Source organism: Scardinius erythrophthalmus (assembly GCF_964197995.2).
Source record: "Scardinius erythrophthalmus genome assembly, chromosome: 4".
Taxonomy (NCBI): domain Eukaryota; kingdom Metazoa; phylum Chordata; class Actinopteri; order Cypriniformes; family Leuciscidae; genus Scardinius; species Scardinius erythrophthalmus.
In genome coordinates, this window is record NC_138224.1 from 9,850,489 (window position 1) to 10,138,846 (window position 288,358).

The following is a 288,358-nucleotide window of genomic DNA, read 5'->3' on the forward strand; positions in this document are numbered from 1 at the left end:
AGTCCCAATGCTGTTGGACTGAATATCAACTTCTGAACTAACTGATGTATTACTATATCTTATCTGCTGTGTGTAAATGTATATGTCTGTGGATTTCTACCCTTAAGAGGGCAATTTAGGTACAATCCCAATGAAATGAATTCTCTACAAGACGTGAAAGCGACATAGAGCTTTTACCATGTGCAGGTGTTTAAAACCCATGTCCTCCTCCATCTGCTGTTTTCATATATTATTGCAGACACACTTATTGTCCACAAGGGGAGCAGCGGACACACACTATTCTGGTCTGATCTCAGCCTGTGTGTTTAATCAGTAGATAGCCACTATTAGACACAACATTTTAGTCGTAATATCAGCCATTGCACTGGTTTATAGATTTAGACAGTCATTTTGATAAGTAATGGTTTGTCTTGATCTGTCCTATGTTTCAAATACCCAATCATGCTTTATTTTAAAAACTGCTTAAACCTACTTGAACTGACACAACAACACGAGGGCATTGATTGTACTTTAACTGTGAACAAACATGACGCATATCATTATAAATAACTATAGACAGACAAACAGCTACTTTAAACATATAAATAAAACTTACAAAAAGAAGAAAATCGAACCGTATTTTTATGTGTTTACACTTTGAGCATAGTGCCTTTGAGTTCAACACATTTCATCTGTTTTACACCATCAGTTGAGAGCTGATCTGGTTCATTTTCTAAAACTGGTAGATCTATGTTGCTCTGCTGGTCGAGACCGTGACAAAATCATAGATATTTCGGAATATATATGAAATAGATATTTCAGCCTCACCTACAACTGGCCGCCGCCTCCATCATGTCGTTTCAAACTGAAGTGCAGTTTTCCATCCGCTCCTCTAGGCGGCGTCAGCGAGTTTCAGGTTCAGTCTGACAGCTTCTGATGCTTGACAACATGACGCTTGTTACAGTGGCCACAACACGTGCACACCGTTTAAACTATATAAACTGCAGATTACAGTGTTTTAATGTCACTCAACGACACATATTTCAGCCCATAAACAAACAAATCCGACACACGCTGCGATAAAGTTCAGGAAGCAAAGATGTCACGCGAGCGACTCAACTGTCATGTAAGTAAACTAACGTTACAGATAAAGTGCTTTTCTCTTGCTTTATCTGCTTATTAAGACTTTAAGTCATTATTCTGTGCTCTTAAGTCATTATTTACGTTTTTAAGTAGTTATGTGTTGTTGCTTTCTTCTGATATTTCATAGCAGGGCTCATGTCAGTTTATTTAGATTCATATTGTGATGATTGAATGTTGCATTTATTGTGACTATAAAATGAACGAACATGAACTAAAACGCACTAAACGTTCATTTTGTTGTGGTCTTTAACGTTAAGTCTTGTTATTTGACAGTTATGAAGGCTATAATGAAGGTCATCCTCTATGAAGGTTTATCACAGACTTTGTTTACATTCTGCTCTCTTGTTGAACTCACTGTCAGACTTTTAGAAGAACGAATGAATCAGTTGTTTTGCAATGGCTTTATAATCTTTGAATGAATCGCCCTCTGATATTCATATTATAAAGTAAGAATCTTGTTTTCTTCTGTTGTTGCAGTCTTACCTTATATAATAATCTATAATTTAGCTGTTAAATAACTAAATATGACCCGTTAACACTTAGATTTGTGATCCTATTTTTCTTTATTAATTGTTTATGGTGAATTAAACCTAATCGTGACCTTAAAAGTTAACATAACTTTAGTTCTGATCTTTCACTTAAAGTGTTGTTGTTGTTGTTTGACAATTAAGTATGTATGAAACTAGCATGTTTGTCACATCTTCTACTGTTTATCACAGACTTTCTTTACAACCTGCTCTCTTGCTGAACTCACTATCAGACCTTTAGATAAACAAATGTATCTTTAGTTCTTGTGTTACATGTATAAGCTTTAAATGAATCGTCCTCTGATGTATGTGTAATGAAGTAGAATAATGGGGAATCGTGGGTTCTCTTACGAGAGGTTCTCTCGTATTGCGTAGTTAGCTTACGCTACGGGAAAGCCTTTCTTTCTCGAGATACTGAAGCCAAAAATTATCCTTAATTTTTATAATCTTGTCAACGCAGTGCGGCAGCCTGCAGACCTAGGGCAAGCTAACTAGCGTGCCCATTGGCTGCCCTGCGGCAACTGCAGCAGCCTACCGCTGAGCCCTTGGCGTGACGTCACGACCAATGAGCGCGCTTGGCGCGCTTAATGCGTCACAGCCCGCGAAAAGGGGTGTGGCTTAGCGTATATAAACAGGGCTCGGAGGCTGCTTCTCTGATTTCTGTCTTTTCAGCGAAGCTCTTCGCATCGCTGCTCTCTGAGGAAGCCGCCGTCGAAACAAGCGACCAGCACGCCGAGGATCTCAGCCTGAGGACGCCGGCCGCCTTCGCCGCCTTCAGCTTTCCCTGCCTGCTTCGCTATCCGGCGATCATATCCTTTACTGCTCTGTTTTGTATGTGTTTGTGTGTTCGCCCCGCGACACACTTTTGCATCTAAAAGAGCGCGAGGCGTTGTTGCAAATGCCTCGCTCATCCTGTGGCTCGTGCAGAGCCCCGCTCAGCGATGGAGACCGCCACGTGGTTTGCGCTCTCTGCCTGGGCTTCGACCACGCAGCCCGCGCCCTCTCCTCGGGCGGCTGCGAACAGTGTGAGGACTTGCCGATGTCGACCCTGCGGGCTCGACTCGCCATGTTTGACGATCCTCCACCTTCCCCGGCTGCCTCTTCAGGGCCGCGTAAGAAGAAACGCCGCTCTCAAAGGCCTCCAGAGCCGGTGGTTATAGCTGAGCGCTCGCCGGAGCCCCTCCCGCGAGCCTCGCTTTCTCCTTCTCCCCCGCCCTTCACCGACGCGCAGCGGCCGGCTACTGCCCGCACTGCCGTCGCCTCAGGGGATGAAGCAGATGACGCCGCTGACAGCTGCTCTCTGCTTGCTTCGGACAGCGAGGAGTGGTCGGGCTCTCACCGCTCCGCCTCCTCGACTCCTGAGTCTGGCAGGTCCCGCTCCAGTGTCGACGCGGAGCTTATCCGCCTCCTCACCAAAGCGGTCGACCGACTGGGGTTGGACTGGTCCCCACCCAAGGAGCCCGCGCCTAACCGACTCGACGGGTGTTTTCTGCCTAGCCGCCGCCAAGCGCCAGCCTCTAGGTCAGCACCCTTCCTGCCTGAGCTCCACCAGGAGCTGTCGAAGTCGTGGAACGCGCCCTTCTCCGCTAGACTCCGCTCGTCTGTCTCCTCGGCTCTCTCCCAGGTGGACGGGGCCGCCGAGAAAGGCTATACCGGCATCCCTTCCGTTGAGGAAGCGGTGGCAACGCACCTTTGCCCGCCGTCTGCTAGATGGCGCTCAAAGTCTGCCCTGCCGTCTAAAGCCTGCAGGACCACATCAGCTCTCGCCGGCCGCGCATTCGCCGCCTCCGGCCAAGCTGCTTCTGCCCTGCACTCGATGGCTGTTCTTCAGATCCTGCAAGCCGACCTCCTCCGCGAATTGGACGAGAAGGGCTCGGATCATACAGCCTTAACAGATCTGCGCAGCGCGACGGACCTTTCGCTCCGTGCTACTAAGACCGCTGCACAAGCCATCGGCAGATCTATGGCCGCGCTCACCGTCATCGACAGACACTTATGGTTGACGCTGGCGGATATGAGTGAGTCAGAACGCGCTGTCTTCCTCAACGCCCCGCTCTCGCCCACCGGCCTCTTCGGCCCTGCGGTCAGCGGGATTGTGGACCGCTTCTCTGAAGTGCAGAAGGCGTCGCAGGCTATGAATCTCTTCCTGCCTCGCCGCTCGAGCCCAGCCGCAGGCCGCTCTCAAGCTCAGCCTCCTGCGCGCAGCTCCACACAGCGCTCGTCTCGGCCACCAACCACTTCGCAGCGACGCCAGGGCGGCCGCCCTAGGTCGCGCTCGACCAGCCGTCACAGACCGCCGCCCCCCCGGGGTCCGCGTCCCAAGATAACGCTGAAGTCTGAGCCCGCGAAGTCCTCCTAGCACCCGCAGGGAGGAAGAGATGGCTGAGTCCCGCTGCGGCCGGACCGCCATCAAAACGCCCAGCTCTGTCAGTCCCCTCAGTGCAGGCTACTGCAGCAGCTTACACCGCAGCCAACGAGCCAGTAATACCACTCGCTCGCCTGCACACAAACGCCGTTTTTACGGCGGCCCAAATAAATCTCAGAAAGAGTGTAAATTCGGGCTTTCCGGCTCCGGCCGAAGGTGTTGTAAGTGTAGAAAATGTGCCCACTCCCACGTGCTCACTGCTTCACACAAACACGATCCCCATGGTAACGCGTTCAGAGCGCTCTCTCATAAAGCGGTCACACGCCGCTCGAGTAATAAGTGTAGTAAATGTGCCCACAACTCTGTGCTCACATCTACCTGTAACTCGCTCTGCCACTTGGTTACCCCGGGCAACAGCGGCTCAAGCCGAGGGTGTTATAAGTGTAGAAAATGTGCCCACTCCCATGTGCTCACTGCTTCACACAAACAGGGTCCCCATGGTAACGCGTACAGAGCGCTCTCTCATAAAGCGGTCGCAAGCCGCTCGAGTATTAAATGTAGGAAATGTGCCCACAACCTTGTGCTCACACCTACCCGCTGCTCGCTCTGCCAGCCAGTTACCTTGGGTCACGGATCCTCTAAAGCTCCCAAACACTGGCCGTGTCATAAGTGTAAACCCTGCGCCCGCTCACGAGCACGCGCACTCACTTGTAGACATGATAATCCCCACGCCTCTCTCGCGCCTGGGTTGTTTGACAGCAAATCACGCTCCATCCGATGGGACCGAGCTACTGAACGCTGTACAGTCGGCCAATACTGTTTACCAGCCCCCGTGTTCGAGCACCAGCGGCGCGCGCGCCGCGCCTTTCTCTCTGATACAGGCTCCCCATCCCGCGCAGCGCGGCGATCTGAGCCCAGAGACCATTCGACCCCTAGCTATGCATGCGGAAGCATGGGAAGCGATTCAGGGCGCGTCAGAATGGGTGCTGAAAACTATAAAACACGGCTATTCGCTTCAATTCGCTCGTCGCCCTCCGCGCTATACAGCACAGACGGAGACGAGAGTGAGTTCAGAAGCGGCGCACTTGCTTCAAGCAGAAATAGCGAAGCTGCTGCGCAAAGGGGCTATAGAACAGGTTCATCCTTCTTTGAGCGAGTCGGGCTTTTACAGCCGCTACTTCCTCGTGCCCAAGAAGGACGGAGCGTTCAGACCTATTTTAGATCTGAGACATCTGAACAAAGCCCTCATGAGACGGCCGTTCAAGATGATCACAACCAGAAAAATCCTCGCGCAGATTCGCCCAGGAGACTGGTTTATCTCTCTCGATCTAAAAGACGCATACTTTCAGATCCAGATAGCTCCCCGTCACAGGCCATTCTTGAGATTCGCCTTCGAGGGTCGAGTATATCAGTACACAGTCCTGCCGTTCGGCCTGTCTTTGGCACCCCGTACATTTACGAAATGCATGGACACGGCCCTCGCTCCCCTGAGGAAACAGGGAATGCGAATACTGAATTATCTGGACGATTGGCTTATTCTAGCGCAGTCAGAGACGGAACTTGTATCTCACAGAACAGCGCTTCTCAGCCATCTGGAGGAGCTGGGTCTCTCGGTCAACTGGACCAAGAGCTCGCTATCACCCCGTCAGTCAATTTCCTTTCTTGGAATAGAACTGGACTCGGTGGCTATGACGGCCAGACTGTCGGAGCAGCGCGCGCGCCGCATCCGCCTTCTCGCCGCATCCCTCCAAATAGGCAGCCGGGTTCCGCTGAGGACATTCCAGCGTATCCTGGGGCATATGGCCTCAGCTGCAGCAGTGCTCCAGCTGGGTTTACTGCGCATGCGCCCGCTCCAACGCTGGCTGAAAATGCGCGTGCCCCACCGAGCCTGGGCGGCCGGCGGCTTGCGAGTCAGAGTGAATCAGGGATGCATTTCAGCCCTGCAGCCCTGGCTGGCAGCCGAATGGTATCACACAGGAGTGACTATGGGAGTGATTTCACACCGGAAAGTTGTCTCGACAGACGCTTCCAACCTAGGTTGGGGAGCGCTCTTCGAAGGCAGACCGGTCTATGGCCGCTGGTCAGACCAGGAGAATCTCCTACACATAAACTGTCTAGAGATGCTCGCGGTCGAGAAAGCGCTCAAACACTTCCTCCCATTCCTCCACGGTCACCATGTTCTAGTCCGTACGGACAATACATCGGTAGTGGCCTACGTGAATCACCAGGGCGGTGTCAGATCAAAGATGCTCTGCACCCTGGCGGAACGCCTCCTCGTGTGGGCTCAGCACTCTCTGCGCTCGCTGAGAGCCGCGCATGTGCCTGGCCACCTGAACGAGGGCCCCGACAGACTGTCCAGGGACAACGTTCCCCCTGGGGAGTGGTCTCTACACCCCCAAACAGTCCAGTCACTGTGGCGACGGTTCGGCAGAGCGAAAGTCGACCTTTTTGCGTCAAAAGACAACGCTCACTGCCCAGAGTTCTTCTCGAAGAACGAGGACGCGCTGGCCCAGATCTGGCCCAGCGGCCCGTTGTACGCTTTTCCCCCGGTCTCTCTGCTGCCTCAGGTCATCGAGAGAATCAGGGAAGCGCGCCACTCAGTGCTCCTCATAGCCCCATGCTGGGAGAACCAAGCTTGGTTCCCGGATCTAATACAGCTGGCAGACTCAGCCCCCTGGCCGATACCGGTGAGGAGAGACCTCCTCTCTCAAGCACGCGGATCGATATGGCATCCCCATCCAGAGCGCTGGTCTCTGCATGCGTGGAGCCTCAACGATTACACGCTAATCTGCCAGACGGGGTCATGAACACGATCATACAATCTAGAGCCCCCTCTACGAGGCGGCTCTACATGTCGAAATGGTCAGTGTTTAACACATGGTGCACTGCTAAGGGGCTCGATCCACAGACATGTGGGGTATCGCGAGTACTGTGTTTCCTTCAAGAGCTACTGGACGCGGGCAGGTCCCCCTCCACGCTCAAAGTCTATGTTGCGGCCATTTCAGCGCTCTCGGTTTCTGAGCAGGGCCGCGCATTAGGAAGGAACGAGCTCGTCATCCGCTTCCTTAGGGGAGCCAGGAGGATGAACCCCCCGCGACCCCCCTCGGTTCCTATGTGGGATCTCTCTCTGGTCTTGGAGGCCCTGAGAGCGCATCCCTTCGAACCCTTGGAAACTGTGGATATGAAATACCTCACGCTCAAAACCGTTTTTCTGATAGCACTGTCGTCAGTCAAACGAGTGGGAGACCTTCACGCGTTATCTGTTAACGCCGCGTGCCTCGAGTTCGGACCTAATGACTCCAAAGTCATTCTCAGACCGAGGCATGGGTACGTTCCAAAAATTTTGGGCACTCCCTTCAGAGCACAGGTCATTTCCCTCTCAGCCCTGCCGACGCACGGCAGCGAGGCCGATAGTAATCTCCTCTGCCCGGTCAGGGCGTTGAGAAACTACATTTCACGGTCCGCCGCTTTCAGGCGCTCGGATCAGCTCTTTGTTTCGTTTGGTGGGCGCACCAAGGGTCTCGCCGCCTCGAAACACAGCCTGTCCAGATGGATAGTGGACGCTATTGCTGCTGCTTATGCGTCTAAAGACCTGCAGTGCCCATTGGGCGTTCGAGCTCATTCCACTAGAGGCATGGCCTCGTCGTGGGCATGGTCCAGCGGGATTCCCATTCATGACATTTGTGCAGCGGCAGGCTGGGCCTCCCCCTCCACGTTTGTTAGGTTTTACAACCTGGATGTTCCCGCCTTGCAGGCGAAAGTCTTATCAGTCTAAGTCTTGCGTATGCCAGCCCACTATCTGTGCGCGGGCTACGTTGTGTGATTTAGCTCTACTGGTTGAGCTGCACTATACAGGGAATTGGCAGTTAGGACCGGCCGTGCCGCTCCTAACCCCCTAGTGTGTGCTTATGTACGGCGCTAGCCCTCTTCGGGCTGCCCGGCTCTCCGCTATCACGTTCCCCGGGCTCTCCCTGGGACTCATTCAGTGGATGCTGGGCGCGCACGGCGTTGACAAGGGCGTTCCCGTAGCGTAAGCTAACTACGCAATACGAGAGAACCTCTCGTAAGAGAACGTTTCGGTTACTCACGTAACCTCTGTTCTCTCTAGAAGAGGGAACGAGTATTGCGTAGCCCGCCGTGCTCGCGCCACGAGCTCATTTCGCTTCATGCGACAGAAACCAGAGAAGCAGCCTCCGAGCCCTGTTTATATACGCTAAGCCACACCCCTTTTCGCGGGCTGTGACGCATTAAGCGCGCCAAGCGCGCTCATTGGTCGTGACGTCACGCCAAGGGCTCAGCGGTAGGCTGCTGCAGTTGCCGCAGGGCAGCCAATGGGCACGCTAGTTAGCTTGCCCTAGGTCTGCAGGCTGCCGCACTGCGTTGACAAGATTATAAAAATTAAGGATAATTTTTGGCTTCAGTATCTCGAGAAAGAAAGGCTTTCCCGTAGCGTAAGCTAACTACGCAATACTCGTTCCCTCTTCTAGAGAGAACAGAGGTTACGTGAGTAACCGAAACGTTTTGTCTCTGTTGTTGGTAGTTGTCGTACTATATTTAATAATCCAGTTTGTTAATAGAAATAGTTGATGTGTGTAGTGTATGTCTGCTGCTTCATGGTTTTGTAGAGCTGCAGTGAAACGAAAATGAAAACTGTCATATATACAGTCCAGAACCAGGCTAAAACCATTAAACCCGTCTTTTAGCATTACTCGTGTTTAAAGTCTTCTCTTAATTTTAATTGTATTAAAAGATTATTGTTGATACAGTATTACTGAGGAGATATAATATAATCAGTAATATATATATATATATATATATATATATATATATATATTTACATTGTACTGCTTTAGGCTTTCAATTTATTGCATTTCCATCTATTAACTAGTCTTTAGACAAAAGCCCTAATCAGACGGTAATTGTTTCTCATGGGGTCATAAGGTATTTGCAACATTTATAGGGGTTAGTCTGTGATTTTTTTGCCGTTTAACTATATAGTTAGTTATATTTGAGCTTTCACATTCTCATTTGAGATGTAGAATATGGAGTAATGTCTTTTTTTATTTATGTCTTTCCTCACAGAAGGAATGTGTTTGGTGCATTACATGCAGTCATCAGAAGCAGAGCTCTCGGACGTGTGGACACATTCACTGTAATGATGGACTTCTGCTGATGGACAGGTAATGTATATGTGTGTGTTACTGTGCTAAACATGTAGGTTCCCATCATTTTCTTTTCGAAGGGTCTCCCCCTTTGAAAAGCAAATGATGAAAACCTAAACAGGTGGGGAAGGGACGAGGGTGCGGAATTTTTTATAAATAATTTTTTTTTTTTTTTTCGTTCTGTCCAAAAGTATAACCCCTGCTGGTGACTGTGCTGGAAGCTCCGGGGGGAGACCGCTCTGGTATCCCCCTCCTTTGGGCGCGCCACTCATACACACACCACATTCACTCATATCGCAGAGATCTGGCTGGGATCAAACCAGCAACCTCTGAAACCGTGAGGCAGCGCTCTTACCTGTGAGCCACAGATCTCTTGCTGAGACATGTGCTGGAACTTATATTTCACTTTTCACCTGGATGAGGCCTGAGAGTTTCCAATAAAGCAGTTAAAGTGAGATTTGAATCTGTGTCTTCATCACAGCCTTATCCTCAGAGAGTGTGTGTTTATCCACTCACCCATCATGGATTTTGTGACAATGACTGCTTTTCAGGACAATTTGTCTAATGAGAACTATTGAAAGTCAGGGATTTGAACTCAGGACGCTGTGATTGAAACACAACTCTTTATCTCCTGAGCCACTGAGACGGCTGATGTGGTGAGTGATTTGAACAGGTTTGATCCACAGCTTTGTGTTAAATGATGAATAACTTTAACAAACGTAGGGATTGAACAAGGACTTTCTGGTTGGTAAGAGAGACAACTATCCGCTGAGCCACAGAGATTGTGATGTAAAGATGTTGTTTTAGATTTAAAGTTTATCTTAGCGTGTTTAAGCTGGGTAAAAGATGATCATCATTGAGTGATAATTCATTGACTACTCAGTCCAGAAAGTATCACTTTAGATTTATTATTCAGTTATGAGAAAACCAGATCTATTCTTGTAGAAATGTTTTTTATTTCTATAGGAGTCATGTGTGAATTACTATTTGACATTTGACATTGAAATATGCAAACTGATATATGCGCTAAATATACGCTGTAATAAATGTATTATCATTTAAGTTATTCATTGTATCAACTGTATGAGTATCTGTGTGTGAATTTTGTTGTGTCCTATTGTATTTCTAAATCAATAAATATGCAAAAAAGTCAATCTAAAATGATTTTCGCCCTCCTGTGGTGATTTGTGTAAACTACACTGCAGCAAATCGAGTCTCGTAAAAAATTTAATTGTTTCGCCCTCCTGTGGCGATTTGTGTGAATAACACCGCCGCAAATCGAGTCTAATGAACTTAAATGGGATTTTTCTTCTGTCGTCTATATTCTTCTATTAAAATATATATATATATATACATATATATATATATATATATATATATACATATATATACATATATATATATATATATATATATATATACATATATATACATATATATATATATATATATATATATATATATATATATATATACACATAGATATAGATATATATATATATATATATATATATATATATATATATATATATATATATATATATATATATACACACAAAAGACCAGGCTTTCTCATTCAAAGGCAAAGCATTATTTTCTGCGCCACAGAGCTTGTCTAATGCATCTGTGGGATTTAAACATGTTTCTGTTGCTGCTTCATGACTCTTTGTCTCAGATGTGATCTCGCCACTATAGTCCGACAGTAAAGTGCAGTTCTTCATCCGCTCCACTAGCGGCAGAAGCGGGTTTCTCCTTCAGTCTGACGCTTCGGCTGCTTGACAACATGACGCTTGATGACAATCACAACAACACGTGCAGATCCTGCAGATGAGATGACAGCTCTTAATGTTACTTTAACAGCACATACTCCAGCTCAACTGCAAATAAAGTCGACACACAGACGGATAAAATGAGGGAACCGAGTATGACACAAGACTCACCTGTAAGTAACTTTTAGCATGAAGTCAGTTTCTCTTGTCATTTGACTTTCACGCACTATATTGCAAGTCAGTCTCTAGTTGTAGCGTTACCTTTTTAATCTTTGAATGAATCGCCCTCTGATATTCACACTATAAAGTGGAATAAGAAGGACTCAGTAATATCGCATGTGAGAGTCAGCAGGAGTTGTGTCTTGTGTGAAGCTCTGATGTTCTCCTGCTGCCTCATGCTCTTCTTCTACTACTTCCTGTTATGACTGGTTTAAGAGAGTAAAACACTGCCTTTAAAATGGTATTTTAATTAAAATGTCATAATATTACTACAAGCACGAAACAATAAAATAAAGAGCAGTGACTAGAAACTTTGCAATTGGTTTTCTTTGCATAGCATTTCTAACATTAGAGTTAGTTTTTCGTTCTGTGTGTTCAGTGTTTTCATCATTGTGTGGCCTGTAAGACAGTAATTGAATTAATAGCATCATGAGATGACTTTCTTTACAACCTGCACTCTTGCTGAACTCATTGTCAGAACTTTAGATAAACAAATGAATCGGTAGATCTTGTTACATGTATGAAGGAGAATAATAAGGAATCGTGGTTTTAGTCTCTGTTGTTGTTAGTTGTCTTACTGTATGTAATAATCTAGTGGATTGATGCTTGTTAATAGCTTAAGTGTGTGTGTGTGTAGTGTCTGTCAGGGATCAGTCTATGTGCGGGGAACATGTCTTTTAGGATTACTGTGGTTTGAAGGAAGGTTTCTTCATCTCAAAGTTATAACTCCACTTGGGCAGTTCTTTACAATTGAAATGTTTAAGCATCAAGCGTCAGCTCTCACACTGAAGGGTGGAAAGTAGGCTTTTTTTCCTGTTATATTCAGTTTTCTTATCCTTTTGTAGCCTGTAAAACTGTCATTCAAATAATAGCATCATTTAAACTGAGAACAAATCATTTTCATATATTTTCACACAGGTTTACTAAAACGCACTAAACGTTCATTTTGTTGTGGTCTTTAACGTTAAGTCTTGTTATTTGACAGTTATGAAGGCTATAATGAAGGTCATCCTCTATGAAGGTTTATCACAGACTTTGTTTACATTCTGCTCTCTTGTTGAACTCACTGTCAGACTTTTAGAAGAACGAATGAATCAGTTGTTTTGCATTGCCTTTATAATCTTTGAATGAATCGCCCTCTGATATTCATATTATGAAGTATGAATCGTGTTTTTTCTGTCGTTGCAGTCTAACCTTAGGTAAAAATCTATTGCCGTAGATTTGTGATCTTATTTTTCTTTATTAATTGTTTATGGTGAATTAAACCTCATCTTGACCTTAAAAGTTCCAAATAATGTTTGCTCTTTTTTGGTCAGCACTCAGGACTGAATGAGGGTGTTTGTTTCTATTTCTAATGTTCCTGTAGTTCTGGGGCCTGTAAGACAGTAACTTAATTAAAAGAACAGTAGATTAAACCAAAATATTATTATTGATTCAGCATTCATACTATGTATTATATATTTTACACTGTACAGCTTTAGGACTTCAATTTATGTAGTCAATTACATTTAGCCTAACTATTATATAGACTAACTTTTAGATTGTGATGTTTTAGTTATTCAGTATGTAGTAATGTTTGTGTTTGTGTTTCCTCTACAGAATACAGGATGTGTTTGGAGCGTCCAGTCATCAGAAGCAGAGCTCTGGGACGTGTGGACAGACATTCACTGTAATGATGGACTTCTGCTGATGGACAGGTAAGACTTCTAACGTGTGAATGTTGTTGTTTGGCGCTAAACATGTAGGTTACCATCATTTTCTTTTTGGAGGGTCACCCCTTTACAAAGCAAATGATGGGAACCTAAATAGGTGGGGAAGGTACGGCGGGCCAAAATTTTTAGACAGCTAATTTTTTTTTTCATTGTATAAAGAAGCATAACCGCTGCTGGACATCGTAACGGGGTTCGGGGGGGGACCCGAAACATCCCCGCCCCTTCACACATACACCATTCACTCATATCGCGGAGATCTGGCTGGGATCAAACCAGCAACCTCTGAAACCGTGAGGCAGCGCTCTTACCTGTGAGCCACAGATCTCTTGCTGAGACATGTGCTGGAACTTATATTTCACTTTTCGCCTGTGACGATTACAATAAATCAGGCTGAGGTGGGGATTGAACCCACGCTCCCATCTACCGTGTGTTTAGCCACTTGCGCCACTGTGGCTTTCACGTTGAGAGTTGGTGTTTTTGGCCATTTTGTTCGATATAATCAGAACAATTTAACACAAGCAAGAATGGGATTTGAACTCAGAGCTCCTCGATTAAAGCCCAACGCTCTATTAACTGAGCCACTAAGTCTGTTTAGTTAGAGGATGCTCTGGATGAATTTTTATTGCGAGTTTTGCTTTATTTAATGGAAAAGGCAGCAGTTCAGTGATTGGCTGGGATCGAACCAGCAACCTCTGAAACCGTGAGGCAACGCTCTTACCTGTGAGCCACAGATCTCTCCAGTGCAACCTATCAGCCGAGAAGTCTTTCAGACTTATTATTGGTGTCTAGGGCCTTTTCTTTGATATAACTATCGATAACAATTTAATTTAAATTGCTGGGAGCGCAGACTGAGGAGGGATTTGAACCTTAACTTCAGCGCTCTCTTAGCATCACAGAACGTGTGTTTTGCCACTTGCGCCACTGTGGCTTTCACACTGAGAGTTGGTGTTTTGGCCACTTTGTTTGATATAATCACAATGATTTAACACAAACAGAGAGAGTTTTGAACTCTGATCTCCTTGATTAAAGCCCAACACTTTATCAACTGAACCAATGATTCTGTTGAGCTGAAAGGTGTTATGGACGGGTTTTTGTATTTGATGGAAAAGTCAGCAGTTTGGGATTTGAACTCAGACTCTCATGTTTGAAGGCAATTGATTGTCCTCTGCACCACAGAAGATCTGATGAGGTGTGGCTTGTTTTTGGGTCATGTGTGAATTTGAATTATTAAGAAAGGTAAACAATTTTTGTCTAGACATTTCTTAAACGTTTTAATTTTTTTGCATCTTTGTTTTCCAAGCTGTCAATTTTTGCAGGTTTATAAATATGATTCACCTAATCATTTCTAGCATTATTTTGTGTTTATTTGTATGAAATAATTTCAATGTTTCGACTGTATTTGAGCAACTTTTTAATGTTTTTTGTTTTTTTTATTCTTAGGACAGCAGAGCAGAGATGGGAAAGTAAGGGAGTGTGATCAAGACATGTCAGGACTCTAACACCGGTGAGTCTACAGCTCTTATATGTAACACTGCTTCATGCAGCTTTGAAACTTTTACCAATCGTTTGTTTGAATCAGTGGTTCAGAGCACATGTCAAACTGGCATTTGATTGCTGCAAAACAATGCTTCGCCACTTCATACTGTTTAGAACAAAGATCTTCAATCCTGCTCCTGGAGGGCCACTGTCCTGCAGAGTTTAGTTCCAGCCTGCTTCAGCACACCTGCCTTAGAATATTCAAGCGATTCTGAAGAGCTTGATGAGCTGATTCAGGTGTGTTTGATTAGGGTTGGAACTAAACTTTGCAGGACAGTGAGCTCCAGGAGCAGGATTGAAAACCTCTGGTTTAGAAACATGTTTCACCACTAGGTGGCGTTAACCTGGTAAACTCATGAATTAGCAGCTAATATAGAGTTTTAACTGATCTCAGGTCACTTTTATAGTTTAGGTTCAGTTTTAGTGACAAACGTGTGTAGAAAAATGTAGAGTGAAAGTTAATTGTACTTTACTGGCCTGATTAGCCAAGCCCTCCTAAAAACACACAAAACAAGCAAGCCTTACGAATTAATAAAACACTTCATACTTCATATTTAATGGGATTTAATGATTTGTACATTTATTTAATAACAATGGAAACATCTGCAATCGGTTTGTAAAAGGTGTCAATTCATGTTTGCACTGCATTCTTATTACATTTACCTGACCAGCAGGTGTCGTCAACTTAATTATTTAAAACCAAGAATTATACCCACTTTCCCACTCACTACCTCTTGTGTGTTCTCGAACAGACAGAAAAAGACATTCTCCTACGCTCCGGGTTTGAAGAGGTCATGGACAATCACCCGACACAGTCTAAACTGAGAGCGGTAAGAACGTCTTGTTTTCCCACATGCTGTTTAGGCAAATAAACCTCAGTTTAGGACTTAAGTTCAAACAGACATCATCAGAAGGTGACATGCTAAATATAGGGCCTGTCCCAATACCAACACTTGAGTCTGATGTATTTCCTGTATTTGGCCCAAGTGTTTGTGAAGATCGTGTGTGTGTGTGGAATTTTTCTTATTCAAAGTTCTCACTTACATCATAGTGGTGTGAAATTAAGTAAAGTTTTAAATGCCTGTTCAGTCGTCCCTATGTAACAGACAACACATTTAGTAATTGTGATGCTTCTAGTATTAAAAAGCAGTTGCACTTTACCAAAGCAAATTTTATGTAACATCTAATTAAAGTTTTTCTCAACATCTTGAGATTTTGTGCTATTGAGTTCCATGATGAATGATGGGATACGCTTTAAATATCGCTCTGATGTGGTGTTAGAGATAATGTGGATTTAGTGTCCATTAAGAGCAATGAGCTTTGGCATTTATTAGACCCAGGACAGTCTTGTACATTTAACTTCCTGTCAAGTGCCCAGGACTGCAAATGTGTGTATTGGGACAGGCCAGTAATCAACGTCATGAGGTAGGTTGTGAGTACAAGCAAGGCTTCATCAGTGAGGATATGGTGAAGAACCACCTTCCTCCACCCAGAGATGACACACTCATCCTCCTCCCATGATTCAGTTCTCATGCAAACCTGTATTTCTCGATCCTGCTCCAGCACTGCACATTTTTGTCTCCCTTATTTAATACATCTGATCTGATGCAAATCATCAACTCGTTTTCAGAGCTGCATGAACTAAAACTGCTATTAAATAAGAGAGACAAACAGAATGTGCAGCGCTGTGGTTCCCAGGACTGGAGTTGAGCTCTACAAACAGTCATCACTGTAGATCCACTCCAACAGAAGTCGTCTAATAAGAAAAAAAATCAAGAGGTTATTTACCAGATGTTGCATTGATTTGAAAGTGCATGATCCCATAAATGCTGTATTTAGTCAGTAAAAACAAATTGTAGGACAAATAATGTATCATCCATGACCTGTTTGCAGATTACTTGTCTCCATGGCCAAACATTTCCGCAATAATTTGCATTGACCGATATTATACTTCATAGAAATTCAGATTTCAGCTTGTTTAACTGTGTTTAAATGCAGTCTAAAATCATCTCTAGCTCATAGAGACACATTCTCTGCCTTCAATGGCTAAATGAATCATGTTTTGAACAAATCAGTTAAATGAATGATTCTTGAGTCACTCACTTGTTTCGTTACTGAATGAATGTCACTTTATCGCCAACTACTGGCGTCTCGATGTAACCTGCAGAAAGAGTCGATGTAAAATCTCCAGCAATAATCTGACAGTCTGTCTGGAACTCAGACACAAAAGTCCCAATGCTGTTGGACTGAATATCAACTTCTGAACTAACTGATGTATTACTATATCTTATCTGCTGTGTGTAAATGTATATGTCTGTGGATTTCTACCCTTAGGACGGCAATTTAGGTACAATCCCAATGAAATGAATTCTCTACAAGACGTGAAAGCGACATAGAGCTTTTACCATGTGCAGGTGTTTAAAACCCATGTCCTCCTCCATCTGCTGTTTTCATATATTATTGCAGACACACTTATTGTCCACAAGAGGAGCAGCGGACACACACTATTCTGGTCTGATCTCAGCCTGTGTGTTTAATCAGTAGATAGCCACTATTAGACACAACATTTTTTTTTTAGTCATAATATCAGCCATTTCACTGGTTTATAGATTTAGACAGTCATTTTGATAAATATTAATAATAATAGTAATGATTTGTCTTGATCTGTCCTATGTTTCAAATACCCAATCATGCTTTATTATAAAAACTGCTTAAACCTACTTGAACTGACACAACAATACGAGGGCATTGATTGTACTTTTAACTGTGAACAAACATGATGCATATCATTATAAATAACTATAGACAGACAAACAGCTACTTTAAACATATACATAAAACTTACAAAAAGGAGAAAATCGAACCGTATTTTATGTTTACACTTTCAACACATGTTTGAGTTCGACACATTTCATCTGTTTTACCCCATCAGTTGAGAGCTGATCTGGTTCATTTTCTAAAACTGGTAGATTCATGTTGCTCTGCTGGTCGAGACCGTGACAAAATCATAGATTTTTCAGAAAATATATGAAATAGATATTTCAGCCTCACCTACAACTGGCCGCCGCCTCGATCATGTCGTTTCAAACTGAAGTGCAGTTTTCCATCCGCTCCTCTAGGCGGCGTCAGCGAGTTTCAGGTTCAGTCTGACAGCTTCTGATGCTTGACAACATGACGCTTGTTACAGTGGCCACAACACGTGCACACCGTTTAAACTATATAAACTGCAGATAACAGTGTTTTAATGTCACTCAACGACACATATTTCAGCCCATAAACAAACAAATCCGACACACGCTGCGATAAAGTTCAGGAAGCAAAGATGTCACGCGAGCGACTCAACTGTCATGTAAGTAAACTCTACAGATAAAGTGCTTTTCTCTCGCATTATCTTCTTATTAAGACTTTAAGTTATTATTCTGTGCTCTTAAGTCATTATTTACGTTTTTAAGTAGTTATGTGTTGTTGCTTTCTTCTGATATTTCATAGCAGGGCTCATGGCAGTTTATTTAGATTCATATTGTGATGATTGAACGTTGCATTTATTGTGACTATAAAATGAACGAACATGAACTAAAACGCACTAAACGTTCATTTTGTTGTGGTCTTTAACGTTAAGTCTTGTTATTTGACAGTTATGAAGGCTATAATGAAGGTCATCCTCTATGAAGGTTTATCACAGACTTTGTTTACATTCTGCTCTCTTGTTGAACTCACTGTCAGACTTTTAGAAGAACGAATGAATCAGTTGTTTTGCAATGGCTTTATAATCTTTGAATGAATCGCTCTCTGATATTCATATTATGAAGTATGAATCGTGTTTTTTCTGTCGTTGCAGTCTAACCTTAGGTAAAAATCTTTTACCTATAATCTATTAAATAACTATGACCCGTTAACACTTAGATTTGTGATCTTATTTTTCTTTATTAACTGTTTATAGTGAATTAAACCTAATCATGACCTTAAAAGTTCCAAATAATGTAGAAATTACATTAAACAAAAAAAAACATGTTTTTTTTTTTTTGTTTTTTTTTTTGTCAGCACTCAGGACTGAATGAGGGTGTTTGTTTCTATTTCTTATGTTCCTGTAGTTCTGGGGCCTGTAAGACAATAACTTAATTATAAGAACAGTAGATTAAACCAAAATATTATTATTGATTCAGCATTCCTACTATGTATTATATTTTTCTCTCTGTACAGCTTTAGGACTTTAATTTATGTAACCGATGACATTTAACTATTGTTTAGACATTAAATTGTGATGTTTTAGTTATTCAGTATGTAGTAATGTTTGTGTTTATGTTTCCTCTACAGAATACAGGATGTGTTTGGAGCGTCCAGTCATCAGAAGCAGAGCTCTGGGACGTGTGGACAGACATTCACTGTAATGATGGACTTCTGCTGATGGACGGGTAAGACTTCTAACGTGTGAATGTTGTTGTTTGGCGCTAAACATGTAGGTTCCCATCATTTTCTTTTTGGAGGGTCATCCCTTTACAAAGCAAATGATGGGAACCTAAATAGGTGGGGAAGGTACGGCGGGCCAAAATTTTTAGACAGCTAATTTTTTTTTTCATTATATCAAGAAGCATAACCGCTGCTGGACATCGTGACGGGGTTCGGGGGGGGACCCGAAACATCCCCGCCCCTTCACACATACACCATTCACTCATATCGCAGAGATCTGGCTGGGATTGAACCAGCAACCTCTGAAACCGTGAGGCAGCGCTCTTACCTGTGAGCCACAGATCTCTTGCTGAGACATGTACTGGAACATATATTTCACTTTTCACCTGTGACGACTACAATAAATCAGGCTGAGGTGGGGATTGAACCCATGTTTCCAGCACAACCTTGTCCCCAACTAACGTGTGTTTAGCCACTTGCGCCACTGTGGCTTTCACGTTGAGAGTTGGTGTTTTTGGCCATTTTGTTCGATATAATCAGAACAATTTAACACAAGCAAGAATGGGATTTGAACTCAGAGCTCCTCGATTAAAGCCCAACGCTCTATTAACTGAGCCACTAAGTCTGTTTAGTTAGATGATGCTCTGGATGAATTTTTATTGCGAGTTTTGCTTTATTTTATGGAAAAGGCAGCAGTGGTGAGTTTGGCTGGGATTGAACCAGCAACCTCTGAAACCGTGAGGCAGCGCTCTTACCTGTGAGCCACAGATCTCTTGCTGAGACATGTGCTGGAACTTATATTTCACTTTTCACCTGGATGAGGCCTGAGATTTTACAATAAATCAGGCTGAGGTGGGGGATTGAACTCACGCCTCCAGTGCAACCTATCAGCCGAGAACGTGTGTTTAGCCACTTGCACCACTGTGGCTTTTACGTTGAGAGTTGGTGTTTTGGCCACTTTGTTTGATATAATCACAACAATTTAACCAGCAAGAATGGGATTCGAACTCTGATTTCCTTGATTAAAGCCCAACACTTTATCAACTGAACCACTGAGTCTGTTGGGTTCAAGGGCTTTATGGATGGGTTTTTATTGAGAGTTTTGTTTTATTTGATGGAAAAAAGCAGCAGGTCTGGGGTTTGAACCCATGCCTCCAGCACAACCTTGTCTATAACTAATGTGTGTTTAACCACTTGCACCACTGTGGCTTTCACAATTATAGGTGCCTGGGTCCTTTTCTATGATATAACAACTATCAATAAAATTTTTATTTAAATTGCTGGGAGCGCAGACTGAGGAAGGATTTGAACCGTAACTTCAGCGCTCTCTTACCATCACAGAACGTGTGTTTAGCCACTTGCACCACTCTATAATCAGAATAATTTCACACAAACAAGAGAGGGTTTTGAACTCTGGTCTCCTTGATTAAAGCCCAACACTTATCAACTGAACCACTGAGTCTGTTGAGCTGGAAGGTGTTATGGATGGGTTTTTATTGAGAGTTTTGTTGTATTTGATGGAAAAGTCAGCAGTTTGGGATTTGAACTCAGACTCTCATGTTTGAAGGCAAATGATTATCCTCTGCACCACAGAAGATCTGATGAGATGTGGCTTGTTTTTGGGTCATGTGTGATTTTTTTTTGTCAAGAAAGGTAAATAATTAGGCTACTGCATCTGCGGGATTTGAAGAGGTCTCTGTTGTAGTTTTGTTCTTCAAAGACTCATGTTTAAACAACACATCATCAAGGCTAGCATGTAAAACTACAAGGGTTTGTCTCACTCCACTGTGCTTGAAGGGGTTATTTTTTGTTACATGGAAACATTAGAAAATGTGGCATTTGAATTCAGACTTTAATGTTGGGAAAACCAAAAGTTAGCCTCTGAACCACAAAGCTGTTTTTTGTTTTTTTTTTTGTTTTGTGGTAATGTAATACTAGTTTTCAAGCTTGGTCAGTTTTAATAACTTAAATTAATTAATAATTCCTAGCACAATAACTGTGTGTATATATGGTGCCTTTTTGTATTTATTGACTGAATTGAAGATGGACTCAAACCTGTCTCCATGAGCTCTTATGTGTGTTAGTGATGGTCACAGCTACCCATTAAAACATCCACTAATCCATGTGCTTATGATTAAATCGGCATCCTTTTAACTAAAACAATTCATTATCCTCTGCTGGGAGTCCTACCGACTTCATCAATGCTCATCTCAACTTGAGCCTCATATCAGGCAGGACGAGAGAGACGCCCAGTGCTCTGTATTTGTCATGACAAGTGGAACATTGTTCCAAAATTATGTTATCGCACAAAGTGAAAAGTATTATTCTAATCAATGAAAAAAATCATAGTCATTCCATAGTCAACTAAAATAAGTATCTAATTAATTAAAATGAATGACCATTAACACAACTTTGAGATGTATGATTTTTTATTTTGTTTTTTATAGTATGACAAAGAAAAGGTCATGAAAATCATTACTAATCATTACAAAAAAACTTGTAACTATTAAACTGACAATAGAAAAAATTGTGATTTATGTAACAATATCACAATGAAACTCTTATAAAAATGACACATTTTAAAATAAAATAAAAACTTTATTTTCTTATGAACATTTTGTGAAATATTTTGTGTGACATGAAAAAACTTTGCTAAATGTGTATTTCACAGGCTCTACAGGCAGGTGGCAGGTCAAACTCATGCAAGTGGGCAGAGCCACTGAATCTTAAACTGTGACAGGTCAGTAAATTTCACAGGATTCTATAACATGAAACTCTTTTAGTATAATAATTGCTTCAAACCATATAACTAGTATCAAACCTTCCGATTCCATTGAGTACTAATAAAAATGGGCCACAGATTTATTTAAAATTTTCAGTAAAAATGTGCTCCTGTGTTATAAAATACAGTTTGTTGTTCAGTAAATGTCCAGATTAATGCAGCTTGAGCACACAATGTGGTTTGGGCAGCAGGACTGCAAGGCAAGTTTATTTATATAGCACATTTCATACACAATGGCAATTCAAAGTGCTTTACATAGAAGAAATTAAAATAATAAAAAGAAATAAGAATAATTATTCTTTATTCTTTTTATTATTTTAATTATTCAAGGGTGCCCGCTTGGGTTGGTTTGAGGAGGAAGGGGAGGTTGAAGGCAGGGCCAAAGGTCTGTTGACAGCACTTCGGCTGCCGAGGTGGTCCAGGGAGCTTCTCAACACTTGCTGTGCACCCTGTACCCCGGCCAACTCCCGCTGATACTGTGTGTCCAGTGCATGCAGGGTCCGCTCTAGCTGCATTCTCTGACGCCGCCGTGCATTAGCCAGGGAGTGCTCTGAGGATTACATGGAAAAAAGACATGCATTATGTTTATAACTAACTCTTATTTGTAATACTTCAGGCTTTTAACATACAACACAAATCACTTTTCAGAAATCTAAAACTGTATACTTATGGATTAATGAATGCATTAACATTTTATTTATACTGATACCTTGTATACTTTTTGACTTTTTTTTTTATTCCTGACAGAGATGAAACTGGACATCCCACGTTCGTCTGAAAGAGATGGCGATATGCAGGATCCAGTCACAAATCCTGAAAAGTTGAGAACTCATCATGTTTTACTTATAAATAGAGCAGTGTTGCACTATATTCAGGATTTGAGAAAAAAAATATCCAGATACAACATTTATATATGAAATATAGTAATTTGTTTCATCATACATGCACCATGAATATATCAGACACTAAATAATACATAAAATCTGGAAAATGAACAAGAAAATTATAAATATATTCAAATTGAATTTAGACTTGTATTTACTTACCCATGGATGTTGCAGCAATGATTTAATTTTCAGTAGCTTCCAAAATACAAAAAAAAGAGCCTTTTTTCATCTTTAGATAAAAAAAGACAAAGTTTGTGTGTTACTTAAGCGATGAGATCATCTGTTTGGTAACCTAACCTACATAAAAGTGACAAAGTATCTCTTCTTAAGGACTGAAACAAAGCATCTGGAGGGGCCAAGTAAGAAAAGAGTGGGCAGAACTAGTGAGAGAAAGGCAACTCCTCAAACTTTCCAAAATAACTTTACAGAAAATATTTCTTAAAAGTCAGAAAACACTTTGTAAGCCAAAAAAAGCTGAAAACAAGTGTCAAGATCGGTGTTAGATGTGACAGCTTGTAAAAGCAAGCAGTGCTTCACATTGAATTTCAAATTAAATGAAAATAAACGCACAAAAGCATTACAGTTTTCATGCACTTCTTTAATATATCAGTTTTCATATTCACAACAAATACATTAAGCTCTTTTTCCTTTTATATAATACAGTCTTAAATATTTTTACACAGAAATATTTTCTCAGAATTTCATCTATCAAAATGTCTTTTCTTAACCGTTGTCATTTCTTAAGTTGAAACATTTGAAGTCATTTCATTGTTTTGTTTTTTATCTCCATGCCTCCTAGCAAACGGACAGTACTTCCTTTGTACAGCTATTTACAGATGAAAAGAGTCTCCCAAACATTTGTATGATAGATTTCACTTGAATGAACTTGCACTGGGGTGGGGGTTTAAAGTGCAGGCAAGGCAACAGAAAGGAATGTGATATGGACGTTTTTGGTGAAGGCTTTAAAACGCAAATAAAATGGGTTTTTGGGTATAGTGAAAGACTAATGGTTTTAGAGGATACCTCACCGAATTGTAATCAAGTACGTCCCCAAGTATTCCAGAATAAAGAAGGCTCAGTCCTTCGCAAGTCAAGACTTCTTCAGTAACATTCCCATAGAAAATAAATACAGCACTCTTAAAATACACCTCTACTATCTCCATACGCAACCCATGATAAGTTTGCCAGCTTAATCTGAGAACAAGTCCATTCAAACGTCTTGTCAGAAACTATACATGTGAAAACAGTGACCACTGTCACAACCAACAGGATTCATGGAGCTCCTCTCTCCTTAATGGCAAGTTTAAGTGGCAGAACCAATTCACAGAGCATCATCCTTATAAAAATAAAAAGAGACTCAAAATAAATAAATCAATCCATCTCAACAGAAGCAAGAAGATGGAGCGCGTGTCCTTGCTTTTGTAACAGAGCACGAGTGGTGAACCAAGCGCAGAGCCTCAGTTATATGTGCAACATCAAGCATTTTGTGGAGCCGAAAGCAAAAATGCGTCATTTCGTACAAGAAAAAAAAAAGGAGGTGGAGCCACTTTTTTTTCAATACGAAGAGGCCGAAATAATGAAAAGCATTCCTACGAGGGCACTTCCACCGTCCACAGTGTCTAGGCGAACTTCAGGGCTACACAGTGCTAGTGTCACTACAGCCCAAAGCTATGCTAGAGGGTTGACGCAGAAGTCTTTGGACCAACGTGAAACGAAGAGCCGCCGCTTTGTCGCACTTTGCGTGCAGGAACAGAGGAAGCCAGTTTGAATCATAGGGTGAATCGATTTGGTCGAAGATCCAGATAACCGTTCTCTGTCAATGGCAAAGGTGGACACAGATGATGATAGAAGGTTGGTTTAAGCTTTGGTTTTTAGTGTCCTATGGCCCTGCCTGCTTTTGAAATCAATTTTCATTCATTTTGCAATCCGGTAACCATGCTTTAACCTCTTCATATGACAAAATATAATAAGTCTTTAAAAAGGCAAAATTGCTTATCTGCATCAGTCATTTATACAAAGTGCACAGACACACTGCTTAATGTTCATTTCAGCAAATCACAGAATGGGTGAGAGAAAATAAGTGTATATATATATATATATATATATATATATATATATATATATATATATATATATATATATATATATATATATATATATATATATATACATACACACACCTCTCCCAGAGTTTGAAACAACACCGAACAAAAAGTAATAAAATAAAGCAATATAAATTAATGTAACTTTGCAGGCCTGCCTGTCTATAACACAAGAAAAACTATATGAAAACAACTTTAAAAATAACCCTATGACCCGTGAACAAACATTTTGGAATGAATCCAGCGGTGCAAGGTCCAAAGAGTCACATGACTTGTAGATGAATGAAATCTCAAAAAAAAAAAAAAAAAATCAATTAACCATTATGGCCTCAAAGGAATGGCTTCTAATAACAACAGTTAAGCATAAATTTGTAGTGAAAAGTACAGAAATACATCTGAAATACACCCACATCTGAAACAAGGCTTCGTGTTTGCTTTATACAGTGGGTTTTTTTCTAGAAGAAACTTCAAATATGACCTTTGACTTATTCAGAAACATGACGTCAGCAACTATAATGTGGCAAAACAAAACTAAATCACATTCTCTAGAAGCACAGAAACAGCTTTGATTTTGCCCACCTCGGAAATGTCTGATGGAATTTGTGCCGAACCAAAAGAGTCTAAAAACATTTACCCAGGCTTCTTTGCGTGGGGCATTCATGGGGATGTGACATGTAAAATAAAAGATACTAGAGTTTGCCTTGACAAAAAATTAAAAGCAAAGAACCTACAGAATATTTTAGAATATATTTATAAAAAAAGAGGTCTTTTCAATGGTTGCTTCATTTACCCTACCTCACAAACTGCCTGTAACAAAAAAAAAAAAAAAAAAAAATACTGGGTCTGTTTATCTACAACGTATGACCCTGTAGAATTTGTTTTATTATTAGCAACTCCAGCCATAGGCAACATTATACGCAACAAACTCGTCGCAAGAGAAAGAAACGTTTCTAAATATCATTCAAGTTATCTCCTGATATCCAGCACCTCTCCACAACGGCAACTTGATGTCCTTGCTCTTATGCCAATTTTTCCATCATTCCATGCCACTAGTCCAAATATGGACCCTGTTTTCTGATTGGCCAATGCTGTGTGTTCTTCCCCTCCAGGGGCGGAGTGAAGGCAGGGCTTGTGCTCCAATATAATTCATCCCAACCCCATTCATCCTTCTTGGGGAAAAGATTTTTATCCCCCTTCACAATATATGCCTTTTTTTTTTCAGTGACCAGGCATTGGTGTCTCGCGCCAATCGTTTTTTGTTGTACGCTGCATTATCGAGTTGTCCTAAGTGATGTTTATGACATTTTTGTAAATTCAGCAATGACACCCTGCAGAGATCTTTTTATTTTAAAGCAATTCCATTGAGGCTGTAGCTCTTCGGGTAAAGAGGAAGAAAAACAGCACATTCTTTGAAAACTAGTCCTTTTCTGTGTTATGGATGAACCCACCGTAGGAACACAAGACGTCGTAAAAACTGACAAGGGATGAAGTTGTAGGATTTGTAGCACTATTTAAATGCTGTGAATTCACCTAAAAGGGGACACAAGGACAGATTTGTATCAGTTTTCATACTAATTAATGCAATACAAGTCAAAAAGTACAACAATGTTTGTCTATTTGTACTTGCCATAGCCACCAGCCTGAATGGGTGTCTTGGGGGAAGCGCAGGTGTACAGGCTGAAGTCCTCTGTCTGGAAGCCAGCGCGGTTAAGGGACGGTTCAGAAGCGCTGCGGTGGATCTTGGGCAGAGAGTGTGCCAATAACTCAATGGAGGCCAGGATCTGCCATAAATAGATGATATATACATAAGATAAAATAACTAAATAAAAATATATAAAAAAAATTATATATATATATATATATATATATATATATATATATATATATATATATATATATATATATATATATATATATGCTGACCCAGAGTGACCATTTCTTGTCCAATGGTCAACACTTAGTTTCACAATTTCTATAGTATTGCATCCTTCTCGTGGCTATTTAATTTATCTGAATAAGGCATTTTTCCACTTCCAGCCCTTGTTAACAATTATTTATCACTTATAAAGGATTATATACACAAGTAATAGTAGTAATCAAGATTGATGTGGTTTGGAATTGGTAAAATGTACTTAAAAAAAAAGTTCAGAATATCGATTTGCCTAATAATAATGCACACACACAATATATATGTGTGTGTGCGCACGTGTATACAGACAAACACAGAATAAAATATAAATGACTGATTAAAGAAAATTCGAAATATATTAAATTCAAAGCTGCAAATATATTCGGTTACATTCTGTTAATGAAACTCTGATGCCATCTTGTGGCAACATACTTCGACATGGCCTTGACAGATGGCAGGCAAATTGGAGAAAGCAGAAGTTTCACAACATTACCTGAGGGAAAAGAGGTCTCTCCTCTCGCTTTTTCTTCAAACAATCTGCCATAAGTCTCTTCATGGCCTTTGGGCAATTACTGCGCACTTTGCTCAGGTCAGGGGAAAGGTAACCTCGGCCAACCATAAAGATAATCTGCATAGGAGATATGCTCATTACATTTTCCAATATTCAGATATTTGCATTAATCCTTCAGAGTACAGACTTGATTTATGTCATAGACCCTACTACTAGTACATTACACATACAGTACATTAACATTAGAAATCGATGATAAGGCATAAGTACTACTCATGTTTACGTAATTAATCAAATTTAGACAAAAAAATTTGGGGGGGGACAAGTGCACTGATAAGAGGTTCACCTGGTCTCTGTTGTTGATGTTGGAATAAGGCAGAGCCCCTGACATGAGCTCATAGAGCACAATGCCGAACGCGTAGACATCCGACTGGAAACTGTATGGGTTTTTATCCTGCAGTCTGATCACCTCTGGAGCCTGAAGAAGACCAATGAGTCAGTCCAGATGCAAATGTCGGCGCAAAAGAAATACTCATAGCTAGTACAAGTGCCTCCACTCACCATCCACAAGATAGAGCCAGAAAGCTGCTCAAACTGGTGTGAGCCACTCCAACGGGACTTCACCGTAGCCAGACCGAAATCACCAATCTTTACTGTTAGATCCTCATGCAAAAAGATATCTAGGGAGGTGGTGTTAAGGCTAATATAGAAGCGTATGTACGCGCACATAGGCTTGGAAAGTTGATATACCTATTAAAAGCGACCTGTATTTTTGTACAAGACATTTTACAGCAAATCAGTCCTTAATTACAAAGGATACTGTTACTCTTCAGATCTCTATGGATGATGGACTTGGCGTGCAGATAGCTGTGGATAAAAAATATTTAAAAGTGTTAAATCCATGCATTAAAACTTCAACAATTTAGTATCATGATGGCAGTAGGTTTCATGCTTTCTATTGAAGCCAGAAGACTAAATGGATTCTTGACTCCTAAACATTACACTGCTATAGTGATCATCTGTGATTTATTTCTCTCTAATCGATCCAGTGACTCACTCCATGCCCTGGGCCGTCTGGCGGGCAATGTCAATCAGCTTGATCATCTCAAACTTGGTCTCGATGATGTGCAGGTGATGGTAGAGACTCGAGCCTTCACACCACTGTGTAACTATAGCCAGCTGGGGTTTGGTGGTGTAGCCCATGAAGAGCAGGATATTCACATGGCGGGTTTTCCTGTGGGAGATAAAGAATTTTTCAATAAGCTTTGGTAGAACAATGTTTTGGCAGCTCTAGGGGTACTTTGGTACCAAGTCGATACTTTAAATATAATTCCGATAAATTTTTCCAGAAGTACCAGAAGTACCAAGTATTGGGTCAATAGATGGCTCCTTTCAAACGTTCCTGTGCGTATTTGTGTGTTTTTGCCATGATACCGAAATTAGTACAGAGAACCGTGAAATTTTACTTGTATTGGTACCGACAACTGACATTTTGGTATTGGACAATCCTAAGTAGCACATAGGCTGAACAAAAAACATGAGACTAACATTTAATGACCAAATATATAAGGTTTACAAATAATGATTGAATTTTTTTAGTCATTGTTCAATCTGCACCTTAAACCTACATGTAAAAACACATTTACGATTATGAAAAGCACAATTCTTTTAATAATATTCTCCTTTTTTGTTTCAAGTTTAATCGCTTAATGAATAATAGGAAACTCTTAATTCAATAAAAATCAATGGTCAGTGAAACGAAGTGCTTAACCTTCATGTTGATAGGCAATCTTAGGTCAAATTAAATATTATATGAGATTTTCTTTTATTATTTTATATTTAATTTAATTGTTGATTTTAATTAAACTATTTTATTAAATTAAAATAAAATGATTTTTTGAAACCTTGTAACCAAAAATTGTGATAGTTTAAAAACCTGTTTGATTATTTTCTTCCAATAAACATTAAATAAATAAATAGAAATGTATAAAAAATAAAAAAATGCAATGGTATTCGTAATTAAAACAAACAAAGAAAAACTATCTCAGTTGACCACTACCTGAAACCTACATTTTGGACAGATACAGTCCCTGTTGTGAAATAATGAGTATTTTTAGTCCCTATCTTACCTGAGGACACCCACTTCATTTTTAAAGGCCTGTAGCTGCTGTGGAGTGGGGGCCGTGACATTCAACATCTTTACCGCCACATCACCTGTGAGGAAGAGGAAGACACACATTTAGCCTTATCTGTGCATTCCTTATTAATCTGAAGTCCAAATGCTGTTAACATTCTCACAGGACCCACCGTGCCACTTCCCCTTGTAGACTGTTCCAAAGGAGCCAGATCCTATCCGCTGTCCCAGGGTGATCTGACCTTCTGGGATCTCCCAATCATCGCTCGAGTCCCGTCGACCTAGAGTTTTCTACAGAGTAAAATATTAGACAAAATAGATTAAAATGACCTTAAACCTGGATGTGCCAAGTGAGGTAAAAAGAAAAAAAATCTTTACCATTTTATTGCGGTCCTCAGAAGAAGACGATGGCTTCCGCTCCCTCGGTTGGCACGGCGATTTCGACACCTTCACATTGGGCAGGGAACCAGGTAGGGAGGCAGGAGGTGTGGCCGACAGGCCTGCTGTGGAGCCTGGAATCGCAAGAGGTCGAGAAACATAAAAAGTTACTTCAGCAGGAAATATGGGAGCCAAAGAAGAGAGAAACAGAATAAGAGGGGAAGACGACAGAAGGAAAGGAATAAAATTTTGTGTGGTCACATGAGGGAGAGAAAAAGAGGAAAGGGGCAAGTCACAGCCCATGCAGTGTGAAACGGGGCTGTGAGCGATGTATGCCTCAAATATAAGTATACTAGCAAATCCTGAGCCACATCCCGTCTCTTTCCGAAAAGCCCAAATCTAAAAGTATCCCCAAAAAAATCTCACACAAATATGTACGCTGAAGTATTGCAAGTAGGGATGCACTGATATTAAAATTTGGCAAAAAATCTAGTAAAAAAATATTTGTTGTCAATTTAAATAAAATATAAAATCACTGGCCAATACAATAAGCTGATAATTGTTTTCAAGTTATGGTCAATAACTAAAAAATGGCACAAATTAAACTTCAATATTTTATCTAAATGAAAGTGAATAAATTAAAATATTAAATGCTAAATAAAATAATTAAATAATAATAAAAATAATTATAATGTATAGTGTGAAATGCACATTTTGAGATTTGCTAAAGATAACATTTAACAGTGTAATTAAATTATTTTTGGTTTAAAGATAACTAAAGTGAGCTTTAGATAATGGCTAAGGCGATCTAAATCTAGAAATGTACATGCACACTAAAATATACAAAACTGACCGGAATAGAGGCAAATGTCTAAATTTGATATACGGTATGTACAATTTGTGCCTTATTAAGTGAGTTTGTAGTGTGTTGAGTTAAGGAAAAGTGAGTGGAGTTCAAAGCGCAGTTAAAGCGTGCGTGTCAGAGAAAGTGAGAATTCAAACAAGGAGGAGTGAAATACATCAACAAAACACACAAGTGGAAGACAGACAGACAAGCAAAGGACGAGACAAGGTGTGGGACACAGCCACGCACAAAGGCCTATCTACCTCTGAACACTGGCTCAGGCTCAAAATCAAAGACAATTTCATTGGGGTGGGAGGACAGAAGGGGGCTTGAGGTCCGTGTTCGGTTCTTCCTCAAGCAGCGGGCTGGGTGTTGCGAGGGGGCTGCAAGGGGGAGAGAGACAGACACGGGATCACTGGCCCCTGAAGCTCAGGTGCACTTCCTGTCACCCACTACCCAAAATCCTGTGTCTACTCTCAGAGTTCATTTAGAGATGATCAAGTGAATTACAGAGCCAGTTTTTATTTATTCCTGTTTACAGTCTATAAAAAAATGATAATTATGTTATCATTTAATCGCCTTGTGTCATTCCAAACGCGTTTGATTTTCTTTTTATGCTTTTAATTTACATTTGGTTTATGGAAAAGAGCAGCTTGAACATTCTTCTAAACATCTTCTTTTATGTTCCACAGAAAAAAGAAAGTCGCACGGGTTTGGAACAACATGAAGGTGAGTAAGTGATGACCAGATGTTTACTTATAATGTTCTGAGACATGTTTTGAAACAGAAAGGACAGGGGGCAGGCTTTAACAACACTGATTAGGAATTAGTACTTTACAGCAGGCCGCTATTGATAAAGAAAAGGGCAGAAGCAATTCACAAAGCGGGCAGGGGAGAGAAAGGCCTATTTTTCAGCTTTAATAGCAGGCACGGTGAAATGGAACAGCTGTCCCAAACTTCTAAGGCCAATGACACAAAGATAGCACAAAGACATGGGATGACGGAAAGCCATTTGAATTCAGTGCGTCTTAAGTGTGTGTTTTCTGTTTCAGACAGCCCTTACCTCCATCTGACCTTGGTAAGCCTTGATCACGGATCAAATCCTGTACAGGAATAACACCGATTAGCAGGGACTAGTGGAGTCCGGGGGAATTGTAACTTGACACAAATGCACCTTGTACATTTTTTAGTGGTATAAGAAACATTTATATTAACAAAGACTTTATAAACAAGATTATAATAAACATTATGGAGGTGATGCAGTGGTTGAGGGCAGCTGTAACAGCTATTAAATAATATTAATTTAAAGAAATAATACAATGCATCTAAAATAAAAGCACACATCAAATATTATCAATGTTAATCTTTAGTAATATTATTAAATAGTTCACTTTTATATTATACTCTTTCTTTTTTTTAGATTCAGGAAGTGGGACCTACATTATAATTATTTAAAATACATTAGACATGGTCTAAAATATATTTATCAGCTGTTCAAATGTCCAGTTCTCACATCAATGTTGACCGGCTCGATGGTGTTGATATGGACATTAGGGGCCGAGGAAGAGCGATCCCTCTGGCCAAACTGGTTGCGGTGGTCCTCCTCTCCAGGTCTGAAGGACTGTGGGATAGGGATGGATTTGGACGGGGACACAGAAGGATGGCAAAGAGACCTGGAGAAAAAAAGACAGGAGAGCATAATGAAATTTTGCTTAGTGCATGATTAAACTCACTGTTAAAGCTGCGCTATGCAGTTTTTGCAATTTCTTTCGCTTTTTGCTCGCAGGTTTCTCTATAGAGCTCCCCCTACAGCTTCGGAATAGATATTTGACAACACTGTTGTAAAAACTCGTTGGCGACTCTCGCCACTCCCATCTCCTCCCTCTGGTCATGTGCATTTGTTTTCAAAGAAGTCGGCGAACACACGGAGCCATGTCCACTGAGGTATGTATGATACACAGAAGGCTAGCATATAAATGTATGCGTGCAGTGCCATAAAGAAATTCGTTACATTGCGAGACCTGATATCACGCAATACTTCCTGACGCTGAGGCCAGTCACAGGCGCTACTGGGAAACGAGACGGCCACCATTCAACCCGAAAAAAGTCATAACCATTCCAATGACTCCGAAGCTGTTCAGTTAAGGTAAATTAAGCTAAAAAAAAACAGCATAGTTCCCCTTTAAAGTCACTAACGCACTAAAGTATATACTTAAGGCGACCCTTACAATTTCTCAACTAAAAGACACACAGCAGTAACTACACTGATCTGCAAAAGATTTATATCTCTATCAAATTCAAATAAATGCTCTTTTTAAAATTTTGTATCCATCAAAAATCCTGAAAAAAAAAGTCTCAGTTTCCATTAAGATATCTGAAACATGTGACAGCAGTAATGGGTGCTGAAAATTCAACTTTGCCATCAGAGGAATAAATTACATTTTGAAGTATAGAAAACAGGAAAAAGTTATTTTAAATTGTAATAATATTTAACAATATTATTGTATTTTTTATCAGAATAAATGCAGCCTTGGCGAGCGTAACAGGCGTCTTTCAAAAACATGTAAAAATCTCTCACTCACACATACATACATACATACATACACACATACATACATACACACACACACACACACATATATATATATATATATATATATATATAGGGCTGTCAAAAGATTAATCGCGATTAATCGCATCCAAAATAAAAGTTTGTGTTTAATGTGTATGTTTTAATGTAATATATGTGTGTGTACTGTGTATAATTAAATTTGTATATATAAATACACACACATGCTTGTATATATTGAAGAAAAATGTGTAATTCATATATAAAAAAATTATATTTATATATAATATAAATTATATATAAATATATACAGTATATGTATGCAAATATTTCTTAAATATATACAAGCATGTGTGTGTATTTATATATACAAATTTAATTATACACAGTACACACACATATATTATGTAAACACAAACTTTTATTTTGGATGCGATTAATCGCGATTAATCTTCTGACAGCCCTAATATATATATATATATATATATATATATAGAAGTGGACCAGTGGCGGATGCTGGTCTTTCAAAGAGGGAAGCTCATTTTCGACCTACATACCTATCATACAAATTATTCATTTATTTATACGTAAATTCTACGTTCCTTTTCAAGTAAATGCTCTGTGAAAAATGAATGTAATAATATAATAAAGGTATAAATAATAATATAATAAAGTATAATAATAATACTACTAATAATAAGATTTTTTTTTTTTATAATTATTTTTGAATTATTACTAATAATAATAATAATATAAAAATATATATAAGTAATAATATAATAAAGGTATAAATGTATAATTGTGTGAAATGTATTATGAAAATTGGCTAGCAATTTCGACAAGCCAATACCAAGAAATAGGTTGCAGCAGTTTGTCTTTGAAAAATCCGCGATAGGACTGAGCTCGAACAGCTTCTACATCAGCGACTTTTTATTGTATGAAATCGCTGTCAATCAAAAGGAGACGCAGCCTTTCGACAGACCCTCCAATCATCACGCAAAAGCCCGGAGTCCAGGCCAGCCCACTCTTCGTTCACCCCCAGAGAAGCTGAGCTTCCGTGGGCAGAACATAATCGCAGCATTTATCCAATGACCGTCTAGTTTTGAAGCGCTGAAAAAAATTGTTCAGAGCAGCCCCATTGAAGTCAATGGAAGCGGGGCTTCAACAGGGAAATGCCCTGTGACGCTACGGGAATGTATGAGAAGGAAATCGAGTCAGCCGACCTGCTGTATGTAACTGATTCTGAACGAACTCGTCTTTAAGATGGACGTTTTCTAACGCATTTTTAGTCAATAAAATGTTAATACAATAGTACATATTTGACCATTCATTTTTTGACATTATAAGGGAAGCCGAGCTTCCCTTGCAGTCTTAAAGAAATCGCCACTGAAGTGGACTAAATTCTTACCCAGTGGACTCAGATGGAGGGAGGGAGGGGCACATCTCTGAAACGGGTGTCGTGCCCTCTGATGACATCTCCTCCTGGGTAATGGGGTGGTGCACTAGAAATTTTGATGCCAGCAGTAAACTGAACAAAAATATAAATAATAAGAAGAACAGTACAAATATATTATGCATAATTACCCACAGCACAAAACCATATAAGATGCAAATTATTCCAAATACAGTGAATATTAATATAGGAGAAATAAACTTAGGCAAAAACATTGTTTTAATATTTAATTTAAATATAATGTAATTTAAAGTAAATTATTTACATGCTTTATTTCACTGTGTATTATGCGTGGAGCAAATTTCACCCTTTAATGGATAAAGCAGAAGTAAAAGAGTTTCCCATGAGCACTCACTCCAGCTGATCGTAGTTGACACACATGAGCGGGACCTCTGTGCTGCAGCGCTGGTGGAACTTGTAGCCGCACGTCTGGCAGCGGAAGCCCTGAAACAGCAGCTTCCGGCAAAAGTCACAGAAGGCCAGCGTGAAGAAGGTCTTTCGCACCTGTTTAATCACCGAATTAACCCTCTGAGTTATTACGAAGCTTCTGGATGTTTCCAAAGCACAATATATATCAGTCAAGGTGGAGGAGAAAGAGGTCAACGTGTCTTTAAGAAACTCTTTAAGAAAAGTAAAATCAAGAATAGAAATCACCACACCTATAACATGTGAACTGTTGGCTCTAACTTTCTCTCTGTCATTTCAGATTTATTTTAAAGGGGACCTATTATGCAACATTCACTTTTACTTGGTGTTTAAACACTGATGTGTGTCCATAGCGTGTGTAAACAACCAGCCTATAATGGTAAAAATCTACCCACTCCTTTATATATATATATATATATATATATATATATATACCTGCCTCTTCCGGAAAGGGGGCAGGAAGCTCGTTTGCATTTAAAGGTACACACACAAAAACGGCATGTTTTTGCTCACACTCAAAAAGGAGCAAATTGGACATGCTATAGTAAATGATCTGGGAGGTATTTTATAGACTCTTATAGAGATATTACATCTTGCAGGCATGAAAACAGGTCAGGGGTAAAAAAGGTGAGAAGGATGAGGCATATAGAAAATATTTTCTCATCGAATCTGCACAAATCACGTAGGTGACCCTTTTAGGTTTTAAAACGGCGAATTTCGCCGAAAGGTGAGGAGTTTTCATGCCTGATCTTGTAAAAAGGGGCATAATAGGTCCCCTTTAAGCCACAGCTTGTGGTCAGTTTCATCATACTCACAAAATTATGGGTCGTCAGTGGCACATTCTCTAAAACCTCAACATGGAGCTCCTCCCCCGTCAGCCAGGAAATGTCTGTGTCCCAGCCAATAGGCTTCTTCTCCCTAATGTGGGCAGGACAGACATTAAATGTGAAGTACAGCTGGCAGTGTGACATAACCTTGGTTTTTGCACTAGTGATGGTTAGAGCAGTTATTACCCATCCTGAACCCTGTAGACCGCACAGCATTCTGGGATCAGGCCTCGCATCATCAGAGCCTTCTTTAAGGAGTCTCTCAAAGTTATCCCACAACGAGCTGGAACCTGAAACGCACACATAAACCACTTACTCAAGTAACTTTTATCTCCTTGCAGTGAGACTGTGGCTACGCCTGGGCACGTTTGATTTCTTGGCTCCTACTCAGACAGCCGCTTCTCTTTGCTAAGCCAAAAGAGACAAGCTGAGCAGATAATCAAAATAAAGGGGGTCACCTATATTCGCTAATTTCCCATGGACTCCCGGCACTCTAAAATCTGGTTGGAGTGGAAATTCCTTTCAAAAACCTCTTTTTAAAGCCCTGCCTGAACCCTTACCGTGAAGTATTGTCAAAATATCCTACCACATCTGTACATGACAGAACTTCTCAAATCCAGCTGTGAGCAAAACACTACAGACGTAACTCACCCCATTTTTCAGATCCCTTACCTGATATTCTGTCATAAAGCCAGTATAATATTAGTTACATACTATTATAGCATTTATATAGTTTACGGTCTATTTTTCAATCTTTTCCATCTTTTATTTGTAAGTACTTTTTTCAAAATATTACATATAAAAGCAAAACAGTACCAAGTATTCAACAACAAATAATATCCAGCAACTCACCACCGTCCTCTGTTTGTTGGGCAGGAAAACCCTTACGATGGGTTTCTGGGGCGAGCGGGGATTCCCTCGTGATGCGTCGGTGGGGGTCTGCAGGAGAGCCAAGGTGTTTGGGGCGATGGGGGCACTCTGGGCGCCCGGTCCCTTCACATCCAGCAGGGTGAGTGTCGGCGAGGAGCAGAACTCTGTTCCGTTTCCAATAGCCTCCAAAAGCTGCTGTTCCCGCTGCTGTAATGCATCCAGCTTACTAGTGTACTCCTCATAGGCCTGTGGCGTTGAGGAAATATATCATTAAGACTTTATGAACGTTTCACATAAATGGTCATGTTTTGAACCTGTTGGAGGATAAAGATCTGAGGTTATGCATTTGCTGTTATTGCATACACAAGAGGGAAAATTTTACTGCTTCAATAAAATACTTCTTCTCCTCCTCTGAATTCATTCATTAGTTTTAATCTAAACTGTCATGGAGTGACAATTTTTTTGTAGGCAACAACTATCGTTTCATAGAAACAGAGTTTTCCACTAGCATGTTGCTAAGCTAATGACAATAATAGGAAAAATTAGGAATCGTAAATGGAAATATTAGGAAAAAGTGATTTTTATTTAACACTTGAATTATTTCAAATAATTTCACACACTTGCATAGATTTCTGCACTAGGCTTGTTGTAGTTATTTGGAGAGTGGGATGGACACTTTGGATACTGCCTCAGAAGTTGACCAAACAAGACATATTAAAAATGCTTAGCTTTTAGAACAGCTGTTGTGTTGGGAGTGTGCCTATGATGCCTTAAAATGCTGCCTATTTAGGCTGCTCACGAGAGTTTGGAACAAAGGCCAAAAGTTAATTGTAACTGTTGATGCTGGTATCAATTCTAGTCACTTCATTTATAACATCACCATTAACTTTCTTGGCATAGTAAAACACCTTTCACATCACACCCATGACAGCAACTCTTTGTCGGGCCAACTCACCTCCAGATATATAGATGGCGGATTGTGTTCTCCTCCAAACTTATCTAAAAGGGCTTCTAGGTGCTCCTGGGTTAACTTAATCATCTGTTTGATGTTCCATATCTGCAAAGAAAATGAGAGTTAGGCAAACCCAAATTCCCCAGCTTCCTTTTTATGAGAAGGTTCCACTGATTGGACAAGTGTTTGAGCAGATGCATTTGAACTTCACCATAGATGAATGAGAACCTCATGACTGTGCTTAATCTAATAAACACAGAATCACTTGCTTGTCTCCACTAAGCTGTAAAAACTGACACTGGACGGCTGTCTCAGGCCCTGCTCACAGTAAATGTGCTATATTAATTAAGTCTGAGGTGTGAAGCAAATGAAATACTGACAGTGAGCTCTAGCAAAGAAAGAAACAGCTTCAAAATGCATCAACTTGCTTCAACCGAAGTGTGTATTATATTTTGTTAAATAATTTTTCCTGTCCCAAGCGCTAAATTATTATTATTATTAACAATAGCTATATTAGCATCTGCACCAACGCACAATATCAGTTTATAAGCGCGTGCTGCAGTTTTTGACAGCTGCTTTAAATGCCCCAGCTCTGATTGATTCTGATTGGCAGTCAATGTTTTTATCGTTCATCAGCTAGAAAAAAAAAATTCTGTAAGTGAGTGCAACAATATTGTTTCTCTGTGCCGTTATCATTATAGCTGTGGTGTGGACTGCTATTCTTTTACATTTAGAAGGAAAAACTAGGCCTATAACTTTATCGTTATCATCCTTGGTGCCTTTACTCCATTTGTTTGAGCATCACAAACAACCTGACAAAACAATACTGACAAATCAACCAAAGGTGTACATTTGGGGGCGGAACTATCCTTGTGTTCAACCAATGGAAGCAGGGGAGATCTTCAGGAAACCTGTTTTTTCTTTTTTGCAATTTTTATTCGTGTCCCTAAACAAAACAAAAAAATCACCTTTAACAGTCGGATCTGATACTGTAAATGTACGATTTATGCAAAATCTTCTGACATTCACAATCCTAATGTCAATATTTTTAAACATCCGAGACATTTGTCAGGAGATGAGTACTACAATTTTTAGTTATTGAAAATTTTATACATTTAATTATAGCACAATTTTAAAACAATTGGTGTGCATGAGGTCATGGTTAGCTATGTTTCCAACATCCACATATTTGTATGCGAATTTTAGGATATCGCAGAAAAAAAAAAACTGCTGGATGGAAACACCAAGACTTGCATAAATTCTAAAAATGTATACAAAAAACATATGCACTCAATTGAGGCAGATCATTTTTTTTTATCTAATGTTAAGACATGCACTTAAACTATGATTATAGCCTATTTTGGAATGGGTTGCAAGCATTTGCTCAAGGAAACATCCAAGCAAAGTACTTGTTCTAAAAAGCCAATAAACATTTTTCAATTTTGCCAAGCAATACAAGCAGCATCATAAAATACTCCAAGTTTGTTGGAAAATGTCCCAGCCAAGTGAACACAATCTGACAGTGCTACAAAGCTTTACAAGTAAACTTTATTATGATCACCATTTTGAGAAGCAATTTTCCAGCAGACTGTCAAGAAACTTGGAATGCCTCAACGCCCCCATGAAATAGCACATTTAAGTGCATCTAACTTTAGTTCTGATTAAAAATCCTGCATTCCGAGAGTCAAGCTGCCACTTGATTCCTAATCAACGGTGCAGATAAACTGGCTCTACTAGTCAAATTAGTGCAAGAAATAGCTAAAAGGTACCCGTGACAAGGGACTTTCTCAGTAGTCTTGCCAGTATCAATTCCTGGCAGTCAAAGATTGCTGACAGTTTCTTAAACAGACATTGGTTACAAGCCTTTCTTTTAGAGCAAACCCCATGTGGTAATATACTCTGTGTTTCCAACATGATGCAACATAACCAAGACAGTTTAAAATAGCTCAATACATGAAATACTTGAAGGCTTCTCTAAAAAGGGAAAGTTCACCCAAAAATGAAAATTCTATCAATATTAAAACATCCTCATTTCATTTCAAACATGTATTAATTTCTTCCTTCTGTAGAACACAGAAGCAGAATTTTTGGAGACTGCAACTCAGGTTTTTCCCCCCTATAAAATTTCATAGAAAGGAACCAGACCTTTCAAATTGACAAACACCATATTATATTCCAAGGCTTCTAAAGCCATACGATAGCCCTGTATAAAGAACACACTGAAAATTAAATTGTTACCCATTGAAATTATGTATTTGAATGATTGATCCGGTTCTCAAGTTCAATTTGATCCAGTTGTGACAGTTAAGCCCATTGGAGGTGAAGATTTTAAAATACACATTTTTGGGTGAATTATTCCTTCAACATTCAAGTCAGTAATGTAAAAACTAGCTGACAACAAAATACTGTATGTAGCCAAACATTCAAGATTCTAGCTCAATGTATAATTTGAAGAAACTGCCACCGCATAACCCATCTAAGTAATGTTTATTGGGAAAATCAGATGCATGGTATACCCTTCATGGTTATGGCCCTGACCATGAATAAAACTGTTAACTAGGTTTATGGACTCTTCAATCAGATGAAAACATGCTCCACTCTTTAATTTAAGAGCGAATTCAGTGCTGAAAAGTATACTAAAGTAAATATAGTTACTATTACCCCCCCAAAAAAAGCAAGACAAGTCCCGTGTATAATCGGACAGTATAACCCTGTTACAGCAGCCAGCAATAAAATTAATCTAATTACCACTAAGCACTCATACAATGATGACTTACACAAGCTGCTCTTTAATCCAACTAGTCTTCCAGCTAAATAGGGAAGCTGTTTCCTGAATAAACAAATTTGTAACCTGTTCCATGACGGTGTAAACTTTTTTTTTCTTTCCGAATTAAACAGAATGAATGGATGCCCTGCTGGAAAATCCATCTTAAGTCGGTAGCATGGAATTGACACACGGTAGATGGTTTCTAGATAGCTAGAGAAAACAGAAACCAGCTGAAATGTTGCCCTTAGTCGAACTGTTTTTGGATCATTTCAGTTGGTTTCTAGCTTGAAGACAGCCAACAAATCACCTACCAGCTGGTAACACCAGCTTAAGGTGGTTTCTGGAACATTGTACATGGTCAACTAGCTAATAACCAGCATGTTTCTAAACACAGCTACTAAATTAAGCTGGATGTTCCAGCAAGCAGCAGAATATACCCAGTAATACCCCAGTGTGTACATCTAACAGCAAAGGCCCCTTATAGCAGCATATGTGATTTGTGCAGACAGACAGTTGACAGCTTAGAAGAAAGAAGCATAATGCATTACATTTACACGGGGTCACAAACTGAATATGGAACGTTCGCAGGGCTCCATGCACGAGCACAATGACATCACTGCAGATTTAAATGTAAATGTAAACGCATTCGAACGCAGACTCGCGCCAGCTGGTGACACAAAGGAGATAAAACAATGCACGCGAGCAGTTAATATATTCCCAGTTGCATCTGTAGTTTCCCATTAATACGATGCATCGCAAGGTGAGATACGAAGCATGCATGCATGCATTGCAGCGGGGTCTGGTGGGGAAATAAAGCCAATGAAACACGAACAGGCCTTCTGATAAACATTGGCTCAGAGAACTGCAATGAGAGAATTATAAATGGCGTCATTCGGAAATGCACCTTGCGAAAATGCATAAGCGCACGATATAAGATTTGGTCGACTTAAATATTGGTGCATCATCTCTCTCCCCTGCAATGCATTGCATCCCCCCACGATCCGTATTACAGCCGGTGTTTCCTGAACATCTCCATCCAGCCCCGCTCCGCTCTACAGCCGAGCTCTCCTTCAACCCTGACTCCCCCATTGTACCTCCTCGGGAATGTCCTGTTGACATTCGGGGATCGCCGCTCCTCCGGGACAGCCGGGTTCGAGCCCCGCGCCCAGCTCGTCCAGTCCCGGGTCCCGCTCCGGATCGCGGTTCATGCTGTCTCCGTTGAAGACGGGCGGTGGGGACTCGGCGCTGCTCAACGCCGCCATTTTAAACCACGAGAAACTGAGTGGAAAATAGAGGAAAGAAACAGAGAACGAGACAGGAGGGGGAGACAGATTCACCAAATGTAAACCCGTAGAGGGGTAAATGGGGATACTGGACGCCGACCAATGCACTAATATTAAAGTGTAAATTCTAAAACGAACAAGTCAGAATTTTGTTTCTGCCACGTCTTTCCATTCTTCTTGAATTATACTATCATATTAGTTTGTCTGGTAGACCATTTCAAGGCAGCCGTTTAATCTATAAACTGATTTTAACCAAAAAGCTCTGCATATAAACATTAATATTTATGTATATTACCTATAAAGACTGAACAGAGTGCATCCAACATGACTATCATTTGGCCAGATGTGTACAAAACATACTGTATCATGTCTGAAACAGGAATTTCTAAGACTTATAAATTATGAACATCATCAAGCCTGTTGTTCAGTCTTCTACACTTTTTTAGTAAATACAATATATTTTAGTATATAAATTAAACATAAGAATAACTTTAGCTTCATCTCATTATTCTTATATCGTTTTAAAGAAAATACAAGTATCAAATATGATACAACAGGCTATTGAGAAATATGTATTTGTATCTCTCAATCATCATTGTATTGCATTACATTATGTTTTGCCTGCCACATTTAAAACTACAAAGCATTGATCATAAAACTAAGCATTTAAATACCATCTTTAATAAGACTGGGAGATAGAGAGTAACAACTGATATTTATATGCATATAATGTAAGTAGTTTGCTATACTGTTGTACAAATCTAATTGATGTACAACATTTTTTGATTTGATGAAATCAGAATTTTATATGAAGACATAGTTCAACAGCTGCATGAAATGGCATATTTTTGTTTAGTTTGATCCTAAGAAAAAAACTGAGGTTTTCTCCTTGAGTGAAAGCTCCATATTCTCACTATATCATGGTTTATAAAAGTCTGATGTGTCAAATGATACAAAACAAAGCTGTAATGCATATATTTAAACTTTTAGACAATGTAAACTAAACTGGTCCATTACAAAACTTAGATTTTTTTCTGACTATAATTTCATGTCAGGCTTTTCAGAGTTAAGCATGGGTAGCCTACTTTGTAAAAAAAATTACATAATTATCTAGCCAAAAACATTTTCTCATTGTTATTCGTGATACATCGTAGTATTTGAATAGCATTACTGTTTTGTTTATGCAGTATCATCATCTTTTTTATGTACGCCTACAACTGTCTATTGTGTATATTCTAATGTAAAGTCTCCTTGAGCTTTATAAAGCCTCTATATAAATGAAACTTAATACGTTTGACAGAATAAACCAGAAAATAGGAACTTAATCTGTTGCACAAGAATATTTGAGTGATTAAGGAACTGATGACCCTCTTGTGCCTGTGATTCTTGGAGGAAGATTTTTTTAAGATGCAATTTTATCATTTTGGGGGTGGGGGGTTTCCGAATATAGACGGGTTCACAAAATGGCATGTCATCCACAATCAACGTTGTTGCTAAATAAATGCATAATTTCCATTATGGGTCAATTACAATATATGGTGTATTGATTTGTGGGCACAAATGTAACATTGTAATATAAATGATTTTATATCATTTATGCATGTATGTCATCTAGGAATGTGCTTTTCTCTCTTTATAACAGTCCATAATCTGAATTGTCTTTTCATGCTACTCAATGGCATTTCAACCATCCATCATTTAAAATTAAAATAAATTCAAAAATACTTGAGCGCTAATAGTTTATTATCCCTTTCAGAATTTTCTAATTATTTTCTTTCAGTGTAGTCTTAGAAAGACAAACCTAAATGTGTTGGTTAGGCAATCTGAGGATGTTCCATTATGGAAAACTGGCAACACTCTGCAGAAAAGCAAAATCAAAACCATGTCAAATTTTTTTTTTAAAATAAGGCTAAATGAAGGCAAAATGTACAAAAAAAATCATATTTAATTTCCATCACAGATGTCATGTTTCTGTTTTTTGTTTTTCACCACAATCTCTGCTAATATAACGTGGCCACTGTTATAAACAATGTCCCATTGTCCATACAGGTATAGCTCAGTTTCTTCATCAGATTCTCAAGTGTCCGTTCATAAATAGCTGAAATGTGTTGGTCTACTTCTTCTTTGTGGCTCTCTTCCCTTCACCCTTCTTAGGTTTTCCTTTCCCCCGCAGTTTCCTCAAGCGTCTCATTTCCTCCTTGAAATCCTGGTGCTCATCCCTAAAACGTTACCAGAAAAATGTCATCAACAAAAACAGAAGAATTAGAAGATAAAATGTTCATATGTGCACTATAATATTATGCCAGAGCCTACCTGAAAAGCCCCAAATATCTGAGCTTCTGGGTCATTGAATAGTAAATCTTGTGCGGGGGGTACCAGTCATACACTTCTTTTCTCTGGGCCGGAGGGGGCTCTTTAAAAAACCCAACCACTTTCATAGACTTGGAATCTGTGTGACGTGACACATCTCCAAATATTCGGGCGCTCAGACGGGCCATGCGCAGGGCATAGCTAGAAAGACCAGCCATCTTCACCTAACAGAGAACACACAGATAAATGCATTAGTTAAATGACACATGCATGCATTAATGGAGATAGATAGATAGATAGATAGATAGATAGATATAGATAGATAGATAGATAGATAGATAGATAGATAGATAGATAGATAGATAGATAGATAGATAGATAGATAGATAGATAGATACCATATCTTTAAATACATGAGTGTATTTTATTAAAGAGGCTGCAATTGTTTTGTAGACACCTGGCAGATAATTGATCCAAATATTGTTTGCTTACCCTTTATTAAAATCCCGAAAGAAGCAGGTGAGGTCCAAAAAGGTTCCTTTATTGTAACGGCATGTGGACATTAGATACTTACCAATACAGACAAATTCAATAACTAGTTTAAATACTCGTTTATGGTTAGTTGACAGTTCAACCTTCATGCGCTCAAACACACATTGGGGAACATAAAAGATGAGCATGCGCGGAGCAGGTCAATCACTTCCTCCTATTCTACCGTCTCAAAGGTCCTTTAAAACAGTATGTGATATGTCATTCAATATATCAAGTAACATTCATTTTACTCACTTCTAATTTCCCCGAGTTAAATATTATAAAAGCTAATGAGAATATCTTTCTGTAATAATAAGACTTAATGGTGCTACAGATTTCTTTCTTTATTTGTAAAAACTACGGCTTAAAGGACCTGGCCGTTGACGATATACTTCATTACAAAATAAATGAGATTTCGTGTATTCAGTCAGTGATTCGTGACAGTCTATGTTCGTGACTTAATCTTAACACAGCTAAATATAACGTTTTAATAGAGTCGAAATACCTTTTTAGCGTTTTTTGTTTTTGTGTGTGTTTGTTTTGTTTTGGCATCCTCTTTTACTGAGGAAAATGTCTCGTACGTCACAGGAAGTCGTACTCCTGCGAAATCATTCCGTATGCGAATATTTGACGGGATAAAAGTTCTGTCTTGGTAACGGCTTTACATATTTACATAGTTTATGATTATGTTACGTAATAATTGAATGATTTAAAATACACTTTTTTCATATTTATTTCAATTTAACACGAATATAGCATTAAATGCGTTAACAAGTTGTTAACAACAATGTGAAATATTGAGCACGAGGTTATTGGACAATTCAATAAAATTATGATTTTATTTTAAATGTATCGGAAATCATTTAAAATCATTATTATTAAACCAGTCAAGTCTTGTGTGACGCACACTAGATTTGCTGTGATATATTTGTTCACTAGATGGCGATATATATACATTAAAGACATTAAAAAAGAAAGAAGCACTGAAGCCGAGATACATAAATAAATAAATAAATTGATGGACAGCTCTCTGGATTAGCATGACAATCACGTTTTTCTTTTCCTTCCAATGGATGTATCTATTAACACAATTCTGGGGACAAAAAAAGGAACAAGATAACACATCCTCAAATAGCACAAGACAAATTGCCTTGTGTATCGGCTGCATTTTTTAGATTACATTGTTCAGTTTTCACTGTTAGCTACAAATAAGTTCCAAACAAACTTTGCCTCCCTTAAAATGTAATTAAAATTTAGCTGTCAAGCTGTCATTCATACTGTTCCAGAGACAATTACAGCCTAACAGAATTCAATAAAGAAAAGACATCTTTGAATATAACATAATAGTCAATCCAATGCAAGTCAATATTATGCAGTTTCAGACCCATTTAGCAAAATTATGTCACATTCAATATCTGCCAAGAACATGGTGTAAAGATCCACTTAAAGTTTTCCTCAGTTCTGTTCACTTCTAGATTAGAAGGACATATACCTGACATTGTTTTCACTGAAATATCTTACTTTTAAATGCAAAACATCTAAAATTTCATGTTTCATATACGTATATTTGTTTGTCATATTCTAATGCAAATAATATTCTCTTTTGTTCACTTTATTGCATGTTGATTTAGAAAGAAAACTTTACAAATAAGGTCTCATTAGTTAAAGGTAGGCGATTTGTTCCATACATTTTTTTTGTTATCCTGGTTGAAAGTCTCTGCACATCCTGATAGCAATCACTAAGTTAAGTTGTCTAAATGTACTTATATATATATATATATATATATATATATATATATATATATATATATATATATATATATATATGAGGCTATACGTTAGTAAAGATGCAGTTTTAATTGTTCAGTATATATTGATAGACTCGTTTATATATATATATATATATATATATATATATATATATATATATATGAGGCTATACGTTAGTAAAGATGCAGTTATAATGGAAAATTACATTTAGCAGGCCACTATATATATATATATATATATATATATATATATATATATATATATATATATATATATATATATATATATATATATATATCAGTCTCGTTTACATACACCCACACACAAATATAAAGAACACGAGAGTCCCAACATTATCCGAAAGCTGTGGCAATCCAATAAAAAAGAAAACGCGTGTACAAGGGCCTCTCGGACTGCTCAAACAGATGCCACCACTCTCATTCATTATTCAGCAATATACCTGACTGCTGTTGGTTCTGGACAGTGCATAGTGGTTTCAAATAACAAACCTTTATGGAAGGCTTTTGGTCTGGTGTAGTATCATTTTATAGCGCTGGTGATGCAGAATGACAAAATGAAAGATTCTGCAACCTTTGATTATTTATTCATGAAAGACACTAGTTTACTTCAGTAAGTGTAAATCCTAGAGTGAATGCCAACAAGGCGACTCCAGTTACAGTTCGACACGGAACCAAGAGCAGTAGTGCGACTCCTTTAAGAAGCCGCTTTAATAAACAATGAACATCACATATTGACAGCATGACATCACCGCTGTTTTTCTCAGACAGAGGCAACATGCACGGATGATGTTGAGACCATATTGTCCGAGGAGGAGGATGCACAATCCGTCAAATGTTCTGATATCGATAGACTCGTCTAAACGTGAAGCTTTTGAGATGCGGCGTCGTTGAACGGTTTGATATTTCCTGCGCAGAGCATTTATAAACGCGTGTCGCTGTTGAATAGGATTATTTGGCAGTGAATATCAGCATATAGCCTACCGTATCATACAGTCACTGCAAACGCAAAATGGTCTGGAGATGCATTATTGGATTGGAGTGAACCCGTTTTGTCAGTTTTAATTGGGGTGAGTGCGGAATTTAATTCACTTGATCAGTCTTATAAACGGGGCCCGTGCAATGGATGCAATAGATGTATTATTCTTAAACATTCCTTTACATAAATTATCTACTATTCTGATCGCAATTAGCTTACTATAAATTCGATTTAAATAACGCTAAGTTAATTTAAGTAATGTCGAGTCATCTTAATAGGCTACATTTCTCTTTAACAGTCAGCAATGTGATAAATGTTTTGTTCAATGCATCCTACAGAGAGAATGTAGCCTATGAGAAAATAAACCTGACTGCCGCGCGACTGTGCATTTCTATGAAATAGATATGTAACATAAACCGGACAGCAAAAATCTATACTCTGTCAGCGCCAAGCAAAATGGGATGGGAAGGGTTGGGAACCGAAAACCTGTTCTTATTCAGAACCGGTTTTAGCCCATTTAATACCGGAACCGAACCGTTTTCATCCATTTCTGTTCTTTTAACGGTCCTTCAGCAATTACCGTCATTAATATTAAAATAATTACTTCGTTAATTAGGCTATTCTTCCGCCAATGTGAACGGAACTAAAATACTCTAACAGACAGTTTCCCGCATTAGCCTACTAATATTCGCTGAATTTACCGAATCTTCGCACGACCAGTAGCCTACAGTCCGAGAATCACCCTTAAGAGCTGGTTCTTTCTAGTGAATTAAAACATTAAGTAGGCTAGCATATCAAAAACGGAGTCCAACTCCCGAACTAATGACTCTTTATGAGCTGGTTCTTTTTTGTGAACTGAAAACGTGAACTAGTCCGATTCCCGAACGAATGACTCGGTTCTTTTTTAAATGATTCAAAAGCACTTGTTCATCATTGGTCGACTTCTTAAAGACATTTTTAGAGCAACGCATAGCTCTCCAGTAAGGCATATTGTCATTTGACCACTAGCACAGTTAACGAATCGACAATTAGCTATGCAAAAGACTTACGAAAACAATTAGACCCCCTACATTGTCTGTTAGGCTGTATTTGTGATGTCAATTTATAATGACGACAAATAGCCTGACATCCATCATTTTTAGATGCTTGCAACAGAAAACGCGTAACTGTTGCTAGGTTACCGCGATTTATCTAGCGCCTGTTTGGCCACAGATGAAATCCCGCGCTCTGACAAACTTATAATCTAACTTTTGTGGTTACTGAAACGTTTGCGAACACGATTGAAACGTATATAGTTGAATATCCACACACACCTTTTCTGACTTCCTTTGGAGGGGTTCAAATCTAAACCCAAAATGAATGGCATTCTGGCTTTAATGCAGCTATAATAACCATGGTTAAAAAAAAATCTTCCTCTGCTTTTTTTAAGGCTTGGTTCGTGTGAACGAGGATCTGACTGAATCGTCTTGTCTGGTTTCATCACTGTTATTGGATGGGAAGGGCTACGCATGGACCTTAAATAAGGCTTATATTTTCTGTCGGGCTTCAGCTCGAGGTCTTCAATAGAAACAGATTCCACTGCACCGACTGATATCAGTTCTCTCAGTCCGCGTGCCCGGCGGGATGCGGGTGCACGTCGAGGAGCTCTCCAAGCTGTTGTGGTGCTGACGCGGCTCTGAGCGAACGCGAGCATGGCTGCTGGGAAGTTGCTGCTCTACGCCGGTCTGTCTCTGTCCCTCTGCGCGCTCGGGATGCTGGCAGTGGCTATGTGCTCCGACCACTGGTACGAGACGGACGCCCGGAGGTACCGAGAGAGGTGCCGAAGTTTCTCCAGCCGCCGGAAGGACCCGGGCTTTATTTACATCCCCAACAACAGCCTCCCTCTGCGGGCGAGCCGCTCGCGCCTGGACCACTGGGAGGAGAAGCTGCTGCTGGCGCGGAACAGACGGCAGCTGTTCGCCATGAGCGCCGCCGATGAGTGCAGCAGGCAGTATAACTCCACCAACATGGGGCTGTGGAGCAAATGCCATCGGCTTGGATTTGATCAAGATATCGAGGACTTCATTCGAAAAGGTAGGACAGTGATGTTTTGTGTCTATCAATGTGAAAGGCAGACGCGTGATATCATATTATTATTAGAGTGTTTGCAAGGCAGCAGTGTACCGATAACATTCTGGTCAAGGTTTATTCTGAAACCCCAACATTAAAACTATTAATTCAGTCTTCTTCAAACTTCTAGTTCTGCTGTCTAATTTATAAACAGTGTAGGCTGTTTCACCGATATTTTTATCATATATTCACAATTTTCTACATAATTCAATGATGGGGTCAACCGATAATTAACCAAGCAACATTTTACATAACAGCCATACTTTAATCCAACAACAACAACAACAACAACAACAATAATAATTGTTACATAAAAAAAGTGTTAATTAATTATCGGTTAACCCAGAGAACCTACAATATAGTTGTTATTATTTTAATGGTTATATTGGTTTATAGTCATTATGTATATTCTACAAAATAAAATAAAATAAAAACTAGTTATTTGCTTTTTTGTTTAAAGAAATAAAAAAAAAAAATCAGTTTTGCGTATTATCGTTCACTTGATAAAAATTATTTACAAAAATATCTGTATCTGTATTGGTCATAAAAAAAAACAATATCTGCTGATCTCTATTTTTTATACAAATTTGAGACTAAAGTTTTAAACTTTTCCATTGATGTACACTGAGTGAATCAAATATATTTGAATATTCAGCATTAAAAATGCAACAGCTGTGATGATGTCATTGTAATATTTGCATTCTGAACTGTGTCGCATTTATTTTGACCATCCATCCATAGCCAGCCAATATAAAGTGGCAGCCTGAAAGTATGAAACTTTAGCACTATACCCAGCAAGCACATGTACTACTTTCAGAAACAGCAAATCTATTGCATATCTCTTTGCAGTGCAAGATTTGCTAAAACACTGAAACATTTTCATCCATAAACTCTTGACATAAACAAATTGATGTCAGCCTTCTAAACTGGAGGCCCATAGGCAATTCTGTCCCATTCATGTGCGCAGACACAAATAATCTGTAACAGAGTTCACCACTCATGTATTAGCTGTGATGAGTGATGAGTCCTTTGCATATGAAGGTGCAAAACCCTATGGCTAGTCTCACATTATGGGACTTATTATCTTCCACCAAACTAAGTTAATTTACTCCTCAATGGTTAGAGGCTTATGTAATGAATATATTAATAGCTACACACACACACACACACACACACACACACACACACACACACACACACACACACACACACACACACACACACACACACACACACACACACACACACACACACACACACAAGGATGTCTATAAATATATCCCGAGCCTCAAACTATGTCAGCCCAAACACTGTAGGTTGTGCTTCAGTCAAGTTACACCAAAACAATAGGCCCAGAGTTGCTGAGAGTCGCATACTCTCCGGTTACACGCTAACCTCTGTCTGCAAATGTGCGCATGTTCTGGGAAAGTAGCAGCACAAAATGCCCTCTAAAATAAAAACAAGCTTAATTCTGCTTATACGAATCGTGTCACCTCCGCTGGTACCTGTGCCTAATGTGTGTGTGTGTGTGTGCGATTATGTAACAGGGATTTTGTGGTGAAGAGGTGCCCCTGTAGTGCTGTGTGTTATGACTGTGTGCAGTACCAGCCGATTGTGTATTGCACCATCAGCAAAAGCTCATTTAACTCTCTGGGGCACCTGCCAGCCACATACTGCGTGCTGATTTGAGGTGGGGGTTGCATTGATAGAATAATGCAGTGTTATTCTACACCATCTCTGCCATTCACCTTGGGCGATGGGTGATGATGCAAGTAGCAGTTTGCCTGTGTGTCCGAAGTGAAGAATCATTAGCTGACTGTTTTGTTTTTTGTAGGGCTGTCAAAAGATTAATCGCGATTAATCGCATCCAAAATAAAAGTTTGTGTTTTAATAATATATGTTTGTGTACTGTGTATAATTAAATTTGTATATATAAATACACACACATGCTTGTATATATTTAAGAAAAATTTGTAATTTTTATATCAAAAAATTATATTTATATATAATATAAATTATATATAAATATATACAGTATATGTATGCAAATATTTCTTAAATATATACATGCATGTGTGTGTATTTATATATACAAAATAATTATACACAGTACACACACATATATTATGTAAACACAAACTTTTATTTTGGATGCGATTAATCGCGATTAATCTATTGACAGCCCTAGTTTTTTGTTGAAAACATGTATTGTTCAGATAAACAGCTGTTTCTTTATCTTTGCGTGCTTTGTTTGGCAAATATTTGTCAATAGCCAAGCCATGCGTCTTTATAAATAAATGTGTGAATGCCACCGTTACATTTCTTTTTTAATGATTATTCATATCATTATCTGGGTTGCAAGCACATCATTTTATGAAATGTGCTGACTGTGCTCATAATGGCATTGCCCATCTCTCAGAGGAAGCTTATTCTCTGTCTCTACCCAGGATCCTCTCTTGGGAGGGAGAAGGAGGAATAGAATGATGAATGAGAGAGCAAAGCAGTAGTGCACAGATAAGGGGTCAAAACTTGAAGTCATTCATTGGGAATGAAAAATGCTCCATTTAATCTTGCTATTGTATTTTTTGTGGGAATTTAAATTAAAACCCTTTCACAGACTCCATCTTAACTAGCAAAGATAACTAAAAGTAAGCCATTCGAAGGATGATTCCAGTTAATTTTGTTAAAAAAATGTCGATTGACACAGACGAGACGAAAAATGCACACACACACACACATATACATATACATATACATATTAGAAAATATTAGTCACATATTGTGAACCTTCTCATAATGCACTAAAACACAATGAAAAACTAATGCACATTTTAAAAAAGTTTTCATATGTTGTTTTTTGTTAAACGTTGATGGAGAAATTAATTCATGAAATATTTGAATATTTTGTTTAATTTTGCACTTTACTGTCAACTAAAATGTCATTTTTGGTGACTGAAATTAGTAGTTTTAGTCAGTATAAAACTATAATTAAAAATGCGTTTATTGTAAAAATAATAATAATAATAATAATATACTAAATGTTTGAATATTTCGTTCAATTATTTAAATATAATTTTTTGTTGAAAAAAAAAAAAATTCTTTATAGCAGTCTTATTCTCACAACAGCAGTTGCTCGGGTTTTGCAGAACCCCGGGAGTGTGTGATTTGTGTAGAAATGACAGTTCACCTTTAAGAATTGATTAGCACCATGCTAGAATGTTACTTATATCACTGGTATTATTCTGGAAGATTTCACATTGTAGCAGCATATTGCAGCACAGAGGAAATGGTTTATGTTAGTAGTTTGTAGAAAGACAAACCTGCGCAATGGAAAGGATGACAAGAAATAGGAAATGATGCGAAAGATGGCGGCATCTGGAGTTTGTGGAAAATTGAGAAAGTCTATCTGAGTGAGAGTGTGAGAGGAGGGTGAGATCATGCAGAAACAGCCAACCCATCTCATTGTCCACCATCTGTCCCTGCCTCCCAGAGGGACACCCATCAGGGATGATGAAGACATTTTAGACCTGGAACACAATCACAGCGACAAGAGAGTGAGATCCAACCTCCCACCATTAATACAGGCAAATCCAACGGTAGGGAGAGAATAGAGATGAGAAACACCGCAACACATATGCAGTTAGCAGCAAAAAACGGATTACGGACCGAGCCAGTGTAACCTTTAGATCTCAATTGAGACTTTATTTTGCACATTTGGACATTAAATCTCACCTTATTATAAGAAGGGCCCTCCAAATCCATTCTTGCTTAGCAGCTAGAGCGAAGACAAGGATTGGATTGTACTTGAGTTCTCAAAGGATCTGGCTTCCTTGTTTTCAGTGTTTAAATTGGATGCCATGGGAGGAAGACGCCACACCTTCACAGTTCAAACAGTAAGCCGCACTGGGACTCGGGCGCTGACACTAATCAAATACACAGGTGTTGGGGTGGGATGCTGGGTACATCTCTTGGGAACAAGGAATAGACTGTGCAATGGAGTTTTTATTGCTTTGCATTTCCTCTTACAATGATTTTATTCCAAGGCATATTATATCACAGAAATTGGGTGTGACTTTCTATAAAGCGTTCAGTAATTTTCAAGGCCAGGAGGCATTCAAGATCTTTGGAGGAACCACGCTGAAATAAATGAGGTATCCAATAACCTCCCTTTTCATTTTCTGTTATGGCTTTCATTTCCAACATATATCCGTATAGTGAAATGCAACTTGACAGAGTGCTTGGACTCAGCCCACGACCAGCAGATTATGATTTGGCCTCAAAGTGTGTAAAGCACCTTCATTAGTGCGGGGAGAATATTTCTCACTTAGTTCGAATAAGACGTACAATTGTGCATTTAAGATATGACAGACTTGAAAATAGCGCACTGCTTGATAACAGCGTGTGTTATATTACTTTTCCCCCTCCTGTTTGAAATTATGCTAATGTGATCATTGGCTACTACGTCGGCAGATATCGACATTTTTTCATCTCACCATGAAAGATCTCTGACCTCTGGGAGATGTCACATGGTTCTTCAATGATTTAACATGCTTTTGCTTCGGAGTTTTGCATGGAGTGTGTGCACTAATCGGAGACAGTTTGGGGGGTTTCAGCTAAAAGACTAGCCTAAATATTCTTCAGAAATGCTCATTTCTCCATTCAAGGCTATTTTTTAACATCCCAAAATGCAACATTCAGGGTACGCATTCGCATGACATCAGTTTTTTCACAAATTCATGCTTTGACGATAACAGTATAGTTTTCAAAAACGTTGAAACCGGTTTTCAAATGTTTGCCTTTTCAGGCCCCCAAAACACCATTGTTGTGTAAATGAATGGCCAAAACACATAAAAAGTTGGTGTCATGTAAATGCCCTCTAAGTTTTCAGACTTTTATTTAATACGTTTTTGAATAGGTTAATTTGCAAAAATAATAAGTAAGCCATTTAAAAGATGTTAATTTTGTTTCATTTACTGATAAGTGAACTCTGCGCAAAAAGTCTCTAGCTGTGTCTTATTTCAAAGGCTGCCTCTGTTGGAGGTTGTATTTGTTGGCCACATACGCCATCAAGGATGACTCATTTCATAAAAGTAACCATTATAATATAGTTGTAATTTCTATATGACTTATATGGAATGTAATGGTTACTTTACTGAAATGAGGCAACCTCAATGACGTATGTGGCTGACAAATGCAAGACGCAGCCTTCGAAATGAGACAGCTTCTATCTAAACATTAAATCACATGGTTTGAAAACCATTTAAGATGATCATGAAATCAAAATTTATCCTTTTTTACTTTCTTAATTCACATTCCTAGTCTTATTATGCACAATTCATCCGTGCACATTAGTCAACGTAATTCTTTTTTTGTCTTTCATCTAAACAGGACTTGCTCCGCCTCTGAAAGTCTTTCCCTTTCAGGTGCTCATTAAGCCCTTTTGCTTTTATTTTAACCCTCTCCAAACATCTGGCAAATTCTGGTATATAATCTCTATTGCCTACTTTTTACAATCCACTCATTTCCCGAAAAAAAAGCAAACAAGTCAGCGTCACATTTCACCTGACTTTAAAACGGTTCCTCGATAAATCTGTTATTTTAGAACCATGCCTGGAAATCACTCTGGAAATAAGCCACCAGAATACTTCTCCCTAATTAAAACGTATAATTATTTTCCTGTCACACTGCTGTAGGGCTGTTATAATTTGTCCCTGAATGCTAGAAAGCACAAGCCCTGCTTCTAATATTGAGCTGACAGCCCGTCTGTGTTTCGTCGGGACTGATGAATGTGGCCGTTTCACTTGGCACCACACCGCAGAATTGATATCGGTGAATGCTGCGTGACCTCAAGTCATTGTGAGCCCTGTTGTTTGTCTTTCTGTTTTCCCTGATGAAGCCTGGCACAGGTCTCCTTCTCACAATCAGCCCTGCGAGGTGAACAAAGCGGAGGCGTGGGGGTTGCCACGCAGGGAACTGGAGGAGGATGGTTGGAGGCAGCTGAGACGCTACCAGTAGTAATGCTGCACCTGAAAGACAGACAACAGATGTGAGAGAATTGCAGTGGAACTGTTGGTAAAATTTCCAGTCAGATGAATGTGACTGCTTTGTGCAATTACAAGCAGAAGTGGAGGGATAAAGAATAAATGGCGAGGGCTGTTAGTCAAGAGGAAATGACACTCGCCCCTCCCCCCTCGTTCGATTCGTCTCACTCCTTCTTGCAGCCCAATTTATATTCTGGCACGCAGATTAGTCTCCTGAAAATGGAGTGCTGATGATTTCACCACCAAAGGATTGCACACTGCAGTGAAGTGAAGGAAGGAGTGAGGTAAAAGAATGACCAAAAAGATGTGTTTTACTCCCTCGTCATTCACGTCCTCTACAGTATTTGGAGTTTCCTTTTACAGAAGTCATCAAGAACGGCTCAATTTTTCCAAATCACTTTCTGCTGCTGTTTCACCGCCAAATCATCTCTGTGGTGTTTAGTTGCTAGTTTTGGATTTGCTGTCTGTGGGAAATGTTCTTTTGGAGCAGATCAATCGTAGGGAATCTTTGTAAGCTGAGCCATAAGACAAGTAATGCATTTGAAATGGTGAGATAGACATTGATCCATTCAGTTGCTCATTAGTTTGTCATTGAATTTGGGAGAGTGTGATAAACACCGGATGATCTTCACTCAATATGAGAGGGTCAATGCCAAAGCGAAAAGCCTTGGTGCCGTTTAAAATCTGAAAAAAATCTAGGCCAATCTCATGCATATAGATGTATAATATGACAATTAAAATGCAAATAATTATTTTTGCCTATTTGGCTATTTAAAATGAATGAAACCTTATCTTGGCAATGCAAAATAGGTCATTTGAATATGATAAACAAAGTTGCGGTAACCTAAACCTTTACTCACTTAGCAGTTGTCTGGTCAAGAGACCATTTCAGTTGTTGATACCAATACTAGTGATTTTTTATCCTTTTATCAGTTTTAAAACTAATATGCTATCGAACATAACCTCTATTTAAAAAGTAAAATATTTATTTATTAAAGTATTTTCCAAACATGTTATTTCTTCAAGTGTTTCAAGTAATTAATCAAGTAACCAGTCATATTAAAAATAAGAGGAGTGACATGTCCCCCCTCCCCCCTCAATATTTTCATTTGATAATAATATTAAAGACAGACATCTCCAGGTACTACAGATACTGTATAAATATTTGTAGCATCGACTTGGTATCAAAGTACCGTTACTTTTAACATACCAAACAGGATGACAGCAAACACTAGTACGTTTACACTAAGAAGTCAGCAAAAGGTTAATAGTGTATTTTTTTCTAACTTAATAGGCTGAGAAAACTATAATTAATCTTTAATCTCTATGTGCACACAATCAATTTATCATAATCTTCATTTTCTTAAGTATTTTATTTACCAGTAAACAAAATGCCCTTAAATCATCATTAAAGCAAGATGAATTTGCTTGAGAAGCAAAACTCTTTAAAATAATAGGATTATTAATAAGACTTGTTGTTTTCAAATAATCTTGATTTTGTTTTTAATACCCTGCAGGCAAAGCATTTTGAAGCACAAACTTTAGTAAATCTTGTGGAATTTATGCTAAAAACAATATAAAACCATAAAACATCCACAAATGAATAAACTGCAAGCAACACAACAAACACATTCTCTAAATTTACATATTAGATGCTTTAGAAGGTTTTAATATCTTTGTATTCTCCAGTAAATCTATCTTGTTTAAGGGATGTGCAGATAAAAATACTGATTAAGAAAGTGTTTTTGCGCCGCTCAGTCTTTACTTCCTGTTATGGGCTATGAGTCTAAATAGGGTCGATTGAGTGAAAGCTGGAATCCAGACCTGATATCTGATGTATAAGCCCTCCCTCCTCCTGGTGGACGCCCTTCCTCTTTCTCATCCCCTCTTCCTCACATCCTCTCGTTTGATCAATGGTTCATCAGAAGGGCTGGACTTCAGTTGGGTTCAGCTCACGGTGCAATGACACCAATCAGCAATCCATTCAGGCCCGAGAAAGACAAGACGCTTGTTAAAAGCTCTGTGGGAGAGAGCAGGCCGATTCTAATGAGAACCACGTCCAGCGCAGCTGCCGGGTTGAATGACAGCTTTCAGGAAGCCGACAAAGCAAGAATTATGGCACACGGAGGAATCACACAGCTGCTTCTGCTTCTTGGGCCGAGCGTGTGAAGGGCGTGCGAGGTGTCTCAACTCGCCCCGTGGAGCGCTTGAGCCGCGTTAAGGTGTTTTACGCTGTGAGTGACGGATGGAGGCAGTTTGTTTTTCTTTCCTCACTAAGGCCGACAGATAAGGCATAAGCAGAAGGTTGAGTGACGTCATCTGTCAAGATGTGTGGAATAATTCTCTTGCTTCTGTTGTCGTGGCAACGTGAAGACACCTGACAAATTATATTCTGCTCTCTGATGCAAGCGTTTGGGTTCGGTTTCCCCCCACCCCCCCCTTCCTCCTTTTCTAATTGCTTTGGTATTTGCAGAACGGGCCTGGAGAGACAGAAAAATGTCTGTGTGTGTTTACGTTTCCCATGAAAGGCCAAACATCTACCTGAATAGATGAGTTTGATTGTTGCACTATATCAGTGCATTATGTCAGAAATGGGGAGTCATTCCACCAACTACTGTCAAATATTTCTTTTTAAAATGAAAATGATACACATTGCCTACTGTGTTTTTACTGTGTGGGAGAAACTTATGAAACCTGTCAAGAACATGTCTGGGTCATGTTTCAACTCAAAATGACAAGAAAGACACAAGAAAATATATTTTGCTTAAAGAAAATGAAGTCTATTTTAAGCTCATTATGATTCTTTTGTGCAGTATATATACTGTATATATATATATATATATATATATATATACACATACACATATAGTATACATACTGTATATACACACAAAGACACACACACATATATATATATATATATATATATATATATATATATATATATATATATATATATATATATATATATATATATATATATATATATATATATATATATATATATATATATATATATACACTCACCTAAAGGATTATTAGGAACACCTGTTCAATTTCTCATTAATGCAATTATCTAATCAACCAATCACATGGCAGTTGCTTCAATGCATTTAGGGGTGTGGTCCTGGTCAAGACAATCTCCTGAACTCCAAACTGAATGTCAGAATGGGAAAGAAAGGTGATTTAAGCAATTTTGAGCGTGGCATGGTTGTTGGTGCCAGACGGGCCGGTCTGAGTATTTCACAATCTGCTCAGTTACTGGGATTTTCACGCACAACCATTTCTAGGGTTTACAAAGAATGGTGTGAAAAGGAAAAAACATCCAGTATGCGGCAGTCCTGTGGGCGAAAATGCCTTGTTGATGCTAGAGGTCAGAGGAGAATGGGCCGACTGATTCAAGCTGATAGAAGAGCAACTTTGACTGAAATAACCACTCGTTACAACCGAGGTATGCAGCAAAGCATTTGTGAAGCCACAACACGCACAACCTTGAGGCGGATGGGCTACAACAGCAGAAGACCCCACCGGGTACCACTCATCTCCACTACAAATAGGAAAAAGAGGCTACAATTTGCACGAGCTCATCAAAATTGGACAGTTGAAGACTGTAAAAATGTTGCCTGGTCTGATGAGTCTCGATTTCTGTTGAGACATTCAGATGGTAGAGTCAGAATTTGGCGTAAACAGAATGAGAACATGAATCCATCATGCCTTGTTACCACTGTGCAGGCTGGTGGTGGTGGTGTAATGGTGTGGGGGATGTTTTCTTGGCACACTTTAGGCCCCTTAGTGCCAATTGGGCATCGTTTAAATGCCACGGCCTACCTGAGCATTGTTTCTGACCATGTCCATCCCTTTATGACCACCATGTACCCATCCTCTGATGGCTACTTCCAGCAGGATAATGCTCCATGTCACAAAGCTCGAATCATTTCAAATTGGTTTCTTGAACATGACAATGAGTTCACTGTACTAAAATGGCCCCCACAGTCACCAGATCTCAACCCAATAGAGCATCTTTGGGATGTGGTGGAACAGGAGCTTCGTGCCCTGGATGTGCATCCCACAAATCTCCATCAATTGCAAGATGCTATCCTATCAATATGGGCCAACATTTCTAAAGAATGCTTTCAGCACCTTGTTGAATCAATGCCACGTAGAATTAAGGCAGTTCTGAAGGCGAAAGGGGGTCAAACACAGTATTAATATGGTGTTCCTAATAATCCTTTAGGTGAGTGTATATACAGTATTTGTTTTTTTATTTAAAGGGGTGGTAAAACACTTTCGAAGGCTTGATTGTGTTTGTGGGGTGCACTGTAACATGTGTTCATGCTTCGTGGAAATGCTTCATGCACGTTGTTCGGAAACGTCACGCCCCTTACCGGTAGTTTGTGCTTCGCTGTATTATAAACTACGGCGTCAATATTGGCAGACCAATTTGAGCCCGAATCAGATCCAGAGAATGTTAGTGGAGAGGATCGAGCAGGACCTGTTCAAGAACAGCTGTTAAAGGACGTTTCAGAAGGGTATGTTTTTTTTTTTTTTTGTAAAGGCTGCAGATCTATTGTGATCGCTGACTATATGGCACTGTTACTTTTGTATTTTTAGAACGATTGTAGCCAAATATCTGTCGCCAGAACTATTAACACAATACTAACACTAAACATTGGCTTTACAACAGTAGCCAAGTCATACACAAAACCATGTTTAGCATGCCTGTAGATAAACAAGCATTTAGATAAATGCGCTGCGCTGGTGATATTAAACAGAAGTTTGTATGTGTTTGTCGGATAAGTATGAATTAGCATTTAACAAACTGGTTTGTGGAGCCAAACAACGTTGTCCTTCGTTTACTTCCTTGCTACAACGTACTATATATTATGTACGTCGTCCTTCGTTTACTTGCTACAACGTACAATTAACAATACGAACTATTACAGGAAAACACATAATAGAAAAAATCATACTTGCAGGTTGTGGCTTGTAAACAACAGCTTCTGTTTTTAAAGTTGGAACTGCTCCATTTTTCAGGACAAGCCGTTGTGCGAATCCTGCATTGAACTCGCGTAGATTGAGGAAGCTTTCCTCCGGAAAATGTGCAGCACAGAGAGCAACATTTGGATTATAATTATGAGGGACCGACTTAAAAATAAATTGTAACCATTGCTCCCTAACTCCACCGTCCTTAGAAAGACTGAACAAAGTGGACCTGCAATCTGGGTGAAAATAACAGCGTTTCGACGGCATGGCGGCAACGACACTCTACTACCACAACAACTCTTCTCCAAAGCAACATAAAATGGCCTTGCCCCCTTTATTTATTGTGTTCCCAGAGGAGGGGTTTATGTAAATGTTGGGGTTAGTGATGTCACTAACCCTGGAGGAACGTTGTAGTCCCTACCGGCCATTTGCTGTAGTCCTTAGAAATTGATTTCTTTAAAAGCAAATATCTCCCTTTGTATTGAACTTTTAGCATTGTAACTTTGCAGTTGTTGTTTATGCTCAAACAGCAACATTACACACTAGCTAAAGTTAAAAAAGTGAAATCACATTCAACCACCCCTTTAAAAAAAAAAAAAAACATTGCATTGCATTTAATAAAATAGATTTAGAAATGAGTGCATTGCATTAAAAGTACTATAATGCAATGTCATGTTACAGTAAAGATAATCATTGAGAACAATAATTATAACAAACATGAAATACAAAAAAAAAAATAGACATTACATTAAAGGTGCATTAAGCAAGATTCTGAGTTTTTGCAGAACTATGCCACCTCTGGCGGCAAGCGAAACTGCAGCCAGAGGTGTGCACGCTCACTAGACAAAAGTTTTCTTTTTTTTATCTTACGTGGAGTTTGCGTTGGTGTTTGAAATGAACTACAAGCAGGTCTCTTACAATCCATCTTCTACGGAGAATGCCGGCGAATACACAAACCTGCCAGACATAGCTATGTGAGCGTGCCGTGAACGCGCATGACGTCACGCCCAGTCTAAAATTCCGGCCCGAATCCCTCTTATTTATTTTACTTTACAGGATTATAGAGACAATCTCTGTGATCAGAGAAGGGCTCATTCAGCCCATCAGGCAATTGTTTAAGCATGTATGGGTTAGAAAACGGGTATTTTTAACATGAAAAGTTGCTTAATGCACCTTTAATGTTTGTGGAGAGAATGTCTGTAGACCTAAGTGTCATGACAATCATGTCAACGTTTTAAAAATTTAGTGGGTTAGGCTTAATTTTCTTTATGCAAAATAGATTTTTTTTTCCTATGATGAAATGTGATCACGACATGTTTTTGTGAGTTTTACCCATGCATGTGAATATACACCTTGAAGTTTAAAAAGTTCTAACACAAAAATCTGTGTGCATATCATATCGGCAAAGGGTATGAATTTTGATCAACTCCTCTGAGAAAATTTTACTTAGATAAAGCATAACATGCTGCTTAAATAATCGATTGACTAGTTGTCTTACAACCATAATGACCCATCCCTACTGTGAATTGAAACAGAACAATCTACATTAGTAATTCATAAAACACCCTCCATCCACGACTGCTTTATTATAGTTATTGTACCACTGCACGCTCAAAAGGTGTTAAAATGAAGTGAGGTGGGAAATCGCCCCAGACAAATTAATATGCTGTGTTGACAAAATAGAACTCAAACCTTTTTCACCCGTGTCACTGTTTAAACGTTCCTTTATACTTCATTTACTTTCATTTTGACTTTGTAAGCACATTTTCACACTCTTTCAGCCGCTGCAGCATATGTTGCTGTAGTAAGGCACTTGATAAATGCATCCATACAACTTTGAGTTTTCTAATTATCAGCTCTCCCTTTGAAGTCAACAGGAAATCAGAATTGACCCCATTTACTTTCTTAACCCATGGTCCTGGTCTAATAGTGCAGTATTCATCACTTCACGTCATTCAAAAGAAAAGAAAATTGTTTGCCTTTGTAATCTTTAATCAAAATCTAATAACTTGCTCTGCCTCTTAAACAACTTTCCATTTCAGCTGAAGTCACTTTGGCTATATTAATGTTAACCAGTATCTGAATAGCTATATAGACATTGTTTTATGCTGCTTTTGTACTCATAGTTATCGCAGTCATTTCATACTGGTTATTGTTAATGCAATAAAGTGAATGGGAGTAATATGCATTATTTGGATAAGGTGATACATCCCAATCCCAATCTCAATTCCCAACTGATAGAGAGTAAGAAATTCCTGGGACCAGATTTCTTAACAACTGACTGCAAACATGCATTCAGGACTTGCTCAGTTCTGGTATGGAATGGCCACTTCTCACGGTCTAAATAATTATAATTGGATAAAATCATTTTTTATTCAAATATATCACGTTACAGAAGTAAAATGACGGATGCAGTTTCAGCTCGAAACAATGTTAACCATTTACTATTATAAGAATTCAGTTGTTTCCTACACTATAGATGACATCCCACATTCCATATTACACCTGGAATATGCAATAGACCTTTTAGGTCCATGTCAAAGCATAAAAGAATCAACAGAGGGCAAGCTCGCCAACAAACCCATTTTTACCATTCACTTGGGTGCATTTAAGCTTCTCTCCTCAATGTCTGAAAGGCCCATGTAATCAACACCAGGAAGCTGGATAAGTAAAGCCAGCTTTCTTCCGTTCCTTTTTGATGCATTAGCGATAGCAGCATTAGCATTTCAAGCTTCCTTATAGAAGAATGCGGCCAAAAACACGGCACGCACCCCCTTTAAATGCGAGCAAGCGCCTGATAGCTACCTATTAAGGATCAGAGGGGCTTTGATCTTCTAAGCAAAGCTATAGTACACTGAGAATCCGGTCTCAAACCCTCTTTGCTACTTAAAACTTAAATAAGCCACAAAATTCAGGTTGTTGTCAGCCTCTGATATCCACCCTCCAAGGCCAAAAGGGACCGTGTCATGTATTAGACATTATCAGCATTGCTAACGGACCGCTTGAAAGCAGAAATGCATGAGAAATTATATTGATTTACTGCAGTAGTGGTGTAATCTATACACTAGTATCTAAACGAAGCCCCCAGATTCTTCTCCAGGCCTGTCTGAATTCAAGACGTGTGCATTTAAAGAGCAGGAAATTCGGCATTTTTTTCCATTCAAAAGTAGCTATGACTTCTGAAATAGAAAATGAAAATGAAATAACAAAAAGTACCAACAATTGCACCATTAATAATATAATATAATATAATATAATATAATATAATATAATATAATATAATATAATATAATATAATATAATATAATATAATATAATATAATATTATTAATGGTGCAATTGTTGGTGCAAACCCCTTTACAAACATTTGGAAGATTTAAAAATAATACGTTATAATTGCCTATTTATAATTGCCTATAGTGACCAATTTTTAGGAGGACTCTTACATAATAAGTTCTTGGTCCTGTAAAAATGTCTATGTGTCCAGACAGAGAAATGAGGGTAGTGACAAATATGTGATGAAACTTCTGGAACATGGAGACAGTCAGCGGGGAGTTGATGTCTCGGCACACCTTTATAAGACGGAAAGCCTCAGGCGATGAGCAGACCGCTCAGATGAGCAGACGACTTACGGACGTGAAACTCTGAACATCCACCTTTTTTTTCACATTCACAAAGGTCTGCTGTCCAGAGGGCAAACTGACAAGCAGAGAGCAAGAAAACAGCAGAGGATCGATATCGGCATGACAAATAACGCCACAACGCATGCGGCAAAGGGTTAGATGTCTGTGCAGAGTTTGAGGACCGTAGAAGGTGTGGACTAAATAAAAATCAAGAGCACAGCATCATGTTTCCATTTTTACCTGGGAAGACGGAGGAGGAAAACGAGAGTACTTGGAGAAGGGAGATGGAATTCTCTCTCGCCTCAGGGAACTGCCATTAAATCGCTGGGCTGTAGGCAGGCGGTCATGCTGCTGTTGCTAGGTGCTCGCTTCTCGTCAGCTTATGTGATCAAACCTCCTGCTCCATCTGTCCTCTATACACTAAAATCCTCAAATGGAGTGATTTGGATTTCCTTTGTCTGTGGTGTTTGCTCATACTTGGGGTTAGTGATTTTTCTAAACCTCTCACTTGAATTAGTTTAGTATCTTCTTTTGTGGACTTGGAAGTGGGATCTTTGGACAAGTAGCAACTAGAACACCATAGTAACCACCTAGCAACAAAGAACCATCTAGAACACTACGGAAAGCACATAGCAACATCCTAAAACTGCTTAGAACATCTGCATAGAAACACGCTGACAACCAGCTAAAACATTTAGATTGTGGTTGAGAGCTTGCACGGGCAAGCACCACCCCATAATGTAATATATCAAATATAGAATCATTAAATCATTTAAAATAAAAGTGTAGTTTAAAAATAAATTATACTTTACCTACAATGAACAACACATTGTTTGAATAGCTTAATAGCATCTTTGCACAAGGGGAAAAAACATATAAAATGTATTGTTTACCTCATTGTCTTTTGCCAGTTAACTGGAATGCAAAGCGATGCATTTCCATAGATTGGCAAAAATGTTGCTCAGATGTTTGTGTTTGCACACACATACATATAGCACATATACGCCTTCCTGTTGCCTCATTATGAGTGAAAATGGTGCCCTCACTCTCTTTCTCATTTGCTCTGCGGGTCCCCAGCTGATACATAATTGAATATACGGTAACGAAGTTCGTGAGAAGGGCAACCAGTGACATCAACACACCCAAAACTAAAGTCTCAGGGGGCCGGCAGTCTCCTCATCGCTGCTTATTTAAAGACTGTCAGTCAACCTGCAGTGAACACCTTAGGGATATTACTGCTGTTTGCAGCTATAAGCACATCACAAAAACCAAAGGATCTCTTTTACCTTTTAACAACAAATACCAGACATGCAATTCACAATAGCTTATGAAAGCATGGTTTAATGGGGGAAAGTGCCAATGACATAATTATGTTTTTGTGCACTTCTGATGTTGCTCTTCTGCTCTTTTGATGCTCCTCTTGATGGAAATAAATGTTATGTTATTTCCATCAAGAGGTGCATCAATTTTAGGTCAAGATCTTGTATTGACAATGCAAGAGTCAAGCACTCTGTAAAGTCTCCTCCAGCAAATCCCAAAGACTTTCAATGAATTTAAGGCCTGGACTCAGAGGTGCCAGTTCATGTGTGTTCATGCTCCCTCACAACCATTCTTTCACAATCTGAGCCTGATGAATCTTGACATTGTCATCCTGAAATATGGCCATGATGTGTCTTCCTACATGGTTGTTTCAGAAATGAAAAGCTACACACTTCATCAAGTTAGAAGAACTGATGCCAAACATATAACATGCTAGAAACATTATAACCACTGCAATAATGATCCAATCACAGATTCTAAATCATTTGCCAATTTAAATCCAAACAACTTTTTTTGGGGCAGGCAGTGTATATTGTGAGAGCATCATCAGAAGTGCACAAAAAAGAAAAATTGATGATTGTAATTAGTTGTAATTTTAGTCTGAATGTACCAAGTCATTGGCTCTCAGCTTTATATTAAATCATTCCCCCATTGCCATCTACAAAATCTCAGCACTACACCGAAAAAAACAGTAGCTATACTCTGTCATTACACCGCCAGCAAGATCAACTGTGAGCGTCGGATATAGAAACTGATTTTTATGTCGTTTCTTTTTGCCCTCTGCTGAGACAGCTGTAAATACACCTGTGAAATCAGGGAGAAAAAAAGGAGAGAGTCATGCGAGAGAATTCAAGAGAGGGTGGAGAAGTTTTGCAGGCTGCCACAGTGGCGGCTCTGTCTCCACTGGTGTGTTGAAGGAAGAAGCTGATAACTGTCTGTCTGCTTGTATCGCTCAGAGACTGGCAGCAGCAGGGTGCCCTCTGGGTAATTGCCTTTCCCCTGTGCTCTCTATAATGCCTCTGCTGCTCCCCATGCATGTACATGAGTGCAAAAACATACTTACATAAACACTGACACACAACCACTTGAAACAGCAGCAATACATTCCGAGTTTTAATATAATACCGAGCGGTTCAAGGACACGTAACAAAAACTAACAAGGGCAGATTGTGATAGGCACAATGTTAATGAGGTTCACTGCAAGAATAACAGCTTACAAAATGCTCTCGGAAACTTGAAAAATCAGACAATTTAATCCAGAGAAAGCGTAGGCGGAAACATAGAAAAATCAAAGCACCGATGAAATCGGAAAGCAGCCCAACGACTGCTTTCAGTGGGATGAATTTGGATCCAATCTGCAAAAATTCACAGGCTCGGTCTGGTCTAAGGTGGAGCCCAACGGAAATGACAGACTGCCAGTGCCCGGCTAATTTGGTCTGATTGTGTTTTGCTTCCATCAAGTGCATTTTGCAAAGGCACTCAAAACACAAACACATTAGGAAACCTCTCGCGTATTATGAGCAAACTCTCCCTCTGAGTGCCAAGCCCATAATTATCAACAATCAAAGATTACAATTGCCTGTCTAATCTGAATATTATTTATGGACGGCCATTAAGAGTTTTGCGGCATACATTTAGCATGTAATGAGCAATTGTTGATAGCAATTTTGTTATTTTTTTGTTCAATCAATCAGCGATTGGGCTTTAAACCAGAGAGGGTCCCTCACTCCGCTAACGATACATTATAAACCTGATTAATGCTATTAAAGTCACATTGGTTCAGATGATAGAATCAGGGGACACAATTAGGAGGAGGACGGACGGACTTGAGAGTTGATCAAAATTTTGATGATAGTCCCTGATGGACACAGGCCATTGACCCCCCCCTCAACTCATTTCACGTTTGCCAGGAGGAGCTGTACGTGATATGAGGATATATTTAAAGAGAGAGAGAGAGAGAGAGAGAGAGAGAGAGAGAGAGAGAGAAATAAATCTAAATAAAATTTGTCATCTAATTTTTACTCACAAGAGTGTGAAATAAACTGTATTAATAAAATCGAAAAAGACTAATAAAAAACGTATATATACACACATATAAACACACACCTGTATAATTATAACAAATCATAGCATTAAATAGCAGCATTTGAATAGACATCTATTTAAAAATAAATACAACAACAATAATTATTATTATATAAATTACTTAAAATCATATCGGCAAAGGCCAACATTTATTAACATTTCTTTTTGTGACCTACAATTGCACAAATTCTTTGACTAATAAAGACTAATAAACAAACTATTTATCTGATACAAAACGAAGACCTCAAGGGTGACAGCATAAACAGATAAATTTAATTGAAATATAAATACAACAAAAACAACAATAATTATTATTAATTATTATTATATAACTTATCTAAAATCATAATGGTGAAGAGCAGCATTTAGATAATATTTTTAATACTTAAAATTGCACAATCGTTTTGTGAACAAACCAATTTGCTAAAATGTTCATTTAAGTTAGCAGTAACTTGTTGCCTGCTTTGTGAGAAAAGTACCTTGTTGTCCTCAACTTATTTGTGTGACATGATCAGCAAACAACCTTGTTTAGTTGTCAGACAGCATTTTCAGAAAGCCGAAGCCTCCTGAATACCTTATAACCAGCATTTTCATGTGAACGGGTCAAGCGGCCTGTACATTCCTTGTTTAATTTCCTTTTTCCAACCTTGGTCTCTGGTGTTAATGACCTACGCTATAGAAGCAAAACAGACTTGATCGATTTTAGGTTACTTGAGTCTGGCATAGTTTCCAACAGCAACTGAAACAGAATCCACATTCGACATCCTGTCGGCAGCCAACGGCAACACTCCAGTCATTAGGAGCTGCATACTTTCCCGATCTTAGCTGAAAAAGTTGAGTGTTTAATGCTTCTTTCCACCTCTTGAGTTTCCCTAGGAATGGGATTCATTAATTTGAGCCCAGTATGAAGTGATCGAGAGAGTCTCAGTAAGCCGGTCACAGCTTTTTCTCCATCTCCACATCGGGTCTGTAATTGAATTCCTGCTCTTAACAGCGGGTACAGGGGTGTGTTAATGTGGTATGCGCTGTGAGCTGAAGTACACTGGAGTGTGTAAGATGTGTTATGGAAGAGTACAGAACTGACACCGCATGACGGATACAGAGGAGCAGAGAATATGGTCTCCTTTTTCAGTGGGATACAAATTCATAGATCTGGTTGAGAATGATTGCGGATAATTAACTTCACAGAAGGACGGCTTGTTTTGGGTTTTTTTTGACATGTTTGGAAACATGGAAAAGCACCAAAAGTAGGAAAGCATTGTTCCTCCATCTTATTTTCCAAATTTTTGAGACCATCCGTCTGGGTTTCATGAGCACTGTACCTTAGTTTCCAAATGTCATCATCTGTTGACAGCTCAGTTATTCTTTGGGCCATTAGAGGTTTCTGTCTTCCTCTAGAGTTTTCAACCAGGGGTCTGTGGGAAAGATATATAAAACCATATTATGAATTTTAAGTTACACATTATTTTAAGAGGCCATATTATGCCCTTTTACAAAGTCTTGAATTTGTTTGTTGGGTCTACAAGAATAGGTTTTCATGCTTGAATGTTTAAAAAAACACATTTTTTACATTATCGCTTCACCTCTCTTCCCAGTCTTTTAGTAACTCTCTGTTCAGTTCCTGTCTCTATAGGGCTTTTCACACTGTGCTTAACTGGGTTATCATCGTTCTAAACACCACTTTTAACCCCAGGTAAAGGAACTTTCACACTTGTAATTTAGAAGCGTGTTAACCCCGTATTGCGGTGCCTAACTTGTACAGTGTGAAATAATGCAGTGTTAGAATGTTAAAGCTAGACGCTTAGCAACAGACAACCAATCGTGCACTCATATTTGCGTGCTTTGCAGAGTCACAGAAACACTGCGTATTGTATATAAACAATTATGTTTGAGAGGAAAAATGTCAAATGCTGACAGAAATTGCAACAATTTGAGTGAAGAGAAGACCATTTCATTTAGAGTACCTTTATAGTTTGCGCTTTTTATACTCACTCTGCCAACATTTTCTCTGGCCTCACCGCTGGTTTCAAGACTGTAACAAATCATGTTTGCATTTTCTACAAAAACCTCATCCATATTAGCCAGCTAGATAACACTTCGTCTTAATGGCAGAATTTCCAACAGTTATGTAGAATATGTCACAGAAGACTAAACATTAAAGTTTGCAAGGCATAAAAATGAATGCAAAACAATGTAAATGTAATGCAAACTTGGAAACACACCTTTATACAGTATCCTGAAGTATTTGCTACCTAGTGAGAGCACACATTTCTAGTCACACTGCCAAATATATGTTCATTTGACAAGCAGGCAGCTTTTGCCTACAGTCAGATGGTAATCCGTGAAGTAGTTACAGTGTACAAATGGACTGACAGCACCGTAGTAATTGCCCATCTGTGAGGTGACATACAGGAAGGAAGCAGTCATATACCAGATTGTGGATAAAGATGGCACGCACCATGATGCCAGCCTACAAAGTCACTGTATTTATGGATCATTTTTTTCTTTCTGCTATTCCTACACTTTCCAGCTCAGAAAGCACAAGACCAAGTGAGAAAACATGAGCATATTGCTGCATGTGTAACAACTATGGCTGTCAATAGATGAAAAAAAAAAACCTAATCTCTGTTAATCACATAACTTTCTTGGCATTAACCCGATTCATCTCAATTCGTGTATTTGCTGAAGTTTGCAAAAGTGCAAGCTGATGTGTCCCTTCAACATTATTACAGTCGTCTTACCTCACCATATGACCGTTTTTCCCAGATAAAATGGTAATGCTTGCTGAGGCCAATATGACGTGTTATGTGCATTTTCAAATGCTGAATTAAATAATTTGTTATCAGAATTATAATGAGACCAATGATGCACAAAATCATCCATTTCTGGTTTCCGTACAGAAAAACTGAGATTTTACATACAATTTACATTTTTAGTCATTAATTTGGTTTTAAGTACACATAATCAGCTGTGCAGAAGCAGAAATCTTGCCAAATATTTTCAACTTTGTTGTTTTTCATGAATGTGGTCGAATATAAATGTCAACTTAAGACAAAATTGGAAAATAATGGAAAAGACAGCAATGCCGTAGGTAAGAATTTTTTTTGTATGTGGGACATTCAGAACATGAATTAAAGATAAAATTAAGATGAAATATTATCCCAAGAAATACCCATTTAATTTACCACAGAAATAATATTAACTTCAGCAGCTATAGTAATGAAATCATCCAAGTAAATAGTGAGAAAATAAGCCAAAAAGTTGGATATTAAAATAAAAATAGTTCCTGTAACTAGTTTCCATTTGATTTGATATCCAGTCTGTAAAGCTTTCAGTTTATTCTCTTCAATAAAGCTTCTTGCATTTCATCATGTTTAAAGATGCTAATAACCAAGATTAAATTAGTACTTCTCGTCTAATGAGAAAATTGTAGTGAAACGCTCCAGCAGCATCTGCCATACCTGGTGCGAGGCTATTCCTCTCAGGCAGTCAGCAGGGACGCCGAGACTGAAATAACTTGATTAATGTATGGCACTGCTGTCCGCCAAAGCCCCCCGGCTATGACGTATTTAAAACAAACAGCATTTCTTCTTGTTTTCCCCTTCTAGCTTCCAAACCTTGGCTTTGTGGTGAGAACGACTGGCATTGGATTTTACTCATCTTGTTTGCACATGCATCGATTGATGATTTTCACTGTTATTGAGTTGTTTTATGCTCAGGGTCAGCTTAGCTTGTTATAAACCCAAATTAGTTCAGCCAGAAAACTGATATCAAAGGCCTCATCACGTCGCACGACATTCAGCTCAGCGTGCCTCAAGCTTTAATTGCTATCGGACACCATTTTTGCTGCTGCCACACACTCAGAAATGAGTCAAAAGATAATCTATGGGGCGTTTTGCCCTACCGCCATTTTAAAGCTGTTATTTTACATTACAGCGACTAACACGCACACTCTGATAGAGATAGATGTGCCGAGGATCTATTCGTCCTCTTCAGGGAGAAAAGCGCGTGGCTGTAGTTCCCGGAGAGGCTTCATTTCAAATGGCTGCACCGTAAGAAGGACTTGGCAGCTTTTAATTAACAACGACGTTTGCTCTGGGAAAGTGGAAGATAACGTACCACTCAAAGTCACCGTGAAGCACGCAGAGAAAGACGGATGGAGAGAGTAACGTTCTGTTCACATTAATTAAACGGCTGGCCGACCCAGCTTCACTAAAATATTGAGAAAGGAGCAGATCAAAAAGGAGGGAACACAGGCTTTCAAGCTCTAGGAAATGGGGCAAAAAGGCTCAGGGCGGGTTTATGCATACTTATTGACTCTCAAACAGATTTTTGCTTTGCATAATTCAGCCTGTATGTGTTACATGGTACAGTATAGGTGTCTGCAACCCTTAAACATTAATGGGGTTTTTATTAGCATTGAATGATAAGATGTTGAGATGAATATTAAATGTATGTATTTTTGAAATGCTCAATTCCCCTGCATTTGCATGCCAAACTGCTTGGTGTAATCCTTGTTCATCGTCACGCACCCTGCAGCAAACTTATGGGAATTTTAGAGGCTAAATGCTCCAATTAAACCACACAGCACTGATGAACCCACTGGACAAACTGTTGGACTAGTAAACTAGTTATCCAGGTGGTCGTTCAGTACCACTCATGCACACACCGGTGTGCATAGAACTGTAGTTTGGTCTGCCATTTTTTGCGATCGTAAAAACACTTTGTAAAAACAAGCATGTTTTACTTTTTTTTTTTTTTCATTATATAGAAAGTTCTATTTTTGCTGTGGACAAGTGCATTTTTTGCATGCAAGGACAGCTATACAACATAAAAGGTGTTCCCTGACTTTTTAATGTGCATAAGTGTATTTACACAGGGATCAAAAAAGTGGAAAAATCTTTTTGGTAATGCTTTACAATAACCACTTTAGTTAACGTGAACTAAGAAATAATAATACTTCTATTGCATTTATAAATCTTAGTTAATGTTAATTTCAACATTTACTAATACATTATTAAAATCAAATGTTGTATTTAACATTATTAGTGCACTGTGAACTAACATGAACAAACAATGAACAGCTGGATTTTTATTAACTAACATTGAACAAATTATACCTTATTGTAGTGTTGCCATTTTTTTTTTTACAAATAAAATTAAATATTAAAATGCTAAAAAAAATATTTTATTAACTCCAGACTATCTGCTTTTAAACAATAATAAATAAATAAAACGTTTTATTCTAGTTTCATACATTCCTTTTTTTATCAACACTTGAATGTGGGTAAGTTTTATAAAAAAAAGCAACATTTTGAGCAAAAAGCTGAGAAAATTGCGTTTTTGTCAAAGACTACATCTGGATGGGATTCAGAACAATGATCAAAACATAGATTGGGTAGATAGTCCATCAACACCCCAAAAGCTTGCACAGTCCTATACCTCATCATGGGTCAACATTTGATTCTGTAACATTAGGCAGTTTTGATTTATATGCTGTTTAATGTTGATGATTACGTTATTTTACATATGCATATGCTTACATATGACATCGCTTGTTTCTGCATCTTCTTCGCCTGTGTTTTGATCAGGAGATTCAGTACTCTTTCAGAAGATGCCTAATAGCAACCCCTACCCTATAACAGTGAAAACAAGCCAGAGACCATCCAAAAAGCCAGAAAGTTCCGTCAATGGTGGGGAAAGAGTTAAATACAATTTTAATTTTCATGAATATTTAAGAATACACATTCCCTGAAAAAGTAATCAGATCCTGAAATATTAGAGACAGATCCTCCCAGGAGACAAACTTGGCCGTCGAGTCTTTCAGTAACGTGACTCCCAGCAGAGGAATTGATCGAGTGGCCTTCCCGAGTCTCTTGCCCTGGAAATTTGCAAGCCAGTCAATCAATTAAAGATCTCAGTGGGTCGACGGGCCTCAATTGGAAAATGTGTTTATGCGTGCTTTGCTTAGCACATCAGGCTTAAAGCTCTTTTCAACACGGCTGAAAAAGATTGATAAGAGAGATAGCCTCATTTCCCTCTGGCTTCTAAATTGACCTTGTAGCATAGGCGTAAATTGCGGATGGGACATGTCCCCACTACTTTTTCTCAGGGTTGATATTGTCCCCACCACTTTTTGAAACATTTCGAGGCACGGAATGGATGTACCTAATATAAATAAATAAAACATCTCCAGTTAACTAGCAGAGCATTAATTTAGTTAGAAATAAGAGACGATCTAGCGCTAAAATGTGTTGTTGTTCTTTTGTGGCTCATGTACAGTCTTCACACGGACACACCTGTCCCACCCACTTTTTAAAACAAAGTTACGCCACTGCCTTGTAGGAACCTAGCAGATGTAGACAGCGGTCACGTGCTTTTTTTTGTGTGGAAATTTGAGATTTAAGCTCAGTTTCTAAATGTATTGAGTTTTTTTTAGGCATTGCTCTTAATGGAAGGAAATACACAAGGAGGTTACTAAACAGTTCTAAAATGTTGTTGTCATTTGGACAAAATTTTTCATAAAAATTGTGCAAAATACAGTTTTATGGGTGGTAAAAGTGTATTTATACATGGTACATTTTCTTAATTCGCCCGCCATTTAGAAGTTGTGGCAAAAAGTTAATTTTGGACCCTGCAGCTAACTCTCTTAATGGCATGATGACATTTTTGCAGTTATATTGGCACGCCAGCATGGCACACTGTGCAGAAGCTGCCCATGTTGTTAGGCATGTATTAGTACTTAGGGAAGAACGCCAAGAAACCGTCTGTGGGACTAAGAGGCAAAGATGCCGTGCTAAGAGAACACATGTTGACAAGACTTGACCCACTGCTGCTCCTTATTTCCTCTCAATCAATTAATGTGTGGATCATATGACCAACTGAATTTGCATGTTGGCCAATACATTTTTATTTGCATTAGTGAAAACAACTTGTTAACATAGGTATTTTTAGACCTTATGAAGACCCCCTTAAAAATCTGTGATCTAGAAAAGTGTATATAAAAAAATAATAGTAGCCAATAGCAACAATTAACCGTACAGTATATTTAATTTGTAAGAAGAACAAAAAAATTTTCACAGGGACTTCAATCAGTATATAAACTCACAGCCACTTTATTACACCTTGCTAGTTTGCCTTCAGAACAGAACTGCCTTAATTCTTCGTGGCATAAATAGATTCAACAAGGTGCAATTTGGTCCACATTGATATGTCAGCATCACGCAGATGCTGCAGATTTGTCGGCTGCATATTCATGATGCGAATCTCCCGTTCCAGCATATCCCAAAGGTGCTCTACTGGATTGAGATCTGGTGACTGTGGAGGCCATCTGAGTTTAGTGAACTCGTGTAATTTTTCTAAAACAATTTGAGATGCTTTGAGCTTTGAGACATGGCTCGTTATCTTGCTGGAAGTAGCCATCAGAAGATGGGAACACTGTGGTCATAAAGGGGGTGGACATGGTCAGAATCAATACTCAGGTAGGCTCTGGCATTTAAATGATGCTCAATTGGTACTAAGAGGCCCAGAGTGTGCCAAGAAAATATCCCACAAATCATCACACCACCAGCAGCAGCCTGAACCGTTGATACAAGGCAGGATGGATCCATGTTTTTAATGGTGTTTACGCCAAATTCTGACCCTACCATCTGAATGTCGCAGCAGAAATTGAGACTCATCAGACCAGGCAACGTTTTTCCAATCATCTGTTGTCTGTGAGGTGAGCCCATGCAAATTGTAGCCTTAGTTCTCTGTTCTTAGCTGACAGGAGTGGCACCAGTGTGTTCCGCTGCTGTAGCCCATTTGCTTTGATGTGCATTCAGAGATGCTCCTCTGCACACTTCGGTTGTAATGAGTGGTTATTTGAATTACTGCTTTCTATCAGCCTGAATAGATTCTCAGTTTGAACTTCAGCAGATCATCTTGACCATGTCTACATGCCTAAATGCATTGAGTTGCTGTCATGTGAATAGCTAATTAGATATTTGTGCAAATGAGCAGTAGATCAGGTGTACCTAATAAAGTGGCCGGTGAGTGTATATGTTTTTAATTAGTCCTATTTTGTGCTATGAACAAGCATTTATCTCTCCTGCATATTTTGCATGCAGAAAGTACCACAAAAAGTTGAAGCAAAGCAGTAAAAAGGTATGTTTCCTGACTTTATAATGCGTCTTGTGTATTTACACAAGAGAACAGTTGGGAAAACAACTGTTAAGTTAAATATTAAAAATAATATTTTAAATATAATGTAATTTAGTTGTATTATATTATATATTATACTATGTAATTGTATTTTTTATATTTATTCAAAAAAATACTTTTATTAGGCTACATGAGCTCATTTAAATAAAACTTTAAGGCAGCATGCACTATACAATGTGACTTAAAACATCATTATGTAGCATTTTGTTGCACTATGCTATTGAAAAGGTAGCTTGAACTTAAAAATCTATGCCATTGGGAAAACACTATTGTCATGCTACTGAAAAATGCAGTTAAGTTGGTACCATCACTATTCCTAGTTAGTTACTCCACAAAAACTAGACGAAGGAGACAGTGAAAGTGATTGCCTGGAGCAGAGAGTGGGCTTTCCGCATATTCAAGATGGTGACATTCTTCTAGATGACTAGTGAAATGGATGTGTAGGATGAGCAACTGAGATGTATTTTTCTCTTTGCAGCATCCATAGTAAGCAGATGGAACGGTAAAGCACCGAATCCTGAGGCCTTTGAGTTTCCCTGACCCAGATTTTCAATTCACTGCCTGATTTAGGTGTGCTGCACTAATGTTCGAGTCATAATGTGTCAGCTCTCTTATATGTCAACCTTTTGTGTTGGTTTTACACTTCAATGATCCCAGTAGTGTTTATTTTCCCCCAAAATTGTCTTACCTTTACAATGCCACAGATCAAGTGTGGCTTCTAGACACATCACTTTAGCAGTGGTGTAACTTCAAGACTGACATGGTCAAAGTGAAATGGTCTGGCAGGATTGCGAATCTATCGTGAATACACCCACCCCCATCTGCCCAGCTGCTCTACATGCACCTACAGCTCTCTTCCTGCTTCAGATGACATCTGTGTGTGCCTAGTGAATGGAATATATTTGTTTATCCTCTCCGCGGCTTCATAACCCTCTTGGATCGGAGCCCGCGCAAAAATCCCAAAAGACCAAGCTAATGTCTGCATTCTCTCTCTCGATCGCTCTCAAAGCACTGAAAGGTAAATTGTATATATTTATGAACACAATTGAAAAAATGTGGGTGTTTGGAAAAGCAGGAACGGAAGTTATGGGGAGTAAACCGGCTCAGGTTGATGTGACTCTTGAACTACACCTCACCAAAGGTCAAAAGTGCAATCCCTTGCCTATTCCCATAGACTTCATTCAGACAAATCCCACGTCTATCTGGAGTTGAGATTCGAAAAGCAAAGGTTGCCTCTTCCTAAGGGCCAGGTTTGACATTTTCATCCCCAAAAAACAGGAAATCTCTCACTTCAGTCTGCTCAATGCATTTGGAAGTGTGGCTAGTCCTGCAATCCTGGAGTCTATTATGACCAGCTGAGATGAAAGGTTTTGCCTGGAATTAGATTTGACTTCCTGTGAGCCTGCTTTATCTACACGCCGCCAAATACGGGACTGTCCTCGATCTAACAATTTGTGGACAGTCAAATGTGCACACCTGGCGGGGATTTTCAAATTTTAAGCTGAAATTCAAGAGTACAGTCTTACGAAAAAAAAGACAGGCAGAACATTACCAATAGTCTCAGGCTTAGTCCCGCCTTAGACCTCTCATGCACATGAAAATGGAAAGCACTTTTTCAATCCTGCAAGCTCAAATCTTACTGACTGTCCAACAAAATCTTGCTTGCTAGGTACTGGGTTGATACAGCGAGTGCATTTGAGGCTCAAATAATATAATGACTGGATGTGAAATGTTGTCAGGTTACTGGCATCAAACCCTTAAAAGATATAGAGTTTAATTTGAGCCACTTATTTAGTAAGTTAACTAGATCAATACTATACAAAATTCTGCTCTGCAATGTGGACCAAACCTTATGCTTTTTTGTCAAAGGCTACATGAGGCTACATTACCATGAACCACAGATCAACTTCATCTTTCTAACAAAACCACACTCAAACTACCTTGCATGCACTAACACTGATGTCAAGGATCCATGAAATTGAGTGACTAATGGAGCGACACCACAAAAATACACTCCAGCTATGAACACCACAAACATTCAGTTCATTCAAACAGACAGTAAGGTAAAACAAGTCCCAAAGGAATAACCGTCTGATCATTTAATAGATAGCAACAAAAAGAAAACTCTTCCCCCTGACCTCTTGATTCTTAACACAAAGCTCAGCAATCCCGGCATTATCATTAGATCCCATGTAAAGTGCTTTATCAATAGACTACTTAACATATAGATTCTAGGACCATTGGCAGATCATGCCCCTGTCTGCTTGGCAGAAATCCAGGCTGCTGTCTTATAAAAACTTTCACCGCCACTTAATTTAAGCCAATGCCAATCTTGAACTACAGTGTACATTCCTCATTTATTATTTACAGGCAATATGCAGCTGTTCTATTTGCTGTTCTGTAAGAAAAACACAATCTTCTGTCCAAACAATCCCGTTTTGGACCTCTTAATTATATTCTTTCAACAATAATAAAGGGTTTCCAGTCAATAGCTTTCTTCATTTCTTCAACTATTCAAGAATTTCTCCAGCATTTATATGCTCCACAGTTTTATCTTTTCATAATGTGTAAACAGGATACAAAATTAACACTCACCAAGCACCTCCTGAGAGTTAAAATCAGCTTTGGAGAGTAAATACAATCTGGCCAGTTGGCTGGTATATATTTATTGGGAATTACTATATGGTTCAAATCTTAAAGGTGCACCCAGTAATTTCATTAATTAATTCAAACTGACACCTAGAGGTGTAGATGCGGCATAAAAAAAACCCCCAAATATTTTCAATTAAAATTTTTGATGACAAAAATGTATTCCATAAACAGAAATCCACTGGTCATGTGATCTCAAAATGGCTGCCACCATGAGGAGACCTGCTCTATGTAAAAAAAAAATAAAAAATAAAAAAAACTTCTTTTATCAGGCTACTGATAATCCTTGAGTCTTAATCTCTTGTGTACATAATTGTGAACATATTTCTCAAAAGTACCATTTATTTGTTTGTGTAAAATGCAATGTATTGAGGGACAATTTACTGAGTGCACCTTTAAATGCATGAACAAAGCTGACTGTTTAGCCAGACTGTTTGCTTTCATGACCAAACAGTCTGTCTAAATAGGCTGAAAGAAATTCAGCTGCAACATTTACCTCAGTGACAGTAATATTTTTTCCCAATAATAAAACAATGCAAAATATAGTTTGTGACTGATAATCTTCACCTGATATGAAAAAATGATATTGTAACTCAGTTAACATAATTAGCATCCCCTCTTCTTCACTTTTTTTGTACAGTGAGACTATCTTCCCCCCCCCCCCTTTATTTTATTTATTCCAATGTATATTTAACTCTAAAAATGAGATGTACAGAAGAGAAGTGACAACTTTTCACATTCAACTTCTAGACAAAGGCTCCTCAAACTAAATGCATCTCACGGGAGACTCAAGTTAGCATTGCGACTGCCATTATCCATTTGCTGTGTGTGTGTCAGCAACAAAATATTTAATGGCAGTGTGAGGTTTTCTCCTACAGAAGTGAAGGACAGTGCGTTGGCAGCCATTTTCAGGCATTTAATTAAGCAGCTCTGTGCCAATGTCCAGATACTATCAGTCAGAAACGTCTGCCCATACTTCCATCTCCTGCACACGACAGATAATTAATAAGCTAATGCTTTTTTATAATCGTCTCATTCTTAATCACATGCAAACTGACCAAGACAAACACAGCGACTGGCGTTCACGACACCATCTGACAGCTTGTCAAAGACTGAAATTGGACTCTAAAAGAGGGCCAATTAACTAAATAAACAAGGTTATAGCCTAGTTATAAAATGAATACCATTACGAAGAAGAATACTGCTCTGGCATATTATGCATGACTGATTAGGGCTACTGCACGCCCACAGACTTTTGAAGAGTGATTAGATTGGCTATTTATTTATTTTTCCACTGGATCAGAGTGAGTTCCTCCACCCTCTGTGAGTTTGAGCCGAACAGCCGCACACCAGCCCGGATTCATCCATCTTAATTCTCTAACACAGTGGGCTTGAGGGCTTCTGCCATACTGATTCTGGCGAATTACACGAGACAAGCCACTCCTGAGGGAAGCCTTCGTGGCCCTTCAAAGACAGCATGATGCTGCGGAGTGTAAAACTCTCAACATGATCCATAGCAAACCAGGCTCATTGTTCCCTATCATTAGCTCCTGAAGGCATGCCACACTGTTTTCCGATGGATCTTCGATCGCAAAAGCTGAATATCAAGTGGTGTATAGGAGGAGGCAATCGTGTAAGCTACTCAATATGGATATGGTCTTAACATTAACACTGTTCCAGTACAACCACTAGTCTATTCAATTGAGTCATTCTAATGAACTGATTCTTTTTAATGATTCGTTCTAATCAATTCACTTCACTGTAAAACTTTGGAAATAAAACAGTGGAGCACACAAAAATGTACCATTGCAAAAGTTGCAACTATGGTTATAAAACAATAGTTATTGATACTACACAATTAAACATGACAATAATATTCTCACAATGTTTCAAGAACAAATATTCTTTCATTATGATGGTATTTTGGCAGATATATAAACTATGGTTCAAAATTTTGTGGTTTGGTAAGACTTTTTTTTTTTGCTCGCCAAGGCTGCATTTTTTGATCAAACATACAGTAAAAATAGTAATATTGTGAAATATTTATATAATATTATATTTTAATATTTGTTTTTAAATGTAATTAATTTGTTTGAGGAAAAGTTGAATTTTCAGCATCATGACTATCATAATGTCACATGATTCTTCAGAAATCATTATAATATTCTGATTTGATGCTCAAGAAACATTTATTAATGAATAAATTAATTTCTTTAAAAAACTAAAACTTACTGACTCCAAACTTTTGAACAGTAGTGTATTATGAAAATGTAATTTACTATAAAAATGAAACACAAAAGGACAGAAAGATATGTAAAGGTTTTTGAATCATTGAAACGAACAGAACCGAATTAACTAAAAAACGTCCCTGTTATAACAAAAAAAGGGTAAACTTAGTACAAGGTTGTCTGATTAGGCTAATTAGTCTAAACTAATTTCTAAATAATCTTACTAATTTAGTCTAAACACTGCAAACAATGCATTGAAAAGTATCACAGTCACAGAAAACTGTGGCTCCGATGCCTTCTGCAGTGTGGGTCGGCTATAACTATAACTTACGAGGTTCACACTTTATTTTAAGCCAGTTTCACTTGTCTGAAAGATATTTACATGTGTTACGTTATTACCGTAGACTCTTTTATCCAAAGCAACTTGGTTACTGGTCAATCGCTCATGGATGACATAACAGCTTTATCTTCCAGCCATAAAACAATCACAATCAACTCTATTCAAGCTTTAGTGTATTTTTAAAGGACATTCGCAGTTCTCCAGCATCCACTGTTACCTGTAAACAAGATTGTCCTCAACGACATTTGCGCACTGGCAAAATTAACTGCACATTACATTCATCATCATGTCATGCTCAGCCACTGCATGAAGCATCTCTGAATTAATTTCACTTCACTTGTAAAGCAGAGACAATCTATCTGTCACGTTCCCTGCAGCAACGAACTGCTTTACCTGCACAAGCCTTCCGCTGATGTGCTGTGTTGTAATTATGGAGACAGTGAAACACATCAGCTGGGTCAGAATAATTGACCGTTATAATATCCCTCCCCGTTACAACCAACCAGTGCTCTTAACTGGTGTATCTCGCCGATAATCCAGTCTGGTTTGGGTTCGGGGAGGGATGGACCGCAATCTGGGTCACCGAATAATGAGGCCAGGGCGCGTACTGCACCACAGCGTCCATCTGGCAGCTCCACGTGCTTGTCTCTGCCAGCGATAAACAGGTCTGGAGGAATAAACAGAGTGTGGGCACACAAAGAGACATGTTACCCTGCTCTGGAATAAAGTGTGTGAGAACATTTTTGCTTTTGGAATTTAGTATGGAAGCATACAAAATATTTTTTTTTATGGCAGTTTTGTTTTTGTGCATTTTTTTGTGCACTACTCTATGTGTGAGTACGGGGACCAGTCAATAAAAAAAGTCAATTATTTAAAATATAAATAAAAAGATAATATGTATATGTATATGTATATATACTGTATATATATATAAACTATTAAAGGGTTAGTTCACCCAAAAATGAAAATTCTGTCAGTAATTACTCACCCTCATGTTGTTCCAACCCCGTAAGACTTTCGTTCATCTTCGGAACACAAATTAAGATATTTTTGATGAAATCTGAGAGCTGGATCACTCCTCCACAGGCTTATGGACACCTTAACTTGCTGGCCCAGAAAAGTTATTAAAGACATCGTTAATATAGTCCAAGTGACTCCAGTGGCTCAATTTTAAGTTTATAAAGCGACGAGAATACTTTTTGTGCGCAAAAACAAACAAAAATAACGACTTTATTCTTTGGGCCTCGAGTCTTTTCACGTAGTGCAATAGCGTAGCGCGTCTGTGTTGCGCGTCACCACGTATCACACACATGACCAGCATCGCCCAATAGTGAGCCTACGTGGTGACGTGCAACACAGACGCGCTATGCAAAAACACTACGTGAAAAGACTCGAGGCCCAAAGAGAATTAAATGAATAGTGGAATAAAGTCGTTATTTTTGTTTGTTTTTGCGCACAAAAAGTATCCTCGTCGCTTTATAAACTTAAGATTGAGCCACTGGAGTCACTTGGACTATATTAACAATGTCTTTAATACATTTTCTGGGCCAGCAAGTTATAGTGTCCATAAGCCTGTGGAGGAGTGATCCAGCTCTCAGATTTCATCAAAAATATCTTACTTTGTGTTCCGAAGATGAACGAAGGTCTTACGGGGTTGGAACAACATGAGGGTGAGTAATTACTGACAGAATTTTCATTTTTGGGTGAACTAACCCTTTAAAATAAATACATTTTATAATGTATAAAAATATTTAAAATCAGCATTATATAACAATATATAGTCATGTGAAAAAGAAGTTTGTCATCCATGGCTTCTCCATTTTGTCTTTATGTTTGTTAAGTAATTAATGACACAGTGTAATATGTCATGCGTTGTGGTTCATCTGAGGTTGTATTTACCTAAGGTTAAGACCATGACAGATTATTTGTTTTTATTATGTCATGATATGTAAAACCATGGAATTCAAAATATTTTCCTTTCTTTTTCACATAACTGTAAATATCTTAATACTGAATTTTAGGAGTAAACCAGGATATATCTGTTATTTAAACAATGACATAATAGAAAAATTATAATTTTGATTTGAAAAAGTACACTTTCTAATATATATATATATATATATATATATATATATATATATTTTTTTTTTATATTATTTAATATTATATTATGTTATATTATCTATATTTTAACTTAATAATTTAATTTAATAGTACATTTAATATTTAAGCAACCTATGACAAACAGATGTATACAACAAATATATTAGCCTGCTTACGTTATGCAATTTGCATATGTAATTTGTTCTATAAAGTTATATATTTTTTTTCCTTTTGTGGAAAAATACTATATTCAATTTTAATCCTTTTGTGGAAATAATGCAATATTCAATTTTATAAATACATGCATATTTCTTTTTTAAGACTTTAACTTTTAAGGTGCACTGAAAGTGCCGTTTAGCTTGCACAGAAACTGACTCAGTTGCAATAAAAACAAAAAACAAAGGGAAATTTACTCGGATGTACACAGTCATTAGCACTATGCTTTTCCAGCAATGCTCCTAACTGAAAAATAATAAAGCCACACATGCATTATGTCAGCCATTACACTGGGGGCAAAGGGAGAGGGAGAAAAAAAAAAACAGATTGTATGATGACAGGGATCTTTGAAGTCCATATGCATGTGGGTGACGGCACACAATGGAGTGAAGCAGAATCTTGACTCATAGACATTTTATGCCAAAAGCCTCTCTCAGTCTTTATCAACAGCCTTTATCTTGATCATAAGGACAGAGACCACCATGAGGCACATTTATAATTAGATTGTGGAGTGTCGGGTCAAACACTATGAGTCAGCTAGATGATAATGCCGCTCTGGGACTGTTAGTGTCAAGCATGACTTACTCCAGCTTTGATAAAGCACTCGTATCATGCCTTATGTTGATCTTTTGCTATCTCACAAAGGTCTGCTAGTGCACAATGCTTTAGGAATTGCAGGACTCATTCTCTGCTTTTTCTAAGACACCATGCAATTAGGGGAAAGAAAACCTAACTGCTAAAGGTGAAATTTGTTAAAATGCAAGAAAAAAAGTATATTTACATAATTGACTACCATTGCTATTCTCAAGACTGGTTGGAAATTAGATTCATCACAATTATTTTTTAAAGAGTATCTATATATCTTTTCTACCCAGTTTCTCGTCAACTTTATCATGCTCACTACAGTTCAATATTCTCTGTAAAACTCAATATTTAATGGGAAAGCACTGTACAATTTATTTTGAAAATAAATTTAATTGGTCTGAGGCGGCATCCTTTGGACAAATGCTTTTGTGACCGCGAAAAATTAATGATGCCCCTTTTTTCTTGTTTAGAAGCATGGTTATTATCCATAAACTATAAACAAAACAAAACATAACTAACTAACAAAAAAATTTAATTAAAGAAAAAATATTTCTTGAATATATTAAATAAAAATGTCACATTTTGAGTTTGTTCATGTTTAGAGATTGCTTTTATTATCCTTTTCTGTTCATGTCTGTTTCTAGGTTGGTTTTCTTGTTCTGTTAATTAGTCCCGTCATCCTCTGTTTCCCTGCCTGTTAGTCTCCTAGGTTACACATGGTTTGATTTAGTGGTCACAGGTGTTTCACGTTTCTTTGATTGGTTTGTTCTATTTAATCCCTGTGTTTCTTTCATTTCATTGTCAGTTCTACTTTGTGTTATGTTTCTAGTTCCCTGAGTTCTTTGTTTTAACAAGTTTAACTGCTACATTTAGATCATTTTCTACTCGTTTATTGCAACCCAACTGTGACAAAAACAACTTAAAACAGTCTTGAATATATGTAAATAAACTATTTGGTACATTTTAGCCTTCTAATCTCTGATCTAGAGGTATACAAATATTTCTCTGCAGATTTCTACATACAATATTATTTCAGTAGATTGTTTCAGCGTTTTTAGTAGTTTTCACGGATACGTGTAATAGGGATCGTTTTGACAATGGTGTCGTCTAAAAACTTCTCCGTTTTAAGCATATCGTTGTCATGTAAACGTACCCTTAGATTTAGTACAAAAAGCTAATGTATTAATATTTTGGATAGTATTGTTCTCACACTATCGACTATTAAAATATATAGGCTAGCTGCCTTTATGTTTTAAGAAGAGGGTCCTATAAAAGCAGCTCTTTCGGCGATCCTTGGCATAATGAAGTTGTTTAGTGTATCCCCCCCCAAAAAGGAAGATTACATTACAATTATTACTATAATTGCATACAAACACTAAATCGATCTGTCATTCTTCTGAGAAACAGCACTGTATTTGACTCGAACACTAAGGCAACATGAACAGCGTAATGATGAGTAATGCTTGCCACTTAACAAAGGGAATTGCAGCACATGCTGGCAGCATGGCTACAGGCCTGTAGCAGAGGGGGGGAGTTTATGATTAATGGAAATAAATATGAAAAGCATCACATCAGCCCTAGCACCTGATCACTCTCGCCTCCACAACTGCGTTACTGCTTAGCAAACAACTACATCACCAGCGGATACAGCCCTCGGTTCAGTTCAGTGTGCGCACTGCACTCCTGGAGTCAGCGGCACTGACGCCGAATAGCTCCTGACAGAGAGGTCAAGATTCAAGAATAATCCACTGCTACAATTTGACATGCCTTTTTGACTCTAATAAAGCGGTCTAATAAGTAATTCTTGCAATGCCCTACATATTAAATATTTATGGGGATGTACAATTACTTGAAGTATGTCAGATGTTTATATACATTTATTACACAGGTCTCTGGAATACTTGATTTTGATTGGTCAACGCGGCTTTCTGTAGCTAAATATTTTTGTATTCAAAAATAGAATATAAAATAAAATACTTTGATTCTGATTGATCAAATGTGGCTCTCTGTGGCAAAATATTTTAATATAACCAAAATGAAATAATTTAAAATATAGCCTATATATTTTCATTTAGATTAGATCGATGTACTAAAATGCCTAAAACTGAAATAAAAATTAATAAAAACTATATAGATAGACATTTTATTCTATTTTTATTCATTTTACTCATTTTATTCAGACTCTTTATTTTAACAAAATTAATTTAATTAAAATTAAAATGGAAAATATAAAAATATATATTTTTACATATAATATAATATAATATTAGCTCAATGATACTAAAATAACACTGATCATTTCTTCCCCATTTATTAACTTATTTTTGAGTAGCCGGTCATTATCACTAAAATAATAAAATAAAATAAAATAAAATAAATATTGAATAGGCTTATATGTACAAACAATTTGATTCATTTTATTTACTTTGACTCCAAAGCACATATTTGCAAGGATCCAGAGTTATTAAATATATAAACAGCTGTGGCACATAGTTTATTATTTACTGTTTTAAAATGATCTGTTAGAGCATATTAACTTCTGCTCTTATATTACCTAAAATTAATGTGTTATATATCTGTGCCACTTTTAAAGGGGAGATCAAGTTAATCCCCTTTGCAATATTAAAGCTGCAACACTGGTGACTTTGCATGAACCTCAGTGATATTACACAGCATTGATCCAGTTTACATGTAATGAGGACACTGGACACATATCATTGATCCCAGGACAAGTCAAATGTCAGGCTATTTGTAATCTGTTACCTGACAAGCAGTTCTTAATCAAGTATAATAGGTCTATCTTACTGAGTTGTCAATATTGTGTATCTGAGGTTTTACTTAGAATGGTTTTGCCCATTGGGAGGCATGTGTTGGCCAGAGGGAGTGAAAAAGTGAAGTGAAGAAGGGCTCATGAATTATTGACAAAGACATTGGAAAAATGGCAAAGTTTGACATTCCAAAGGATCCAGAGGAAATTTAAAGATGAGGTTTCAAGGGTGATTAATTTTGTAACGGTGCCTTCGCACTTCGGCTGGCAATGTGTGAAACGTGTCGCAAATGGATTATTTAAAATCCATTTATTTATTTATTTTGAAATTCGTCTGAGTAGACACATTAGTTGTGGATAATGGCAGTGATTAATCCTGGAGTAAACAGCTGAAAATGCCCTTGCAGGGTAAAAAAGAAAAAAGAAAAACCTAAAATGTCCTTTTTCTCTCTATGATAGTTAAAGCAAAGTGAGACAGGCTGGAGATTCATAAATAAGTAAGAGACTCTCCCAGTCTCCCAAATGCCTGTCTGCAGACTTTAGATTAGCACAATGAGCAGAAAAGCAGACAGCAGAGGAGAGCTTGCCAAAGAAATAGTAGCCTACTTGCTGAGTCTCTCTTTGTACTGTACATAAAATTGTACAAAATTAAATTAAATATGCAGCCCTTGTAAAAATATACAGTCCTTGTAAAAATATACACGCGCACTAGAGCTGACTATTTAACAATTAATTAGTTCAAAGCATGATAATAAGCATATACTTTATATTAAAACAATTATTTTATGTTTTAAAATGATCATTAATTGTAATTAAGGCAGTTCTAAAGGCAAAAGAGGGAGTTCAACCCGCTACTATAGCAAGGTGTACCTAATAAAGTGGCCAGTGAGTGTACAATTCGCACAGGCGAATTGAGGCTACAATTCACAGGCTCACCAAAATTGGACAATAGAAGATTGGAAAAACGTTGCCTTGTCTGATGAGCCTTGATTTCTGCTGTGACATTCAGATAGTAGGGCGTAAACAACATGAAAGTATGGATCTATCCTGCCTTTTATCAACAGTTGAAGCTACTGGTGTAACTTGGAGTGCAGCTTAACATTAACGTAGATTGTTCTGTAAATTGATTTTTTTTTAAACTAAAGCAAACACTCTATTAGGCTTCCACTACCATTTATACAATGTTGAAAGGTGTAAAAGGGGATGGAAGCTCACAAGTCAACGTCCCCAATTAAACTAAGCAATTCTGTATTTGAGTCACACATCCCAATCAAAGTAAGTACTGCGCTCCCAGTGACACTGCCATTCTGCTATGCCCTTAGATTTCTTTGGAGTATTTAAAATCTATTCAACTCTCCCAGGCTTTGGCCATCAAAAAATCTATACCCAGGAACACATGCTGTCTGGTCAGCCTGGAAGAAAGATGGTTTTGGTTTACACTCGGTCGCTGACCCGATCAGCTTCTGCCCCACAGGGATGCATAGGGCCAAGAACAATCTGTCTTACAAGCCTGTGTAACAGGAGATGTTCGTGGAGTTGCTCATTAAACCCAGTGTAAGCCATGTTTAAACATGAAATGTGTCATTTTCTATCCCACACAATATGCAAAGACACCTATAAGTAAGCCATTGTAGATTGATTTCCCCACAAGCTGTAAATACTGTGGCACTACACATAGTAAAAACATATAACAAATATGATTTTAGAAAAAATTATAGTAATAATAGTAAAAACAAATGCATGTACTGTTACACCCCTAAATAAATCTATAATGTGGTTATGTGTTGGCTCGCCACTTTATGACCAATGAAACAAGTAGAGTTCCACTGCAAGCGTATCCATTCTCAACTTCCGACAATAATGATTTGTTAATCAATGTGACACTAGAACTTCCCTCAGTAACACAACATAGATTTTAGCTGGTCTATTGGTTCCTGGAGGAATGAGATAATGGAAGACAGAGTAGAGCATTGGGACTATAATTCTCTTTTCTGGATGGTACAGGCTGCCATTTTCTATCTGCAGAGTTTCATAATCAACAGGAAATGATATCCTGGACAATAGTGCAAGCTGGAATGATTGCTGGCGTGTACCATTAGGACACAGAAATATGTATCATTATCTTTGTCAGCCCTTTTCCACTGCTGATCAGTGCATGTGCGTGAGCTCTGAAGACACATGAGCACATCATCTTCCTGTCTAAAGGGGAGGATGTGTGCAAGCCTCATTCTAAAGGCCATATCATTCACAAACGCGCTTCAGAGTGCTCACAAATGAAATAATTTCAGACACGACACCGCATAACTCATTCCTCAAAGCTTGAGAGATATGCTGTCGACCAAAAAGCCTCAAAATACACTGAAACCAGAAGGAATTCAGATGTGACAAGCTACAGGAAACCACTGTTTGATTAGGAACAAAGAGAAACACAAATCACACGACTTTGTAAATGTTGAAAAAGCCTCCTGGAATCTCTCAAAGTGAAGGAGAAAAGGGAAAAAAAATACAACAATTGAAGGTGTGAAGATTTGTATTCTGGTCTTGCTAAATACAGTGAAATGGAAATCTCTTGCAGGAGTGTGTGGGATGTGGATCTGGAAAATGAAGACAATATTATCTCCATCGAAATCAATACATTATCTACTGTTGTTCTCCTTGTCAATGCAATAAGTTGACTGATGTTATCTCGTCATATTTGTCAGCAGTGTTGGGGGTAATGCATTACAAGTAATGTGCATTATGTAATCAGATTACTTTTTTGTTGGAACGAGTAATGTATTACTTTACCCACTTTAATTTGAGTTACTTTTTTTAAAAGGTAATGCACATTACTTTTCACTTCAATTAACTTGCTCAAACATTTTTTAAACTACCCAATTAAAATTCTTTATCCTCTCCATAACAGTCACTTAGACATGTACACTCATGCATGCGTGGGAACAGACAAAAAGTTCAAAAGTAACAAAACATTTTTAATTAAAAAGAGTTGTGCAGTAGGTAATCTTTTGGTAGATCTTTTGTATGGCATTAGTGGTCAGGAATTATTTGAAGTGGTCTGAATACAATTATATTCTAAATGTTTAAAGAAAATGAAGGTTCATGTTATATAAGATATGTTGTTTAAGTAAACACTTTCAAAAATAACTTCTCTGTACAAAACACCTGCAATGCCTGAAAGAGAGTGAGCCTCAGCCACGTGAGAAAATGTAACACAAAAGTAATGTAATGCTTTTCTTTCCATAAAAAGTAATGTAATTAGTTACTTTTTTAGGGAGTAGTGCAATATTGTAACTCTTTGCACCATAAACACGAATAATTTCTGGTTTATCTGTTCATCCATGAGCAAAACTTATTTTACCAGTACTTAAACTCATTTTTTCTACTTCTCTACTTGCAGGGTCCATTGCCAGATGCTCCTATATCAAGTACCACTACTCCTCAGCCACAATACCCAAGAATCTCTCTTACAACATCACCAAGACCATACGTCAGGATGAATGGCACTCTCTACGTGAGTACATGGCTTTACTCTACATCTGAAGATGCAGTTAAGAAATGCCACTACTTTGATTAGAGGAGACTACAAATTATGTACTTGTAACACAACTAAAGAATTAATATCTCAAACTGTCATTTTTGCTTGACAAATTACATTCATGGTACAAATAAGTGTATAATTTAACAATTACTGCTGAGACAAGCACTTTGTAAACATTACAAACAGTAATCATCCCCAACCTAGTGATGTCCTTTGCTCAGACCCTACTTGCTAAGGTCAAGTCAAAGCCAGATATGGAAGGTGTAATGCAATACGTTGTAATTTCATTAATTTATTTCGGGCAAGCTCTCGGTAGACCTAAAGATATAGATGAGGTGATTTGTTGTTGCTTTGTGGAAGGAGAAAGTAGGGTACATATCTCAAAGTCAGATGTACCTTGTCGACCCACTTTTGCTCTGTTTCCACCCTACCCAAAATGGAAATTATGGAGATGCTTTAACATAGAAGTGGTGGGAAAATGCTTTAATACAGAGAGTGGGCCATTAGTACGCAATCTGACCCACAGGAAGCTCAGCAAACCCGTAAAGCCCATCATTCATAAAGTCTTCCACATGCCACACCTTGAGGGGTTGATTATTAAAGATATATTTACTATTCAAAAATCCATTTTGCTGGTAAATAAAATAAAACAAATATGGTAAAACAAATATTACACATATACTATAAATAGTTAACTTAATATTACAGTTTATGTAAGCAGTGTACATAAAAAATATTAAAATATATTTAATTATAATCAAAATTATTATTACACATCACGTTTACTTAATATAACTGTTTATATATAAAAGTGTGTGTATATACAATAAAATAAATCTTTTTTAATAGTTCACTTACCATTACTTTTATTTATAAACGTGTATCTAAAATAATAAAATACAATTTCCACTTGAGAACCAGATCAAAATGTCCACATGTGTCATGCCACATTTTTGAGTTTTAAGAACATATTTTAACACCGAAAGTCATTTTATTCAGTGTCCTTATGCAATCACAAGATGTGTTTAATGCAAAGGCCAGAAGTTATAATTAATTACATGCATAGTAATCATTTTATTTTGCATTCATCTCGCTTGATTTAGCTTTAGGAACACATTTTCTTTAAAACAGTTCAACAAGATATAGTTTGAGGAAGCCTACAGTACAACAAGCTCTTCTGCTCTTTTCCTTTTTGGCTGACAGACACATTTGTGACACAAAATTTACACTGAGTGGGGAGTGTGTAAATCTACAGATAAGGCCTTCTCCTTGGAGAGTATTGGCTTGTTCGAAACCCTCTTATGAGATGGGATTGTGGTTTGAAGCTGCCGTGTATCACGGACAGAAGAAAGAGTGGGATTCACCATGCCCTCAAACTGTCATGTGGTCACACTCCACTGCACTGCCTCTGTCAGGCGACCGGAGAGACACCTTTCCTTTAACCCCAAAACCCACCAGTATCTACACCTCCATCTCTCTCGCTTTCCTCATTTTCCAAAGCTCTAACATGGAGGGTTATGAGATCAGAGATGTATAAATGACACTTCTGGAAAGATACAGAGCTCTCATGCAGTCAAGTGCAACAGATGAAAGATCTCTGTGGCGCCAAACATTTCTCAAGGTTTCCATTTTGTGCTCAATATCTGGTTCACATGAGTTTATCATTCTGTTTTATTTATTGTACTTTTTGATATCAGAAATTTAGCCCAGACCTGCAGGATTCATTTTAAACCTTGCAAACGGAGTTTAGAGTTTATGTTAAAAGTTTATGTTAAAATCTGGGCCAAAACAATATCAAATCAGCCATAACATAATATCACCATAACCGATAAATGGCTGATATTAAAATTCAATTAATGAATACTGTACCGAAGTTTGGGGTTTGTATGATTTTATTTAACATTTCTTATACTCACCAAGGCTGCATTTGTTTGATCAAAAATACAGTAAAACAGCAAGATTGTGAAATATTTGTACATATTAAAAATAACTGTTTTTTAAATGTAATTGATGGCAAAGCTGAATTTTCAGCATCATTACTCCAGTCTTCAGTGTCTCATGATCCTTCAGAAATCTTTATGATTTGGTGCTCAAGAAACATTTATTATTATTTTCAATGTTGAAAACAGATTAATATTTTTTGTGGAAACATGATAATTTTTTTCAGGATTTTTTGATGAATAGAAAAAACTAATTTATTTTAAATAGAAATCTTTTACAAATGTCTTTACTGTCAGTTTTGATCAATTTAATGCATCCTTGCTGAATAAAACCATAACCCCAACCCCAATTTACTGACCCTAAAGATTGGCTTTAAGATTATATGTATCAATGTTATCAAATTATTATTGTTTCTATAGATTCATTTTAAGTGAGCGTTTAATGATTGGTATTCTAAATGTAAAAAATAGAGGAAATAAGTACGCAGTATATCCAATATCAACAGACATCTATAAATACAATATATATATATATATATATATATATATATATATATATATATAAAAAAAATCTAATATTGGCTGTTATTCAAACTGGTATTGGGCATATCTAGTTAAAATATTTCTCATTCACACTTCAGGCAGGAAAATGTTCACACGGTATTTAGAGTCTCCCAGGGGCGCGTTGAACGAGTCTGTCATTTGATTCAAGCATTCTGACCTATACTGTAAAGAAAGATGTGGAACAGTCAATCTCTTGGTTAAGGTCAGGCTGAGATGTTTAATGTTCTTATTACAGCTTACACAGCTGCTCCAACAAATCAAACAGTAGGATTAAGTCCTTTCCTCTGGTGAGGGAACCCTAAATGTAAAAAACTAAAAGAATTAAGCCTTTATGGCTTTGACTCCATTGAGCGCCATATTGATTTTGGGGGCCAAGAGAGGTCAGGAGATCAAGAACTCTCCATTAGTGGACATTGAGAAGTAAATTACCCTAGTACTCTGGGAAATGTGTCTGAACCAACACTGCCAAAAAAATGGGCCCCCCAAAAAAAATCACTAGATGTCTGAACCGGCCACTGGTGAAGGTATTAGATCAAAGCTCGTGTTTTGTTGTGATGCCTAGAATAAACAGAACAGGTAATGCTCAAATTCGAGTTGTTTTTGCTCGTGTTGCGCTCAGATGAGAAGCCAGACCTGACATTTCATAAAGCGTGTGAAATTGAACAAAGGCAGGTTAGAACATTTCCTGCGCTCTCATAATGCTTATCTGTTCGTGAGTGACATCAGCAAAACTTCAGAAGGCTGTGGGATATACACAGCACTCATTTGTACCCGTCAGTCAGCCCACCAGGAAATCGACTATACCAGCAATAAAGTCACAAAATAAGACAATACTTCTATTATGTAGAATATGAAAGCGAAAGATGAGACTAAGCCAAAATCTCTTGTTTTTAGCGATGGACGGCATATTCAGCTCAACACGGCAAATGCTTTTAGACATTTCGTCTTTGGATGAAGACGGTAACTTCAACAGCTTAGGGATTTTGTAAGATCAAAAGGAAGCCGCAAAAATGAGCAGCAGGAAGCTGTCAATGAACATGACAGGAAATAATCTGCCGTGATGCGCAAAGGTGCCCAAAGAGGCGAATTATGATCTTGGTTTCCAAATCCTCCAGATATCAGTGCACTCAACTTAGAAACTGCTTATAGTGCTTCAGAGACCAAAGAGAGGCAACCATTGAATAAAAGAAAGAAAGAAGAAAAAAAATATGCAAAAAAAGAAAACAAGAGTGTACTATTATTAGTCAATCAATTAAAAAAAAAAAAAATTATGTAATAAAAATATGACATGCTAAATATGACATGCCTAATCAAATGAATTGCAATTAAACATATCATGCAGTTAATAACATAGAGCAATATTTTTAAATTAAACTGATTTTAGTTACATGAATAAATTACAAATGTATTCATGTAATTAATTTAATAGTAATCACAAATATCACACAACTAATCCTATATAAACAATTTTATATTAAATGGATTTTAATTACATTAATAAATTAAAAAATGTGTTCATGTAATCAAATTTAATTACATATGCCAATTAATTGTAATCATATATATATAAATATATATGCAATTAATAATATCAATACTTTTAAATTAGTTAAAAATAAATCTATTTATTATTATTGTAATTAAATTACATTCATTAATTAAATCAAACAAATCATTGCATAACATTTAAATTCATCTAACTGCATTTTTTTTTTTTTTTTTGAAGATTAAAATGGCACTAGTGGCAGACAAAAGTATTTTAAGAAATTTTATGGAAAGTGACCATACTAAGTGAACATATTAATTAAATAAACTGCTCTTATTATTATATACTTTAAATCTACATCCTTTACTGAAGCCGTTTCTTACACTAAACATTAGTTAAATAGCTTAATGATTGTTGTCTTGGGACCCTGCTAAAAACAGGACCTGTAATGACATACTAACATCCTAAACGGTAATTTAGTCTTCACCCCGGAGTGGGATCCGCAGAGGAAATGAATTGTACTTAATTGTCACTGCTGCAATCAGACACTATTAAGGTGGGATTGAGTAATTTGTATCATCTCTGTACTTACATTTAAACTACTTAAACATTACCCTCCTATGTATATATTGCACTTAGAGGACTTTGAATGTGACCTAACCACAGTATTCACTCAACTAAACAACCGCCAAAATGCATTATTTTCCTGTTATCACTGTAAAGCTGCTTTGAAACAATCTGTATTGTATAAAGCGCTATAAATAAAGGTGGCTTGACTTGACACTCTCTGTATACACTACTGATTTAATCTCCCCTAGATAAGACATTTCCATGTGTCTAGGCATTAATAAATGGAAATTGAAAATAGTGCCATCATGCAAACCATGATGGGCCTGACATTAACAAGGACGCCATTACAGCGCACACCAGAGGAATGGAGGAGGCTGTCGAGAAAACTCTCAACTGCGATTTGGCATTTTGACATCCATGATCATTATGTTTTCTTTCAAAGCTGAGAGACCTTTTCCTCCACGGTAGGTGAGCCGTCAATAGCCATTCTGACAGTTAGAGACTCTGATCTTCTGTTGACCTCTTTCATTCAAGTCAAGGAGCAGAGATGCACAAAATATGTAATTACATGTTGACAGAGCAGAAGGCGAAGACAACATGAAATGGTATTTAAGACATATTTCACATTTGTAACGTGATGTAAGGACTTCATTTTGTCCTACAAGATCCTGTGGTCTCTATATGACAGGAGGGCTTGATTAAAAAATAAAAATAAGACCAGGAACATGTACACAAAAACAAATGTTGACTCTAAAAAAGTTATAAGATTATTTCATTCTGGTACATGACAGTAAAATGTTAAAGGCTGTAAGATGAGAACGATGATTAGATGAAGCACACTGTAAATTTGTTCCCAGTTTTCTGAGAAACTGCTTCCACCGGAATCAAAATAACGGTTAAATCCTTGGCTAATGAGAATAAAAAGTCCATTAATATTGCAAAAGTAACCTTGCAAAGTTGGAGGGATTGCAAACGTGCATTCGTGAGAAAGCGGTAAATAAATGTGGCATTATCAGCCGCCAAACATCCTGCCGTAATATTCACATTATTCAAATCCTTATTTACAACCGTAATCCTCTCTGTTCCAGATAACCTTGTCTGCATAAACATGTAGTAAAAACCATGGTCATTTTGGAGTTGTTTATAGAAACCTAAACAATGCAGTTTATTTTTATCGCTAGCAAGACAAAACTGTCTCTTAAAAATGAACATTTCAGCAGAGAAATCCTCAAGCCTGTTTGTTGCATGCATTTGATAATCCCTTTGCTATTAATTACAAACTGCGAGTTCTTTGTCCTGGCAGTTTTAGCGATTGCACCATTTCGACTCACAATTATCCACACTCACGCACCACATCCTCAACAGACAATTGAACGGCAGACTGAATGATTGATGGGTAATACAATCAACAGACTATAAATGAACAGGAAAAGTTGGAATAAAACGAGCAAAGCTTAGAGCTTTAGATCGGTGGACTTTACACATATGCTCACAGGGCATTTCAGATTAGCCAGAGTTCCCTGTGGGTTTAGTTGTGACCGCAGCGTCCAGAAGGGCTGTAATCTGTCAGCCGGACGCCTAGTGATTAGTCTGTGATGGCCGAGTGGAAGTTGCCCAGTGGCCACGAATCAGAAGCTTACTTTGATCTCTGAGCATGGATGGAAAGAAAACTGCCATATTATTACAAGTGCTGTTTACACTCGCAGTGCCAAAAGATGGAGCCGAATCAAATCAATAACTCGGTTTAAAACCAGAGAATAATCTCCATGCTAAAAAATAGGCAATGTATTTGTACTGCCTAAACATGCAATTCAGACAAAAAAATAGAATTTCTAACATTGGTTAAAAAAAGTACACTATTAAATAATCTATGGACTATGCAATAAGCTTGCATAACCTCTGTAATGGTGGCATGTTACAGACACAAAAAGCTGTTGTCTATATTCCATTGAAATATGTTGGCCAGATTATAGTGTTTTCAAATAAATTGAGCTCTTTTTTTCCTCTGTCAGTCAAACAGAGGTCACTGACTCATTCTTTTGGTCTCTCTAAGCTTTAGTGTTTATTTGCAGATTACATTAGGCCATGAATTCAATGTGATGAGATAAAACAGGGTGACACTGCAGGCTGCATCTGTTTCTGTTCTGTGGAGTAGAAGTAGGAGCCATCTATGTCAAGCATTTGAACCCACGGTGTCTTTTTGGCCATGTGCTTTTTTTTTGCTTTTCAATTCAAATGCAAACAAAAGCTGTATCCTTGAGATTCTCATTCCTTTATTAATACATCCCCAATGATAGGGTTACAGTTTTTTCCTACATTGATTTTTAACAATCAAATGAATCAAAGTCATAAGGGGCCGTTTACTACCAAGCAGCACTGAATCAGTTTACTATACTCTCAAACAAGTTATTTATCTAAATATTTTGCAATAAACGGGAAATATATTGTATTATATTGTATAAAAGATTCTAAGTTAGTAGTTTTATATTTTGTACCGCTTTGATTCGACATTGTCATTCGCAATGGGATGTGTGCAATTATTAGCTTATAAAAGCATTTGTCTTTTTCTCAGATTTTCAAATACTATTTGGCTTCAAATAAAATGAAAAACTGCGATTCATCTCACAGCTGGTTGGTTTGATTATGTCTTAGAACTCTTTTTTAAATCCTTGTGGAAAGAAACAATTAATAGGAAATATACTTCTGGATGTATCGTTTAAGTCCTTTGAGAGGGGAGTTGAACTAACCCAAGTGCGGTTAATTGAAAGTAGAACAAAATACAAATTAAACAGAACTAAACAATGACAGACTTGAACTTGACTTGAGCATAAGGAGACTTTACAAAACTCACCAACAGCAGAGAACAATGCATGACAAACAAACTTGGGGGCTACAAACCTACGGGGAACACACAACCAAAACAACCAATGACACGATGGAACTAATGAACGTGAACCAATGAAATAAGACTGTTAACAAGATATCAGGACAATGAACCAATCAGAACATGACACATGAAGCAAGGGACCCAATAAAAACAAAACAGAGATTACATGACATAGACACATGAACCAATAAACATGAATTCAAAATAAAAGACATGACATAATAAATGTGAACTAAGAACATGTGAGTGGTCACTGTTGCGTTTTATTGCCTCTATCTACTGATGATGTCCTTTACTAATCCTAGAACTGTCCCTGAATCCCTCTTGTTCCACAGGGAGAACTTCCTGTCCTCTAGGTTAGCACACACAAGAGAACAGAGGACCATAGCCAATTAAAAAAAGGAGAGGGATGGGTGAGGACATAATATCTGAGCATGAATACGCCTATGTCCCAGTAGTGAACAGCCTCTGGCTTTGTTGCTGTAGGTGATGGCATCCACAGAGACTCTCCTGGATTAGTTGAACTGCTGGACTGGAGCTGCGGCTCTCAGTTCATTAAGCGCTTCACTGGGAGAAGTTTAATGACAAACGCTCTAATGGTCCTTTCACAACTGACATGATGGAAAGTAAAAAAAATGTATCGAGCACTTCAGAGGCCTAAGATAATATTTTCTCCCCTGGAGTGACCTAAAAATAGGTGTGCACGACACGTATACAGTGAAGAAAAGAAAATCCTTTATAGTGGTGGATTTTCCAAATTCTTAAGAGTATGGTTGCACTTTGAATTTGAATACATGACATTTTGGTAAAATTATTTAAAAAAAAATTTTCTAAGGTAATGTTGTGAAAACATGTCGAGGCCATATTTCACACCAAAAGCAAAAGAAAAAAAAATCAGAAAGATAAAACTTAAGTTTAGTACAATTAAAATGATGTTCCTATGATTCTCATTACTATGATGCAAAAAATAAATAAATTATTTTAATTAAGTGTAATGCACATTAACACACATTGCCATAATGCATCTTACTTTTAGTAATTTGGCTCAATTACTGTGATATAGTAACTTTTGAAAGTTTATTTGTCATAAAAAATAATGGAACCTTCCAGGAAAAAAACAAACAAAAAAAAAACATTCTTTTGATTTTGGGGTGAAATATTCTGCTCATTTTTGTAACCATTTGTTCTCAAAGGACCAAATGCATGCAAGTCAACAAACAAAGTGGAGGACTAAAAGAGAACTGCTTGTTAAACAGAAAGTACAATGATTGGAAAACGCGTTTCATTAAATCAGCGTGCTTGGCAATGCGTTTTGAGCATAATCACCGTCGTTAATCCACCCGATACATCTCTATAGTTGTCTGTATGGATAATCCATCTTTTTACTATGCATGAGTGTTTCCTCTCTGCCTCAAAAATAGCTTCATTCTCTTCAGCTTTGCCTCGGAGGAGCTGAGCAAGAAACCAACTACATTCCTCCAAGCATGTAGTAACGATGATGACTAAACTAGCCCGAGAATCCAATCTCTACAGATCCCGTTTGCAAACAGTTCCTTGGAAAGCCAAGCATTTCGACATTAGATTTACATGTCGACCCTCTTTGCCAGGCGATCTCACAAAGGCTTATAGCGTTGCATTAAAGTAAAAGCTGCTCTCCCCGGAGCAACGCTGTCTGTCACAATGAACATATTAGTAAGCATGAGTAAGTAACTATGGGCTGCCCAGTCACCTAAATTAATCATTCAGGACTGAGCACGCAATAGAAGGGTCCAAATGTCTAAGACTACTAGTGATTTTTTTGGAATATGGAATAACAATTGAGTGAAAAGCTGAATTAAGAATGAAGAAATGTGAATTTTATCATTTCTTAGTGTTTGGTAAATCCAAATTTTGCTTTAAATCACAGCTACACTGCAAATTAAATAATTATATTTATTTAAACAAATAAATTACTAAATAAATGGTCATCAAATTATTGCATAATAACTTACAGTATGTATGGAACAAGAAAGGAAATATGTCAATTATATATTTTGAGTAGAGTATACTTAAAATAAGACTGTATTTAAATAAATAAGTGGCCAAATTATTTCATAAATTACACTATGCATGCATCAAAAGGTAATTTAAAATAAAATAAAGAAATAACTACATAGTATATTTAAAATAAGAGTGTAAATAAATAAATAAATAAATGGTCATGAAATATATTCATACGTATATTCATACTTTATTTGTGATGTGCTGTATTTACATAGCTCATCATTTTAAAATGAGTGCAATAGTCCTATCCTCAATTTAATGGCTGCTGGGCTTGGAATATAAATAGCATATTTAATGCAAACAAATCCAGACTTTAAATGGGTTCTAGCATCATGTTGTTTGTCACCTTAGAGCCTGGCATTAATCAAGTGTAGGTCTGACACATGGAAGGTTGTGTTAAGGCAGGATAAATCAAGATCCATTACAAGTGACATTTTTATAACTGATACATACATGTTATATACATGTAATAATTGAGACCTCTGCCCTCCTGAGAGGACCAGACTGCTAAATACATGTAAAAATCCATCAAGCGTGCTCCTGTTTGTTTTGACATGCCTCATTTCAGCTAATATACAGTTTAATCAGAATTTTCCAGAGCTGCAACAGTCCCATTCCGCACAGATTTGAATGTTCCTGGGATAGGCAGGATGAGAAACCGGCATGTGCACGAATAAATGTGTGTGCAGAATGCCTTAAACTGTCTGAGTAAGACAAGGAAGTTGGAGGTGTGCCATGTGTTGGCTCAGCAACCCCAAACTGCTTGTTCTCTTAAAGCACTGAAGAGAGAGAGAGAGAGAGAGAGAGAGAGAGAGAGAGAGAGAGAGAGAGAGAGAAGATATACAAACATTACTGTACTCGCCAAACACAGTACAGAGATGTCTGAAGCCAAAGAATGAGAGATGAGAGAGCGAGAAAGCGCAGCTGGTATCGTGTATATAGTCTGCGTTTCAGATATATTTCATTATGTGTCGATGTGTATATGTATATTTTTATTATTTCAGATGACTTTTTAAAAGACTACAATTAAAAAAATGTATATAAAATTCAACCCACCAAATTCTGAAATTCACCTGGCTGGTGTTAATGTCAAGCCCTGCTTGCAGGTGATAGAACATGTGAAAACGCCATATCAAAATACCAAAATTTCATAAATAGACTTTGGGTGGTAAGCAATAACCCAGAACACACCAGAAATCACATTGTAACATCCTAGCAACCATCAAAAAACATAGCAACATCCCTTTTGCATGAGCAATCACCTGTTTTCTTCACAAAACATTGCAATTTCAATTGCAATTTGAAGTCCAAACAAACGAAAAAAACGCACATGAAATTAACATAAGTAGGATTAATAAAAATGCCTTTGAGCGGCGTAGCTCATTGATGCTGTGTAAATGTATGTAAAAGCATGCCTGTTCATTATCTCTAATGGCATACCAAGAGTTCATACACTCTCACAACTAACAGGAATGTGTCCTTTCTATAAATGAGAGTGCACAAGAGAAGTATAGTGTACTATAAAGGGGTTTTAATTGATAAATATCTGAATTTGGTCACAATTCTGTTCTGCACTGAAACGCTGTGGGTAAACCATCACAGAAGTAGGTGCTAATGATGCGTTTAAGCTCTGCGACTAAGGCTGATTTTAGCATATAGGAATGTATAATAAACTGAGCATAGATGAGGGCCATTACGCTGTCATAGTAATTATGAGAATCATCCCCAGCTCTCAAAATGCGACCCTTTCACTTGCTGGTGAATATGGCTGGTAGAACATAATGTACAGTGCTGTGAATGAGCCCTTTGGAGAAATTTGACACTGGAAATGAGATATTTGATGGCAATTGTTGTGATCCTGCTGTGGCCATCTCCTCTTATTGATCGTCTTCATCAATAAATGCGTCACTTGACAGCGAGTCCTTCTAAAGGACTGACACTTCTTTCTACCTGCAGTGGCTGGAACAAAAAAATAAAAAATCTTTAAGATTCAAACTCAACCGTTTAGTGGAAGCCAGCTTGACTCTGCGATTATGCCACTGTGACATATTTCTAAACTTTAGAAAAGTTTTGTTGGATAGCTCATGTTTTCTGAGTCACTGAGCCGTCGTGCAAGTTTAAAGTTAAAACCTGGCTCTTAACTTTCCCCCATCATTTCATGTCATCTCATTACGCCTATCCATATTTTAAGAACAGCTTTAATGGCCTATATTAAGATTCTAATCTATTTTGCCAAAATAAGTTAAAAATAAAACACTAAACATGATACAGTATAAGTGAATTTAGGCATCACAACATTACAATGTACAGTATGCAAAATGGACATTTATTTTGAGATTAAAGATTACATTTAACATTGGTAAAATAGTATTTTTAAAATAAATATATTAAAAAAAAGCTATTTTGTAAAATAAAATAAAAATAACTCTTATTAGGCGATATATGACTTAGGCAATGGATGATGTGCATGCACAAATAAATATCCAAACATTCTCCTGTGGATTTCCACAGACTTTGATATATATCGGCTAATAAAATATGAATGTAAAACTCTCCAACTGGAAAATGACAAGATTTCAGTATGAGTCACAGGGAACTTGTGTATTTTTCATAAATATGATCCTTGGCTTCAAGGATTCACTGACGGAGTTGACTAAAGTCGATTCTCTATAAAGCTTAGTTTCTTTCCCAAGAGTGAACATAAATTCCCTTCCCTGCCTCATTATGACCCAACTCTCAATACTGACACTCACTTGGTGCTTTCTCCAGCAGTACCACCATATACTTGTGGCTCCATCTTCCCACATAAAGTGCAGCAGTAATCTGGTTAGTCACATTGCACAGTCTCTCTGTCCACTGCCTGGCAAATCCTAAAGTAATTTAGACTTAAAAGAAGAGGAGGTGGTTTATGCTGCTGTGACTGGCTGCCACATAGAATTTCACACCACTGTGTTTTGTAATGCTCCACTGTTGTTTACTGTCATTAGATCAAATGCCGTCACCAGCTTGCGCCTGCCGGAGACTCGCCACGGTGTTGAAAGGTTTAAAAAGGGTGCAAAACACCCACTTCAACACCCTACTTAATCTGACATTAATTCTCATTAAAATTCAACAACCTTTAGCCTAGGAGCAATGGCTGTCGTAATCACGATGCAATGAATATATAGATGAAAAGCTGTGTTAAAAGTGAATACTCAAAGAATTGGTTTAAAAAGATTCCAAGCTGAACTGCATTGTTCACATTTCTACTGTTACTTCATTCATTTGAGAAATATTTGCTGTGACAGCTGAGGCAGGAGGGAGGTTTTTCTCTCATTGAAATTCAAGCGATCCTGGAGTGACAAAAAAAAAAAAAGATATTCACAAAAAATTGACTCTTATACCACTGGAAGGCTGTAAACACAGAAAAGTGATGCAAATTAGAGAGCCAGAGCAAATTAGATTTAAATGAACAATTGTTGTTCTATTACTGGTGCTATTGCTGTTAATGAATGATTCAGTAGAATTGATTTGAAAATTTAACATTCAGTAGAAACAATTCAGAAATTGTGTCCTGGGGGTTGTTTTTAAAACTGAACTGAACTGAACTTAAATGAAATAATGAAATGAAACAGATTTTAAAATAAAACAGCAGGTGAAGTAAAAAGAAACAGCTTGAACAAGCCTGTTCAGCTCAACACCAGGCAGGTTACAGATTTCTACCACCTCAAAGTTCGTTGTGTGAGATCACGTTTTGGCCCCTGACACTAAATGCTTGTTACAGGAACTCACAGCAGCCACTGGGGTAAGATGGCAGCGGACTGGCTCTGTAAGAAGCTGAACAGAGAGAGGATTTTACCACGACAGTTATCCCAAAAATCTTTTTTTTTTAATTCACACTCCTCCCCACATCATGTGTCTATTGAACAGCATTGAAAGAGAAATGGGTCACTAAGCAAAATGGGTCACTGAGCATTTGTCAGACAAACCCAATTTGATGTGAGCTTGTGTCTGCAAATCTGCTTGCAAACTTTTTGCCCAAGATGAAACATTTAGTAGGCAAATATTATGATGCAATTTCACTAAGAAATATGTACCTAAATCCCAAGAGACTCTTGTTGGCTGGTTTAAAAAAAAAAAAAAAAAAAAAACTGTACTTCCAGAGCATCGGAGTTAAAAATTAAGGCCCCATCCACACTACTGCGTTTTCGTTTAAAAACGGAGAATTAAAACGAATACGATCTCCGTCCACACCAGCGTTTTAGCTGCGTATTAGAATTGATCTCCGTCCACATTAAAACGACTGAAAACGCGGATCACGTGACCATTCACCAACACTGGGCATGCGCGTGCCGGTGTAAACCTAGAGACTTTCAAACATACACTGTAAAAAAATGCTTTCAAACATCAAAATGTAATTTATTAATATGTATTTGTGTCAAAATTACATATAAACATCTTTTCCTATTCTATTTTGCCTGGAAACGCTTCCAACACACTTGCGTGTCGCATGAAAAATAGGCGTCGGTTCTATTTCTAGCATGCACGCGTTTACCGCGCGAGCCACGCCTGAGACGCGGCAGTTTCTTACTGTAAGAAACTGTTCCAGCGGGTGAAGTTTACTACTGGTACTGAATATTACCTGTGTATACGCCGAGCGTGAGCCTCTGCGTCATCGTTTTTAAAGTCCTCCGTTTTGACCCGTCCACACTAAAACGCCCTCCGGAGATTCAAAACGAAAAACGGGTCAGCAGCGTTTCTAAACTTCTCCGTTTTGGGTCTCCGTTTTTGCCGTTTTAGTGTGGACGGGAGGTACAAACGTAGCAAAAGGTCTCCGTTTTTAAATGAAAACGCAGTAGTTTGGACGGGGCTTAAGTTTCAAAACACCAAATGCAGCACAGACACAACAATATATTCAGGCAAACCAAAACTAAATTAAAGGGTGGTTCACAAAGGACACTTTCTCTTTTTTTTCCTCTTTTTTTTTAATTGTTGGTCTGTGTTGGTTACGTCTTGCACCAGTGTTGTTTTTGAGCAGACAAAATAAAATTCACTTTGGACAGCCCCTAGCAGACAAAATGTGCAAACAAAACCACAAACAAAAGACTATGTTTCGGCTTTGAAGCGCTAAACGTGGTGTTGTGTATTAAGTGTTTGTCCTCTGTGCCTATTTGTACAAGCACACTTGGACCACATGAGTCATCAAAAGCCTTTCCCTGCTCGCTCTGCTATTATATATGAATGCATTGTTTGTCCATATAGCTGGCAGAAAACGATCTCTGGATTAGGGATTATGACTGCTTGATTTAGGCCACAGAGACTCGAGATTACCAATGCGAAACACGGATGCTTCGTGTATATAGTAGATACAGATTTGTTTGGTTTTAATCAGATTACATTTGGTAGATGATGGGGATTTCTGAGGCTAAGAGACAAGAATACAGACGTCTGCACCTCACAATACATATACTACAGGTTCTTCCTTCCTGGTAATCTGTATATGGTAAAGCCACAGTCTTTATTAGACTTCAGCTTGGTGAACACTACAAACGGAAGCGCAGATGCCATAGACGACAAAGCATGATGACTTTTGACCTACATGTCCAATCCCAGATTAATTCAACAGGGAACACATTTGGACAGTCGAAAAAAACATCCTTTCCTTCCCCCAGCAAAAACAATGGAAAATCTAATCACAGATATTATTGTATGTCCTGATCATTGGGTTAAGGTTCAGCTGGTTAGCATGACCCAGTTAACTCCTGCTGGTAGATGCAGGAACTTCATCTAAAGACAAAAACAACAACTGTAAAATAGGAGTAAACCATTGTCAAACTTCTTGGGGGTTTCACGCAAGCCAAAGAAACTGTCATTGAGATCAATGAAAAAGCTAACAGATTAATTTCTCCAGGTGTTATAGACCTCCTTGATACAGACAGATTGTTTCAAACATAGAGTCACCGTAGTGAGCTGAAAATAAGGACCAATTTCCTAGTTAAAACAGCAAGACACCAAACAAAGTCATTTCGGCTGGACACGGCTATCTGGCCTCCACTGGCATCTCGTTGAGAAGTCTTACAGCTTCATCATCTCTCTCTCTCTCTCTCTCTCTCGCTTGTTCCCTCTGAGATGGAAATATCCTCACTCTGCCGGAGCTTGTGGCTGGTGTTTGGAGGAACGAGCGTCAGCGGTTGGCGTCTTATCAGCTCACTGCACGCAGTCGAGGGACAGTCTGGAACGCCCAAGGTCACCGCTGCCTCACATCTCAAAAAGAACAGAAACAGCAGAAAACAGTGTTTTGGATGCTTCCCTTCTTTTATTGATAGAGCCACCACTGCTAAGGGAATGCGTTTTAAGTTTCCGCTTAAAATTCAACCCAACATCCCTTGGTATAGCTTATGAACGCAAAGGTGTTGCAGGCAAGATGAGGGCTGAATGCGTTAGTTTATGCGTATCCTATGGGCAGCTACACATATCTTAACTCCATAAGAGATACCACAAACCAACTGGTGTACCAGATACTTTAAAGTGCATAAATAAGAAAGAAAAATCATCAATAAAAGAGAAATGTGTTGAAGTGATGACGAAAGCAACCAAAATAACATCGCTGCCTGTCTCAGAAATCCTGTTCCAGTGCCTGATACAAATACTTGTGCATGATGTCACTGCTTGTGGGCGTGGTCTTAAGTCTGGGCACGCCCACAATCATAATATAATGCGGTCTTGTTATATGAGGAATGCAGGGCTGTTCAGATACAGGGTTGAGGGACGTTTTGCCACATAGCGCTTGTCGTGGGATGCTGGTGGGTTTTCACATCTGCACAGCCGGTGACAAATCATTCGCACCGGTGTCAGTGTCTCTCACCTCTGTTAACACATATGACAAGCTGAGTGACACTGCCCCGCTGCACTCCTCCCATAGCTCCTTTCTCAGCTTCAGCCGCCAACATAATAACAACCCACAGATCCTCAACACTGCCTATTGCTTGCGTGGTTTAGCCAATCAGGTGACTCAGTGACATGTGACATAAGACCCAGGCAAATGTGGTTACGTATAAGAAATATAAGAGGTACAGATGGGTATTTAAAGCGAATTAAACAAGCAAATTTAAAGGAATATTTTGGATAAAATACAAAATAAGTGTCTGTGGCTTGTTGCGATTTACCATAAAAATTATTTTCAACTCATCCCAAACTAGAACTGGTTATCACCAACTACTTCATTATATGATACAATAAACATGATGAAACAATAAATGTCATAATGCAATGCAGCACAATATCAAAATTAGATTATACATGAAACTGCCGCATCATTTTTCTTTCTCACACGCTTCGCTTTTGTCCAGTAATTTTGTTATTGTTAACTTAAACTACAACTATAACTATTACAATTATTTTCATTCATTTAAATGAAATTGGAATAAAATAAAATCTAAATATTAGATGAAAAACTAATGCTGCTAAAGTTGATGTACTAGAATTGCTAAAACTGAAATAAAAAATAAAGCTAATTAGAAGTAAATAAACTCATAAAAATGACAAAAGTACAGCTTAAATTAAAATGGAAAAGATTAAATAAAAGCTAAATCAAAATGAATAAACACTATATTAGTATATAAATAATACTAAAATAACACTTGTCCAGTTCCTTTTAGATGATCTGCTTCTTTACTTAAGTGTAGGAAATTATATAACTGAACAAACAAATAGAAATATCGATACAAGTATATGAAGTATCAATGCAATACTGTAAGAAATAGTATCACAATATATTAATATGCAATCGTATCGGCACATCCCTAGTAAAAACAAAGTGGTTGTTCACTTTGTCCTGTGTTGTCGTACAACCTAAATAACTAAACATTATTTTGTCAACAACAACATATTCCTTCCAGACCTTAATAAGATCCTTAAATAAAAACTCTTTCCAATACACCCCACATTAAATTTGCATTTAATAATGTTTATTAGCATTTGTAATTTATCATCAGATATGTGGGAGGTAGATATTGTACAGCACCACAACAGGATGTTAATCGTTATCTTTTAAAGGCAATCTAAACCACTAATTCGAATGTAGTCTGCTGATGAAAGATGAATTCCTTGAATTGGTTCCATTAATCTATTTTATAAAACTTAAGATGTAAGTCAGCTAATAAAACACCATCAAAAACCTCAATGGACACTCGGGTCTTTTGAAGTCTGACTAAAGGTGAATAGTTGACTGCAAGTCAAGTGGTCATCAGAGATGGTTCAGAGTAAGAGTTAAGAGGTGAGAGGGGTGACAAGAGGTTCATGTAATTGGCCGTCCGTTGATCAAGCGGCCAACTTGTAAATATGTCAGGAGAATCTGCATGAATTTCATTTTATTGATTTTAGTCCAAGCTAAACAATATCCTGAAAGGGACCAATATAGTAAGAAGCAAGAAAAAAAAGATAAAATGAAGACACAGTAGTAAATATAAAATCTATATAAAAATAAAATAAAATTAAACTTCACAGAAAAAAAGCATATATGTCTAGAGAGTGTGACTAAATAATGACTTCTTATTATTGGATGAACTAATCTTTTAAGTCTCCTGAGCTATGAAAGAGCCATTTATGTGCAAAAAAAAAAAAAAAAAAAAATCCTCTGGGAACGCAGTTTCAATTGACTTTCAGTGTCCTTTTTAAACGATCACACAAGAAAAGGAGACAAGCCACCTGACAGCTGTGAATGCATGAAACCGCACGGCTCTCGACCAGATTTCCTTGATTGGTCAACAGCCACACTGTGCTCGCAGAAACCAAGGCGCCATGCTAATTTTTGTGAATGTAAAAGCTTCTCTGTCTCCCTGATTCCGCCGTCCTCCCTCCCATCTCGCACCCTTCGTGTCTTTCGGTCCTGTGGGCTTTGGCCGTCCTGCTTTAAAGCTGTGCTGTGATGTGTGTGGAGCCAGACTGCACTATGGGGAATGCCAACTGAGAGAGGAGGTGACAGTTTAGCACACAGACAGGAGAGAGACAAAGCCATTTAAACACACCGCAGGGCAGGTCGTCCTTTGGGCTTTTTAGCTCATCTATGGAGTGAGAGTGTGTGTTCATATGCAATTTGCCTGAATGTCAGATAAAGCTTATCTAGTTTCAAAGTATTGCGTTGTTTGTACCTATAATTTGTTTTTGCATGAGCTTGCTGAGCTTTCTGCATTGACAGCTTGACACATTGCGTTAAAAGTCACAGTGTGCATCTGAATGGCATGCACAGACATCTTAACCTAACAATTACTGTAAAACGATTAGTAAACAGAGGCACAGTCGGTCGCTTCAAATTTGCACATTCGAATGGCGCAGAGCCTCAGTGCGCACAGGACAAGATCTGCTCTCTCTAAACAAGCACGATACACAGCATGATACACAGTACAGAAAATGCCTCCAACAGGATTTAAATCTAAGCATTACGCTTAACCTCATTCATGTCTGAACAAGCAAGGAAACACCACAGATGGTGAACACAGAATCTATCATGACGTTAAACCTCACGGATCGGGATCAGACTAGATGACCTGAAAAAGCTTGATGCACTGTATATTTCTCTTACTTTGGATCTGCCCTCTTTTAACAGGTTCAACCTTCTTTTGCATGCATTATGAAATCTTTGGCCACTTATATTTCCACATCACTTTGGAAATTTTTGGTCACATTTTAGATTAGGGTCCAATTATCACTAAGTATTAACTACGACTTTTGTCTCAATAAACTCCTAATTACTGCTTATTAATAGTTAGTAAGGTAGTTGTTAAGTTTAGGTATTGGATAGGATTAAGGGATGTAGAATATGACATAATATGTGCTTTATAAGTATTAATAAACAGCCAATATCCTAGTAATATGCATACTAATAAGCAGCTAGTTAATAGTGAGAATTGGACCCTACACTAAAATGTTCCCAACATATATATCAGGATTTGAACCCGGCCCCGTGCATACTATAGAATTACATCACTAGACTATCATGACTCCCAGTCTTAGGAAGAAGTGCCAGAACTGTCACTGGTGCCACCTCTAAGTAAAAAGGTGTTGAAAGTGTTACATAAAAGCAAAATTGTGCACTAGAGGGTTAAGTATATTTGATCCATTTTTAGGCCTAAGAGCAGTGCAGATATTAGCAATCTCTCTGTCGGCAGAATTTTCTCCCTCCCATCATTTCTTTTGGCTTAGCCTGATGCTCAGTATGCAAATCCACTGCCGTGTGCGAGCGATCATGCGTCGGTCCAGTTGACAGCGGCATGCAAATGTGCCGTCCCATAATCCCAATATGAAACAAAGAGCATGCAGCTCCCTCACCCGTCATCATGGGATACAAACGGGAATGAGTGGCAGTGAAGAGGAGGAGAGGTGACTGACCAGGATGTATTTGCCTTTAAGCTTTAGCGGCAAGCACGTTTGTGGTTGCAAGCGCATCGCAGCACGTAGTCTTGCTTACGCGAGGGCGACAGAGCTTTCACATCTGCATAAACATTGTCAAACGGCTGTCACATCCAATAGCTCTGAGTTTGCCTGTTCTGTCCCTTGTTGTTGATGTTGTGATGACTGTGTGGAAAAGGCACATGAGGGACGGATGCAGTGATTGACAGCTGGCAGAGGCTTCTCTGTTTCACTCAGCATTTTCCATAGCTGTGCCATTCTACTGTCAGACTCACCCATGACCAGGTTTGGATGATTAAGCAATATACCACGAACAAGAGTGCTGTTGTACTGAATATTAGCATGACTGTGATTCGGCTATGGGTAATGCTGATACTTAGAACATCACAATTGTGAGCAGTGTTATTATTGTAAATTAAACTGAAACAGTTGTTAACATGATTTGGAAAAACTGAACCTAAACTAAAATACATTTTAATGACTCCAAAATGTATTAAAATAAAATAAAAATGGTCACATATTAAAGTGCCCCTATGATATTTTAAAGGTTCCTAATTTTGTTTCCTACAATAGGTTCAAGGTCAAAAAACACTTACATTTTCTCAAAATATACATTGCACATCTCCTCATTTCCCAAAGAGTCTGAAAATGGTTTGTTTGAAGATTCACTCTCTAAACCCCTCCTTACCGAGAGCCTACTCTGCTCTGATTGGTCAGATGGCCCAGTCTGATGTGATAGGTCGAGGGTAAAGTGGATTTGCAGCGCTGAAAACTGCATCTTCGCGAAATGTCGAACCAAACTCTTCCGGGCCTCATTTACAACTACAGTGTTTGAGGGCTGGTCAAAAGAAATGTTTTTCATAGGCAGCAAATGAAGACCATAGGCTGGCAGTATGCAAATTTGTTACATTGTTACATAGATATACATAGATTGTTACATAGATATGTAATAGGAAGTAAGACTGGAATTGCTGACGACCTGTTTCGGCAGTTCAGAATTGATTATTTCTTTTAGGAGACAATAACTTAATTTGTCGTGCACTTTGATCTTTAAAACTTTGCAGACCTTTTACATTCACAAACAGCTATATTACACACTGGATGAAAGGTAATATATCCGAAAAAGCATAATACGGGTACTCGTCAATCATTCTGGTGATATGTTTACGTAAGGCCGTCGTACGTGCTCGTCCCTAGGTAGTTTTCGCTTTCTGCGCATGCGCACTTTCAGGTGTATATGTGTGGTGAGCTACGGTTTCAGCCATTCATTGAAGCTCGCCGTTCTCACCGGGTTTTTTCAAAATGTCTGAGGTTCGCAAGAGACAAAGTGTCTACGAATTGTATGACAAGAAGAGAAAGGCCTCTGAAGAAAGAAACAAGACCAGAGTGTTTTTGGGAGAATATTTCACACGCTGGCGTGCGCTAAAAGCACAGGTTGGGCTTCCCACTGATGCCTCAGTCGCGAAGTTTCTACTCGACAGGTAAAGTTTGGCATGCTATTTGGAGAAATCCATTTAAAATCACTGCTAGTAAAAGTTAATGTAAGCTATGATTAGCGATGCTAGCCCTGGCACAAGTCACGCACCGCGCAGACACGGTAAACATCTCAATTTGTCTAAAGTAGCCTTATGATCAAATGGTAAAAGGTATCACGCTGAAATGTTCTAAAACCTTGTGTGTTCATTTTTGATAATTCCAATGTGTTCACCATACTATTTATTGCACAAATGAAACAAGCTACTTCTCCATTGCAGATCATGTCTTGAGTCCTCACTCAATCGATCAGTATAATAAGTAAATAAAACACGGAAGGGCATTTGACATTTTGTCTTTTGCAAATCTTCTTTTGGAAAGTAGGCTTGTATGAGCCATGCCAACAGCAACTTGTAAACAGAGCGTGCACGTGGAGAACTAGGCTCGTGCATGCTCTCTCGTGCACACGTTTAATAGGCGTTTAAATAGAGTGTTGCGCATGTGCATTTTTTCAAAAAGTGGAGAGGGCGGTTCTTTTCTAAAATTCAGGAAAATCCTACGCTATACCTTTAAGATATATGGTATATTATAAAACCACAACAGCATTACACATTTGCAAATTATAACATTTAGCACATTAACTAAAATACTAAAGCTATATATTTTTTTCCATTTCTAGTTTGTTTTTGTTTTTATAAAAAAAAAAAAACCGAACTAATAGTGATAAAAAAATATAATGAATAAAAAAAGAACAAAATAGTTTGGTTGGTTTTTAACGCCATTATGTAACGCCACCTTTCCCAACTCCACCTGTATAGATCTGCTATGGGTAATTCATGTTTGCTAATGTACAGCAGCAGCAGCATGTCTTACATCAGGCTTTGTTTTTTACCAAGCAACACACAGACTGAAAGCTAGTCTGAAACAGATTATGTTCCCTATGCCTCCAATCCAGGCTTTACATTTTACCATGATAAACCCTGCTTCAGGAAAGAGAGACATCTCGCTCCGGACGAAATTTGGTTCCATTTCGTACACTTACATAGCCTGGTAATACCAAACTCTGCTACTTTGCTTTGCTTCGTAGACAGAGTCTGGAAGGGCATAATTGAAAAGCGTTTTCTTTCTCGCGAAGGGGTGGGTGGGGGGGGGGGCACTTGTCTGAAGTTTAAAATCATTGGTTACCCGGAAGCCAATCACATAACGTTTGGTTATGGCGTGTGTTATGCGCAGACTCAGCCGCATCTAACTTCCACTGTAAACACATGTATGATGCGAAAACAAAACCATCGAGTGAAATACCGGAGTGAACATGGCTGTGAACGACTTTTGCAGATTATGTGAAGTAAATCTGCGCATCCACGGTACAATCAGTGTCTACGTCACGGCTCTCAGCCCGCCCTCTGTTCGTTGATTGGCCGGCTGTTTTGAGGCCAGAGGAAAACGGGGAAAACGGTCGCTATCTCAGACTGAGTACAGAAGCGAACTGAAATTGAGCGGAAGTACGAAGTCTGACGTAGTCAAGCTAACACTTACATACTGTGGTCTGGAATGCCGCAAACACAGACAAGTGGACTGATCCAGTTTTTTAAATGTCCATGTGCTGTTGCACTTTTCATCAGCTCTCTTGGAACTGGAATCTGATGTGTAATTAAAAATAGAATGCTGTATGTTTGTGCATCGGACTGTGAGCATCAAACATCATGTTGTGTGACAGGAGTAAAAATTTGATGCTCCAAATGTTGCTTTTAAACCAGTTGTGCACGATTTATGAAGCGGCATACTTAATCAGATCGAAATTCAAGCCATGTTGAAAGCAGTCAGTGCATAAAAAAACCCAGAATGCCTTTTCTTGAGTTGCATTGGAAATTAAATCAAAAGGTCTGCCACAAAAGTGCTGAGTTACATGCCCCTCCTCGTGTTCAATGCCTGTCAGCACTCGTGATGCTTCGTCACCAGAGCCTTCATGCGGCGTCATGCAAATCGACACTTTATTGATGTAATGCACAGGACTGCGGCGCAGCCTGAACGATAGGCTGTCATCGAGCTCCCGCCATCAGCTCCATAAAACCGCTCAACCTCGACACTTCATTAAAAAACACTTTTATTTTTTCATCTCTGCTAGTCTCCCTTTCAGTTCTCTTTTCAATGCGAATGATGATTGGCGGGAGTTATTCACAAGGCCAGTTTCAATAGACGACTCATCTAATCATACACGCATGTCCTTTTTATCTGCACTATAATGCATTTCCTGTATTATTACTTTCTTTTTAAGCAGCATAAAGTCCTGAGGTCAGAGAGGACGTTACGTCCAGACAGAATTTGTACGCTTACTTATTCCAGCGGTGACCGTATATGCAAGCTTTCTGATGGCGAGATATGGATTTAGATAGATCATTTTACTGCGCTTGCAGAACGGCATGTTTGTGGTTGTTCAGTTTAACCTTCTGGTCTGTAAGATTTGACCCCTGATTTATCAAAGTACACAGCCAGCATGCATAAATTCAGATGCTGCTTTCTTCTCTGAAACAAGCAGATCTTATTCGCTGATACCATCTTTATCTCTGAGCCGAACAGGAGGAGATTATAAGGCATACAGAGCATAAACTTAACTAAACTTATTTCCTGGCCTGAATATTGATTCAAAGCAATGCCTTTCACCATATATATTTCGTTTGCCAGATGTGTTTAAAGTGATTTACAACGGATGCATTTCTGTGTAAATTGTCTATATAAAAAACAAAACAAAAGAAAAACAAAAGTGTAATGTGCTGTATTAAACTGAATACAACAATTTACACAAGAATTGTTTTACAATTAACGATTTTGCACAAAAATTCTGGTACATTTGAAAAGTACTTCAACCTTACCAAGATACTTCAAGGAAGGTTAGTGCACTTTTATTACAAAGCAGCTAATATCTACTTTAAAATTACATTTCAATAGCCTTTTTCAAAACAGAAATGAAGTCGGATAACAATGATAGCATAAATTCTATACAACATTTTCAGACTGGTGCATCTAAACAGTGATTGGCCCCTTTAACTGTAAGACAGGACTATGATGGCATATCCCGGGTAACAGTTTCTCCCATTTATATAAGTGGCATTGGAAACACTGAGCTAAAGCAGAAGGAAGCATTAGCGTATCATTAAATGTAGAACTTGCCCTTAGCTGAAATTGATAATCTGTCATCATGATGCACTGCTAATGGTTCTGTCGCATTTCTACTTCAGGAAATACACAAATTATTAAAAACATATGCTTAACATAAAATATGATGCCTGCTACCTGAAAACTTGCTCACTGCAGAGCCAAATGATGTCCAGCTCCCCGTCTCTGGACGTAATGGGTGGAGCTTGACCTAATTATATTTAGGGATAGGGAAAGGTTAGGGTGTGGCTTGACCTTTAAGCTCCTCCCATTATGTAGAGAGACAGGGAATATTAAACCCATTGGCTCTGCAGTGAGCAGCCTCTCAAAACAAAGAACCTATTGGAAATCTGTTTCTGAATTGTACATTTGCCTTCAGTGTAAACAAAGTGAACAGGATATCCTCTGGTTTGCTTACTGACCAAAATATGCAGGCACGATCACGGTCCTCAAGGACATGATGACTTCCCTGATGGCCAGTCGATAGCGTCACGTCAGCGCAGTGCTTGACTGAAGTGCCAGCTGTCCGTCACTCAACAATTCCCTCAGTGGGTCACTAAGTGAGCTCTTATTGACATTGCCTTGTCCAGCTGTAACCTCCCTCAGCCTATAGCCTCAGTCCATCCCCTATCACTGACACTATTGCTTTACACGGCCGGATTGGCAGATCCCACAGGACTGACAGCAACTCTGACCACCAGGGAGTAGAAAGACAAAGACAATGAGGATAACTGACAGTGAGCTGAATAACATAGGGAGTATAAATGTACACAGAGAACTAAACTAGACACAGGTGGGACTAATCAGTAACCAAGGTAACAAACAGGGAGGATTCAGTAACTAAGGAGACAAACTAACCTGAAAGGAAACACAAGCACATGAACGAAAACACAATGGCTGCATTTGAAATCGCATACTCTCTTGAGGAGGTACTTATTTTGTATAAGTATAACTTCATTACTTAAAAGGTAAGTTCTATATAGAATGTAATCTGGATGTACTACATTCGCCATGCTGTCATTATCATGTGATCTACCAGCGCCAGTATCATCGCTTCACCGCCATTCACAAATCCTCTCCCGTGGCCTGATGGGATAGTTTTTTCTCTCCTGGCTTTGAGTAGAAAAGTAAAGTGTAGAGTTAAGTGTCCATCATATGCACACTTCAGAATCTCACTGCAATGTAATTTGGACATACTTCTTTTGTAAATTTTTAATTTGCATACCCCTCACAGTGCACATACTGCAGACATATTATAGCATGCTATTCCCAACATAGCACAAGACTTGTAAGTTGTGCCAACTACATGCAGTGTTACATCCACTTTACCTTGTAAACAGTCACACACATGGTCCTCTTGAGTATACAGAAAAAATAAGTATGATGTTCTTCCAGCTTCTCCCATCCCGTCTTCTGTAATCTAATTTTAGTTCACAATTGTTTTCTCCCCAGTGGCGGTCGACAAGGGGTATAATGAAATTAAGCTCTATTACCTTCAGGGGCCATTCCACACAGAGAGGGAAAAAAGAGACACACAGTGACAAAAAAAAAAAAAAAAAAAAAAGTAATCCCTTCCCAAAGCCAGGAGAGAAAAATGACCGCATACTGCACTAAACCATGCAGACTCATTTCAATGAAGAACATGACGTGCTTTTATGGACTGAATCAGTTTGACATATTAGTTTGACATAAACATACCACTTTTGAGGATAACAGAATTTTATTTCCAATAAATACTGGAGGGGGACTACTGTCCAGAAAGATGAAACAGAAAAACAAAGCCACAAAGATTGTGGCTGATGGCAAAACTTGACAACAATCTTTTTGTTATTGTAAAACTGAACATAAGTAACATAGTGTCCTGGTGTCGTTCTGTGCACCTATTGCCAAAATTGTAGTTTTGGCTACTTCTAATAAGCTACTGAAGAAGAAAAGAAAATCAAGAAAACTGTTCTTTGGCATAGCGGTTAGCGCAGAGCATTAAGCCGTGGTGCTAATGTGACAATCAGAGGTTCGATTCTGCATTATGTCATGTCTCAATCTGTTTCCTCCTCTGTTTGCCCTTAAAATTCCTGTTCCTGTCAACTAAAACATGTTGAAGAAATAGAATAAAATTCCTCCAAAACACACTTTCAGATATGACTTGTAGGAGGAATGCTATTAAAATGAGGGTGCGACAGAAACGATTCAGGCTAATAACCAGCAAATCCATATTTTCACTGTTACTTGATTCTCTAAATTAATAAACCACTATCCACTCTGACTCACGTCTCACTATTCGCATTCTTTTAAAAAATGGCAACTGTCAAACTACTGCAAATAAAGCTGATGCGCATTATTCCTCAAGCAGTATCCCCGCTATCATTTCATTTGTTCCTTAGCAGTCAAATTTGCATGTGCTCTCTGCAACACATCTCATTCCAGATAAAAGCATTCCTCTAACAATGATGCAACTCTCCAAAGCAACTTCTCCTAAAGGTCAGAGATGAAAAGAGGCTTGTGTTTCCCACTCTGATTCGATTGCCTGTAAACAATGTCGTCGTATGACTTGAGAGACGTTTGACATCATCTGAATGGGATCCCGACAATGCTCTAAGGGTCTGGATTGGCTAAGACGGCACAGGGATTTAGCCAAGAAAGTTTGTGTTCATTTTCATCACATTGATGGTTGGCATGCAAATCAGTTTCTCCTGAGCAGATGCGACCATTAGTTTCCTGTCAGAAGGGAGCACATGGCCATTTTTTACTCGACCTTATGTTCATAAAGTGGATTTTCATTTACCATCATTCAGTTAGCATATGTTTGTAAGACCCCAAGTGTGTACATACTGGACTACAAGACTTCGAGAGCTGCGTAAACCCAACTCGATTATGTCAGAATTTTTTTCCCAATTCGATTACGGTGTCATCCACCATGAACAGTCCAACATCAATCACATTTCCCATTAGCTTTCAATGGTACGCCCATTATGTGGTTAGATCATGCGGTTAGTCTATATTTACTTCTGTAATAGAGAGATTATAAATTTGAAGTCAGGAAAGCCATGTGATCACAGAATGTTAACAGACAGCACAGGGATCTGATCTGGATGTCGGAATGGATGTGGAATTATGCATGAGGTCTGTGGATAATTCAGGGAATTGTGTACAAATTTGAACAAGTATCTCTGCTGCTAACAGAACTCAAATTTGGAAAAAAGGTGAAACTTAATTTTCAAGGTGATCCCAAGTGGAATATTTGGGTTGAAAATGAGTTTGGATAATACATTAAGGCTTAAAGTCGACATTAAATAATATATGAACACATTTACTTCCTTTAGACACCCTTTTGTGCACAATCTATCAATGCACAGTATTACAAAGGAAAAAAAAAGGTAGTTTTAATAATCATTCATTAAAATTGTATAACTCTGAAACAACTTGATTCATTGTGAGATGAAACTTTCCACAATCCTAATTTGCCAATGGATCCAACCTTTTATTGCTTAATATTCGTTATTCAAATTTGTTTATCTCAAAAGTACATCACATTATGTAAATAAATGTTGCAAAAGCCATTTCCCGTCGACTACTGATATTCAGTTGATTTGGTATGACTTAAGGGGGGAAGAAATCGCATAATTTACTCATCCTCATGTCTTTCCAAACCAAAATGACTTTCTTTCTGTGGAACACAAAAGATGATATTTTGGAAAATGTCTGTTTTTGTGTGGTCTATACAATGAAATCAATGGGTTCCAATGACTGGATCCCAACTTTAAATACCTTCCATTGTGTTCCACAACAGAAAAAAGTCATACAGGTTTGGAAGGTGAGTAAACGGTCTCTTTATGTCTATCCTAACAGTGTTCACCACTAAAACAGTGGGTAAAAGTTTCAAACCCTGACTATACATTTCATTTTGAGGAAGCATAATCTCATCAGGTCCAGCCCTAAGGGAGCACTTTGTCATTTTAGGTATTCATGGCATATTCCAGAGTGGAAAAACTGCATTCGAAAGATCTGACATTTCCGGTTGTGAATTCAGAGAAATCAAGCTTCAGTACAGTCCATTCTCCCTATGCATTTCCCTCACTTTGATTAAAAAGTATCTAATTGGCAAAGATCCAGTGTAAGACATAATTCTACACCCTTCCCCTTCAGAGATTTTGAAAGCACACATTTGCTTGCAGTACAGCATTTACAGGCTGCTCTTTCATTCAGCCCTCGAGAGTGAGGGGAACAATGATCTGACAGAACCTGACACATCTGGAAGCCCAGCAGGTTAGGAAACACAGAGATACAAAAACGACAAGAATATCAAACAAAAGGAGAGGGCCAACTACAGAGACTTCTCCTGGCCTGTCTCCAGTAGAGGTGCCTGTCTAGCATTCTGTGCTCTTCTACTCTCGTAGACCCTCTGTTCTAGTTAACATACATTTTGAACGTTGCTGACAGTCTGGTTTAACATCAGTCTGCAGATTGCATAAGAACCTTTAAGAAACTAGGATTCAATATTTTGCTCTCTGGGGCATAAAATGTTTCTCTCAACATGAGAAATCAAAGCTGTTATTCACATAGCAAACAGCATTTATAATGTGAATCCAACCAAGAAAGGCTCCTGAATTTATGTAAACCAGTTTCTCTCTTGCATTTCTCCAGAGAGATGAAGTCATTGATGACCGCAAAGCTATTCTGCCTGATATGGGTACAACTTGTGTATAATCTATAGAAATTTACATGACCACAGTATACCTGAGCAACTATTGTTTCATAACGCACGCTGTTGCCTACACGCTAACTGATGCTACTCCATTTCTACAATTTAAGAGCCTATTTTATGATGTAACAAATATTGTGTGGGCTGTTCCCAAGGCGGTGTTTGTAGCCTGACTCAATGTTTAAATAACAGTCTTGTGAGCTTTTTTTAAACCACAATGTGTTTGATAGTACATGACTTGGCTACTATATCTTCTCTTTAAACTCATTTTCAGTAAGAAAGGGATTCATTTATAACTTAACCTTGCTTATTTCAACCCAACTGTTTCATTGTTGTGAAGGCTCTGCTCTATTTTATTGTGGCAGTAACTTACAGTAAACCATATCTAAGGGTCATAAATGAGCTTTCCCAAAGGACTGCAAAGTCAAACAGTTTCCAGACACCTTATAAGTGAGTGAAATACAACCGAACATGAAAGTTGAGATGGCACAAGTCTGTAAAACACTTCATGAAGCATTTTACGAGACACGAACGGCACTACTATGGTCATTTCAGTAAAAAAATAGAAGTCATATCGTGAGATATAAAGTCACACTAAAATATAAACCGCAATTGTGAGATAAGTTGCAAATACAAGATTAGTCACATTGTTAGTCGCAAAACAAAGTTGCAGCTGCGAGAAATAGTTGCGTTTTGAGAAATAGGCCTAGTTAAAATCAGAAATAGAAAAAATATAATCACGCTGTGAGATGTTAAGAGAAAAGTTGTAAGAAATAGTCACATTGTGTGAAATAAAGTTGAAAATGCGACAAATAGTCAGTTACGAGAAACGAAGATGCAATTGTATAAGAAATAAAGTCATTGTAAGAAATAAAGTTCAAAATATGACAAATAGTCACAGTTACAAGGAACAAAGTTGCAATTGTAATAAATAGTCAGATTTTGACAAATAAAGTTGAAAATAACAAATAGTCACAGCTACAAGGATCAAAGTTGCAATTGTAAGAAAGTCACATTGTGTGAAATGAAGCTTAAATTGCAATTGTAAGAAATAGTCAGATTATGAGAGATAATGTGAAAAACTGCAAAAAATAGTCGCAGTTATGAGAAATAAAGTTGCAACTGTAAGAAATAAAATCACAATGGCCCTCATTTATCAAAAGTGCGTACACCAAATTTCCAGCGTACACCGGGCGTACACCCAAAACCACGGTGACTTTGAGATTTATCAATATGGACTTTGGCGTACGGCACGCTCAAATCCTACACCTGCTCAGGAGGTGGTGTACGCACGTTTTGAGTGCGGGAATGCGCAGAAAAACAATTCCTAACACCACAAAACGCACTGACAAACTAAAAGATATAATATATTATGACCCACTGTAAAAAAACAGCAACATAGTAATTATAAAATTAAGTGTTTATTTTTGTGCAACATGGACTTCAATGTTTAATTTGTGTGACTTTACCAAAGCATTTGAATTGTAGGCATATGTATTCCTTAAGTTGCGAGCCTGTGCGCTTTACCTGACGTTTTGTTTATACTTTCGCCTGGCTCCGCAGCGCGAGTCTCCGCAGACTGCGCGCGCACCTCCCCAAACGGACGAGGCGTTTATACTCGACGCGCTCGCCGTTGTACTATTCTTTGAAACGATGGTTAGGCCAGGGTTAGGCCCGGCAGGTATGCACGGACTGGGTTTAGAAATGAAAGGCTTTCAATGACCAAAAAAATAATTCAGACTGACAAAATAATAAAAATGCCATTCTTCTTCTTTTAAATAATAATAATAATACAAATAATAATAACGACATTCTTCTTCTAAATAACAATAAGCGTCATTAATAATAAAAATCTAGAAATCAATTTTGTTTCTTTCCACTTCCCTGGTTTCGCTTTCTCTTTCTCAAAGAAGTTTCTCTTTAATTTGCCGTCTTCCGTGTGTCCATGGCGTAAAATGAGGGCGTGGGGGGAGCGGAGACTTGAATATATAGGGGCGTGTTATTCTAATGACGATCGATTTCAGCCGCGGCATTTATCAAGGGCAGGTATTGCGTACACCAGAATTTCAAAGGTACGCACAGCTTCATAAATCAGGCGATGAGAAGAGTGTAAGCATAATCTTACGCCAATATATACGCCCATTTCTACGCAAGATTGATAAATGAGGGCCATTGTGAGTAAAAAAGTTGAAAATATGACAAATGCAGTCACATTGTGAGATATAAAGTTGCAGCAAACAAAAGAGATCCAGTTGCAACCCCAGAAGAAACACTCATGAAATCTGACACTTTCAGTTTAAGTAATAACAAACACTGTTTAAGTTATAACGTCTCACAGCAGAGAAGTGGGAATAATGAATTTCTGTTTAATAAATATCTGACATTTTAGATTTTAGTTTTTAAAGCTCTCTTACAGCATGCTCATCTAGAGTTGCGTCTGCCCTGAGGTGAACTCTGTGACCCTTTCACAGTTGGCTGGCATAAACCACCGTGCCCAGCGTTTTGGGCCTGCCACCTCTCCTGTTCTGTGAGAATTCAACTGTGAGATTAAAAAAGAGCAAACCAACACAAATGCTGTGACCTACCCTCTAGCTAACACAGAGTCAACCCAGTCACACTCAGCGTGTGGCCGCACACACACACTCACAGTGGGGCGAGTGCAGTGATTTATGATTTATAGAATTTGTGAACTATATTTGCAGTCATATTAATTTTTTTATTTTATTTAAAGTTCTGCTACAACAAACTATAGGGCATTATAGTGATTTATAGGGCAAGTGCAGTGATCTATGATTTTTAGAATTTGTGAACTATATTTGCAGTCATATTTTTTTATTTTTTTATTAGTTTAGTTCTGCTACAACAAACTACCTGTCAAAAGCAGATGAGTTGAAGCATATTATCAAAGGAAGTGCGGCCAAAATACACAGAAACTCCTTTAATAGTGTTTAAAAGCATCTCATGATTCATGCTGGTTGAAAAAATAAGTTGTGAATAGATAAGAATATAACATAATAATATAATAATACAGGGCTTACAGAATCCCTCAAGCACTCATTAAAATGCGTAATTTTGCCATCCGTGTTCACGCCATGCCCTTATCAGCTCTGAGTCATGTGTTTGACTTGCCTTTCTCGCCGCCCACAGATCTGCGGAGGATGACTGCAGGATTTATGGGAATGGCGGTGGCCATCATCCTCTTCGGCTGGATCATTGGGATGCTGGGATGCTGTTGGGACCGTGGCCTCATGCAGTATGTGGCAGGCCTGCTCTTCCTCATGGGCGGTAAGTCGACTTCAGAAACATACAGACAATATAGGTTGTTTAAAGTATGTTCACGGCTGAGTCAGAATACAATGTTGAGACAATGTAAAAAGTTTTTTAAAAAATATTTAGAAATTGCAGCCAGTTTAAGTTATATAGCATATTCTAAATGTGACCCTGGACCACAAAACCAGTCACATGGGTACATTTTTTGAAATTGAGATTATATATGAAATTTCACAAAATATCTTCATGGAACATGATCTTTACTTAATATCCTAATGAGTTTTGGCATAAAAGAAAAATTGATAATTTTGACCCATACAATGTTATTGTTGGCTATTGCCACAAATATACCCGTGCGACTTATGACTGGTTTTGTGATCCAGGGTCACATATAATTATATTTCTAATGTGAAGATCTCGGACAAGAAATTTATTAATTATTAAATGATGCAATGCATCAAGAAATCCGAAATTTGGTCGAGATTCAACATAATCGCTCAGATTATTTTGGTGCTATTTATAAAAGCTAAATGTATAATAAATATAATATGATATAAATTAATCAAATGTGAATAAAATGCTTTTCACCTTGAACACACTCTTTGTATCTCCTGCTTCTAGGAAAAGTGAATTTTTACAGCTAAAACAATAAAGACATTTTTTTGAATAAGAAATTAGTGTGATACATTTGGTATTATTATCACTATTATTATTACTGTGATTATTAAAAATAATTTATTAATTGACTTGCATTGAATTTTGATTAAAAATGAATGCAATGGATTTTTACACTGCTAGTTTCCCAATCCTGTTCCTGCAGGCACACATTTTGGATGTTTCACTTATCTGACCAATTTATTTTAGATCTTGGAGTCTCTACTAATGAGCTGATGAGTTCAATCAGGTGTGTTTGATTTGGAAGAGTTAAAAAAAAAAAAAAAAAGAAAGTGTACTGTTGATGTGCCTCCAGGAACATGGTTGGGAAACACTGCACTAATGGGAAAACCTCTCTCAAATGTTTTTTCCATCCAAGTTATTGTGACTGGAAGCTGAGTTACATAAAATCTAATAAACAAAATAACAACATAAAGAGTAAAATACATTTTACTAAGAAGCAAATTGTTTTAAATATGTTGTGTGTAATATATATATATATATATATATATATATATATATATATATATATATATATATATACACACACACACTGACTATGACCACAGGTGTCACAGGTGAAGCGGATATCATTGATCATCTCCAAGGCCACATATTAAGGTCTAGGTAGATTAGATGGTAAGCAAACAATCAGTTATCTTAATCAAAGTGTTGTATGCAGGAGAAATGAGCGGGAATAAAGATCTGAGCAAATTTGACAAAGGCCAAATTGTTATCAACTCAACTCAACTCAATGTTTATTTATATAGCACTTTTAAAAAAACCGAGGGTTTACCAAAGTGCTGTACAAGCAATAATTAAAATAAAACAATAACCTGCAAGGCGACTGGGTCAGAGTACCTCTGAAAGGGCTTGTGGTTGCTCCTGGTCAACAGTGGTGAGAATTTGCCATCAGTCGTCCAAGGAGGGACAAACCACAAAGCGATGACAGGGTGTTAGGAGCCAAAGCTCATCAATGCACGAGGGCAACGAAGACTATCCCGTCTGGTCCAAGTCACACAGCGCATCGCAACTCTGCTGTGTACAGGGCTGTGCAGCCGTTGACCAATCAGAGTGCCTATAATGACCCCTGTCCACCTTCAGACCTTGGAGCAGTGGAAGAAAGTTGCCTGATCCGAAGGGTCCCGGTTTCACGTGGACAGCCGTGTACGTGTGCTCCGTTTACCTGGGGAAGTGAAGGCACCAGGATGCACTGTGGGACGATGACAAGCCGGTGAGGGGAGTGTGATGCTCTGGGCAATGTTCTGGGTCCGGCCATTCATGTTGACATAAATTTGACATGTGCCACCTACCTAAAAATTGTTATAGACCAGGTACACCCCTTCATGACAATGGTGTTCCCTGGTGGAAGTGGCCTCTTTCAGCAGAATAATGCACCCTGCCACACTGCACATATTGCAGGAGGAGTTCAAGGTGCTGCCCTGGCCTCCAAAGTCCCCAGATCACAATCCAATTGAGCATCTGTGGGATGTGCTGGACAAACAAGTTCGATCCACGGTGACTCTACCTCGCAACCTTCAGGACTTGAAGGACCTTAATGTCTTGGTGACAGATAGCATATCTTCAGATATATATATCCACTAACATCCACTGTCAGCCATATAGCTCAATAATGACATTATTTTTCTATTTAGAGCTGCTTTACAGCTAAATTTGAATTCTCTTGTTTGATGAAGTTTGCATCACTGACTTATTTTCCTGTTCATAACTGTGCAGCTGCTTTGAAACAATCTGCAATGTGCAGTATAATGCGCTATATAGCCTAAATAAAGGTGACTTAACATGAGTTACTGCATAATGCAGTAGTCAATAATTCCTACGCAAGTCACCCCAAGACTGCATTAATTAATGAATGACAGCCAGGAAGCCAGCATTAAAGCGATTATGTAATATCAATTATCTCCTGATCTCTTATCTCACTTTAAGGCAAGCAATATTGAGTCTGGTCTTTTGAACGCACCCACAAGCTCATCACCTCACTACACAGATGCTCACACCAGTCAACACAGCCTGTGGCCTGGTTACTGTGCGTTCTGATATTCTGTTATTCACAGGAAGCGGCTGACTTGTTTTGCGTCACTCTCTCCGCTCTCATAAGAGTGGCGGAGCACCACAGAGAGCAAAGCTGAGACGCAATTAAGATGTGCACTGGATTAATGTAATGCCCTATGTCTGAATAATGAGATGGCAATTAAAAACCCAATTAAGATGCTAAATTATAAAGGCAGAAGGAGCACTGAGGGTCAGATTATGGCAGGATGAATCACCTCTGAATGTTTGCTCAGTCACTTGGTGCAGGAAAAGGAGTTTGTTAGAGCTCTTTAACGACTGCCATTTTACGACAACGTTATCTATACTAGTGTATGCTTGTACTTGCTCGACATGTGGATAGAGCTTGTAATGCATGTAACAAGCAAGGCTTTTGAAAAAAAGAGTTATGCTATGTTTGCTATTGGATGATTAAATGTCACTGCAATGTTATGTAATAACATATTACGTAACACTAGTTTTGTTCCAAAAACTACTGAGTAAATATTAAGTATTACTGGCAATCTATGCAACATTTTAAGATGCATTTGCAAAGAAATGAAGATTTCAAATAGTAGGCAGCATAAAGATTATGACGTGACTGAAGCTAAAATGTTCAAATAAAATTAAAATAATGCTCCAATTGGAATCACAATTGGCTAATTCAATTACAAATATAGTATAAGCTTTTTCTTTTTTTTAAAGAAGTATCTTATGCTCACCAAGGCTACATTTCTTTGATCAAAAATACAGTAAAAACAGTATTATTTTGAAATGACGTCTCAAATCATTTTTCTATTTTAAACTATACATTTTAAAACATAATTTATTCCTGACACAAAGCTGAATTTTCAGCATCATTACTCCAGTCTTCAGTGTAATCTAATATGCTGATTTGATGCTCAAGAAACATTTCTTATTTTATTATCAATGTTGAAAACAGTTGTGCTGCTTAATATTTTTGTTGCATGTCATGATAAAGGATTCTTTGATTAGTATAGAAAGATGAAAAAAAGTTTTTAAATAATGCTTTATAATTTATGCTTTTGTACCATTATAGATGTCTTTACTGTCGCTTTTGATCAATTTAATGCATCCTTGCTGAAATAAAGTAGTAATTTCTACTAAAACACAAAAACATTTGAAACTATTTGAATAATTTGTGATGTTTTTGTTCTCCAGTCTTCAAAAATTCATTCATATTTATTTGTGCATGTATGTGCAGTCTAAAATATAGCTACTCTAAAATTATGCCAAAAATTTTATAAGCATATCTATAAACATGATATAGAATTATGCAGTTGAACAATGTTTGATTATAAGTCCGTCTAGCATTGTTTTGGAATGATATGATATGAGAAGGTACTCTCTGTGGTTTTTAGAGGACTTCAGTCCTGCGTTTAAGAGGTCACTCAGAGGTCTTAAAAGAAGGTCTGTTTTAAGCCTCTGTCTTGGGGATCAAACAACCTTTTGACTCAAGATATGCCATCTCCGAACCAATCTGTCTCGTTAAACTTGACATCTTAAGTGTTTGTTCTCTAGTTGGGACCATCACTTACAAGCTTGCAAGGTCTTAAAATGGAGAGTTTCTAGACTGAATGATGCCAAAAGAACAGGATCTTTTGACTCTTGTGGAACTCTGCTTCTTTTGAACGAGTTTGAATATAGTTTGAATGAGTTATAGCGTTCGGGTTAGCTCTCAGTTCCGACAAGCGGGTCAACTAAAACGCATTCATAAAGTTCCATAAAAATGTACCAATATCTGTGCATTTTATTTTATGAAAACCTCTACAGAAAGATTTGCAAATGTCAATAAAACTAGACCGTATCTCTCAAAATCAGCATTGGAAATGTATTAAACTCAAGCTGGGATGTTGCCTTAGAAAGTACACAGCAAGGCAACTCATAAGGTTTTTGGAACAAAGCTGCTGAAATAATCTGATGATTGTCTTTCTCTTCTTTTTTTCAGGCACATTTTGCATCATTTCCTTGTGTACCTGTGTAGCAGGCATCAACTTCGAGCTGTCCCGTTACCCTCGTTACATATACGGCCTGCCAGACGACATCAGTCACGGTTACGGTTGGTCAATGTTCTGCGCCTGGGGTGGTTTGGGCCTGTCCCTCATCGCTGGCTTCTTCTGCACACTGGCGCCCTCCATACAGCCGATCCCTCGCTCCACGTGCCCTAAATCTCGCCAAGAAAACGGCACCGTGTGTTAAGAGACGGCCTCTGAAAATCCCCTAGCCCGACGCGTGCAGCTGGACAATTGGGGGACAAAAACGCATCAAAAAGACCATAACTGAAGATAAAAATCATAAATTCATTTAGAATCATTTCTAATCTCACCAAACGGGCCACAAATGCCATTTTTTAACCATGTGTGTGAATTTACAACTGAGTGTCCTGATCGTTTAAAAGAAATAAAAAATACCACGAATAATTGTAAAGATAATATATCGGTGGGCCTTTCCGTCATCAAGATCCTGCACAGAAAAAGTTTGTTCTGTCGATGTTGTGACTTTAGTGAGCACAAGAAAACGGTGACGAATGAAGTAAAAAAAAAAAAAAAAGACAATATTGCTCATTCCGACACGGACGGATGGATATTGACATGCAGACTGATGCCTAAAAACTGCCAAACCTGGAGACTATGGTATTTGTATCTGGACGGCATATGTGCAAGTATGGAGGTCCAGTGCCAATGTTTCAAGCCCAGGGACCATGAGGCCCTTTCACATGAGAGGACAATGAATTTGATGCGATTTGGATCTGTTGTGGTTAATCGGCTGATTTGTCTCGGGCCCTGGAGACTATCACAATGCCTCTTGGGATGTGGCTGAAGGATCTGCTCGTGTATAAACGAGCATCTCTGGACGTTTTCAGGAATTGGAGATGCCTGCTCGTGACGTTATATTACTCCCGCTGTACAGCAAATTGTAAAGAGAAAAATAATACCTATAATACTCCAGAAAAGAAAAAAACATCTGAATGGGAGGGACATTGGAGCATTTTCCATGTTTCATTTCTTATTCATATCCAAATGGTGTCAGCGGACATTTCTAACATGCTTTCAATTTTAATATGTGCTTCTTTCTCAGTTTTTTTTTTTTTTTTTTTGTAATTACAGTCATCATCAGTGTGAATGAGTGTGTAGGAAGCGTGTGCAAATTATGTATTATTGATATGTGTGGGTGAGAGTGTTTTGTAGTCTCCATACAATCACACAATCCCAACCCAACAACAGAAAAAAATTATAACGCATAAAATCAAAAACCTGCCTTGGGGGAAATCAGGTAGGCTCTTTTGTTAAACCAAGAATTACTGGAAAGGAAAGATTCTGAACACATAGTCCCTGTAGACACGACTGACGTAGTACACACAGACAGAAACACAACTCAACATCACACTGTTACTGCCTTAAGCTTGTCTGCAAGGAGGAATATATGCCATTTGATGAGAACGCATGCTGACTTCTCTTCTGAAAGCATCTACGCGCTGACAAAAGAAATCCTCATTTGAATCCAACTTCTTCCTCTGTTTCACCGTGCGTCTCTTTACTCAAAGGGGACTCCCAAAACAGGATGGGGTATGTAAGTGCCTCCTGATTACATGAGACAGCAGCGGTGCACAAAAGAGGTACATCTGAAGAATCGTGACCTCCAAATGGAGGATGAGCGGCAAGCACAAGCTTAATACAATCCCTAAGCCAATATGCGATTGGTTTTTTGCATTATTTCTCTTCTCATGCATTCGTTCTTGCCATCAGAAACATTTTAATACCCATATCATATGCAACGAACACATGAACAACCACTCGAGCAGCGTGTTATGATGGGACATACGCATCGAGGTTCATTGGTGAATCGACACACTCAATCAAACATGCCAAAACCCTACGCTAGGACATTTAGCTTTGCCGCAAGACCATGTTTACAGATTTCTAGAAGGGAGATTTGCCAAAACTATTATTAAACTATTATTGTGAGAAAAAAAGTCAGAATTGTGAAATTCTCGCAGTTAGCTTTATTTTTGATTCTGTTGCGGAAACAAGCTTCCAAATAATATAGATGGCTTCCAAGCCAATCCACAGTATTGGTATACACAGTAATGTACCACAGTAACATTACAGACTTGAACAATCATGGAAAGATTCTGGTAAAATCATTAAATTAATAAAAAAAAGAAAAATTATTAAAACAAAAATAGTTGAAAACTGGAAATTAAAATTGGTCAAAACTTGGGTAAAACGAAATGTATAATTTTTCTCTTCTGGCATAACAGACCAATGTAAATTGATGACTTTCATTTCACTCACATGTATATTCATGGTTCTAAAGCTGGTGTGTCCAATCCTGCAGAGTTTAGCTCTAAACTGCTCCAAAAACCTGCCAAGTTGCTAGTAATCCTGAACACCTTGATTAGCTGCTTCAGGTGTGTTTAATTAGGATTGGAGCTAAACGAGAATGTTGCTTCCCTCTAAGGGTACGTTTACACAACAACGATATGCTTAAAACAGAGAAGTTTTTCCTTTGAGTTTTCCGCCTTTAGACGACACCATTGTCAAAATGGTCCCCATTCGCACGGATCCGTGAAAACGACTAAAAACCCTGTATTCTGCTGCCAGGCCATTAGATGGCGATGAAAGACTGAACACGTAATAAGCATGTGCGTGACGTCATCGTCTTCAGAGATTGGCGTTTTTATTGTTTACACGGAGACCATTTTCAAAAACGTGCACTTTGAAACCCGTTTTCAAAACTTTGCGTTTTCAGGCAGCCAAAACGCAAACGAACGGCCAAAACGCATACAAAGTTTTACATTTTTAGATGAAAACGGTGTAGTGTAAAACAGCCCCTAAATCATAAATATCACCTGCTTCAAAATAGCAATAGCAAGAAACAAAGCATCATGGTTTGCATTGATGCTCGTACTTCAGTTCCTTCAACAACCATCAATTGGTTGCAAAAGAAACCAGTAGCACCTCACTGCAGTACATGAGATCCAGGGGGGGAGTTGGATCCAGATCTAAGGGGTGGAAATTGGTAGTTTTAGGGGTGGGTTTAGAGATCAGAGGGTGGAGATGGGTAGGTTTAGGGGTGGGTTTAGGGATCAGAGGGTGGAGATGGGTAGGTTTAGGGGTGGGTTTAGGGATCAGGGCGTGGAGATGGGTAGGTTTAGGGGTGGGTTTAGGGATCAGGGGGTGGAGATGGGTAGGTTTAGGGGTGGGTTTAGGGATCAGAGGGTGGAGATGGGTAGGTTTAGGGGTGGGTTTAGGGATCAGGGCGTGGAGATGGGTAGGTTTAGGGGTGGGTTTAGGGATCAGAGGGTGGAGATGGGTAGGTTTAGGGGTGGGTTTAGGGATCAGAGGGTGGAGATGGGTAGGTTTAGGGGTGGGTTTAGGGATCAGGGCGTGGAGATGGGTAGGTTTAGGGGTGGGTTTAGGGATCAGGGCGTGGAGATGGGTAGGTTTAGGGGTGGGTTTAGGGATCAGGGGGTGGAGATGGGTAGGTTTAGGGGTGGGTTTAGGGATCAGGGCGTGGAGATGGGTAGGTTTAGGGGTGGGTTTAGGGATCAGAGGGTGGAGATGGGTAGGTTTAGGGGTGGGTTTAGGGATCAGGGCGTGGAGATGGGTAGGTTTAGGGGTGGGTTTAGGGATCAGAGGGTGGAGATGGGTAGGTTTAGGGGTGGGTTTAGGGATCAGGGGGTGGAGATGGGTAGGTTTAGGGGTGGGTTTAGGGATCAGAGGGTGGAGATGGGTAGGTTTAGGGGTGGGTTTAGGGATCAGAGGGTGGAGATGGGTAGGTTTAGGGGTGGGTTTAGGGATCAGGGGGTGGAGATGGGTAGGTTTAGGGGTGGGTTTAGGGATCAGGGCGTGGAGATGGGTAGGTTTAGGGGTGGGTTTAGGGATCAGGGCGTGAAGATGGGTAGGTTTAGGTATATGTAAGGTGGGCCCTGGATTTCGTGCTCTGCAGTGAGGACCATCTCAAAGAAACGGCAAGTCGTCATCCATTTTGAAAGTGTTTTCATCACATCGTTCGTGATACAGGTTGCCAAGTGAGTTTTGCAGAGCTGTGGCAAACTAAAGGCTGCAAGCCATTTCAGAATTAAACATCCCAACAACTTCCAAACTGCGCTTGTCAAACCATTTCATGGGATCTTTCAACACAATTTTCATTTCTCCTTCACCATATATGAGTTCAGCAGTCTTCACAGAGAGCGTTCAGAGGTTTCTGACATATGTATGGGCGCTCTGGGTGATTTGTGTGGCAGTATTCAAGAAAAAAGACATTGTTGCATGCTGACAATGCAATTGGCCATGAAATTACATATCTCCAGAAGACTTCTCCACACTTTCCAGAAGCAGCGCCTAAAGACAAATCGACGAAACAAACTCCACAATGCTTGATTACAATATGCATGCAACAGAAAACATGCATAAATACACAATAACAATCTGTTTTCAGAGGCATCTCGCAATAAGCCCATCTGGCCTTATATAAGATAGTGTTCCTTGACACACTTAGGAGGAAAATATTTATTTCAGTCCACGGATTACGCTCCTAGGCGAAGACATAAATGGGGTCAGCCGCTGGTTGTACTCAACATTTCTCTCAAATAAACCAAAACGCCATCCTTGCACGGTCCTACTTGAGAAATAATATTTAAAAACATTTTTTCCTTCTTCAACAAAGCAGAGAGGGGTGTTCAATCACGGAGTATAAAGACACCAAAGAGCACTGAAGGGCAGATGCTCGCATCAGATGCCAAGAAGAAAGACTTTGAATTACTGCTTAATTGGGTAGTGAACAGGTAGTGAACTGCATTGCATAAGCTTCGTATGGATCATTGTGATGCATATAGTGAAATATTTCAGTCAGTCTTATAAAAACTCGGGCAATGAATAAAAACTAACAGTCGCTTTTTAAGGACTCTCCTCAATGAAAGATCATAAAGCGTTGGGCATGTAGGTGATGAATGGGCTCAGGATCAAAGATTCCCTTATTCATGAACACACTCCACATTATATTCACACAAATGTGTTTACATCACAGCCAACAGTTGTCAGCCTTTCTTTCTTTTTCTTTTTTTGAGTGGGTGGGATGGGAAATAGGAGTGGGAATATTTTTGTCTTCAAAATGTAAAAATATAAATGAAAAAAAGTAGCAGATTCGGTGAGACTGCAACTTTTTTAATGGGACACTGAAGACTAAAGGTTCTTTTTCATCAGTAATGTGTCTGTTGAGTACCTGAAAAAAATACAAATGTAAAAAAATGTTTAAGAAAAAAAAAAAGAGAAAATAAATCCTGGAAAATGTTAAAATGTGGAATGTAATATCATTACAAAATAAAATCTCATTGTTGTGTTCATCTGTATTGTATATTTACCTGTGTATTGTACTGACCTTTATAATTCCAGGCAATTAAAAAGTTATATTGCAACAATAAATACAATTTAAAAAGGGTAACACTTTACAATAATGTTCAGTTAGTTAACATTAGTAATCATGAACTAACAAAAAACATTTTTGTTATTTGTAAATTCACTATTTTTACAAATTTTTGTTCATAATACATTATATTAATTTCTACAATTTGAAATGCTAAATGTGTATATGAACATTAACCTAGATTAAAAATTGCCATCAAAGAATTGTTTATTTTTAGTTAACGCATTAACCAATGTTAACAAATGTTCAATTTTGTAAAGTGTTACCAACTGAAGAAAAAAAAAAAGTAAGGCTAGCGAGACATATCAATGAAGTTCACTTGCTGACATTTAAGGCAAGTAAAACCACCTTGGCAACAAATATGAGGTTATCTGATCAACTGTGCTAACCGTTGAAATGGATCCAGAGAAAGTCGAGAGAGAAAAGCACAAGGATGAAAAATAGGGGGCAAACTCGAGGAGGAGGCAGAAACTAACTAGCCTTCATACTAGCATTGTTGGCTAAGAACGTACAAAACAGAAACAACTTACAGGCTAATTTAAAGAGATGAAAAGCCTGTGTTTGAGGATTGATGAATACTTCATGAATTCATTTAGAGCGAGAGCGCTGCTTTGAATAAGCACCTCTGATTAGGACGGGCCCGTGTGTTCTCCATCAGGCCTCTTGAGACAATGAGTATCGACGTGGAGCGACGGAAACACGAGCATTTGAACTAGAGAGCGTTTAGATCCCGGCTCAGAGACGCCCAGAACAATGCTTCTCAACTGCTGGAGAGAGACCCAAAATGGGTCAAAAGCAAAATGCTAATTATACAATGCAACTAACCACATAAAAATGAACTGCCGTGTGAATGTGAATGGTCCCAATGTAAAGTATGGGTTCTGAAAAAGAGGTTTTATGAAGGTAAATTTGAGACCAGCTAAATAAAATGTAATGGATTGAAGGGGAAGACAATACGTCACTCTGTTCTCTAATGTCTAGGGAGAAACACAATTACACAGATGTATTAGCAACACTTCTTGCAACAGATGCTTTTTAATTTATTTTACAAAAAAAGTAGCATGAATCGCTCCACTCCCAAACTAAGAATATGGAAATAACTTCTTTTCTGTGAAAATGATCAAAATGAAGTGAGTTTATGGTTAAAACATGAATGTATCTACGTAATCGTAATCGTAAAACACAGGGAAGTTTTCATAACTCATTGACAGATGTTTGTTCAGTTTTTCCAGACTTCATTTTTACATTTGCATCTCAAGTGAATGCATCTTCATTTAAAGAGATATTTGTAATGGAAAGCAGAACCAAAAGATTATTTTTTTGAAACATTTAATGCCATAACTTAATAAATTTAAGACTTTCTGCTCTGATTTAAGAGCTTTTTAAGACCCGCAGAAACCCGGTCAAAAAACATACTTAGGTTATGATTCAGATCAGCGTTATTTCAGCATTTATATACAATTATATTTGTTAATATTTTTAATTAGCTTGTATTTCTTATGTTTTCTGTTTTCATAAGGGGCCAAGCATCGAAGGTGTGTAGACACCTCTTGTAATCGCTGGTATTCTTCTTCTGCTCTTTAAATCTATGGCAGCCCATAGAACCGCTTGTGGGAAAGTTATGAAATTTGGCACTCAGATGGAGGACAGTCTAAACTCTCACCATAGCAAATTTTAGAGTATCTAACTCAATCCCTCTTAACCGTTCTAAGTTGTACTCATGTTTAAGCTAATAACGCAGGACACAAAATATTTTTTCCTGATCCCTGGATCAAGCCGATTCGATCACACCCTATGACGTCATTTTCCATCATAAAAATTATCCAGCCATTTAGATTTTTCTAAAAAAATGCTTTTTCAAACTCCTAGACTGTTGCTCTGATTTTCACGGAACATTGAACCAGATCATCTTCAGAACATGCTGACAAAAAGCTATGGAATTCAAGTCGATTCGTCAAATAATCTAATAACGCGTGAATGTATTCGACAAAGTGCATCCAAAATGGACGTGAGGGTATATCTCCACAACGCTTTAGCTTATTCTAACTAAACTTGGTGTGCGTTATGACAACCTTGACCTGAGGGCACTTGCACAGTTTTGGCACAGTGCCACCTAGTGGTTAGGAGATATGAAAAATAGATTTTTATTATTATCCTTTAACCAGGTAAGTCATTTAAGAACAAGTTCTTATATTCTACAACAGCCTGGCTTATAACTTCTGAATTTTTTGGCCAAAAAAATTAAATAATGACGAAACAGGTCTCTTTAGATTCAGTGCAGCATGCCGAGTCAAATGATATCCAAATTTCTCATATCGGCCATTTTGAATTTTGTCATAAAATGCTACGTTTTCCAAACATATTGGCACATTGTTACGGAACTCGGTAGGTCTTCAAAACCATCCCCTGAAGGTATTCAAAGTTGAGGCAAAATAATTAAAAAATGTTAAATTTTCAAAATAAATAAATATCTTTATTTAAACTAATATGATTAGAGAACCACTGGTATAGAGCGCTTTCAGATCCTGCCTCATTGAACTAATTACACCATTAAATAACGCTGTTATACATATGCAAATCATCTTAAGGTGATAGAACGGAAATAAGCCACTCAATCATTCAGTCTATTATACATATAGATTGACTCAACCATGCTACGTATGAATACATGACTTATTTGGGTAATTATAACTGAGGACCTGGAGAAGACACATGCCCAGTCGCTGCAGTTTCAGTATTGCATATTTGTTGGCAACTTCCACTGCCAATTAGATCAGCACTGCAGTAATTTAGGCACGAGAGCATGACAGAGCGGCTCTGCTGAGCGTTTGAAAGCAGAGCACTCGGTAAGCTCGCTTCAAACGCCTAATGCACTCTTGACATTATCTAGGAGCTGCTGCCTCTTTACTGAGATAAAGTTAATTGGGCCGCTCCGAACGTATTTGAAGGCTTGCGTACTGGAGGTTGGTATTGACACCCTCTAAAGGAAAAAAAAAAAATCAAATAAATGAAGCGAAGTGCCAAAAACCCTCTTCCGGACCTGATCCCTCAAAGGAGCAATCGCAGACAAGCACTGACGCAAATGAGGAGGATGTGTCCAAGCACTTGCGGGGCAGAGCGAGAAGGTGCGACAGAGCCCATCGCCGCCTTTCATCACGTCTTGAGAGCTCGAGGAAAGAAAGCTAAAGGTTGTCAGAAAAAAAAAAAAAAAAAGAGAAAGATCACTTCGACTCTTATTTAAGATTTAGTTTTTATTTTCCTCCAGACCTGTAGAGAGGTACAATTTCTTCCAGCTCTTAATTTTTCTTACATTTTAGCACTGTGTAAAACCCAAAGTTAAACTTTACTGGTTTCGTCATTGTCGTCGAGATTTAATTTATCCATTCCTCTTGAATACTGTTGAATACCAAACGGTCGGCAAGAACCTACACAGCTGACACAGGATTAAGACCATTAAAAGAAAACTGAGAAGGTAATGGGGGGGTGACAAACAGAGTTAACGGTCCCGGACGAGACCCCTGTGTATTGCCAGAACCTCAGATGCCCAATAGAGCCACTATCCCAGCTTTCCCTTTTATCGCTTTTTGTGGGGGGGGGGAAACGTGCAAAGTAACTGCAACAGTCACAATCGGCATAATCACATCAACATTATCACCCTCATGAATTTCTGTCCACTGGAAAGCCCTTTAACCCTGATTATTTTCTCCACACACCCACCAATCGCAAGTTTTCCGCTCTGTCGTTCAGAGGGAAGTTTCACGCCACGCATTCACACTTAAAAACGTCGTTTCACTCGGACTCTAGATCTATTTCCTAAAACTCTGTGCACCTCGCACACCTTCAAGTTTCTTCAGGGAGCATAGTCGGAGCGTAAACACTGATTAGGCCACGTACGTCGAGGCAGCTATGAGAAACACCACACGGTGGCGTCCCGTGTGCTACACGAGCCCTGCGCTTGAAAGGGGTCGGTGTTACCCAGCTCTCCATTCCTCTTAATTTCGCAACGTGCCGCCCTCTGATACAGAGGTTAACGATCTGTTGCGATCTAAAGCGGAAGACCCCCTGACCAACCAGGCGATCTGGCGGATGGGTCAAAGGCCTGCATCCATCTACAGCTAAATGCCGCGTTGAGAGCGGGCACCACGTTTATGACCCCTAAAATGCATCTCCCTTTTAAATAGGGCGCAGAAAGGTAGAACAAAGTTAAAGGCCAAAGATCCTCTGTAAAAGTGCTTTTTGCTTGGCCTTCATTATGCCTTTGATCCGTCAGAATAATGGAAGTCAAGTACCCTTTTGATCAAACATAAATTGAAGCCCTGTTTTGATTTTGGAAATCTACTTGATTGCTTAGCGGCATGGCTTTAAGGACTCTCACAGGAAGTATCTCTGTTGTGCAGATGGATGAACAGGTGCTGTTCTTTTTGGTTTAGCTTTGAAGGCAGACTCTTACTTCTAAATCAAGACACTTTTCGTTTGATTCTTTCCATTTGGTTCCAAATGGAATTTCTAGAAAACACATCATTGTTGACATTGATGATGCCTTTTTTTATTTAAAGGGTAGAGTTCCAAAAGTTACGGACTGACGTTAATGTTACGTATTACTAAGGAGTTCGTTTACCTTTTGAAAGCCTTTTTTTATGCTTTGATGCGACAACTGGCTTGTTTGTGTGACAGTTTGAATTGGGAAAGCTGGAACAGAGCACTAGGGCAACGAGGAAAAAGAAAGACTGAACCAAAGGGAAACACAATTCAGGGAAAAGGGACAAAAATGAGCAAAAGGTGAAGAGGGAAAACAATACAATCTTGTTATTTTGTTAATAGCTTTGTACGGATTCATCTGCCGTGTTTGTCGGCGGTTCTTCGGATTTCACAGTTCCTAATGGCGGTCCATGCCGGCACTCTGTAGCAGATCTGTGGAGGCCTGGGCTGAGGCTCTGAAGGCGTTCTGGAATCCTGGGGGAGGAGAGTGGAACTGGGTGGCGGGGTTGGCCGTGGCTGTGGTCGGATAAGGGGTCCAGCCGGCTCTGTGGGGGAACTGGGCTCCGAAGGGGCCATTGTGTGGGGGCTGAGGGGGCACTGTGGAGCCGGAAGGGACATCCATCTCTGTGAGCGCCTGCAAGGATTTGAGCCAGTGGGGGGGGTTATCATCCTGCAGAGAGTCCAGACTGTTGCCTGAGGATGCTGGGATACCTGAAAGGGACAAAGTGATAGGAAAAAAAGGGTCAACATATTTAAGATGTATGTGTCAAAAATTAATTTTTTGTAGTAATATTGGCTCCATGTTTTTTTTTGTAAAACATTCAAGTAAAAAGTAACAACATTTCCTTGAATACATGTATGTTGAATATAAATGTTAAATGTTGAATACAAATCTCATTTTCTTGTTTTTAATCATTTTATTCATAAATACCATGACTCGCACTGCATTTCACAATCTGAACTAATCTTGCCCTGTTATTAAAAAGGTCAAATCGTCTGATGTTTTAGGAGATTAATACGCTTGACAAACATTCAAGAGGGTCTGCAAGAGTCCTCTCTACAATATAATCTACAAAATAACCTTTATGACTTACAAAACTAACAACACTTTAACAAAATCGCTTCACTGCATATTTTTTTTTATTTCATCCTTTAAATTAAGCTTTTTTCGATATAAGGACACCCTGACTTTTTATTTATTTATTTATGCCACAGGGAAAATAAATCTAAATTTTAAAACTTGATTCAAGTCATCATAAATGTGAATCACATTTTTTATGTAATTTTGAATTAAGAAATTCGGACAAATAAAATGAGCATCATTACACTGAAAGTGATACAAACAAAGTTATGAAAGCATAAATCGTGAATATCCACTGCCAGAAATAAATCACTTTATACATAACCGCATACTGTGCTAAACAGGGCTGAGCAAGAGTTTGCTTGCAGTCAACAAATCCATCGTTCTACAGTTGATGCTACGTAGGAATCCATTTATCACGTAGGCGACATTATTGAGGACATTTTTAAATCATTCGCCATAATGGGATTAATTACATAAGGAAACAGGCCGTTTTGGGGTGCTTTTGCACCACTTAAAACATGCCAGCCTGCTGTGAGCTATTAATTCTAAACCCCCTGTGGATGATGGATGCTGCAGGCAGCCGCTGAGAGCACCCAGACAACATCCGTGACATCCATACAGATTGCAACTTCGACCTTAGGGAGCAACAGATACAACGTTGCTATTTCCCTTCAACCCGGGAGAGGAAAATGGCAAAACTTTGCTTGAAGTATTGATTAGAAATTTAGCTGCATAATTCTTTTTCTATTAACCAGTAGATGAAAATGTTGCTTGAACGATAAAAAAAAGAACACTATAAATGTACATTGTTTATTTAACCACTTTGGATATTAATTGATGGTGTTTTTCTGTGTGATATCTGATTTAGTCCACATGGATGCTTTAGACCGCCTGAAAGTGCAGGAGATCGAACTGATCTGAAATGTGTGCCCTCTTCTGTGGCCCTTAAAATGGCTTTACATTTCTGACATTTTTAGTGAAAAGGTTACTTATAAATGTTTAAAAGGCCTAAATGCATTATTCATTTTAGCTCCCAAAGGCACAATTTGAACGAGCCTAGTTTTTCCCGAGGTCGTCAGGTAAATTTGCTTCACAAATGTGTTTTGTGGTTTTAATACCATCAGAATCTAACACATCTGTGTTATTCTCACACAACATCAGTAAAGATTGAAAAACAAATTGGCAATATTATCACATTCATTTTAATTAGTAATATTAAATCATGAATAATAATGAATGAAATTATTCCAATGTTAATATTTAACATTAGTATTTGTGTGTACATAATAGATTACAGCTAGATTTAAAAGTAGGCAAATGAATGTGCAACTTTTCCTTTGTGAAAAGAGAATGACTGGTGCAAAAGGGAAGGAAACAATTATTAACAAGCATTTTACAAGGTGACTTTTTTTTGTGAAGGTAATGCAGGCTGTACCTGTGATGATGGCGGGGTCCATCCAGCTGGCTGTGCCGTCCCAGCTAAGGCTGTGTGAGATGCCGCCTGGGTGGTTCACGCTAGAGGAGGAGGAGGATGATGAAGACGAAGATGAGGAGGAGCTGGGCAGTCCACCAAAGTTGATGTTGATGTTGGGTAAAAGCGCTCTGAGCCCGTCCTGCCACTCCTTCACATTTAGACTTTCTACCGAGGTGCTGTTTTCTGTTCGGGAGGGTATCCAAACGCCAGTGCGCACAAATGCACCAGAAAAGAAGAGATTGGGGGACAACAGGAGAGATGAAGAGAAGATGGAGAAAGAAAAAGCAATTATCAGTTTCAACTTGTACAACACAAAAACAAGTGCTGCTAGCTGTGTTATTCGGTGATTCATTTTAAAGCAAATTGGGAAAAACAAACTCAAAAACAGCCAAAAGGAGCGCAACAGTAAAATAGGACTATGTTTAGAACAAAATTAAAACCGTGAAAATGACTTAATATGACGCAATCAAAATCAAGTAAATAATCGGATTAATTATTTGCCATATAATGACTGGCGATCAATTGACAGCCCAAATAAAAACACAATTTAATTGAATTCTTTTGCATTTCATTAGATATAGAATAAAAAAAAAAAAAAAAACAGCATTAATCAAAGCTGGACAGTGTATTAATAGCCGTTACTGTAATAGTGATTTATACTTGATTTAGCAAAAACAGCAGGTGATATTTGGCTCCCTTCTGAGTCTACCAGCCCTTTCTAATGGAGGAACAATCATTATAAAGCTCTTTACAGTCCCGTTATTATTCAATTAGTTTCTCATTTATTTCTGTGTGTCACACTGGAGGAGAGACGTGCGGCTTCAATAACGCAGAGCTTCTTTCAGCTGGACCCAAGCCAAAATAAACCTTTTCTTCTTTAATCAGGCCAGTATTCTCCTAAGGTTTGCTTCTGCCCACAGGGACAGAGAAACCAAGCAGCAAAGATGATGAAGGGGGGGAACGGAGAGAAAGCGAGAGAAGCGAGAGGGACAAACAAGGAAGAATTGCAAAGACAGGGGAATGGAGTGAATGAGATAACCCTGGCAGGAAAAAAAAAGCCTTTAGCCTCTGAGCTTGACTTCAGACTCAGCAAACTTCTGAGCACCTTGCTTCTAAATACATACAAGCACAATATATAAAGAGGTGAAAATTTGAACATAAAAATATCATAGTGAGGTTCTGTCTTATTCATTGTCATTAATCTGAGTGTAATAGTGATACAACATGTGAAACTAGGCCCAGCAAAAAAAGTAAATTGACTGTCTGGGACAACTGTCATTTATAGGCTGGGAATCAAATGATTTATTAGAAATAAATGTAGTTAAATATTACAAATAAGCATTTAATTTATTGTATTGAAAATTAAAAATAAAGTAAAATGAAATTCAAATATCTAAATTGATCTGTTTATTTAGTCAAAATCATTTTCAAATAATTTTAGCATTAAACGTTTTGAACAAACACAGTATTTGGCTATTAAAATTTTTAATTTTTTTCTGGACAATTGGTAGAAATAATTTGAGAAAAATAAAATAAAAAAATAAACCTTTTAGGAAAACTTGAAAGTAGATTCTGGTTTTCATTAATCCTGATACATAAAGTAGGATATTGCTATCTATCATATATATTTTTTTTTCAATGGTCCAGCGCTAACCCACACTGTCTACTGGGACAGCCTGCTGTTGAATGGTCTTCAGACAATAGAGGTGAACCCTGCTAAGACACCAGCAGCACTGATTCTGTCAAACAGGTCATGCTTGTCATTTCATTACTTTGCAATGTGGGAATTTAAGGAGCAGACGGAGCTCCCCCTCTGAGCGTGGGCAGGGGTCAACCTATGGATGCTGCAAAGTCAGCTATGCGTTTATTACTCCATTAGTCAGTTAAAACCAGACATAATGGGTCTCAACCAAGGGGTCAAGGTTAAGCTGGTTAGCATGGGCCAGTTAGCCCCTGCTGGTAGATGTAACTACATCATTTGAATGCAAAAAGGATGTTTCTCCATTGATTCTCCATTTGCCTTTCGAGTTTATTACAGCTAAATATGTCCTGCACACAACACAAAAGACAACTATTTAATTATATTACAGTAGGTGATTTCCCAATGACCGATAACCAAATTAACAACGTGCCTCAAGCCTCAAACACAGAGGACGTGACACGCTCACTTGGGAAACGCTGAACTGGTTCTTTAGTCCATACAGACAAACCTAGTCAAGTGTGAGAACGAGCCAATATGAGAATCTAGACACTCAATATCAACACTTGAAGAGGACTGGGCTTTAATGAAACACATCTGGAGGAGATAAGATGAACAAGGTGTCGAATAAGGTGAATTAGGTGTTCTTTTTAAACCTCTCCACGGTTCTTCCTTCTGATTGGAAAATGCTCGTCTAGCCAAGTGTGTCAGGCATTAACACAATCACCCATGTTCCCATTTGCATACTCAGATAAACAAGTGTCATCATGTTTTATTTATGTGGATGGGACAAAAGCTAAACTCAGAATCATAGCAGCAAACTGAAGGAACCTCATTTCTTTTGAGGGGCTGTAAAGGTTGTAAAGTAGGTGTTTTTCAGTGAAGGTTTGCTTTGCGATTCATTTTTAAGTGATGAACAATATATCGGATAGGCTAGGGTATGTTAATAAAACATTAAAAGCGCACAAATCACCACTGTAACATATGCATTAGTTATTTTGGCTGGAAATTCAATTAAAAATGTTTTATATACACTATTTAAGTTTCCAAGTTATTTGAGTTCCTTTATTCCACAAGGTGCATTAATCAAAAGTGATATTTATGAATATTAAAGATTTCAAATGTTTTTCTTTTAAACCTTCTCAAAGTACCCTTTAAAAATTTGTATTAGTTTTGAAAAAAATATTAATCAGCACAACAGATTTCAACATTGATGATACAAAAAAGAATTCTTGAGCAGCAAATAGGCTGATTTCTGATAATTATATATATTATATTCAAATAGAAATGTTATTTTAAATAGTAATAATAATAATAAGACAATATTAAAGTTTTATTGTATTTTGATCAAATAATTGCAGCCTAAATGCACCCAATTTTAGTTTCACATTATGAAACTAAAACACAAACACCAAGCTGACATTTAGTAGCATTGGCTGATAATCACGTCAACTTGGATTATTAAAAAGAGTTACATGTCTTATCTGTTTTTAGTTATTTTTGGAAAAAGTTGAAAGTAAATAAAATGAAATATTAATCTTCCGTAATTCTATATACATTATAATTTCGACAACGCAAATTAAATACATTAATCAGAATTATAGTAGCATCAGCAAAACACTTTATAGTCAACCAATTAGCTTATTTTTCCTCATTTATCATTTGCTTGCTTCAGTGGTGTTCAATTACATCTAAATCTACATTTTCCATGTAGCAGAAATCTCTCTCTCACACTCTCAAACACATTTCTAATGAGACTGCATGGGTTGGCCCTCCAGCCTATTTTGGTATCTCGACTTTTCTTCGTAAATAATGCAATGTTCTCCTCCCGGGTCCTGGGCAAGCTGCATCCTCTGGAGGACACCATTTCAAACAGGGAAGACCATTTCTCTCACGGAGACTCATGGATTGAAGAAACAAACAAAATACGCTGCACAGCACAATAGAGTCTGAAAGGAAGCCAGTAGTCATGCTAGTTATTCATCGTTTCTACGAATAATGAAACCTTGAGGTCACATCCAATTTCCCATCCCTTCTTTTTGCACCAACTGAAATACAAGTTAATCTAATCTTCAAAAAGTAGAGGCATGCTGAGAAACAAGCAGCATGTTAACAAATGCTACACTTCCACAGCAGTGTCAGCAGATTAGATTGTTTCCCATAAAAAGCCCTACAGCTAGACCGCAAGGAAACGCTTTATTTAAATGAACTGAATTCCTGAAAGATCAATTCAGGATGGGGTTGGGGAGTAACTAACTGACGCTACTGACTTGAATGCATTTTTCAGTTGCATGACAGTAGTTCAGCTGCTTTAGTGTATATTAGTGTATATTGCAGTATATTATTTGTAGTTAAATGCTGCTGTTCAGCAAGTTTTGAAATTAGAAAAATTTGTTTTAGTTTTCCTAGATACATCTGTTCACTTTAATGCAACTGAGATGCGTTATTTGTGTGCCTAATAAATACTGCTTATTATACATCATCATAAATGCATCTTTAATCTGTCCCAACATTTACTTGTCCACGTTGTTATGGTATCAGACTGAATGACGTGTTTTATGATATTTGCTCCTAGCTGAAAGGTTCAGGTAATGGCTTGAATGAAATGTCAAACTGTAGCCTCTTCCCCCTGTCTGTGTACCTTCTCCTCAGACAGATAATACCGGTATTTGATATTTTCTTGAGTTACAGGCTGTTCTCACATCAGAGAAACAAAAAATAATCTTTGTAAACATCAGTCTTTGTATAAGTTTAGGCACATAGTTCATGTTTTCAGTCTTTTCAAGTCAAACTGAATGAACTTGGCTAGACTGGCTACTCTAAATAAAAGCACTTACCAGATTTAGAAGTTCACCCCATAAACATACCTAAAATGCTAAAGGTAAGAAAGGAAGTGGGCAGGCCCATCATGCATTATGCACACTGCAGCCCTGTCATGAAGATGTCCTCAGGGGATGATGATGATTACATGCTCTACAATTTGTATCGGCACTAAATGTGACACCGATCTCACTGCTATAAATCATGAGGTTTTATTCCATAAGAGAGCCCTTGGCAATCACTAGAATCTTCTCTGATGATGTGCATGGCTGAATGATGGGGAAATAGTACTACACTGCCCACCAGTGGCTGAGTTTGCAATGACAGAGATACACATAATGCAAACGTAAGAGGGCAGTTTGCATGTATCCAATATGTGACCCTGGACCACGAAACCTAAATTTGGACCACAAAATTGACATAAGCTTTCCATTGATGTATGATTTGTTAGGATAGGACAATATTTGGCCGAGAGATAACTATTTGAAAATCTGGAATCTGAGGGTGCAAACAAATCTAAACATTGAGAAAAATCGCCTTTAAAGTTGTCCATTTATGTTCGCGATAGTGCTGCATTCACTCACAAAAATAAGTATTTTAGATATTTACGGTAGGAAATTTACAAAATATATCTTCATGGAACATGATCTTTACTTAATATCCTAATGATATTTGGCATAAAAGAAATAATAGATAAAAGATAATTATGACCCATACAATGTATTGTTGGCTTTTGCCACAAATATACCCGTGTTGCTACTTGTGACTGGTTTTGTGATCCAGGGTCACATATGGTATATTTTAGAAGTTAATTCAAAATAAAACTATCACATTTTGTTGTTTTATATATATAAAATATTTATTATCGATGCACCGATACTACTTTTTCCAGAATGAGTCCGATACTGATAATTTTATTTAGTACTTGCCGACACCTGTATTTTCATTGCATTTTTAATTTTTTTAAATATTGGGCAAAGGAACCAAAAGAGTACAAATGTAATAAATGTAAAAAATGTATTGTAGGAGCTACTGTTACTTTCACTGTTCATATTGTATTGTATCACATTTTAAATTTAATTTAATAGCACAGCGAATATTTAGAGCTGCTCCAGCAGGGCTCATCCAGTCAAGAGCAGTGAGTGTTATTTTGGCTGGAAATTCAATTAAAAATGTTTTATATACACTACTTAAAAGTTTCTAAGTTATTTAATCCCTTTATTCCACAAGGTGCATTAATCAAAAGTGATATTTATGAATATTAAAGATTTCTATTTCAAATGTTTTTCTTTTAAACCTTCTCAAAGAACCCTTTAAAAATTTGTAATACGATTTTCTCTGTCTTTTGTTATTAGATTAACAATGAGCACAAAAGATATGCAACGGATATGCACACACACACAGATCCCAACACTGGTTTACACTCACCTGTCATATGGATACCTCCAAGCCCCGTACTGTGATGATGATGTTGCTGTTGTGGCGCCAAGTTCAAGTCCAAAAAGCTGCTATGCTGGGCAGCAGAAGGGGCCCCGGTGTGATTCATGTGTTGGAGGTTATTGCGCATGTGCATGCCCATCCAACTGTGGCGAGAGGTCTGCGTCTGGCCGGGAAAGCTGAAGGAGTTGTAGACGGTGCGGTGTGGGAGCTGGGAGAAGCCCCGAGAGGGCAGGCTGGAGTTTGGGGCAAAGTGTGAGGACGTAGGAGGCTGAAGGGCGCTTTTCATGGAGGGGGTGTTGTGTAGCGGGCCGAGTAAAGGCCCGTGGGGGAAGACTGGCCCTGACATTGTGGTGGTCAGGGGCAAGGAGGCTTTATCCTGCACTGAGAGCTCATTCTCTATGAGGTCAGCCAGCGCCTTACGGGTGACGTCAAAGGGGTCAAAGCCTAGGTCGTCATCTTGCTGCTTGGTCGAAGAGCCGAAACCGAAGGCCGCTTGCCAGTCCGTAGAGGACGACACTGGTATGGTCTCTGTCAGAATGAAGACAAATAAGTGTACATTTCACATTTTTCTCTTTCATGTGAATGAGTAAGTCTAAACTGGTCCAGGTACCTGATGTGAAGAGGCTCTGTGGTTCTGGGGCGGTGGGCCAATCGGAGTTGCTGTGAAGGGAATTGGAAAAGCTGGGCAGGCCACTGGGGATGGGATTGGGGTGCCGAAAGTTGCTGTTGTCTGAAAAGAGCGATTGTGACTCGGCTGCTGCTCCTTCGAAAGGCGACCGTACTGTCAGTCCTGCTACACAAATAGGCACCACTAAAGATGGCTTGGTCAGGCCAGGAGGGGGCGATGGGGAGTGGTTGCCAGAAATCTGAAGAGTTTAGTAAGGGAAAAAAAAAAAAAATCATGATGTTAAAACATTAGTAATTCCCTAATAAAAGAAAAGTGATTCAGATAACATTATTTAGGTGTACAGCTTGTCATTCTCAAAGGTAAAGAACAAACATGCAATCATGAACTTACTTGTGATGTTTCTCCGTTACTTATGCTGAAGCAATCTGAAGATTTGTTACTTGGGCTGCAGGAAAATAATAAAAACATGAGAATCAATTACATTCTGACAAACAGAATTTAGGCTTTTATTCACATTTAAATTGATCAGTGAACATAAACAGAAGCTCAAAGTGGTAGTTGCGTAGACTGTCAATGGAGGGACAGAAATCTCAGATTTCATAAAAATATCTTAATTTGTGTTCCCGAAGATGCAAGAAAGTCTTACAGGTTTGGAACAACATGAGGGTGAGTAATGACAGAATTTTCATTTTTGAAAAAAAAAAAAAAAAGACATTTTTGTAATTTTACAAACAAATTGAATGCTTAATTTTGTCTTTTCATTTTGAAAATGTTTTTTGTGGAATTCAGCATTTTTTTTTTTTTTTTTTTTTTTACATTTTCTCTTTCTAGAGTAGGCTATTTAGTGATTGTTCTACCATCCAACGATGTCTTGAACACTGTGACCTTGGTGCCCTTAAGTCTTTGAGAATAAGATGATGAAATATTCAGCAAAGGAAAAGGCTGACAGAATAAGGCACAGGGCAGAAGTTCACAGGCTGGCTACCTGACAGGGTCACAATTTGAAGTGAAGGGAGGCAGGCCAGCGATGGAGCCAAGGCCCAGCTCTGTGTCCAGACCGTCCGGAGTCATGTTTTCAGAGTCTGAGCCGCCATCTAGGGGTGGGGTCTCATGGTGTTCTTGAAGCCCATTGGGCATCTTTCCTGTGGTTTGTAACGAAGGCCACGCCTCTTTGTTGTTACTGTTGGAACTGGGGGTCATGATACAAATGCAAGATTAACAACAAAGCTATGAGATGCTCCTTCTACTTCATGCAATATAAACACTTTAGATGACCAGATTATAATGAATTCAATTTATTTAAATAATAATAATAATAATTCTAATATTTAAAGTTTGAACACATATAATCATTCTTTTTAGAATATTTTAGAATAAAATAAAATGAAAAATTTGAAATAATTCCCACGTCAATGCGTGTTATTTCTGAATAAATAAAATTATATAAATGAATAACTTTTTTTTTTTATTGGAGCTGCTGGGAAAGGTACAATTGAGTACAAACCTCTGTGATGTGCCTGATTTGCCCTTTGTCTTCTCCCCAGCCGAATTCTGCAGGAAGTTGGGGTTTGTTTTGTATAAGTCCTGTAAGAGTTTCTGTTCATATTCCTGATGTTTTCCAGCCTGCAATGTCAAATGTTAAGAGTTCATATGCAAGTTTGTCGACGTCAGTAAACAGGTTGCAGGAGGCTGCAAGGTTACCTGCATTTCTTCTTTTGTGAAGCTAGCAGCTTCGTCTCCCAGCTCGTGAAGATACATGCAGTCTGGTTTGGGACACTGCATGCTTTTTAGAAAATAACTGCAGTATTTTGTTGTACCTAAAGACGCCTGCATGAAAAAACAAAAACAAAAAACGGTTGTATGCTGTATTTAAATATATGCCAAAAGATGTACAAAAACAGCTTGGATACAAAAATGTAACATCACAATTACCTCAGAAAAGCCATTCAATGACCATAAACGTGTTAGTCAGCTAGACAAATGAAGACTCTAGAGAGAAGCATTTTGCTAAATATATGCACTCTATTGCAAATTCACTATTTTAAATGCAAGTACCATACAAATCAGTTAATTTTAACCTTTAATATTACAGTGATGTAATTTTACAGTGATTCCCTGTGTAATTTACAGCATTAGTTGAGAGATATTTTTCTTTGAGGAAATTTGCCACATACTGTACCTTATGGGACCCAATTAATCGATATCGAATAGAATAGCAAGCAAATTTGTTTCAACACCCAGTCCTAACTGAAAGTATATTTCTCTTCATAATATTGGACTAATTAAGTCACAAAGTTTACCTTAAGTGTTCTGCCGTCTACTACAACATTGTTAACACATTGTATAGCTCTGAGGGCGTCTTCTGATCGAATGTAAGTGACGTAGGCACTGGCGCTAGGACCCTGGGGACAAACATCAAAACATATTAGATGATTAAATCAGACAAAACAGAGAAATTAGGATAAAACAAAATCTGCAAAACAAAGCAGTATTTATTTGCTGAAGTAAAAAAAAAAAAAAGGCACAAATGGCAGACTGTTCATTATGCAAAATATTTGAGCAGGCAAGAGATTGACCGAAAAGAAAGCGAAGCTCACCTGTGAGCCAGCATAAGAAGTGCTGTTATTGATGACCACTTTGTGGATCTTTCCAAACTTCCCGAAGTACTCCGGCCTTTTTAAAACCTGCAATCAGACATCAATTATATATTTATAAAGCCCTGATTGCTGTTTGCAGATCATCAACAGCATAAGCAAATGCAGTTTGTTTAGTGGAGTCACACAGGGATAGAGCACACCTGATTATCATGATTCATCGGAAGGATATGACTCAATCACCATTTATTACAAGAGAAGGCCATATGAAATCTAGGTTAGGAACTCAATATACGCCATCAGCACTGTGGCAAATATCATTTAACAATTTCAAAATCCACATTTCTTACACCAACAAAGATCATTTCTACTTATAAAACCTTACATAAGTAAACCATTTTACACAAAGCCTTTTGAGGACAAGATAAAAACAGGATTTGTGTGAATGACATACTGTATTGAGAACCGACGACCTAAACACTATCAACAGGATGTCCACAATGTTCAGCCAAATCAACACTGGAAACAAAGTGTGGCACACAAGTAGGTCCCTAGCAGCGGGTGACTGACAGCTCATTGGCGGAGGGCTTCGCCTCGATGGCATGGTGCTTTTGAGATTCTAGTCACTCTTGAACTGTGAAAGCAGTCCGGATGTTTCTTTGCGGTCTTTGTTCACGCAAAGCAGCTTCACTCACTTTCTGTTTTTTGTTCTTTTTCACACCCTCAGTGTGAAATAGACAAAAGCACAAAGACTGATATGTTAAAGGGACGATTGGTACAGAAAGAAAATTAAGGCAAATCCTATAATTTAAAGACCTCTGATAAACAGTCACTAACATAGATTTGATGTTTTTTTTTTAAAGCTTTGTGCTCCTAATATCATTTGGACCGGAATTAGATGGCATGTTCTCGCTTTCTCTCACTGAATTACTTGTTCTCTGCTGAGAGCTATTCAGGGTACATGACGTTAGCTGTGATGGCAAAGAGGGAGAGAAAGTGTCAGAGAGAAGGGAGCGAAAAGAGAGTGAAAGCAGTTTTTCGTGGGCTGGTAATGAAGGCTAAGTGCAGCTAGTGGGCAGCTAGCTTTCTCCCATTTTCCCAGGAAAACATTTAATCTCATGTTGTATTTCCAATTGATGATATGTGGCATAAAAATCAAATCTTCACATCTTCAAGGATTTTCTTGCAGCTACATGGAAGCAATCCTGCACAACATATCAAGAGAACAGCCATAATAATAGTTAATAGGTATGCTTTACCACGGCAAAGAAGCACTAAAACTTTGGAAGCACTAAAATATATAGATTTTTTCATATCTTACAAAGTATAAAGTGAGAGTGATGCCACAAGGCACATTTTAACTTGTTGACACAGGCAACTACTAGCGGTCAGACGATATATATTGACATGGCTGAGATATCGGCCGATATTTCAGATAATCAGAATCAGCCAATACATGACGTAAGGGCTTTTTATTTTTATTTTAACAGCGCTGAGAACCCAGTACCTGAGCACAAAGGAGCTACAATTCTCAGTCTTCATTAGGTTACTGTCTTTGTTCCTTCGCTTATTTAATAATAGAAAGGCAAATGCTTTTTAATATACTATCTGAATTCAGAAAACAGGCATTTAAACATTATATACACTGTGTACTGCATGTAAAATTAGTGTTGATTCCCAGAACACACCATTTACCAGATTATTGTTGTTTGCTTTTTATTAATGTTTTTAACAATTTCTTTATATTTGAAAGTGCAATAATAAGACTACAAAATCAATAATTTGCTATTGCATAAATCTAGAAGTCTTTTTTTATAGAAATTATCAAGCTATTTTAGCAATTATGTCAAATTAATATAAATCTAATAACAAAAATTGTTGTGCTAGTGTCATTTACCATCTTTACATCGAAGAGTATGATCTGCCTGCTCTCCAAGATATCGGCAACCTTTCTCAGTTGACCACTAGTAGCTACTAGATTAGAGTCAGATCCAGATTATAAATCCTGTGAGTCAGATGGGTCTTTTTACACAGAAGGATGTGAACTCAAAAAGTCCTTTATGTTCTTTTCATCCACTCATGAAAGTCCTGTTTCAGCAGATAACCTTCATTTTTCAACAATTAAACAGATAAGACCTTGATAGGACACAGAAGAGAAAATGCAAAAACGTGTACCTTTCTATATCTTGCTTGCAGTGAAACTTTTATTAAACACGGAAACCGTATGTGGGTGAATTTTGAGAGCTCACTACAAAAAACCACCAAGATGATTATTAAGCTTTGGTGTTTGAATATGGACTTCCTGAATTGTTTACATTGAGTGTGAACGACATTAGTTACACAGAGGTCAGGAGAGCATTGAGTTTTGCTGAATCACCTCGGGGTCGGCGAGTCTCTGTGAAAGGCCCACCACAAAAACCAGGTTTCTCTGGACGACTCGCACACTGGAGAGGTGCTTGCGGTTCTCTGTGATCTTCTGCTTCCGCTCATTCTGCTTCTGCTTCTTCTCGTTCTTTATCCTCTGAAGTTCCTCTTGAGAGAGAGGTTTGTACACCGCAGGGTCTTCTGGATAGGGCTGAACCAAACATAAGATGCTAGACGTAAGATGACTTGATTCTAGAAGATGGATCTTATTTCACTAGATTAGGTTATGACAATTTTTTTAATTAAAGTTTGTTTATTTTATTGTCATATCAGAATCAAAAGCTAGATTCATGGCATGAAAAATAAAATAAATACAATGCATAATAAAATGTCTTAAATCTTAAGTTTAAAATCTAAAAGAAATGCTAAGATTTTCACAAGGTAACAATGTATCAATGAATATTAATAAACAGCAATACAATGCATGCAATGAGGTATTCAAGAAGTGTTTAATTTCGAAGTGCAAATTTAAGATGTTTTAATATGCCACAGATTAAGGATCAGCGGACACCCTGGAGTTCTCTTTAAAATCACCCACTGGAATGATGATGATATTGCATGATATATGCTGCGATAAACAAGGATATAATAATGTGCATTAAGCACATTAAGGTTAAGGAGCTGCAGTAAACTGGCCACTACAGGGACTGGTTTTAGTGTTTAGAGAAAGAATACAAGCACTGGAGGCCTGTTGTGCTGCACATGTGCCCTCCACACAGCTGTACAGCACCGATAAAATCACGCAGAACCTTAGGCAACAGCAGGAGCGTGAATTAATCCAGCAAAGTTCCCTGGGATGCTGAATGCTAGCCATTAAAACATCTCATCTCCTTGAGCTCCCCAATGGAGCAATTTCTTAGAAACAAATGAATGGTTTCTCGACTTATTTGTTACCTTTCTGCAGGCCGGACAGAGGCCGTTCTCGTCTGTGCGTATGCGATGCCAGCAAAAGCGGCAGATCTGGTAGCCGCAGGTGCAGGGGAAGAAATTGACGTCATCAATCTCCAATGGTTCCATGCACAGTGGGCACTCCATGGGGTCCTCCTTCACCTCAGGGCTGCGGGACATCCTATGGCACGGCACAGAGAAAAGAAGCGGGGTGTTCTCACAGTACAGAGGCAGAGCTGAGGAGAAAAAAAAAAGTTTAACATTTTTACAAATAATATTTCAATGTAAAACATGTATTTAATATGAATTTACATTCTAGTTACGCTTCAATATGTTTAATTAATAAATAAAAATGGGCCAAAAAGTTTCAAACAAATGAAGCCTCTAGATTTAGAAATGCAGCCAGTATCTACAAAAATCGTATTTCCTTCCAACAGCGTGTAGGCCTAATCTTAAGCAGCAAGACAGAATTAGGCTCATATCCTTCAAATAGTCCCAAAGCACACTAGAGGTTGCATCAGAAAGCCAATAATGATTCTGCTACTAGTAAGAGTGTGTCTGTATGCGTGGGAGGAGTTTAAAACTTCAGTCATGAGAGGAATTGAAGGCATAATTGGAATCGACAAGCACAAACACCCACACAAACAATTGCAACAGTTTAATCATAAACAAGTATATGTATCCTCTAGGGATCATCCAGTGAACTGGTAGTCTAACTGTGTAGGTGCAGATTCAGCAATTACTGAAAATGAGGTTTTGGATCCTCGTATGAAACACAGATCCGTGGGCACATGACAAGGTTCGCTGAACATAGGATGCATTGGTTGAAAACCAATTTAATGTCTCTGTGGTGTTATGTGACTGCTAGCATCTTCATTTAAAACACTAATGAAAACTAATGTCAGCGTCCTAGTGTGCCAAAGAAAGGGCAATCAGTTTTCTTTTGGCCAAAATTTGTTGTCACATTCTGGTTTGGAGTCTTTGTTTCCGCTGAAGTACTTAAACTCCTATGTATTAACAACATGGACAAGCACAAATACAGCAGTTTGTCCGAGACACTTCTGTTCCCTGGAGGCACTTCCCTATGAGGTTCATTTATCAAACAATGGTCTGAATGAAGCTCCCAAATGTGAACAAATACAGGACAGCCTTGTGTTCAAAAAACAAAAAAAACAAACCGGAATATGAAGCTTCCATGCAGAGACTCATCTATGGCATGTTAAACTTACAAACTATAGTCAGGGCTCCATGCATTTTGCAACTTTCCTACCACTGACAAAATTTTGTTAGAGGTCACATTGGTGCGTCCACCACCACGTTGCCCAACTGACAAGACTTCTTTCATAAAACGAAAACAAAAAACATTAACCCCAAACTTTTTAACAGTAGTGCATGTATATATAGCCTCATAACTACCAGACACAGACTAAAAGCCAACAAAACCCCAATTTTGATTTCATGGAGTCTTTATGGTCACTCTGTCAATAGCGGAAGCACCAGGAGTGTGAAGAGGAGTCAGTGGGCGGGTGTGAGTTGATGGGAGGGGAGCATTCTAAATATATCCCATCCTGGGAAGGCAGAGTACAACAGGAGGAGTCAGCCCCTTGAATCTCCCTTTAAAAGGGAAATGCTGATTGAACGCAGAGGGCGGTGTGAGCTACATGTAGGGTAATCAGCACTTCCTGGGATCCACACGGTCACACCCCAGCTAGTGTAGTGGGAAGGGGGTGGCGAAAATGAAGCGCACCATCTCCTTAACGTGCCGATATGGAATTAGAAACTGTGTAAGAGTTTTTTTTTTTTGCTATACTCAGAACTGTATGGAAGAAGGAATTCCCACTGTCAGTGAGGTCGGGATTCCTTCCCAGTAGAGGCGGATATCAGCTGCGAGTAATGAAAGCTTTCCGCTGGCCCCTGCTGGGAATGATGCATAAATATTTAACCATCACTCTCGTAAAAAAAGGGATCTGATTTCATCACAATGCTTACAAACCCCAAAAGACACACTCAAGCTGCGCGGGGTTTGATTCCTTCTGGCATTCAACATCACATGCACATTCTGTGAAAGAAAGATGCATAATATGAAAGGAAACTCCAAGAAAAAGTCACAATTGACCTTTGAACTGTAAAAAAAAAAAACAGTAACAGAGTGCCAATTCTGATTGTAAACTAAGTGTGAATGCATACCAAACTGGATTAGGTTGAACAGAAATCAAGACTTATTATAATTGTTGACCACCAAAGGGGCCAGAATTACCCACAAATCTCTTCTAAGCAGACAGACTAACAAACATGTTTGCAAGGTACTGGGAAATCGTAGGGACAAACAATGATCTAAGCCTACAATGTTTGAGTTTTGGCGATGGTAGGTGTTTTCGTATATACATTAACCCAGTGTGCCGTGAGAGCTGAACGCTGAAAGGACGACCTGAAGGGCCCTCAATCCTCTGTGTAGGGGTCGATGTGGAATGATCTTTCTTCAAAGCATACTAAATCCTTGAGAAAACATTCAAACTGCTAATTGCAGGCTTTCTGATTTTCTCCCCACCTTACTGAAACTCTCCGGCACACTTCTTCAAAGCATAAAAAACAAATGAATTCCATTATAAGTTGCCGGAGACCCTGAGAAGTAAACGTTTCTGATCGCTCACTATTAGTACTAATAGCTATAAGCATGCATGTTTGATGGTCAAAATAATTCAGAAAACTTTTGCCAGAACCTTTAATAGAAACCAACATTTGAAACGACGTAAATAGTGCACATCTCAGGAACACCGTGGCGTGTAGAAAGAAATCGAAGGGTTTCACAACAGACATCTTAAAGCCATTTTACAACAGAGCACTACTAACCACACAAAGGATGAAAATAACAACTGTGCAAAACTGCAGCTTTCAACACAAAATAAAGCTTTGAAGACTGACTTAGAAAGTATTTGGTACCGTTTTAAAAGTGTTTCTGAAATAGACAGTTAATTTAATGTGCCAGTTAAATCGATGGTCTGAAAACTGAAAGGTGGTGAACATGCAGTTACATCTCTTCTAGTAGAAAATGATTTCAATTAAGAATCCGATTCCTTACACACAACAACAAACTAATTTAACTCAACTACACAGTAACAACACTGCTATACATTAAGACACACTGTCAGACTCAATTTACAACATTATGATGTTTAATTAGTAATAACTAAAATAAAAGGCTCAAAAACATGCCTTTTACGAGGACAAATGTAGTACGCCGACAAGCTTAGTGAAGAGACGGACAGTTGTCTCAGCTGACATCATTCTGATGTCATAGAAGAGCGTAGCTGAAATTATCATCAGAGTGGGAGTCGTGTCCATTTGTGGGCTGCTCTTCATGAGCAGATGGACAAGGCATCGGCAAGGAATGAAAGATGTGTCTGTACCACAAATAGCTATTCTGGGCAGACAGAATAAAAGCACAAAAAAACAATAAAATAAAACACTTTATGAGACAAAGGGTTCATCCATTTTTTCCAACATATCTGAGATGGCCCACAGCTTTAATCGTTTCAGATCTTACTAAAGCTGATGTTAAAAGAAGGCTTTTTCCTGTACTGCCAGGATTGTGGTAGACCCGTTCGGACTGAATGTAAGGGTGCAACTTTTTCAACCAACTATAAAGACGAAGCAACTGAACACCAAGGCAGAAGTCCATTCAGAATGTGATCATTTAGCAGCAGTAATCCTTGCCAGAAAAGTGTCTCACAAACATTGTGTCTGGCACAAACAATGCTTGCCGGACAGTGCGTTGGAACTGGGCCTAGACATCCCTGTCCACTTAAAACCTGCTCCCAAATGATATCGCTCCCAAAGAAGCACATTCCAAGCAAACCTCTCCTTTTTGACCTGTTCACACCAAGAATGATAACTACAATTACAATTAGAATCCACACAAGCGGATTATTTATCGGATATTGTTCTGTTTATTCAAAGCGCATGCTGCAGTTTTGTCTTTGGTCACTTTAAATGCTTGAGCTATGAAAGCAGGATGGATTCTGATTGGCTGTCAATGTTTTTATCGTTCACCAGCTGAAAAAAAAAATTGTTCTGAAAGTGATTCCAACAATATCCCTCTGTGCCAGTATTGTTATATATTTGTGGCTTTTGCTATTCCTTTATTGATACTTTGCAGTCACGTGATATCTGGCGGGCAACAAACGCGGTTAGTGCATCCAATCGCACAACAACTATCTGGCATGTCGTGTACACCTCAAAACACCAACTTTTGTATATTAAAACTGGCAATGTCCTGGCAAGATCCTTGATTAGTTTACTGGTTTTCGTTGCTAGAGAATGACGTTCTTGCCCGCCAGCCAGTACAACTGACGTCACGTGCAAAGTATCAATATTTAGAACGATTTCGTTATCGTTCTTGGTGTGAATAGACCTTTACTCCTGAGATCGCTGTTCTAAATTGATGTCTGAAATTTGTAGTACAAGCACTTCTCGTGTTTATTGCCTCTTTAAGATGAATTGCTGCTATTCCTCATTTGGATAAAAGCATCTGCTAAACGAATAAATGTAAATATAATAAATGTGACGTGTCAAATTCAAAACCAAAGTGTTTAAGGAAAAAGTTCACCCAAAAAAATGACAATTCTGCCATCATTTACTAATTCTCACGTTGATCCAAACCTGCATGACTTTCTGCTCTCAAACCAGTCAGACAGTCTCCGCCACCAATCACTTTGATTGCATCTTTCTTTCCAACCAAAGTGCTGCTCATTCTGCCAAACATCTCATTTTGTGATGCACAAAAGAACAACAATTAGTAATATGGGTTTGGAAAAACATGACTGCGTATTCATTTCTGGCTTGTCTATTTCTTAAAAAAAATAGGCTTACAGCTGAAAGACAAAAAGCACATAGTAAGCTCAAAAGGCCCACTGCTGACAAAACAGGATTAATAGTGCACACTCAACACAGTAACTACAGAGTCCAGGAACATGATGCTGTCACCAAACACAAAAATATCCTCTTTTGAGAGACTCATATGATTGTTTGCGGAAAGGAAAGGTGCATTTGGTCAATAAAAACCAGTAGCAATCACCTCCTGTCAGTGGTCTGCCTATTGAAACACGCGTCACCCACAATAATGAAGGGTGTGGACAAAAAATATATAGAAATGACCTGCAGTGACAGAGCAATCAAAGTCATCGTATTTGGCATCACATCTGTAAACTGATGTTGCATGGAGAAGGAACAGCAACTTCCTACTCAAATAACAAGGAAATCCCCTCTATGTAAAAGTACATAATCATACACAGAAATTAATTCTGTTTCCTTGTTAATGCATTGAAGTAAACCAGCTAAGCTAATACCTATTGAAGTTATTCAAGAGGCGAAATATACACCAAAACCAGTGTACGTATACTATATACTGTCTCAAAGTATGCATAACAAAAAATAAGTCAGTGTTTGACGAAGCGAGAATTAATTTTCGTGTATTTTATTAAAAGCCGGTCAAACGGTGCGGCTAGGGGCTAACTTAACTTAACGTTACTCGGCTAACTAGACGACTAACGTTAGTCTGTCAATCACACAAAAATGCAGGAATTTCCACAAGAAATGGACGTTTGAGGGAGAAAGAGGGATGAGATGTGTTATTAAGAGGTGAATTGAGAGAGGAAAGCAGCTGAATGTGGAGGCGGTGGACAAGAGAGGCCTTAGTGGGATACTCACCCTGTCTATCTGTACAGATTGACTCACAGCAAATAAAATCTATCTGAACGACCCAGGTCTAGCAGAACAGGTCGCAATATAATTTCCCGGGTGGCTTGTCACTGCTCCTGTGTGATTTGATGCGAAAACACCAAGCCTTGTTTCTTACAGCCTCTCTGTTGAGCGGTAGTGCCTCCTAACCACCATCTTACATTGAAATAGCGAGGAGGGGGGGCATCAAGTTGTGACTTTTCAGCGCATGCGCAGTTGATGATGAACCTTTGCTTTTGTGGGTAATGTAGTGTGCTACATAAAGATAGCGGCAATGTTTAGAGAACTATATTTTTTGAAGGCTGAACTCTGTTCTCAACGGTATTATTTTCTAGAAATGTTAGGTCACATTTTAATTGGAGCAAACTGTGATCTGTTTTAAATAGTAAACATTTGCAAAATGTATTAATTGTAATGTTTGCAGGCAAATAATAAAATAAAAAATAGTAATAATATATATTTTTACATGACCTATTATGCTTTTACTGTTTTTTTTTAATGAATTGATGTTTCAGTTTTACTGTTTAACTCTGCTGCTTTATTGGAGCAAGTTGTCACATTGCAATATTTGTTTGCAAATAAAATGGATTCTTATGCATTACCTTTCACACCTTTCTTGTTTCATGAACTGTTTCATAATTGTTTTACTGGATAACGCTGCTGCTTTGTCAGAGCAAAACCGCTCGTGTTTAAAATTTTATACATTTGCAACATTTATTAATTGCAATATTTGTTTGCAAATAAAAAAGCATTGTACACTTTTGTAGTTTTATGAATTGTTGTTTCAAAATTGTCAGTTATATGTGCATACACTGACTATACATAAAACAATTCAAAACCCCCAAATAATAAAACAAATAATAACAATAACTGTGTAAATATATACATTACCAATATATATATATATATATATATATAATTACTGGTGAAATATTTAGTTCAGTCCACATTTAAAGGATTAGTATTAAAAACTTGCAAATCATTGTCCTTAAAAATACAAGTCTGTACCATTTCTGAAGTTCAACAGTAGGTGGAGACACAGGCCAAGACTTTTAGAAGAATGCATTTCATGTAGTACACATTATCTGGAGTGGCTATCCGAGTCAAAAAAGAGAACACATTAATAGTTTAAAAAGATATGAAAATATCCAAACGATAAATGGAATAATAGAGATTTTGTTCTGCCCTATAGGTTCATTAAAAGACAGTGAATAAAGGTTCTTTTTAAAAATCACACATTTATTCAGACAAACAGATCTTCATTCTTTAACAGGCAGCAGAGGACACATGTCAGCAATGTCTGTGGCCATGTCCTTTAAAATCTTACTCTGGTCCACGGTCTGCAGAATAGCTCTAAGATTACACCAAAATACTCGCTGCTTGCGTTCATCTGCGGGCCACTCCAAGTATGTTTTCTGCCTTAGCAGCGTTCTTAACTTTAGAAATTTCTTGGGCAGAGAGTCTGTCGGTATGGGCTCCAAAAGAACGAAGACCAGCGAGTCATCATTCACGCTGATGGCCCTGTGCTGGGCGAAGAACAGTTCATAGTTGCACCATTCGCTTTGCACAAAGTTTTTGGACAGGATGAAGAGGCTCTTGTAGCTGTCCTCCACACACTGGATTATGTTGTCCACAATCCACTTCCCAGGTTCAAAATCTCTCTCATGGACGCAAAGAGACAGGCCTGACCTTTCTAATGCAGGTACCAGCTGAGAGCCCACCCAGACTGAGTCATGTTGGCTGTAGGAAATGAAGGCATGGTAGCGGAAGGTGGCATTGAGCAATCGATTAGCCCTCTTGGAGCCTCTTCTCTTCATTCGTATCCACACCCAAAGCATTTTGGTGTACCAAACACCATCACAAGCATAAACAGTGACGGCCAGAGCAGCTCCTACCACAAATAACACCGGCAGAAGCACAGCAGCCTGCAAGCCCGGTTGACAGGACAGCCACCCGTACTCATACGTCCCCAAACGCCTTCCGGAAAGCGATGGCGGGGTGCTGCAAGCGTAACCCAGTGGCCAATCTAGGAGAAGTGACTTATTCAACTCCGTCATGAACCAAAAGGAATCGCAATCACAGCTAAATGGATTGTGGCCGGCTTTTAAAGTCTTCAGCTTGGGAAGACCTTCCATTGTTTTCTGGCTAATAAAAGTAATTGCGTTCTGGTCAATGCGCAGGCTTACTAACGCAGGAGACCGAAAATCTGCCGGGATGACCTGTATGCTGTTAAAGCTCAAATAGAGGTGTGTTAGTCGGGGAAGCAATGATATACTATTTAAAGGAATGACACTTAAGCCTGTTTTCGAGAGGTCTATCTTCTGGAAGTGTGGTGATAAGAAGCGAAACACATGATCTCCTAGATTGTTGTGGCTGAGACTCAGTTCAGTCAGGTGGGACGGCCAAAAACACGGCTTGCCTATGGAAATAGAGTTGAAACTCAAGTCAAGAGACTCTAAGAACTTCATCTCATTGACGTTATTGGCAATCTCGGCGAGGTCGTTGAAACGGTTATGGCTTAGCGAGAGTTTCCTCAAGGCTGGAAACACTTTGTGTGATGAACAGCCACTCCACCAGAAGCCGCTGTCATCCAAGAGGTTGTTTGACAGGTCCAAGACTTGTAGTGACTTTATGGCTGAAATTAGATTACATGGTAGAATATTCATTCCAGTACCAGAGAATTTCAGGTAGGTTAGTTGGTTGATTAGTTCCACGCTTGTGTTAATAGTGGGGTAGCGGTACTGATGGTGATGCACACCATCGAGTACGAACGCTCGTAGATTCATGGTGTGATTCTGCTTCGGTAGCTGGAAGCCATCAGGAGTGTCCTCATTGTATGTGATGTTTAAAAACGCAATTTCCTCAAAAGATGATTTCCAAACATTTTTGAACAGTTTGACCATCACAGAGCTGTTTATCCAGGTGTCCACAATGCCTAAGTTACTGAGGACACGCAAATCTTTAAAAGCATCAAATGGGTCAGTCATTATGCTACACTGGTCCGGAAATAACTTAATGAGCTGAATTTTTTTAGTTTGGGTTTGGTCAAAATCTACAATCATGTCTTTGAAAATGTCAAAACGTTGACAAAAAGTCACTTTCAGAATGACTTCCTGTAATGATTTGAGTTGCGAAAAAACGCCCTTTTCATAGTTTCTCAATTCCGTTCTATCTCCAAATATGATTTTTTTCAAACGGATGTTTTGAAGAGGAACAAAGTCTTCCACTTTAACAGAAGTAGCGACTGGACTACCAATCGAAAGGATGGAAAGGTAATTTAAGTTACCAAATGAGTGTGGAAGCCCATAGTTGGGATATGGATTTCTGGAAAGGTCTAGGATCCTTAGCTGGGGCAAATACAAATTTGGAATGCTGGTCAGATGGTTGTATGAGATGTTCAGAACTCTGATTTCAGAGTTGCTGCTGAAGGCATCAGGGGAGATGTGTTGAAGTCCACAGTGTGTGATTTTCAGAAAGCAGAGCTGGGTTAAAGCAGACAGGTCACCATGAACAATGCTGGAGATGTTGTTGTGCGACACATCTAAGTACTCTATGTTGTTTGATAAATGTGATGGTATCCTTGTTAGATTATTATTGGAAAGATCTTTTGTGTGTTCAGTGGAACAATATCCGAAATGTTCACCATGTGCTTTAAACGGGAGAACTAAGAGATATGAGATAACAACAGGCCAGACGGCGGAAGACATTCTGTGAAAATAAAAATATTTATATGTTACATTTTAAATAATATTCATGGATTAATGAAATTTGCATAGATTTATTTTGTTAGAGGTGAAACTGAATGAACATACACACACAAACACACACACAATAATATAATAGAATAAAATATAATTATATTAAGTATAAAATATTTAAAAAATGTACATAATAAAAATAAATGCAATAATATAATAAAATATTTTACAATGTCCTTGTTTTTGAAATGTACTTATTTTTACATATAACACCACTACAATATTAAATGACTATTAAACATCTGCTTTGACAAGAAACAAATGAATAAATGGTCATTTACCTTTGATATGAAATGTGAAAATTAGTAAATAAAGAATTTTATGATTTTCCTCCTGTCCATTTACAGCTTGATCTCTGCTGTGCGCATTATTATATGGCTTTATAAAGACACTCTTGCACATGGTATTAACCACATAAAAAAAAATACACAATGGCATTTTCCTCAGTACTTCAACTTCTCTAAATGCACAACACTGAACTTCCCTAAATGCCCAGAAGAAAAACCTTATTTGGGTAAAAGAGTGCAATAATCACATATGCTTGCAAAAATGAAGGAAAATGTCATATTTAATGGCAGTACTGTTACCTGTTTAACTGCATTACACAAGAAGCTAAGTAATGGAAGTAAAAAAAGGTAGCCTAGAGCTAATGCACGACACGAACTGCACGGTATCTGTGAGTTGTGCTTATTACCATTTCACAACAGAGTGAAAGACAAACAGTACAGTGAAGAGATGGATCTAAAAGTTGCAACACTTTCAGTCAGTCCTTTCTAATTTCTGTTCTATCGTATCTTTTTCACATACTGTGTATACATATACTGATTGACCAATTTTATTGAAAATGTTAATGCACACCACAGCAATCCAGAAAAAAAAATATTTAGGGATATAATAAAGGCAATGTCAGAGATTAGTAATGAAATATTTAACAGCAGTCACAATGATGATTTCAGGCGAGAAAAATAACCAGCCTTTGTTTTTTTTTTGTTTTTTTGCGGTGACAGAGCTAGGTCAGGTGTAAAAGGGAAGGGTGGAGGGACTTTCCTCACCACTGTCTTACAAGAAACAATTTTCCTCACCATTGTCTTACATCTGACATGTCATGATTATGCACTTTTTAATAAATGGACTAAATAACAAAAAAGAAGTTGAATAATTTATCCCATATCTTCAAAATAAAGCCGTGCGGCACATGTTTTTCTCCATTATCATCCGCACCCCAAACTCTACCCCATTCCTGGCAGCCAGGTAGATGCCTGCAACAGAAAAAGTACAAGAATCCAGCCGTGATTCATGATTGACTTCTCAAGAGACCTTCTCAAGCAGCTGCTTATAAAGCATAACCACCACCTCAGTCTCGTCATGTTTCATTTGTTTTTGGAAGTATTTTAGATGACTACATATGTGTTCTAAAAACAAAACAGCACATGATTATTAGTTACCATGAGCGAAGACACAATAACAGAGCAAATGTTACAAAGACTATGTGCACGGTCCCCCTTAGTGACGGTCAATATACACACAGTATGTTCAATAAGGAATAAAATGACTTAAAAGACAAAATTCCAAACAAATGACTGTATTTTTCTATTTGCTTTGGGGAAAAAAAAGGATTATTTTCAAGAATTCCCAGCAAGAATTCACATTAGGCCTACATTATCTGTCTGCCATTTCTCCTTTCTTCCTCTTAGCTTTGATTGAGGTGTGTAATATTCGGTAACTAGGCACTGGGTTGTGGCCTTTAAACTCTCTAGTTTTAAGCGGGAGTGGTGACTGGTTGATTGACATAAAAACAAGGGGAAGTAATGTCTAATTCTGCCTGCTTTTCAAAGCCATTGGAAAAATCTATCAGTGGTTACCTAAGCAATAGATGATATTGATATCACTTAATAGTGATATCTGATTTATTAGCCTGGATATTACACTCACACACACACACGGGGTGGGGGGGTCATTCTACCTTAATTAGTAACAGCCACGAGTTGGAATGTTTTTAGAAAAGCACCTGACTCTTGCCATGTCTTCGTTTTTCCGAAAACACCCGATTGAGATGCGGCTTTTGTATTCCGAAAACACTCGATCACATAAGGCGCCTTCGGTTTTCCGAAAATGTCCGAGCGCAGAGCGGCCGCTCTCCGGAAGATCCGGGTGCTGGGGCTTCAACATAAACAGCAATGGCGGAGGCAGCGGCAGCGTCAACAGCGGCTCCAGCAGTTATCGGAGGCTGGACGAAGCACGTACCCTGCAGGTTAGTGGAGATCCGCCGAGGAACGAGGTTTTTGCAACATTTAACGGTCACAAATATAAAACGCAAACGCCTGTGTGTGTGTGTCGATGTTGAGGCATCGGATAGCGCCGCTGTCTTTGTGCTGAACTGGATGAGTGTGTGTTTGTTGTTGTAGCACACCGATCAGCGATCAGTCCGACAGCGGTTGCTATTTGCAGTCCTTTCTTCCTCTCTCTCTGTGTGCGTTTATCTATGAAACATCCGTGTTTGTGAAAAAACAACACGGCACTGCATCAACCACATATGGCAGTCAGTTTGACAGTAAAGAGTTTCCAAGGAAGCCATTAAAATCCTTGAGTTTAACGTTAACCGTCTGGACAGCAGCCAATGTGTCAGTGTCAGCTTTGATGATTTATGTATATGAATTCACTTGTCAGGCTTTATTCTAGTCTAGTCATGACTGTTCAAAATAACCTATTTTTTAACCCACAAATCTAATGGCATCAAATGCAAGAGAGGTTTCAAACACGAGCAATATGTAGTGTTTACATTAGCACTGTTGTCAAATATAACATGCATACGAAGGGTTATTTGGGTCATGCTGATTATTATTCAGTAAAAGACGTGGGCTGTGCATCTTGCGTCTTAGTCATATTATTTAGGCTCCGTTCCTTATTGGCATGACATATTGATTATTTTATGTTGTATATCAGCCTTTGTTCGTGCCTTCAGATGTGTAAAAGCCTAAAGTGGAGTCTGTGTGAGTGTTGTCATATGGCTCTAGTTTTGTGACCCGTCTTAAAAAACATCTTCATTTATAGGTATTTCATGCACGGCCTTTGCAAAGAGGGCGACAACTGTCGATATTTGCACGACCTCAGTAGCTGCAAGCCAACCATGATCTGCAAGTTCTTTCAAAAGGGATCCTGTGCTTTTGGGGACCGTTGCAGGTAAGAGACATAATGATGCAAAGTATTGCATTTGAGTAGATCCTCAAAATGTGCTGAACAAAACAACCGCTCACTTTCACTACAAGATCTGGGCAGATGTTACATAACTTCAAAGGTAATGTAATCTGCATTTCTGTGTTCAGGGTCTGTAACACATGAGTGTGTTTAAATGTATTAGAGGTAAGGAAGGCTTCTGAGAAGTGTTGTGTGTTGCCCTTCATTACATGTCCGTGACATCCGAGAAGCAGAATTTTCTGTAAACAAGTTGTTAAGTTTGTCACTTCCTTAAAGGGGTAGTTCACCCAAAATTAATATTCGTTGATAATTTATTCATTCCTATACCTCTACGAGATTCGTCACACACGAGATTGCCATGAGAGAATTTTCATTTTTGCCTGAACTGTGTCTTTAGGAGATAGTGTGTAAAAGTAGCTCTAAAAGGTCAAGTTGTGTTTGCATTATAAGCATTGGTTTTGCATTAATGATGGCGTTTATATATCTAAAGATAAAAAATGGCCTACGAACAGACCATTTGCACTTGTGTTGCAGTCATGCTGTCTATAGATGTATAAAAACCAACATTAATGCTACACAAATGCAAATGGTCTGTCTGTAGGCCATTTCTTTTAGAGTGCACTTGCCATCTAGAGGTATATAAATGGCAACAAGTGCATATAAACAGACCACCTTTGGCCAATGCAGTGCAAAGGCGCCCGAAGAAGTGTAAAAATTAGCCTGCGAGCCAGACAGTGCAGACAATGTTTGTCTCATATCTGTCTGCGGTCAAGTGTATCCCCATAGTAACTGCTGCCCCCACTATGGCACTATGGGAATGTCTTTGTCTGCTGAGGCTGTTCTATGACAGCATTACATCTGACCGAGAGCTCTCCTTGAGAGGACTGTTTCCTGTGGTTTCAGGGTCTTGAGCTTAAATATCTGATGTCTAGAGTCTAGATTGATGTCTGACAGAGTTGTATTGTCAGCGTTGAGATTATCTTGGGGAGGCGCAGTGATGCTTTTGTCCCCATATGGGGTTTACCGCATTATTGTTCCTGTGTTTATTCCGAGGGAGGGAGGGAGGGTGTCCAGCTTTCATTAAGTGTGTGTAGAAAGGGCCTCAATGTATGCTTCATTATGGATGGATTCTCTTTGCTGCTTTGTGTCTATCTCTGTCTCTTGGCTTTCTCCTTCCATGTGCCCTCCCCCCCACCACCTCCACCAATCTGGGGCCCAAATAGAGCAGCGCAATGCACACTGCATGGCAATTACATAACCCTAGTGTGTTAACATGCATCTCTCTCTCTCTCTCTCTCTCTCCTTCTGCTGCTGTTGCTACCGCCGTCAGGTTCATTCGGTTCATGCTGCCATTCTGCAGTAGCCACTTGTGCTTCCACCGCTGTGTCGTTTATTTATGCGACCCCCACCCCCACATATATAGGCCGACACACGCGCACAAACCGGGCTAGAATAGGGCTGAACGACCCAAGAGGTTTGAGGATGGAGGGGTCTCTAGATGCTTAAGGAAAGCATTGAAGCGTGTTTTGTCGGGGAATAATGAGACAAATAAAGGTCAGATGCTAAACTATATGATATGACAATATGATCTGGCTTGTTAGCTATTGTAAATAATAATATGCTTTGATTCCATCACATTTAACTGTTTTTAAAATGTGTTTTTCTATATATTTTTTTTTTTTTTTACTTATAAATGGTAGTCATTTTTGTTGTACAGTTATCTATCTATCTATCTATCTATCTATCTATCTATCTATCTATCTATCTATCTATCTATCTATCTATCTATCTATCTATCTATCTATCTATCTATCTATCTATCTATCTATCTATCTATCACAATCATTGCATGTGAAAATGAAGCTCTTCCTTACAAACAATTACATTGTCTGAAAAATGACTTGAACTGATAAGATCCGATAAGAATGTAAATGTGTACCTTGAAATGCAATGTAAGTCGCTTTGGATAAAAGCGTCTGCCAAATGCATAAATGTAAATGACTTAAGATGCAAACAACACTACATTAAAACCTGTACTTGTACACTAATAAGGATGGGTAACAATTCGTAAGGCTGGCTAGTTTACCTAGTTTTTTTTCCCCCTTACATTTTGTTTTTAGTTTTGAAATTTGTAGCCATGGTGTTTAATTAGCATGCCTGTAGACACTGTCAAACCCACTCACAAATATTACATCTTTAAATGAATCATTTCTGTAAGTGGCTAACTGCTGCATTATAAGTGTGAACAAGACATGTACTCACCATGGTAACCACACAAACGTCAAGTTTGTGACCATATCATCTTATCATCTCAATATCATAATATAATAATAAAAAAAAAAACCTAGCTGCTTAGTGATTATAATGTGCTAAAGCCTGTCTGAATACTTTATCTGATTACATTTTTAATTTAAGGTTTAATTCCCCAACACTCACTTGGGTATTAATACCAGTAAAACTGTAATAACACTTCACAACTATTACAAACCACAGAGAGCAAGTTTTGCAAAACAAATTTCTCGAAGCTCTCACTTCAAATACACTACTTGGGTCCAGGGGTGCATTTTCATTGCACTGCATGGGTTACCTAGAGTACCAGTCTACGCATTATTGTATTTTCATTAAATTTGCATTGTGCCCCAGGTATGAACATACCAAACCTGCCAAGCAAGACGAAGTCCCTAGTTCTAAGCCGTCGGTGCCGCTGACCGCTGCTCCCCTTGCTGGCACTCCTGATCCCGTTTCTGATGGGCCAGGTGGCACGAGCGACGCCCAGGAGAAGCCCCAAGGCTCGGGGGCAGTGGACTGGGTCAATGCTGCCGAGTTCGTGCCAGGGCAGCCCTACTGTGGGAGGGGTGAGTGTAGCAGGGAAAGATGTTCAGTTGTTACTGCCAAGACAATCTGTGAAAACACGGTGCCAGCAGATAAGCAAAGCATTCGGTGTACAATATAAAAGTTTTCAATTTTACAATGATGCTTTTATATTAGTTTGCTTGACGAATGCCTTGGTTTTTAATAATAATGCTATCACTGTGGCAAGCTTCTTCATTTCTGTATACACGAACCACAGGATCCGAATCTTGCTTCCTGGAAAATAAATTAGACAAAGCGTATCTAGATTCTCTTACTCTGATTCTTTGACAATCAGATTAGGCTTGAAGTAGATACTTTTCAATATGGTTTTGTAAATAATACAAGAATTGATTTGTAAAACTTAGCAGGTTCAGATCCACATTTCATGAAATAACAATGAACCGCAATTGTAAAGTATTCATTAATCTAGATTAGTTTGTAGATGTACTATTGTTGATATAAGTCCTATTTGTTAATAAAGTAGGAACTAATGTTAACTTGTAGTGTTTGGAGGTTAAATGTATTAGTGTGTCGAAATTAACATCAACCAAGATTAACAAATACTGTAAAAGTATCGTTTATTGTTAGTTCATGATACAGAATGCATTAACTTTTACTAACAAATTTAACCTTATTTTAAAATGTTACCCATTGATTTTTACCATGGTATTTACACTTGCATGCCTGGCAAGCACTTTTATCCAAAGCGAGTACATTCAAGCTACACATTTTATCAGCATGTGCATTGACTGGGTATCGAACCCATGACATTGGGAGGAACACCAAGGAATGCTGTGCTGACCCACGATGTGAAGCCAACTTAACCATGGTAAAATCACTAATCCTAAAAACTGTGGTAAAGGATCTGCAACATGATATAAAAAATGCCATTGTTCAATAAATAGTTGCATTTATAAATAATAATTTCACTGATTGCATTTTTTTTGCAACAAAAAAAAAAAGCTGAAAGTTTGGGGGATTTATAAATATATACTATAGTATATAAATGATACTAAAATAACACTGCCATGCAGTAATGTAGCCCTTTAGCCCCACTGCAGGCCAGTGGCCAAAGGTGTGCATTTATCGCCATTTTATGATGCAGCTCATACAAACAGAACTAGCTGTTTTATGATGCAGCATGAATACTCAGCCCCTTGCTAAGCTTGGACTGACCCGGCACACACAGCCGATCTCAGGCTGTGCTCCACCAGTGCGCTCTCTTGTTCTTGCTGGCCCAAACCCACTTACATTCATCATAAAGAGTGGCTTCATCAGCAAAGAGCTGAAGGAACAGTGCTGTTTCTTTCCTAGTCTTTGGGTGGCAGCCAAAACTCTTACATTCAGGCAAGCAGGTGCTGTGATAGACCACAATACAAAACTGGTCTTTAGGTTGACTAAAGGTTTCTTCAACCTACACCGCTATATGTTGTTGTTTTCCTATTCCTATCTCAGGAACTTGGTTGCTAAACCTTAAAATCATTCCTTTTTTGTTCCTCCTGCAGCTGAACCAGTGCTGTTTGAGGGGCCTGGTCCTCTCATCGAAGAGGAATATGAGAAAGATCAAGCTAACAAAGAAATGAAGAAACAGCTTTGCCCGTACGCCGCCGTTGGCGAATGTCGCTACGGCCTCAACTGCGCCTACCTCCACGGCGACGTGTGCGACATGTGTGGCCTACAGGTTCTACACCCTTCAGACACTTCCCAGCGCTCGCAACACATCAAGGTGAGTAGTGGATTGACATTCTGTTTTCATCATCCCTTTTTTTTTCTGAGATTTTAGAGTAAAATCTCCTCCTGTTAACGGCAGGCTTGCATCGAGGCTCACGAGAAGGACATGGAAATCTCATTTGCCATCCAGCGTAGTAAGGACATGATGTGTGGCGTGTGCATGGAGGTGGTGTTCGAGAAAACCAACCCCAGCGAACGGCGCTTTGGCATCCTCTCCAACTGCAGCCACTGCTACTGCCTCAAGTGCATCAGGAAATGGCGGAGCGCCAAGCAGTTCGAGAGCAAAATCATAAAGTAAGACTGTCCTTAAGATAATTAAACGTATATTACGTTGAATAGGATTCTAGGGAGGTGATCTTAAATCTTTTGTAATTTTACGGTTATTATCGCTAATTGTAATTGTCCACCTCTTCTTTTAAAGATCAGTACTAGTGTAAAAGGGAGAATCAAATTTATGTTGAATATGTTCTCCGTCAGGTCCTGCCCAGAGTGTCGAATCACATCGAACTTTGTCATACCAAGCGAATACTGGGTGGAGGATAAGGATGAGAAGCAGCAACTCATTCAGAAGTACAAGGATGGCATGGGGTACATGCTTCTGAATTTTACATTTCTGATACAAGTTTACTGCTTTAAATAATAGTTCCTCCCAATCCAACCCAACCCAACTCAATCCCAATCCCAATCCATGATCAATCCAAGAAGAATTGGCTTCAATGGTGTTAAATGGCAATGAAGTGCCATTTTTGAAGTCCATACAGATTTTGTAGTCGTTTACTTGAGGGTAACATTAAAGTGAGTAAATTACAGAATTGTAATTTTTGGCTGATGTGTCATTTTAAGCCTGAAGCATTGTTTTAAAAAACATTGCAGTTCTGTGGGGTTTTGTGATCCATTTGTTTAGCTAATTAGTTTTATCCATATTCGCACCCAGGAGTAAATCTTGCCGATATTTCGATGAAGGCCGTGGGACCTGTCCGTTTGGAGCCAACTGCTTTTACAAACATGCTTTTCCTGATGGCCGTCTGGAAGAGCCTCAACCCCAGAGGAGACAGACCGGCTCCAATGGAAGAAACCGGGTAAAGCTTCTACTGAAGCCTAAGGGTTATTTTGTCTCGATGTTAATGCCAAACTGCAAATTTCGTTTCGGCTTGGCTAAAAGCATATCGAATTTACTTAATGACGTGCAACAAATTCGCATTATTGAAATCTGTATTTGCAGAGCTCCAGACGGACGCCACTCTGGGATCTTTTTGACGAGCGGGAGAACAGCGACTCCTTTGATAACGAAGACGAGGAGATGGTGACGTTCGAGCTCAGCGAGATGCTCCTCATGCTTCTGGCTGCCGGAACCGACGATGACGTCACCGACTCCGAAGATGAGTGGGACTTGTTCCACGAAGAGCTGGACGATTACTATGAGCTGTACCTATAGCAGGGCTCCCTCCATCCTTCGCTAACTCCCTCCTACTAACCCTCGTCCCAATTTACTCTACTTCTATCCCTGTTAGAAACTAGACAGGACTGTCTTGTGTGACTGATGGGCAGTAGCGTCTTTTTTCCCCTGTGTTGTGGCAGTGCCTTTCAGCAGGCCATTAAAAACAATGAATTCATTTCAAATACAATAAATGAATATAAAACACACGTCAAAAGACAAAAAAATAGCTCTTGTGCTAAAATATTTTCTAGAAAGCCTTCTCCATTCTGTGAGTCTGTTCATGTCTGGTTAATGTACTAGAATAAGTATAAAGAGCAAAAACAAAAGTAATTTAAAAAATTGCAAGAAAGGACACTAAGTTATATATGAAATTGGAAAGATATAGCTCACAAATCCTTGCCTGAGTTTATCTCGGGTGTGGGTTTGACATGTTTATCATTGACTGTGAGGATACAGCAACGGTGTATGACTTCACTAACTGGTGGCTGTTAATGCTTCTGATATTTTTTAAATATCTCTCTTCTCATGCACTGATTCTGAATGGGTGGGAGGTGGTGGTGGCGGTGAGCTTCCTGGATTTCACAAATGCACTCGTCAACGTTCACGCGGACAACTCGTAACATTTATCCTTATGTAATGTCCTTTTGTTTCCCTCTATTAAATTATCCACTGAGGTTTTTTTTGTACCTGTTATTAAGCTGTACCTAATTAGCTGTGGTATCCCATGGGAAGTCCCTATGAACTGAGTGTGCCGAAATTTTGTGAATCTGGACTCCCAAATGCCGACTTAAATGCATTCAAATATGAAGCTGAATGTGCATCAGTTTAACTGTCTATTAATTGTAAATCTGTTTTGCTTCAGTGAGTATTGCATATTAAGCTCAGCTGGCAGTAGTCAAACCACAAACACCTAATTGTTATTCGGTTCTTGTCGAACTTGGTTGATATGCATATGTTTATACAGAAATGTGCTTGTTTTCTATGGTTCAGAACCATCCAATGTAACTTGAAATTAAAGTTTATTATCAAAGTATTATTTTTCTGTGGATTTTTATTTGAATTGTATCACTGATGGTTTGTACGGTAGTTAAACTCAGGTGGTGTTTGGTAAATGAGACTAGACTGTTATCACGGTATGTAATTTAGCAGTTAGCTCTGGGCTTATTGAAAGTTGAATATGGGTTAAAAAAAATTTGTCTTCGGTCTGGTCTAAAGTATATACTAAAATGGTGTTATTTTGGGCAAATTAAGGATATACCTAAAACAACCTTTTAGGAACAGATGGTTTAAATCTTAACTTAAAGCTGCAGTCTGTAGTTTTTCCTCTATCGCCATCTCTGTTCGAAATCTGCAATTGCAGTTATTTGCGGAATTATCAACTTTACGTGGGTTGTGCCTCGGCATGGCACAGCGCGGATGAATCCAATGTTTTGAGGATAATGTGCGGCTGTCAGTCGCCGCGCTGGTGTGGATACTGTCATTCGGAATAACAGATTCTACTTTTTGGAAGTATGACCAACATAAGAATTTTCACTGGAAAATGTCGTCTAAACAAGTAAGTAACATCCACTTTTGTTCTGACCAAGGGGAAAAAAGCATTGCAGTAAATCGCGCTGATTAAATCTAACGATCGCTTATCATATCACATCAAACCGTGCAAATTAAACTTTGTTCTCAAATTGTTAATGTTAACAACATAAGCATTGCGTGACTACATTAAATGACCTTCCGATATTTATCCTTGTTTTCGCATGGGCCCGGTTGCAGTCTCTTTTTTTTCTGTAGCATCAAATCTAGCATCAAATTGATAAGTTTAATTATATCAAGTGCTGTGAGAAAAGGCTATAAATCTCCACCTCCAACATCCTCACACGCAATATAGCCTACTAGCCGGGACACCTTCTTTATGTGTACAGATGTGACGTAATGACGCAAAGACATGGTAGAATTTCCTGTGGAAATCTACCAGTACCACTGGAATTTAAAACATTACAAGCTTACCGTTTTGAATCAAGCTAAGGCAAGCAGATAGTTTTGAACACTGGCTGGTTATGTACTTGCTCAAAAATTTATTTTGGGTAATTTTTAACTCAAAAAAATTACGGACTGTAGCTTTAATTTTCAAAGAAAATCTGCAATAAGAATACAGCATATGCCCTATACATAATTTAACTAAAGCTACAGCATTTTTTTTAACATGAAACAATGCTCTGACTCTCCTACATTAATAACTCAGATAAATAATGGATAAATGATAAAATTCATACTAGGCTTCTGATGTCCTACATCAGGCTTCTGTGAGTGATCATGCTTGAATGCACATCACATCATCAGACAAATGTGACTGTTATAAAAGAACCGCTTTGGAGAGGCCATTTGCATTTTATTTATTTAGCATTTTTATGGAAGCTGCTTTGTGAAAAAGCACATCATATCATCAACATTATCCTTACTTTATCTACATTATCTTTTCCAAAACAAATTAAATCAAAATATTTTTTATTCAGGGAATGCCCCTTTTTCATAGATTATCAGCATTATTAACATTTTAATTTTAATGAAATATTGTCTCACCATGTTTTCACCAAGAATATTGTGCATAAGCAAAAAAGTACTTGAAATTATAAAAATGACAATTAATAGCCTACATCTTGCACATCTTGATGGAAATAACATCAAAACATTTATTTCCATCAAGAGGTGCATCAATTTTTGGTCAAGATCTTGTATTGACAATGCAAGAGTCAAGCACAATATAAAGTCTACTCCAGCAAATCCCAAAGACTTTCAACGAATTTAAGGTCTGGACTCAGAGTGAAATGTGTCAAAATTATTCTTCATGCTCCCTCCCAACCATTCTTTCACAATCTTAAAAAATAAATTAAATGCAGTACTATCATTTTAAACGTGGATATGAGATGTTTAAACATTAATTCATGTTTTCAATGAACTTCAGCGTCATTTTGTTCATTGTTCTTAATTGATCAGTTTTTATTTGGGGGGATTGGGTAAATGCACTCCAATCCAACGGAATTCCATAACGGGATTTCTTCCTCTGCCCCCCTTGAGCGGCAATCATTACACTAGCACAGCCAAAACAAGTCGGGAGGAGAAGGAATGAATTACAATGACTGCTGAAATCATAAAAGACATCTCCCAGCCCGACTCACCTGTCTCCTCAGCACCAGAAAACGGACAGCTGCTGTTCATCCGAAGCGTCGCGTCCAGGAGAGACACGCAGACCACCAGCGGCAGTGCCAACCTCGAGGAGGGCAGCTCCCAGCCCCTGGTCTCTGCCACCGCTCAGCCTCAGTCTTACACCATGACATCGAGCGAATTCATGCAGTCCACCCCTCTGTTCGTGCAGAGGTCTAAGAAGAACCTGTTTTATAAGATCTTGTGCTTCCTCGTGCTCGTTCTGCAGGGAGGCATGTTGGATTTCTACCTCATCGTCTTCACGGATCTATACTGGTGCTCGTGGATAGCCACGGATTTGGTGGTTATATCGGGATGGGCGATCTTCTTCATGAAAAACGCCAGGAGTAAGCGAGAACGAGCCTGTGGTTTCCACCAGAAGAGCTCCATCTTCGGGTGCAACCTCGGAGAGTTCACCTTCGCGTACTTAGCATGGCTCATCTACGTGATCGCGTCCACCCCGAAAGTGGTGCTCGTTCTGGAAACGTCCATCCTGGATCTTATTGCCCTGAAGATGCCATTTGGCATCACTGGGTTCAAAATAACCATGTTGCTCTGCGCGCCTTTGCTTTACTGCCTCATCAACTCCATCATTGAAGACCCTAACGGTGCCACGCGCTTTCACTCCCAAGGCTCCTTCATGAGCACCTGCTTAGACATCCTGGACAGCTTCACTCTGGTGGAACTGGTCCTTAAAAACGAAATCGCCAACATATACCTTAGGTACACGGTCATATCCGTGTATTTCATCGCATTGGGCGTTCCGGTTATTTGGCTTTACGAGTTGACGGCCTCAGAGATGAACTGTCGCTGGATTTGGGCGAGGTTCTTCACCGGCGTTCTGCTCAACGCACCGCTCTTGGTGGTCAGATGTTTCCTCGTCTTTGTTTACAAAATGCCCATATCGGTTTTCATGTTCAAGAACATCTTCTTCCTGGGGTGTAAGTGCCTGGAGCTGGTTGAGCAGTGCGTGTCCTTACGAGGTGTCCGGAGGTTTGCACGTGGACGTGGGGGTAACACAGCCCAGTTCTCCCATTGCGTTTCCGAAAACGACATGTGTCCCCACGGTTATGTGAACACGCTGGCTGTCAATACTCAGTCGTAGATGCTCATTAAGGACTAACGCTCACCGGAGGCCACGTCCTACAACAGTGTGCATCAGCCCTTTTAAGGGGAGGTAACTGCAGGCGCTAACGTCCTTTCTTATTTAAAATTAAATAAAAATTAACCAATAAATAAAATGTACTTTGACTACCTTTTTGTAAAAGTGCAAGTATGAGGTGGGTTAACAGTACAGTAACCACAAAATACTAGCAAATACTAGCAAATACGCTTTCGCGAACGGAAGTAACCATAGCAACAGTCAGCGGCGAGCTTAAAATCGATAAAACTACTGTCGCTGTTTATCAGTTTATTTTATAATTAAAAATCACAAATAAAAAATAAATAAATATTTGCTAATTGGGACGAAAATTACTGAGAAAAAAACCTCCTGCTGAGAAAAAATCCTCAAATCAAAGGTAACGGAATAATTCGCTCACTCGCCCTTTATTACGTTTTTGATGAATATGCAAATTAACGTTACTCGTCACCTTATTACATTTTCACAGGTGTGCAAAATATAGGCCTAACAAGTAAAACTAAACATAGAAACAATTTTAGGTGTATTAACTCAGTGGTTGTTCATTGTCTGACTCTTTTGTCTGTTTATTTTACAAAATTAAAAAACAACAAACACACTCTGACAATTACAATATCATATAGGAAGCAAAAGTAGGATTCTGTACAAATCCGGAAATATTTTGTTTTGCTATAGGCCTACATACAAAATGCTATTTGTTTCAGACATTCCCAAAAAACAGCTAACTGATCGTACATTATTTACATTGTATAGATGATAGGCCAATAAAATAAAAAAATATGTTTATAAACATGTTAGCTAGTATTTGAGATGTTTTGGGAAATTTTTGCCAAATCAAAAAGACAAATCCAACCTAAATCCACAGGTATGCCCGCAGTACCTCTCCTTAAAGGGATAGTTCACCCAAAAATGTAAATGTTGTCATTCACTCACTCTCATGTTGTTCCACACCTGTATGAGTTTCTTTATTCTGTTGAACACAAAAGATTATGTTGGTAATCAAACAGTTTAAGTTGACAATAGCCATTGACTACTGTCCACTGTAATGCCAACATTCTTTAAAATATCATTTTTTGTGTTCAACAGAAGAAAGAAACTCATACAGGTTTGGAACAACTTGAGGGTGAGTAAATGATGACAAAATGTTCCTTTTTGGGTGAACTATCCCTTCTCCTCCACTCTCAACAGGTGCTACAACCAAACCACTCAACGTGCCAATGAAAAACATTCCCACCTGTGACCTCTGCAGTATATACTTAATGCATTGGGATGTGACTGTAAACCAGTGCTTATATGATGATACAAGAATCTTTGATTTGCACTTGTTTTGTGAGGCACTTTAATTACGTGAGGACTAACTCAACTGAGGAAATGTTATAAGTGCAATGTTGTATAATTTATTTTGTAAAAATGTCCTCAATTTAGTAGGCTATAATGTAGACAGATGTTTATAGTGTTTTCAGACACCTTGTCAAGAGATGTTCCTAAATGCACTTATCAAAAGTGTAAATATGCCTTGTGACTTGTTAGGCTTGGTGTACACTTCAAATTGTGAATGTGATGTAGTCCTTTCCTATTTGAAATACTGTGTCAGTGGCAATGGTACTTTGGACTGGAAACTGCCGAACAGTGTATGATACAAATTCGTGATGTTCCTTAATGTTAATAGGCTAAGCATAGAATCTATGAGAACTTTAATCCATCTTAATGACCAAACTCCATTGCTGCTCCAACCAGCCATATTGCCATCATAAGTTTTTACAAGGCTACCTCTTTACAGAACCTCATGTTTGAAATCATGAACCAGTTGGTTTATCTGCTCAATTCCAGATGCTATTTTATTCATGCCAGTAAATGAGGTATGATTATCACAATTAATAACATTTGGACCAACCAAGACAATTGTGATAGTGCTGATGGACAGATTGCGAGAGGACACAATCCTATATAATTAATCTACATGCAGTGCATCTGTGTATGTATATTTCAAAGCTCTTCAGTTACACTAAGAATTACACCAGAAACCTGAACAAATATGTCAAAGCCAAATCATTTGCTTAACATCCAAATCTGTCAAATTTTCCACCTTAAATGGACAGTTCACACAAAAATAATAATTTACTCACCCTCATGTCATTTCAAACCTGCAAGACTTACTTTCTTATGTGGAACACAAAAAATATATTGTGAACAATGTTTTTGTGCATATAATGGAAGACAATGGGGTCCAAAACAATGTTGTTTTGGACCCCATTGACCTTCATTGTATGGACAACAATTATTATTATTTTTTTTTTCTAAATATCTTCTGAAGAAAGAAATGGATGCAGGTTTAGAGTGACCTGAGGGTGAGTAATTATATTCGTCACATAATACTCATTTTAGGGTAAATTATCAACAGTTTGGCTGAACAGTAAGAAAACTTGTCCTGTCACTTTTAGTTAAAACAGCAGAGTATTTTATATTCTAGTGTAACATGTAATTAATAACAATTGTGCATCCCTATTCTAACATATTATTACTCTTGTGCTTTGAGGAGTGGGGTACAGGGTGAGCTAAACGTGTTAAATATGCAGGCCGAAAGTGCATTATGGGTTTTTTTGTGCCTCATTGCGCAGTATTTAACCTGACAAATATATACCACTGCATACTACGCATGTTTTTTAAACTACAGGTTTTAGAGTATGTACATATTACATAACCTTTTTTGACAAGGAAATCGACTTCCAACCCCACCTCTCTCTATCGATCCACAATGTTTTACAGAGGATTTTCTTGCAAGGGCTTTATTTTGCAAGTTAAGTTACTGTTATGTTTACATAAGACATTATTTGCACTGTAACAGCTGCAAGGGTCTGGAAGTATCCTAGTTAAATTGGTTAAAATGTAATTTGAGGTCCAAAGTCGGATGAAATTTGAAGCAAATAAAGTGAGTCATCTAAATTATAGTAAAAAGCACACAACAGAAGATTACCAAAGACATCTACTCATATAAAAGTATATACAAACTTCCATAGTAGATGGTTATAGCTGTTAAACTGGAATAAACTATTAAAAAAGTAACTCTAGTGCAATATAATACGAAACATTTCGTCTGAGCAATTAATATGAAAAACAGGACAAATGTATCATTGCAAGCCCAACCAAATGACTTAGACTTGTGTTCAGTAGCTAAACATATCCTTAATCATGTGGTGTGCTGTTCTATATCATGCTGTTTAACAAGGTACTTGTTCTGCTCCACAGTAAAAGTGAACTTATCACACCTTTGTGTTCGTGTCTAATAATTTGTTATTGATGAAACATCTATAAAACAGCTGATAACTGAACTCATTATCCATCTAGTCTATTTCCTATTGTCCTTCCGTTCAAATGTTTTAGGAGTGACGACCAACCATAGACAGTTCAAGAACAAGAAGAAAACAGCCAAAAGACACTGAAGAAATTCAGATCTCCATTATTTTGTTGCAGAAACTGGAAGAGATGGGGCTTTTCATGAAAAGTTCCATTTGTAACTTGGCTAGGTCTTCCTTAATCTTGGGATCTTCTCTCACTGTGGAATACCTGGAACCGTATCCCTGATCGGACCCTCGTGATGGTCTCGTCTCAGAAGCTCCCTCCATTTCACTTTCCTCCATCTCCATTGGCTGGGACATGTCCATCTCTCCATATAAATGGAAGCTGTCCTCCATCGAGGGTGGAGGTGCTACTAAAAAGCGCATTCTGCTGTCCTTCAGATAATTATCTGACAATTCTCCCATTGGAAACGCAATAGGAGGATGTGAGGTTTCCAATGGTACTGGTTCGGCAAGGAGATATGGGTGGATTTGTGGGTCCACTGGTGTCACACTGGGTATTTCAAGAGCACTTTCTATTGCCGGATAATAGGAAAGTACTTCGCTGTTATGTGGCTGGACTCTAGGATTAATAATCATTATGGGCGACTCTTCAGGATTCTCATGAATTTGGGGAATTACGGTGCAAACGCTCTGTGTGTCTTGATGGATATCCACCTCTTTTACAAGGATTGGGAGTCCGTTGTTATACACCGGCACTAATTCAAATATTGGCGGGATGGGCACCTCAAAAAGTGCATCTGTTTCTCCTCTCACATCCTCCTCGCTAGTCACGCACTCTTTCTCAAACCAGTCCGGATTCTTCATTTGGTGCACCTGGAATGCTTCGATCGCATTCCTCAAGGCTTCGCCCGAGGGGCATTTGAAGTACTCTTCTTTTCCAATACCCTCGATACAGTGCACCGTCCCTTGCTGATACTTCTCCACATCCAGGATACGGAAGTAAAGCTCCTCGAAATGCTTCATCAGCTTGTATTTGACCGCAATGTCAAACAAAGACGGCACATCGCCTTCGCTGCATACATCTTCAAAGTAAGCCACCAAATACTTCCCGTAGGAAGCCGGACGCTGCATATCAGGTGTAATCAGCTGAAGGGCGAGAGTCAGCATATCACCGATCGGAGAGCACACATCCTCCCGCAGGAGGACTCTAGGCTCTCCGCAGATCGCCCCCCACTTGGCTTGCACTCCTCGGGAGCAGAGGACCAAGATCTTGTTTGACGTCTGCTCGATGTGTCGCTTTTTTTGCTCAATCCACTGCAGCCGGCCAATGGTGCCAAGCCAAGTCGCGTCAAGTAGGTCCAGCACAACCTCAGTGCCGCATTTAGCCTGCAGGAAGGCGCAAAGCTTCAGGACTATGTCTGTGTAAAGAGGGTGATCTCTGGAGTAGATGATCAATATGGATCGTGGGCCGGGTAGAACTGGCGGCTCTACAGGTGTTTTTTCCAGGTGTTTCTGTTCTGCATCTGTATTAAAATACATTTTGAAAATTAGAAACACGGATAAACCTTGAAAATGATCATTTACTGCATATAAGATTTATTGTTTCAGTCCTCCTAGCACTGCTTATGTGGCTAACCACAGGAAGTTACAGCCACAGGAAGTTACTGCCAGTGTTGTGACACACATGATAAACATCAACATGTCACTGCTTACCTGGTTTCCTGCGGCGCAAATAAATGGCACAAACAACAATGCCACAAATTAGGAGGCATAATCCAAAACAAATAATCCAAAGTCCTGAGTTGTTCTCGGGAGGGCTTGGTGTTACTAAGGAACATACATAAAATGATTAAAGAGGCATTATACGTGTTACTGTATTTTTTTCTTACTAGTTCAAAAAGTGAAATCGTTCCATACACACCAGGGGCACATATGTTACAACTATGGTTTATTCGACGACAGTCGTTGGCACACTTCCGAAAATATGGCTGGATCTAAATAGGAAAAGAACAATATTTATATCAAGATCCTTGCATATAAGAATTATATTACTTCATTCATTAATTTAGCGCACGTTTAGGCCTACACACCTGAACATCGAAATTGCAGCATGTGCGTGGCCAGTTCTCCAGGCCATATGTCACATTTATTAACGTCTTGCTCTCCTAAAAGAGTTAAAATAGTCAGCCTTGTTCTTTTAGATATATTTAAATATCCTTAGATAAAATGTCTTACATTATAAAGAGTCTTCGTTACGCGGTCCCTACTGCACTTCACAAAAACGTTGTATTTGTCTGCGTTCTCTCCAGGATTAAACGCAACATACAGAATATCCTCGCCATTTAGACCTGTAGTCCTCCCCACAGTAATATTGGGTTGCCATGTTTCCCCTAAGAGAAACATCTCATATTTTTAGATGTGCGTGTATACTTTAATAATTAAGGTGGTTTCTATGTGTATTATCTATTTGATTAAGGTAAACCAGTTATAAATAAGTTCTTCTCTCACCTCTCTCAAAACAGATTTTGGTCCTTCGCATCAAAGGATCGTCACAACCTGTGGTTACAGACTGAAGCTGAATATAAACTGTAATGTAGATTTAAGCAAGGAATTTTGTTTAATTTAGCACTTACCTGGAACATCAACTGTTCGGTTAACATTGTAACTAGTGTGTTGTAAATTTGGCTTGGGAAGATTGGAGACTGTCACTTCATATTTGCTGCCTGGATCTACCACAACTTTATCCAGAGAAAAAGACCACTAAAATAGAATAGATAATATATCAGTATCTGTGAAACAAATAATAATAATTCAATCAATCGATCAATCGTCTTGCCTTTTCACCGGCATCACTTCTCATGGACTTAAATTTCTGCAGGAAATTGAAATGAACACACAGACGTTCATTGGTGGATGATTTCATCACACTAAGCTCTGTTCCTCTCAAATGGATTATGCTTCCTGCAAACAAAGAAAAGAAAAAAAGATTAATAAACTTGATGACTACTATCTATAAATGCCTACTGAAAAGACAAAATGAAAATAAAGATCCTTTTTAAAAACCATGAAATATGGCTGTTTAAAAATGTTATAACACTTTACAATAAGGTTCCATTTGTTAAGATTACTAACATTAGTTAACATAAAATAACAAAGAACAATATTTTTTAATCACAGTTAAATGTTAAGTTCAACATTTATTAATATATTATTAAAATAAATGTTTTATCTATTAACATTTTTCATGGACCTGAACTAACAATGAACAGTTGTATTTTTATTAACTAAAATGACCAAAGATTAATAAATGCTCCATTGTCCATTAATGTTAGTTAATGTATTAAGTAATGGTATAATGGGACCTTATTGTAAAGTTGTAGCGTTATCATAGCTATTAATAAACTAAAATATAGGTTTAAACGTTTAATTTAAGTGTCCCTTTGCTTTAAATTTGTTTTACTATGGCAAGGAATTGAAATGGATTTCTTCATATTCACATAATGTAACAAACATATCTAATGATAGTCTAATCTAATCTGAAAATTCACGACACCGCCTACAACAAGTGACCCACCGTCATCTTTTGCTTTCCATTCTGCCACAATCACTGGCTCCCAATCATCTTTCATATTTCTTCTCACATCAACATACACTTTTAAATCATCAGGGCCGCTGGGAGTGAAATCTGAAGGAATGAGCCATTCTTTATACATGCAATTATCTGTGGGGGGAAAATTATTAAAACCATGAGTTAATATATATACATATATATATATAATCCAAAATATTATTAATAATAATAATAATAATAATAATAATAAAACATTTCCAATGAGAATAAAAAAAAAAAACATGCACTTACTTAACTCTGCGTTACATTGTACTTCCTGGAGAGAGAAAGAGAAAAAAACAACAATGGATGACACAAATATGAGTCTAAAACTTCAAACCCCCAAAGAGCCAAATATCAGATGTCTAAATAAACACATAGAGACTATTAAACATAGGCCTATTAAACGTTTTATGGTATCTGGTGATCTTTTTGCATTATCTTACCTCTTGTGTACAGTTCAGAGAGAGCCCATTATCCATAAGTTTGAGATTCAGCACTACAGGTATGAAGGTGAAAAACACAACACCTTTCAGGTACAAGAAACTCATGATCCTACATAAACCTCAGTACAGCTGAATCGTTTAAGAAACGTTTTAATAGACTAAGTTCGTCTGAAAGAGCAAGGTAAACAAGGTGGCGTAGGTGCAGGAGGAAACAGCCGACCTAAAAAAGCTTCCTGGAATCAATGTAATATGCAAAGCAACGTGACTCACATTTCGTGCTCTTTGGAAACGCGCGACGCTGCAAAACTGGAACAGCCAATTAGCATTGCGGTGTTTATGTTGCGTCGCGTCACGTAAGATGTGTACTGTACAGTTCGCGTCTTGTGCGTCATTTTTTGATAGTTTGCATTATTATTATGAACTATTGTTGCTTACAATAACAGAGACATGGCACAAAAATTACTCAACGCCAAGAGAAAAAAATAAAATAAAATATGGCAAATGATTAGTGTCAGCACGAAAACAGAAATGATAAAAATAGGAAACCGGAAACATGTAAAGAAACCATTAAAATAAATAAATTAAAAGTAAAAGTATAGGCCTACTTAAAAGTATATGAAAACCTTTAAACAACACTGTTGTGTTTTGTATAAATGTTAATGCCGAACGTTATCTTAAAACAGTTTTAGCACTTAATTTAGCATGTAATATTATTAATACTATATTAATAGTTAAGTAGGCCTAAAGAAGAACATATTTTTATTTTATTTTAAATGTTTATTGTTTGCATCATTTATTCAACAGTTACTTTATATATTGTTAATGAACATTTATTTTGGTGCTGTTACGTTAATAAGCATATATTTAAAATAATTTCATACTGAATTCCATTTCACTTCCTTTCTCTCAAACAATCTTTCCCTTTCCACATGAGGGCGCTACTTCACCACTGTATATTGTATTACACTGTATATTATATTGTACATGCGCACTGTATATTGTATGTGTAGGTAGGTCTTTTTAAAATGTTTAGTGTCTAGTTTTCCTATTAAAATATAAGAAAATAAAAATAAACGCATATATATATATATATATATATATATATATATATATATATATATATATGAATAGCATAGATGTCAATTCTGATATATTAAGTAATCTATGGATTTCTCATAGTGGGAAAAAAGCATAATTTAAGAAATATTATTGCATAAATGTGCATTATAATGTACCTAATTTCAAATGCCACACCAAAGAAATCTGATTTACTAAAAAAATGCACAGTTGACATTCTCCTACATGTTTTTGGTGACTCTTTATGTTCCATTCAAACACATATTAACAAATTATTCCAAAAGCTCTTTGAATATTTCACACGGAACAAACATTCTTCTAATTTTTAGACCTCAAACCTACTGCTGAAGAGAAATTAACTGAAACAGAAGATATGAGGATAGAGCATCTTCTCAGTCCCAGACTAGTGTCTGTCTCTGTACTGCATACTGCACTAATGAACCAGCCTATGAAGGTCAAACAAGAAACAACACACTGTCCCAGTATCAAAATCACAGAATGAGGGCTACCCACACCTAGCCCAGGTGCGCACACTCCTGCTTTCACATACTGGCCGGAGATTAGAGGAATCTACGGTGCTAACATGTTGCATCTTGGGATTTGAAGGGAATTGTTTGGACACTTCCATGCAGGCTCAAATAAGTTGGACAAAAATGTTGACTTTTATTAAAAAAAATACTGTCTTTCATCTCATCCATCATACCAGCACCTTACAAGTTACAATCAAACTTTTGTGATACCATAGTCTAATACTATAGTAATCTTGTACTGATTTATCTTTTTAAATTAAATTACTTTGACTGAACTTTAACTCACTTAAGCGTAATCATGTTTTTAGAATATCAAATAATCTAAAACTTTCCATACGTCCAGTATTTTTTCAGTTTTATGACGGCTAGGTATGCAGAAACTGCACTTAAAAAAAAAACAATCAGGTTAAAGCATGTCACATTTATCAGTTCTCTGTGATGAGATCACCGGTTTTAGTAAGAGACCCATGAACTGTTAGCTGAATACTGAAGAAACCAATAAAAATGCCTGATTAGGGCTGACAAGTCTGTACTTTGATTGAATGAGTCTTATATACAACAACACGGCATGTATGCCAAGCTGGTCTGAAAATGGAGCTAAGAAATGTCACACACTGGTAAAATCCTTTCATACTTATAAGTCTGATTTTTTTATTTTTTAATGTTGATTATAGTTGGGGTCAAAGACAATTTGGAAAATTACACCACTAGAAAATGTAATCCGACCAATGACTCATTTCTTTCCAGCAATTTGTGTCAAAAGGGTCTTAACTGTAACCATGAGAGTAGTGCTTTGGTCATGACACACTTATCCACAATTAAACTGACAGCTGAGAATACACACCAATGCTGAGCTATAGACCATGAAAACTAGAAGAAATCCAAGAAAACCCCACAATAACTGCAAGTATTTCTAGCTCAGGCCGCAATTTTGAAAGTAAAGCTTCCAAAATGGGGTTTTCGTTGCTGCCTTAAATTTTTTAAGTACAATCAACTTGGATGTTTAAGTACATTAAACTGACTTTAAAAAAAAAGTATTAAAAAAAGTTGAAGATTGCTTAACTTATTTTGATGAGTTAAAGCAATGTAAAAACATTTATTGATCATATAATTTATTTTACAGTGCATAGAATAACCATTTTGGGTTCCCAAAAGAACCTTTCAGTGAACAGTACTTAAAAGAACTATTTTCTTCTTAGTGTGAAGAACATTTGAATAATATAAAGAACCTTTTTCCATGACTGAGAACCTTTAGTGCAATAAAAAGGTTGCATGGATGTCAAAGGTTCTTCATGTAACCATAGATGGGAAAAGCCAACGTTTTTAAGAGTATTTAAGAGCGAATTGAACTAATACATTGCACAAATACATAACATAGGTGAATCTTCTGAAATAGACAAAAATATGCCTAGGGAAAAAAAAATGCTAAAAATCATCTCTTCTTGATAATATTCCCCCCCTTCTATCAGAGGTGCCAGACACCAATTTCTAAACTTATGTTCCACTTAAGCATTTAACAGACAATGAAACGTGGAAGTTGTCAGGACCAGAGAAGTTGTTCGGTAATGCCAGAAGTGCACTTAGGATGTCACTGGCATTCAGACAAAATGGAAGTCGGCCATACATGTTCTTTCTAAGTGCCCTTAAGTGTTCAAAACACTGCCAACAGTGATTTTACCTCTCAAAAGTGTAGATGAAGTATGAAAAATATAACTACTGATCACTTTGAAATGAATATGCCTTGATTTCATTTATCAAAGATAATGCTATCATATGTGATAGATTTGATGAATGCTAGGAGGAGCTGATTAATACCATAACCTAAATCAGTAGTTTAAATCTGTGTCTGTATGTTAGTACAGTAGGCCTACTTTAAAAAGTAGAGTATAAACAGCCATTGACCCACAGATACACATTCAATGGTCCAAACAGCTAGACACTTATTTAGCCACACTTTCAAAACCAGTACTTAACCCTCTGCAGGACAGACAAAGTGTCGACTAATGACATACCGAGTAACATGATTTATTTTAGAGCCAATGGTTCATTTCAGAATTCAAATTTCCCCTCATTTACTTTGCGTGGTTCTTTGGAATACTTAATTCTTATTGGTCCAGGGGTTAGCTATACAGGTGTATAATAGCTAACAGGTGTATATTTAATTTAAATAAAGTCCCTCGAACTCGCATACGGACGAACATTTTGATGTAATCATTCCTCGTAGTCACACAGCCTGTTAGGTACTATAAATAGTATCTAAGTATTAGATTTTAACCTGCTCTAGAGCGTAGATCCGACAAACCAGGCTGCATCCTTTGAAGGCCGAATCAGTCACCGCTGTGCGACGAAGGCTGTCCCAATTTGAAGGCTCCTTCAAATGCAGTGAAATGTGAAAGGATACAACAGAAGGATTCTTCGTGGCCTTGCCTACCCCTGAACTCATTGCTAAACTGCCGCCATTTTGCGCCTCAGTTATTATCAGTGTTAGCGCAGGACCATCAGACCATTTCAGTATTAATATTACTGTAATGTTGTTGCATTTTACGCCATTTTGCTTGGCTGATTGTTTTGTACATTGAAGCGGACAATTTTTTCTTATAGGAAGCTTTAAGATCATTTACAGGCAAATCTTTCATTTCAACTCAAATCAATGTAATTTCCAAGTTTGTATTTATTTGGTGATTAGCTGTGTAACTGTCTGGTTGTACATATCTCTCAATTACAGCTATCTTGTGTGTAAAAAGAGATGAAGACATGAGTAATGAGGACTATTACATAAATTATTTGTTCTCCTGTGCATATACAAGGAAGGAGGAAAATTTATAACAGGAACAAACCAAAGCTTTGAGGAGCCAAAAGCAGTCTCCAGATTTCTTTCAGTAAATACCATTATGCAACCAGACATATTTCACATATTTGTTTAATCCAAGATAAAACAAATGTAGTCTATTCCTCCAATTATCAGATTCAAATTCTTATTCATTTCACAACATAAAATTGTCTGTTGTTTCATTAATGTGGAATAGTACCAAAATAACTGATACTCTCAGTATAACACTGCTATTATCAGCTATTATTGCTTGCTCATTTTCGCATTGGAATGGAGCAGAATATTTTTTTGATGGGTTGCTATAATCTCTGCACTGTTTCCTCCCTCCGCTTCGCTATGCTCGGGGCCTGGAGAAGAATGGAGTCCCACAAGGTCTCCTGAAAGTAAACTTTGTGTCCTGAAGGAGACTTGGCAGGAATGGCAGAATTGGATAGGACTGCTCACACTTTAGCTCCAATAACTCTTTGGCTCTTCAACACACACTTACATAACCCATCTTACATGTTTGGTTTATCTAAACTCCTTTACCTTCATGGATTTATTTAAGAGACAAAAATCAAGAACGTCTCAGTTCCTTCACCAATGGCCTTCAGTGAAGCCTCAGCTCAGATCTACAGGCTGCCTGTCTTTATTCTGTTACTCTCTGCTACATTCCCAGCATACCTGAGCCGGGTTGCTGGAACGGGCCAGCGAGTGCCACTGCTCCTTATCTCAACACACATACCTACAGTCTGGATGTGTGGCTGTGGCAGTACGCTCCAGTTGCGATTGGCTATCTGTGCCATCTCTGTGCTTGGTTCCCGTCAGTGCGGTAGTTTAAATGCAGCTGGTGGGGCAAGTCCAAGGTTACATTTAAACCTGAGTGGCATAAGATGTATGATGGTTTTATAGTGTCTGTAAATAAACAAGTGTGCTAACTTTTCAAGCCACTGCTGTGATAGAGCAAGTCAAAATAAAGATACATTTTAGAACTATGTTGTAATATTAAATACATTTTTAATTGTCCTAATTGTTAGCGCAATAGTATGCACACATAAGCCAACTTTTTAATGGGTCAACTAGCTAAACCTTGACCTCTTGGGCCCACAAGCCCTACTTTCAGGTAATGTAGTAGATGATCAACCAACTAAACAAGTTTGAAACAGACGAAGATCTTAGTTAATGACTAGTTTCTACCAGCTAGAAACCATGTAAAGCCAGTATGTGAACTTATAGCGTCATTACGCTATAAATTTAACAGCACTACAGTTAAAGAATCTGTAATCTCTCCTTGTGTATTCCCCACCAAGCTTTCCATCTTCCTATTGTCATCCGAGCACGTAGAAAGCGCATATCCCCGTCTCCACTTTGCGTTCCATACATGTGCGCTAACGTGATAATGTGTCTTAAACAAATCACCCTCCCACTGAACTTAACATATATCAGCTTCACGTGCCACTAATACAACACGCATGAATGTGGCTCACGTGTATTAATGCACTAAATGTGGGTCAATAAAAGTTTACAACGAAGTCCAGTCTTTTTGATGTGAAAGCCAAAATCTGTTGCCCTATTCATCCAGACTTAGCTGATAGACAGATTGGGATGCATTTAAAAACATAACACTATAACATCAGTATCACAAGCACTGGGTCCTCGTGCAGAAATGAATCAAAGAATCATTTTCGCCTGTGCTAATCAGATCCATATGTTAGGCTTTTATTCTGCAGGCCTCATCAAAGAGATTCCAGCCGGCTGCTGCAAAATAATCCTTTGGCCCAGCTATGAATTAGCTTTCAGCTATTATGGTTTATGGTGTGCATGGCACTTTCTCTCCATCTTCTTCTCAGGCAACGTGTTATTTTTGTAAGAGAACACACGCAAGGTGCAGTGGCGGTGGAAATAAAAATACAATTTCGTGTCTCTCTTAACATAAGCAATTTAGCAGTGTACGAATTCCCACGGCCAACTCATCTCAGTCTGAATTCCAGCGGATGTGCTGTTAATTGATAGCTAATCAGTCCTAGCGTTCATTAGCATGGCTTGTGTACACACTAATGAGTGACTGATTACATCTGCATGATTAATGAGCATAGACCATGTATCACAAATATTCACTGTAAAAAAGTAGTAAATTAAACCTATTGAAGTAGGTTTTACAAGAGATTATTGAAGTATGTTTTACAAAAAATACTGAACAGTCTTTCTACTTCATAATTTCATGCTTAACTCAATGTTTTACTTGCGGTGTCTTTATAATTATGTGTGCAATACTAGCAATTTCTGAGTATAAATTCACACGCACACGCACATGCACACACACACGTTTGTGTGACAAATGTTACTTACCCCAGTCTATATACAGGTCCATATTTTATCCACAACCCATGTGTTAGCTAATGAACAACTGAGAATGCAGAAAATTGTATGTGTGTTAAATGGGTGATTACATAGATGAACTAAATCAAAATGAACTGGTTTTGTTTAGGTCAAATATATTGAGGTACACTCAGTAATTTTATTTTTACACATTAAAAAAAAACAGAAATGAATGTTACTTAAAACATTTTTTCAAAACGTTGTACACTTACATGAGATGAAGACTCCAGTCATATCTCTAGCCTAATAAAAGCTGCTTTATTTTTTACATGAAGCAGGTCTCCTTATGGGGGCAGCCATTTTGAGATCACATGACCAGAATACTGCTGACTTGACCTCGTTAACAGCCCCGTTATTGTACACTATCACTTGCAGAATTAATTAATTACAGTATACAGTTTATTAATATATAAATATGATGATTGATTTATAAGCAGTGTGAGAATCAGTCTTCAGCACACCTGCTCAACGTGTGTGTCGTTCCCTGTGAAGATAAAAGACAGTATTTCCATCTGATGGTACACGGTCTGTTGGGGTTTAGGTAATTTTGCGTGCCGGGTCGGGCCGGGCTCTTTGCTTTGGTCAGGTGTTGAGATCGCTGAAAATTCAGTGTTTGCCAAGAACACCTGAAGAGGGGTCACGCACAAGTTCACATGTGTGGTTTGGACAGCAAATCTCTCAGAACCGGTTGCTTGCTTTCCTTCCAGCAACACCTCTCTTCTGCTGCTCGTCCTTCCACAAGTTTGCACATGTAAACACACACCACCCATCCACTCCGCCTGCACCAGATGCTTTCAGTGCCTCTTTACTGGGTGAATGATGATACGAGAACATGGCGTGGAAAACAATATTATTCATTATGTCTTGTGACCAAATTTAAAGAGCTTAAGGTGGGAGGATAAGTCTGAGGTATGACAGCATGTTTGTTTTCTTTTTACCATGTTGACTGTACAACTAACATTGTAAGATGACTAACTGTGCAGCTATTTTTAATCTAAAAAAAGGGAAGCGTGAATAACAGAAAAATGCAGGTGGGTTGATGCCATTCTTATCATGTAACTGTTAAGATGATTAAAATCATAGTCCTACTGAGCAAGAACACAAAATACCAGATTCAGACTGATGTAAAATAACAACTCCACAAGTAAATTGCAATTTATGTTTTAACCACAGATGGCGATAGAGGCCAACGTTCTGTATCAAAACTGACAATTCATATTTTTATGGAATTTTGCAGTTACATTGAATGTACATTATTATTTTTGTCATCGTAATCTTTAATCAAAATAACTCCCCCTCACACTTGATGACGTTTTTCGGCATAGCGAACAACGATTCCAATCAATTCCCGATGGACAAAATTAAGTCCCCCTACATTTTTTCTTGTTCGAGAAGCCGTTTCACTCGGATAGACGTCACAATAAAACTTGTTTCATGCTGACTTAAAGTTATGTATTTCTGTTCAACTAGCTTCAGCAAACAGAATAATGAAAATAAAGACTGCTGTCAAACTAATTTCAAACCACTCCTCTATCCTATTTGTTTGGACAAACAGGCTGCCCCATCCCAACTTGCGCCATTGCCAATGTTATTATGTTGGGCCCAACTGAGCATAGACAGTAAAAGAAATGGACACAGCGACCCCATTGGAACTCAATTGAGACAAGTGAAGCCCATTTTTAGCGATTTCTTAGCACTTCCTTTCCTGACGCGCAGACTCAAACCGAGCAAAGCGTTACACGGACCACGTGAGCAACCCGTCTGTCTTCTAGTAGCTGTGCCAAGAGAAATCTGAATCATTCCCTTCCGAATCTTGCAGAGACGGAGAGTGTGAGTAGGAATTGTCCATGAGCATGGAGCAGGATCAACTTTTGCTAGGTATTCTGATTAATTATATTGTCATTTTGCCTCTACGTCCCCCCGATTGCCAGCGAGCTTCTCCTCCTGTCCATACGGTAATCTCTCTAATGTGCGACAAAGAGTCGCTTGGTTATGACGCAATCGTCAGCCTACTTTTACAAAAACTGCTTCTACGGGGCCATAACATAAGCTACAAGGTAATGGAGCATTTTATACATTGTCGTGTGTCTTTAGAAATAGAAAATGGACAAATGGAGTCTTCAAACGCCTCAGATGTAAAGTTATTAGCTGTCAAAGTGACGCCAAAATGAATGGAAGTCAATGGGATTGCTAACGCAAGTGAAGTTCCGCTCAAGATGGCGGCACCCGGCCGACTTCAACTTCCGGTCGACTTCCTTCCCGCTTGCAACTGAGCCACTCAAACAAACAGATTGCAATTCCATTTGTCATCACTAGAGGTGCTAAACTTACACACTTCTTTTAAAACACCACAAGTGTAATGCAAAATGTCACAACAAATTTCGTCCTACCTATAACGGTAAGCGAAAAATACATGTTTAGGCATATTAGTTAGACGACAGGGGAGTTCACAAAGCATGACTTAAAAGTGAAATTCCCAGCACGTTTAGCTGTTTGAGTGTTTATCCAGGAATCAATACGTGATGACAAGACCCTCATAAGCAAAAACTTTGTGTTTCATATCTCCCTTTGAATCGATGCTGCACAAACAGACATCTGCTCCTCTTCCTTATGTTGATAGAGGTTTCTCGTCTTCACTAGCTTCTGCAGGTATGAAAAGTACAGAGACCCAATCCACACTTATCCTGACTCAAATATTACGCAGCATTACCTGCTGATGTAGGAAACTGTCTTGTTGGATGTTGGCCAGACTTCCAAAAGGTCAACGAAAAAGCATGATAGCTTGTCTTTGGCCTTGTCAGTTGCCAAAAGAATGAGAATTTGTCTCATCTGTTTGCTCAAGTAAAGGGATTACAAAAATAAGTATACTTCAAGGTTATTTTATATTTAAGTATGCTTAAGTAAATGTCAAGTATATTTTTTAATTATACTTTAAGTAGCAAGTATTTTAATATCTATGTACTAGTACGTAGTATACTTTTATGTGTACTTGGGGCTAAAATGGCCCTCTTTTTAGTGTATAAAGTATACTTTTGTGTAACAGTAGTAAACTGTGTACACAACTAGTTTACAACTATGTTTTTCATACTGCAACTATAGAAGTGAACTTATTTGTATGCTGATAATTTACTAGTTAAATACTTATAGCTCATTTATTAGTATATGAAAATACACTTTGAAGTAAACTCAGTAAATTGCGACAAGTACAAGAACTTCTGTCAATATAAGTCAAATATACTTTAGTGTAATTTTAGGGATATTTCTGAGAAGTACATAAAAAGTAGACTTAAAGTATACTTATTTTTTAGTTTAAAAGATGTATACTAACAGCACACTTGAATAAATGTATTTTTTGTAAGCGTACCTTCAGAACAATGCCTGATTTTGATTTTATATAGAATATTTTTTTCTGTAGAAAAACTGGATGTTGTGTGATGATGTGGGTGGATGACAGGATGTTGATATGCGTTGTTCTGGCTGGTTTTTACTCAGTTAACACAAATACTCATCACATTGTATTTTGTAGTATGTCTTAGTAGTAGCCTACAACTTGTATGTTTCTGTAGAGTGTTTTCAGTGTACAATATGCAACATTTTTGTGTGCGTGGAATAACTACCTTTTGACAAACATACCATAGTATGCAACCAAAGCACACTGCATAGAATACTGGATCCCACAATGCAATGCATCCGACTTGACCTTCCATCGCCAGTGTGAGGAGGAATGAACCACAAGCAACATCAATTGATCTTTAATAGCATCTGTTTACTTTTTAAACAGTTTTAATAGTATTAGTAAATAGTAGTAGGCTACATAGTGCATACTATTACACACGTTATTTAGGACATTGAAAGTAATTTGCATTTTGCACAATACTGCATGTACTATGTATCTGGTAATCTGTAGTACAAATTAGAACAAATAGAGACTCATCGCTTATTTTTTTAAAGCCTTTCCAATATCGGAGTCTGTTCTACATTATCTCCTGACTGTAACATGCAAACTTTCTACCTGAAGCAAATCAGTTGCACAACATTCAAGATAATGCTATTTCTGGTGAGCACGTTTGATAAAGTATTCAATACTGCATACCTATCACTTATGCTCTGGACATAGGTCAGTTGTTTCCCAATTTTGTGGAAATAAATACCTTTAGATGTGAATTCCTAGAAGATGAAAAGATGCTTGGTCAGTACGGTCACATCATTTTGATGAAAATGTTTATATTTTTCATGAATTTGATGAGATTTCAAAATCCATAAACGACAACATTAGTCAGTCATTGCTGGCATCATCCATTAAACAGTTTAGCAATAACTACATAGCAAGCTAACAATATTTCACAACTTCAGAGTTAGTGTTTTTTTTTTCAAATCAAAAGAAGTGATTAAAGAAACATTTAAGGCAAAGAACAGAGATGTGCAGCTGTACACAGACGTAAAAAAATAGGCTATTATATTTTTTGCATAAATAAAATTAAGCCTATTTTAAATGTTTTGCATTGTGACGATTTATTTTGTGACAATTCAGCACATTTTCTCATTACCACAATGAGAAATTACGGTAATGAGAATTTATGAGGTAATTGTGCTTAATTGTCATGAAAATATTGTTGCAATGCAAAAATCACAATTATCAGGCTTCATTTTCTTTAAGCTAGGAAACAGTTTGTTTTAGTTTGACTTTGGGGTGAAATGTGTCCATGTTCTAGATGTGTTTTGTGAGATGCACCCGGTAATGACTGTGTGGCCAAGACAATAAGCGGTGAGGAACTATCTAAACAAGTTTGATGCATCTCATCTCTCAGTCCTGCAACAATTGTCCAAGTTCGTTCTCAAACTGATTTCCGCCGTTTTCCGAAGACGTTGTTGATGAGTTTGGCCATGGACTTTGATCCGCTGGGGCGACGGCGGCGCTCCTTGGCTTTGCCTCCCAGACTGGCATTGCGCACGATCTTTGAGAACATGAGCACCACCTCCTGGTAGTGCTCCGCAGCGGACAGCTCGTAAAACTGGCATCGGCCCTCTGACGCCAGCCTCTGGCCTTCCTCCCGGTCCACCTCACGCATGTGGCACAAGTCCTGCTTATTTCCCACCAGGAAGATCACAGAGTCCGTGTCCCTGGGGTCAGAGGAGTAACAACAGTGCTTAGGATGTTTCATTGTCTGCTACAGTTTGCCAACTTTATCAACTACACTTGTATATGGGATGTCTAAATTTCTCTTAAAAAGCCACCAAATTCAGAACACAACATCATTTTTCTTTTGATTAGATGAGTCACCATGAAATCAAAATTGACAATTCTTATTTATTTTTTTATGGAATATTGCAGTGTTATTATAAGTGATTTATCCATACACATCTTTTTTTTATTATTATTCATGCGCCCTCATAATCTTTATTTAAAATAACTTGCAGTGACATCTCTTCTCTTCATGATATGTTTACCGGCGCGAGGGCGGGACAACCTGTCACTCACATGAGATCGACCAATAGCAAACCAAAATCATCCAACGATCCAATCAATTCCTGATGGACAAAATCAAGTCGCGCCCAACATTGTTTCTGGTTCGATAAGCCGTTTCACTCGGATATATGTCACAATAGGGAAGAAAAGACTAATCGCAAACTTCTGTTTCATGCTGACTTTAAGAGAAGTTTCATTTGATTGGCTGATGTTTCTCCTTGCGTTTGGCTCTGCTTAAATTAATTCACTATAACCAAAGTAAAAGAAAAAGCAGGAAAAGTCTAAAATCGCAATTCATTTAAATGATGAAAAAACAATTCAACCTGAATTATGAATTGAACACATCTTAATTGAAAACACAAGCCCATTCAATATTCCACCCATGTCTGTTATAAAGTGAGTTGTCCAGTGCATCTACTTCATCTCTGAAAAATTCTCAATAGCCAAGGATAAACCAAAAATAGATATTTTTCATTGAGTCACCAGCTCATCCACCCATCAACACCACCCACATAGTCAATTCAACAATCCTCCTCAATGCAAACCCAAGCTGGTGAATTATACACCCACATAAGAGCAACAATCGTACAGCATATGGACAGAAATAGGCACATCTTCTGCTGCCTGAGGATGTTGTTGTGAACTTAGAGAACCGTTACCTTTTAGTCCCACCCAGGTGAAGCTCTCGGATCAGGTGCACTATGGCTTTGGCCGTGAGGAAGGAGGAACGATCGCTGATGTCGTAAATGACCACGAAACCATCAGCCCAATGGATCTGCTCATTGAGAGTGGATTTCCCCTCGCACGGCTGCAAAGAAAACACACATGCATTATGTCTTTAAAGGAACATTACCACAAAAGTTTAAATGCAAAAATCTGGAGCACTTAAAATGAAAGGGAACAGGGCCAATCTGTAAACGTTAAAATACTCACTGTTTCAATAGTATAACCACAAGACTTAACTGGTATACTTGATTTTAGCGTCGAAAAACTACTTACTAACATTTTGTGAAAAACTATTTACAACAGGAATATCCATTTAATTAATTAAACATCACTGATTACACAAAATGGGATTGTGTGAGGAAAAACAGGATAATCGACTGGACCCCCAAGATGCACAGATGGCATCCAATCACATAATGGGCAACAGGACTGATTAAATAATTGGATTTTATCAAAGAGAAAAACACAGACTGTATTTACCTCATTTTTACCACATTATTAATATATATATATATATATATATATATATATATATATATATATATATATATATATATATATATATATATATATATATATATATATATAAGCTCAAGAGGACAAAGCTTCATCTCATATTAAATCACTCTTGTGTGGTTATATAAGGTTTATTTCCAAAGAATAATATAAGCGTACAGTGAGCAGAGCTGTTTGGTGTATCATATAATGCTGGTTGTGTCTGGAGCTTGTGGAAAGATTTCATACGCAGCAAAACCCTCTGCAATACGCATTAATGCAAGGGAGACAACACTTGCTTTCTACAGGATACATACTAAATGTTTTTGATGATGCCAGGTCTCTGGGAAAAGTCAAGACTAGTAAAGTGTACAAGATGAGGCGATACATTACAATCCATACAATGTTTTTCTTAGCTTACAATGAAATTCAGTCTACCTGTTCAAACAGGCAAAGGTTAAGTGATCTTAAAGAAAGATCTGTTATGTCACTGGAATATGCAGTAGCACACTATTGGTTTTTGCCTTGATTACTCCAGCTAGTTACAGTTAGATGTCCACATACCTGAGAACAGGGGTCATAAAGTTCAAGATTGAGCTGTCTTCCATCAATAGACATGGGCTTTCTGTAAATGCATTCTGTAAAGGCAAGAACAGATCACATCAGACGCAAAAAAGATTCCAGCCTATACCTTGTATGTTCTGTACACCTCTCTAAACCAAATGCACCCCCTTAAACAATAGGAAAAAATGCAATCTGAAAACAATATCACACATACCTGATGATGATGCATACTCTCCAATGAATCGCCTGGTTAAAAACCGAACAATAAGTGCTGTGGATGTGAAGAGGAGTACAAAAGGTGAAACATACAAAACACACACATATGCACATATACAGTATGTGTGTGTGTGTGTGTGTATATATATATATATATATATATATATATATATATATATATATAATTTTTTTTACATATTTTTGTAAAAAAAAAAATTCGAACTTGCATTGCATAAAAACAAAAATATTTTTTTATATTGATAAAAAAACGAAACAACAGTCTATTTAATGAAGATGATCAATTAAGCATTTCATTAAATACAAATTATAAATATACCTGATTTCCCAACACCATCGGATCCAAGAACTGCAACTTTTATGTCATTCATTATTTTTCGCAGAAACGCGTCCAGATCTCAAAGGAATGAAACTCAAACGCCCCTATCCAGTTCAACGCACGCTCCACATTTCAGTCACTCTAACTGACTGGCAACGCTTTAAAAAAAACACTGGAGACCGAAAGTAAGAAGGGACTGGTGCATCCTTTATACCCGTGTTGATCTCGCGCAGGTGTTCGTCAGACTCGCATGGGTTTGTAGCGCTGCCTCTCCAATGTTGCGCAGCTCGAGCATTATGAGGATCCTGACGTCACGCTGACGCAAGCCACAGCTGGAGCCAAAACATCGCAGGCTCTCTGTGTGTGTGTGGAAGGGGTTGCTCTTTGTTGTCATGTTTTTGCATTTGATTAATGGTTCTATTTGTTTACAAAGATTCACCAACATTCTGTTCTTGTATGAGATATTAGAAAACCATTATGCTATAAACTAATACACTATAAACATTAAAAAGGATACATAAATCAGTTTTAAATTATCATGCATGTTTACCAAACAATTAGTGTTTTATAATATATATATATATATAAAAAAAAGTCACAAGATATGGCCTAAAAGGGGTTTTAGTATGTATATACTGTATATTAGTGGCCAAACTTGATGTCCGGAGGAGATATTTGTTTTTAATGACCCTTCATTTAACCATCAAAATACGAGGAAAATATTTTAGAAATTTTTTTATTTTATATTTTAACAACGGACAAAAGGCAAACTACAGCAACAGGTTTTATTTTACTATGCAAAATAATGCATAGAAAAACAGGAAAAAAGCATACATTGACCACAACATAATATCAGTTATTAATATTTAATTGGTTCACTCTTGTTTTTTTTTTTGCATGTTCATAATTTCTTTGTGTGACAGCTTTGCCAAAAATGTTCACAATCACAATCACAAAAAAAAAAAAAAAAAAAAAAAAAAATCTGTGCACTCCAAGCACAACTATGCAACATTTCACTTTTTTTTAAATAATATTTGAATAAAGGGTGAAGATATACATTTTCATGAATATAAATTTTCAAAGACATCACTTTTGGCCACTACTACCTACACACACACACACACACACACACACACACACACACACACACACACGCACACGATATATATATACATAAATACATAAGTAAAATGTAATATGTTAACATGTAAACCTTTGACCATGACTGTGTGTGTGTGTATGCACAAAACATGTGGTTTAAAGCATAACTATTGAAGTGTGAATGCAAGAATAGCATCTCTTCAGAAATAACAAATAGCTGCACTAATTGTGAGGTCTGTGGGTGTTGTTTGGACCTTCACTGATTGAGTGTATGTGGAACTGTTATATAAGCTGCTGGTCCCACACATAATGACGCACACATAATAAACATTCACCAGGCGAATGCAGTTTAAAGCATATCTGCCACATTATCTCAAACAGAGGTTTGGCAATCAACAAGCCAATCTGATGGGTCGAGAAACAAATGCATATTAATTGCATTTGAGTTATTACTGCTGCTGTTTGTTGAATGTCTGAAAGAGCAATGCAAGGCCAAGTGGATCACTTATCAAGAGCTATTAAACTAGCAGAATAATCAGTGATACCAGAGCCTGGATGTGTGATTAGAGGCTGTTGTTGCATCATTAGATTCATGATGGGAACTGCAGACAGATGAAAAAAACAACACTCAGAAACATCTCACATTGTGTTTTATATGTGCGATACAGAAGAAAATGAGATGTTGACTAAATCATATGGGCAAAATGTTGATTGAATCATACCTGATCTTATGAAAACGCAAAATCAGATTATCATGCATGCTGTACATTGTTTTCCTTCCTTCTATATTTTTCTAAAGCAATCTCTCTGTTTTTAATATGAGAAATGAGGTGTAGGGCCTTGATTGCCAGATACTTTTTCTTGTGTTCTTTCCGCGGAGCATTAATCAAAGTGGATTATAGCTGAATCTGGTACACTTGATTCTTTTCAGATCTACATTTGTGAAAACCACTAAAGGCCAGTCAGCTGAGGTCAGCCTGGAAACCCCTCAAAGCAAGGTTTTGCTGTTTGTCTTTAAGAGTACACATACAGGACATGGTAAATGGTGACCTGTTTGGGATTATAATTGTTTGCTATTTGAACAGGACATCTTGTTAAATCTATTGTCATGAAACATCATTAACAATGAGCTACTTTGGTGTTGCAACACTACAAAAGCATTTCATTTTGACAGCCACTTATGTACAGGGAATTTGTACATTTTGGTTATATTCAGTATGAAATATAGCCAACTACTTACTGATAACATCACACAGCTGCAGCAGATTTGTCGGATGCACATCCATGATGCGAAACTCCAGTTCCACTATTTCCCAAAGGTGCTCCACTGAGATCTGGGGACTATGGACTTTTTTTTTTTTCATTGTCATTTTCAAAAAAACAGTTTGAGATGCTTTGAGCTTTGTGACATGGCGCGTTATCCTGCTGGAAGTAGCCATCAGAAGATGGGAACACTGTGGTCATAAAGAGATGGACATGGTCAGAAACAATACTCAGGTAGGCTCTGGAATTCAAATGATGCTCAATTGGTACTAAGGGACCCAAAGTGTGCCAAGAAAATATCCCACAAACCATCACACCACCAACAGCAGCCTGAACCGTTGATACAAGGCAGGATCTGAACGTCACAGAAATTGAGACTCATCAGACCAGGCAATGTTTTTCCAATCTTCTATAGTCAAATTTTGGTGAGAATGTGTGAACTGAAGCGCCAGTTTCCTGTTCTTATAACAAACTACACACTACAGCATGATGTAGCCTGTTTTTGATTAGACTAACAAGAGGTTACTAATTCACTTTAATGCTATAAAAGTTACTAATCTGAATCAAGATGTTAACAAAGAAGTGAAGGTGAGATCATTAGTAGATACTGCTTTTTAGAATTACTGATAACATCAGCTCGATATCAGTTGAAAATGCTAAACAAACACGATAAAAATAAAGGAAATTAAGGCTAATGTGCTAAACATGTAAATCCAGTTCATCAGCATCAGACTTCAGAAGAATAGCTGCAGTATTTCTAGTTGAGGAAGCTCTCAAGAGAATGTCTGAGGCTTTCGTTTGGTTTGGCCAGAACTTGAAAGCACCCCTCTAAATTGAACATATCTGTGAGGATAAATGGCAATTCATGGTAGCAGAGGCATTTTGACTCTGCGGATATTTTTCAAACTAATCCATGTAGACAGTGAAGCTCGGGAGGCCAAAATACGGCATGAAAGTGAAGGAGAGGGAGGACGAACGCTTGCTATATTCTTCATTGGCTTTTTGAGCTCTCTCATTGCTTTTGAGAGAAACCCTTCGACTGATCTATGACTTCATTTTCATCTAGCCGGGAGCTGGAATTATTCTTCCCTCCCAAAAATCAATATTTCTCTACATTTGAGAGTTTTTGCTTTCCATTGTGTCTTACAGGGAACAGAGCAATTCCCTCACTGAGGGGAATTAATATGTGCACAGTTTGACTGTATATATCCTGTGCATTCCCTCTGGAATTTGATTAGATCAGGAAAGAATGGGTTACTATCATCGGCTACTCAAAACAAGCAAAAATGAGAAAGAATGATCAAGGCTTTCAAAACGTACAGGGCCAAACTGACGCCACTAGACAACAAACATAAGATGAGGGAATTAAAAAGCAATTCACTACTAGAAATGAAAGACAAATAGTGGGCCTGAGTTAAGCGGGAGGACAGATGGCTGTTTATATTTAGGCAACATATTTAAAATAGGCTTTCTGTCACACACTGATTTCTCAAAGGCTGCGTGTCTCATAGCAACAGGCTAATATGCCATAGATGGAATTCTCTCTAAAAGAAGCAGCAATATTTCTAACATTTTCCAGCTGACCAGTTACCACTGACAAGTCCATTTCATATCTAGGCTGGCTAGTGTAAATATTATGCTTACTTGATGCTCCTTACTTCTGTATTTCATTTCGTTATAGCACTTTTCTAAAGAAAGCCACCATTGAAACAGTTATCAGTTCCCAGTGTCATCCATACACACTCCAGAATAAAAGAGAAAATTATTATTTACAGCAACACTTGATCTTGAAGGGTCAGAAAACACTGATGTAATGGAACAAGCTAAAGTTCAAACCAAAGCCCTGCAATAATAAAAGATGCAAACTTAAAATGAAGAATGGTGTAAGTATACATTACAGCGCCCATGTTATGTAGGTTACATGTATATTACATATTATTATAACTGCAGTAGTAAGTAATTGGGGGTGGTTCTTGGCAGTGTTGTTTTTGTTATCTGATGTGGCTCGGTACCTCCTTCATTGCAAGAATTTTTCACCTTTTTTATTGTCCGACAGTTGGAAATCGTAATTGCTCCTCAACAAGCTGCATGATTTGACCATTTTAAAATGACACTGTAAATCCGAATCAGTTGGCAAAACTTTTTTTTCCCCAAGTTAAGAAATTCACAATTTTAAGTAAGCAGAACTACCAGATTTTTATTTTGTACACATACATTTTAATTTCCTTTAACTTGAAATATAAGCTTATTCATTAATTGAACTTAAAATTATCATGTAATCTCAACTTAAATATGTTTAGCAGCAGAAACCAGACTAATTCAGTAAATGCTAATTTACTAATTGGTAACAATGCTTTAATATGACAATATAGAACATTTAACATATATCTGTTCTCAAACTAAGCTTGAGAACAGATATATGTTAAATATTTTATATTGTTGCTCTTGTCACTATGATGGCAATCTCTTAAAAGCACTTATTTTAAATCCAAATTGTAAGATATAATACCTGTTTTGCCCACTTTAACAGTTTTTTCTTTTAACATTCTGTCAGTGAATGCAATTTTATGGGGTGGATACCAATTCCATTGCCAATGTATTAACAGGCTGGCACACAATGACCTGTGAGATTGAATTCAAAGATCATGTGCACCTGCTTTTCATACAGAGCAGCGCTGTAATGCACAAAAAAAATCCATTTGGCCCAAATGTCACACCTTCTCTCGGAATAAGGAATCAAAAAGGTTACTGCTAAAAAGAGAAAATATAAAAGCAAATGGATGCAATAGTCAATATTTTTCAGGATGGTATTGTATATTATTTAAATCATTACGGTGTAATTTTATAAAGATAAATGAAGCGTAAAAATCGACAAATGTATTTTAGCTTATTGCCATTTTTTGTTAAACCACAGTTACAAAATCACTCAATAAAGCCTGTATTTGAACAGAAGCCACAAAAACCAACTCATACCCAAACAATACACTCCCAAAAGTCGGCCCACACAAACAAACGTGAATGCTAATCTTGCTCGCTTAATCTTGAAGAAAAACAGGCCGTATGCCATTACAAATATTTGTAAAAAAAATAGCATGAGGGGTTAGAACTGAAATTGAGATGTTAGTTTCAACATTATATAACCGTTCTCACACAGAATACTTGTCCAAAAAAGTTAGGAAGTGACAGTTTCGTATGAAAGGGAAAAGCGATTATGAAGAGGAATAGAGTGAATAGTGTGTTAGCGTCCTAATAATTCATAATATCATATAATTATGAAGCTTATCGAACACAGTTAGGTGAAGGAGTATTGATTCAGTTCATTCCTAATGCGCATTTGGTTGCACAACAGTTGCAATAGTCTTCCTGTTTTGTAAAAAAAAAAAAAAAAAAAACAAACTCACAAAACCACAGTCATTACCACAAAATGACCACACTCAAGACAAAAATACAGACGTGCAACATGCGCTGACATAACCAGCCAACTCTGCTTCACAAACCGCATGACTCAGTTGATGTTTTTGAGACACTAACTACACAACAAAACATGGGAATGACGGGTCTTGCAATATCTGAATAGGGTTTCAATGCCATTCTAGACCATTTTTGCTCCTTACTGGCTCCATTTCAAATGATTCGCTGCCTAAAGCATCAGAAGCAATGCAATAGTCCAACTAAAACCATCCAGAGTTTGATGTATAAAACCGTGTTTATCTGCTGTATCACAAAAGTGGGATATTTTGCTATCATAACCTATTTTTGAGTGCTATTCATCAAACCTGTCTCCAAACAGAACTCCCTACAGACTTCGGCTGAGAACAATCCTCCCCGTCTCCCTCACAGATGATATGTGGCATTTACTGTATGAAGGCAATGCCCATTTAAAGGGGAAAAGGATACTTTGTAAAGTTGTGCTGCATATTGTCCTTTCTCAGAGCCTTAAAAAGACAAAAGTCCACACAATATTGAAAAACAATGACAATATTTTTCTTCCTTTCACATCAAGCCAATTTAACAAATTATGGTTTAAAAAATATAATTCACCATGCAAACCATTTAACAATTCAAGGCTGATCTTTAACCATATAATGGGTATAATGGTATAGTATATATTTTTATACCTACTGTATATGTCATGCTGAAAAAAATAATTATTCTTTGGCATATTTACCCAGATTATTGTGCAACTGTGGAATTCAGAGCAAAGGAGCTCCAGATACTGATATAAAAGTTTCTGTATACATTTAGCTTTGCAATGACGCAAAATGTAAGCCATACTAAACTAAAATTCTTGGAAAAGTAAATGTTACAGGAGGTGTGTTAGTTTTACATATCAAATGGGTCAAGGCCTACACATACAGTACTATTATACACTGGTTATATTTAGCCTATCATCTCAAGTATTTTCAACATTTAGCATTCGCTATATTTGAAGTCCAAATTATGCAACTGAGTTTTGCCGTTATGAATAGAACGGGGCTGAATGCTACAAAGTAAATATCATCATATTTTGATAGCTGTCGGGTAAACAAATAAACACAATAAAACCTTTAAATATACCTTTGAAGATATGACCTCAATATACTTGCTATGATCTATAACTTACTCTTGACCTACTTCTTGAGTCTTTGATGCTCCAGTGATGCATTGTGGGATATCTGTATCACATTGTTCATCACAGGCTTGCTGTAAAGGTCAACTGCGATGATCATGTGGAAGAAGGCTAGACACTGGGTTTAAGCTGACAGTTGCAGCTATGACCTCAATATTTAGACAAACAGTGAATAAGCACTTATTAGTGAATAAGCGTTTGCATGTTAAAAAGTAAAATGATCAAATAAAGAATAGTGTGCATTGCATACAATAAATACATTGAACTGGATTTTTACATTTTCGAAAAGAAAATGTTAGTTCTGGGTGGTTGCTAGGGTGTCCTGGATGGTTGCTAGGTGGTTAATGACGCAACAACTTTGATTGTTTGTCAGGCTGTATATTATGCAGCTTCTCACCATAAATATTGATTTGAGCTAAAATTATTTTATAATCTTACCCGTACATACAACCTAAAGCTTTTCACAGGGAGATACATGTATTGTATGCAATGTCATGCATACAATAACATAGGACCAAAAGGCCATTTGGGTCAAATCCCAAATCACCCGACATGAGTATCCATAAACTCAACTCATTTTGCTGCCATGACAACAGATGAGCAGTTTTAGTTTTGTAACTACAACATTGCATCCTCTGATATTTACAAAAGGGGCCAGTATAAGGGGTGTGCATTGAGTCTAAGATGAATGGCGTTGCTTTTGGCTGCACATCTGATCAGATTGATGGCTGCTTTGCTTAGGACTGGGTTATTAATAGAGATTAACTGAGACAGAAACAAAATGTTCCTTTGACATGAATAAATTAGGTTAAATGAGAAGCCGATGGTGGGTGAGGAAGTGACCCATCCATACGGTCTAAGTAACAAACCAGATATACTGTCTGATAGTGTAAAACAAAAAATCCAGCCGAAATATCACACATCTGGACTGAGGATTTGAAAACTAGGATAGAGATACAAAAGGGGAGACAAGGGTTGAGTTATTATAGCGTGAAGATCTAAGTTTCCTTTCTTCAGTACAAACAATGTACAGGATAGTGGGGTAAGCTGTGCCACTTGTACATAAACTGTCCCCTAGGCAAGAAGAAATGACAATATAAAATAAAGTAACAGAAAAATTACTTTTCAAAAAAAAAAAAAAAAACTATATACACACACACACACACATATATATATATATATACCTGCCATGATGTACATAATTAACTTTAACATGCAAACAAAATTAAAACAAAGCAAGACAAATTGAAGCATAGCATATAAAAACAAATAAAAACAAAGAACAAATTAAAGCATAGTAAACCAAAGAAAAACTAAACAAAATCACAAAAACAAAGCAAAACCAAACCAAAGAAAAACTAAAATAAATCAAAGCATAGCATAGCAAATCAAAGTAAAGCAAAACAAAACAAAACAACAAAAAATAAAGAAAATCAAAAAAACAAAACAAAACAAAGCAGCACAAAAGCAAAAACAAATCAAAACATAGCAAATCAAAGTAATGCAAAAACAAACAAACAAAAAAAACAAAGCAAAACGAGACAAAAATCACAAAAACAAATCAAATCAAAGCAATGTCAAACAAAACAAGAAACCTATGTGTAATGAATGAATCCCTATGAGAAACTTTAAACGGTGAGAACTCGAAGGTTTTGAACATGTAAAAGAAGAAATAAAAAACAGTTTCAAGTCAAGAAAAAATGACTTTGCTCGCATGCAACAAGTAAACAGCGCCAGACAGTCTGCCCCTTGTTTCTTCACGTGCGCTCAAACTGTAATGTAAGATTCGGTCTGAAAAGCCAAACATCTCTCTAAGACGATACTAAATAGTCTTAAAACCACCACGGAGATCCTCAGGCGCATTTCACGGGAAAAGAATGGTAAGCACGCTAGTGTTTAATGCATCAGTCCTCGCGCATGAAATGCTCCAAAAGCAGAGGGATTGTCAGGGTCAACAGCGCTCGTTGTTCTGCCAGGGCCTTGTGTATTAGTCGGTTAATGCACCATTTCCAAAACAGAAACAAGAGACCGATGACTGTGTTTGACAATCATGTACACCAGAATGAAACTGCACACCATTCAGCCACTCTTTCAGTTGATGTTGATTTAAGGTAAGATGCAAGTTCCAACCAAACAACATCCATTGAGTGGTCATGCACTGTACAAACGGCATAAACAGGACAAAGGATTCACCAATGCCAAGATTAAAGGCTGAGATTTCAAGTGAAGTGCATGTAAATACAGCACTTATTTGAAGACTGTAGTCTGTACACACAAAGCATCAGATTTCTATGTTTTGGAACATTGTGATTTGGCCACTAAACCTCTTCCAAACACATTTTGCTTCCTACATTTCTTGGACACCGCAAGGAAGCCCTGCACTGCTTGAGTAATAAACATTCATGCTTAAATCTCCTCCTTAAGTGCAGGTACATGAGCCAGAGCACATCACAAGCTACAACAAGGTCTCTATTACAATATCATAAAACGGATAGTTCCAGTGCTTGATTCTGATTGGTTGAGCCGCGTTCGAAGCCGTTGTAAATTAATCAACAAACATACACCTGTGACCACATTACATTAGTATTACTGCGCAACTGCCGTTTGTGATTCTTTGTTGCTGCATGTGTTGCTTAGCAACCTCTTTGGAACTACATTGCTTGGCGGAGGAATAAATGTGTTATAACCAAGCGGCAACCTCCCTGTCTCTCTCTTCAAACCAACACGGAAGTGAATTCAACGGCAATTCATCGACTGGCCACTTGAGGCTGGGTGCAGAAGTGAGTCAAATCTGTATCTCCCCCATGTTAAAATACCCAACTTTACAGCAGAAAAAAACATGTTTACAGCCTGGTGCAAAAAGTGGCTTTGGTCTATATAGCTAATTTTTCCCTTCAAGACAACTGTGAGGGGGGTGATTTTTTTTTATAACTCATCCGTTTACATTATATTAAGCCTTAAAGTTCTGCATAATTATGGGTGTCCACTTTTGAGTGACAGGTGAATTCCCACTGCAGTGGTCATTAGTCATCATTAGCCGTTTGTCTGCTGTTTGTTAGCCGTCATGTTACCTCAGCTAATTGTCTGACTAAAAATAAATAAATTCGGTAGTGACGCGCTACCAAGATGGCGATGGTCGGCCACGCCCACTTTAGGCTTCAAAAACGGTCTTCAGAAACCTACGGGTGACGTCATGGACACTACGTCCATATTTTTTTTACAGTCTATGGTTATAACGTTATATTTTTTTGTTGCAAGTGTTTATTTTATGAATAAAATAAATATTAAAATGAATATTTTTATGGAGTAACCATTTTTAAAAAGCAATACGCCCCTTGAAGCCGTGTTTTACAGTGGATTTAAGGGGGTTTTAGGCACTCCGCTCCGCGTTGTGCCTAACAACGCCCCTTAGCTGTTCTAAATGCACTGTAAAACACGGCTTCAAGGGGCGTATTGCTTAAATAAAATATAACCCACAAACTGAGAGACACTTTGTTGCTTTGATTTCAGAAGCACAGAAAAACAGACAGATCTGGTTCTTGACTTTCAAAAAAAAAAAAAAAAAAACTTTGTCACCATGTCTATAATAATATCAGACAAGACACCTGCAAAATCACTTACAGACTGACCTGAATTCCAAACTATACATATCTGCTAGATTTTGTGAGAGTCTTGCCAGGACAAAACTTGCTGACATGGTGCAGTCATGCAAAGTGGATTTTAAACTGTTGCCAAGCCTTCGCTGGGTGGTTTCTTTCTGGTTCATAAGCAAAGTAAAAATTATCCATAATATTATTCAAGTCCCAAGATATAACTTGCTGTAGAGATTCCATTTAACAATTGGCATCAAATGCCATGAATTAATAGTTATAAAGCATTTAGAAGCATTCGTATCGACTGTATATTAGAAATGAAATGTACCGCACTTAATATGGACATACACAGACTTGCAGGAACAGATCCCAAATTGTGTCACCAAGCTCCATAAGCATTGAGGTCACCGAGCTCCATAAGCATTGAGGTCACCGAGCCCTCAATGGCCTCACCATTAGCCATCCCGTCCCGTTTCAACTCCAGTTACGGAGTAATTAAACAGGGCAGGGCTCCAGGAGAAGCGTGCCAGAGACTCAGATAAGGCCTGATTTACTGCTCATAGTCTAAAGGTAAGCCATAGACAGAGGAAGCTCATTTCCTTCTGCTTCTGTTCTTTCTCTAAAAGTACATGATGCTTCCTCTGGACATGTCTTTTCCATCCATTCGTCCATCCCAAAAGTGCAGGGAAGCATTTTATTACTTACAAAAAACATTCTTCTTAGTAATGCAGAATAGAAGCATATCTGATCAGTACCAACAAAGATAACATATCGATCTATCTATCTATCTATCTATCTATCTATCTATCATTGTTGAATCGTTTTATCTATCTATCTATCTATCTATCTATCTATCTATCTATCTATCTATCTATCTATCTATCTATCTATCTATCTATCTATCTATCATTGTTCAATCGTTCAATCTATCCATCCACCTATCTATCATCTTTGAATCGTTCTATCTATTATTGCTGAATCGTTTTATCCATCCATCCATCCATCCATCCTTAATCTATCTATCTATCTATCTATCTATCTATCTATCTATCTATCTATCTATCTATCTATCTATCTATCTATCTATCTATCTATCTATCTATCCATCCATCCATCCATCCATCCATCCATCCATCCATCCATCCATCCATCCATCATTGTTGAATAGTTTTATCTATCTATCTATCCATCTATCTTCAAATTTAATACAAATGTTTTCTTTATAAATTATATGATCAGCATAATGTGAGTGAAATTTCTGTTTTTTTTTTTTCTGATTATTTTCAGACTTTTAAATGATGAATCACAGAATTTCATTGTGGTCTCAGTCTTTTGTAACCCAGTTACAATCCATCAAAAACACAGTGACCATGAATGGTATTTCTGAATCCACAACCACCTGTCAACAGAATGTAAGGCAGGAGAGAGAGCATTCAGAAAAGAATCTGGCATCGGCATCGAGCAAAAGTGAAAAGATGAGGAGCAAATTGCGAAAATTGTGCCAAGTATGCAGCCGGGTAAATGCCTGGCAGTTTCAGAAATTATATGTTGTTGCATCAGCCTCTATCGAGAGCTCCAAAGGCCTGTTCTGAAACCGTAAATGGACTCTACCTCATAACCTGGTTTGTGTGCAGTGATGATAAACGCAAAAATGAAGGAGAAAATAATGCATGAATTTCTTATCTAATATCAGTAATTTCATATAAGTCTAAAGAGGGTCAGCTCTACTCAACACAATCTGCATTCTGTGGCCCACTTTATGAAATTACAAAAAAAAAAAGCAGTGCACTGCCACCATGTGGCCAAAAGAACTTTCATATTTCATATGAGAACTAGAAAAATGTATAATCACTTCACTATTAGAAATTTATATTACTTTACCATAACCAGGAAATAAGCAAAAAAACGGGCTTGAATTTCTCAAAACAAACAAGTTAAATGCATGTGAGACTTGAGCGATCAGCAATATTCCAGAAGAGGGCAGTGTTGACCACATGATCAGTTAACAGTGTTGAAGTTGTTAGTTTAATAGCACTTATGTCAATATTTAGAGAAAATCACTGAGCTTTTATTAATTTCACATGCAAAATATAATATTGAACAGTGTAACAGAGTTCAGTAACAAATAAACTCCTAAATGGATCTGACAGTAAAAGTTTGATTAACACAAGAATACAAAAAAAAACTGTCTATATTTGCATTAATAAAGGCAGAGTATCATCATAATTAAAGCAATATACAATATATATAAAAGCAGTTCCCCCTTTTGTTCCAGTGTATAACAATCAAAAGATCAAAATCTCATGCAAAGCAAAAAGACTTATTGCAGCAAATTATAGTAAAATTTTATAATAAATGGTAATAGCATAATTGAATTTGTTTTGCACTATAATGATATTTCATCAAAGTCTGTGACTGGATAAATATTCTGTTACTATACATTTTTTTTGATTTTGGCCATTATCTGTAAGTATTTCTGCACTGAATTACACTTGATAAGACATCACAGTATAAAAATCTTTAAAAAGTGAACAGTAAACATGCTTAAAAGCAATAACCCTGCATTGCACCATATACTTTGGCATATGGAAAAAAATGCAGCAGTATGTATTCACCCTAAATCACCTTCCGTCTGTGGGCAGATCTTTTAGCTCTTTCAGAACCTCCTCACAGAATGACACAGCTTGATCCAGAAGACTCCTGTGGTCTGCATTAACAATACCAGTGTTATTATGCTATTGAAATTTCCATTGCAGGTGCATATTTCATATCCACACAACATAAAAAGACTTTTTATATTACAAATGTTGGGTAAATAATGGGCCGGTTGAGATGATAGAGATGGGAAAGTGTTGGTTATGTCAGAGTCTGGTAACATGATGCTTTAAAACTTACTTTGCAGCAGGAGCTTCATTAGGCTTCAGCCTCTTGGTGGCGCTGTGGCTGCTCTCCCCTGTTGGAGGGATGGAACTGTGACCCTCTCTGTACCCCCTAACCTCTTCATCCAACATCTGGAGGAGACAAACAACAAAAGATTAAGTACATGTAATGTGAAAACATATACAGTATAAAATAAATAAATTATATAATATTATAAACATAATTTGAATAAAAAAATATTTTGAAATGAATTTCAGAAATTTGATTAGTGACCTAATTATAGCATTTTTATTATACATTTTTAATTATATTATAAAAAAAAACAAAAAAAAAACGTTTTTTTTTTTTTTTAAATATTACATATTTCTCATTTACTTAAAAAACATTTAGTTTTCTAATCTTAAAACTTTTTTCTATCTCCATATTTTAATTAGATTATGAACAGTCTGAAAATCTGGGATTTAAAATCCAATTTAAACCAGGAAATAGAAAGTTTTAGGATCTTAAACAATTTAAATAAATACAAATTTATATAATATAATATAAAAAAATTAAATAAAAAAAATTATGGTCTCAGACTTTAGGATACCCTTTCTATAATCAAATTACTAGTTCATTTTAACAATAAATATAAAATAAACACGAAGCAACAACTGACCATGATCCTTTTTATTCCACGTGTTTGGAGTTCTGGAGTGTTCTGACAGTCTGGTTTGGATCTGATTGGCTTCCTACACAGTTCGTCTCTCTTGTGCACCACTGTATTCTTTGACTTCAGCTGCCTGAGATGGAAAACAAGACCATCAGTCATCAACTGAGCCAGGGAAGACATTAAGATCAGTCATTTAAACAGGAATCAGGAGTATGAAATGACTACATCATTAGCTTCACTTTCATGTCATATCTGATGCTCATTTTGACATTTCAATACAGATGATAAACTCAGACCACTTCTCCGTTCTCCAGACTCCAGCTCTTGTTACACTGAGACATGTAGTACGCTTGTACAACTTGTACCTTGCATAAAAAAAAAACCCTTCCAGCTCACGCCTGTGGTATTGCGATGAAATCCAAAAAGTATTAACTACCACTTTAAAATTGACAAAGACATGACCATAGCTGTATTTGAATGTGATATTTGTATTCTTAGTAATTTCTGATGTGACCATGTATAATTTTGTGCCCCCCCCAAATAAAAATAAATAAATAAATAAATAATATAACAGTATAAAATAATATGCTCTTTATAACACTACTTGTTTTGTCAATAAAAATACATTTAAATGATAATTTAGACCCACATATGGTTATTTTTTGTTATTAAAGTACCATAAAAATGTGTGAAACAAAGAAAGACAAACTAAAAAGTAGGAGATTAAGAATTGAAAAAAGAAATAAAAAACATCTTGTTCATATTACAATATCTATAGATTATATATATTTTAACTAATAATAATAATAATAATAAAGATGAATTTTCACTAGGTCTCAAACTTTCTTTTATGAATAATATCAAACAGTAGGATAAAGATCATTTAAAAATGTTCTTTAAAATAAAATGTATTAATTTAAAAATCATATTATTCGACTTGTGGACCCACTTTAAATAATCTTTTACGAATCAATAATATACTTCAAAATACATTTTAATGATAATTTACACTCACATACGCATTTTACGGTTAAGAAAGTGACACAAAAATGTGTGAAATGGGGAAAAAGTAACTAAATCAGAAGCAGGAGAACTCAAAATGTTCAAATACATTGATCAATTCTTTTTGATCCAACACAGGAGACACCGTGTCTGTAGCACAGGATATTTGTGTGTGATTTTTTTCTGGTGACATGAAAGGGAAGTATGTGGTTTGCATTGGAGCATAGGAGACGTCAATCTGACCACAAAGTCGAGCGGATCTGCCTCGATGAGAGACGCTCAGTTTTGTCATAAGGCTCCAGCCACCTTCACCTCATGTCATCGAAACCATCGATTGGCCAACTGATTGAGTCCCTTGGCCAACAACTAGCAGTGGTCCGTTTGTGTGGGTGAAGCTTAAACCATGTTCATTTCTTACAACAATTTCGTTTACTACAATTAAAACCACTCTGATGGAATTTGTATTACACTTTTCCTGACTTATTTGCACTCTGAATTAGCGATATGTTGATTTCTGTCCATACTTCTGTGCGAAAGAAATTGGAGGGAATGATGTGCTCTTAAGTTTCGGATCGTTTTAAGGGCCTCGATATGTTTGCGGTCTTGCTCCGAGTCAATAATCAGTGGCATTAAGATTACTGGTATGCAACAACTGAAAATAAGCTCAAGGATTGTATTTCCCAACCACAAGCAATAGCAATAACATAATGCCGTATCAATAATGGGAATCTGATAGCGTTTCGTGAAAGGAAACGATTACATTTGTATTACAGATAATCACGGAGGGGAACGAATACAGAATCAGAAAGGCAACTGTAAGTCACGTGACACGGATCGGTGACATGGCTTGTGTCAAATGTGAATGTAATTAAAAAAGGAGGTACTAAAGAGTACTAAAAATGACATATTTTAATAATGACTTTCAGTTCCAGGCCTTGTGTAGCACCTACTGCATATCCAGCAACTCAAGTTAATATTTTAAAGATCCCTGTTTTTTTAACCTTTTAACCAGTTTTTGTGACATATTTCAGGTTTGTGAACCATTTTTTATTAAACTTGTTGAAGTATAGGGCAGTTAAAAGTTTATTGGATCTGTGAGGACGTCATAAATAAGTGCAGCAAAGCATTAAAAAAATAAATAAAATGACCCGCTTAATAATATGGGTCAGAGAGAAGATGGAAAATGGTTATGAAAACAAACTATGTTTTAGTAATTGGACCTAAAGGGGAGAAAATATAGGTCAAAAAGTATTTATACTGATCAAACGTCTGTCACTTGCTCATACGGGTCGGTGTATGACACTCATATGAATTATATATTTATTCAGAAATGCAATGACTTGAACCTCTTCTATGATAACCACACTTTTAATTTCTGAATTAAAAAAATAATAACTTCGATATCTTTTGCGGCACAAAGTCAAAAATGTCAAGGTACAAAAATAGTCTTGATAATGAAGAAAAAAAGTCTATACAAAATAGAAAAATAAAATGGACAAAATGTATGATAAGCATGTAAATAAAGTTATTAGAATGTTAAAATGTTTTCATACACTTTTTAATGTTTAAGTTTCTTTGCAAAAATGAACAATCAGAATAATAATGCTGGTTGATGTTGCATTATGTACTGGATCCACATTGGTAGTCCACAAGTAGGACAGTGACCGGCACATCTTTCTTTTTTCATAGCAATCACCTCTGACCTCAGCCACCACAACCTGTCCAGCTCGGGCTCTAATTGTGCTCCCCTGGGCCAGTAGGTTGGGCGGGCCACACGCGAGGAGCTCCCCACTCTGAAGATGGCATGAGGTGACAGTTTGTCCCTCCCAATCACTCAGACAGAGTGCTAAACTAATTAGCTTAGCTTTGAGAGTTGGGACTGTCCCCCTGTGAGGAGCTCGCCCCATGCCAACTCTCGCCCTGCCCTCAGATCCTGTGAAAGTGAAGGGCACTGATGTTATGCTAACACTGAGTACAGTGTAAAACGATTATGAGCTGCGTCGATCTTTTAACTTCAAAACCTGGGTGGAGTGATACAGTGGACAGAGATTTGGAATTGTAACCTAGAAAGTTTTGGTTTTTTAGGGGGTGAATTTTGAGCATCCTTGTGTGGACAGACATACTCACCCAATAGCCATGCAGAGACTACGGTACCAATCATTAATGTCCACCTGATCATCGGACATTAGGAGCAGTTTGGCCCTGGCGAAGGTCAACTAGAAGAAAGGAAACAGAGAAAACATTCAGATTTAGAGGAAGAGATTGAGAGAACTGGTGATGGACACTGAAAAGAAAAATATGTAGACATTTTAGTGGTATCAATTTAAGAAGTCTACTGATCAAACATTTGTTCTAAGGCATAGGGTCAATGTATGATTCTCATATCAGTTACTTATTCAGAAATGCATTAAAACTGCAATTGATTAATATATTAAAAAGCAAAAGTTAATATATTTTTATTTAGCAGACTTTTTTTTGAATGTTTTTGAAATATTACTTTTTACTTTCACTTGAAACTTTTCTTGAAAATGGTGTAAATGTTTTTACAAAAGCATATGAAACCAACATGTTGTGTGCATAATTACATTGGATCACTAGAGGGCGTCCATGAACTAGCTTGTTGACGTTGCCACCATTGTTTACATTGACCACAGTCTCGAAATCTCAACCGTTTGTGATCTTATGATTAATAGTACTGACTTCACAGTTCTCCCTACATATAGCCTGCAGAAGTAGAGGAGGTACAGCAACAATTAGGCATTTTAAGGGCTCCTTAAGATGAATTTTAAGACACTTGAGTGTGTCAAAACGCACAGCACAGAGTGAGACCATTTAATCCACCTCACAGAACATTAAAAAGCATTGTCAATAACATTTAAGTCGAAAATTTGGTATCAATCTGATGCAAAATAGGTCATCTCATCAGGCACAAAAACGAGATGCAGAGGAAGCGACACGTTCTCCACTCGAGCCCGAAGATGCACAGATGTGCCAGTTGATGCTCTCAGCTGCTAATTTGGCACAATCTGCACTTCGAGGACAAGTTTTCTGAGCTCGGCCCACGTTCTCCGCCTCCCGTCAGATGGCTCATCCTTGAGTCAACAGCAATTACCATCACTCATCCGCACTGAGGAGACTTTACTGCTAGATTACACATGTCAAACAAGACAACGGGAACCATCCAACCCCAAACAAAGGCAGAGGCTTTATCCTCGGAATAATTACAATGGGGACCTATTAAAGTGGATTATAATTGGGGCCTTGAAAATATTAAATGACCTTTCACATTTACCTGAGGCCGGCGAAGTGGAGAAAATGGCAGCAGTTACCGACAGCATCTCAATAATCAGGCCTAATCTTTATTACGACTGGGAATGGAATCGTAATGATGAGCAGAGCCAGGTCTTTAATGGACACCTGGTAAAAAGTAATGACGTTCCGGTTGTATTTTAAGGAGGCGGGGGGCTGGCGCGCTTGTTTCTCATTAGGTATTAAACAGATTAAGATTTCAAATGTACCATCATCAAAAGTATTATCTAATTACCGAGTTCAGTGAGCGAGGCAAAGCGAAGCGCGATATTAGGGGTCCGCCGCATGGGGGGACGGGTGGCCTGATTTATGCACAAATAGATTCCACTTCTATTGCGATGCGGTAATTAGGGATTTGTCAGGAAATCTGACCCTCTTAGGTAGAAATTACTTTGTATAATACGAACGGCGGAGCACAGAGCCTCTTCGACGCACATAATTTCACTTGATTATTTATACATCAAAGGGAATCGGTCATGGATGCAAAATAATATTCAAGGAGGTGGAGGAAGAAAGACGGGGAGCCGTGAGAGGAAGATGGAGAGACGAAAAGGGAGGGGGACGTGAAGATGGGAAATGCGAGAGAAAGAGAAAAGGAGGGAAGAAATTATCCGTATACAAACACTCTCTCATCTAGACAAATGGATAGGGGAGAGAGAGCCAAAATTTTCATAGCACATTTTCCTCTACTACTACTACTTTCAAACTTTGCATATAGATTGCCATGGCATTTCCAGCTGTCAAATTTAATTTTGCTTTAATTCTTCACGGCCCGGCTGGGGAGGGGCCAGAGAGTGCTGACAGCCTCTTTCCCCTCCGGTCCAGGTGGGAGGCGGGTGGAACTGGGATCAATAATGTGTCCTTATGAGAAATTACACCTAATGCTATTGAGTATGCATTTGAGGCCTCTGTGGGATAACAGGCTAATGAAATGCCATTTCTAGCCATTAGATAATATGCAGCCACGGCCGCAGGAGAGGAGAGAAGTGTGAAGCACTAACAGGGTTTCAGGAAGATGCATTCAGCGGCCGAGCGGAAGAGATGGATCTGTGATCTAATCTGATGGAGTGATGCGAGCGCCTTCCCACAGTTCTTCAGGGCGGGTGGCTCAGAAGATCCTCTTTATGTCTATTCCACGCGGAAAAAACATAACTGTGACAAGATAGCGTACTACATCTGGCGGCATCGCCCCCCAAAAACCTTTTATACCACATCCTTATGTCGCATTTATGTAGTTAACGAGTAGATGTATTATTAATGTACAGTGTGTATATTAGTTTGTTTGTTAGTTCTCAGATTTATGGTATTTTATAACCAAAATAACAAAACGAAACATCCACTTCTGTGTGTTGATGGGTTTAGGCACTTAAACTAAACCGTGTTGAATAAATGCCTTTGCGGTGTGCGAAACATTCGTCTGAATGTTTCATGAGAGTGCGGAGATCGCTTAGACATAATTTGTCACCCAGCGGCAGCACAGAGACCTGGAAAGAGATCAAGCCATGTGGAGACATTAAAACTTGAAGCCTTATGAGGAACTCGAGTAATTAGTGCAAGAAGAAGAATGATAAATTGATCATTTTTGCTAACTTGCAGATCAAGTCGTTCTGAGAACAATAAGCGTGGGGAGGGACATACGGTTCAAATATATTTGATGGATCTGAAGAGTGCCTATGAGGAATTTTAATGGATAAAAGTGTGTAATAGTCCTCAGATTTTCCCCAAAGAAAAAAAGGGGTTGGGGTTGTAATGATGCATTGATCTGCCAATGAAAATTTAATGCATCGATTACAGAATCTAAAAATCAATTATAATTTCAACAATAATACCCAATGTACTGTGCATTCGTTCATTTTCAGTTCACCCAAATCCCCAGTTTACATCTGGCATGGACACGTTCAATGAAGCAGGAGATGAAATATTCAATTTGTGTTCTAAAGGTGAAGTGTGTACTTTTTTTATATATGCTAAAATACTTTATCCTGTCCCTTGATATGAAGAGACAACCATAAGTGAGCCAACAGTTGGGTGATTTCCCAGAAAACAGTCACAAGATTAATTTCACAACATTACATCAACATTGGCTCATCCAATGACGTGAGTTTGGGTGGGGCTAGCTGTTTGTCCAATGGTCAACCATCTTTAGTTTTGTGATTACTTTTAAGAATATCTTATCATACCAAAATATGTGAACTGAATCATGACCAAGATTCAGATCATAACTGAATTCTTCACTAATTCCAACTGAATTGTAATAATGTTAAACAGCATCTCTAATATATTGCAAACTGTTTCAACTTACACTGATAAGGCCTCCCTGGCTCTTGGTGTGGCCGAAGACTTTGTCCACCGTGCACTCCTTCAACGGGAAGACTTGCTGACAAACAAACTTATCCCCGTGGGTAGGATGTATGGGACTGCATGGTTTGGCCTGGAGCAGGATATCAGAGAACAGGTAAAACATCTTGGGCTTTGCCTCTGTGCCTTTAGTGGACACTGTCTTAAGCCAGCCTTCCCGAATGTACCACCTCCCTACAATGAGAAGAGATAACAGAAATGGATGAAGGACTTACCTATTGTCTAAAAAAGTAAAAAAAAAAAAAAAAAAAAAGTACGTTTTTTTTTTACAGGTTTACATGACTTGAGACGGAAAAGACACAACCAGTGCCTCCCTTCTCAGTGATTGGCAGTTGCATGATGGAAACTAAATTAGATGCTGACATTTGGATAGATAAGATGAAATTTCATTCCTGCTACTGATTCCTTAATTGCCCCAGTGAACCTTGTGATTGCCGCTCCGGCGATAGCAAGAGCACAGAGCTCAAAATGGATGCTCTGAGCGACAGACAAGCACTCTATGATTAGCAGAGGGGTCAAGTAGGGGTCAAACGTCTTTTTAAAAATGCCACAGGTTTAATATGAGGCAACAACCAGGATACATCCTGTGATACTCTCAGGCGACATGTGCAGATTGGATTTAATGGTTTCGTTGGCTTATTTAAATTGGATACATGCATTTACATGGCCAAGCTCTATCTGGATTACACAGGACAGTAATGCCTAATGTGTTCAGTTGCACATAGGCCTACACAATGCTAACAAGTGTACAAACACAATTACAAGACATCCAGTGCCAAAAACATCAAGTTGTCCGTGGGTAAAATGGTAAAGGACTCTGCTTCTGTTTAATGTCAATCTGTTCGCATCATCCTCACATTCCCATCCCTGGTTTGGACTGACATATCCAAGGAAGGCTTCATCGGCTCAGTTCAAAGAGCAGGAACTTGGAGATCCCCCTCTTCATGTTGAACGCTTTCAACTTTCCCTGTCAAAGTACACCTCTGCCCAACTACAAAGGACCTAGTGGTTTGCAGGGTGCTAAAGGTTGCACTACAAAGCGTCAGGGGTACTCCTGATGTGACCAAGCCAAAGACCCAGAGACATAAAAGCATGCCTGGATTTGAAAGTGATGGAATGGCAAGTCAGATCATTGTTAATTTTGAGAAGGCTTTGTTGGATAGGTTAACCTTTTATGTCAGTTAAAAAGAGGATTCAGGTGTTCATCTACAGTATTCAAAGTCCAGGAGCCCTCTTTAAAGTTTTGTTCAGATTCGGGTTACACAATTGTATGAAGAATTGTGACTTTAAGGCCCGAAACATACTCATTGTAGGTACATGAATGCAGCACTTCTACCAACGCAAGCTCCACAATCACACATTGTCAGTTTCATCGCCGCTAACAGGGGTAAACTGTCTTTTATGGTTATGGTTCATTCACCGTAATTAAGAGATGTAAAATCTGAACATTGTGTTGTATTACAAATTTATTAAAATGTTTAATTTAGGTTTACATTGAATTTAGCATATTAAGGTTAGGTATAAATTATTATTATCAGAGTTTTCTAGCAAAAGACTCCGGTCAGTCCTGTTTTACTGAAACTCTTAATGGCTCTTGGAGCTTGTGTTTTAGCAAGAGAGTCCTGCCAGTCCTGTATTCGGGTCTCAGCATTTGAATAGATATGCTGAGTGGATTAGGATGGGCAGCACTCTCAGTCTAGAACAGGTTCCTAAACCTGTCTCATCACAAAGTTTTGGCTCCTGCCCCTAAATGTATATAAACTGTAAGAGAACGTCCACTTAGTCAGACTTTTGAAGAACTGCAGCCACGTCAACGCGAAGTCCTCAGTAAAGAATAACTTCTTCAACGTGATCCCAAAAGTCTCCTGGTCTTCGATTCTGAGTTTCCAACAATTGTAATTGCGAGTTGTATGTTCCATGTGGGCCCCTCTTTCCAAGTTGGAATCTCATAATTACAGTAATTCCAAAATGGTGTTAATTGCCCCATTAGTTTTCTCTTTTAATTCAACAACTGTCATGGTGGAGCAACACAAGTTACCTGAACAATAACACATCTGGATTAAAATATCTGGCACAGATATCTGAAGCTATGTTTAGACTGCAAGCAAATCGGATTTCTTTTCAGGTAGACTGTCCGCACTATTAATGGCAAGTGAAATAAGATTTGTGTGTCCGGACATAACCAACCTATCTGAATGGGTTGCTTTGGACATGACAAGGCTTTCAAAACAAATGCATGAAAAAAATGGAGGTCTCCATCATCTCGCTCTCCAATAAAAGTTGAGTCGTGGTGCAGCACTCCTGTGTTGCACAAAAAAAACTCAGTGAGGAGACTGGTACACATATATGAACGCATGAAGGAATACTTCTGGCATTTCCGTCACTGGTTTTGACCGTTGAAAATGATGCAAAAGACTGTTTGAAATCTGATTTGAGCAGCCAGAGCGTCCAGACTAAGACTATTGCCTGAATGCCCCTTTTCAGTAGCTAAGATTATCGCTACCAGAGTGAAGAATGTTCAACTGGACAGTTGTTTACAATCCATTGGCCAAGCATTTGCATTGTCATACTCGCTTAGAGTTTGTTTCTGCTATAAAAGGTTTGCACTTAATAGACCTAGAAGGAAAAAAGGCATGGAATGGTCTCATCTTTCACTTTCGTCTTTCTCTGTAGGCCTGAGTTTCGGCTTGAACTTCGGAAAGCTGTGGTGGTGGCGGCAACGTCCTGCTGAGGACTCCAAGGAAACAGACAGACTGTCTGCCGTATCAATGTCCCATTGATTCAAGCTTTGCGTCTGAGAATTACACTGCCCTTATCTCCAAGTCGGCCACTTAATATTGTTCAGGGGCTCCGAAGCCTCTCATCTGTCAAGCATCACTTTCGTTAGGGCACATCTGAGGAAACGGAGGGGTTGGGTGAGATAAGCTGGGATGGCCTGGCTCGGTTCGGCTTTCTGAAGTCAGAAAAAGTGCGAATGGAAGAAAAGAATCCTTATTGGACAAGAGAAAGGACCTCGGTAGAATTCTAGAGTCCTGGAAAAACAGGATGAGAGGTTTTTTTTTTTACACTCTTCCTACATCCGGCGCTGTGTGAAATGAGCCCAGTGCTCGTTGGGTATTCATCGCCAGCCTCCCAACCACCTTTGTACACACACACACTCTCTCTCTCGCTCTCTTTCTCCCAGCTTCCTTTTTATCTACCGGCCCACAAGATGAGGAGAGGCGCTAATTGGTCCTGGGGGAGATTGGCAGGCCAAGGCATTCACGACAAGGCCCTCTCTGTCTTTTTCTCTCTCTCTCTCTCTCTCTCTCTCTCTCTTCCTTCTCCATCTCCTTCTCTTTTGTTTCACACGTGGGCATTCTCCCTTGGGATAAATAAGAAGGAAGAAAGGACCTCCACTCCACAAGTAGCACAAGAGAAGAAAGATGGAAAGAACAGACTTAAGGCACACTTCCCCTCCATTACCAATTAGCAGCAAGAACTTGTCGATAAATTCAGTTAATTCTCTCGTCGGAGACTACGATTGTGCCGGGCGAAAACAAAATCGCCTCTATTGATTATGGGCAAACAGCTGGGTCTCTTTTAAACAAGACTACTTTTCCACACTCTTCCACCTGACCTCCTTCATCCGCTTAACTCTCTGGCTCTCCACGGTTCTCTGGGAGATAAAAAGAATGGAAGATCACAGACACTAACCTGGAGTCAGGATTCTGGTCTTTCGGCCCTTGAGCTGTTTCTGGACTCTGCGCAGCTGCAGGTGGTTCTCATGGCTGCGAGCGTTGTCCTGGATCCGCTGGGCGACCTCTGAGACGACCTTCACTGCCTCTGCAGAAAGAGGGCATGCAGCATGAAACAATGGAAGGGACTGAATGGACATAACCAAACTCCAACAGCACAAACAAACTATACAACACAAAAATGTGTCTTTATGCCAAGCACACACTACAGGACTGAAGCTTGTCACACTGCATACATTTAAATACATAGTTTAAAGTTTTCGATCATGTTGGTGAAAACTTTACATGACTAATCCTTGATTAGGTGCCTCAATTATTAGATAACTCATATTCTCAAAACAACATGGAAGAAGGGCTTGCAGCCATTAAAAAAATTAAAAACTTCCATTTTGCAATACATTACTTTCCTATTTCACTTACTTGGTGCTAACTTTTTGGCTGTTGCATTTTGCAGATCTCACGCTATCCGGTGCCCTCAAACCACAACTTAAAACTTCAGTCTATTTGGTATTACTTCTAGTGTACGTTTACAAATGCATTATGGACTCCACATGTTCAAATGCACCATTTTATGTTTATCCTAATGGCATGCATAAAATGCAATAGGGATGCACCGTTATGAAAATTTTGGCTAATCTTTATATTTGAAAGTTGATGACCGATATATTGGCAGATAAATCTAAATCCAAATTTTTCTAAAATAAAATTTAAGAGTCTAATTACAAAAACAAAAGTCTCACCATTAAATCCGTGTCAATTAGCACACAATTATATTAATGTTTTCATTATAATTTTATGTAGCCTATATGACAGAAATGTTGCACCTTTTTGATTCAAATCATATTTCAAGTCATTTAATACCACTTCAGTGAACAGTGCACAACTGAAGTGTCTCAGCTGAAGGAAATATTCCATTATTTATTGAGTTATATATCAGGCAAATTTTCTTATTGGGCTGATCACGATAACATTAAAAAAATTAACATATATCGATACAGATATACAGATACTGATATGGTGGCCGATATATTGTGCATCCCTATGATGCAAATTTATGATTTATTGTAAACAATAATCTATGCAACAATAAACCTTTTTTGCAATACTTTATTTGAGAGTGTTAAATAATTGATCAACATAACATCTGTGGAATTTAAAATAGTTTCACAAAATAATTATAAAGTACACATAATTCGCGAGCCTGACCTATTTATGCAATTTTGAACTTATTAGGAGCATCATACAAGTAATCTAACAGCATGACACTAATAAGTGCAAACCCATAGGCGTTCATGCATTATGCAGACTCCAATATTGCATATGATAATTACAAGTTTGTTTTTGGCCTCCACACAATGTTTGATTTCACCATTAACCCCTGGAGAAAGATGAGGGTGCATTAACACACCCAAATAGCACTGATTAGGTGAAGACCTTGCCATAGGATGTTAAGCTGGCCATAAAAAGCACAAGGACTACATATTTCATCTGGAACTTTTGTATTCTTGTCTGTCTGATAAACATGGCTTCTGTATAAAACAGATTTCTGCGGTTCATTGGTTTATTGGAAGCAAGCTGTGCAACATAAAAGCATCAAAACGTGATCTAAATAATGTAGAGTGAACTCGTTTTCAGAGTTGAAAATCGTACTTTTTTAGTTTGCAACTGAAAACATTTAGCCAGTTACCATGCCTGGAATTCATTAACTAATGTAGACATCATCAACTCATTAAGAAGAAAAAAGAAACAAACAAGCAGATGGATACTAATTTTAAACCCAGCTTTGGTCTTATTGACTCAAACAATTCAGACAATGAATAGAGCGCTCGGGGCGTTTGCCTCATAGTAAAATAATCACAGCCTAATTGAGTTGCTTATCTTTAGAACAACTACAAGCAAAACCAAACAAAGTGACTGTTTAGAGATGACTGGGCCCTCTCTGTATGTCTCTCAGTCCTTCCCTTTTAAGAAAACCATCTCTGTAATTGTGTTTCAACAGAGCTACGGCTGATGCATTATTAATACTTTCTCATTCCACATTCTACGAATACTTTCTCTCTGTCTTTTCATTTTAGACATTCAGTATGTTTAAACAGAACTCGGTCCGAGGAGTTCTCGAGTGGTAGCTTTTATTAATTAACCTTTGACAGGCTCCGCAAAAAAGTTCAGGATACTTGGCTGTAGGGAAATGCAGAAGATAACGGGCCAAAACGCACATGATTGACGAACGCCACAATTATAATAATTAAAACAGTGGCGCTTGTGGAGAAAACAGAAAATCATAAAAATATACGCAAAAAGAAAACAACAACAAAGCCTCTTGTGAGTTTCACAGCTAGTTTGCTTAATCAGATACAATATAATTTGTCTGGGGTTGCTTTTAAATAATTCCCTTTACAATATGCCTAGGCTGATTGAGAAAACTTTTTTCTATTGCTCTCTCTCTCTCGCCCCCCCCCCCTCAAAAAAGAGCTGGTGAGCTTAAAAAGCAGCTCTAATGAGAAGAGGAAGAGGCAATGGAGGGCCAAATCTGGATATGTACCTTCATCTTAGACTCACGGGCTGTTTTAATTTGTAAGCAAAAGCAGCAAGCAACCAATGAGATTTTAATTGATACACATAAATAATTCCTTGTGTACACTGGCTCTTAAGTCGGATTTGCTGTTTATTTGACGATAGAAATGAGTCATTATCGGGGCTTCTGTTGATGCCAGAGATTTTATTTATTTATATTTTGCATGGTTGATATCCTCTGATCTGGTCCCTATTAATTATGTCAAAATCCACATCGAGAATTTAGACTCACGTTAAGCTTCGCTGTACTTTCATCCTCTGAGAGCAAAGCCACCCGGTGACAATAACAACACGTGAGCGCTACAACAGGGGCCCAGAGTTGTTCTTTGTCACCCTAACAAAGACAAGGGAGGCTGTCTTTTCGGCTGCCAGCTTAAAAAACTTTTTTTTCCCTTTAAGACGCAGGTTTGTTTTGGCACCGTATGAAACGATTTCAGCATTTGCACCTTCTTCAACAGGCCATGGTATCCTCCGCAATGCTTATCTCCGCAAAGCACCTCATCATCACAAACATGTTGAGTGATCTCTTTTTAGGTTGCTCTGTAAGTGACAAACTAGAGTGGAAAGCAAATTTGACAAGCATAACAAGTGTGACTTTGGGTGAATGTGATTCCGCAGCTTGATACAGATCCTGACAATAAACAGATAATGAAAAAGAAAAAAATCTAGACAGGCTAAACCCATCAACATTTTTGTCACAGAGCGCTAACAGGATAAGAGAGTGTTTGTCGAATTGCGAGACGGCGGTGCCTCTTACTTGAAAGCTGCTGAAACTCCGGGTTGTCTGGACCGGTGTTCTCTGTCAAGTCCCTCAAGAAATGCTTGTACCTAAAAAAGCAACAAATAAACAAAACACGGCACAGGCTTATTGCAATGTTTCTATAAATACACCCTTAAAGCGCGCGAGAAAACCGATCTCGGCGTGTCAGGGTAAGGAGGTCGGACAAGCGCTGTCATCGTAAGGTGACATTACTCGCATTAAGACGCGTTTAGGAAAAAAGGCTTTTCTTTTTGAGAAGGAATAAAGAGCCATTCAGTCAACAAAATTACACTAATGTGCCGTATTTCTGCTTCCTCAGACAATGCGGCGGAACTGATTCTGTGCTATTTTAGCGGCACAAAGGGATGAGGAAAGGATTTGAAGGAGGGAGCAAAAATAGAGACTGAAAAACAGAAAATGAAAATGCATTTCCATCCATCCGGTTCACACAAACAAGTGCACGGGGTCAAACTTCACATTCCCCTCAGTTCAGAAAAAAAAAAAAAAAAAAAGACATATTGATTATCGTGCTATCGTCCGCTGATGACACAAAAAGGTTATAAATGGCTGGGCAAAAATCAAGGGCCCCATTAAGGAAATGACCCCCGTATCGCAAGGTGAGGGCCAAATTGAGAGGGGAGTAAATTTGGTGGTAATTCATTTGGCTGTTTCAGGGATGGAGATAAAGATAGAGCGAGTCTTAATGCTAGAGATTACAGTTCACTTAAGCAGAACTCCAGCGACTAGAGACATCAAAGGCCTCTTTCAAATGAGAAGGCTCTCAGAAAAAGTTTGACTCTGTGGTATCGTCACAATTGGGAATACGATTCTCTACAGCTTTCTGTACTTTGATTGCAGTGGAACTTGAAAACTTTTGGAGGGAGCGCATTAGCATTACACAGGTGTATGCAGGCAATTAATGTAGCAATCAAATATGCATTTCGGCAAATACCATGAAACTAAATATCATACGCAGTCATTAACTGTAATGAGATCGACTTCTTATTTAATGCCTGAAGCTTGATCAACTGTATTCAAATAACAAAACATCCAAGAAAGGAAATGGATATGAGATATATAATATATATATATTATATATATATAAAAAATGCTCCCCTGTTTTCAGCTAGGATAAAAAAGTATGGCATAACTATTATCTTCTCTCTAGGGAATTGCTTGTATCATGAAAAATGGGTTATTGGATTATCTAATGGCTCATGTGGCCTAGGTAATGTCACTGAAAAAGGAAAGCCAAAACTTTCAATTTTGATACAATATTACTTTAACCAAAAACTGTTTACAACAAGACAGTTCGGTGCTCACAAAACATTCTCAACATTTCCGGCACCACCATTTCCACTTCACGTCCAACATTTTAGATGTTGTCAGATAAACTGGGGCATCTTTAGTCTGTCTTAAACGTCCTCTCAACTCCACCGTGGCATCTTTCTTTGGTGACTCAGCCAGCCGATCCCCGCGGGCTGAAAAGTTAAGCTGGAATATTCCCGTTCCCCGAGAGCCGTGCTAAGCGGCGGAGCAGGGGCCTTTCTAATTGGAGGAGTGCGAAGAGAAGATCGTTGCAGCCGAAGTCTCTTTTTCCCTGCGGCCATGTTGAAATTATGTAAACAGTGGTGGCAGGCGCCAAGACGCCTGTGTCACCCATCACCCGTGACAACCACAGAGGGGGGTAGAAGAGCACATCCTTTAAACTCCACTTCTGTCGAGAGATTTTAAGAGGGCTGAGAGTACAAGGCCAAAGAGAGAGAGAGGGAGAGGAGGAAACGTCTGATGTGGGGTCTTCTGACTCCTCCTTTTCGGCCCTCCCTTCCTCTCAGGAGTTCAGAGGTGATTTGATAAACAGTTTCAGGCAAAACAGTCAGTTTGAGTACAGGATGTGTATTTATTCACAGCAGGGCTTGTGGGACATCCTGCAAAGCTTCTGGGATTAAAAGTTGAAGCTGAAAAATCCCAGCATGTGCATGCTCATTTATTCAACTATTATATATGGTAATTTCCTGTATGCAAGCATTAAATGTCCTCATTTGATTTCATTTTAGATCCCCGTTCTTATGAAATATATTAAAGATTTAAAGGCCTAAAATTTGAAGGAATGACTGCTAAACTCAAAGTTTGAATTTGTATGTAGTTTAAGTTAAAATATAAATAATGTAGATAAATCTATATATTTTTGAAGATAATGGGACACTGACTGTACATGATCCATTACATAGGTTAATTAATATTTAATTAATTAATATAGAATTAATATTTTGTCTGATACCAACAAGCCAAAAAGGATTATTATTACTATAATAAATGTATTAAAAAATTATAATAATAATTATTTTTTATTTTTTATTACACGGCTCTGTGGAATACTTGTTTCTGATTGGTCAATCGCACCATCCAGAGGTATGTTATTCCTCAATAACAACAAGTAAGAACTGATAACACAGGCTCATCCGGGTAACTGAAGTTAGATTTTCCTCGTAGAGGTTTTGCGTTCGGTAAGCTAATAAAATATTAAACTCAGATCAATATTTTGTGTGCAGTTATTTAATTATGTCATCCGGTATCGCGGACTCTCTCGTTTCAAACAAAGGCAGCTGCTGCCATTTTTAGAGGATTGTTTTGCACACTGTAATTTAAAAAACGATTTTAAAACAGTTTTATCTCAAATCAATATCTCTTATCCCCATAATTATTTATGTAGCGAAATGCAGTGTAATAAGTGGTATGACTGTACAGTATCCCTTAAATGTACATCTAATTTGAACTTGCCTCTTGCTAGCAACTGCTTTCTCCGCGGAAGCTTTGCGTTTAAACAGCTAATAAAATATTTAGACTCAGATCAATATTCCTCCGCTTCATTTCAGGGTCCTGATAACCTTGTCAGGGTTTATTCTGCGATAACAACCGACAACAACTTAAATAATGGCCAATAACTGATACATGGCCGATATTAAAACGCTATACTATTTTGTCAAAATAAATTACAATAAAATTAAATTAAACACTAACAACGAATCGATTAATAATCAATAATCAATGCTACAATCGGTTTTCCAAAAAACAACAACATATTGTCGAATATTGCTAATATTGTCTGATGAAACACCATTATAACCTGGCCAATGGGTTTCTGGTTAAAAGTAACATAAAACCTAAAAAAAAAAAAAAAGGAATCAGAAAGAGATAATGCATGGTCCATCACTGCTAATATGTCAGATGCTCCATTACCATCTAAAAAGTACTTCTGCCAAATGGGTGCTCGCTTAATCTATTAGTTCGGGGGGTACGACGACCTTGGATTTCATTGACAGCTGCCATTGATTTCTGTCTGTGAGTGTCTCGCTCTCCGTTCTATCAGGTCAAGACCCGAACGCAACGGTTAAAGCAGACATACAGTATGGGTGCCAGGACAGTGAAATGCTCACAGATTACAGGTTGAACTACAGCACAAAGGGTTGTGCATATGCACACCTAACAGACCTTTTAAATCCATCCTGCATTATACATCTCTCGACTTTGTTAAAAAGACAAAAAGAAAAAAAAACAACATACGATTTTTAAACATGTGCAACCCAAACACAATTCTAAGATGTTGTGGGTTGCTAAGGTGTTGGTGAGTTGTTGCTTTTTTGTGAGTGCTTAAAAATTTAGAATAATAAAAAAAAAAATTTAATACTTGGGTTTTGGTTTAAAAAAAATCTAGTAATAATGATGCCTTAGTCAAATTTTTTTTTTTTTTTTTATTAAATTAAAATTTAATTAAATTCTGGAAGAGTTATCCGCAAAACTTCAGAATAAGAAAAAACAACCTTTGCTCCATATTTAGTTAGCCTACAAACAGCCTAAACGAAACCTAACTAAACAGGCTTTCAGAACACGGGGAAAACTAGAGCAGTAGCGAATTGCTCATTAGAAATGAAAGGGAAGAGGAAACCAAACAAGCCCCAATTAAGCCTCTTCTATTAAAAGGCACTTAAAAAGAGAAATAATCTCACTTCTTTTTCTTCTTGTCTCATCTTGTAGTAACAAATACATTACAGGCATTATCAGCCACGAAATGCCCTTATTAGGGGAGTGGGGGGGGGGGGGGGGGGGCAAGAAATCTAATTAAAGCGGCAGAGTAACAAAAAAGGGAACGGCCTAATGAGCATTATTAAAGCACATTCCAAATAATGTAAACGGAACTTGCTCGTTTAGCTGCCCTGTCCCAGTCATTAGCGCGCAAAGCAAAGAGAAGATAACGAGACAATAACGTAATCTGAACCGTATTTATAACAGTTCAGATATTCTAATGAAGAGGCGCGCTAGAAAGCGTCGCTGGCCTAGTTACCGGCGCGGACGCCTTGCCTCGCTAATTCCTTTGTAATATGCAAATGAAACAAGCGTCGCGTTTTCATTCTCTTCCTCCAGCCCCCCCGCAGCAGCAGATATGTCGGGTCAGCTCGTAGTTACGCGCAGGAGAAGAGAGGGAGGAAATATCTGTCTAATTATTTGCCTTTAAATACGTGCATTAAGGATTCATATTCCTAATTAAGAGACAACAGCCACTGTCAGGCTCCTGCACGGGTTATTGAACACGGCGGTGGATGTTGCATAATTACTACTCTTTAATAACTGCAGACGTATGAACACATCAGCTATGAAGAACCCAAGATGTCGCCAGCTTCAGCAATTAAATTATAACACAAACGATAACAAAATGCATATTGTTTTCCCAGTACACTGAGAACGTATGCAGATTTTTTATTTAATTTTTATTTAGATGGGATGCAAATCACGTAACTTTGGTTTTGATTGCATGGAGTTAAAGGGACAGGGACAGTGAAAATTATGTCATAATTTACTCAAGCTCTTGTGAAACCTGTAACTTTCCTCTATTTTAAATATAACTTTTTTTTGTCCTTCTAATGAAACTCAATGGGGTCCAAAACAATATTTGATTTGATCATTTGTGTAGACCAAAAAACTTTAGGAAAAACATGAGGGTGAACAAATAATATCAGGAATTTCATTTCTGCATGAACTATCCATTTAAATTAGTTAAGCAATCATAATAATACTTATAGTTATTATAGTATTCTTGAAATAGCAATCTCCAAACAAGTCAACTTAATTGTATCCAGTGCAAATGTAATGATTTTCAGTATATTTAAGCTGGACTCAAATCGGCTAATTGGATATTAAAACATTTCCCTATGAATCCATATGCACTCTCGAAAACGTAAGCATTCAAACAATAATCTTAATGAACAAAATGTATATAACACCACAGCTAAATATATGACAAGCACTTTGAGAAGAGTTTTACAAGTTTTTCGCCACACTTTGACTCTTTCCAAGTGCCTGAACCTAATTAACAAAAGCCAAGACATAAAGTAGATTGTCTGGAAGCCTCCAAGAATTTCAATAAGTCTTCTCTGCTTGAGAGCAGAGCATTGTGGCAGGCAATCACTACCTGAGGTCAACATATCAAGGACGACGAGATGAGGGTAATGTTATATTTAGGGGATCGATACCAGTTCTGAGAGTAAATATACTAAATAAAAAGTGCTTTTAAAATACTGAAGAATCATGTAGTGCTCGTCCTAGTCCTTCAAGTCTCAGTCTGAATCGAAACAAGTGAGCTTTAACATTACCCATTTGAACAGATCAAAAGAAGAGAGGAGGTGAGTTTGCCCGAGGTCTTGTCTTAAGACTAAACCATAGATATGGAGGATGTGACCTCTCAACTTCCATGTAAAAGCAACGTCTCAACAGCAAAGAAACCGCGATTAGGAGGACAGCACTATAAAGCTGGTTTTAAATGAGTTCAATCAACACCTTTGCAAACAAACACAAACGGCGAGAAAACCTCCTGAACTCCTCATTATGTTGTGTTTGAAGCACCGACTGAATTGAACCCATCTGCTGTGTAAGCACAGGCCCATATAACAGCCCTGACACTATCGGCTACATAATGGCTCAGCTCCATTAACACGAGTCCTCCTCCGCTTTTTGAGGCTCTCTGCATGTAAAAGAGACGCAGCCATGACCTTTTGACCCGCTCCAAGCGACGAATTCCACCACAGAATGAAGGATTAACCTCTTATATTGCACTTCGCTATGTGGATGTTGAGGACATTCAAATCCATTATAAAGCTGTACAAGTGTGTTAAAAACACGCCCCTTTTAGTACTATAAGGTTAAAATCACTTAGAACTACTGCTAAACACAATCAACATCATGGTCAGGAGCCGGGCTTCGCTTTTAGTTTGTAATTGGTCACAATGTAATTTATAATGGTGCATGATGGTATGATGCATTAGACAACAACTTATGAATTTTAAATAGCTTTTTAAATAGATGTATTTCCTGAATTTGGATTGAATTTGATTTGAAGTAGCAATCCAGAGGCAGAATTGGAATGTCAATCTAAGGAAGTAGAATTAAAATCAACAGAAATTCTAAGAAATTAATGTCATTGTTAACTAGAAAAGCAAAATTGACAATCCTTCTTTGAAAATTATGAATAAAGTAAAAATAAACTTGAAGACAGACAGCTTACAGATAGGCAGATAGAAATATAGATAGAACAATAATGGATAGAACAACAGATTTATATATAGATCAAGCATGGACAGATTGACATACCGACAGACAGACAGACAGACAGACAGACAGACAGACAGACAGATAGACAGATAGACAGATAGACAGATAGACAGATAGACAGATAGACAGATAGACAGATAGACAGACAGACAGACAGATAGACAGATAGACAGATAGACAGATAGATAGATAGATAGATAGATAGATAGATAGATAGATAGATAGATAGATAGATAGATAGATAGATTTCTTAATAGACAGACAGACAGAATGATGGAAGGACAGACAGACCAACAGATAGAATGCTCAATAGACAGACAGACAGATGGATAGATAGATAGATAGATAGACAGAAAGAATAATGGACAGACAGACAGACTGATAGATAGAATAATGGACGGACAGACAGACTGATAGAAAGAATAATGGACAGACAGACAGACTGATAGATAGAATGATGGACAGACAGACAGACAGACAGACAGACAGACAGACAGACAGACAGACAGACAGACAGATAGACAGATAGATAGATAGATAGATAGATAGATAGATAGATAGATAGATAGACAGATAGACAGATAGATAGATAGATAGATAGATAGAGAGATATATAGAATAATGGACAGACAGAATGATAGATAGAATGATGGACAGACAGATTGATAGACAGAACGCTTAATAGACAGATAGACAGACAGACAGACAGACAGATGGATGGAGAGCTAGGCAGATGGATAGACAGATAAATAAAAAAACATTTTATACAGTAAAATAAATTCACTTGCACAGTTTAAAATAAAAGTTTTAATAACACCCATAACATGGAAATTATTATCATGGAAACTATTGATATCAGCCAGAATCTTTAGTTACTCATTAACTATAACTTTTATTTATTTGTCTAACACTTGACAAATTGACCAAAATGTCCATCTGTAGTCACGAAGACCAGAGAAGGGATGAAGAGTTGAGACGAGAGGGAGACAGAGGACACGACGTGAATCTCTTCTCGGCAGCTGCAGTGAATGGCGTTTAATAATAGGAGTGATTTTATCCTCCCTCCCAACAGTCCTGCTCCATGTCTTAAGTAGCCACCATGATCCACACACAGCCAGCCTCGCCATCCATCATCCTCCAGCCGAATAAGTGACAACAATTTCCTCCTGAGTCCCCGTTAGAGGCGGTACTCCTGATTATCTGCACTCTCCGAGAATGGAGCTCTTCTGCCGTGCCACTTAAGATCATCATACAATTATGCGCCCCCCGTGTGTCCTCGCTTTCCGAGAGCGGAGAGGCAGAATCGATGGGGGGACAATGGGAAACACAGTGATCAGGGCCTGAGAGGATGAGATCAGATCAAGGGCGTCTTTGAACATGCTGATTGAGATGTCAGCGCTCGGCAGCTCCGAGGGAAATTAGAGGATATCTGTGTGATAACTGGGTGGAGAAAACTCAGGGTGCGGCAAAAAGCTCAGAGGCCATATTTAGCACAGAGTCCTGTGGTTTGCTGCACGAAAAAAAAAAAAAAAAAGCTATAAAATACTTGTTTCTAAAGATTGGCATCTTGTGACCCCGTTCACACGTACATCGTGTGGACATTGGTTTTGGGTGATCTGATAACAAGTGATAACTGCTCAACACAGGTATAAATGGAGTACAAAATGTTATGTGATCCAATCATACAAATGAAGTCGAAAATACATGTGACAACGTCGCATTGGTAGTAACAGGACAGCATAGGACAGGACAGCCTATTTTCCTGTCATCATCTACTGTGCTAAAACAAGAATTTGAAATTTCCTAAAAGTCCATTCAAAAGCCTGGGGTCGGTAAGAATTTTTCATGCTCACCAAGGCTGTATTTATTTGATCAATTATACAGTAAAACAATAATATTGTGAAATATTATTAGAATAGAGTAGGGGTGGTGATGGCGCAGTGGATAAGACACATGCCTTTGGTGTGAGAGACCTGGGTTTGAATCCACTGTGAGACACCAATGTGTCCCTGAGCAAGACACTTAACCCCTAGTTGCTCCAGAGGCGTGCAACCTCTGACGTGTATAGCAATTGTAAGTCGCTTTGGATAAAAGCGTCAGCTAAATAAATAAATGTAAATGTAAATAACTGTATTCGATTTTTTCAAAACAACAGAATGATCCGCACTTCTTTTCTTCTTTTCGAATTTTACGTAATTCTCACAAGCAATTTCTCCAGTCTTCAGGGTCACATGATCCTTCAAGGCCCCTTGAAATCAAAATGTAAGTTTTTTAGCTTTCAGTATGAATATGTTAGCCTTGAGGTTATGAATAAGCTGGTGCGTTTCAAAACAATGACAAAATTCGCATTTAGGAGATATAAGCATTCGAAATGTTCAGTCTCTCACTTCTGCTAAAATGGATCATGGGTTTTTATGGCATCACCGCAGACTTCATCTTCTCATCACATCTTCTGTCCAATCAAATGCTCTCTAGAATCTAAAGCGTCCCACCCCCTATGCTATAAATACCACCTGGCCAAAGCAACCGTTGACACGTCACGGAGCAATATGGGTTGGAGTTCGGTTGCTTAAACGCTTGATTTCTATTCCGTTTATCAACTGTACATTGGTTAAGAATGAAATGGCTAGAATTTTATTCACACCTCTACTATTGAATCCAACGTATCATCAGACCTCAGATTCGCTTCCATGTTTCTGTCTGTCGGGTAAACTAAACGCTATAGAGCTGGTAAGTCCCGCCCCCTTCCGCTAACCCCACTGGACCTCTAGGTTGAAAAATCGTCAATGCAAGTGAATGGGAGAAAATAATTATTTTCTGGTCCCGTTTGAATTTTGCCATGAATGTGAACATATGTTGTCTGTGAATTTTTTATATAACTTTTTGTGTAAAGAATGCTACAATTTAGCGGGTAGAAGTTTGATACGGTTAGACTGTGTGAGAGCACTTTGTGGACTACAACTCTTCGTTGCTTTCGACGCGTTTGAAACGTCACCACCACTCGCACACGAACACTAGCTCACGGATCCCGCTAAACATGGCTGTGTCTTTGGTGCACTTCACCGCCTTCTTTCAGGGAGAGGACAAAATCGTTGAGGTTGGCGAAAACCACGTGTAAGTCAACTTTATGGGGTGACGTCACATAGGCGACAGTCTTTCTCGTTATGTCTTTTCCACAACTGCTAGCCGAAGAATCATACCATATACTGTCAAACTCGTAACATGAAAAGTTATATAAAAAATTCACAGACAACATATGTTCACATTCATGGCAAAATTCAAACGGGACCAGAAAATAATTCTTTTCTCCCATTCACTTGCATTGACGATTTTTCAACCTAGAGGTCCACTTGGGGTTTTACGGATGGGCGGGACTTACCAGCTCTATTGGCTATTTGAAAAGGGGGAGGAGCCATTCAGTATGTCCAGCCTTAGCTTCCTGTTTCAGTGGAAATTACGTCAACGCATAATACAAAGTTGCGCGTTCCAAGACGCTTCAGTGGGCCTTTCAGAAACCATTCAAATATGCCAATTTGGTGCACAAAATCAACAGTGCTTAAATATTTGAAATGCTTCACATCTCAATCTTTTTGTACTTTATTAACATGCAGCAACACACTGTCACTATAGTAAGTGATGTGTAGTCTAGAAAAAAGAAAAACTTGACAATAAAAAGTGGTCAAAAGAGATTCCTGCTAAAACCAGGAGACTGTCTTGCGATCAAATCACCTCAAATAGATCAGAACAGAATTCTGTCATTTTGCATATGATGAAACCACTGAATGAAAACCACGACAGGTGGGCGCAAGCGGAGGAAATGTTCTAATAAAGAATAAATATAAAGACATAATTATCGTCATTGCAAAAATGACATTGCGTTTGTCTTCTTTCATGTTGGAAACTACATTTAATAAGTAGGAGTGACATAAAAGCCTAATTAAGATGGACTCGAGCAGCTTGATAAAGAAATGCCATGTAATTTCCGCTGGTTCTTAAGCATGTTCTAGTTCATTTCGCACCTTGTTACACTAATTAACGGCTGAGACCACGACCGCATGAAATTACAGCCAACAAATTCGGCGCCTTAACAAAAGGGATTTTGACAGTTCTTGGACAGTCTGAAGGCAGGTGTGAGCACGACATCAAACAATAATTACGTCTGTCATTGAGAGGCTCGGTATGCGCCGTGCACTGACTCCTCCAAAGCAAAGAAATACGGTTGGAGAATTCAAGCATGAAAACCATAACCCGGTGGTGACAGCTTTCTGTTATCATGCCATCAAATGATTCCCAAAATCTTTCTTTAAAGAAAACCCACATAGCATGATCAACAAAATGTGAAGTTGTAGAGTGATTTGACAGCTGAGCAGAAGACTGTGAAGCAGACTGGCCTGTGTCAGAAGATACTGATGCATAACCAAAACGCTTTACATTCCCATCAAGAACTGACTGCATTTCAATGCGTTGATGCTGACGATCCTATAATCTCCTCGCCGAAGCAGATGGTTTAAACTTTAAATAAACACAAAAAAAAAAACATCCGCTGACCAATCCATCTCGTTTACTTGAAAATTCAATGGCTGAGGTACTCTGACATTTAATGAGATTAAAAGAAAACTTTGCACGTCAATTGCAATAAGTGGTTGAGGAGTCCATTAAATCAAAAATCGAATTCAAAACATCTTTAGGCATGCCATTTCTGCACGACTACCTCAGCACATGGGTAAATAAGTATGGTGTAATAAGTATACGTAAATAATCAAGTTTTGCACAAACATGTAGTCCTACCACCAAACTCATGCATCAGTCTTTTGAGAGGACCACAGAAGAACTGGTTACACTTTCTTGGGATTCAGCCTACTTTAAAAACACCCACATTACAAAAACTTGATTTTTATTTTAGCCAGGGATCATGCACCTTTATAAAAATCCTGGCCCATAATGATAAGAGTACATTCAATTAATTAAAATATTAACTTAAACTTAGTAAACATAAGTCAATTTTAAACTTTAAATGAGCATTAGATAACAGCAAAAGTTAAAGGTATAAAACTAAAAACCATCAAGTGAATTTAAGCATCACAATATTATCAAAATGGATATTAATTTTAAGATTTGCTTACACTTTATACAGTGTTCTTAAAGTTTTAGTGTTTTTACATAAATATTAACTTTAAGTGAGCATTAGATGAAGCAAATGTGATCTAAATGTAATTGAGCATGCACTATAAAAATACCCAACGTTAAAAGACAGCCGATAAACAAAACGAACCCCTGATAAACTGATAAAGGATAACCATTAAAGTTCCAATACTGTCACACGTGAGCTTAACAACTTACTGCTGAATGCGCTGAAGAGGAAGCAGAAGCAAGTCCTCAAGTTTCTGCTGATTGAACTCGGGCCTCGACTCCTGGAGCTTTTTAAACCGTCTGAAGGCTTTGCTTTTCTTCACTTGAACCTGAGAAGGAAATGAACCATGAATCAAAGATCTGCTTCCATGAAAACAACTTGATACAACAGTAGAGCACATGTGATAATACAAGCGATAATACTGTTTACCTCCCACCAACATTTTCACCTCTGTCGATGATGCGTGTGGCGTGATGTCTATTGAATTGTGTATTCAGTCTCGCTTGTGACTGAATCTCACTCATGCACAACGAGACATCTCTGTTGTCTCTTATCACAAGCTGTCTTCTGAATAGAAGCAACCCTGGTTTCATTATTTAATATACATCCACACATACAATGTCAGGCTAATGACAGACAGAGTCTGAATTAGCATAGCAAAATATCACTTCAATATGTAAAATATGTTTTGAATCGTGCTTCTCTCTGAGAAAAGCATGGGTCGGTGCTATGTTTGTGTGCTAAGTAAATAAATAAACATATCAAGTACACAAAACAATCCATCATCTTCAAACGGCCCACACCGCGAACAACACCTGCTCGGCTAGCATTTATGGCCGAGGCAGCTGGGGTCTCCCTCTGAGAAACACACTAACATTAAATCACAACATGTTGGACGTGCTGTGAGAGGAATTCTTTATTTAGGCCAGCCGAAAAATAATAATCTTAGAACGAATCCTGTCATTTTAAATTGCCAGAAAGCTTTCCACATTTTAATAGGAAATAATAGGAAAGTCATCAAAACAATAAAAAAAGTATACTTTTAATATTAAAGCTTAAATTATACAAAATATATTTTTTATAAACAAACCACTAAAAAACAGTATGCTTTTAAAGAGTTACTTTAAGTTAGCATTAAATCAAGACAAAGGTATAAAGTTTGGGGTCAAACTTTATGTTTTTTTTAAAAGAAATTAATACTTTAATTCAGCATGGACAACTTTCTATTCATCAAAAAATCCTGGAAAAAGTAACAAGGTTTTCACAAAAATATTAAGCAGTAATATTAAACTGTTTTCAATATTGATAATAATAATAAATGTTTGTTTAGCACCAAATCACCATATTTGAATGATTTGTGACGGATCATGCGTGAAGACGTAATGATGCTAAAAATTCAGCTTTGTCATTACAGGAATAAATTACATTTAATAAAAAAATACTAAAATAGAAAAGAGTTGTTCAATTTGTAAGCATAAGTGAGAATAAGAGACTAACAATCTTAAAGGATTAGTTCACTTTTAAAAAAACTTTTGCTGATAATTTACTCACCCCCATGTCATCCAAGATGTCCATGTCTTTCTTTCTTCAGTCGAAAAGAAATTAAGGTTTTTGATGAAAACATTTCTCCATATAATGGACTTCAATGGGCCCCAAACGGTTCAAGATCCAAATGAAAGTTTCAGTGCAGCTTCAAAGGGCGTTAAACGATACCAGACGATGAATAAGGGTCTTATCTAGCAAAACGATCAGTCATTAAAAAAAAAAAAAAAAAAGTTTAAGTTTTATAAGCACAAATGCTCGCCTTGCTCTGGTCTGTGATGCGCGTTCGTGACGTCAAGTAATACGCAATTACGTTGAAAAGGTCACGCTTTTCTGTCCTGACGAAAATTTTCTTTTAGGCTTTTTAAAATTAAAAAAGCCAGGATACGCACACGAAATGGGCATTTTAAACGATAAACTTTGAATATGTGTATATGGTCCTCCTTCTGCACATTTGTAAACACTGACTCGGTACTTCCGCCTACGTCAAGCGTGACCTTTTCAACGTAATTGCGCATTACGCGACGTCACGAACGCGCATCACAGAACAGAGCAAGGCGAGCATTTGTGCTTATAACACACTTAAACTTTTTTATTTATTTTTAAATGACTGATCGTTTCGCTAGATAAGACCCTTATTCATCGTCTGGTATCGTTTAACGCCCTTTGAAGCTGCACTGAAACTGTCATTTGGACCGTGAACCGTTTGGGGCCCATTGAAGTCCATTATATGGAGAAAAATCCTGGAATGTTTTCATCAAAAACCTTAATTTCTTTTGGGGGTGAGTAAATTATCAGCAAAAGTTTTTTTTAAAAGTGAACTAATCCTTTAAGTCCAGTTCACACCAAGGAAATAACTATAATGATAATAACGATAAAGATATAGTTCTAAAAATCGTCAGTCTACACCACAACTATAACAATAATGCCACAGAGCAACGATATCATTGGAATCACTTTCAGAATGATTTTTTTCAGCTGATAAATTATAAAAACATCAACAGCCAATCAGAATCCATCCTGCTTTCAGAGCTCGAGCATTTAAAGCGGCCCACTTATAATAAACACAATGATATCGTCCACTGGTGTGGATGCTAATATAGTTATCTCTATATCCCTTTACAGACCCTAAACTTTCGAACGGTTGTGTAAATAAGGCTCCAACACCGACTGACACCAGTAAATTAATAAATGTCCAACATCAGTCACTAACTCAAATAGTACATCATGTATCCCTAAAATAAATAAACTTTAAAAGATCTCATAATTACATATTTACTCATATTATTATTGTGCCGAACTATCGGTCAAGGTTAAAAATGGGACAAAAAGAGTGGATTAAAAATGCCACAATGAAATAAATAAACTATTTGGGAATGTAAAAGGCTCCTTGGTTGAAAAACTTTTTTTGTTGTTGCTATTTTAACTAAAGAACGTGGATCTTGAGGAACAGACTAGCCATGTTTGTGACATGGTGAACATGCCAGCGAGCCAATGTTCCAGCAATTACAGCCATGTAGGCCTGGCGGAGTAATCGATGCTAACTTAAACAGCTCAGTCTGCAATCAATGGGAATCGGTCAATTGGCCACAGACGTATTCCTCCTCTTAATTAAGACATTAATATCTGTGAGGCTCCAAGCTTCCCCCAGCTAAATAAAAGCAGCGTGTGGCTAGACGAGGCTTGGAAGAGCTTTGCTGCAGGGCTAACACTCGAAACGACCTTTCTGCAAACATATATTCAGTATCAGACGCAATTACTGGCATAGTACGAAAAAAAAAGCCCCCTCGGTTCACCGTAAGCACACAGAATACAGAAGTTAGCACTAGCCTGGCGCTCCGATGATTCTTTAACCGCTAACTGATTTGGTCTAACAAGGAATCAGTCATCCGTACACTTGGGTACAGGTGCCTTGCCGAGGGAGGAGCTAATTAGCAAAGAGAGAGATTCCCCATCGCACTTTTTACCGGCCGACTGATGGAGGCTGCCCACTTAAGTCAGGCGTAATGAGATGGTAGTGTTGGACCTAATGGTACCGCTGGGCTTTGCCTGGGAGAGATCTGTTTGCACAGAGTGTCATCCTAAAGCCTTAATCAGGTAGGTGACTCCATTTTTTTTTCACCGTTCCAAACGTCAATCATTTTGAATGGTGATCTTTGAGTTACTGACCCGACATAGTGTCTTCTCTTCTTTTTTTTTTCCCCCACAAGGTTGAGCCGAACAATATGGTGCGGTGAAAAAAGGTGCCAGAGATGAGGAGTTGTACAAGACTTAATAGGTTTGGACTAATTAGAAGTGGAGCATGACATACTGTCAATCCTATGCATTACCATAGATCTATAATGAATACATATTCATGATTTCATATTGATAGACATAGCCACCATCTTTAGTGTAAGGAGATGACCTCTATCCAAGTAAAAGAACACATTCACTCAGGAAAAGCCAATACAAATGACCATTTGATTGAGTAACTTTCATAGCAGGTGGAATAATAATTAGACTACCTTTAAAGAGCAATGCAGAAAGAGGAAAATGACACAGAGAAATGTTAATACTCAGTGAATAATAATGAATCTATGGCTATGTTCAAGCAGGTATTACTCAGGCCATACAACACAAAGAGTAACATCCAGAGTAAACACTGAACTTTAACTTACCAAGAGGACTTTTTTAGCCGTCTGGATGTTGTCAACGTAAGTATTGTACAACTGCAGGTGAGTGCAGAACTCCTCAAACCCGATGCCAAACCTCGCCAGTTCTAGATGAGTGAGTAGGGTCCTGTTAAAAACAAAAAGAAGAATTGAAAATATGATTTGCCTTAAATGGTGAAAAATCATTTGTTTTATTTATTTTAAAATGATTAATCTAATTATTTTGCCTGCCAAATACATATAAAAACACACTTAAAAGCATACAACGTTACCCTACTCTGCAGTCATGCCATCGCACTCCAAACGCAATGATAACCCTGATACTGTTTTGGAAATCAAGGCATTTCTTGTCACAAATAATGAGGGGGGTTAGTTCAGAGGCAGAAGTATTTGCGAAAGGAAGCGTTTTTAGTCAGATTTGTGTGGTGTCATCCGAGGGCCCCTCCCTGTGGGTGACATACTTATTTGAGACAAGGGTGCTGGGGCTAGCGCCCAAGGGCAAGCGTGTGGTGCTTTGTAGCGGGAACGCACCCATTGCGAAACCAGGAACAAAACAAGGCGTTCAAGAGGAATGGAAGAGTTGGTGCTCTGGCTGTCAGGCACATTAGGGTGACATGGGTATAATTCAAGGGTGAGGGTGTTGACACTTGTGAGGGAGCTTATTATCCAAACTAGGCGAGGTAGATATCACACATACATACCGCTTAGACCAAACAGAAATACAGGTACGGATACACGCACACACTCTCTCTAATGATGTTCCCTGAGACTTTACGTTTTTTACATGCTGGAAGAAGGAGCATTTTGCGGTTGAAGTTGATTTAAATAGATTTTAATGAAGTTGCTAGCCAAGGTAGCCTCTGTTCATAATCAGGAGATGCCGGAGCAACCGAGAGAGTTCTAACGAGGGCAAAGGGCGGGAAAAGTAGTGTTTCCTTTTTCCTCCTCACAGCCAGAGGCTATTATGATAAATATGAAATTATGACTTACATTTTTTATGCTCTTTTTTAGGGCAATTAAATTCTCTAGCCGTCAGGAAGATGACAAAGATAACATTAGCATTCCTCCTGCGTCACGTTAATCTACATTAATGCTTAGCGGTTGCGACATCTGGGTCGGGCACGGACTCAACCAAACAATGGAGGTCTATGTGGCTTCATTTGTGGGAAACGAGAACCGAAGAATACTAATTATCGCCTATGAATAGTTAGCAGGAACACAAACACTCGTAAAAACACGAATCCGTACAGGACCCAAAAGCATCGTTGAGTTTGCAGGGAGACCCCCCTCCTTCCCTCGATAGTGACAAGGACCCTCTTCCTTCATTTCGGAGACTATTTGATCTCTTTCCACACCACATTTACTGTCATTAAGAAACCCCCAAGATGCACTCGTTCAGAATATTTATCTCTCAAATACGTTTTTGATTCAGTGCTACTTAAGTGACAGCACTTTCAAGTTGGTGATCACTGTTACGGTGCATTCTGGGATAATTGGGTTGTTCCCACTATTGCCTTATTCCCCTCATCAGATAAACAGGCATAATTCTGATGAATGGCAGCGGCATGACAATATATTCAAGTTTTGTTTGTTTGTCTGTTTGCTTGCTTGCTTGTTCTTTACCGACCCAAGAGTATCATATCATGTACAAAGAATGAACTTCAAACAAACTGCATCCTATTCTTTTAGGCTTAAATATAGCTGACAGACATTTTTAGATTTCTTAAGATGCCTTTGAGGCAACCATCATTTTGAACGCTTTTATTGAAAACTGGGAAACATTGGGTTGGATTGTCCTTATGTTATATAATTACTCCAAATATCTGAAAAACCATAAGAAAAACATACACTTATTTGAAATAATACATCAGAAATGCAAAATTCAATTCTGCTAAAAGTATAAAATGTGTTAAAAATATAAAAATAAACAGAATTTAAATCACCCTCAGGTCATTCCAAACCCGTATGACTTGCTTTCTCCTGTTTAACGCAAAAGGAGAAGTTTTGAAAAACGTTAAAGCTGCTCTTTTCCATACAGTGAAAGTGGATAATGGTACAACAGCTTTGTGTGAGGAACAGACCAAAAAGATGTTATTTATAAAAACAAATGTTGCTATGAAAGTGAAACCGTTCACTTTTACTGTATGGAAAAGAGCAGCTTGGACAGCCTGCTAAATATCTCCTTTTTCATTCCACAGAATAAAGAAAGTTAAATGAGTTTTGAAAGACATGAAGGTGAGTAAAGGTGACAGGATTGCAATTTTTGGCTGAACTATTTCTTTAAGAGTGAAATCTAATATGGTTCATATGCTATAAAGTGCATGACAAAAACAAACAATCTACGGCTCACCTTCTGCCCTGGTTCTCTATTTTTCAGTGTTACAACTAGTCAAAGATAAAAAAAAGTGATGATTTCAGTTAAGGATTGAAATAACCTTCAGCAGCCAGCGCAGATATCAACACGCATCTGAAGAAGCTTCCTGATAACGATGTGGTTTTGGAGTACGCGAGCACTTTATTCGTTTTAATCAGTCAACCACTGCTGTCTGTTCACAGATCTAAATTGAGAGACTGCCATTACGCTTCACCCGGCACTTCAATAACCGATTCTAATGATGATATATGGTAACCAAGCACCGATTTATCCAATACATCGGGCTCTAAAATTCAGTCCTCCATCTTCATTCAGCCACTGTTTGTAGAGAGGCCCGTCAATCAGGCATTGATGGGAGCCTCGGGGACCCACGGTGATTCATTATTCAGACAATTTTATGATTCTCGATCAACGAGGCCTGGATGAAGCACTCGAAGGCAGTCAGTAGTTCCCCTTCCAGTCGTTTAGTAATTCAAAATATGCACACAACGAAACCACGGGGCAGTAATTCTTACGAGAACTTCGGCCAATTCGAGACTAATGAAATATCCTTCACTATGTTTCTCCTGTTGGGAAACGTCTCTCTGAGCTTGTCAGGCAAATTCTCTGAGATTGATCAGGTTGTTAAATATATCAAACACTGTTTCACCTGCCCTAAGAAGCGATGATCTCTCTAATACAGGCTTAAAGGCGTTAATAAGGCTGGAAGCTTGTTCGCTCGCAGGCTATTGGACATTAGTGGAGAGGGCTTCTGCTTTTGCTTGTTGCTTTCAGATGTGGTACATCAAAACACCAAACGCTTCACGAGAGCTCTGTGCCATAGATAGCCTCAGATAAAATGAACAAGAACAGGCTTCTTGACACCTGTGAGTTAATTTGTTGTTAGTCTGCCCATCCCGCATGGGAAGATCAATGCCGACTGCTCTTAAGGCCAGTTTTTCTGATGTATTATTTCATCTTCTGCAGCTCTGGCTTTTCATTTGCTCATGCTGTCATAAAGGCCCCTCAAGCAGAGTGTCTAATCGTCTGTATGCGGAAGAGTCACGGCTCAACTTAGCATGATCACTTTACCACTGGTGAAATATAAAGATGTTATTAAAGTCAAGATGAAATTAAAGTTCACTATTTCCATAAAATGTACAATCTTGCTATTATTTCAGACAATATCTATGACTAAGAAATTACTTATTTTCAGCTCTCATCACAAATATCTCACATTTTCCCCACCCCTGCCCTAGTCAAAAGTACCGATACTTTAGTTCAAAGTTATCTCAAATTTAAAAACATGTTAGTATAATTTGCTTATTTGCATTCGTGCTCTGCAAGCGCTCATGGCAATTTTATTTAGTATTATTTTAATCAGTGTTTCTCACCTGGTTTGGCCGTGGTACCCATATTTTCCCATGGTCATTTAGCTGCGACCCACATATTTATGAATTTGAACCTAGCAAATTTATCTCTCAAAAATGACTGACACACAGACACACACACACACACACTTTACTTAACATACACGTAATGTAAATTGTAAGACTATCACTAACACTGATGATTAAACACTTTAATATTATAAAGTAAGGTTATTAAACAGCAGTCCTAAACTAGTTTTTGATAATAATATAGAGTTAGTATGTTGGTATGAGGCATCACAGTCATCAAAAACATAGAAAATAGCACAAAGTGAAAATAAAGTGGAATTTTGGGAAAAGGTTACAGAAACTACAGTTACATAGTGAAGTGATATACTCTGCATTCGCACCTCCACATTTCCGTGCGCAATAAAAGAGTGTGCGTCGTGAGTTCGTTTTTCTGAAGTGTGAGACTTTTTATTTCGTAGCAATTTGCAAAAATAACGTTAGAATAATGACGCTGACAATATATCATCTGACAGCAGACACTGAATCCGGACAAGGCGTTTTTCTCAGGCATTCTTTACATAAACTGCGTCTAACTAGCGCTCAGGCACACATTTCAAAATAAAAGTCTTGCATCAGAAAAACATTAATAATTACGTTTTTATTGTTGTTGTCATTTCTTTGACTGTACTCTTCACCCAATGGTCTTTCGACCCATCAGTTGAGAAACACTGATTTAAATTATTTAAACTATTATAGTATTCGTTAGAATTTAGTTTTATTTGTAATATTTCAGATACATTTTTGTTAAAACATTTGTAATTTTTCACATTGTAATTTGTGTTAAGTTTTTATTTTTATATAATAAAAATTCAGTTATATTTATTTTATTTCAGCTTTAGTAATATCCAAAAACATTTTTTAACAGTTTTACTTCACTTTAACAACACTAACTCACGGTCAAATGCATTTCTTGGTATTGATGTATGTCCTAAGAGAACGTAAACAAGTCGGACAAAAACAAAAAGGATTTGTATTAAAATATTAAATCTAAACGCAGCCCAACAGACCTGCCACTGTCTATGTTGTTAATATTAATCCATGCATATTGATCCCCCCCACAATTTTTTTTTTACATATTTTTTAACTGTTCCTAATTATTTACTGGCTATTACTGTTTAATTCCTTAAAAACGTGAAGGCTACAAACCATTATTAATTCAATTTGCTAATATTTTTATTGAATCATATCAATAAAATATTATTGAATATTATTTTGATTTAATTATTTTTTAGTATCGAAAAAAATCACAAAATTGCCCAGGTCATGGGTTTGATCCTAAAAATATAAACGCCTTGTACTGCTTTAAATAAAAGTATTTGCCATGTGCACAAGCACAAAAAGTACATTAAAACTATTGAAATTTTGGTATTGTGACAACCTTATTCCCCTCCAACCCATCAACTTCTCAAGTTCTGATCAGATTGCAAAATAAAAATGGGTTGCGAATGGTGTTTCATGTTGACTTGAAATCTTGTATTGCGCAGCCTGATACAGTAGTGTTAAAGCCAGGTGGAAAGACTGTGAGTCAGTAATGAGCGCATGATAATGTACGTTTTCATTAAAAATGCATGAGCAAAACGCAAAAGCTTATTTTTATCAACACATAAAGCTTGGAAGACACAAACAGTGGCCATTACGAATAGGCAGCCATCACCAATGATGGCAACCATGGCGGATAACGTGAAATACACAGGAGAAAGTGCAGCTGTAAGCCTAAATCCAGCATCCGCATCGATTCACAATCCAATTAAACAGAATAACATAAGATAAGGCACACCAGGCAATCTCCAAGTTCTCAAACTTGATTCTTGTTAGACCCCAATTAATACTACCCTACCCTCTCGTCCTTTTTAAACGGTATCAAAGCCAGCCACCCTCAGCCGTCTCTCTCCCCTGAGCGCGAATATTCGCTTAATTATTTAAAGGATACTTACTGGTTTATTAAATGAATGGATTTAATTGAACTGAAGATGCTTTCTCTAATGTCCTGCCTGAGGGTTCCTTTGGCCTTCAAGATCTCCACAAAGTACTGGAGAAAAAGAAAGAGACAGGAGGGAGAGAAAATTAAATTTTCAGACGCCACTCGTACATGACTCTTCATCTTACCGAGAGTGTCACCTCTCGTCGCATACCCTTGAGACAAAGCGAGAACAAATCTTTGGAGAGCCGAGCATTTTGCAGCAATGACATCTCAATTACCTCCAACGGCTTAATACGAGCTGCATATCTAACGCAACTTCACTAGAGGTGGGAGACGACGTGAAGGAGAACGTGCGCTTTCTCAAGTTTTGATGGTCGACCGTTTAATTAGAACGCGGCATTATAAAACAACGAGGCGGATGTGCCAGTTCAGTATGTTAGCTTTTCAAACGGCAATTATTATGTTATAAACAACCTGTATGAGTGAGATTCAAGTGTATATTTGCGGTTACACACATTATAATCTACATAATATGCACAGAAAAGGCTTTGAAAGCTCAGTGATCTTAAAGGTAAAACCAATTAGCCGCAAAATAAAAAGCCTTGAACAGGTTATAAACCGTGAATTTCAAAAGAATAGCCCTGCGATGGTGTCAAAGAGCACTCAATAAATAGAAAACCTTGTGCTGTTGAAACTGTGAATAAAGCTCTCCAAGATAATTAGAATTTCAGATTTGTATTAATTAGGATATTCTAATGTTCAACACATTGCAACGAACGCATTATTCTGTTGCTGCTCTCAAGGATGACCGAATCCAACCCTGACAAGTGTTTCTCCATCAGCGTATTGTTTGATAAAAGAATGGCTAATTCAGCCCATGGGCGTGTGTGTAATGTTGGGCCTGCAGAGAGACTAACCGTGACGACTAGATCCAGCTGTTCACAGTATCTTTGTTCGCTGTGGACTAGCTCACGGGCTGTGCGGCTCCTCTTCCTCTCCCAGCGGTCCCGCTGCTCCTGAATGTTGCGGCTGCCCATGGGGGTGAATGGACTCGGAGCAAAACTCATGGCCGACCAGTTGAAGGTGCTGACTCCAGATCAGTGTAACTACCTACAATGCAGAAAATTACTATTAAAAAGCTATTAAAATAACTGGTTGACCAATATAGCAATTTAATGACAGAAAATGAAATAAATAATATATATAATTTGCAGTTATAATCAACTTATTTTATTCATTGTTTTAATTTATTAAATTATTTCAGCCTTTTATATTTAATTGGGTTTGCTTATAAACGTTTGTTTTTAAATAATTAGTCTAATAATTTGATTAGAAATACAGAAAGTACATATAGGCTATAGCCTACATATTACAATATATATATATATATATATATATATATATATATATATATATATATATATATATATATATATATATATATATATATATATATATATATATATATATATATATATATATATATATATATATATATATATATATATATAATATATATATATATATATATATATATAATATATATATATATATATATATATAATCTATATATATATATATATAATCTATATATATATATATATATATATATATATAATCTATATATATATATATATATAATCTATATATATATATATATATATAATCTATATATATATATATATATATATATAATCTATATATATATATATATATATATATATAATCTATATATATATATATAATCTATATATATATATATAATCTATATATATATATATAATCTATATATATATATAATCTATATATATATATATATATATATATATATATATATATATATATATATATATATATATATATATATATATATAATTAATATTTAGATAAATAATAAAATGACAAAGTTTAAAATAAAATAAAATGACAAATATTTATTTTTAATAATATAATTATAACCTGTAATCATTTTTATTATATTTTTATATAATTTACTTAATTGTGTAAAGTACTTATTGATAAAAACAACCAATTTAAAATATAATTTTAAATTTTAAATATATATTTTAATAAATTATTGCAGCCAATCAGCCATATATATTTTGTTGAGCTCAATGATCAATTATTTATAAAGCACTTTTTAAAAATATATTTAGGCAATTTCATTATTTATATGATTAGGGCATTGAAAATCCATATTTTGACATTTGTAAATTACAGTCAATAATACGGTAATATAACCAAGCGAACGCCCTTGGCTGCAAAGACCAAGTATAAGGGACGACCAGCGATTCTGTCCCCTGTGAATTCTTAATGACAAACAAACAACATATGCAGAGGGTAAGCCACCAATTAAGGGAAGCCAGGCCTACACACATCCTCAACAACACACACTCTTGATCTATGACTTAGTATGTGCTCTCTCTCTCTCAGCTAAGTAAAGTCTCTCCATCATGGCTCCCTCCCCCAGCCGGTGGTGTTGTCCCTGGACTCCGGGGTGTCCTCTCTGCACTGCCTCATTAGTGTCAGCTCTAATGGAGCGTCAGGGCCAGAAAGAGGAACGAGACCAACACTTTAACAGCAATTAACCCTTGTTCTCTCCTGAGGGAGGCTGGCGTCAGCCCTTCTATAACACACTGTAAACAAGGCAGCCCGATCAACCCAAAAAGACCGAGAGGGCACACGAGCCGGTGAGCATCCATGAGGAGCAAAAGATTCAAGAAAGAAAAAAATCCCATCCCATATGCCATGCGCCAGTCTTCTTGTTTGTACAAAACCTCCATAAAAACTCAGCAAACGTGAAATGCATCCCCTGAAGTTATGCGTGCCCCATGAAGCCTCTGCTAAGTGCTGCATCTGAAGCCATGGTCCATTTTTACCAGCAACTTACTGTAAATTGCATCACTCTCGACACTCAAATAAGCAGTCAATTTCGAGAAATATTGCAGCATTTTAGGCCCAGTGAAGCCAATTAAAAGCCAGGAAAAGGAGGACTGGGGTCAGGAGTACCTAGTTAAAAAGACTAAATATGTAGCAACCAGCGGGGTTTGTTTGCATAACTCAGTGCTTATACTGTATTAAAGGGTTAGTTCACCCAAAAAGGAAAATTCTGTCAGTAATTACTCACCCTCATGTTGTTCCAACCCCGTAAGACTTTTGTTCACTCACTCCTTTATAGCCTGCTAGGTAATCGATATCTGTCATCCCAGAAAAGTTAGTAAAGACATCGTTAAAATAGTCCAAGTGACTACAGTGGCTCAACCTTAAGTTTATCAAGCGACGAGAATACTTTTTGTGCGAAAAACAAACAAAAATAACGATTGATTTTCTACTGTGTGGGCCTCTGAGTGAGTTCACGTAGTGTGACAGTGCAGCGCTTCTGGGTTGTACGTCAGAACGCAAGCTCACTATTGGCCAGCATCACACACATGACCAGCGTCGGCCAATAGTGAGCTTACGTTCTGACGTACAACCCAGAAGCGTTGCGCCGTTACACAACGTGAACTCACTCAGAGGCCCACACAGAAGAAAATAGTTTTTCGCACAAAAAGTATTCTCGTCGCTTGATAAACTTACGGTTGAGCCACTGTACTCACTTGGACTATTTTAACAATGTCTTTACTAACTATTCTGTGCTGGCAGATATCGATAACCTAGCAGTGAGCCAGCTCTCAGATTTCATCAAAAATATCTTAATTTGTGTTGCGAAGATGAATGAAAGTATTAGGGGGGTGGAACAACATGAGGGTGAGTAATTTTTGGGTGAACTAACCCTAATGATTATATATGCTTACAAATGGAGAATTACACAGACGAACTCTTGTTTTCTTAACACACTTGCATCTAAATATAAAGGTGTTGGGTAACACCTGTAAATGAAGCGGTGTAACGTCATCAGAACTCCCAGGAGTGGAGCTGGAGCGCATCCAAACATTCCCACTCAATTTTACTGCTCTGAAGGTTATGTTAAGATATAGTGTACATGATTTCACCAAGTACAACATGTTCCTGGATCCCCATCACCACAACATTCTAAACCACCAATCAAATTTGAGGGACACATTATCATGACTTTTTGCATGACTTTTACTCATTTCCATGAAGTTTGCAGGTCAGGGAAGTTTAACTGATATTTCTAGGTTTTTTTTATGTGGGATCCCTGAATATAGAAAAATTATTTGCATTTGGGTTCAGTTTGACACCAACAAAAAAAGTCCAAATAGACCTTATTAACTAGCTGGATTTGTTTTTATTGTATTTTTCTTTGGGTTTTTCCCACAGCAACGTACTACAGTACAGTCTAAATTATTCTGGGATGTTTTTTTTAATGAAATGTATGAAATATGATGTGTCTCATTGAGAAATTGTTTATAATCAGCTCGCAAACGATTAGCTAATAAAATTACCAGCAGTCTTTTTTTTTTAAATTAAGAGTAACACTTTACAATAAGGTTCCATTTGTTATCATTAGTTAACTACATTACTAGCAATGAAAAATATTCCTAAATCATTTATTAATCTTAATGTTCATTTAAACGTGCAACTACTACATTATTAGAATCAAAGATTGTAACTTAGGCCTATCTGATCATATGGACAAGAACTAACAATGAACAGTTGTATAAAATAACTGTTTTTAATGCATTATCTAATGTAAAGTGTAACCGAATTAAGTAGCCAATATGAAAACAAACACACTTTAAACATACTTAGATTTAAGGGTCCCAAGGTTCCCAAACAGAACCTGAGGGTTAAATAAACAAGTAGGTTAGTTAGAATCTAGTTGATTAACAATGAAATTCCCGTTGACACTATGAATAGCAAAACTCTTCATGTCATGCGTGATGTTTCTTTAATCTGTTTGTTATAACAAAACTCTCACTTTCGACTTTGGATAACTATTATAAAAACAGATGTTCAAAATATACCCAAACGCCACTTTAAACGCATTACAAAGGCAGTCTGCATTTCTTAAAGTCACCGCGCGCGACTGACAATATATCCTATATTAAATATGACATACATGAACTACTCAAAAAAAGAAACACTTTTTAGCATGGCTGAAATATAGAAGTGCACTTCTGTTTTCATGTGTCTTTGAGACTGAAACTAATACTGTACAATATATGACTTCATAATAAAGTCGCCATTCAAAGGAAATCCGTAACGTTTCTAAAACGATATAGATTATATAAACATAAAAACATTCCATACCTGATGTTGCTCTTGCTTTTCGAATTGAATACAGGCGCTCTTTCTTACGCTCTCTGAAGTTCCGGGTTTTACTGCGCTCTGATTGGTTTTTCCAAACATCGAATCTGAGCCGTCCTCCGTGACGTCATCAATACGTTTAGTAGATACAGCACTGGGGTCATTTCACGAAAAGGGCGTCTTAAGAATATACTGTAAACCAATTATATTTATTTAAAAGTAAAAAAAGCTGACGTCAACAAACAAATAAATAATAATAATTAATAATATTTGTCTTTATCCGAGATGACATATGGCTAAATACATTTATTATAATTATGTATACACACACACACACACACATACATAAATACATATATATTCACTTACTAATACAGAAACAATATTTTTTATATATAATAAATAATTTATATATATATATATTTTTTTTTTTTTGTGGTTTGTCACTAAGGAAACAATCAAATTGCCAGCATCAAATTCTATAAAAACACTTTGTATTGTCATTTGTTATCTGTCAGTTTACATAGAAATGTACTTTCTTTAAGAAAGGCACACAATTTTATTGAATGGCCCTAAAAAAAATATTATTATTGTCTGACCACAGGCATGTTTTATACCCCAAGATAAAAAACTTGTGTGAGTGGATAGATTATTCATGACAAGTTTGTTTACGATCATTAAAAACAAGAAGGAGCACACATGAGAAAAGTACTTATGTAATTATGATGCTAAACAGACTCTGTCAAACCTAAAACTTATGCGCCTTCAGAAGTGTCTGAGGCATGTTAGGTGAATCCAACAGCTTCAAAGCTGAAAAAAAAACTAAATTTATCTTCTAAATAAGACGAACCATTAATTTTACATTTAACTCCTGCATCTTAGGAGTTAAGAAAGGGAGTTTAGTCTATACTCCTGATGATTCATCTTAGGAAAGGAAGGGAGGAGAAAACACATCTCAGCAAATTTCTGCTAATTATACAAGAGTGTTGGCAAGATGAAAGTGATGCCCCGTGATCAGGCTTGGCACAGTAATAGCCCCCAACTCCTTATAGACAGTCCCTCTAATATAAGGAAATCCATTAGGACCCGCAAGTTGTAAAGTGCAACATCAACTTCTCAAACTACTGTATATGCTTCTCCTTCCTCTTCCCACAAACAAAAAGCTTGCAGCTCGACATCAGCGAGAACACTGACATCTAGTGTTGCCTGTGTGGCTATCTGAAGGTTTCCAGCCTCTGACCAACATGACAGATTGCGCAGCAACCTGCTAATATGACCATTACAGTCCTCTTGCATTAAGAACAAATAAAGCATTGAGCTGGTATAAAGCATAATTTGAGCATTAAAATGAGACGATTAAGAGTTGTTGTGTACTGCACAAAAAGGCATTTTAATCATTCAGGATGTGATGTTACATCCAAACCATCATAGGCAATTACTTTTGACCCTTTTGTCCCATTTTTTTTATTATTATTTTTTTTTGTGTGTGAATATGACAAGATTCCCAGCACTGTTTGGTTCCTGGAACATTTGTTTTTGCTTATAAAAATAATACCTAAAAAAAAAAAAAAAATGTTCCATGAATGTTATGATTTAGTTTCCAAAAAAATTAACCAAAGGGAAACCAAAACTCAGAATACACCTTTTTAAAACATCAGTAATGATTATATATTATTGTTTGGAAGAAAAAAAGTTTCATTTTGCATGCTTCAGAGGGTTAAAGGGATAGTTCACCCCGAAATTATTAATCTGTCATTTGCTCACACCAAGGACGATAAATATAACGATAACGAGAAGTTCTAAATGTCGTTCTAAACATAAAAGAATAGCAGAGTTCACACTACTATAACGATAACAGTACAGAGAAACAATATCGTTGGAATCACTTTTTTTTCAGCTGATGAACGATAAAAACAACGACAGCCAATCAGAATCCATTCTGCTTTAACACTAGAAGTGCCAGAATTCCATAACTACTAGAACTGCCGCAAGCAGTCATTTTGACCGCTATATTCCAAACTCTATATCTTTAATGATAAATACCCAATTGAGAGATTAATGCATTTATTGTGTTAATATGTCTTTAAAAAACAAAACAACACCAAACTGTACATTTAAACAAGTTTAATTATACATTTATAAATAAATAATATCCGTAGATGTCCTGAACAAAATGACGGAGTAGCCCATATTTGTTTACACAGTTCGATCGCGTCCGCGTCCGCACCCGCCGACACACACACACACACACCAACCATATTCCAGTAGCCTATTGCATCTTGACATTGCAGCCTGTTCATTATAGCCACAATAAAATATAATAATGAAATAGTCAACCTAACATATAAAAATTCCACTGCTCTGTTTGTAGCCTATAGTAGGCTATACCTACAATTCGTACCATTTTGCGCATGTGAAGAGGATGATTTTTTCCGTCGATATTGGATCGTGAGTGAAGTACAAAGCCTATAATAAAGAAATAGTTTAAAATCCAAATACATCGCAAATGTTGAAACATTTTGATTCTAATTAGAGAGTTACGTGAGCCTATAACGCCGCTTACTTTCACTTTCGCTTATAACGCATTTCATTTTGGCTTGTTTATAGTTATTTTTTTCATTCTTGTTCTGTTCTGAATATCATTACATTTAAATGATTTGTTGTTGAATATGTTTAGTGTATTTTTAACCACATTTTATTGTTGTGTATATTGGTTTAGCCTATAATAATACCGCGAAATTCCGTGCGGTCAATATGACCGTCTATGGCCGAAATAGGTAAATATGTTCATTTATTTTTTTGCCTTATGTGTAATTTATATGAAAAACGTTTTAAATGAAAATACAGACACTTTTAGGAAAAGTCAGGTACCAGCAGCATTGTATTTATTTTTTCAACAAAGTTATTGCAGATATAAAATTCAAAACGGTCAAAATGACCGCCATGGCCGTTCTAGTGTTAAGAGCGCAAGCATTTAACAGCGGTGCACGCCTATAGTAAACAGAACGATATCGTCCGCTGGTGTGAATATGCCTTTACTCACCCTCTTGTTGTTCCTAACCAGGGGTGCGTTTCCCGAAAGCATCGATAGCTAACTATGGTCGCAAGTTCCGTCGTTATCAGCATAGTTCAACGATTTGGTGTTTCCCGAAACCATCGTTCCAACGAACGGTCGCAAACAGCATAGACAACTAGTGTGGTTGGAACGACAGCTCTCGAACTGTGGTTAGAAGCATATATTCTAGTTTACATGAGATGTAGACTGAATAAATCCTTATCTTGAGCAAAATAAGCAAGCTGACATTCAGTACAACCCGTGTTGTTAGAATACTTTACGTCTTTTAGTTTGACAAGAGATTTAAAGCACCGTTTTTGAAGACTGCGCATGTGCGAACGTGCTCTAGCTGTAAGAACGAGCCAAATATTGAGTCTGGTAATAAAGCAAAATAACTGAGAAAAATTAGAAATGGTCTTCAGATGCCATGTCTGTAATGTATATGACAAAATCTAGCGTTAATTCGATCTCAAACAGATTAATTAAAATTAATCCCCCAGGGGTGCGTTTCCCGTAGGCTACAATATAGCTCGCTGCTTAACTATACTATGCATCGTTGGAGAAATCAACTTGCTAGTCACGACTGTTTCCCGAAACCTTATGTTGCAAAGTATCGTTCAACCACGTTGGTTTATGACGTCTCGCACGTGGTGGACTAATAACTTATTTTAATTAATCTGTTTGAGGTCGAATTAACGTTAGATTTTGTCATATAAGTTACAGACATGGCATCTGAAGACCATTTCTAATTTTTCTCAGTTATTTTGCTTTATTACCAGACTTAATATTTGGCTCGTTCTTTAGCGCACGTTCGCACATGCGCACTCTTCAAAAACGGTGCTTCTTGACAAACTAAAAGACGTAAATTACATGTGTATGTATTCTTAATAAATAACACGGGTTGTACTGAATGTCAGCTTGCTTATTTTGCTCAAGATAAGGATTTATTCAGTCTACATCTCATGTAAACTAGAAACTGCTTCTAACCACAGCTCGAGAGCTGTCGTTCCAACCACACTAGTTGTCTATGCTGTTTGCGACCGTTCGTTGGAACGATGGTTTCGGTAAACACCAAATCGTTGAACTATGCTGATAACGACGGAACTTGCGACCATAGTTGGCTAACGATGCTTTCGGGAAACGCACCCCAGAATGATTTTCTTTCTTCCGTGTTTTTGTCTATTCAATGAAAGTCAATGGGGTCCAAAACAATTTTTCAAAAGCACGTTTTGTTTTGATTGTAAGTGGACACAACTAATAGTAGTTTGAGGTGAACTATCCCATTAAGGCCATGCAGGACACAGTGTAATTATATTAGCCCACACAATTCAATATGCTCTTTAATACGACAACACTTAGGCCTAGTGTGCAATGTTCCCCATAACATAAGTGCCAGATGAGACCATGCCCTTGAGTTATGTTTTCTCTGTGAACCGAAAGCTCTTTGTGAACATACCTGAGACATCAATGTCAGGAGCAACTCTTCAGTTACAACTAAAAACTATTAAGTGAAAATTTAATTATGGTGTATATTTTCACATAGCTTTGTATCAGATCACCTATAAATGTGTATTAAACGCATGTATAAGATATTAAATCTTACTGATTTAAGACTGAAAAAGGTGAAGCAATGTGAATCGCCAAACTGATAAAATACATCTTTAATGAGAGCTTCATTAAAATGTAAAATGTATGACAATATTGGCGGCTCTGCTCTTTATTGTTTTCAATTTTATTGTGTTTCCAGAACATTTGGTATTATAATAATTGGCCCCAAAATAGACCTGTGCAAATTAGGCCCATTTTGCCTCCAGGCTATTGAGGCATGAACAGTCAGAGACACCATAGACAAAGGGTCCTTTTTCACCTGAGGAGAGAGGAGGGGGGAAAAAAGCGGTAGGAGCGTCAATAATCTACACAAGTAAAGCAAGTCTCCCAAGGTTTTTCAGCCCTGTGGTGCATTATTCATACTCACCGTAGCCAGAGGACTCTTAATTGACCCTTGCTCCTCGCAAAACTTCACGAGATGAAAGAATGCAATGTTTTGTAATTCAACTTTTTTTTTTTTGAGTCCCCCTCACTCCAACTCAATAGTATTGGATTTCTGTTCATGAATTATTCAGAAGCAAAAGAGAGAGGTAACCCTAAGCTCAGAGATGTCATAAGAAACTATGCTGCAACTGCAAAACATATCGAATCACTTTGACAAAAACAAACACGGACCCATCACAGCAAATAGCGTTCAGGGCCTCGTGATGCCGAAGCCTTTTGAGGAATTTACAGGTCAATATCCTTATTTAACAGTTGTGATAAGAGCAAGGAAAGGGACTTTTGATTTTGAACAAATTATGCCGGCTGTGGGACCGGACGTTAAGTGGCTTCATGAACACACTGTTTGCTGCTGAAGTACATGATTGTTCTCGTTAGTCTTAATTACGGGGATTTGTGATACACCGAGGGCATTAGAGGCTGTTTCAGGCTGTTTATCTAGTGATATTACAGACCCCATGGAATCAGTTTGGGGGCTTTTGATCCTGATCTATTGACTTGGAGGTCCGCTAAATGCAATTTGAGTTTTTTGTTTTAGTCGTTGTTATTTTTTTTTTTTTTTACTTGGACTAAAACGGCTAATTTTAGTAAATGAATGAGAATGTGCAAAATTAAACAGAACATTCAAACATGTTAAATGTTAATTTAAACATATATCAGTGTTTAATAAAAACAACCCAGTGTTGCCATCATTAACTAAAACTACTCAAAATTATTTAAAAGTATATTAAAAGAAATTACTGTAGATAAGCTAAAAATTGAAATGTTGTTAAGGTAAAAATGAAATAAAGATAAACAGAATTTTTTTTTATAAATATATATATATATATATATATATATATATATATATATATATATATATATATATATATATATATATATATATATATATATATATATATATATATATAAATAATGAATGAGCTTGTATTTTATATTTTCAGTTTCCATATTAATTTTATTATTATTACTATTAATATTAATCATGTTTATAATATGGAAACTGAAAATATAAAATAAAAGCTCATTCAAAATATTACTATAATAGTATAATACTAAAATAACTTTTATTCTTTTTTTTTTTTTGCTTTGCTATGGCTAATATCTTACTATGTTACTATGTCATACTATGTTATTTTTTTCTATTAATATTTTGATCAATATTTTAGATTTTTTCTCACCTTGATGTGCCCTTTTCCTCGTCTTCATTATTGATGATAAAAAAAACGTAATAACTTTCTTGTCATTAATTTTATTGATGAGATTAACATTGCCCATGCTAACAAAGTCCTAAAGGTTAACCAAATTCACTATATTTATATTTAAAATTTACAGTATCTCTCAAACTGAAAAAAAATGGTAACACTTTATTTTAAGGTGATAAGTCATATTGTACTCACTCAAATGAGTACTGAGTATAATATTAATTACTATGTACTACAAAAACTACATGTACTATAGAGTTACACCTAGGTTTAGGTTTTGGTTTAGGTTTAGTTACTTGTAATTATGCATAATTTACTATTACTACTATTATAGTAAGTACATGTAGTAACGTGCTAGCCTGGGAAAACCCAGACTACTTCCGGCGAATTTTAATTCTCTCTCCAGGATAGTCTGGAGAAGAGCCCATTCAAACTCATTTCTGTGCCGCCGAAATCGCGGCACCAATCAGAAACGTTTGGGGAGGGATTTACATGATGACGACAGCGCAGCGACGCTGAAGGAGATTTCATTACAAAGATGGATGCCGCCGTGGAACATCACTCGTTCGAATCATAGACAGTATAAAAACGAATCAGTTATCGCGTCTGTTTTGAGCGATTTAAACTTACCGTTTTCGTTCAAACCGGAGCAAAGAACAACACTCGAAGCATACGTCATCTCCTTCATCGATCTAATTGGTTTTAAGACTATCCAATTGCGCCCAGAGGAATTTGATCTACGTCGGTTGGTGACGCCCCTTTGGAAATGATTTGTCTACATAGCTTCGCCAGACCCTACACTCAGTTTCAACTGAGAAGGGTCTGGTTTTAACCAGACTAGTACCGTGCAACTACGTCACCATAAAATAAAGTGTTACCGAAAATACAGACCAAAATATGGATGACTCATCTTGCACTACAAATTACAGTCCAATCAAATGCACTCTATAATGAGGGTACTACGCCCCCTAATACTTTATTTATTTCATTTTTTTTAATGAGGCCTTTAATAAGTCCACTCAAGAGAGGAAATACGTAAATAAGCCATCCCAGACAGCAACATAGTGTCGGCCCAGATCCGGCCCACATCTGGTACGTGTTGAATCCACATGTCCCAGATGTGGCCCAGATGTGGCCCGGATCTGGGCCAACACTATGTTGCTGTCTGGGATGTAAGCTTCAAAGTCATCAACCCTTAACTTTCCCCGGGTGACCTTAAAACCATACCTTTGACGTGTGCATACTCTGGCTTAAAATGATAGATTAAGCGCTGAAAAGAAAATGAAGTCATGGACAAACTGAAAACACATCAACAGAGAATCAAAGGGGGTTAACAAGGCAAACAAATTGAAAGAGTGCAGAGGATTTTCAAAAGCAATTTGTCGTAACTGCCTATTGGTTGCCTTGATTAAAGTTCTCAATCGGCCCCCGCAACCCGACTCTCCATACTTGTCGCCGTTTCGGCATGTTTGAAAATGGTGAGCTCATTAAAGTAAAATGACTGTTTGGCCCTGGGGAAAAAATAATCACATGGAAACAAATAGACACAAAAAAAAGTGGAGTGACTCTCCATTCGAGGAGGACAATTGAAAAAAAAAAGAAGTGTGCCGCTTGCAAAACCCAGCGGTTTTCATGGATAATGATAAACTGTCATGCCTGCAATTACCGCAAGCACAGGATGCCAGGGTTTTATGCGTGTCAATGAGGTTTGCTCCTAATTGACGATGGGGGACACTAACTCTCTTGAAAGCTGTCATTCAACCATCAACCATTACATCGAGAGGCTCACCTATTGAATTTTCACGTTTTGCACGCGTGCGCTCCAGGTAGCGTTGTGTTTGTCATTTGTGAACGTCCATCACTGTTGCATTTGTTCTCAGGCGTCCACTTTTGGGAATGGAAATTAGAGCGTAAAAGTTTGCTCTGTGCACGGAGGGCCGGCTGTCACGCTTTCGCTGGAGACGCATCTAAAGTTAAACTCGTGTGACACTAAATGTCCACGCCGCGTTTTACCTGTGGGACAGAGAGAATGTTTCGAGTTATGCTTGGGTTGTCACTGCATGTGTTTAACCAGTACCCAGACCTCTGGGATCCCATTTGAGTCAAAGCTGCTCCAGCAGTGCAAGTCATAGTGAACAAACAAGAGGCATCACATTCTTTTCACTGCAACCTTATTTTTAGCTGCCTTTTATCTCGTTATAATTGGTTTATTCTCTGGAGATGTTTTGTCTTTTATTTCAAAGTGATTAACTGCAAAGAGGGTCTGGTGAGCTCATGTTGGCTGTTTCATTTGAACATATTATTAGAAATGTTCTGTTCCTAATATGTCTGTTTTAATTATTAAGATGCATCCAACTTCAAGTGTGACTTGACAATGCAAATAGACTCTTGGAAATGTCAAAACAAACTATTAGCGACTTCTCAAGACAAACTTTTGAAAAAAGTCTCACACTGGTTAATTTAACTCATACAGTATGTAAAGGGTTTATCAAGCCAACACTTTTATTTCTTTAATGTATAAGTAAAAGTTTACTGGTAACAACTTCTTTTCATTGCTATTTTCAATCACTCTTTTGACATTTAATTAACAGTTCTTAACAACATACATTGCCCACCCCAAAAAATGATTGCAGTGATTATTATGTTTCTAGCATTAAATGTTTGGAATTAGTTCTTCTAACCTTAATTGACGGAGTGTGTATCTTTTCATTTCTTAAACAACCATGTAGAAAGGCACATCATGGCCATGTAGAAAGGCACATCAGGATGACAATGTCAAGATTCATCAGGCTCAGACTGTGAAAGAATGGTTGGGAGGGAGCATGTGATTTTTTGGCTGGGAAGTGTCAGAGATAGGCATAAATACATCAAAAAGTATTTAATTACAAATTACAAATAGTTACTCATCAAATGTATGCTGTGAAAAAAGTATTTAATTAAAATACAAGTAATTTGTAGTCCAAAATTTACAGTCTTTTTAGTTTCATATCGTAATTTCATCGTTTAGTGCAGAGGATGCGCTTTTAACGTACGTGTTGCTGCATACTGTCATAATAAATGACCATTACGCCTATAACAATATATTTGTATTATATTGCAACAAAACTTTGTGAAAACACTGTTGTGGCGTTTTTCTTTTGCTATTTGAGCAGATGGGAACACAAAAAATATATTTAATGTAGTCTCTGATTCACTGCTGTAGAAGTTTACCCAACTGTGACGCCTTCCACTTCTGAGAAACCCGGAAATGTAAACAGGGTCAATAGGATGTCACGTCACATGATTTTCTTAAACTTTGATGGTAGTCCTATTCGTATTTCATATGTATATGGTCCTATTAAGCCTGGTGATGAAAGTTAATATATGCGAAATAAAATGATATATTTAAATAAGTATTTGAAGTATTTTAAATACAAATTACAGTCTCTCAAAGTATTTAATTACAAATTACATTTCATTTATTTTTGTTAAGGAAAATACAAATTACCCAAAAGTAATTAAATACGTATTTCAAATACATGTAATTAAAATACTGCCCATGTGTGGGAAGTGTATAAGTACTTTGGCAAATTAAAGTAAATATATTACATGTAAAAACAAATGTAAGTCCACAAATATTTTTAAATATAATAATTATAATATCAAAAAATAAATAAAAGTTCTATATTACATACATTGTATACGTATTAATAATATAATAATGAAGTATATCATAATTATTAATAGGATTTTTTTGTTTGTTTGTTTGTTTTTTGATGAACATTACATTAAAAATATATGATTTTCTAGAGCTGAAACACTACAAACATGCTTAAATTGTTTAAAAAAAAAAATTCTAGGATATGTACTTTTTGCATATTTTATTTTATGTGCGTGTGCCTGCATCCCCTGAACTCCCCCAAAACCTGAATAAAACAGCATGTGTTGCTTTTGAATAATCTGTATCCCCATTAATGCTGCTCGACTCTGCCGTCTTAATTCGTAGTGAGTTAGTTTTGCCCGTAGCAGCTCAGCTGTTTACCAGAATCCAGCAGCTCAGGATGTTTTTGTTGATTGGCAGTAGCACTCAGTAGGCGAACCGCGATGAGCGTGTGATGTGCGAGGTCATCTCAGTTATCCTCAGCGCTATATTTTGCTGTATTATCAACTTGCTCAACTTCCTCGATGCATGCCCAGAAACAAGTTGCCTCCTTCATCTAATGATTCACCTTCCAGAATCCCCCCCACAACCAATTCCCCCAATGGGTGCCGTGCTTTTAAACTCAGCAGAAAGCCTATTTACCCACAAATTAAAGCACAGCATCAGTGTGGCACCGGTTCCAGTGCATTCGGAAAAACAGGGCAATTACTTGGAAAGAGCGCACCTTGGGAATAGCACTCATCGCAGAAGAGTGGGTGCGAGTCGCAAACTCCGGGCTCACACTGAATATGCAGAAAAAACTTTCACCATGATGTTAAAAAAAGGAGGCATATCCAAAAAAGAGCGAAATAGGAAAGCAGCAAAGAGTTTTATGGGAGGGGGAAAACCTTGCTCGTTCATTACATCATGGACGTGGAGAGTATCTTCTACGCTATGCTTCTGAGGATGGCCTGGTTCCAGTGGGGATTCCTTTGTTGTCTTTGTTTTGGGTGTGGATTGACAGGCTCTTGGGAAAGGACGGAAAAGGGAATACTGCGGGAGAGGATAGGGAAATATCAGCTTCATGAGTTTCATGATTCTTCGCACCCACTTTCAACCTACCATCCGTGTTAGATGCAAAGTATCCGTGCAAGGAAGAAATGCACAAAAACTTGCCTCCTTCTTGTGGTCTCTTTGGGACAAGCTGGCCTTGGGGAACTCCAAACTCCAAAATGGAGGCGCTGGGAGGGATACCAGTCACTAAGGGAATGGCAGGATATGTGCGCCGGATTGTAGAAAGTTTTTGATCAGTCACAGTGGAAGTCACCAGCAGGGTTCTCCATATGCTATTTACCACGAATCAGTCTTACGTCTATCATGGTTTGTGCTTCTCGGTCACGGGGGATGTTTTACCTCTTGTTACTAATGCTGGAGTGTAAGTGAAACTCATGAGCAATAACTTTCGGTAACCATCTTGTGCCTTCACATCATTAAAAAGCTTCTGAGGCAATCCAAGTAATTAAAGCTTTTCAGAGAAAGTTTATTTCTCAGATCAAACAAATATTTACCAGAGAGTTCTCAAATAACTCTTTAATGCTTGTGCAAAGGTTCAAAGGACTGATAAATTGAGAAGTTAATTTTCCATCTGACTTGTTGTATATACATTTCCGTAATGTGCCATATTTCTGAGGTAAACAAGAAAACAAAATGCAAAACTTTTTATAATTTTAAAACATTTTATCCATAGAAATTGATCATCCAGAGGGGACGTTACAAACAAGAATGGAGTCAGACAGTACAATTTAATATTAACATTTAAAATTAATAAAAAATGATGAAGACAAATATGTTGTATTTGGAATAACAAGCAATGGATCTTTCACATTAAGACCAAGAAAAGGCATTTAAAAAGCAAACGAGGCAGGGTTATTATCGTTAACTAACTAAAACAAAAATAGTAATTTCATTATTGAAATAAAATAAAATATAGATAAAATAAACGTTTTTCTTATTTAAAACTGGTTTATTTCAGCTAGTTACCAAGGCAACAAGTTTAAGTTCTAAAATAACTTAAAATAATTCAGAAGTGCTGTAATAAATAAACTAAAACTTGTCAAAAACACAACAAAATCATTAAAAATGAAATAATGAAACCTACAATATCAATGATATGAAGTAACACCATTTTGTCATATTGACAGCATATAAAAGACAATACATTAAAGAGGTTTTTTTTTCATCCTCAAAACAGCAAAAACCAGTTTGATCATCAATAGATGTTAATAGTGCATGATATACAATATTTATTTTAAGGAACTGAATAAACTGCTGACCGGTAGGAAGGGGTTTTCCCCCATTAATCTTTCATTAACTAAACTTTGTGCAAATGAAAAGGTAAAAAATAAAGAGCAGCTGCTTATGGGCTTGCATCATTGGCCTTCCTGTCTCTTTACACCATGTGCCATTGCCTCAAATTATATATCTGGTAACCCCACTGCCCTCTGTTCAGATAGCTTTTGACTGTAATAAATTGCCTTCTGAGTTTTCGCCTCGTAAATGGCTCCTAAATCGAGATGTGGAGTGGTCTGATGATGTTTTAATTGTAACTTGCAAAATGTATTTGCTGTGACCTACAGACTTTTTGTGGCAGCTTCTATTCAATATGTATGTGTGTTCCGACACCTTGGGGTTTAAAAAGGTTAATTAACCTCTGGTGGTAGACCTTTCCTTTGCACTTAACTTGGTCTATGTCCTGATAGTACCATTAACCCATGCCCTAGCCTTTTAACCTCCTCTATCATTACCCACATAAAATCCATTAAAACTTTCTATTGATCTTTGCAGTTCAACCAAGACGCGTTTTTTAACAGCTGGTTTGCAATTTTTATATTCCTCCAAAGCAACCGGCTCACATAATGGCCATAAGTGGAAGACACAAACAAAGCTTTCAGAGCATTCTACGCGCAAATCTTCACCGCACTTAATCTGAAACCATAATTGCCCATGATTAACCTGATTATACATACTGTATGCTATCCTAATGCATGTACAATTCTTAAAATCTAACATCCAAACTGGGACAAGTGCACTCACGGTGAGAGTTTAAAAAGGAAGGCATAAATGCGCTTGGTGTCTCTGTATAAGCTGTGAGTGAGTCAGACCATAATTGATTAAAACATTCTCCGGTGGTGAGGTGTTGCTAGTGGTTAATGGAAACAACGCCCCGACTAAGTTTGATGGAGAGACATCAGGCTAAAATGAGAACATTGTCTTTATGAGCAGACGTCAAACTGAAGTCCCCTTTGCTCTGCCGGCTCTGTCTGAAACAATAAAGCACAATTAGCGGGGGATTCAGGACTCGCTGTTTGTTCTGTTACTATGGCAGCGGCATTGATTAACACTTCAGCAATCTCCAAATTAATGATGTAAAAGCTCCTATAAACAGCTACTCAGTGCATCGGTGCATCAATGCCTCTGTGCAGGTGTTACAGTGTGAGTGTTTGGGCTGGAAAACAAGGCATTGTGGGATGGAGGTGTTGCAGGTGGAGGGTGGCATCTCACTCGCTAAAATCTCGAAATGTAGACGTTAATTTGAAAGCCTCTTACGGCCACTTATCTCAAGTCGAATTGCGATGCAGTATCGTTTTGCATCTCGTCACTTGCTCTGTTTTCAGTATTGATCAGGTCTATTTTTTCCCTTTTCTTCATTTAATCAGCGTCTCACGCACCAGCGTTAACATTTAGTTCCTCCGCACACACGTCTTTGTTGTTTAACTACATCGATTTCCACAGAAAAATAACGTCACCTCGCTTGGCCTCAGGATAATTGCAAGAAAGCATCCAGTGTTGCAGAAGCTAATTTGAAACTGTAGCTTTCAAGCTGCAAGCTTCTCATAATTTGAACTACAATCCAACTAATTATAATATAATTAGTTAGCTACATCTATATGTTAATACATATATAGTAAAGAAAAAGCTAAAAACAGCTTGCTTTACTGCTAGCTTAGCAGTAAAGCTAAGTGTGCAACTATCCTTGAACAAAACAGCCTTGTACGCTACTTGTTGAAAAAAAGGCATGTTATTGGAAAAGCTGTGAAAAAAATATGAACTGTTATCACGCTAATGAAAAATTTAGTTAAGTTTATTAATATCACTTTAAAATTTTAGTTTAGCAACCGCACATCACCATAAACAACACAGGCCATTCTGTGCATCTCAAAGCAACTCTGAGCACATGAAAAGGTAGCACCATACTGCTAGCTACAGCCAGTTCAATGCAAAGAGCACTATTGCTCTAAAGCACACCTCCACAAACGCACTTGTAATCATCATTGATGTGGGCTTAACGCAGCACTCCGTGGGTAGCGCGGCCGAGAGAAACATTAACTCCCATTAACTACAGCCTCTCGCCAGGAGTAAGGCAGCTGATCAAAGTTGGAACACTGGGGTATCAGAAATTGTGGGCTTTGTTCAGATATCTTAAAAGTAGCAGCGATTTAATTTTGCCATGGATTAGCAATAGCGCAGAAAAGTAGACTCGCTGCCAGCCAAAGGTCTGAGATGCGCTTGAAGACTATAAATTCATGAGATCAGGATTCACACAAAATGCGTATTTGTCTATAATGACACAATTGGAAAGGGGTTTTAAAAGGCTATGGGAAGAATTCATTTGTGGCAGCTAACAGCAAAGTTTATGTTGTCTGCATTGTTTTCGCAATCAATTTAGCAAAGCTCTTCTTTATCATTTGGTCTTTACTTACTGCAACCACAACGGTGTGTGTTCACACTTGTAGTTCGTTTATCTTGGTTCTTTTGGTCCGGACCAAAAAAGAAAACGATACGTTTAGTACTGGCTCATTTTTAAGACCAAACCTATACAAAACTAAATTGTGACGTATAGATTTTGTGATGGATCTTAGGGTGTTTTCACACTTGGCAGGTTTGGTTTGATCAAAACGAACTCTGGTGCGATTGCTCTGCTAGTGCGGTTCATTTGAATAAGTGTGAACCTGGTGCGCACCAAACAAGTGGACTGAGACCCCTGAAAAGGTGGGTGCTTTGCTGCGATTTGACTGACATATGAACGCAACACAGACCAAAGACTTCGAATTGAACCAAAAACAGGATGTGATGTCAAATCCGACCCCTAAAAAGGACAGAATGCTCAAGCTAACAGTTTTTTTCTCGTCATAGGAGCTATGTTGCCCATCACAGTTTGGTACAGGCGTCAGAAACTCCTCCTCCTTACAGCAGATCTGCTTGTTTGGTGCACACAAGGCCACTTAAACTGTGGGTGATTTGTGAAAAAGTGTTTTTGCGCTGAAAAATAGTATAGTGTGCAAACTGTTAGCGGAATTGACCCTTCGCAGAGAGCTTGATTGACAGGTGATCTGACCAATCATACTTCGCTATGATCCGCCATTTTGTCCGACAAAGCAGTCAGGAGAGTTGGTAGATTAACATGGGAGGATTTGAACTTGAAAAATGGAGTGTAATGACGCCTTTCCGTGGTTAAAACAACATTCCTTCTTATGTTTGTTCATGTTTATTTGAGGCTATAAATTAACTAGAAGGAAGAGATGATCGGTTCACGAGCAGCTTTAACTGATGCTCTACAGCGATCTGTCACGACACATTAAAGAGCCACAAAACGGTATTTATTGTTTAAATTTCTTTTAAAAAATGACCAAATTGGAAAGGTGAGACTTTGTTTAATATGTTTAATATCAAACGTAACCGAAAAGTAACCTGGTCTGTCCTGTCTGTCAGCGTGTTGTCAGTCTCCTCTCTGCTCCGCCATGTATTTTTCACTGTGTGAGAACATGGTGTGGCGTGAGAAAGGCGTAGCTTGTCGGACATAGCGACAGTAACTAAGGGGGGCGGGTCTTTGCGAATGGTCAATTGTGCCGTTTAAACAGACTATATTGTTTATTTGTACTCTACCAGTTTTTCTGCTTAGGATCAACGCTTGGCACCCCATCTTTAGATTTAAGCCTCAGCATGAGGCAATGCCAGCCTCCTTTTCCCGCTCATTTAGCCCGCTAAATTCAAGGCACACGCAGGCTGTAACAAAGTGACAGGTGGGACGCACGGCAAGACAGCAAGTTCGCAAAGGTTGACTCTCATTAGGTTTCCAAAGCCCCACCGACAGGCCCTCGCAGCTGCCTCCTGATGCACGTTCATCTGCACCTGCATCTGTTAACTGCAATGAGACAGCGAGCCGGAGCAGACGAGGAGGACTCGGGAGGTGGGGGGTGGGTTAAAGGAAGTGGAGAAAACCGTTTTTGAATCCCTTAGTCCACAGCGGGTGAACTTCCTGCCCTCAGACATCTTGCCGGCCTAACTCCTGTCATGCATATCCTGACACGCCGCACACTCCAGACTACGTGTTTTACGATCCCTAATCCCAATTAATGTCCAGGAGAGGTAAAGGAAAGAGAATCAAAAGAGAAGCTGTCCCAGAGATGGGGCATGATGGGAAAGGGGGAGTATGGTGGGAAGGGGGATTGGGGAGGGGGGTGGGTGGTTGGCTGAACCAATTATTTTGAAGGGTATTAAGTCATCAGATTTACTTTTATCTTGATTGCATTGTGGAAGTCGTGCATAATTAATGGAGGGAGCTTATTAGGAAAAGATGATTAGGCAAATTACACAGGTGTCGGATGCATTTTTCATGATGAATTTTGCTGGGACAATCCCGTATTTCCATCTGTTCTGCTCCTATCAGAATGTCACTGCAGAGGAAATTAACGCGACGGCATCAATACCAAATAAACGAGGAGCCGACAGAACACAAAACACAAGTAAATAAGTCTTTAGAGGTTGACGCTGCTGTACGAAAACTTCAGTCCTTTTCGCTAAGTAACACAATAGTTAGCAGTAGAAAGACTCATCAATAAAACGGCTTTCTAATGGCCATTTCATCCTCCTATTTTATGACTACATGGTGCATGACCCAACATGAGATACAAGCTCTTCTATTGATAGGCTGAGGTCATTTATGCTTTAAGGTTAACACATGTTTGACGCTTATAATGAAGACTTTCTTCCATTTAGTCCACTAAAAGGAAAGAATGGGAGAGGGAGCTCAATATTATGACCCCTTTACTTTCCCTGGACATTAATTTGGGTTTATGGGTCATTCGGCAATGCTTCCTTTATAGTAGTGCTAATGTAATTCAACACAGAATCTGAGGACATGCATTATGGTAAAAGTGAAATGGCGCTCACAACCATTTTACTTTAACTAAACTGGATATTGAACCAGGGGGAAAGAAATGTAGAGAGGAATTGGATTTTATGCACCAAAAAAACAAAGCCAACTGAAAATAAAGTATTTTCTAAGTTATTACGGTTCTAAAAAAAATATTACAAAGCCATTTTTTCTTGAAATAATCTGCACTTTGTTTAATCATGCTGATCATGTTGTGCACAATTAAATTAACTTAGATGCTAAATAAGGTGGAATTTATAATTAAGCAATTTAATTAGAAAAGAAATGTGTTTGTGCCAAGAAGAATAACAAATAATTAGACTGCTGCACTACTTCACCTCACTTTGGCTAAAAATTGTCTATGCATACTGGCTTTAATAAGATTTTCTCAAGAAATAGGCAAGAATGAACCTCCATGATTCCTATTCTTTCTGACAAAAACACTTGAACGTAATAAATTTGTAATTACAACTTCAGAAATGAGAAGTAAGACATTTTTGATAACACATCATTAAAGGCAGTTTTTCACATTGAAATAGTGTGGTGAAACTAAGTGAATTCGTCCCAGAAATCCCTTTAAATAAAGTAACAGTTTAAACCGAAAGTTTAAAGCTGAATTTGAACAAACTCAGGCCTTTATGCCTTTACAAATTTCTACCATATGGTTCATTGGTTTTAAGGGAAACTAGCCCGAAATATATTTGCATACCAATTAAGGCGGCGCTTATGGGCGTCTTTCAAAACCTTGTCTTTCAGGTAACCCCTCCACAAAGATCTAACCATACTTTCGCTACTGTATCTCCCCCTCGTTCTAATACCACGGCTTCTTTCATTATATGAATCTTCTTCCATGTGTAGTACAGTTCCCCAAGGACCACTTCAAGGATCCCTCCTGATCATTAGACGCAGTACGGTTCTTATTCTCACCTCGTGCACCTGTGCCACTAGTGACTCCTCATCAGGAATTCTTCCTTCTCCTGCTCTCCTTCTTCAGCAGGCCAGTCATTAACGCCCTGTGTTCTCTTTCCTCTCACACTCCTCTGTTAGTCTGCTATTCCTTTGTTTTGTCTGGGTGGCATGCGATTGCTGTAAATCAGCCAAATAGCAGAAATTCTTGTTCTTGTTCTTGGTCTGCTTAGGCATTCGTTTGAGCTTCTCAGACAAACATTCTTACCTGATGTGTGAGGCTTCAACCATCTGCCTCGGTGTGTTTAATGGAAGGTAATAGAGTTTGTCTACACTATTTAGAGCAGGTGGTGTCTCTGTGTGTCTTCTTAAGCACTGTTTGGGTAGGATACGTTTTCAAATCAATGTTTGAATTACAATTATTAACATAGGACGTAGGTTTCTTATGGTACTGGGTGACCTATAATGCCACATAGACCATCAGGTAGTAGTGCCATCCATCCATCCATCCATCCATCCATCCATCCATCCGTCCATCCGTCCATCCGTCCATCCGTCCATCCGTCCATCCACCCACCCGTCCATCCACCCACCCATCCATCTATAATAAAATTAAGATGAAGATCATACCTGAAGCTTCTTCTACAAGTGCTCATTCTGGGTAGTCTGTGATGGGACTTTCCTAGCGAACATCATTCCTTTTATATATTGGAAGTGAAACCAGTAGTACTTGAACCACCAACTGTAATTTTACATAGAAAGTTGGCAAATAGGTCAAAATAAATAATAAACCAGGCAATGCAAATTTAGCTTTAGTTCTTTAATTCAAACAAAAGTTCAAATAAAGTAGGAGAAGGGTTGTGAAAAATATAATACAATTCCACAATCTCGTATTCCTACCAGATCAGATTTTTCAGAGAAACCCTGAATTAGCAGTAAAACAACTGGACATTTACTAAAATTACAAATAAAATCACATGTACACAAATTTACTCTCAAGGAAACCTATTGTCCCATCCACCAAGGCCTTAGACACCCTAGAGGAGCTGTTCTTGGAGAAAGGGAGTGAGAAAGGTTTGATGGATGAATGGACAGACATGAGACTGTAGAGGAGACACTGGATCTGGCTTCGGTCTCTTGGCACTAACTGAAGGTGGCGCAAAGTTCTGTAAACACACGGGTGCCATTCCAACTGCTTTTTTTTTTTTTTTTTTGCAAAGCATAAAATTAAAGCTATTTATAACCTGAGTGATAATTACATTATACTTATTTCATCATGATTAGATTCCTGCTTTTTTGATACAATGTCACAGTTTTAATTAAAATGTCTCTCAGACAGCTTGGCTGGCCAACTGAGCAGTTTGTTCATTTGCTCTAGTTTTTAAGGGGTCTTTGTCGACTTTGCATGCTGTCAGTGTCAGACTGACTTGACCTAGAACACACAAACTTAAATCAAAATGTTAATTTGGGTGATTTGACTTCAATGTGTACATACCTTATTTAAAATTAATGGCATGAGGCTGTATTGAGAAGACCTTGACCATCTGTCAAGCTTTCATTTGCCAATTTAATAGCTAATTGTACTGAAAATCACATTTAATTTGAACAAAATTGGCATGGGCCCCCTTGGATTATTCAGCCAACTGGATTTAGAATGCAATTTCCAAATTATGAATGAATGAATGAATGAATGAATGATTGAATGAATGGAACAAAAATCTTTGATCATTAAAATCTCAGACAGACACACACACAAATAATCTAAACATTATTTGGCTATTTATATAGTTTTTGTTCATAGACAATTTGAACCCGAGTCCCCTTGCACTCTTAACGAAGAAAGCAGTACTAGAAGACTTTAAAAATAAGAAAATTCTCTTTGGTCATGTTTTATCTCACACAGGACACCAAGTGTCCCAGAACTGCCACTAATGCATGACGGCCTGTTTTTAATCTTGAAGAATTTATGTTAGAATTATGGAACATAAACTCCTGAGGTAGTTTAGAAAAGTTTTGAGTTAATGTTAGCAGTGATACTTGCAAAAAAGAAAAGAAAAGAAGAATAAAAAAAAAAAACAATACGAGAATACCCTGTAGCTATTGTGCACTGAGACCTAACTTAGGGCGAAGAAAGAAGCAGGCAATACTCTGTAAATTTTTTATGGATGATATATACTCAATAATAAATAGCTGATAAATAAAATATGGTTACTTGTCTTGATTAAGGTGAGTGTATTCCCTTCCCCTGATGCCAACATGTCTTTGATTCACATATCTGTGGTTGTGCAGTCCTCCTTCCTTTCTGTATTCAACATTTCCACTTTGTGTTGCACACTTGAAAAGAGAACGGCTCTTGGCTGGAGGGTTGTTGTACAGAAATGAACCGTAGAAACGTTTCGCCGAAGGCATTGGCCTGGGGTATTGTTCGAAGCTGAGGCCACCCTGGATATTCATTCATGTTTTATGGCGAAGAGGCTATCGCTTTAAACGTGTCCCATTTGAGTGAGTTTTGGCGATACGCTGCCAGCTGATGGTAATTAATGACTTGAGGAAATTGAAAACTTGTGGATAAAATCATGCAAAACACTTCTAATTATTATAAATAATATTAATATTATTTACACATCATTCCTTTTTGGACTCTTGTGACATTTATATGTCAGTTAGGCCACACCAAATCACAGCAAGTATCCTTTGTTACAGGACATTTCCGAAATATATCAAGCTGTCATGTTTCAAAATAGACTGATAAATATCTTTAAAGAGTTGAATTTGTCACTGTTCCTTTAGAAGCAGACCAAAATTATGGCTTTCTTGATCATTCATTAAGTTTTTGATTACCCCCTCAAACTATCCTTTGACATGTAGCTTGTAGCCCGACACAGTTCCCAGTTCAATGAGGTGATAGTTATTCAAGTCAGAGAGCTGCTCTTTAAACCCTGGGAGAAAGAACTAAAGGATACAGGGGAGTAAACAGAATATATGGCCTTTAAGGTGATGTTTGGGTGCAGAGGGCAACGCTCCTCAGTCGAGGGACACTAAAGGTTGCACACCTTTCTCTCTTCAAAGACCCTAACAGTTTTGACAGTCCCTCACCAAACGCCCTTCCTGGTGGCAAAGCAAAAAGACCACGAAAGGCTTCAGCAAGAAGTAAACCTGACCTTTTCTTGGCACTGAACGTATAGGAGAGGTTCACTGGGAGAGCAGGCTGGTTTCCTCCACCTCAAGCGAACTGAACATAAAGCCCAGATGACAGTTCCTGTTGAAAGACTGTTAGATGGTTAATTACTCAAAACAACAGCCTGACCTTCTCAGTAGCTCCTGCACAGACTGTTTATGACACAATGGCTATCATTTATAGATCTAAGATTTGGCAGATTTGGGGTTCCGCACCAGTATCAACAATCAACTTTTGAAGATACATTGTTTCACAGCAAATATGGTTACTGGGTAAGTCTAGCTACTTCTATGCTTTAATATCTGTGTGAACTCTGTTTTCTTGCATTTACTGTATACGTCCATGGTTAAAAATTAACACTAGCCAAAGTCACATTTTTGTTTGCATTTGAATTTGATCCAATGAAACAAATGATTTTTTTGGGGGGATAAAAATTACTAGATAAATTTTTTTTTTTAAATAAATTCATTCGAATGTCTGTCTGCTCATAAAGAGGCGAAATGTAATACAAATAAATACAGAAAATAATAAATAAAGGAAACGATACAAAAATCAATTCAGGACTAAATTGAATTAAATATTAATTGTATTTACGTATTTTTATGAAAGTCTTTTTCTAAAGCATATGTAAAGACAGCACACAATTTAAATTTGTATGAAAATATTTATATTTATTAGTATCTTATTATTAAAGTCCATGGATGGTAATATGATGGTAAAAATAATGACACATTAATAAAAAAAATTCTTTTTATATTATAATATATATATATATATACTGTATATACACCATTAAATATTAATTTGTCATTTATTGCTTTACTAATTTTCGTTTTATTTATTCAGCAATAAGTGACTGCCATATTTTCTGTGGCATTTCTTAAATGAGTAAAAATAAATTAACAATATTTAAGCAGTTTATATATATATATAAACATTAATTATTAAAATACAATTAATAACATCTTAAATATTAATAAAAAGACAAATAACAAAATGATATAAATTCAAGTATTATTGGTATGGCAGATAGTACAGAGACACTGGCTGCCACTAAGCTTTATTGTCTCCATGATCTCAATGGCCAGTAGGGAAATCAACGGTAATGTTTGATTTTAAAATGAAAGTAATTTAAAATATTCTTATTTTAAGGGTCTTCTCTTCACAAGTATGCTTTCATTATGATGGTGGAAATAACACATCATCAATAAACAAAGACCTTTTTACTTCATGGGCTTACTCAAGGGGCTGCATTAAAAACGCTCTAGTTAATGAACACCTTTTCAAAAGTTGCATGTTGGAATGTCTCATTATGCCGCACTTAAACTCACTGACCTTTCATTTTTGGAGGACACTCACCTCATAGTGAACCAGTTTACTAGCTTAAAGTGATCCCATATGTATCACTGTTTTCAACTGATGCGTCCGGTTCAAGCAATATTATTAACATCACCTTGTGCAATTATTTATATCAATGATCTTCAACAGTGACTCTGTCAATCTCAAAGTCCAGTAGGGCTGCTTAACTAAAGCCAAAAAAACAAACAAAAAAAAAACGCAATAACTAATTGTAAAAGATGTATTTTACAGCATTCTATGTGATTGTACTGTTGTGTCAAACGTTTTAATTTACATTACACTTTGTTCAATGTGAATGCTCTTACTATAACCATCAAGGTGTAGAAATTATGTAAATTAGATAACCATTCAGCTTCACTGATTATAGTGAGAGTTTTCACTGATTTTTGTATTATATGTTCCTTGGTTTTGTATGTCTTGATTTTGTCATACACTGTAAAAAATTTCTAACCCTCCCAAATCAAAAATTTCAAGTGACCGATAACATCTAAATTTTTCAATTGGCCCAAGTGAAATTCTGTAAATTATACAATTAAATTTACAGATTTTCACTTGGGCCGATTGAAAAATTTAGATGTTATCGGTCACTTGAAATTTTTGATTTGGGAGGGTTAGAAATTTTTTACAGTGTATGGACTTTTATTGTGAAGTGTATTTTCTGTTCCTCTTGTTCCAGAGGTTCACTTCCTGTGTTTAGTTCCTACTTTCATTGTTTCTGTAGTTCCCTTGTATATTTCTGCAGGTATCCTCATTAGTTTTCATAGTGATTCATTGTTCACACCTGTTCCTCATTAGCCCCTAATTTCCCTGTGTATTTATACCACCGTGTTTCAGTAGTCTTTTGTTGCCCATTGTCTTGGCACGTTTTTGTGAAGCTGTTGCGTTCTTGTACAAACGTTCTATGAATAAACATTACTAGATTTAAGAATATGATTAATATGAATATGATTAATATGATTTTTGTCATATACATGCAGAAATATCTAAAATTACAATATGCATTAAACAAAAATACTATATTAAGTTAACTTGAAAAATGTATTTTGTAACAAGTAGCAACTATGTGACCATTTACAATGTTAAACCATTCTAATTTCACAGTATAATAGAAGCAATTAGCTACTCATCTACTGTAAAGTAGACACAAATAAAAAGTCTAGCTCCCTCATTTGGGTTACTTTGCAGGTGCCGTGTGGTGCCTTTTTCTCCGTTTCCTGCTGGTAGGTGTTTGAGGGTACGTTTGAGGATGGGGGGCTTTACATACAATCACAAGTCCCTAATAGCTCAATCTGAGGCCAACCAGCAATTCTATTTTTAAAGACAGTCGCGGAGCTTTCATTAATGAGCATACGGCCACCTCTCGCCACGGCAGCCGTCTCCATTGTGAAGTCTGCCACTCCGCTTTCATTAAGCTCCCACACTCTGACGGAGACAATAGAGCAATTCCAAACCGCGCTCAAGGTAATCTTTATGGAAGGGCGGAAAACAATGGGGCGCCGAGGGGGAGTTCACATGGTAATAAGTGGACAAACCCAGAAGCGATTAACTCTGTTGTAATCCCATTGAGTTCAATCAAAGGGGGCAAGCGGGGACTTTTTCAGAAATCAAGCGAAGAGTGTCGAGCCAAAGGAAATGTCTGACTTTGAGTGCTGCACCTGTAGAAATCCTGGAAATACGCCACTTCGGTTTCTTAAGTTTGACGGTCGGTGGAAGTTTGTCACAGGCTTGTAATACACAAGCTGGTCTGAACTTTCCCGAGTTGGATTGGACTGAAATTACTCATAACATGAAAACCATGCAATACTGAGCAAGCAATGAGTTTCGATTGGTTCAGTAACAGTAGTTGACCTATTCAGTAAATTGATACACTTCTACAAAAGTATACCATTTCTTTTTCTCCATAGGACATGGGAAATTTAAATCCAGTAATAGATTCGGTGTTTACTGAAATCATGTGCTGCTTGTGATATTTGAATATGTGACCAGTCTCTCTGTCACATAAAACATTCCCATAAGAGGAAAGATCAATTCCTCATCATCACAATAGCAATTCATAGAGACCCCGAGCTATTGATTTTGTGGGAGTGTCTGCAGACCATTGGAGACCATTGGAGACATGGACTTAATGAGAAATCATAGAGCACTGCAACATTTGTTTTGTTTTTGACACAAGGGAAAGTATGACCCTCGGATCGATGAGGGACAAAGAAGATTGATTGAGGAATCCGATTTTTGTCATAACTTACACAGCACTTTTGCAGTTTACTGTAACTGATACAAGCTGAATATCACAATCATTATGTACTTAATATCCGATGGCCTTAACTTGTCATGCTCCATTTATTTTCCTGCACGAGATGAATTTAGGAAAATAAACGAGCCCCTCTACTTCAATATTTTTTAACTTTAATATGTTGGTTGACACTTGCCTAAGGTGGAAAATGCAACTGACAACAAATCTGTCACAGCGTTGGAAGAGAGTCAGAACTGGTTCTCTTGTGAGCAGAACTAATATTTGAAGCAATGTCTGAAGACCTACAACTTCAGATTTGAGGCAAATACATTTAAAAAGTGCAATTAAAGAGTTTCATTAAAGTTCTGGCATCATTTAATCACCCTTGTGTCATTGCAAATCTGAATGATTTACAGTGTTGGGCATAACGCATTACAAGTAATACGAGTTACGTAATCAGATTACTTTTTCCAAGTAACTACTATAGTAAAGTAAGGAATTACTTTTGCACCCTCTACTGTAGAGGCATGATTTTTTATTTCCTTCAGTCTGAGGCTTATTCATTTCACCTTTGGTGTCAAAAATAGAAAGAAAAAAAAAGTTATTAAAAAACAAACAATCAAGCCCAGACCAGATGTGAAAAAGTAAAGCAAAAGTAACGTAACGCATTACTTTCCATAAAAAGTAACAAAGTAATGCAATTAGTCACTTTTTTAAGGGAGTAACGAAATATTGTAATGCATTAGTTTTAAAAGTAACTTTTCCCAACACTGATGATTTCTGTTCTGTTTAGTCCATATTACTGTATGAAAGTTATACAGTAACATTTCAACATTTAAAACTCAAAAAAAGGACATAAAGCTAAATCAAATATGGCAAAACAAAACTCAAATGTCATGATGTTTGGTGTGCGATAACCAATAAGGTTTGTTGTTAGCTGAGTGTTATGTTGCCAAATTTGATGCGACTTTATGTCCTTTTTAGGTTTTGTGCATCCTGTTGGGCAATAATAAAATATGAGTTTGGAATGACATGAGGTTGAGAAAATGATCACAGAATTCACACTTTTGGGTAGCAATCCATTTAAATCAATGTCATTAAAAAATAGCCACTTTCATTTGTCTAGAGACAATGGCGCTAATTAAGGGGACGCCGTGTACCACAAGGTTATGAAACCACTGGGGGAAGCAGGGACCGAGGTAAGATAGTATTGATAGGATTGGAAATACGATCACCCACCAGTCTGTCCTAGCGTTTAGAGAGCTAGAGAGAGACAGACAGAATAAGAGAGACAGAGACAGGTACTGATCAAGAGTCTCCTTGCCACTTTCTCTCCCTCTGCTCTGTTCTAATCAGCATACAAGCGACAGGCGTCCTATGTTACAGCGGCTTGGCTGCCATTCCAGTGGCTATTGATGGGACTTCGGGGCAGGGGGGTGGTGGTGGCCCAGCCCAACACTTTCTCATCTAGTGCTGGAGTCAGGCCGTCTGTCCGCCGCCCATCCAAAATGAGACACCCTGAATTTAATCTGAAATGGAGAGGGGGTGGCAGGCAGGAGTTGGTGTATCATATCAACTCCTCTGATAGTGCCTCCCCTGCTTTCAGTGAGGGATTGGAAAGTGGCACCACTTTTTAAGCCAGACTGATCAATGGCGCTTATGTATTGGGTTGAGCGGCATAGAGCAGATGTATGGTTCCACTTGTCTGCTCGCAATTAAAGGGGGAAATAGATTGCCAAAGCATCGCACGGTAAGACGAACCCGTACGGATGCCTGGTCCCACTGGAGCCATTTGTTTTCAAAGTTTGAATGTGAAAAGGCAGTCTTTCCCTCTGAGGTGAACATGAAGACATTCACTCATGCTATTTACGTCATTATTCAGCTTTGGATTAAGAACTGCAATTTAATACCTTGTTTTTAGAGGCAATCAAAGAAACGTCACCCTAACTTTTTCAAGATCTGTGATTTTCAAAATGTGGTAACAGCAGCGGTATGTGACATGACAATGTTTTCCATACTAAAAAATACATGCAGTTTTGTTTTTCCATGTGTTATTGTAGTTGAAATATTTATATAATTTTAGTATTTCTTATGACTCTAAACGTCTTTGTTTGACTCCTGAAAGGAGCTAATCTCCAAATGCAATCAAACACACCTGAATGAGCTAGTCAAGGCCTTTAAAATTTCTTGAAAATTATAGGCTGGCATGTTTAATTAGAGTTAGAGCTAAACTTTACATGACACTGCCCTTTCTGGACCAGAGCTAAATTGCCCTGCTCTAATGCATAACTTTCTTCCACAATGCCAGATAGAAATGGGTAGGGTTTTGAGCTTTATACACCGATCACAGTCTGCATGCTGAAAGACATGAGCAAAAACTGAGGTGAATGACAGATATTCTGTTTGCTCTTAAAACATATAAGATGCTCAGTTTTAAAGACATTGTTTTAGCAATAATAACAATATGAAAATAATAATAATATTGTAATATAGTCAAAGTCCATAAGCATGTGTTCAAGAAGATGTTCTGAAAAGAGAGAAATACATTTTGCAATTAGGGTGAACAAAACTAGGTGTAAGTAGTAAAAGTATAGTATAAGTGTAAAAGTATAAAATGAAAATATATAATAAAATATAACACAATAAAATGCTATGGATTTTCATATAGATTTCCGTTCACTTCAAATGTACTTACAGTAGCCTATATATAGCTCTTTTTGGATCAAACACTGCTCTGGAGCATAGTTTGGATGAATTGGAGTGACAAGCAGACCAATTCAACCCCTGGGGAAGACGGTTTTGACTTGGTGGAACTAGTATCATCTCATTTAGTCAGAGGTGTTACTTGGCCTGAAAAGTTTGCGAACCACTAAATGGTTACCACTTCACAAAAGGACAAAGTCCACCCTGTTACTAGACCTGTATAGCTGGATTACTGCTCTAGTAATGAGTATTACTGGTGTTTGTTTTGAAGGCGACGGCATGAGGGTCACTCCAAGTTGATGGCCATCCCATTTACACTCCCTCAGGGCACTTCTCAGGTAATTAGAGGTCATGCGAGAGAAGGGTTAACAGACCTCACTTGGCGTAGAGAAGCGCACCGCTGCACCTCTCTTTTGATGTCTCGGCACTTGGCCCTCCCCTCTATCCACCTGAATGTCAACCAATTGGGACAGCACAAGGGCTTGACATTATGTCTGCGGGTTATCATTATGTGTATTTTTTTCGCTCCAACTGATCGATCGGCTCCCATCCACAGTGGTGCTTCTGGGGGGAACTGTCATCGCTAGTTAGGGATTGACCAGTGGGGATCATTAAGAGAGAGCCCAGGCTTGGGGGAGGCTTTGTTGGGAGGTGGAGGGAATAAGGGAGGGGAGCTTTCAGAAGAAGCCAAGCCTTTCTCTTTTAGCCTCCTGGACTTGCTTGACCTTTCACTTAGGGAGCAGCTGGAGCCGAGAGATATTTAATTGAATGGAGTCTTCAGATGTATTTTGGAGAGAGCGATGCAAGTGAGAGAGCATTGGAGATAGTGCCAGCTCAAGATGAGCAAGTCAAGCCAGGGGAGAGCGAGAGAGAGAGAGAGCGAGCGAGAAAGAAAAAGACAGAACTGCAGAAGGAGGCACAGAGAGAGTTTGCTTGACCTTCAAAGCCTAATTGATAGGCTTTTCATAGACCTTGTTTGAGATGTGCGTAGTCCCTGTTGTTCGGCAGGCCCTTACAACTCCTGGAGAAGTACAAAGTCAACTGCAGGTAGGGAGCCCCTAGTGGCCCGGCACAATCAATAGTGAGCAAGCAGCACTAACGAGGCCTACAGTCACTCTCGGGCTCTCGCAGACAGCATTAACGGCAGAGGAAAGCTTAATTCCACAGCCGGCGCTCATTAACGGGGCCAAATACTGCGAGATTAAGGAGCCCATTTGTGGAAGAGCAGATGCGGGGATGGGGCTCCGAAAGATCTGGAATGGTATTGAACTGGACCTCAAAGATGTAGCAAACAACTCAACTCAGCCGTAATCTACCCGGAAGCCTCTAACTTTCTCTAGCACATTCCGCACACCCGTTTACTGGCATCGGAATGTATTACGCTAAGGCAAACGGATGTGAATGACAATTCAATTTTTGTGAAATCCCTCCAAGCAGCTTGGTAAAAGACCAGGGCTTAAGGTCTGCCTGAAGCCCCTGGAAGTGACAGGGGAGGCATAAGAGGTAGAAGCCTGGTCCTCATTGTCTTTGAGAGCAATTTAATTAGGCTTAGTTTCCCCTCTGTGGGCCACGAAAGCGAAATAGAGTGAGAGAGCGAGAGAGAGGACGAGCACAAGAGAAACAGAGTCCAAGGAGGGTCCTATAGGCTCTTGTGAAGGCTGTAGCCTTGGACACACAGAAAGGATTTCATAGGGATCATGTACGGAGATCAACAGATAAGCAGCTAATTTTGTGTACTTAGGGGAGCAAACGATTGAGCGCAGCCCCCTGCGGAATTCCACCAGCGGAGAGGATGAAAGGCAGAAGCCGAGCCGAGATCTTAGGCTGTTTCGGCCATTAATGCTGATCTCGAAAATTAAAGATTTATACCACTTGATAGAGCTCACTAACTGCACATACCGAAAGGAAAGGAGGAAGAGAGGAGCTCTCATTAAAAGCTATCTTGAAAAGTTTTTCAGTGAAATGAAAGACATACAGTAATAAAGATCTAGTTTGGTTTAATTGGTTAGGTTAGAGTTGGTATTCTTCATCTCATGGACGACAGTTAAACTTCCTAGATACAAGTCAACATAAGGCCAGTTCACAGTGTACTGACAGACGGAAACAGACACTTCCTCAGGTTTTGTCGGATCAGTGTGTTACTCTTGTCTACGTCTCTCGAAGCTGGTATTCACCTATTGAAAATGTTGAATCAGCACTTGTCAGGTCATGCAATGTCTGTGACATGCTGTAATCTGGTGGTTTTCTGCGTTTGTCGGTGCGGTGTGAATTAATCACCACATTTCACCAAAAGTCACCATAGTTGATTTGAGAGCTGCAGCAGATGAGTTATTTGTGTTTATTACACAAAGTTATCAAATGGCCTCAGAAGAATTGGAATATGCACTAGTCACCGTGAAAGCATGTGATCAAAATCAAGATCAAAATCAAAAAGTTTAAAACTGTGACTTTTCATGAACCAACTGATTCCTGGTGGATAAAATCAAGCCTTATGTTAACCGTCCAGTTTAAATTGGAAATGCATCAAATTATTACACTAAAATGGGTTGTGTAAACCAACTACCACAAGCAAAAATCACAATCACAAAAAATATTATTCACATTTTGTATACTTTACTCTTCACCTGTAGCATAATTAATTCTATTAAAATTTAATTTTCACATTACCATAGTTTTTCGAATGAAAATCGATCACAGTCGTATAATTATGCTTATTTACAGACTAATAACAGACTAAGATGACAGCATACACGTAGCCAATCTAGTCCTGAATATCACTAAAAGTAGTGCTAACTCTCTCAGAGACACCACTTAGAAATATCTTACTTTGAGCATTTTATGTTTCATGTAAAACTTTTAACACATGCATGTGGGTAAGCTCTTAAAAGTGACATTGTAATGCCTTGTTATGCAAATATGAAGAAAATATAGCTAGATTACCCATGAAGACGCGCGTCTGTAAACCAAACCTCTCATTTATATATTCATTCTGTTCTTGTACTTCTTATCAAAATGGGACACGGTTTATGCATGGACCCTATCCCTCTAGACTTAACAGATCTATGACAAACATGAATCAGCATGTTCTTATTAATTCCAACCTTGATGTTTAGCATATGCTGCCAATCAAAATCCACTCATAACCCCAATTTTAAAGTTTCCTTTTGTGGTGTATTTTCTTTTTCGGTACCAATCTGAAGTTGGAGTACGATTAGTTGTCTATAATGTCATTTTTAAACTGTCAATGTAAACTTTTAAACTGTGAATACACACACACATATTTTTATACTGTACAAACTGTATATTCTATCCACTACTCTAACCCAATATATATATATATATATATATATATATATATATATATATATATATATATATATATATATATATATATATATATATATATATATATATATATATATATATATACTGAACTGTCATAATTTTGTGTTGGACTGTTGGATGGGCCCACATGTAGCCACGCCCCCGACTGAGGTGGACAGTGGACTCATGGGAGTCTAAAGAAAGTCTGCTGAACAGTCAATGACTCTGTTCTCTGCAAGAGGCCAATCCTCAATGTTTAATCAAAGGCAGGATCTGGCATGTTGTTGGTGTTTTTTCATAGAGCTCCACCTTCATTCTGTACACGGTTGTGCTTCAGAAAGATCAAAACGTCCAAATAATATGATCTGTTGCCAAGATTGATAATGAGCATCTAAATGAGTTTGCCCCATTAAATGCACCTCTGGATAATGAATAAATAATTCACCTAACAACCCTGATGTGATCTCTAATTGGGTTTTGAAAAAGAAGCCCTGTACAGATCATTTTCAGCCCTTTTTCAGATAATCTCCAAGTAGCCCTCAGTTAGGGCGATCTATAACATGCATTTTACAGTAGATCAAGCCCATGTGTTGTCACAATATTGCGAATCATAGCACTAAAATGGTTGCAGGTGCATTACAAAATGAACTGAACGTATTCCTCAATAATAATGTAGTCTTTAACTATGTTTATGGGCACAGACGTGTACCCTTGGTTAATTAAGGCATTGCAATGAAACCTTTAAACTCCACTTTGCAAAAGCCAGAGCCTTTGAGCGATGAGACCGAGCAGAGAAAGTGCAAGAGTTCAGGGGGAAAAACCAAAGAGGAAGGCTTTGCTAAACAAAGTAAACGGAGCAAGGCTTTATTGCTAGCTAATCGTGGGAGTCGTTTTAGAGTTGTGTAATTCATTTCAATTGCTTTTTGACATTTGGCGAACCACTGCCTTAATCACCCTACCTTGACTCTTTACCCAATAATTATTCAATTATAAAACCTAATTGACACCTGACATTGTCTTTTATTGGTTGATTTATTAGGTAATTGCACTGCTGCTAAGAAATGCCCTTCACCAGGGACCGTGAATAGTTTTGGAAGCGAAACTCTTGTCAAGCCAACGAAACACGTCAGGGAACAAAAAACAAAAAAATTAAGAGGATCCTTCAACTGTCAAACAGAAGCTCTCCTGATGCGTTTATGTCCTTGTTCGTAATTACGGCACATCAAAAAAGTATCTTTTGTCTGTGACATTAATTGCAACATCTGCAGTGAATTAAAAAAAGCCGAAAATGTAGAGTCCTTGTGTTTAAACCCTTGCCAATTGAAACAATGGCGTATGTCAAAGGTCTGTTTGGTGCGGCCCCCGAGTGGACCACTTAAGCGTTCCCTTGTCCTTTGCCTACAAATGAAGGTTTTCGCTCCCCGCAGTGTGTGAGAGAGACACACTCGCGTGCATGCGCTCGTCCCACACATATATCTCATCTTTCATTTCCTTTGATGACTAGTGGGAGAAGTTTCCCTCTGCAAAAGTACTCTTGAAAATAATAAATCATGAGAGTTTCTTCCTGCACTAATTGACATTTGACAACATCATTTGCATAATGATTCAAAACACCCTCGAGGGAGATGCTTAAAAGGAGGGAAACATTATGGATTTGCTAATTAGCTATCGTCAATTCTTTTTTTCCCTGCAGTTGTCGTCGTTAGTTGGAATGCAGTAACTTGATCAGACAACCGTAGCCTTTATGACAGTCATCATCACTATTCAATCAACATTATTGGTGATGTTGTCAAAAGGTGCTTTGCAGTGGCATTAATCTAGATTCCAAGTTTTAAAGTTGGGAATTTTGTTTCAGGTGCATAAAACTTAAGATCACAGTAAAATACTAAGAGGTCCAAAGGTTTGAGACCACTATTGAAAATGCTTTTATTTTGAGCTATTTGAAGTATGTTATCCGTCTAAAATTGAGGGGAATTTTAAATTAAATTAAAATGTCAGACTTTGTTAACTTTGTCTCCCTGTTGCTGTAATGGCAGCAGCACTATAGTGTAAGAGGTCCACATTCAACTTTTTAGTACAATCCAGATCCATTTGTGCCCAATTTAGCATCATTTGTCGCTTTTACGGCTCATTTTAAACAGAACATGCTACAGTGAGGACCAAGAGAGGGTCAGCTGTACACAGGGCCCTTTGGTTGGAGTGCCATTGTGTTTTTGTTTACCTGTGTTTGTGGTTGAGAGGTGCTCGATAAACTATGGTGCCATCGCTCTCAAAAGAGGTTGCGCTGGTATACGCTGTAAAATTGAATGTTTGAACCGTAAAAGCATTAACTTGTTTAATGGAGCACGTTGTTTGTTTAAAATTCTGCCTGCTAAAGTGTGAGGTGCTAATAGATGTTGCCTCTTTAAGTGAAATTTGATGAAACCTCGATTCCCAGGTGTGACTCATTTATTAATTTTGAACTATCAACATTTGACAGAAAGGCATTTTGCCTGTGCCTTTCATAACAAGCCAGATGTACAACATGAGAACCATTACAGCAGTATTCCAAGAAAAGAATATACAAAAACAAAGGTCAATAACATCGGGCGCAAGTGTCACATCAAAAGCAAATACAAGTGATGCAGTCTGCATGGATAATCTGTTCCACTATGTGGCATTCACAAATGTGTCGTTCAATAAGTTAATGTTGAGTAACTTGCATTTTAGACACAATATTGCCAGTTGCCTAAATACTGCAGAAAGTAAAACAAAGCCAATGTAGTAACTGCTGTAAAACATTCAGTACTAATGGCGTTTCTGAACGAATCTATGAATCAGCTGAGCAAATGATTCATTGACTTGCTAATAAAGGCAGTCACTTGTAGTTACTGAAATAAATGTTTTGTATGAAGACAGTCACGTTCTCTGAATGGATCAGTGTTTTTGAACAAATCAGTTGAGTGAATAATTCACTGATTTATATTTCATCTGTTTAGCATGCTTTTACAGCTCATTTTAAATAGAACATGCAACAGTGAGGACTGAGAGAGGGTCAGCTGTACACAGGGCCCTAGCGTTAAAGTATATGATCATGCTATATGCCTTCAACACTCAACAGCTTTGCGAAGTGAGAGAAAGTGGCTGACCGAAGATTGTACGCATGAAAGCCTATCCTATGATCAGCCAATCATTCATTCAAGTGCTTTTAAACCATTCGTGTGTAAGAAGCAAAATATAACTCAATTCAGCGTGGTGCGCTGTCTGTGAAGAGGCTCTCACCCGAAACAAGCATGCCAGTAATGCATTGGGTTCTCTTTTGTGTCCTATAGCGTTTGAACAGACAAAAACACACAAAATTGTGTCAAAATACCTGTTTTTGGCTAGTATCCTCGTAAGTTAAAAAGTTAGACAGTTGAAAAGCTTTAAATAAACGTAAGGAGAAAATTAGATGTGTGTCATGTGACAGCCTAATAAACCTGCTGCAGTCTGTCAATTATAATCAAGCAACACAATTCTTGGCTCTTGACTGAATATTTTTGTAGCTATAATAAGGATTAAACTAGCACTGACAATTTCATTTGTATCTTTGTTCTATTATATTTATTTTTGCAATTGCCTGTAATTTGTTCTTTATTACTGACGGTTTACTTGTCTTTTAAAATGTTTGAACTTGACATCAGGGCCGGCGCTAGCCATTTGGGTGCCCTAAGCACAAATGCTTGGTGGTGCCCCCCCCCAGATCCCCCCCCACCCCCACCCCACCCCACCCCCCCCCACCCCACCCCACCCCACCCCCCCCCACCCCACCCCACCCCACCCCACCCACCAAGGGAATAACAACCATTCAGAATTTCTTAGTTAGGTTCTCTTTACTTCCAAAATAACTGCTGCAAATAAATAATTTTACATTAACAATGGCACCAAACATGAAAAGAAATAAATAATATAAAGGTTAAAATTATAAATACCAAATACCACCACAATTACTAAAAACACAGATTTGGAACTGAACAATGTAAACACAGAAAGTTAAAAGTGCAAAGGTCAGGCACAATATAATAATTCTGTACATAATTTGACAACTCTGTGAATATGAAAATATACAAACACTGAGATTGTGTTTTTTTTTTTCTTCTAATTGCAGTTTCAAAGTTTAAAAATATATATATATATATATTAGCCATGCATGCAGGGCTAAAGCCCCGGATCTTTTGCACTACTATAGCGACGCCCCTGGACATGCATAGGCGTAATTTGCGGGTAGGACATGTCCCCACCACTTTTGAAACATCTCGCGGCACGAATGTACCAATACAAACAAACAAAACATCTCCAGTTAACCAGCAGAGCATTCATTTAATTCGTTTTTTAAATAAGAGTCGATCTAGCGCTGAAATGTGTTGTTTTTTTAAATCAACTGATCAAAGTGCTCGTTGCCGAGCGATCAGTGGCGCGGATACTATGTTTGTTTCTGGCTCGCGCACAGCCTTCACTCAACGCGCGTTTCAATCCGTTGTGGAGAGACTCTCTATTCGCTCCGGTACAATTAGAAAACAAAAAGCACAAAAAGTGTCCCTGCCTGATATACAACCACTAAAAAACATAATCGGTTTTGATGAGAAAAAAAAAAAAAACTATATGAGTGCGGATTAGAACTCAGAACCTCTGACACGCTTGGCAAAAATTCTACCACTGGACCACTTAGTTTTCGTCGGATCAACATATAATAGGCCTCATTGAACGACCACTTAAACCCAATATTAACATGCTTTAGACATATTTTATTTGTTATTTATACTAGTACCCTATTGTGATGATTTTTCACGATCCAGATTTTTTGGTGCCCCCCCAAGCACTTGGTGCCCTACGCGCAGTGCGTGATGTGCGTGTGCGGAGCGCCGGCCCTGCTTGACATAGTAGTTCTTGTTGGTTGTGGTATACAAATTGGAATCGAGTATGGAAAAATTTGACTGGTATGAAAAATGTTGGTGTCATAACTATATTCATCAAAACAGTATATTCATCAAGACATCAGTCTGGCATCTGTGACACTGGCCTTCATTCATAGTACAAAGATTCCTTTCAATTATTTAAAATACACTGTGTTGTTTCTATATTAATTTCTAATTAATATAATACATTTTATGTTAAGTGGGATTAATCACAGAAAAATATGCGATCAATTAGTTCATTTTTTAAATTGGCAGCATATACATGCATACATACAGGTATACTGTACATGCATACATAAATATATACAGGTATACATGCATACATACATGCATGCATACGTATAGTGACTGTAATGATTGTCATTATTGTCACAATATGTTTGTTCAAGTTTGCGAAACTCTTCAAATGGTATTCAGATGAAAATGTGTTCCAAAAATTGATCATTAGCTGCAGACTATCACAGAATGGCCATTCTAATGTACCTTCAGATTTCATCTTATATGCTCCGTCTGTTCCCAAAGTTCTGCCACATACTCAATTAAATTGAAGTGATAAGTTCTAAATTGTCTGGAAGCCAACAATGGGCCAACCCTGCCTACATTAACAGCCATAAACAAATTTTACTCTCAATTGTACAGTTCATATGATTTGTTTTGCTAACAACAACTGCAATATTATGCGAGCAAGGTGCATACTTTTAATACAAATTTAAAGAGCAAAAAAAAGTTCCATTTTTGACTGTCAGTGCAATTCTACATTCGATTTCCTTTCTGCCACTTGCTACATACTCAACACAAAGGGCAAATATGGGGAGTAGTCAGAA

The 288,358-nt window shown here is 38.0% G+C and overlaps 10 protein-coding genes and 2 long non-coding RNA genes across 19 annotated transcripts; 4 read left to right on the forward strand and 8 right to left on the reverse strand.

The window, feature by feature from the left end:
• The first annotated feature begins 874 nt into the window (after positions 1-874).
• On the forward strand, positions 875-10,333 carry LOC308689119. The gene is made up of 3 exons (XR_014029955.1): positions 875-1,105; positions 9,097-9,194; positions 9,368-10,333. It is a non-coding gene; the product is annotated as an uncharacterized lncRNA (long non-coding RNA).
• A 618-nt stretch (positions 10,334-10,951) lies between these two features.
• Positions 10,952-129,255, forward strand: tmem178bb (transmembrane protein 178Bb). 4 transcript variants are annotated; one of them, XM_081362681.1, is made up of 15 exons: positions 10,952-11,118; positions 12,764-12,861; positions 14,317-14,380; positions 15,165-15,242; positions 18,727-18,824; positions 21,491-21,559; positions 22,349-22,421; positions 31,059-31,095; positions 31,419-31,444; positions 31,921-32,310; positions 36,518-36,650; positions 48,550-49,193; positions 89,769-89,882; positions 122,258-122,395; positions 127,053-129,255. In XM_081362681.1, the coding sequence occupies exons 12-15, from the start codon at positions 48,812-48,814 to the stop codon at positions 127,301-127,303; spliced, it is 885 nt and encodes a 294-aa protein (XP_081218807.1). In that variant the 5' UTR covers positions 10,952-11,118; positions 12,764-12,861; positions 14,317-14,380; positions 15,165-15,242; positions 18,727-18,824; positions 21,491-21,559; positions 22,349-22,421; positions 31,059-31,095; positions 31,419-31,444; positions 31,921-32,310; positions 36,518-36,650; positions 48,550-48,811; the 3' UTR covers positions 127,304-129,255. The 4 variants fall into 4 exon arrangements, with proteins under 4 accessions (XP_081218807.1, XP_081218808.1, XP_081218809.1 ...); XM_081362682.1 differs by lacking the exons at positions 10,952-11,118; positions 12,764-12,861; positions 14,317-14,380; positions 15,165-15,242 and adding an exon at positions 17,555-17,761; XM_081362683.1 differs by lacking the exons at positions 10,952-11,118; positions 12,764-12,861; positions 14,317-14,380; ... (5 more) ...; positions 31,419-31,444; positions 31,921-32,310 and having other exon boundaries at positions 35,738-36,650.
• LOC308689120 lies at positions 14,943-17,566 on the reverse strand. The gene is made up of 4 exons (XR_014029956.1): positions 17,464-17,566; positions 16,818-16,937; positions 16,516-16,573; positions 14,943-16,168 (listed from the first exon to the last, which is right to left on the reverse strand). It is a non-coding gene; the product is annotated as an uncharacterized lncRNA (long non-coding RNA).
• braf (B-Raf proto-oncogene, serine/threonine kinase) lies at positions 25,427-41,509 on the reverse strand. 2 transcript variants are annotated; one of them, XM_081362680.1, is made up of 20 exons: positions 41,325-41,509; positions 37,467-37,568; positions 36,494-36,757; positions 35,828-35,931; positions 35,630-35,732; positions 34,744-34,892; positions 34,344-34,463; positions 31,880-32,039; positions 31,430-31,469; positions 30,630-30,749; positions 29,523-29,656; positions 29,318-29,435; positions 29,140-29,224; positions 28,068-28,244; positions 27,831-27,877; positions 27,572-27,690; positions 27,357-27,488; positions 26,993-27,127; positions 26,218-26,371; positions 25,427-26,120 (listed from the first exon to the last, which is right to left on the reverse strand). In XM_081362680.1, exons 1-20 carry the CDS (start codon positions 41,490-41,492, stop codon positions 26,098-26,100), a joined length of 2,454 nt encoding a protein of 817 aa, XP_081218806.1. In that variant the 5' UTR covers positions 41,493-41,509; the 3' UTR covers positions 25,427-26,097. The 2 variants fall into 2 exon arrangements, with proteins under 2 accessions (XP_081218806.1, XP_081218805.1); XM_081362679.1 differs by lacking the exon at positions 30,630-30,749 and having other exon boundaries at positions 41,325-41,504.
• On the reverse strand, positions 43,441-44,917 carry mrps33 (mitochondrial ribosomal protein S33). The gene is made up of 3 exons (XM_081362733.1): positions 44,316-44,917; positions 43,827-44,047; positions 43,441-43,732 (listed from the first exon to the last, which is right to left on the reverse strand). Exons 2-3 carry the CDS (start codon positions 44,039-44,041, stop codon positions 43,627-43,629), a joined length of 321 nt encoding a protein of 106 aa, XP_081218859.1. The 5' UTR covers positions 44,042-44,047; positions 44,316-44,917; the 3' UTR covers positions 43,441-43,626.
• Positions 129,256-135,763: 6,508 nt separating the features above from the next.
• Positions 135,764-157,973, reverse strand: cnot4b (CCR4-NOT transcription complex, subunit 4b). The gene is made up of 13 exons (XM_081363589.1): positions 157,769-157,973; positions 152,069-152,298; positions 151,128-151,325; positions 148,754-148,840; positions 148,457-148,558; positions 147,858-147,983; positions 147,661-147,779; positions 147,142-147,345; positions 146,547-146,601; positions 146,139-146,394; positions 145,517-146,056; positions 139,531-139,752; positions 135,764-137,722 (listed from the first exon to the last, which is right to left on the reverse strand). The coding sequence occupies exons 2-13, from the start codon at positions 152,240-152,242 to the stop codon at positions 137,409-137,411; spliced, it is 2,397 nt and encodes a 798-aa protein (XP_081219715.1). The 5' UTR covers positions 152,243-152,298; positions 157,769-157,973; the 3' UTR covers positions 135,764-137,408.
• A 1,051-nt stretch (positions 157,974-159,024) lies between these two features.
• LOC308689490 (toll-like receptor 1) lies at positions 159,025-161,956 on the reverse strand. Its single transcript, XM_081363220.1, has 2 exons — positions 161,838-161,956; positions 159,025-161,506 (listed from the first exon to the last, which is right to left on the reverse strand). The coding sequence occupies exon 2, from the start codon at positions 161,503-161,505 to the stop codon at positions 159,058-159,060; it is 2,448 nt and encodes an 815-aa protein (XP_081219346.1). The 5' UTR covers position 161,506; positions 161,838-161,956; the 3' UTR covers positions 159,025-159,057.
• Positions 161,957-163,672: 1,716 nt separating this feature from the next.
• mkrn1 (makorin, ring finger protein, 1) lies at positions 163,673-171,806 on the forward strand. The gene is made up of 8 exons (XM_081364400.1): positions 163,673-163,807; positions 164,608-164,736; positions 167,395-167,606; positions 169,110-169,330; positions 169,415-169,629; positions 169,813-169,923; positions 170,270-170,414; positions 170,558-171,806. Exons 1-8 carry the CDS (start codon positions 163,734-163,736, stop codon positions 170,768-170,770), a joined length of 1,320 nt encoding a protein of 439 aa, XP_081220526.1. The 5' UTR covers positions 163,673-163,733; the 3' UTR covers positions 170,771-171,806.
• A 2,094-nt stretch (positions 171,807-173,900) lies between these two features.
• tmem121b (transmembrane protein 121B) lies at positions 173,901-175,073 on the forward strand (the record flags this gene model as incomplete). The annotated part of the gene is made up of 1 exon (XM_081362622.1): positions 173,901-175,073. The coding sequence occupies one exon, from the start codon at positions 173,901-173,903 to the stop codon at positions 175,071-175,073; it is 1,173 nt and encodes a 390-aa protein (XP_081218748.1).
• A 1,850-nt stretch (positions 175,074-176,923) lies between these two features.
• On the reverse strand, positions 176,924-182,705 carry il17ra1a (interleukin 17 receptor A1a). 2 transcript variants are annotated; one of them, XR_014030067.1, is made up of 12 exons: positions 182,465-182,705; positions 182,271-182,295; positions 181,983-182,129; positions 181,245-181,369; positions 181,042-181,168; positions 180,917-180,964; positions 180,644-180,798; positions 180,499-180,573; positions 180,330-180,402; positions 180,122-180,235; positions 177,486-179,931; positions 176,924-177,230 (listed from the first exon to the last, which is right to left on the reverse strand). XR_014030067.1 is itself a non-coding variant. In XM_081363857.1 (11 exons), exons 1-11 carry the CDS (start codon positions 182,567-182,569, stop codon positions 178,556-178,558), a joined length of 2,370 nt encoding a protein of 789 aa, XP_081219983.1. In that variant the 5' UTR covers positions 182,570-182,705; the 3' UTR covers positions 176,924-178,555. The 2 variants fall into 2 exon arrangements, 1 of the variants encoding a protein (XP_081219983.1); XM_081363857.1 differs by having other exon boundaries at positions 176,924-179,931.
• Positions 182,706-192,995: 10,290 nt separating this feature from the next.
• Positions 192,996-197,335, reverse strand: rergla (RERG/RAS-like a). The gene is made up of 5 exons (XM_081363212.1): positions 197,065-197,335; positions 196,726-196,782; positions 196,512-196,585; positions 195,386-195,534; positions 192,996-194,380 (listed from the first exon to the last, which is right to left on the reverse strand). Exons 1-5 carry the CDS (start codon positions 197,114-197,116, stop codon positions 194,095-194,097), a joined length of 618 nt encoding a protein of 205 aa, XP_081219338.1. The 5' UTR covers positions 197,117-197,335; the 3' UTR covers positions 192,996-194,094.
• Positions 197,336-208,914: 11,579 nt separating this feature from the next.
• arhgef39 (Rho guanine nucleotide exchange factor (GEF) 39) lies at positions 208,915-255,136 on the reverse strand. Of its 3 annotated transcripts, XM_081362884.1 has the most exons (14): positions 254,800-254,868; positions 251,760-251,948; positions 251,255-251,289; positions 247,463-247,655; positions 246,559-246,653; positions 240,839-240,959; positions 236,846-236,964; positions 224,900-224,970; positions 221,528-221,656; positions 217,776-218,005; positions 214,292-214,380; positions 211,169-211,292; positions 210,526-210,641; positions 208,915-210,337 (listed from the first exon to the last, which is right to left on the reverse strand). In XM_081362884.1, the coding sequence occupies exons 4-14, from the start codon at positions 247,610-247,612 to the stop codon at positions 210,298-210,300; spliced, it is 1,284 nt and encodes a 427-aa protein (XP_081219010.1). In that variant the 5' UTR covers positions 247,613-247,655; positions 251,255-251,289; positions 251,760-251,948; positions 254,800-254,868; the 3' UTR covers positions 208,915-210,297. The 3 variants fall into 3 exon arrangements, with proteins under 3 accessions (XP_081219010.1, XP_081219009.1, XP_081219011.1); XM_081362883.1 differs by lacking the exon at positions 251,255-251,289 and having other exon boundaries at positions 254,800-254,888; XM_081362885.1 differs by lacking the exons at positions 251,255-251,289; positions 251,760-251,948 and having other exon boundaries at positions 254,800-255,136.
• Between the last annotated feature and the right edge of the window lie 33,222 nt (positions 255,137-288,358).

What these genes read in the sequence shown, in the direction of transcription:
- braf (XM_081362680.1), bottom strand. Translation starts at nt 41,492, where the DNA reads ATGGCGGCGTTGAGCAGCGCCGAGTCCCCACCGCCCGTCTTCAACGGA. An exon ending in AACAGGACATTCCCGAGGAG is followed by an intron (nt 37,569 to 41,324) that starts GTACAATGGGGG and finishes TTTTCTTTGCAG; the next exon opens with ATATGGAACATCAAACAGAT. An exon ending in CTACAAGGGGAAGTGGCACG is followed by an intron (nt 29,225 to 29,317) that starts GTGGGTCCTGTG and finishes TCTTCCTCACAG; the next exon opens with GTGATGTGGCGGTAAAGATG.
- mrps33 (XM_081362733.1), bottom strand. Translation starts at nt 44,041, where the DNA reads ATGGCTGGTCTTTCTAGCTATGCCCTGCGCATGGCCCGTCTGAGCGCC. An exon ending in AGATATTTGGGGCTTTTCAG is followed by an intron (nt 43,733 to 43,826) that starts GTAGGCTCTGGC and finishes GTAACGTTTTAG; the next exon opens with GGATGAGCACCAGGATTTCA.
- tmem178bb (XM_081362681.1), top strand. Translation starts at nt 48,812, where the DNA reads ATGGCTGCTGGGAAGTTGCTGCTCTACGCCGGTCTGTCTCTGTCCCTC. An exon ending in GGATGAATGGCACTCTCTAC is followed by an intron (nt 89,883 to 122,257) that starts GTGAGTACATGG and finishes CGCCGCCCACAG; the next exon opens with ATCTGCGGAGGATGACTGCA. An exon ending in CCTGCTCTTCCTCATGGGCG is followed by an intron (nt 122,396 to 127,052) that starts GTAAGTCGACTT and finishes TCTTTTTTTCAG; the next exon opens with GCACATTTTGCATCATTTCC.
- cnot4b (XM_081363589.1), bottom strand. Translation starts at nt 152,242, where the DNA reads ATGTCCCGCAGCCCTGAGGTGAAGGAGGACCCCATGGAGTGCCCACTG. An exon ending in CTTCTTATGCTGGCTCACAG is followed by an intron (nt 148,559 to 148,753) that starts GTGAGCTTCGCT and finishes GTTTGTCCCCAG; the next exon opens with GGTCCTAGCGCCAGTGCCTA. An exon ending in TCAAATTGTGACCCTGTCAG is followed by an intron (nt 146,602 to 147,141) that starts GTAGCCAGCCTG and finishes ATTTTCCTGCAG; the next exon opens with CCCAAGTAACAAATCTTCAG.
- LOC308689490 (XM_081363220.1), bottom strand. Translation starts at nt 161,505, where the DNA reads ATGTCTTCCGCCGTCTGGCCTGTTGTTATCTCATATCTCTTAGTTCTC.
- mkrn1 (XM_081364400.1), top strand. Translation starts at nt 163,734, where the DNA reads ATGGCGGAGGCAGCGGCAGCGTCAACAGCGGCTCCAGCAGTTATCGGA. An exon ending in GCAGCCCTACTGTGGGAGGG is followed by an intron (nt 167,607 to 169,109) that starts GTGAGTGTAGCA and finishes TTCCTCCTGCAG; the next exon opens with CTGAACCAGTGCTGTTTGAG. An exon ending in AAGTACAAGGATGGCATGGG is followed by an intron (nt 169,924 to 170,269) that starts GTACATGCTTCT and finishes ATTCGCACCCAG; the next exon opens with GAGTAAATCTTGCCGATATT.
- il17ra1a (XM_081363857.1), bottom strand. Translation starts at nt 182,569, where the DNA reads ATGAGTTTCTTGTACCTGAAAGGTGTTGTGTTTTTCACCTTCATACCT. An exon ending in ATGGAAAGCAAAAGATGACG is followed by an intron (nt 181,370 to 181,982) that starts GTGGGTCACTTG and finishes CTTTGTTTGCAG; the next exon opens with GAAGCATAATCCATTTGAGA. An exon ending in GCTGCAATTTCGATGTTCAG is followed by an intron (nt 180,403 to 180,498) that starts GTGTGTAGGCCT and finishes TTTCCTATTTAG; the next exon opens with ATCCAGCCATATTTTCGGAA.
- rergla (XM_081363212.1), bottom strand. Translation starts at nt 197,116, where the DNA reads ATGAATGACATAAAAGTTGCAGTTCTTGGATCCGATGGTGTTGGGAAA. An exon ending in AGAGTATGCATCATCATCAG is followed by an intron (nt 196,586 to 196,725) that starts GTATGTGTGATA and finishes TTGCCTTTACAG; the next exon opens with AATGCATTTACAGAAAGCCC. An exon ending in TTTATGACCCCTGTTCTCAG is followed by an intron (nt 195,535 to 196,511) that starts GTATGTGGACAT and finishes TTTTCTTTGCAG; the next exon opens with CCGTGCGAGGGGAAATCCAC.
- arhgef39 (XM_081362885.1), bottom strand. Translation starts at nt 247,612, where the DNA reads ATGAGTTTTGCTCCGAGTCCATTCACCCCCATGGGCAGCCGCAACATT. An exon ending in AGCTGGATCTAGTCGTCACG is followed by an intron (nt 246,654 to 247,462) that starts GTTAGTCTCTCT and finishes CTTTTTCTCCAG; the next exon opens with TACTTTGTGGAGATCTTGAA. An exon ending in GACCAGAATCCTGACTCCAG is followed by an intron (nt 218,006 to 221,527) that starts GTTAGTGTCTGT and finishes TTCTCATTGTAG; the next exon opens with GGAGGTGGTACATTCGGGAA.